At 40.4% G+C, this 243,793-nt stretch overlaps 1 protein-coding gene across 1 annotated transcript; it reads right to left on the bottom strand.

The window, feature by feature from the left end:
* Nucleotides 1-1,848: 1,848 nt before the first annotated feature.
* Nucleotides 1,849-193,096, bottom strand: LOC120524043 (adenylate cyclase type 2-like). The gene is made up of 26 exons (XM_039745868.1): nucleotides 192,848-193,096; nucleotides 127,174-127,892; nucleotides 116,308-116,505; nucleotides 110,978-111,139; nucleotides 103,677-103,826; nucleotides 103,354-103,508; nucleotides 99,944-100,055; nucleotides 98,278-98,405; nucleotides 97,913-98,071; nucleotides 65,297-65,423; nucleotides 63,951-64,127; nucleotides 63,814-63,854; nucleotides 63,674-63,736; nucleotides 63,313-63,382; nucleotides 60,455-60,552; nucleotides 55,436-55,520; nucleotides 55,175-55,312; nucleotides 49,610-49,687; nucleotides 45,036-45,214; nucleotides 42,489-42,573; nucleotides 36,605-36,763; nucleotides 33,691-33,837; nucleotides 14,055-14,156; nucleotides 11,704-11,818; nucleotides 8,925-9,049; nucleotides 1,849-6,733 (listed from the first exon to the last, which is right to left on the bottom strand). Exons 2-26 carry the CDS (start codon nucleotides 127,372-127,374, stop codon nucleotides 6,587-6,589), a joined length of 3,201 nt encoding a protein of 1,066 aa, XP_039601802.1. The 5' UTR covers nucleotides 127,375-127,892; nucleotides 192,848-193,096; the 3' UTR covers nucleotides 1,849-6,586.
* Between the last annotated feature and the right edge of the window lie 50,697 nt (nucleotides 193,097-243,793).

Here is a 243,793-nt window from a genome sequence, read left to right as displayed (position 1 = left end):
TAAGTCCATCGATTTCGACAAATGTGATTATCATTGTCTCTTGAAAATCTGCTACGGCGACTCAGAGAAAAAGAAATTGCTCAGGTCATGTGCACAATTCTAGAATATGCATTGATTAATTCGGCATGATGTCCCTTAGCAGACTCTAGGCATGTCATACCTAGTGGCTGTGGGTACCCAGAAGGAAGGACAAGCATCCTGCCTGGGATAATGGAAGGTTTCATACTTGGCCAGGAGGCCATAATGGAAGGACCAGGAGCAGGTCCCCCAACATGGCAGGTGGCAGTGTGTTCAGAGCTAATCCTGATTAGGACACCTGCAGGGCTGCATGGGAAACAGAGTCCAGAAACACAACCTTGTTGGGATCTTTGGGGACAGTCAAAGGGCACTGCCAGTTAAGGTGTAACGACCAACCCCTTACCCAGCCAGCAGCTACACCTCAAAGACCAGTGGCCTGGATAATTTACTGAGATGAATCTAACTATCAAGCCGTACCTCCAACAAAGTACACTTTTCTCCACAATCGACAGTGTAAATATAAACTCACAAAAGCAGATATGTAAAATTATAATGATTAAATGTATTAAATGAAACAACAAGACAAATGCAAAAATAGAAAGAAACTTAAATATAAATATCCCTCCACCACATCAACAATGAGACACCACCATATATAAATACAACAAAACCCTCCCTTGCCCCTGTAACATATAACAAACAACACAAATAAAAAAATGTATGAGATATGGAAATGATCATGAACTTGAGTCCGGTTATAAAAACTGTCCTGAATACGGTTGACTGAACTAATGGTAAATGAGTCATTTGGTTTTCCCGGAACAAAATAGAACAGCCTCACCGTGGATCCTCGGTGCGTGGTGGATGACGAAGTCCGACCCCGGGGTCTCTCGTGATGAGGATATTGAAGTCAGTCCGACGAATTGAAAAACAAACTGGATGAAATGCGCGAGGTGGAATACGGCAGGTATAGATGGCTTGTGGTCGTGACATGAAAAAGTCTCCTTCTCTTCTCTTTTCTCCTCTCCTCCTCTTCTCTTCTCTTCTCTCCTCCTCTTCTCTTCTCTCCTCTCCTCCTCTTCTCTTCTCTCTCCTCTCCTCCCCTTCCTAATGGCGTAAATAGTCCTGTGACGGCTGTAATCACTTATTAATAGTGAACAGGTGTTTTCCAGGTTTGAGGCTGTGGTCTTCTTCGCATTTACTGATACACACACATAAACAGCAAACGGGACAATGAAACGAGATGCACTCAGTACTGACATTTGACAACACTACCTATGTAGCCCCGCTACAAAGGACTGCCCTGGTTTCTGCACGACCCAAAAGTGCTCTGGATGACTGGAACAACAGACAGGAAGCAGTTACCAGGCTGACCTTAAAAGAAAGCCTGCTGCCTTATTTTAGTTGATACAGATTGGGGAGGAGGAAGGTGGAATCATGATTGGTTTATTTTGCTGGAGATTATGTGAAGAAGATGTCTTATCAAAAAATCATTTATTTGAACCTGGAATTGTGTCGGGTATTGCTGTGTCTGTAGTTTGGGGCTCAGGGACACCCCCCACTGGTTATGTGGCATATTTGATAACTGTACACTGATTCTGGGAATTTTCAGGTCCCCATTCATATTCTGATCCCATTGACAGTCAAAGTGATTCTGATGCTAGCAACATTACTGGTTACTAATGAAGCAATAAAATACATCTTGTCTGAACGATTTGTTTACTGTAAACCTTTATCCGAAAGAATCTTTTGGCCCAACAAATGTTTGAGATTGAACACAAGGTAAAATATTGAAAACAAATAAAAGAAAACATACCAAATACACCCTTAAACACTTTAAATATAATTCTTTATTGCTATAAAAATTGCAGAATTTATATCTGAGAACTTTAGCTGACAATTACAGGCAAACCCATGTAAATATCATGGTTGTCTAAACAACTAGTAAAACGTATGATTCTGGATCAAGATGCCATACCATACGATTTTCAGCCCTAATCCAATTCATGGCCTATCCTGGCAGTCCTGCACACAAGGCAGGAAACCTTCCTAGATAGAGTGCCAGTCCATTAAGGCCTCATGAAATTTAAATATTTTTCAGTCCTGGACATAAATAGACACGTGCAGACAAGAAGTAAGGAAGCAAAGAGCAGCGCATACTAAGCAATGGCTGTCTTGAAGGCCATCTATGACAACTATTCAACCTAAAGCAGGATAAGCATTTTTATTAAAATAGTTTTCCTGCATTTAGGTTTTTTTTATGATTTTCCTATAAAAAGCAAAAAAATAATTAAATTACACCTTCTATACAAAATAAATTATACAAACACATGTAAACATCTATTATCTTCACATTACAGTTTCTCAGTTTCTGATGTTCTGTTATCAGACAAGATGAACATCCATATCCAACATCTGCTAATGCAAGTCTGGCAGCCAGAGGGAGCTAAACCTGCCTGAGAGCGTCACTGGGTGATGAACTGCAGGAGCTTTCAAAGTCTCATTGGGTTCCCAGCTGAACTGGTGTGGGAAACTCAGGGTAACTGGCAGATGGGTCTTATCTCATATTACACTTCCTTATCTTATTGCTTTGAATTGTTTTCTTGTGTGCTTCAGAAGTGCCTTGTGATGATCTACTTTATAAATAGTGCTTTATCAGATAAAGGTGAACTGAAGTTGAATCTAATGTGTAACCTGAGAACTGGGGTCTGTTCATTGTGGTTTCACCATACGTTTACTGGCAACAGTATATCACTAAAGAGCCAACATAAGTGCTTTACTGCATGGTCATAATTTATTTAAAGACCACCTACATCACATATAGAATAATGGGGTAAAACCGAAACAGTGGTAGTTAAACCCCTTCATTATGACTGTGGACCTCTATGATTCCTTATTAGGCATTGCGTCTCTATTGCGCTATTTTTCATTTGACAATTGATAATGACAGCTTTTGTTTTTTATCCTGTATTACTACGATTCTAACACTAGTAGCAGGGCACTCTACTTCATTTTAAGCACTCCTATGTAGTGGGCTTCTCTCTGGCAATGAATCTATTTTGAGGATCATTTAAATGATATGTGACACTGGTCCCAAAATCTATTTTTGTGGGACCCCTTTCTTTCATATATGGCACTGGTCCCCAACACCTATTATGTGAGGCCCCATTATGTTATGTGTGACACTGGTCCTCATTTTTTCTTTTTTGTTGTGGAACCCTTGATATCATTTTTGATTCTGGTCTCCATAATTTGTTTTTGTGGGACCCCTTTATTTCATAAATGGCACTAGTCCCCATAATCTATTTTTATGGGCCCCTTTATATAATTTGTGGCATTGGTCCCCATAATTTGTGTTTCAGGGACCCTTTATTTCCTATATTTCTCTTGTCCCCAAAATCTATTTTTGTGGAACCCTTTAGGTCTCCATAATATTACATGATTTGAACTTTAAATCTCTCATTTTTCTTTATTGCTAAAAGTACACTTGGCCCACCAGCTATTTCTGTTTAGGTCCAGGGTCCTATATCTGTAATATTAGTATTAGTATTAGTAGCTCAGCAGCAGTAGACATACCCTGCCCCTCGACATTCTGTACTCTTTTGGACAATTTCATGTAATAAGCTCCTCAGCTTTAAATCTTGCATTAGATCTCTTTTACCACATTATAGTGGTGCCCTCAATTTAATTTCAGGCACTGGACCTCACATTGCTATGGTGTTTGGCGGTTGATTTATAAATTTCTGTAAACTGACTCTTCTACTTTGATTGCAAGTAGGCAGCTTCACATAACTATAGCAGCTACGGGACATCATGTTGCTCTCTTTTTGGCTTTTGACATTCTAGTTAATGTAACACAGACTTCTGCTTTGAGCTTCTTAGATGAGTTCATTCAAGCATCCAGGCAGCAGTGCCTCATGGTTTTACTTCTTCTATGGAACATCATACTGTTTTGTTGTGGTAAACTAATTCATGTAATGAGCTAATGTTCTTTAGGCCTCACGGTGGACCTCTGTCATTCCACCCTATCTGTGGTGCTCCCAATTTATTCTCATGGCACTGGACCCCTGTATTGTTGGCTAGTGACACACTGGTTCATGTAAAAACACTCTCTCTGTCTCTTCTTGGGCCTGGCTGACCATGACAATTGGGAACATTGTTTTATTTTTGATATAAGACCCCATACTGCTGTTATTTGGCTGTTGTTTCTATTGTAGACGTGGTGAACTCCTGCACTCTGTCCCTGGCAGTGTACCTCTGTCACTACACCCTAATGGTGGGACCTGCTATTTGGCTTTTGATTCCTTACTTCATGTAGTGAGACCCTCTTAATTTAGTTCCATCACTGGACCCAAAGCTGTTTTCATTATTGATTCATTACTTCTGTAATATTCACACATCTTTATGTGTGAACTTTGGTGTTATTTGGAGCTTTTATACATGCGGAATCAGAACTTGTGTTTTGAGTTTAAATATATAACCATCTTGACTTCATTTTAGTCGCGTGACCATGACCCTTTGACGTGACTATGTGTTATGTTAAATATGGTGTCGGTTGCACTTTTTCAAGTTATCCCTCTGTGGATGCCAATTCTCAACTTCTTTAGTGTTAGTTAACTTTAACTCTAAGTAGACCATAGCGTTGGGTTTTGAACTTTGACTTCTCATTTTGCCCTTTTGGTTTTGGTTGCTTATTATTACTCTGTCTCACAGCTTTCAACTCGTGCTTTTCCCTTTTGACCACATCTTCTTAGCATTTTGATTATCTCCTGGTCTTTTTGTCTCACAGTAATCATCGAGCACACTGTGTGTCCATAACACAAAGTCCCTTTACTTTAGGCTTGGCAGCTGACCTACTTTGATGTTCGGGTCCCTTGAATAATTTTTGTATTTAGGCCCCAATTGGTTGTTTTTTCTTTATTTATATAATACATTATTTCTGTAATCATTGTACTTGGGCCTGGCAGCACTATACTGATGATTTTATTTATTCATTTAAAAAAAAAAATTAATTTATAACATTGCATTGGACTTTTGATTTCTTAATTCATGTCATGAGCCCCTATAGTTAAGGCAGGCCTGGCAGGGAACCTATTTAGTTTATGCTACCTTATGCCATAGTTTTGGCATGTAATGACTACTTCATAAATTAAACACCTCTGTTGTATGCCTATCAGTGGTCCTCTTTCACTACACCCTGATGGGGTAAGGCTCTCATTAATTACATTAGTTCATATAACAAGTTCCCCTGCTGTAACCCTGACAGTGGACATCTATTGCAACACCATGATGGTGGAATCCCTGATCTATTTTTCAGCACTGGACTAATGGTGCTGTGTTTTTGGCTATTGGTACATTAGTCCACATAAAGAGACTGTCACTTGATCTGTCATTGCACCCTGACGGCAAGAGCCCCTGTTTAATTTCTGGTCCTGTACTCCATGCAACTCTGTTATTGGCTTTTGATTTGCTAGTTCAATTAGTAAACCCCCTTTTTGGTCTAAGTCTGGCTGTGGGCTTCATTCATCACACGTTGATAGTGGAGACCTTTCAATTGACTTTGGTCACAAGTGCCATGCTGCTCTCTTTTTGGCTTTGATTCCTTAGTGAATGTAATGAGCCCCCCGTTACCTGAAGTCTGACACTCTGATGGTGTTTCCCTCTATGGTTTTATTTCTGGCAGTGGACCCTCTGCTGTCCTGTTTCTCGCTATTAATTGGCTAGTTCGTGTAATGAGTCTATTTGCCTTAGGCCTGGCAGGGGACCTCTTTCGCCACACGGTAACAATGAGGTTTCTGATTGATTATTTAGATCTAACCCCCATTTTGGTCAGTTTTTGACTATTGGTACTGTAGTTCATGTAACAAATCTCTGTATTTGTACTGTGAGGCCTTATTTTTTAAAATTGGGGAACTGGCCCTGATAGTGCTTTGTTCTTGACTCACTAATTCATGTCATGAGCCCCTCTACTTTAAATCTGGCAGTGGACCTCTTTAACCACACCATGATGACCAAACTCCTATCTAATTTCTGACCCTGGATCCCAGGCTTTTAATTTGCAGTTCTCTTTCTATTTTACACCTGGCTGCAGACCTCACTCATCACACCCAGACGGGGTAGACCCTCTATGTCTTTTCAGTCACAAACACCATTTGATTGTCAAAGTCATTTGAGCGATTTTGACTCCCTCTGCTCTCTTTTTGGGACAGCATCTTGCCATCCTGACAGTGTAGCTCCTTCTTCTCTATATTTTAACACTTTCTTTTCACAAAATGTCTCTTTTCATCGATGATGAAAGGCATGTTTTCAGTTGTGTTGCCTTCTCATGGAAAAAAAAAAGCAAAGCAGCTACTGACTACTTGTAATAAGATGACGCAAGTGTGACTTGCAGGAAGTTCTGGAGAAGGAAGTATTTGTATTGACAGGCAGCGTAACAATAAACTGGACATGCACAGTTCTTCTGGTGAATTCAGAAGAAAACACTGCATGCTGTAGTCAGTGAGTCTTTAACACACAAGAGGCAACACAACACTTCTCTCCACGTGTGCAGGCGGCTTGAGCTGCTTTTTCAAATGAACCAGTCCCCGCCAGATTTGCCTGCATCAGTGTTCACAAAAAAGGTCCTCAGTTCCCCTTTTCCTTTCACCTTGATGACCCCTCGCAGGGTGCACGAGTAGCCCAATGACTGAAGAACTTCTGCAGTCTCCTCTGTCACCTGCACAAACAAGAAAGAAAAAAAAAGAAATGACTACATATCACTTTAAACCTGCATAATCCAACTCAGGGTCACGGGGGCCTAAAGGTTACTCCAGCCAAGCCATTGCGGGCTCACTCAGTCACACACACACATACACACCTATACAGGGACATTTTGGAATCAAAAATTAATCTAATGAGCACATCTGAATGTCATGTCGCATTAGACAACTTCTGCTGTGACTTTTCAGCTGTAGCCTTCATTTAGAAACATAATGTCAATTTATTTATATAGCACATTTAAAACAACATAGGAATGCTGTAGCCAAAGTGCTTTACAATAATAGAATAAAAGAAAACATACAATTAACATAAATAAAATACATAATAAATAGAAGTAATGTTACATAATCACAATGAGGAAACCATCAGTATTACTGAAGGTCACGGAATGCAAGTGACTAGAAATGAGTCTTTAATCTCGTTTTGAACAGTTCAATTGTAGATGACTCCTTTATATGATGAGGTAAAGTGTTCCACAGGCGAGGGGCAGCAGCTGTAAAGACCCTCTCCCCCTTAGTTTTACACTTGGTACGAGGGACAACAAGAGACAACTGGCCAGAAGATCTAAGAGCTCCGGATAGCTGGTGTAAAACACACAATTTGGATAAATAGGCATAAGCAAGCCCGTGTAAAGATTTAAAAACTAGCAACAAGATTTTAAAATCAATTTAAAAACTGACAGGCAGCCAGTGTAAAGAAGCTAAAATAGGAGAAACAGAGTCATACTTTCTTGCCCCAAACAGAAAGCAAGCGGCAGCATTCTGGACCAACTGTAATCTGTGTATCAGTGATTTGCTAATCCCAGAATACAGCGAGTTGCAGTAATCCAGGCTAGAAAAGATAAAAGCATGAGTAGCTTTCTCAAGATCCCTAGAGGATAAAAACGACTTGATCTTACCTAATAGACGAAGATGGAAAAACCAACTCTTGACTACAGAATTAATCTGTTTCTCAAAAGAGAGGTTACTATCAAAGATAACATCAACATTGTAGACTTGAGGTTTGCAAAAGACAGAGAAAGAGCCGAGAAGTCCAAGAGCAATTTGAGCTTGAAAGAGAAACATAAGACATTTAAGAAATGAGAGGAGACCATTCAGTCCATCAAGCCCGTTTGTTTAGCGTATGACTAAGCTGTTCCATTATCTCATCCTGATTCTTCTTAAAGGTTGTCAAGGTTTCTGCTTCAACTCTATGTCTCAGTAGTTTGTTCGCGTTAAGAATTGCTTCCTGGCTTCAGTCTTAAATGCACTTCCCCTTAGTTTCTACTGAAGTCCTCAAGTATGAGATTCGCCCTTAAGTTGAAAGAATATTGCTGGATATACTTCATTGATGCCTTTGAGCATTTTAAATACAGTATGTGGACTGACATAGTCTTAGAAAGTCGGAGGCTGTCGGTGGCGCACTCCTGTGAAGCTAATCACCTAATATGACAAACCCAATGGCTGAGATCCAGTAGTCCGTGACTTGCTCCGACAAACTCAAACAGGTTTATTCAAAGGGGTGGGAATCTTTGCATGAGAGCTCATCCAGAAGTACAATGCATACAATGCAACAATGAGGAATAAGGAATGAAGGTGGTTTGGAACCCACAAACACAAGAGAAGCTTGTCTGTCTGATATTTTGTGTTTTATGTACCACAAGAGAATTGAAAAAGAAGATTCACAAGCAATTCACAACATGAATATACTGATTTTACAGTAATAGTCAGGTGGTAGGTTTGGTGGCAAAATGATTTATGTAGTCCAACTACCTAAATACTTCAAGGACCTAAGGTGGACCTAACTTGAGTCTCTGGCCTGGTCACAATGAGAATATTCTCTCTGAGTTTGTGGGTTTTCTCCCGCTATCCAGTTCCTCCCTAATTTGCTGACTCAAAATGGACCCATTGCAAGTGTGGGTGTACACTTGAGTCAGCTCACTCCATTTACATCTCGTTCTTTGCTTGTGAACCTGCTGAGAATGTCTGGAGCTCCCTTTGACTATGCACTGCAACAAACAGGATCAAAAAATGAATCGAAAAATAGAACAAGAGACAGACGAAAAAAAGAACTCTAGGATATCTGGGAACTAAGCAGAGGCAAGAAAAATGCAATAAGAATGAAGTATTAGTGTCAACCAGTTATAGTAAATCTCCAGTGTCTCTCACCTGGATCTTGCCATCTACGCCAGTGCTGTCCATGCGACTTGCCACATTTACTGCATTTCCCCAGATGTCGTACTGAGGTTTCTGAGCACCTATCACTCCTGCAATAACTGGGCCATGGTTTATGCCTGTATGAAAGGAAAGATGTGAAACAGAATTGGTTGGTAAGGGTTGAAAACTCTTAGACAGTCCAGTTGCAGCATCTCTATCCTCCCATTTTGGATTTCATCATGGGTTTCTATGTTACGTTATACAATCTTAATCTGTTTAATTAAATTGAAATATATTTTTGTTTTTAATTCACATAGTAATCTGTAATATCACAATTGTGATTGTGGCAAAATGTTATTGATAATACTAAATAAAAGGAGAAAGAAGTGAATTAGTTCAATTCAATGTGATGTTATACAACATTCTTCCTCTCATATGACAAGCACCCTATTGAATATAACAAACATAAATCATGTAGTAAAAATTAAAATAGCCTACAATGCTTGGATAGATAAAAAATGGACAAATGAAGAAAACAGAAACATTATAAGAACCCAAAAAAGTCTGACTTGCGCTACAAAAAACCATAACTTTAGCAGTGAGCTATTGCAGGCCAATACTTTACTAGTTAGGAATGAAGAATAATATCTTGTTAAAAAAATTGACATCATCTTTTCTAAATGTGATGCACCCTGGGCAAAATAAAACAATAATTATTTGTAATGAATGTAAAACTCTTGAATATATTTAAATTGCTAATAATTGTGTCATGTTTAATTTGGATTGAGTTGATTTGTTTTGCATTATTGTGTCCAAAAATTAACATCCTGACATCTCTCTATTATAAAAAAAATCTTGGAAGGAGATGAGATGTGATTGTCTCAGAGACACTTTCATGTCCCGTGAGACGAGTCTTCGTGCCAAGTGATGTAACCATGCCGGGGCCAGAAGCCCCACGAGATAAGAGCTTATGCAAAGAGATTTGAAAAATCCTGCGTGGTTATGTCAAAGACATTTCTTTAAGAGAAAGAAACAGAATTTACTCACGGGCAGTTATACATTGTGTTGTCACAATATAATTCCAAACTGGGAATCAAAATTCAATGTGATATTGATGAAAAGGTAAAAGTGAAAAGAGATCGAATATATGGAAATAGGTGATATGACAGAAGTGCACAGTGTGAAAAGCAGACCACACGGCATGGCAGCAGCAGCAATTCAGCAGCTGATCGAGCAAAGAGGAGGTAAAAATAAAAGAAAAAAAGCTGTATGTGTTTCCCATGGTATCACCGTTTAAGAGGGGGTGTCGGAGGAGCGATTGTGTCTCCTTCGGGTGCGTTCAGCCCCCCTCTTCACAACGTGAGCGGCAGAGACGCAAAATGGTTGGTGCATAGCGCAGGCGGTGGGGGGAAGATGGGGTGTTCGAGCGAAACGAGCAGGGGGCAAAGCCCCCGAGTACAGATACAAAAAAACCAGACAGACATTACTTCAAAACTTTGACTTGCAGTAGCCACTTCACGTCAGCGATTGTCACAGAGAGCGGTTCCCTGAAGTTTCAGGAATCTTATCATCTAAGTGATTCTATAAAGATCAGTATGACAGAACTAAATTGTAAGAGTTTCACAGATTCCGATAAAAAACTTTGTGCATTTTTTATCATTATTGCCATTATTGATTTTTCGGCTCCTGGCTTATTGATTTTGTCTAATTATGGTTGTTGAGTACAATTTGGTTTTTAATTCACTGTCTCATAGGCAATTGACATACTTAATGCTGCGTAATGTGTGTGCTTCAGGATGCTGCTGCTATGCAAGCCTTGTACTGACTATACTTGTATATGCACTTTAAGTAAATCTGGAGGATTCCAACAGGTTTCAGTGTGAGAAATAATCACGGTGAGAAAACAATGTCTGGTTTCACTGTGTTGTGAGTTGAGGGAAGAAAGAGAAAGATGTTAAAGATAAAAATTCTTTGCCCTCTGATGCTGTTGTGAAGGTTTAATAAAAAAAGAGACGTCAACAGCGACACAGAAAATGGTATGTGAGACTTTTAAATATATTGTGTCATTATGATGGGGAATATGTGATGCTTGTATTTCCTATGTGAGAAATGGATGAAGAAAAGCACCACGAATGCATCTGCATGTCAGCATTTAAGTTTGATGATTTGCTTCACTGCATCGAATCATTCATCAAACACAGAAGCACTCAGATTTATCCTGTTGGAACTGCATTTTGGCTTATCGTCACATGTTGTTAGTAAACAAGATGCTGATGTCAAGTAGCAAAATTTGAGCAAACATGCCACCCATATTTGTTCAGGTACTGCAACTTGTGCATGCGTCACAGTAATTTCTGACAACATGCTCAGAAGATGCGTCAAAAGAATGCTGGGAGTACGTGACAGCCATGATGTGTGTGTGTAAGGATTCTGAGTGTGAATTATAATCCAGCACTAAGTCTTCTGATTTTGATCCCTTACTTGTTAAAACAACTCCTCTCCTGGCCAATCCGTTCAATTTTTGTTGCATCCCGGTGCTACCTTAACATCTGCAAGTGTGACTTAAATTAGTATTAACTAAACTCATAATGATATTTTACACATAATGCTACATTTTTTAAATCATGAAAAAATATAATAACAATGTAAAAAAACAAATCAGTACATGGTTACATGGTTAGGATAACAAAAATGACCACATTTCCTAAAAAATATGTGAGGAAACCAGAGTACAGAAAAAAACTTACGCACAGAGAAGAATTTGCAAAGCAAATGGACTTTGGTTACTCACCAACCCTCAGCTTGAAATTATTGAAGGAATGCCTATTAATTACATCCAGTTTTCCCATTAAAGCCACAGCAAATTCCACCATAATTCCAATGTGGCCATATTTCCGGTCTCTATCCTGTTGGAAGGAACAATATGTTGAGAAACAGTCATAGATATGGCAATATACATTAAAAAGCAATAATCACAGAAACCATTCATTTTTCTTAATAATGTCTAACAAAATCATATGTTAAATTGTTTAAACAGGCAGGAAAGTTAATGTCTAATAATAGGCTTTTTTAAAGGCACACGGTCAGCCATGTTCTTATCATTCAGGCACATTTTGACCCTACTAGATTAGATAAAGGAGTGTTGGATGGGGTGGATTGAAGGCTTTGCAGTGATCTCATTGTAACTAACTGGCCAGTTAGCCTGAGGGAATACAAACAGCTGTACATACAGATGAAAGGACATGAACAGGCCACATTTGGACTGGAATGGGGGATGAGTCTGCCTGACCAAGAGGTGTGCCAAAAAATGACATTGTGGACTTAAATTAAGATGCAGAGAGAAAGGCAATTTGTCTCTGCCATTTTCTTTCCTGGATGAGAACATTTCTGCTGCCCTATGCAGACAGCATGCTGGATCAAGGGCCATGCCAGTCTACATCAGACCAGAGGCTAATAGACATTAAGACAGAGATAGTGACCTGGTAGCCTGTTATCACAGTGTATTATTTGAACCAACACATGTGTCTTCTTCTTCTTCCTTGTCATCTCTTCCCACTTCTGTGTATAGTCAATGTGTTTGATCAACCTTCTCCAAATAAATCAGTCCTGCACCTCCTTACCAATTTCCTTCAGATCTTCTTTTGCTTTATCCATCCACCTCAGCTTTGGCCTCCCGTGCTTTCTCTTCCCTTGTACCTTCACTCCCATCACTCTTTTGCCCACATAGTCATTGCTTCTATCCATTGTGTCTATACCACTTCAACCTACTTTTCTGTGCTTTCTTAGCTGTCTCTCCTGCTTTTGTTGTACCTTTGATTGTCTCATTTCTTATTCTGTCTGTTTTTGCAAATCCACACATCCATCTCTACATTCTCATTTCTTCTACATCTAACTTACTTACTATCCATGTCTCAGCTTCTTAACATACAGTGCATCACTGCTGGTCTTACCACCTTCTTAAAAACCTTATCTTTAACCTTTGCTTTAATTCTCCGATCACACAATAGTCTTGATACCTTCTTCCAATTGTTCCATCCACACTTCACTCTATGCATTATCTTTGCAATCTAATTCTCCATCTTGGGCTACCACTGATCTTAGACATTTACATCTGTCCACTCTTGTCAATAACTTTCCTTGCAGGTTAACTTCTTAATCCTGATCATCATTAAACCTTATATATTCTGTCTTCTTCCTATTTATCTTCAATCCTCTATCTTCCAAAGTTCTTCTTTATTCTTGTAACCTCCTCTCCACTCGATCTTTTCTGGTGCTGCACAACACAACGCCATCATAAGTCTTTTCCAAATCAATAAACACTATATGCAAACCTTTAAACAACACATTTGTACCCTGCTTTACTACATTATCATGGATAAATGTGTAACTTTCTCTTCTGCCTGTTTTAGCACTCCATCTTTTTTCCTGAGGCCATGGACATTAAAGGTAGTGTAATATATTAGGGGTATAGCAGGGATTTAGAGGCATTTTGGTCAGGGCTTCATACTAAGGAATACAAAAGGAAGAACAGGGCCACTCTAGGACCCTATTACATCAAAACAGGATGCCAGGTCCAGCTGTGAGGATCAGTCAGTGAGGAGAATTTTGGAGCTGAAATGAAAAACAGCAGCAAAGAAAGGTGAGGTGTGGAAGAGGGTGACCTACATTTTGGGATGATCGGCATGTCTTTGTGAGATGATTTTGGTAGACAGGGCCACATCACTCTTCATTCACTTCACTACCATTCTCTCCATCCTTACATTTGACTCTGTGTTGCCGACATGACATTGCGTGTATTTCTTTTGTTTTTCAGCAAGGATTAAGGGATGTTGAATGGGAGGTTTGGATGACTGAAGCCTATTCCAACAGCATAAAGCAAAAGACAAAAAACCATCCAACCCAATGCAGGGCATTGTACTGTATATTCACATCCCACTGGACCAATCACCTAAACTGTAGGGAGAGAACAGGCACACCCACACAGACATGGGGAGAACATGCAAATACCACACAGAGAGCCAGGATCTAAACCCAGGGCTAACTATGGCATCACCACACTACTCCACAGTGTTACAGTAAAGACATCTCTCTCCGGAATTCTCTAACAAGGCCGGCACTTTGTATTGTTTATGTCTACATTACCTTTTTGATCTCTTGCTGTGTGTTGATGCCAGTGGCAGCCATATATGTACTGCAGATGGTTTTTATTTTCTCCACGCCACTGAACTTGGGCTTGGACAGGAGCTGTTAAATAAAGAAGATGCTTTTTAAGATATTTCACAGGACAGGTCTGATCATTCTGCATTGCTCAATTTCTACATGCAGTTAGGTCCATAAGTATGGGGGCAGTTACAGAATTTTCATAAGTTTGGCTCTATATACCACCACAACAGATTTGAAATCAAGAAATAATTACATGATTGAAGTGTAGGCTTTCAGCATTAATTCGAAAGGTTTCACAGAAATATCATATGAGCCATTTAGGAATGACAGACATTTTTATACATGGTGCTACCTTTTCAGGGGCACAAAACTTTTTGGACAAGTGACTGGCAAGCTGTTCCATAGTCATGCGGGAGCAGGTCCCTCATTATAACATTAACTATTAAGCAGGTAGAAAACTGGAATTGATTCCAAGTGTGGAATTTGCATTTGGAAGCTGTTGCTGTGAACTCTCAATATGAGAGGCCCAAAGAGCTGTGAATGCAGGTAAAAAACAGGCCATCATTAGGCAGAGAAAACAAAACAAACCCATCAGAGAGACAGCAGAAACACCAGGAGTGGTCAAATCAACCATTTGGTACAGTCTTAAAAAGATGGAGCACACTGGTGAGCTCAGCAACACCAGAAGGCCTGGACAACCATGGAGGATAACTAACTGTACTGGATGGTTGCAGAATTCTTTCCATGGTCAAGTAAAACTCCTTCACAAAATTTAGTCAAACCAAGAACACTCTCCGGGAGGTAGGCCTGTCATTGCCAAAGTCTACAATCTAGAGAAGACTTCATGAATGTAAAGACATTGGGCTTACCAAAAAGTGCAAACCAGTGGTAGTCCTCAAGCACAAGAAGAACAGATTAGACTTTGCCAGAACATATTTTTAAATAAACAGTCCAGTTTTGTAACAATTTTTTTTAGACAAATGAAATTAAGATCAATATATACCAGAATGATGGATGAAAAAGATTATGGAGAAGAGAAGAAATGGCTCATGATCTGATGAATATCACATCATCTGCGAAACATGGTGGATACAGTGTAATGGCATGGGCATACATGGCTGCCAATGGTAGCTGGTCACTGGTATTTATTGATAATATGACTGCTGTCAGAAGTTGCAGGATGATTGCTGAAGTGTACAGGGCTATACTATCTGCTCAGACTTAGACAAATGCTGCAGAACTGATAGGATGACACTTCATGGTACAGATGGTCAATTAGCTAAAGCCTATTGTGACATCAAACCAAGTGCCTTTCTATTTTTATTTTTTTATTAATTTTATTACAATCCATACAAAGCAATCAAGTTTTTACAAAAAGAAGAATTGAGTTAAGAACAGATCGATCCCCACCCTGAGAGAGAGAGCAAGCCAAACGGCGTAAAATTTAAGGCTTGGAAACATACCTAAATTAATAAATTCTCTGTGCTTTCTAAACTTATTTTAAAATATTACTGATTAGATCCTGCCATGTTTTGAAAAAAGTCTGTACGGATCCTCTAACTGAGTATTTGATTTTTCCAATTTCAAATAATATAACACATCGGTTTCCCACTGACTTAAAAGAGGAGAGTTTGGGTTCTTCCAGTTTATCAGAATAAGTCTGCGTGCCAACAGTGTAGTGAATGCAATCACAATTTGTTTGTCTTTCTCCACTTTAAGCCCCTCTGGAAGAACCCCAAGCACAGCTGTTAGTGGGTTAGGAGGGATTGTGAGTCCAAGGCTGTCTGAAGGTAATTAAAATTTTTGTCCAGAATAATGTTAATTTGGTGCAGGCCCAGAACATGTGACCCAGTGAGGCTGGGGCTTGGTTGCAACGTTCGCAGGTTGGATCATGCCCTGGAAACATTTTGGAGAGTTTTAGTCGAGACAGATGTGCTCGATATATAATTTTGAGTTGTATAATTGTATGCTTTGCATATGGAGCTCGAGTGAATTCTCTGCATTGCTACTTTCCACTCCTTTTCTGATATATTAATTGAGAGATCTTTTCCCAGTGTCCTCTTGGATCTTTGAAAGGAAGGGATTGTAAAATGATTTTATATATTGTAGAGATGGAGTCTAATCCTTGAAATTGAGCAATATTTTTCCAGCGTGGATGAGGGTGCAAGATGAGGAAAATCTGGAAGGTTCTGTTTAACAAAGTTCCTGATTTGAAGATAGTGAAAGAAATGTGTAGCTGGAATGTTAAATTTGGAATGTAATTGTTCATAGGATGCAAAGACGTTGTCTATATAAAGATCTCTAAGCAAGTTAATTCCAAATTTTTCCAGATATTAAAACTGCATATGTTTGTGAAGGTTGAAAGAGGTGGTTCTCTTGCAGGGTGCCACAGAAAGAAGCTTCTCCGTCTTAAAATGCTTTCTACATTGGTTCCAGATTCTAAGTGAGTGGAGCACAATTGGGTTATTAGTGTATTGCCGATAGCGTGTGTTTATTGGAGCACAAGCAAGGAATACAAAGAAGTACTGCAGGATTTTACTTCTATTGCGGTCCAAGCCTGTGTATGTTCTTCTATTTGTGTCCAGGTTCTTATCGCCTGTATATTTGCTGCCCAGTAATAAAACTGGAAGTTAGGTAGAGCCATGCCGCCTTCTGCCTTTTGTCTTTGTTGGGTCGCTCTTTTGATGCGTGGATGTTTTGAATTCCAAATAAATGAGGTTATTGTTGAATCTAATAGCTTAAAGAATGATTTATTAATGTATATTGGTATGTTTTGAAATAAAAAAAGGAGCTTAGGAAGAATATTCATCTTAACAGTGTTAATTCTTCCAGCTAGTGTGAGATGAAGGGTTGACCATCTATGCAAGTCTTGTTTAATTTTTTCCATGCAGACTGCGAAATTTTGTGATGTTTACCCCAAGGTATTTAAACTGTTCTGCAATGATAAAAGGTAGGGTGTCTAATCTAATATTATATGCTTGAGAATTCACTGGAGAGAGTACACTTTTATTCAGATTAATTCTGAGACCAGAGATCTTTTGAAATTCTGTGAGTGCTGCTAAGACTGCAGGCACAGAATTTTCTGGGTCCGATATATACAGTACCATGTCATCTGCATATAATGAGATTTTCTGTTCCAGTCCTTCTCTGCTAATCCCCTTTATCTGATCAGTATTTCGACAATGTATTGCCAGTGGTTCAATGGCAATCAAACAGCAGCGGTGACAAGGGCATCCTTGTCTTGTGCCACGTTCTAGTTTAAAGTAGTCTGAGCAAATGTTATTGATGCAAACTGAAGCTTCTGGGTTAGTATACAGTAATTTAATCCATGCACAAATGTTGGGCCAAACCCAAACTTCTCCAAAATAGTAAAAGGTATTTCCATTCAATCATGTCGAATGCTTTTCTGCATCCAATGATAATAATATTTCTGGGGTGTTTGATTTAGTTGGTGAGTATATTACATTAAACAGGCGTCGAAGATTTGAAGATAAGTGTCGGCCCCTAATAAATCCAGTTTGGTCTTGTGATATTACGAGGGAGCACTTTCTCCATCCTTCTAGCTATGATTTTAGAGAGTATTTTAACGTCGTTATTCAGAAGTGAAATTGGTCTGTATGATGCACATTGTAATAAGTCCTTATTTTGTTTTGGAAAGACAGTGATTAGTGCTTGGCGAAAGGTTTGTGGAAGAGATTGGTTATCTCTGGCTTCTGTAAATGTTGCTAATAGGAGGGAGCTAGCTGAGCGGAGAATTTCTTGTAAAACTCTGCAGGGTAGCCATCAGGGCCTGCTGCTTTTCCACCTTGGAGTGACTTTATAGCATCTAGTAATTCTGATAATGCAGAGGTTTATCAAGTTCCTCCACACTTAAAGCGTCTTTGTGGTATCTGTAATGTATCCAGAAATGCATTAGATTGTATATTGTCTTCTTTAAACTCAGTAGTATATAGGGATTTATAGTAGTCTCTGAAAGTGTGCATTATATTTTTGTGTTCGATGATTTTATCTCCGTTAGTGTTAGTGATTACGAGATTGCGTTGCATTCTTGCTTGTGAATTTGTTGAGCTAAAAGCTTATTAGCTTTCTCTCCATGTTCATAATAATGATGTCTGGATTTGTAAATTAGTTGTTCAGTTTCTTTAGTTGTCAAGAGGTTTAATTCTGAATGTAGAGCCTGCCTCCTCTATGTAGAGTCTGCTTGGTAGTCTGGCATGTTCTTCATCTATTTTAGTAATTTCGCTTTTATCTCTGCTACTTTCTTCGCTTCGGATTTATTTCTGTGGGAAAGATATGAGATAATCTGTCCTCTTAAGAAGGCCTTAAGAGTTTCCCAGAGTATTCCTGCAGAGATCTCAGGGGATGTATTTGTCTCTAGAAAGAATTTGATTTGTTTGGATATAAATTCAGTACAATTCTCGTCAGCTAATAGAAGCGGTTGAGGCCATCTGCGGGTGAGTGTATGGGGCTTAGTAATTTCAGCTCCAAGATCATAGGTGCATGGTCTGAAATAACAATAGCATCGTATTTACAAGATTTAATCTTAGGCAAGAAGTTATTATCTATAAAGAAGTAATCAATCCTTGAGTAGCAATGATGTACTGGTGAGTAGAAAGAATATGTTCTTGAATTTGGGTTTAAAAACCTCCAGGGATCTGATAAGTTGTGATCAGTTATAAACTTTGTAATTATCTTTGCGGTGTTAGTTGTTCCCCTGTGGAGGAAGTCTTATCTAAAAGTGGATTTAAAACACAATTAAAGTCCCCAGCCATTATAACTTTATGAGTGTTCAGATTGGGAATGGATGCAAATAAATTTTGTATAAATTCCTTATCATCAACATTAGGTGCATAAACATTTATCAAAATCATTTTACAGTTAGATAAGTCTCCCATGACCATTACATATCTCCCTTCAGGATCCAATACTACATCTGATGCTACAAATGGTACTGTTCTATGTATGAGAATTCCCACCCTCTAGTTTTCTTTGTAAAACTAGAATGGAACATTTGGCCAGTCCAGTCTTTTGCAGCGGAACTGATCCTTGCTTAGTAAGTGGGTTTCCTGTAAAAATACTATTTTAGCATTTAGACCTGTTAGGTGAGAAAGTACTTTCTTTCTCTTTAATTGTGATTCAGGCCTTTAACATTCCAGCTTACGAAGTTAACTGTCCCATCATGGAGACACTGATTCTGAGTTTTTGATGTCATTTTATAGTCTTAACTGGAAGTGAAATAGTTTAGGTCTTAATTTCCTATTTCCCCAAGAGTTGTTGCCATGCAGCTTATTATTACGTTGATAGTTATAATTATAAAGATTGAGATGATAGATTAGGTATAGATCAAGCCTGCTCTCTTTCTCTTCCCCTTAACCCCCACCCTCCCTTTTGCCTCCCCAAGTGAGGCTAAAACCCACTTCACACAGTCCCAGTCCTCTGACATACCCAGAGACAGAGCACGTCCAAAGCACAACAAGCCCCATGCAGTGGCGCTTTAGGGTTAAAAGATAGAGATATCTGTTACCAATATAGTCTTTAAAAGAGAAAAAAGAATTTTGCACTTAAAATATATATATAGTCTTCAGCAATTTTAGTGCATTAAGATGATACACCCAGATAATAAACCCAGGTGATGGTGTTAAAGATGTGTCCAAAATAAGCATAACAAGTCTTAATGCAGTAATAGCAATAACAGTAAACCAAGGGTATGATATTGAACAGTCTCGTTTAGGGTAGAGATGAAATAATTAGAAAGAAAAAGAAAAAAAAAAAAGGAAAAAGTAATTAAGCACAGTAAAACATAAACAGATAGCGCTCTAGTAATACTAAGTAATAATAAGAATATATGAGAATATATGCTGATAAAAAACCCGTATTTTAAAACGAATAGATCAGACAGTAGATTATTAATCCTAGCTTTATCATTTATCATTTACCGCCATGACTCACTATTATGTATCAGAATAGTCCCGGGATCAGCTTTCTTAATTCATTTTCTGCTTCTTCCTTGCTAGCGAAGACATAGAAATGTCGAAGCTCAAGTTGCATATCTTGACGCAGCCTTTCATTTGCCTGTTGGAGTTCCTGTCACAGCCATTCATTGGCCTGTTTCATCTCCTGTTTCAATTCCTGTTTCAGTCTCTCAAGTGCCTTTGCCGTTACTTTCTCATTACCCTTCTCGCTTTATATCTTGCGTGAGCTCAGCGAGCAACACCTTCAGTTCAGATAGTTCAATTGTGCCTTCTTGTACCGTAGATGAAGCAGCAGACTTTGCTGAAGCCAGTGTCCCTGCTGCTCCATGCTTGCGTAATTGCGTAATTGAAGCCGCGGACTTCAAGGCCCTTTCCAGTTTCAGGTAATCTTCTCCAGTCGGCGAGCTATCCACATCTGCACTCACGATCGCACCTTCGCTCCCCTTTTCGCTCTCAGCCGGCGATGATGTAGCGGACCGTGGTCCCGAGGAATATGTGCTTTCGCCCATCTGATCCAGGTCTGTGTCTGATAGGCCGTATCTTGAACTGGGGCTTGCTGATCATAGCTTGGATGTAGCTTTAGTTTTCGATTCTTTCGAACCCCCCTTCTTGTTGGCCATGTTTATATGTGCTTACATATACTGTAGCAGTCCCTCTCGGGTTGAATAAATACAGGATATCTCAGAATAATAAGCAAATAATATGAAAAATAACACCACTGCTAGCGGAGCTCCACTTCAGACGTCCATCTCTCGCATCGGACGAGACCAAAACCAAACCAAGTGCCTTTCAAAGCAAATAAGTGGCATATTCTTCAATAGCCAAGTAAATCAACTGACCTCAACCCAACTGGACTTGCATTTCATTTGCTGAAGATAAAACTGATGGCAGAAAGTCCAACAAACAAGCAGCAACAGAAGACTGCTGCAGTAAAGGCCTGGCAAAACATCACTAGGGTGGAAAACCAACACTTGGAGAAGGCCATGGGTTCAGACTTCAGGCAGTCATTGACTGTAAAGGATTTCCATCCATCCATTATCCAACCCACTATATCCTAACTACAGGGTCACGGGGGTCTGCTGGAGCCAATCTCAGCCAACACAGGGCGCAAGGCAGGAAAAAAAACCCAGGCAGGGCACCAGCCCACCGCAGACTATAAAGGATTTTCAACCAAATATTGAAAATTACCATTATATTTATTATTATGTTTGTTTGTCCAAATATATTTGAGCCCCTAAAAATGGGGGGGCCATGGATAAAAATGGCTGTCAATCCTAAATGGTTCTTACTAGAATTCTGTTAAAGCCTTTGAATTAATGCTGTAAGAGCTGTAAGATTTGTTAGTTATTTAGGTTATGTTAAATTGATAGAGGTATTTTCTTAGTTATTTTAAAATGTTTGCCTATATATTAATGCTTAGTGTATAGGAGATTCTATTATAACTCCCACCAGCTAAATTGAAATGGAATATTCTAATTATTTCTTGTCGCTCTGACTACAGAGTAGTCCCAGTTTATGATCTCCCTGGGAGCTGGTAAGGCACGGAGGGCAAACGGTTTCTAAACGTATCATACCATACCACACGTACTTAAGGAGCATACTGAATATATTAAGTGAAGCTTAGGTAAGTTTGCCATAGAGAAATAACACAACTTTTAAGTATTGAAAGTAAATGACGTTTAACAAGAGAAAGCTAAGATTGTAGAAGAAACCTTTTTTCTCTTTTTGCCTTTATTTTTTTAATGAGTGTAATAACCTTTTTCTGAATTTTTGTGATTTGTTCCTTTTTAAATTTTCACTAAACTTTTAAAATAAACTTCATTGGACTGAGAAAGTTTATTTTTCATGCATTTGACTCATGCTGGATCCTACCTTGCCAGCTCAGTAGCTGCTCGATTTTGGGAACCTGGAAAAGACGCAGCTACACATGCTGAAAGCCTACACTTCAATCATTTGTTCATTTCAAATCCATTGTGGTGACAAAATTATGAAAATTGTATCACTGTCCAAATACTTAATGGACCTAACTGTATAATGAAAGAAAATGACATGAATGATAAAGCATCTTTAGGGCATCCCTCTAAATCCAAAAAATGTCAACATTATTAATAAATAAGGAGAGTACAGAAATCACAAACTGATATTAAGAGACCTCAGTATTATAAAGGAGATTAGAAAGCACAAAATAAAATTTCCTTCCACTCTTGGCTTAGCTATGCTGTGTGATGGGTTGATCTCCCCACCTATCCACCTCCAAAGTACCCCCAAGTGCTCAGTTTATTCATCTTCCAACTTTCACTCAGTCTCTCAAGACTGCGGCCTCTCGTCCTCTCATCATTCTGCCAATGAAAGTTAACCCAGCCCTCATCATAAAACCAATGAGAAAGTGGCAACTGGTGACCTTTACCATAGACATAGAATTACTAGACACCACATGACTTGCAGCATTGTACGTCAACATCGCCACCATATTGCGAGTGGCACTTCTATGGAGTGAAGTAATGGATAAAGATGCCTCATGCATGTGCTGTTTGGGATTGTACAAACCGCTGTACGCTCCAAACCAGATCCCGGGGATTACATTACTGAACAACTGTTTTGGTTATATTTGGCCATTAGAAAATCCCGCTTTATAATCTTAACTTTAGCTATGCCAGGCAAAGCTAGCAAAATTATGCATTTATATGCTCAAGTGAGCCTCCAAACAATGTTTTGGCTAAACGTATTAAGTCACTAACTATGTAGATTGTTGTTAGCTGTTAACATTTCTCAGACGTTGAAGGTTTCCCAAAGAAATCCACCTCAGGAAGCAGTGGGAGGTAGCCCTTAGATGGGATTTTGAGAAAGCTGTCCTGTGATGTGCGCCGTGCTAGTTTGGTAACAGATGCTGTACCGGCATCATATGATCAAAGCTACCACTTGCTCACATTAAAAAACAAAGGAGGTTTGATGATTCCTTCTGAGGGTACAGTCAAGGTGGTCAAAGTAGCTGAGCGTGTTATCCGACAGTCGACATTAGGGCAAGCTGTCAGTGTATCTTTGATCAATCAGTTTATTCGGGCTGAGATTGGTTCAGATGATGTGTTTTTTTCTCAAGGAGCACATTGAGGAAACACAGTTTGAGATTGATAATCATCATTTTATGCTCATGTCTTTAGTTGTGTCTATTTTCCACAAACTATGGCTACACCATATTGCCAGACTGAATACTCTCAAATTACAGGATCTGAGTGAGCGAGAGGGAGTGTACTGTACGTCTGTAGGAGATCAGTGAGGTGGTGGGGAGCAAGACTGTGGAGAGCTTTGAATGGCAGCAGAATTCTGAAGAAGTTGTAAGCGATGGATACGTTTTTGTGGGATGCCAGAGAGAACAGCATTACAGTAATCTATATGTGAGGTGATTTGGGCATTAACCAATACTTCAGTACTGTGTTGTGTAAGAACAGGACGAAGTCTAGAAGTGTTTCGGAGATTGAAGAAGGCAGTCCGAGAAATGTTACTTATATGGGAGAAATGATTTAATAATAATAATAATAATAATAATAATAAATTATTCTTATTTAATAATTGCCATTATTAGTTTATAAATGGATATAAATAATTGCATTTAAACTATTTGCCAAAATCTGTTGTACGTAAACGAAACTGCTTTAAACGTTATTGTTTTTCATCAGAAATCCGGTTTCCACGTCTACCTGTATTAGTTTAAATGCCACTTTTGCCACTCGCAATTGGGCGGATGCGCTGACGTATCGTGTCAACTGGGCAACACAGTGAATGCGGCGTCTACCTATATATGCCTTGACCTTTACAGCCAAGTCTGGGATTCCAGACAGTCAGATCAGAGCGCCCTCTGGTGGATTCTGGTGTCCTTGACACCCTTGACTTGACCATTATAAGGGCCAGATGTCCACAGCTTCTCAGCTTCTTGCTTCTGTTTTAGAGCAGCAGCCCACCTCTTATACATAGAGGGGGTCTATCAAATGCCCTCAAGTTATGGCATTGACAGGTAGATATGGCATGTGCAGGGCTTAACATTCCCAGGGTGTCTCTGTCTACCCTCTTTCTCTTATTACAGTCGAAGTCAGCAATTCTCCACAAAAGATATGATTTTAATGTCTGTGGTCTGGTCATTCTATTATTAATTTATTTAGATGACACTGCAAAAGAAAGGAACCCTGTCCAGGGATTGTCCTGCCATATACCCTATGCTTGCTAGGATGAACTCCAGCCCCCCATGATCCTGCTCAGGAGTAAGCGGGCTTAGATAATGGTATGGTATGGTATTTAGATTATTTTTAGGCACCATGCCAATGAGGTCAGGCATGTTTTAGTTGTTGCACTGGTTGTCAGACCTATAGCCACTGTTGGCTGATACAGATGTGGATGTGTGAATATGTGACGTCAATACAGAGGGCTACATTCATTATTCACGTGAACTTTAAATAAACAGAGACTCATTGGAAAACTTTACGAACTCAGCTTCTGCTTGCCCTCTACTATGTTTCATGCCTTGCTTTTATACTCTAGACATCAGATTGATGGTCTATTAGGATTCATTTCATGTTTCCCCTTGGCCACATCTTTCCATAGTATTATGTTCTTTGTTCATTTGGACAGATGTATTCACTTCTCACAGGCTACAATAAAAGAAAGTTTCCATTTTTTTATTAGTTGTGAATACAGCAAAGAATGAAAAGAAAATAATAAGGTCTGCATTCTCTTTGAGCCCACCTGTATGTTCACTCATCTCCTGCCTAACAGGATGGGATGGCAGTTCCCCTTTGCCCCTTAAGTTCTCTCTGTCTGTCATTTCTGGCCTTCCTTACCATTGCCTTCCCACCCTGGTTTATGTTTTGACTATGTTATTGCCAGGCCCCTTTCGTGTTTTTTATTGTGATAGACAGCCAGGGGTTCAGTCCGGCCAGGATGTCCCTGAAAAAGAAGAATGGAGGAAGGCAGCCTTTTCAGGACACTGCCTCCCCCGGGACGCTAGATGGCAGCTCCCCTGGACGGCAGCAGTTCACCGGATTCCCTCAGGGCATCCTGGGACATGGAGTCCGTTTCCTCAGCCCTGTTAGTTGCCGCCATGGGGAGCTCACAAAGAACCTGGGGACTCCTATTGTTACTACAACCCATAAGTACTTCGGAGTCACGAGGACAGAAACCCGCAGTACTGAGTTGGGTGGTAGAGTGACGGAGTTGCTGGGAGGAGTAGAGGATTATTGATTATTGCTTATTGTATAATTATTGGAGGATTGTGGCGAGTGTGGTGCATTGTGCACTGTATCTGAAGAAAAATATTAAAATTCTTCTTGGTGCTTTTTACAAGTGTGTCTTGGATGTCTGTCTGGTGGGTTTCATGGGGCAACAGTGACCCCTAGCATCCACATTATGTATTGATAAACGTAGACCCCCCCTCTATTCTCTTCGTCTCTCTGAAGCTGTACTCCCCAAGACAGCAGAGGTGGGAATCAGAGACTGGGATAAGAAGGCACCATCTATAAAGTTACACTCAACATTTATTTATTTATATAGCACATTTTCATACAAACAGTAGCTCAAAGTGCTTTACATATTAAAGAATAGAAAAATGAAAGACATAATTATAAAAAATAAATCAACATTAACATCGAGTAAGAGTAAGGTTCAATGGCCAGGGGACAGAAAAACAAAAACTCCAGACGGCTGGAGAAAAATAAAATCTGTAGGGATTCCAGACCATGATACCCAGTCCCTCTGGGCACTCAAGGGTGATCTCCTCTTGGCAGCAGAAGATGTGGCTACTTACAGTACCCTGTGATGTGGCCTTGTTCTGTAAGGCAGCATCACTCAGCTGCCATACCATCACGTGGCCACTTCTCTCTTAGTATTCCTCTGTCAGGCGTTTATAACGTATAGAAATACAGGTAGAGGTTTATTCATTTATTATTCTGAGATTACTTTGTCACTGTTTTGAAAGGTTATTTTTTTACATATTTGTTTGTATGAGCACTGTCATTTTGTGTTTCTGGATGGCATGAGGCTATGTGGTTACTAAGCATGTAATGTATATATCACATGATTCATCGCATCATAGCAGCCATGTTATAACAGACAGCCATGCACATAAACAGAGTCCAAACTTAAAACATTTTTCACCCCACTTTTGGTTGAGAATATTTTCACTACCTCTCTGGTTTTGATAGTGACACTGAATTTAGTCATCTCCTTATAAACTTGATGAATGGTCTCCTTTAGTGTTTTGACTTTGGCTGACTTCCCCGAAAATCTCTGCCAATCGACTTAATGAATGGTCTGTCTGGACTATTAGGAAAGCTGCTAGTGGTCACCACAACATGCAGGCTCCGTTAACTGTTACGGTGTGAGCGTACGAGAAAGTGAGTGGCATTGTACCCAGACATGGACTGCCACCCCACTGAGGGTTTATTAATAATAATAATAATAATAATAATAATAATTGGATGGCACGGTGGTGCAGTAGGTTGTGCTGCTGCCTCGCAGTTAGGAGATCCGGGTTTGCTTCCCGGGTCCTCCCTGTGTGGACTTTGCATGTTCTCCCCGTGTCTGCATGGGTTTCCTCCGGGTACTCCGGTTTCCTCCCACGGTCCAAAGACGTGCAGGTTAGGTGCATTAGTGATTCTAAATTGTCCATAGTGTGTGCTTGGTGTGTGTGTGTGCCCTGCGGTGAGCTGGCGTCCTGCCTGGGGTTTGTTTCCTGCCTTGCACCCTGTGTTGGCTGGGATTGGCTCCAGCGGACCCCCGTAACCCTATAGTTAGGATATAGCAGGTTGGATAATGGATGGATGGATAGTAATAATGTATTTTCCATTTATATAGTGTTTTTCTCACTACTCACAGTGCTTCAGTGAGTGGGGAGCCACTTCAACCACCATTGATGTGTAGCATCCACCTGTTTCTTAGTTCCACCCAAAGTTCCTAGGATAGGTATTTGCACTCTGGACACATGTAGATGAGTAAAAAAAAATGTGTGGATAAAGGAATGCATGGAATTATTAACACAATGGCTCTTTTAACCTCCTTAGCATTATGTTTACTCCCGGAAAAATGAGCGAAAAGTATTTAATTCTTTCCAACAACAAACAAATTTTTTAAATGTGGAGACAGTCGAGGAGCAGTGGAACAGGTTTAAAAATGTTTTACATGTAATGCAGGACAGATACATACCTAAATTTGGAATTAATAGGAAACTAAAAAAACTCCACAATGGATTAATAAAGATTTAAAAAAGAAGTTGCAAAGGAAAAAACTGCTGTATAAGGCATATAAGACTAATGACTGCAAAGAGAATCGTGGCAGTATGAGAACATGAGGGCAACCATTAAGAAGGATATCAGAGAGGCTAAAAGACAGTTCTTTTAGTAGTTTAGTAGTAAAAGAACAGTTAAGGAGGATGTCAAGTGTATCAGGAATAGTAAAGGGGAATTAAAAGATACAGACAATGAAATAGAAGATGCCCTAAACTTACATTTTTTGAGGTGTTTACAAGTGAACAAGTGGATAACCTCCCAGAGGTAAACATGACTACTAAGGAGGTACTGAGGGATTTGGAAATTGTAGAGGGAGAAGTGCTGCTCAGATTAAATAAGATGAAATCAAACAAATCACCAGGCCCAGATAATATTTATCCTCGTGTTCTTAAGGAGGCTAGTGAGTACATATATAAACCCTTAACACATATTTTTAGGAAGTCACTGCGCACTGGAGAGATTCCAAAGGACTGGAAAATGGCAAATATCATCCCATTATATAAAAGGGTGACAGGGCAGATCCAAGCAACTATAGGCCAGTAAGCTTAACAAGCATCACAAGAAAATTAATGGAAGGAATTATTAAGGATAAGATTGAGCAACACATGGCAAGGACAGGAGTTATTCTGAACAGTCAGCATGGGTTCAGAAGAGGGAGGTCGTGTTTTACTAACATGTTGGAATTCTATGAGGAGGCAACAAAAGGATACGATCAAAGTGGAGCTTATGATATTATTTATCTGGACTTCTAGAAAACATTTGATAAGGTGCCATATGAGTAGGTTGGGCATCAAGTTAAAAGAAGTGGGAGTTCAGGGTGATGTTTTTAGATGGGTGCAGAATTGGCTCAGACACAGGAAACAGAGGGTGATGGTGTGAGGAACCTCATCAGAACTGGCCGCTGTTAAGAGTGGTGACCAGCAGGGGTCAGTGCTAGGGCTGCTGCTATTTTTAATATATATAAATGATTTAGATAGGAATATAAGTAACAAACTGGTTAAGTTTACAGATGATACCAAGATAGGTGGATTAGCAGATAATTTGGAATCCGTTATATCATTACAGAAGGACATGGACAGCATACAGGCTCAGGCAGATTTGTGGCAAATGAAATTTAATGTCAGTAAATGTAAAGAATTACACATAGGAAGTAAAAATATTAGGTTTGAATACACAATAGGCGGTCAGAAAATCGAGAGTACACCTTATGAGAAAGATTTAGGAGTCATAGTGGACTCCAAGCTATCAACTTACCGACAGTGTTCAGGAGCCATTAAGTAGGCTAACAGAATGTTAGGTTATATAGCATGATGTGTGGAGTACAAGTCACAGGAGGTTCTGCTCAAACTATATAACACACTGGAGTACTGTGTGCAGTTTGGGTCTCCAGGCTACAAAAAGGACATAGCAGCACTAGAAAAGGTCCAGAGAAGAGCGACTAGGCTGATTTCAGGGCTACAGGGGTTGAATTATGAGGAAAGATTAAAAGAGCTGAGCCTTTACAGTTTAAGCAAAAGAAGATTAAGAGGTGACATGACTGAAGTGTTTAAAATTATGAACAGAATTAGTACGGTGGATCGAGACTTGTATTTTAAAATGAGCTCATCAAGAACACGGGGACACAGTTGGAAACTTGTTAAGGGTAAATTTCGCACAAACATTAGGAAGTTTTTCTTTACACAAAGAACGATAGACACTTGGAATAAGTTACCAAGTAGTGTGGTAGACAGTAAGACGTTAGGGACTTTCAAAACTCGACTTGATGTTTTCTTGGAGGAAACAAGTGGATAGGACTGGCGAGCTTTGTTGACCTGAATGGCCTGTTCTCGTCTAGATTGTTCTAATGTTCTAGATTGTTCTAAATGTTATCATGTGTAATAGACACATGAAAATTGTTTTGGAATATTTTTCTGTTGCTTGCACATGACAGGGTAGAATGTCAGTGCATGACCTGCATGGTTGGCCGGCCCTTGTGTAATTGTGGGCTGACTTCCACCTTTGCCCAGACACGTACATTAACAGTTGCTTCATTGTGAACAGTACTTAGGGGGGTAATGTCTTCCACTTGATTGCAATCATTTTGCCTTTTTGCCATGTGTAGCAAACTGTATTCTGTCTTTTCTTACTTTTTGTAGCTTTCAGTTATGAACTTCCCCAAAATCAGTTGTTCCTGTACATAGTTAGTAGCATACCGATTGTATGTGGTAGTATGGGTGCTGATCAATGTTACACTCCACAGACCACATGCAAAAGGCTTCTTCTCTATTAAGCCACCAGACCAATGTTGCCAGGTCTGAGTTTTCTTGGCCAATTGGGCTATTTTTGATTGTTGTCAGCAGAGAAATAATAGGCTTTTGTGGGTTTTATGTTTTGTTTTTGGGCTACAATACAATATTTTGGAATATTTTTCAACTCCCCCCACCCCAACTGCATTTTTACCATATTTTTCATCCATCTGTCACCCCTTCGTCTGCTGTTTGCACTTTTATATGTTCTGTACCATTGTTAAATCTCTCAGTGTGGTGTGATGGTACTGTATATACCCATTCAGTCACAGGGAAATATCTCTCAATAGACAAATACCCCCCTAGGCTCTGAATGTATGGACCTAAGCCCCTCACTCTGACACCCCCCTCCCACTCCACATTCTGGTGTGTCATTTTGTTTACGTCAACTATTGGGCTATTTTATTTGGGCAAATTTACTATTATTAAGCTGTCCTTAGTTTTTTAAGGACCTGACAACCCTGCACCAGATGCATGGTGGATGCTGTAGGTGTAAATCACATTTTCAGTTCTCTTCAAGCCTTTCTAATTTTATTTCATTTGGCATGCATATTATGGAGAAGAATGTATAACAATTCATATATATATTTTTTTAGTTCTTACATGTAGTTTTCGTACGAGTTACGATCAAAGTTTTATTAGAAAAAGTTAGCATTTATTCTTTTAGCATGGAGTCACAACATTTTAATGAAATTTGGCATGGTGTAAAAGACGGCCACATGTATATTTCAGGTTTTCATTTTTATGTATTAATAATTTGTGTTTGTATTAATTCTTGATTTATTATTTAATAGGCATTGGTGAGAAGTTGTTTGCATATAAGATTACAAATTTGGAATATTTTTACTGTGCGAGGTTGTGCATATTATAAATATGCAATAATGAAATAATGTTATTGTCAGGCGGTTGTGGCAAGCACCCTCTTCTACGCGGTGGTGTGTTGGGGTGGCAGCATAAAGAAGAGGGACGCCTCACGCCTGGACAAACTGGTGAGGAAGGTAGGCTCTATTGTAGGCACGGAGGTGGACAGTTTGACATCCGTGGCAGAGCGACGGGCGCTGAGCAGGCTCCTGTCAATCATGGAGAATCTGCTGCATCCACTGAACAGGATCATCTCCAGACAGAGGAGCAGCTTCGGTAACAGACTGCTATCACCGTCCTGCTCCACTGACAGACTGAATAGTTGTTTTCTTGAGAAATGTGTCTTTATATACAGTATAATACGCTACCGTGGCTGTCTGTTTGTCTGTCCAGGATTTGAAATCACCTGTAGCTCGCAAACCATTTGACTTATTGACCTGAAATTTGGTACACATATACTACGTGAAGTCTACTATACGTTTTTGCGTGATGATTGACCTCCAAAGTTATTCCTCTTTTAATTTTTATTTTATTTTATTGTAGAATAATTCTTGTCAGCGGGCAGCAGGGCGGCCGTGTGGCACATACGTACAGGGGCCGTTCTCATCCCTATCACCTTCGCCGTCACTTTCCCTGCCTCTTCATATCTTAAGTCATTCTTGAAGCAGATTGAAGACTTAAGTGCCAGCTTAAGTGAAAAATTAAAGAAAACGTACTAAGTAATTGCAACACAACCACTGACTTAATCAGTTTTAACACGAAAAGATGCCAACGAAAGAAGAGAAGAAGTGGGCAGCTAGGGTGGAGAAAAGAAGAGCTGCTCAGAAAGCAGCAAGCGCATCAACCTCTGAGGAAACGAATGCTAAACGTACAGAGAAAGAGAATGAAAACTAGGAATGCTCAAGTCAAGTCGTGCAGTGTGCCGTTACTGGTATAATATATTATAAATAGTTCTATGTGTAACACGTATGTTATGTTATGACAAAAAAAGAGGCCAGATACATGTTGGATACTCTAAGAGCATTAGCAAAAAGACCTTTGTATGATGCCCCGTTCTTTTCTTTTTTCTTTCTGGAAAGGAAAACAAATTTCTGTTTCACCTCTTTGTGCCACTTGGTTGACTTCTTTTTGACATAACTTAGAGTAGGACAGATTCCAGTCGGTTACACAGGCAGCTACTGCACCATGCTTGCAGCCACATGTGTTCACGGTACTGGAGTCACCAGGCATATCACAACGGTTCGGTCTTACAGTGCCATATGCATCAGGATTCCTTTGAAGTAAGACCTCAAGTAGTTTATGTGAGGTATGGAAACTGTCCAACGTTATACAGTCACCTTGGTAAAGCAAAGGGTTCGACAGTGACAGCACAGATGATGTGGTGTCACTATATTGACTGTGTTTGCCATCCCACTTGGTTTTTCTACTGGTGTAAAGCATTGAGTTCCAGGTGTACACAGAGTTTGCTTTGCACAGCATGTAGAGCTTGGTACCAAATCATGCCAGTTTGGATGTGATGTGCTGTACCCACAACAACCTTTCCTTGTAACCCATGAGACTTTTTTCAATACTAATGTCACAATCGACAACATACACTTCAGAAGAGGTCATCCACCTGAAGCTAAGCATGTTTGGGCCTGGCCAGTGCTTGTATGGGAGACTACCTAGGAAAAACCTTGGGTTGCTGCTGGAAGAGGTGTTGGTAAGGCCAGCAGGGGGCGTTTACCCTGTGGTCTGAATGTGGAGCCCAATGCCTGAATGCAGTGACAGGGACAATGTGCTGTAAATATGGCACCGTCCATCAGAGGAGACATAAAACTGAGGTCCTGACTCTCCATGGTCATAAAAGATCCCTGGGCATCCTTCATAATGAGTAGGGTGTATCCCAATGTCCAGGCTAAATTGTCCACCAAGGACTAGTCATTTTGGACCCCTAATCATTTCCTGTCCATAATTGGCTAACTATCTCTCACCACTTCACCACCTAACAGCTAATGTGTGGTGAGCGTACTGGTGCATAAATGGCTACCGTCATATCATCGAGGTGGAAGATACACATTGATGGTGGGTGAAGTGGTTCCCATCTGTGTAAGTGCTTAGAGTAGAGAGAAAAGCACTATTTAAATGTAAAGAATTATTACACCTTCTGCATATTTTTGACACACTCCACAGTGTGTACATTTTCAGTGCTGAATGATTGGTTTCATCATAGTCATCGTTACTTGTATTATTGAAATCTCTTGACTGGTTTATCCACAATCAGGAAACTGAAAAACATCCACATGTTGTCTGTAGTATCCAGCTGCCAGCGACAACAACAGGCAAATGGTTTACTGTGACTTTTCCGACATTGCTCAGCATAGCAGTTCATGTCAACAACTATTTGCTTCATTAGTCTATCAAATCATAAATAGTCCAGATAATCCTGATCAGCAGGCATGGGGGAACACACCGGGGTTACCTGTAAAACATCAATAAGAAAATCCAGGATTGTCAGCTATAGTGTGAAGCCGACACCAAACATGAACATCAGCGACACTTGGTAGGTTGGAATCGACCGAACCGAGGCCAGTTTCATTGTCTGTTTCCACGTCTGATGACAAATGCGCTTCATCATAGCTCTCACTTGATTCAAGCATCAAACAATAGCTGAATTTCAGTTTGTCCTAAAACTGGCTTTGTGGCCTTTCATTTGCCACTGTGTTTTTGGTTGAAGGCTCACTCATATATATTGATGAGTTATTTTAGAGTTACCATAGAGGGGTAGAATGCATAGAAATATTAATAATGTTTGGCAGCATGATGTTATTTCATAACTATTGCCCTGAGAGTTATTCAGGCTTAACAATGTAAAGCGGATCAATACACATCACCCCAAGTCTCACTTGGTCTTAACAGTATGTACATAGAATTCCAGCTTACGCCAAGAAGGTTATATCTTTATAATCAGAATAAACTTCATGAATTAAATATTTCATTAGTATGGAAGTAAAGAACAGCTTGGACAGAAATAGCATCGATTGTTTCCAGAACACCATCAACGTGAATTCATACAAATGTTTCGCTGCATATAAATGCAATAAAACATCTGAGACTGAAAAAAAATCTATTAGCATGTTTTAATTCTATGACAGTCTCTAGAGTGAGTAATGTCCTGTACTGGGCTGAGCTACTCAATGATACTGGCATTGGACAAAATAAATGGAGTCAATGCCCCATCACTTACCTCATCAAAGTCAGAGATGATCTCATTTAACAGTCTTATACACTCCAGTCCTTCACGGTTCACGTCACTCTCACTGTAAAATTCACGAAAGTCCGGGATCGATGCAAACAAGATGCAGACACAGTCGTAGGACTCACTGTACAGGTCCTGAAAGACAGCAGAGTAGGGATTGACATCTTGGGTGTGAACAAAAACAACTGCGTCACAGAATAAAAAACAAAGAAATAAGATGACACTGTGACAAAATAATTAGTGATATTGCCCAACAGACCCAGGGGATGTGAGTTCAACAGTTTATCTGGTTGCTCTTTATGTGGAATTGGTGAATTCTTGCTGTTTCTGTGGAAACTTTCTCTAGGTGTTTTAAGTTTATGCCAAATTTAAACAAATTCCATGAAACGTTTTAATGGGTCACATTTTAGGTCAATAGGTGACTCTAAACTGACTGCATGTTATTTAAATTGGCAACACAAAAATGGTCGCATGTCAGATGAAGTGGTATGTCTAAAGTAGTCAGCTTTAAGTTAATAATTATTACTTAAACGTCCATTGTCTATACAAGCTTATCCAGAGAATGGTCACAGGGGAAGCAAACAACAGGCACAATCCTGGAACAGGTGCCAGTCCAATGCTGAATGAACACACACATACACGTTAGAGTTCAATTTAGCTTTGCCAGTCTACCTAACTCGCATGTTTTTGGACTGTGGAAGGAAACCAGAGTGCCTGGGGGAAACCTATGTGGACAACATGCAAATCCCAAGCAGGCAGCTCCCAGGACTTGAACACCAATCGTCTTGTTGTGGCACTACCTTAGTGCTGCAGTGCTGCCCTCAATTAAACACTGCCATCGATCTAAACACTGGCGTGGAGAGTCACTCGAGTACTGATGAGTCTATAGCTGCAGGTGGAAGCTGCCACTGCACTTTTAGTGGCATTACACATATACTTTGTCAGCATTCCCATGTCGATCAAATACAGGAAGCTCTGCAGTGTACTTGTGACTTTACGCTGCAGGAAGATAAATCAAGGTAAACAGGTAAATAACATTTGATGTGGTTTTTATATAAGTAACATATGCATTCTTTTTATATAAAGACCATCACAAACAGAATTTTGCACGATACCTTGGCAAGCTCACCATGCCTTGCTCATCATCATCTTTATTTGAAAACAGCAGTGTAAGATCAGGAGGAGCTTGAACGCGACTGAGAGAATAAAACTGAATAAAGTGCTGATCTGTACAAGTACCATAAATGTACACTGGCTGCTACAGAATCAAATCAAATGTATGTTTTTATTGCATAAAAATAACAATAAGAGCAGCTCACTAGTTCTGGGAAGTGGCTGGGATTGAACCCATGACCTCTAGATTATGAGTCAGCAGTTCTTACTACTGCACCACCCTAGTGGTCGTGTTAGCAACTTTTGCTAACCTGCTTTCTTTTTCTTTGGTTATAGTCTTGAATAAAACCGCACTTGTACTGTTGTATTTGTACCTTTTGTGAAAGTGCTTATTTGATATTTGGACTTCATTCTTCACACATTATACACTTCATGTCTCCATTTATTACTATAACATGAAAAAAAGTTTGTTTTAGGTATGTTTTCAACATTTCTTGCATTTCTCACATTTCCTGTCATCCTACACTTACATAGATCGTTGTAGATACGGAGCACACATGAAATGTATGTATTCCAAATAATGATATATATTATTTACCCAATACAACTCCAGGCACCTCACACCTAGATAAACAAGGCTTCAGCTGGGAGAGATTTTTGCCCGAGTTGAGCTCTGTCGGTTGGGGGGATGGGACGGCAGTCTGCTTGCTGCTTGTGCTAATCGACACATTTACAAAACAAAAGACGCTGATGGAGAGGTGCGAATGGATTTAAGGAAGTTTTTTCGTAGGCATTGCCAATTCTAGTGTTAAAACCCGGCCACTTTCCTCATCAGTCAGTCCGATCTTGGACACAGTTCCGAGATACTACTCAGTATTTGCTACATTGATTTTCCTTTGCAGGCATTTTAAATATACAGGGTGGAACCCCAAACCTTTTTCCTGTTTCTTTGTTTTCATTTCACACATTACAGTAAATGGAGGCTCAGCATTGGCTGCTTTTTTGATTAAATGTTCACTCTAAATTGGCTGCCACTTATTTATGTTTATTGCGTGTTCTTTTAAATTGGATTAGTGTGAGAAGCCATGTCTGTGTTTCTAAGTGTGTCAAGCCATGGACTGAAGTCAGTTTTGGGTTTGTACCCACTAGCCACTTTGACCACTTAGCCCCCCAAGTGTCCTCAGAAAGTATATGGACAAAAATATCAGCTGGATATACTGAGAATTGCTGAACATCAAATATGTCAAAGATCGTACTTTATGTTGCATACTGTACTGATTATTCCAACTCTTTGGATTTTCACACGCTGTACAAGTGCAGCCTCACTTTTAATTTATTTTCATTTACGTTCCTTCATTTGTTGCTGAGAGAGCAAACGTAAATATCTGTACGCGCCCATTGGTATGTAAAACCTTAATTTAAACTCACTAAATTAGTAAAAGTCATTATTTTAAAAAGTCAAAGCTCATAGATGACATAGAATATGGCTGTGAAGCCCGGAGAGCTTTTGCTGACTGTGTCACCCAGAAATTAATAAAATGAACGCTGTAACAATAAATCTATGATGCCTGTCTCCATGGCAACTGCACATTTTAGCACATTGCTATGCATTAATCTTTCAGTGCATAAAACAACTCTACATACTTGTTAGATGGGGTCATGTGGAGCACAGAAGACCAATTGCCCGTAACTTTGACTACTGGACTAATGTTTGTCAAGTTCATCCCTTTCGTGCTTTTAACAAGTACACACGGGTCATGAAACATCATCCAGATCTCCTGTTCCTCACCTCATTCCTCCTTTTCCTCCCGATGAAGTGAGCTGCTACGTGAGCTGGCAGCATATTCTCCAGAAGGATGCGGTTCAGATTTTCCATTGTCTCGATCCTGTCCCTCTCCTGTGTGAATTTCTTCTTCCACAGAAAATCCAGGCGACAGTAAAACTCATGCTGAAAAATAGGAGACACGACTTCAGCCATTATAGCCCACCTCTATTGCTAGGTGGAAACAGTTGCTGTAGCTCCTCTCTGCATTCATTGTTCTTAGGCTTTCCTGAAGCTATAAAATAAATCTATACATATTTTCTGGGCCTTTCTGACTTACTGAATCATTTTCTGGCATTCGTTTTTTTATTTATAAATCTTTATTTTGAAGTTCACAATTATTTCTGGTAATTTTTGACACAATTTTCTTCTTCTTTCAGGCATCCCTAGATTTATAGTTTGCACATCACCTATTGTCATGGGAATCCTACCCACAATGCAGTAGGGTTGCACAATGCTGACGTAACAGCACGTTTGTATAAAGGTCACCTTACATTCATTGAGATTAGACAACAACAACATTTATTTATATAGCACATTTTCATACAAAAACATGTAGCTCAAAGTGCTTTACATAATGAAGAATAGAAAAATAAAAGACACAGTAAGAAAATAAAATAAGTCAACATTAATTAACATAGAATAAGAGTAAGGTTCAATGGCCAGGGGGGACAGAAAAAACAAAAAAACTCCAGCATGCCGGAGAAAAAAAAAAAAAAAATAAAATAAAAAATTAGATTCATTATTTGTGAACTATGTGCTTTATTTTGAGAACGTTTTGGTTTTGACTTTGCTGGAAAAGGGTGTGTGGCACTCCTGAAAGTAAAAGGATGAAGGTCCTTGTCTTTAGAGTCCTGGGGCTTCCTGTCTTGCTATCCAGTGACCTGAGACGAAGACTGGACAACTACTGTGTCTCTTCAGAGAATCCTTGGGTACCGCTGGTTTGACTTTGTTTCAAATGAGCAGTTGCTCATGGAGTCCCGAATGAGGTACATTACCTGCATTGTGAGGGAGTGTCAGTTACGCACTACGGCCATGTGGCGCGATTTCTAGAGGGTGTTCTGTCACGCAGGATTCTCATTGTTGAGGACCTGAGTGGCTGGACCGGGCCAAGGGGATGCCGACATAACACCTGGCTGCGGTAGATAGAGGGTCATTTCCTAGAGGGTAGGAGAGTGTCTGCCTGGGGGGTGGCCAACTGGGATCACAATGTGTTTCGTGGTGTGGTGGATGTGGCAACATGCTGTATCAGTGCATACTCACCAGCCTGACATGACCTTTGATATTTTGGTTAATGTTACTGTCTTTGATCTCCATTTTTTACTATTCACTTTGCTGTCTGACTTCCGTTTCTGATCTCTCACTGAAGTCTGTACATCAGGAGGGATTTTTGTATGAGCAAAAAAGGAAAATATAAAAAATATACATATCAAATGGTAAATCTGAAACAGTAAATCAGTAATTGAAGTGGCACAGATTGTTTCTCTGTTTTAAAATGGAAGCTTTTGAAAGTTTGCCAATGCTTTTTGAATGGGTGTTTTTAAAATATAAAAATGTGAACAGTGTGTGCCCTACAGGGGGTATAACCTTAAACCTTTAGTACCTTAAAACAGGTTTCTTCCTGAGACTCAGGACAATACGTACAAATCCGGGATGTGTGGTCAGAGGAGGCAGGTCATCATGAGAAGTAAAAAAAAACTGATAATGATAACATTAAATAACTGTATCCACTGGTCTTTGCTATAAATTTGTTTTCTGTATGATTCCAATAACTTTGATAATTTTTATAGTCAGAATCAATGATGTTGCACATTTCCTATTCCAATACAGGGGATAAACGCGAGGTGTGGCAGCGACGAGCCTCACCTCACCTCAGACTGCGCTCTCCCTCACACACGGGGTTGATGCATGCAATTGGCGAGTGCCTGTTGCTGTCTCTCTGTATGTTGCCAATATAGTGTTTGTAGACACATTTATTCCACGTCCCAAGAGCCAGCTTCTGTAGCCGAGGATCGGACCACCAAGGTCCCCGCCTTCGGCCACCACCCAACTCACACTGCACCCGACCTCCTTGGCCCCTCCCATAGGTGGTGAGCCCATGAGAAGGGGGACCCACGTTGCCTCTTTGGGCTGTGCCCGGCCGAGCCCCATGGGTGCAGGCCCGGCCACCAGGAGCTCACCATCAAGCCCCACCTCCAGGCCTGGCTCCAGAGGGGGGCCCCAGTGACCCGCATTCGGGCGAGGGAAAACGCCGTCCAAATTTTTCTTCGTCATAAGAGGTCTATTGAACCACTCTTTGTCTCATCCCTCACCTAGGACCAGTTTGGCTTGGGTGACCCTACCAGGGGCATAAAGCCCCGGACAACAGAGCTCCTAGGATCATTGGGGCACGCAAACCCCTCCACCACGATAAGGTGGCGGTTCGAGTAAGGGGATCGGTGCGGCGTCTGCAGTGATGCGGGCTCTGCATCGGTCTGTCGTGGTGAAAAAGGAACTGAGCCGTAAGGCAAAACTCTCAATTTACCAGTTGATCTACATTCCTGCCCTCAGGAAACGAGATTTCAAATACAAGCGACTGAAATGAGTTTCCTCCACAGGGTGTCTGGGCTTTCCCTTAAAGATAAGGTGAGAAGCTCAGTAATCCGGGAGGGGCTCAGAGTAGAGGAGGAGGCCCCAGGGAAGACCCAGGAAACGCTGGAGGGACAATGTCTCTCGGCTGGCCTGGGAACGCCTTGGGATTCTCCTGGAAGAGCTAGAAGAAGTGGCCGGGGAGAGGGAATTCTGGGCCTCTCTGCTCAATCTGCTGCCCCTGCAACCCGACCTCGGATAAGAGGAAGAGGATGGATGGATGGATAGACACGTTAATTATACACCCTGACTTTCCACAGTCTGGCTAATATTTTTAATGAATCTGTGTGACTTAGTTAGTCTTGCTGATCGGTCATAAAACCAGAGTGAAAAGGCACAAGGTGAGAAAGACAGTACCGTGCCGCACTGAAGGGGGCGGATGTGAGCCCAACAGGTGCTCGTTACTGCTGTTCTTCTATGCAGAGGCTCTGGGCGCCAATAAGCTATCGATATCAGAAAGTGAAGTGCACTGCAGTGGTCCATTTATTTTTATTTTTTGTCTGACTGACTGCCAAAATGGAACATTATATATATAAGCTTAAACATTTCTCAAAACTGGACTTTCAGTTAAAACAGGAAATGATAAATAACAGAAGACCAATGCCAGACCTAAAGGTTTTGCTTAAACCTAAGGGACAAAAGACAACTCGCTCTTTTCAAACGGAGTGGTACACCCGAAAAGACTGGCTGTGTGGCTGTCCTACAAGAAACCACCTTTACTGCTTTTCATGCCTTTTGTTCTCAACTTGTGACAATGTCTGGACTAGCACATGATATTGTGACATGAAAATAAATTACCAAGAAGCCTGCAGTCAGTGAATACGCTGCTCTTTTGGGTTCATATATTTGTAAATCTGATTCTGAAGGAGTCAGTGCCTCAATAGTCATGAACCTCACTGCACATTACTGGTACAAATATTTATTTTCTTTCTATTTTCTTTCCCTCTACACCTCCACAGGTGAATGCCATCCTACACTGCTCCCGGCACCTTTTATGCTGGACTTGAGAGTACTTCTGGTACCACTGCATAGCACTTTTGGGTCAGGCTGAATTTCTATGAAGCAGGGGAGCTCTCTCTCTCTCTCAGCAGCATTCTCTAGTGGCACTAGACCCCAACAGAGCCACCTTCCTGAACTATAAATCCCATGCATCCCTGCGAGTTTCCAAGCTGAAGCAATGCCAGAGGGGCACTGCCACCTATCATACTGGAATGGACCCAGTCCATTCATTATTTCTTCTCCCCTACTGGGGAATAAAATATTCTTTCACACTGTCCTTCCATAATGGCCACTCGGCCAGGTAAGGATCAACTCTTGTGAGAGAATAATTTTAGGGTAACATACAGTGGTGTAGCTGGCGGTCTGCCCCGGGCGGCACATTTTTGGGGGCGCATTATTGGCCACAAGGCTCAGTACAATTCATGTGTACGCAGCAGGGTTCGAAAAAATATCACTCATGTATGAAAAAAGTCAAATTCTCTGATTTTTAACCACAAATGCTTGAAAAATAATGTTCAGACTGTACTTCTGCATCAGACACAGCAGTTGAAATGTATGAGGCAATGACAAAAATAAACATAAACGTTACACCGATAATAATTTCTAGGAAGATAAACAACTAATTTACAATTTATAATTTTGTTTCGTTATTAATCTGAATGCATTCTTGCTCTGCGCAGAAAACATCCCCACCTATTACTTTGGTTCTGGTTTTCGTAGCGCAATTATATTAAACTAATAATTAGAACACGGCTTATCAGTGCATCCATACTATATTCTTGTCTAGTTGATGCTTTTAAATGTATATAAAAAATTATTGCTGTTTCTTTATATATGAATAAATCTATGCAAAATGTATCTTAATTTTTCTCTATACGTCATTTTAATTTTCTAACTAAATAGTTTAACATATTCAGATATGTTAGAGGGCGGCATATTGGAGGCCCGTCCCACCCCGAGCGGCACGAACTCAAGCTACGCCACTGGTAACATAGCACTCATCTTAAAGAAACAGCATAAAGGGTTACTAAATGTCAGAAACCTGTTCAAGCGAATCAGGAAAAGAGACAAAGGTCAAGTGAACGAAAAAGACAAAGATGTAATATGCAAAATGTACTGAAAGTTGACAAAGAGATCAGATGTCCTGCAAACAATAGGACTGGACAGTTGTGATATACACAGATATTTCAAGGGTGATGGCTCAACCCAAAGGATATAAGTAGAATATAAATATAATAAAATAGACTTTTATTTTATATGTGATTTGATTTTAGATCAATGAACCAGCCATAGTAAATGTATACATTGATCGACACTGTTATGTAAAGATCTATACCCTTAATAATAATTATTCTCATCATGCTGTAATAGACTGCTGTGAAAGAGCGCTCCCTGCTCAGGATTTACTGAAGAGTAATAAATGACAAAATGAACGGCTTTTCTCCTGCCTGATGACTGACTCCTACTTGACTTCTAACACACTCTTCATCAAAGATGAAATTCTAGCCCATCCATTATGTCTATCACAAGTGAAATATTGTAATGAAAACAACTTTTATAGCACATCCTCTTAACAAAAAGTGTTATGCTTATGTCATTTTATCAGCTTCTTTATTACTGTGGCCACTGTGTGGTTGTGGCTTGTGTGGTCATTTTCAATCAAGTGATATGTGAGATCATTAGGACAAGCTTAGCGGTTTTGATGGGGATTGACTTCTGCTAAGGTTCTTGATATTTTACAATGCTTTCGGACCATTTTTTTGTTACCCTAATGCTTGCTTTTTCTTGTTTGTTTCTCAGAATTTTTGATTATGGCCCATTCTTTTGACTGTGATTTCTGTCTGCTCCCATAAAACTGTTATTTTGTGATCATCTCCACATTCAAGACACTTTCTTTATATTCAGTCATAACAATAAACTTGTAAAAATAAAAATAAATAACACTTGAAAGTACAAAGGATGAAGTTGCCACCAACCCCCCAGTTTTCTGTGCAAATTGGAGGACCTACTTGGAGGGTTGAATGCAGATTAACGTCATACCCAGGATGGAGCAATTGCAGGTTAAGGGCCTTGCTCAAGGGCCCAATGGAGTGGAATCACTTCTGACATTTAAAAGATTTGAACTGGCAACTTTCCGATTACCAGCGCAGATCCCTAGCATAAGAGCCAAAAGTACAAAACGAGTAATATATTTCTGATAATTACAATCTAGAGCCATTCCTACCTGTCTGGCAAGCACAAAGATGAGGAAGAAGAAAACCAAAAGCCATATACCAGCCATGAGCTTTGGTTCATTCAAGACATGAGGCCTACAAAAATAAGGACAAATGAGAAAATTATGGAGTAACAAAATGAGACAACACATTCTAAAATAACAGAAGATCCACACATTTCTTATGATTTATATATACTACTATACACCAAGGTTATTAGTTAACAAAAACTAAAATCAAAACTGAAACTATTATTAAAAAATCTGTGGAATAGAAAACAATTTACGTGCTGCCTTTCTTGTATATCAAGATGTAATTCAAATGCTTGAAATCGGAATGTGCGGGTCAACAAAACCTTTAGCATATGGACAGTAAAATCATGACTAAGTAATGTTTCACTTTATTTCTCAGGTGCCTGCATTTTGTTGACAATAATTCACCTGTCACTTCGCACAGGAGAAATTCTTTTTGAAAATAAAGCGGCACTGATCGAGAGACTGACATCATACAAGATCAGCATATTGTTACTGACCAATCACTTTTGCTTTAAAAAAGTCGTTTAACAACGAAGTGATACAAACCTTATAAAATTCCTGAGTTGGCAACTCTCTACTGAACTATAGGTAGGTTGGGTGAAGAGAGTCTGCCAACTGGTGAACAACTAAATGTACTAATGTGTTGTTGTATTTATTCTATATTTATTAATTTATCTTATTTAGTTTATATTCACAGCTCAAAATCCCTGGTATTATGAAAATAATCCAGTATTAGAATTATGTTTTAAAATATTTATCCCCCTTTTTTCAATTTTTTTTTCTTTTCCTTCTTTTCTTCTCTCACAAAATAGATTGTTGAAATATATTCTTTTTGTTCCTAACATCAGCCATATCAGATATATTGCATACCAGGGATTTTCTGCCTTGCCTTACAGTAGAATGTTTTCTTATTTTTTATATCTTTTCAGCCCTGCAGATGGCAAAATTATGTCCTTAAATTGTATGTGCCTGAGATGGAATCAGATCAATATGGCTGGTAGAAAAATAACAAAGAACACAATGGGAGATTTTTGAATGCAATATTGAAGGTATTCATTATAGGCACATTGTCTTGGAGCAGGATATGTTGTGTGCTATAGGCATTTAGAGTAAAAACCACTCAAACCATAAAATTCACCTACATTTCATTACAAATTGGCCCATTCTGGGCAATAAAAGGGAAAGATAAAACATGCCAACAGTCAGCATAGATTTGTTCAGCACAAATGATATTGAAAATATTTTAAAAATTATAAAATTGTGTACATTTTTTTATGTTCAGTACCTGGTCTTGATTGTGCTTATTTTTATCATACAAAAAACAGATAGTAAACCATATACTGTAGAAAGCTTCCACTAACATTAAACTCATATCCAAACCTGTTCAAGTGTCTGACTGTTCTAAAAAACTAAACTCCATATTAAATTCCATATTATATTAAACTCCATGTTATATTTACTAAAACTAATAGATATAAAAATCAGAAAAAATATAGAAATAAAAACTAATATAAAAAGGTAAAACTATAACCACCTTGCTGTACACACACAAATAGAAATCAATATTACAATGGGCTTGCTTTTGCTGTGTGCACCACAGATTGAATGGGCTCTGAAACCTAGACTTTTCATGTCATGCTCCCCAGCCATGTGATTCAAAAACAAGAAACTCAGCCAATTGTGCTAAAGAAGAGCTACAATCATTGTTCATGGCAGGGCCAGTCCTTAGCCCTTCTGAGCTAAAGGAATGTTTCTGTATTGCTATAACCAGGGTCTCATCTCTAACTCAAGTGTCTTTTTATTTGATATATTTTAAATATTATTTCGTAAACTTTTGCTAGTGAAAGTTTTTTTTTTTTTTTCTGTTTGTGATTATTACTTTGGTTCTTACTTCCCTTATATTATTGCATATTATTGTTTTTGTTAATCATGTTTAGAGCCCATGGGGGCTGGGCCCCCTGTTACCTCAGCTGTGGGGCTGCACCCTGAGTTATATAAGTTTGAGATAGCTTCAGGGTCAGGGCTGAGGCACTGGCTTTTGTTCATGTTTGTTGGGCTCTTCTTTGGATTTACTTTTAAGATTTTGCTTTTTGTAACAGCTTATTCTTATTGATCTTTGTGTACGGCTCACTTTCCTGATTACATGCTGGTTTTGGTTGCAGTTTTTTGGTACCTTTTTGCTTCTCTTATTTTTATTCTTGTTTTTTTAAACATTTGTTACTAAATCTTTAAATACAAAAAAACCTGCTTTGTTGTTGTGGGCCAGGAGTTTTTATATAGTTCCCTTTTCCCTCATCCTCAACCTACTCTGCTATGTTACCGTAATATACATACTCTTAGCCTTCTTAAACACTTCAGTACCTTAGATGTGGATGTTGACAAGGTCATTGTGACTCCTGTGTCCATCAGATGTTCTTTCAGCTTTCAGATCCTTATTATCTAATCATTTCTAATATTTGCACTTCTTGTAGGTAAGATCTTACATTAATTCACATTAAAGCCACAGCATGTCTTAGTTCTTACTCGCTTGCGTTTCCGTAGAGCTGAGTGATGTAGCAGTCCGACAGCCAGCTATCTATGTACAAGAAGATCACCTCATAGACCACCATGGCTGCAGTAAGCATGATCATCTTCACTTCAAAATTCATGCGCAGGAACACCAAGCAGCTCAGCATGCTCATCAGGCAGCAGTACAGGTAATACTGGGGGGATAAACAGTAGCTATCAATAATCACTGCCTGACATACAACACCTTTGTAGATCAGTAGTTAGAACTCATTTATTAGTGCAAAAAAACACAATTTCCATTTATTCATGCATCCAGTCATGTATCAGACCTGTTTGAGCAAATACATTGTTGGCAGATGGGGAGATACCCAGACCTGAATGGAGTGCCATTCCATCACAGGGAACACTCACACACACAGACATACATACACACTCATGCCAAGGACATTTAGGGATAACACATTTTTGGGATGTGGGTGAGAGAAAACAGAGAAAAACCTGTGCAAACTTGGAAAGATAATGTTGGGATTCAAGTCTAGTCTTCTCACAGCTTACGGCAACAGACATGTCTGTCAAGTTATTTGTCATCTGTAGAGAACTACATACCTATATGCAAATATTCTGAATCTAATTCAGTGCTTCTAGGGGTGGGAGGCAATCCCACTGAACCAGAAGGCTGTCAGTTCAAATCAATGTGTGACCCCAAGCAAATGACCTAACCTGTACATTCAGACAGCTTGAATACTCGATATGAACTTAGGAGGATATTTAGAATAGAAAAAGTGTTAATAAATGCAGGCTGTCTGTTTATTTCGATGGATGAGTACTAGTTGTCTCTGAATACAGAAAAAAAAAAATGAAATGTTATTTATTTTCTAGGGGGAATGATGAAGACCTCAACAGTATTCTGTCACTTTTTAAATTAGTTAGAATTAGAATGAGTTTTACTGAATTAGCACGCAATCTAAGTGTTATTGTTCAGACAAGCATGTCTTTTAAAACGCATATACACAAAACTATCCAAAATATGTTTTTCCCATCTCAAAAGAGCTGGAAAAATAGGCTGTTTTCTAAACATGCAAGGTACTGAGACATTAATTCGTGCATTTATTTCTAGTAGGATTGACTACTGAAATGTGTTGTTAACTGGCTGCTCAAATTGTTCTTTATACAGCTTTAAGTTAATTCAAAATTCTGAGGCAAGAAATATTACAAGATCGAGAATATACAGACGCATAACTCCAGTTCTCAAGTCCTAGTTAAGTTTAAGGATGACACACAAATTCTCCTTTTAACACATAAAGTCTTAAATGGCCAAAGCCCTGCTTACTTATTTGAACTTTACAAAGCAGAGCATGTATTAAGATCTCAGGATGCCAGCCTGCTTAAGATTCTAAGATTAGTAGGAGGTCAAGCTTTTAGTTACAGGGCCCTGAAACTGTGGAGTGGTCTGCCTGCTAATATAAGCGGTGCCCCTTCAGTCTCAGTTTTTATATCCAGTCTAAAGACTCACGACTTTGTTATAGCATACAGTACCCTGACTAGAGCTGCTGATTACCTGTATACTCTGCATCTCTGTTTGTTAGACATTTGTACTGAAATATAAGTTAAACAATATTTATAAACTGCTATTAGCCTTCTTCTATTGTTTTTCTCCTCTCTGTACCTTGATGTGACATTTGGTGGCACTGCTGTACTACTAAGGTGCTCTCCTGCACATTAAAACGTCATCTGAGATACTGAGAGTATTGAAATTATCAGATGTAAAGATTCTGTCATCAGATTGGACGGCCCAGCACAGACACCACTGCAGAATACACAACAGGGGGTGGGAGGCCAGCTGACCGACGTCTCCAGGACTGTGACTGTGTCTGACTTTCTCTTTTATAGCTGACTGTAGACCCCCAGAGGTTTATCTTCTCCAGGGATTCTGCTGACTGAAGTTTGTGTTTTCCTTTCTGGCCATAGTTCAACAATAATGTTAATAAGAAGATATTGCTGGGCTCCAAGTATACTAACCTTTTCAGAGCAGATGTCGACTTTTGTCCAGAGGAGGGGTTGGGGGTGGCAGTCAACTGTAAATGGTGACCAAACCCTGCCATTATGTTTTAATTTGACTCTCTTTGCTAAAAGGAAAGTTAGTTTTGTTGGTTTGACTGAGATTCTCAAACGCTCACATTGAAACAAATGCTCAAAGCAAAATATTCCATGGATGACGTTTTGCATATTATCAATGAATTGTCAGACTCCAATTTTGATGCAATTGAAAATGAACGTGAGGTATCAGCATCAGCTGATCAGTCCGCAGCTGATAGTGCTGTTAAATACGTTCATGTAGCTACTTACAATGACAAGAGAAACAAACCAGATTGTGTTGTTCTACGACTGTGGCCCACACTGCTGCCCTTGCCACACACGCATTCCTGCTAGCCATCATGAACGGCTCAAACAGCAACAAACGTTTTGTGTTGATTTCTGTGTGAAACTATTGCTTTGTCTGCTTTTCAGAAACCTGCGTTTTTGGGAAATAATATTGAGCCCTCAAAGAGTTAATCAGTTTCTACCTTGTTTTTGTATCTTTAAGCAAAACTGTGTCTCTATTTGTACTACTTCTGAATTTAGCAATTTGTAAAATTTACACTTGTATTTTACATGAGAATTTGTTACAGGCCTCTGCTCCTGCACCCAGTGAAGAGAACTATGCAAAAATAAACTTATTTGAATTGAATGGAATTATTTATTCCTGTCTTATGCACTAAGGCTCAGTGCAAATCTGTGGAAATCAATATACAGTTGGTTTACACGTACGATGAGACCCAATGACTATCAAGTTAAATACAGGTCTAAATTTAATATTCTCAGTGACATAGCCATGGGCTCAAAACATCCATGAAGACATTTCTGTAAAACAACTTAAACAGGGTTCTATATTCTTGTTAACTTCCCCATTGAATTTTATCTTAAACACGCTTCGGTTAACACTAAAGACACTCGGACCCACCCCAAATCCTTCTGCAATAATATGAAAATTCAAAGAAGACATGATCAGAGGTTCGCTTCCCGGGTCCTCCCTGCGTGGAGTTTGCATGTTCTCCCCGTGTCTGCGTGGGTTTCCTCCGGCGCTCCGGTTTCCTCCCACAATCCCAAGACATGCAGGTTAGGTGGATTGGCGATTCTAAATTGGCCCTAGTGTGTGCTTGGTGTTTGTGTGTGTCCTGCGGTGGGTTGGCACCCTGCCCTGGATTGGTTCCTGCCTTGTGCCCTGTGTTGGCTGGGATTGGCTCCAGCAGACCCCCGTGACCCTGTATTCGGATTCAGCGGGTTAGCAAATGGATGGATGGATGGACATGATCAGAATTACCAAAAACCCTTGTTTATTTCCTTGCTGAAAGTTACTTTATACCTCTTTATGTGTCAATGCAGACATTCTTCATGTTTGTTTTTTAGTTTGGGGTTGTTTTGGCATGTTTATATATTTATTTATGTTCTCCTATGATGCGTTATTGTTTCTCATTGGAGTCGCCATTTTGCAAGGTTTTCCTTACTGGTTGCTATGCAGTTATTATTAGCCTAATCCAGCGTTTCTCAACCTTTAAGTATTTGCGACCTGAGTTTTCATAACAGTTTTAATTGCGCCACCCCCTAACATTTTTTTGAAATGTAGATGCATATTTTATTATATCTATTTAACTTTTATCGACATTTATCTAACTCTATATTTATTGTTCTAGTATCAGAATGTAGTTTAAGTTAATTTGTTTTGGTTTCAACAAATGTTTTTTTCATATTTTTGATTCTTGTTTTCTTTTTTTCACATCTTCGCACCCCCAATTTTTGTTACTTCATGCCCCCCTAAGGGGGCCCACCCCACAGGTTGAGAACCACTGGCTTAATCAGAGGTCACAAACAAACTAATGTCAGGGGTCAGAGGTGATGAAGTTGTTTACCTGGGGTCACTTAATTATCAGAGTTTCTGGATCTAAGCTCTTTCATGTTTTTCTGGTTCTTTGATCTCTTCATTTCTCCAGGCTAGTTTCAGGTTTTGGTCACGTAGGTCTCTTGTCTTCAGGTTACAACTTTTGCTTTGTTTTCATGTTTACCTCCTGGTCTGTTCTTTTGTCCTCATGGCAAAACATAACAATTGTAGTCCGATCTTTCTGTTCTTAGCTGTCAGTAGTGGTCTTCTACTGTAGCACACCCTTCTCTTAATGAATTCAGATATGTCCTTCTGCACTGTTATTTGAGGCCTCTCTGTTAGTCTCACCTGTGACCTCTTTGATAAACAAGGAGAACTGCCATTCACAGGATGCTTTTCATTTATCTAATTCATTCTCTGTAAACTCTACCGACAGATCTTGCACCAACAATCATCTTGCAGTCCAGGTCACTTATATTAGAACTTAAAAACCTATGCCATTGCATTGTCTCAATGTTTTACAGATCACCGTTACTTTACTGCCCACTAGCCAATGTAAACAGCTTCCAAACAGCTTCCAACAATCCCAGATGCACAATTAATCCTAAAAGTGTTTGGATGTGTACTTTCCATCTCTTCGAGTAGTTTTAAATTGCAAGTAAAAATTACTCACTGGTAAGGCGTAGAGTTGGCCTGTGGTAGAAGTTTGGGATGCCATAGGACAATCTGGTGCAGGGTTGAAGATAAAAAACTGAAGAAACAAAAGCAGTATGATTTAACATTATAATTAATAGCAGAAAAACATCCAAAAAACCTTTGACAAATTAGGTTTCATTCACTTATTTTTTACATAGCTTCTTTAATGGTGAACACCAACAGCAACAATCATAGACTGCAAGCCTATTCTGTCCATTTTAAGAAGGTAACACTTTTTTTGCAGAGTCTACTGACTACAGGGTTGGTACTACTCAAGTCTGCTGATACTTGGTGCCTCCATTCATGGTAATGAAGCAAGCAGAACTAAAAGATCAAGGCAGCTCAAAAGATGGACACCACTGCAGAACACCCACCACTGTAAGGTTCAGAAGGGAGCCCTGCCATTAGATCCAGAAGAAGATACAGTTGCAATAAAAAGTAAGCAAACCCTTTGGAATTCCCTGGATATCTGCATTGATTACTAATAAAAATGTAGTGTCACAGACGGCTGGGGTTCTTACCTGGCCGGGACGCCTAGAAAGACCAGAAGCTGGCATTAAAAGCTTCCGGGTCAGGAGGACACAACCGCCCTGGAGCAGGAGAGGACCACGGGAAAGGAGGAGAGACTTCCTACTCGTTGGGACCCGTGGCCACCGCCAGGGGACGCTTTAAGCCTCCTGGGACCCGGGAGAACATTAATTCCGCCACACTTGGCAAGATGGCGGAGGAACCTGCCAGGGACGCCCGGAGTGCTTCCAGGGCAAAGGGCAGCACTTCCGCCACACCAGGAAGTGCTGCCGGAAGTTCGTTCCCAGCCACCTGGAATGCATCCGGGCGGGAATAAAAGGGCCCGCCTCCTAACAGTCAGGGAGCTAGAGTCGGGAGAGGGAGCAGGACAAAGCTCCCAGGAGGAGATTGGCGGCCAAGGACTGAGGAAGAGAAGTCTAATACTGGTGATTATTGCTGAGTGCATTGTGTGTGATGGTGGGACTGTGTTTATTAATGAAAAATAAACGTGTGATTTTTATAAAGATGTGGTCTCCGACTGGTGGTGTCCGGGCAAGTCTCACAGTAGCTAAGTCACAATTCCAGACAAACACAATCTGACTAGACTAATAACACACACACACAATTGGCAATAGGAGCACCTAAAAGGAGGGTAGGCTTGAGGGGTTGAGATATATGCCCAGAACAATGTGCCAGCCCCATTGTTAGTTTCCTGGGTGCGTCAGCTCGATCAACTACTAGGTTTGGTGTTTGTTCAGAGCGGAGCTGACCTCCTCTGGTGAGTGCGAGGAAGTCATACTTGGTGCCTCCTTTCACTAAGATGAAGCAAACAGAAATAAAAGATCAAGGCAGCTCAAAAGATGGACAGCATTGCAGAGCACCCACCACTGTAATGTTTGCAATTCCTTGGATTTCTGCAACTGCATTAATTACCAATAAGATATGGTCTGATCTTCATCTAAGTCACAATTCCAGACAAACACACACTTTTCATGTCTTTATTGAGCAGATTGATTAATCATTCACAATGCATGCTTGAAAAAGTAAGTGAACCCTTGTTTAATGACTTCTCCAAAAGCTAACCAGACAAAGGTGCTTCAATGCAGAAGATGAGATTAGATGTTTGGATTACACAGGTAACTCGACTTTTAAGTCAAGTCACACAAAGCCTGGTTACTGACAAATCTGTTCTTCTTAGGAAAGACTGGTTAGTGTGAACCAAACAACTATCACTGAAACTTAGGGGATGCATTATGGAGATGCATGAAGCTGGAAAAGGCTACTAAATCGTTGTTAAAAACCTGGATGTTTGTGAATTCTTGTTAAGACAAAGTGTCTACAAATGGAGAAACCTGAAGACTGTAGCTACTCCAGCTAATAGTGGGCATCCTGTAAAGATCACTCCAAGAGCGGAAAATTCAAATCTAAAAGAGGTGTTAAGAATCCAAGGGTAACAGCAAAAGACCTCCGGAAAACTCAAGAATCTGTGAAAGTCTTTGCCGATGTGTCCACTATCAGAAAAACACTGGACAAGAATGGTGTTCATGGAAGGACACCACAAAGGAAACCACTTCTGTCAAAAAAAAAGGAAACATTACAACATGTATCACCTAAGTGAGACGTTTTGTGGAAACAGTTTTGTGGAGAGATGAGCCAAAAGTTCAACTCTTTGGCACAAATACTCCACGCTATGTCTGGAGGAGGAAGAGCACCAAACACCAACACAAAAAATTCATTCCAGCTGTGAAGCATGGTGGAGGGAGTATCACGGTTTGGGCATGCTTTGATACTTCAGGGTTGGAGAACCAATGAATTCAAAGAAATTGTACAGGTGAATGTTAGGGTAACAGTCCATGACCTCAAGCTTAAGAGATGATGAGTGATGCAACAAGACAATGACCAAAGCACACAAGTAAATCAACTAAAGACTGGCTTGAAAACGAAACTTTGTTTGTTGGAATGGCTGAGTCAGAGTCCTAAACTTATCCTGTTTGAGATGCTGTGGCATGACCTGAAGAAGACTGTGCAATCAAGACAACCCAGAAATAATTGATGAACTGGAACAGATTTGTAGGGAAGAATTGTCAAAAATTAACCCTCAACAACGGGAAATGTTTGGTGGAGATCGTTGCTGTTAAAGGAGCAAAAAAAAACAACGTATTGAAATCAAAAGCTCAAGTAGTTTTTTCCAGTATGCACTGTGAAGGATTACCGTAGATCCCATTATATAAGCCGAGAATTTCATCCTAGGTTTTTGGCTTGGAGTTTGGGGGTCGGTTTATACAACGAGTATCATTTCAGATTCAAGATTTCCAGCGCAATGCTGGTTTTGCCGATGAATACGGAAGTAAATAATAACGAAACCACAGAGCCATCTTTAAGATGAAGAAGTAACTTTGCATGCCGGTACTTTAAATTAAATAAAGAATTTATTCAAAAAAGCGTTTTAGTTGTTGATTTTATTAATAAAATTTATAATAAATTATCAGGAAGTTTAAAATAAAATTTTTTGTTTTGATTTACGACCAACATCTTGCGTTACGAAACGGATGCGGTCACGTGTATCCGCTTGCGCGATTGTAAACAAACAACCGAGAGCGTTAGTAGCGTCAGTCGGAGCCCAGATACATGTGTTTGTGGATGTAATTTCGGTCATTGCAGTGATTTACCTATATATATAATTCATTAAGACCATTCAAGCGAGACACATAATTGCTAAGGAAGGAAGAGAAGGTAAAGCGATCGCAATCGAAACGAAGATGGACATTGTGTGGAAATATCTCCTCCTCCTCCCTTCCTGCGCCGCCATGCTCCTAGCTAAATTTAGCCTACTTCTGGTAGGCTAGGCACTTTTTATAACTTTTTGGTTAGTACATTAGAAAAATTATTGGTGTTTTGGTAAATTATGCACATTATACAACCCTTTTTTGTTATGAAAAGGTTAAGTAAGTGTTGCAGTGGGAGGTTCGGAACGCATTATGGGTTAGCCTTTGTGAACAAATTAAGTTCGTAAGTCAAGGGTCCACTGTATTGCGTATTTAAGTTAATCAAATTTATAACGAGTCTCCGGAAATCCACCCGCCCAAGTACCGTATTTGCCTATATAGTTTCAACACAAAGGTTTCATTTTACCAAACGTCTCCGTAATCACTTCCTGGTTTCCATCAAAAATGCCGGCAGTCTCAAATTCTCACCGATAAACATTATAAATATACCCAAAGAGACACTTTTAAGGAAATTTAGAAAATTTTGCTTGGAGAAGGGGGTCGGCTTAAATACCAGTCATCGACAAATACATGTAATGTAATAGGTAGAGATCTAAGGTACTTGATGTGCTCAATAAAGACATGAAACATCCAGCTATGTGTATGTTATTAGTTTAGTCAGATTGTGATTGTCTGGAATTGTGACTTAGACGAAGATCAGACCACATCTTATTAGTAATCAGTGCAGAAATCCAGGGAAGTGCAAAGGGTTGACTAACTTTATTCTTGCAACTGCATCTCCTACTGGATCAAAAGGCAGGACTCCCTTCTAAACCTTACAGTGGTGGGTGCTCTGCATTGCTGTCCATCTTTTGAGCTGCCTTGATCTTTTAGTTCTGTTTGCTTCATCTTAATGAAAGGAGGCACCAAGTATGACCAGCTCACTCACTGGACTTGAGGAAGTCAGCTCCGCTCTAAACAAACACAAACCCAGTAGTCGATCGAGCTGACTCACCCAAGAACCTACCAATGGGGATGGCACATTGACCTGGGCACATATCTCTCTATTATAATAAAAAAAATCCTGCAACGAGACAAGACTTTTAGGAAGATTTTTTCAAGTCCTTTTTCAAGTTGAGACTTTGGCCATGAGATGTTTTCAAGTCACAGCCTCCTCTCAACCATAGAAAACCATGCACACGGTACTCTCACCTCTCATTCGTGTGAATGCTTTTGACAGACACAGTTCCTGCTGTGATGAGATGAGACATTTCATCATGAAGGGTTATCAACAGTAAAAATTAGTACACAGGCAATCCTAGCACCGAGATACGATGAAGTCACATCAATTAATGCCAAAAATGACGATTGGTTACACGGCAAATTGGTTAAATGCGTATCAATAGACTATTATGAAACAGTTGGTAGTGATCGTGTGAAAACATCAACTTACAATATTCCGAAGAATATCTACAACTGTTAACACCGTCCGGTCTTCCTCCGCACGAATTACTGCAGAAAGAAGGATTTTTCCAAGAAAGGTAATGTAGTACATCTTCAGGGGATAACATTAGACAACAAAGGAGATCTTAGTATGCCATTCGTATTAAAACGTTAACAGTTTCCTGTTAGAACAGCTTTTGCAAAGACAATTTACAAATCTCAGAGCTAAACATTCAAAAAAGTCGTTTTATTTAATAGAAAGATAAAAACGAAATTAAATCACGTGCAGTTATACGTGGCATTGTCACGATGAAAGTCCAAGCACAGACTCACAATTCAATGCGATATTGACAAAAAATTATTTCAAAAAATTGTTTTTACTGTAGTTTTACTGTAAAAGTGTAAGTTTAAAAAGTATTTGTGTGTTAATTTCAAAGCCAAATAGAGCGAAATTGTATTACGCAACAAATAACTCGAACACAACATAAAATATAATTTACGTTCAAATGATAGATTTTAATATAGTTAATTACTCGCTGTAATGTAAAATAGTTAGTAAATTGTACATCCGCATCCCCATACGTGAGCTGCAGAACCTCAAAGAGGCTAGCGTATAGTGAAGGCACGGGGTTGGTTAGAAGGGGGCAAAGCCCTCTACTAAAAATAATAATAATTAATTCTTTACATTTATATAGCACTTTTCTCACTCTATCTCAACCCCTCTAGCCTACCCTCCTTTTAGGTGTAGTATTGTCCCACCCTCACCCCCTTCAAGTGGTTTCCCTTTTTTCAACAGGGTCTTATTCTCTGTTCTTGAGGCCACTTCTTTTCAGAGTTCCTCCTACTGCTTATTGCATTACTCGTTTGTTTTAATGTTGTGTACTTACAAAGTTAAGAATACCCATGACAAGAACCACAAGAATCACAATGATCTGAAGGATGACCCGAAGGATTGGTTTATGAACAATAGCGGCTGAGACGGACGGGATCCACTTCAAGAAGTTTGGGCCCTTCTGCGTCCACCTCTGCAGAAAAAAAAAGCATTTGATTTGATAACAAAGATTTCCCCAATGTTGAGGACCACCAGTGGGACCACTAATCATGCAACTGCTTAAGTCCAGCTGCAGTTCCATTACGGTTTTACTTACCGCCAGATGTCCGGAGAAGCTACTGAACAGCAGTAGCAGAAGAAGAAAAAAGGAGACACCATACGAGATTCCCAGTTGCATGTTTCTACAGGAGGAAATGCAAATGTCATTAATATTCTCACAGAGAGGACGTGTCAAATGTAGGGGCCATAGATGAAGAAGATGGGTCTGTCTATCTCATTCATAAGTAATTAATTCAGTTTCTGGACTGTGTACAGCATTGCACACAAAGCAGGATCCAGTACTGGAAAGATGAAAAGAGTCGCTGAGCAATCTAACTTGAAAGTCTTTTGGGGGGGGCACATGAAGAATATGCCAATACCATATAAAAACTGAACAGAGTTTGTGAATAGAGTTAAGACTCTTAAACTGTGATACAGTCACACTAATCAACATTCCATTGTACATTATCAATAATTTCAATTTCCATCCAACTACTTTTATAAAATGCTTTATTCAAAGCTGGTTACTGGGAGTCATAAAATATCCTTCTAGCATCAGAAGTAAAGCAGGACTCACCGTAGGAAGGGACATCGGTTAATCTCAGAGCTCATTCACTCACACATGCACCAAGTCAGATTAGAGTCACCAATTAACCTAATGTGAAAGTGAATAAAGGGAGAACATGCCAACAGTACATAGAGGGCGATTTGCGCCCTCACAAATATAAAACACAAAATAATTAATTGCATAGGTCAGTAGATGCAAGTCTGCCAGCCATGACATCCTTAGGTCTGTGAGAACAGGTCTGTCTCGCTTCATCAGCTTTGTTCATCTGGACTCTGCCATTTCTGCCGAGTCTTCAATGCAAACCTGCTCAGGCTCTGTAAGGTGGCATGATGATTGGGAGTGAACAGTCTTTTTCATGTCCAGTTACAAATTCTCGATTGGATTGAGATTTGAACTCTGACTTGACCACTTTAAGATAAGAACATTGTTGTTTTTAAGCCATTCCTCTGTAGCATTGGCTTTATGACTGGAGTCGTTGACTTGCTGGAAAACAAATCTTCTCCGAAGCTGCAAGTTTCTTGCAGACTTCATCAGGTTTTCCTCCATGATTTCTTATTTTGCTGCATTCATTTTACCCTCATGAGGGTCTGATGAAGAGGGATATCCTCACAGCATGATGCTACCATCCCCAATGCACCTCATGGTAGGGATGGTTTGTTTTTAACAATGTGCAGTGTTTATCTTACACAAAACATATTGTTTAGTTTGAGGGTCAAAAGGCTGGGTATGATGTTAAACTGCATCTGGCTCTGCAAGCGGTCCTCCAACTTGAAGGGAAATCATGGGGGTTGGTGGCAGGATTGGCACTCTAGCCACCATAAAAAAAAAACTTCACTCAACTCTGAGATGACTGACAGGACTCCTTTCTGTCCTTCGCGGGAGTATCTCTGGTGTAGCCGCCCATAGGAAACCTGCTTGCATTATGAAAGGGATGGGGGAAAGCCCTCTGGAGGCCCATCTCTGGAAGAGTCAAAACCGTCGGAGAGCCAATGAGATCAGGCCTGTCGGGGATCAGAGCTGGTATGGTGCTCAGGTGCAAAGCAGCACTCAGGTCCAATGAGGCGGCCCATCCAAATAGACGCATGAAATGTCTTGTCTATCCGGCATGATGATCATCTCTAGAGGGTCATTTCCGGAGGGTGGGACTGGACTGTGTGTCTGCTTGGGGGATTGCCAACCAGGATCCCGAGCTGTTCATTGTATGGTAGGTGCGGCAACACTCTGTACCAGTGCATGCTTCCCAATCTGACCTGACCTGGGCCGCAGAACTTTCTTCCAGCTGACTTCAGAGTCTCCCACATGCCTTCTGCTGAAATATCCTCTGCATTTTTTTCTCTTTGCTACTCTCCCTTAAACCTGTGAGTTGTGACGTTCCTGGAGCATCACTTGTCCTCACGGTCCCTCAAATCCTACCCCTTGTAGCTTGTAAATCCTTCAGAGTTCTCATAGGCCTCTTGGTGGCCTCCTTCACTCATCTTTTCCTTGCACAACCACTCCGTTTTTGTGGATGGCCTTCTGCAGCAGATTAACAGCGGTGCCATATTCCTTTCTGCAACAGATTAACAGCAGTGCCATATTCTTTCCATTTTGTGTGGCAAACAGGGGCACACCAGTTCCCAAACCCCGACACAGACAGACACTAGGCACAAGTGTAGCACGCCACACGTTTTATTTACAAGAAGTGAAGCGCTTTTCCCTCGCTCCCCACAGCAGCACAGTACAATAGCTGTACACAGTCCAGTCAAATAAGCACAACACTTTCTTCTTTCTTCCGTTTCCCAGTCCTTCTGCCTCCACCCATCTTCCAGTAAGCTTCATCCTTCCTCCTCCTGACTCTGGCTTCTGGAATGAAGGCAGGCAGCTCCTTTTAAGCAGAACCTGGGAGTGCTCCAAGTGGCTCATTAGGGAGGTCAGGAATCACTTCCAGTTGTGGTGAGAGCCCAGATTAGGGGTCTGCACCTCCCCCTGGCGGCCCCCATGGAACAGAACAGGGCTGTCCCGAACTCCAACTCCCATGAATCCCTGCAGGAATCCATGGAGCCACAGCAACCAAGGGGAGGCCCTGTCCTGTGCACATCTGCTCCCCCAGTCTTTCCAGTATATTGGCCTCTGGGCCGGGCAAGAACCGCAACCGTCCGTCACAATTAATCCAACTGGACTCCAAGGGATATTCAGTGACTTGGGTATTTTCTTGTCTCCATCCCTTGAGTTGTGCTTTTCAATCCCCTTTTTTCACAGAGTTGCTTGGCGTGTTCTTTTGTCTTTGTTGTGTAGGTCAGACCACCATACTGACTCACCACAAGCTGTGCAGGAGCATTTATAACGCAATGAACTGAAACGCCAGACAGGTGATCTCCATTGAACAAACTATGGGATGTCTAACACCAACTGGTTGCACCAGTGATGATTTGGTTGGGTCATATTAAAGGGGTGAATACGTATGCAGTCAATTCTTTTACGTTTTATATTTGTAATCAAATTAGATCACCCGGCAGACATCTGTTTTTGCTTTGACATTAAAAAGTGTTTTTCCGTTGACCAGTGTCAGAAAAGACAAATTAAATCCACCGCTGTAATTCAAGAAAATGTGAAAACTTTTAAGAGGATGAATACTTTTTCATAGGAAGTGTACTTACAATTAATACGATGCAATACAACTGTTCCCACGTATTTTCATTATAACCCTCACACTGTTCCACTCCATTAAAACTAGGGTGGTGCTGAGGTGGTCCGTCATGTGGTGGGTGCGACTTGCTCAAGGTCACACAGAAACTGAACCCAAAGCCTAAGCCTCTGAGCCCCCCTGCCCTAACGTGGAGTGACCAGCACACACATAACTTACTACAGCAGCCTAACACAACAGGATATTTCACATTCACAAGAGCATTTCACAATTATAGTTATCTCATACAATATACACTGCTCAAAAAAATTAAAGGAACACTTTGAAAACACATCAGATCTCAATGGGAAAAAATCCTGCTGGCTATCTCTACTGATATGGACTGGCATGGTAATGTGTTAGGAATGAAAGGAAGCCACATCATTTAATGGAAATGAAAATGATCAACCCACAGAGGGCTGAATTCAAAGACACCCTGCGAATCAAAGTGAAACAATTATGGGGCAGGCTGGTCAATTTTGCCAAAATTTCTTTGCAGTAATGGCCCCCACATGTTTGTATGCATGCTTGACAATGTTTTAGGGCATGAACCTAATGAGACGACGGATGGTGTCCTGGGGGATCACCTCTTAGATCTGGACCAGAGCATCACTGAGCTCCTGGACAGTCTGAGGTGCTACCTGGCAGCATCAGATAGACCAAAACATAATGTCCAGAGGTGTTCTATTGGATTGAGGTCAGGTGAGTGTGGGGACCAGTCAATGGTATCAATTCCTTCATCCTCCAGGAACTGCCTGCATACTCTCGCCACATGAGGCCGGGCATTGTTGTGCACTAGGAGGAACCCAGGACCCACTGCACCAGCATAGGGTCTGACAATGGGTCCTAGGATTTCATCCCAATACCTAATGGCAGTCAAGGTGCCGTTGTCTAGCCTGTAGGGGTCCGTGCGTCCCTCCATGGATATGCCTCCCCAGACCATCACTGACCCACCACCAGACCGGTCATGCTGAATGATGTTACAGGCAGCATAATGTTCTCCATGGCTTCTCCAGACCCTTTCATGTCTGTCAGATGTGCTCAGGGTGAATCTGCTCTCATTTGTGAAAAGCACAGGGCACCAGTGGTGGACCTGCCATTTCTGGTATTCTATGGCAAATGCCAATCGAGCTCCATGGTATCAGGCAGTGAGCACAGGGTCCACTAGAGGATGTTGGGCCCTCAGGCCATCCTCATGAAGTCTGTTTCTGATTGTTTGGTCAGAGACATTGACACCAGTGGCCTGCTGGAGGTCATTCTGTTGAGCTCTGGCAGTGCTCATCCTGTTTCTCCTTGCCCAAAGGAGCAGATACCTGTAATGCTGATGGGTTAAGGACCGTCTACGGCCCTGTCCAGCTCTCCTAGAGTAACTGCCTGTCTCCTGGAATCTCCTCCATGCCCTTGAGAGTGTGCTGAGAGACACAACAAACCTTCTGGCAATGACACGTATTGATGTGCCATCCTGGAGAAGTTGGACTACCTGTGCCACCTCTGTAGGGTCCAGGTATCACTTCCTGCTACAGTACTGACACTGACCGTAGCCAAATGCAAAACTAGTGAAGAAAATGTCAGTGGCCTCCACCTGTTAAACCATTCATTCCTGTTTTGGGGGTCGTCTCATTGTTGCCCCTCTAGTGCACCTGTTGTTCATTTCATTAACACCAAAGCAGCTGAAACTGATTAACAACTCCCTCTGCTACTTAACTGATCAGATCAATAGCCCAGAAGTTTCATTGACTTGATGCTATACTCTCATTAAAAAGTGTTCCTTTAATTTTTTTGAGCAGTATATTATGCATTTCTGAACATTTTTAATCAAGAAATTCTTTTTTTACATAGATACTTACAGTGTGGAGATGAACATCTGTACAGAAAAGTTGGATATGTAAATAATAGTAGCACAGCCAACATAAAGGTGAAAATCTGGTAGAGAACAACAGCGAAACTGCCAAAACAAAGACAAAAAAAACCCAACAATTCCATTCAGTGTTGTTTATCTAAGGACATCAGTGGAAATTAAGAGGAAATGCATTCAGGACTCAAGCCAGAATGCCTTTCTTTATGCAAAGAGTTGTGGGAATTAGAAAATTGTATTCTTAAAATTGGTAATCTCTATGTATTAGTAAAGTATTATAAGCACATGAGAAAAGTAGACACTTTTTATTAAGATGTAAGAGTTAAAAAGCTCATGCTAATGTATTTTATTACCCTGTGACAGCCAAAGACCACCATTATCTCACAAGTTAAAGTCTGAAGGTGCAGGAGAGTTTGGAAGAGATGGGCCCCTTGATAAGAAGGGGAATGTAAATAATTGGTGAGCGCTGGGAAAGAAGGGGGTGCAGGTAGGGGTTGTCAGGCAGATATGATGGACAGCAAAGAGTTTGACAGCCACCCAGCCGAAAGATAATGCTACATTAGTTAGGGTCAGAACTTGAGCAGTGAAATACTGAGGAGTCAGATGAGGATTTATAATGACTTGTGTGACAAGATCTGTAATAAATGTAAGACCTGCTTTTAGTTTTTTGGTCTCATTGTTCCATCTTAAGTGATTCTGTATACACGCCATACAATAAAGCTTAATTCTGCCGTCTGTTCTGACGTCTCTGAGTGCCTTCATTGGGGCTGAGGGCACCCCTGCCATGTCAGCCAGATTCAACAGAATCTGAAACAAACTATTGAGACATACAGTTGAAGCAGAAACCTCGACAACTTTTAGGAAGTATCTGGATTAGATGTTAGGACAGCATAGCTATTAGCTAAACTAACAGGCTTGATGGACTGAATTGTGTCCTCTTGTGTGTCAAATTTCTTATGTTCTTATGTCTGCTTGGATTTTCTGTGTGCATATAACATGCTATAGGTTGTGTCTGTATGTCACCAATTTGATCTTTGTCTTAATGCAAAGCTTATGACATAATGAAGCAAAAAATATGACACAGGTTCATGTCTTTCTTACAGCAAACTAAATAGTCAAACTGATTGAGATTGATTGAGTACAATGCCAGAAATATAAAATAGAGCAGTGACATCTGCTGAGCGTGAAGCAAATTTCAAAGCCAAATTACGTGATAGGAAGGAGAAGCATTAACAATCTGCTGAACATCAACCACATGCATCACTGCAACCTGACGGTTCAAACCATGGGGGCTTGGAACCCTGATCTTGGAAAGACCTGAGGTCCATGTTTTTCTCTGTTTTTAATGATCTGGGACAACTTGTCATTAAAACGTGTAGCACTGGCATCTCTAAACAACGCACACATGCACATTATCACAGGAATTTATTGTGAGTGTGTGTGTTTGAACAGAATAGCTTAAGAATTTCCAGGCTAGACATACTGTATGTGTTATGGCCTGTAATTTGGGGGTTGGTAGGGGGTGTGGTTTCCAGTTGCCCAAACACAACATCACAGACACCAGTCCCGGGTTCAAAAGACATTTTATTTTACCAAAATATCTTATGACAACCAGGTGTCTTCCACAAAAACAACACTTTTGTTTTCCTTGTCCTCCTCCGATCCTCCCCAGGCAAATATTGTCCTCCTTCTCTCTTGAGTCCAACTCTCCTGGGTGTGGCTGAGCGGCTTCTTTAATGCCAGACTTTTGGTGCCATAAAATTACACCCAGAAAGCAATTCTAGGTTAGGCAGAACCTCCATAAACAGGAGAAGTCCTCAGCTGGCAACTGCCCCTGGTGGCATCCATAGAACCTAGCAGGGCTGCCCACCAGGACTACAGGAATCCCAGCAGAGGAATGCTGCCAGCTGGAATATTGAAGGAGCAAAAAGCCTTGTAAGGCAGTCTCTCTTTGTGCTTCTATTACACCATCCATACTGGGAACGGGAGCACCAACCACTCCAGCAGGGAAGCCCATCCGTTAACATTCTTCAGCTATCCTGTTGGCCTCCTAGCTGGGTAAGTGATCATCCACCCCAGCTGGGATGCCAGCCCATCCTTGCCTTCCATCGCAGTGTGAACAAAGTCTGACATTTTGTAGAGTAATGGCTGATTCACACCTGATGCATATGCAGATCTGTATTTGTGTACACCGTCAAAACGCATGTGTGAACAATATGGCAACCACTTAGGTATGAAGGGTCAACCATCAGCTTTGCACCTATAGTTTGTGAAGGCATGCGTGTGTAAAGTAACACAATGCAAAGTGTTGCAATTCCCTCATTTATGATGCAGAGATGTTCATGGTAGTGAACTACCCAGAAGGCACTCTTCTGATAACAGGCCTTCCTCGCTTCTTTAAGAAAGCATCATTTTTAGGCTAGCTTTACGAAAAGTGTCTGGAAATTGGAAAGATTATGATATAAGAGAGACCTGCACCATTCAAGGCAAAGAAAAAAATGATTAGTCCCAGTTACCATCAGACGCATTTCTTTGTTTCTCTCATAGACACAATTTGCAAATGGACCGATGCAACAGTGATGTCAGGTGGGGGGAATGGGGGGAACATATCCTATGAAAAACTTAGTAGCAAGTATTTCCTGATCATCCGAGATTGAGGATTTCACACTCAAAACTGGGATTTGACTTCTTGTTTCATTTCTTGACTTTTATTTTTAGTTAGTGTTTTAGGTTTCAAGCTGTCTTCCTGGCATTGAACTTTGGCTTCTCTACATCTCTCTCCTGGTTGCAAATATTAAGCAACTCTTATGCCTCCTTACACATACAAACAGACCACATAGTTACACCTACCTCTTTTTCCATGGACACTTTGCGGAAAAGCATTGTTAACCAGTTGAAGTCTTCAGATGACAACCACTGTCTGTAATAAAGGAGCAGAAAATAATTTTTGAGAGAAATTAAAGGTTGTATTGAAATTCTAAAATTACAGGAACATTCAAATTAGTAATTGGAATCTGTTTAATTTAATAACAAAAAAGAAAGCCAGCAGCCACAGTGGGTCACCGGTGCTGAGTATGAATCCTGTGGCCTGTTATGAACTGTCGTTTGACTGAACAGATGGATTAGACAGCAGGATGCCAGAGAAGCTTAACTGTGAGCACCAGGATCATATTGTAAGTTCAAAGTTAACCTCATCCCCTGTCAAACTTACTTGTGTGAGTTCAGGCTTTCCATCGTATCATTTGCAACATCATCAGGATTCTGTGAACGAGTCCTATGAAGATATACAAGAAATCATTATTGATCAAAAACAATTGGTGTGCAATCGATCACAATCAGATCTTCTCTTACCGTTCTACGGCCTGGTGTGTCTCACTTTCAACTGCACCCTCCTTAAAGAAGGACATAGCAAGTTACACAAGGATTCTTGCCAATGAGAAAATGTTTGTTTTTTATTTATAATTAAACAAAAAAGATCATGCACTTACCACCTGAGTAGAGTCTAGAAAAGGCAGTAATCCCATACTGTCCCGCTTATTCAAGTGTGCAAATGGTTTCACTGCTCCCCACGACTCTAAGTATCGTGCCATACGAAGAGACGCTCGAACCTTTGAGCCTTCCTCTGAGTCAGGGCACAATAAACTCTTAAGGAGGTGAGTCCTAGCCTGTGTAGAGAAAAACAGATGTTACAGAAAAGGAAGGCACTTTTTTGTAACAGATCATATGGACTAGATAGATAGATAGATAGATAGAGTAATGTGAAAGGCAATAGATAGATAGACAGATAGATAGATTAATGTGAAAAGCAATATATAATAGATAGATAGATAGATGTATAGATAGATGTATAGATAGATAGATAGATAGATAGATAGATAGATAGATAGATAGATAGATAGATAGATAGATAGATAGAACTTTATCTGTCTCTGGGGGCAAGGAGGAAAGAAGTTTTAAGGTAAGGTCATTATACTCTCTGATTATGGCACTGGAGAGTGGCGATGTGCTGCCTGCGTATTGATTAACACACACAAGTAGGAATTTTACTGTATTCTGTTCAAGTCACTATATAACAGATAGATAGATAGATAGATAGATAGATAGATATGGAAAGCACTATATGATAGATAGATAGATAGATAGATAGATAGATAGATAGATAGATAGGAAAGGTACTATATGATAGATAGATAGATAGATAGATGTGTCACCATCTTGAAGAGTCTGATCTGAGACTCTCTTTTGCTGAAAAGCTGCATTTATTTTGCCTTTATAACATACAGGGTTGCAATGTCACCCCAACTCTTTATCTTTGTCTTGTCCTTGTTTACAATAGATAGATAGATAGATAGATAGATAGATAGATAGATAGATAGATAGATAGATAGATAGATAGATAGATAGCAATAAAGGGTATGGAAAAAATGTCTATTCTGTTTTTTCTAACCACTTTGTTTGTTTCCTACATTAAGGACACTTTTAATCTACAGTGCTAATGACTGATGGCTTTCTTTTTATAAACTTGGAGTATATTCCAGGAACAGATGACCAGACTCATCTCAAAAACCACACTGGAATGAATGTGTGGGAAATTAGCACAATTGTTTTTCCTTGGAAAAACAACTATGAACTGAGGACAAGTTTTTAAAGACATTTCCATGCAGTTAGAAAAATCATTTTATTTAGTGTTAGAAGTGCAAATTCTCACATTTAAAGATACTTGCAATGGATGACATTATGGGTGAAAACTGCCCACATCTCTACCGCTACCTCTTCCTCATCATGGTGCTATCTCACTAGTTTCAAGTTTCTTTAATTTTTGTTTTGTTCTCACCCTGGGATCAATCACAAAGAATGTCCGTATTCCCTTAAGATTTTCATTTCTTGTCTCGCCATATCCTTCTTCAACTTCATATGATCCATCCAGATGGCATAAGGTAGCTTCTGTGATATGGACCCGGCTGTGGACACAAACGTTCACATGATAAAGACAAGAAAAGATATTTGGATATGACAGAGAATTCAGCTAAGCACTTGGAGGGGCCAAAGACCACAGAACAGGAGCTCATGGAACACCTTTGGTGGAGAATGCTAAAGATTTCATGCCACCAGTATTAAGGAGTAGAAATCTTTCAAGACCAAGACAACAAATTTGTCACACAATGCTGAAGAAGAAGTCAGTCTGTGGCCACCAGGAGATTCCCTCAGCTCAGCACACTAAGTCACTTGTTAATTTAGGGTGGTCTTCATGAGGTTATATCCAGACTTGCTCAAATACATGTATTTTGGCTAAAATATTGTTAAAATAAACCACTTCTGGAATATGCTCTTGCACATGAGAGAGACGTGCATTCACATGGGACTGAGCTTTCTACTGTGATGCTCCACATGATTTCAACATTGTAGAGTGTTGTCTGAGAGGGGTGTATAAAAAAGTGAGAGAAAAGTGCGTGAAAACATTACGAGTTGGAAAATATGTCTCGTAGGTATGCATACACAAAGTGCTTTGCCAAGCGGAAGGCCAATTCCATGGTTCACAAATTTAGAAGAACTGCTGTTGTGGCGTGATGACCAGTGAATGTGGGGTCTGATGAATCTCCCACTCCATTTGAATGTGCTTCTCTGTCTTAGACAAGAGCATTTTATGGAAGTGATTTTTTCAACAATATTTTAGCCACTGCGGTGGGCTGGCGCCCTGCCTGGGGTTTGTTTCCTGCCTTGCGCCCTGTTTTGGCTGGGATTGGCTCCAGCAGACCCCCGTGACCCTTTAGTTAGGATATAGCAGGTTGGATAATGGATGGATGGATATTTTAGCCAAAATACACGTGCTGGTGACATTTTGAGCATATGACTTCGGATTATGCAATGACCTGAGATTTTTTCTTGGACACTGACATTGCTTGCTGTTGTTCAAGTATGCACTTCACTAGAGACCATTATATCAGGAATCAGTGATCCTCATTCTGTACTCCTTTTTTTAATGTTTTAAAACATTCCCCCCCATTCAAAATTTGTCACGCTAGGTGACAGTCTAGTTCATCTAAATCCCATGTCCATACCACTTCAGCCTTCTTTCCTGCATGTTTTTATCTATCTTTCCCACTTTTATTGTACCTCTGATCGTCTCCTTTCTTATTCTGTCATTTTTTGTAACTTCACACATCCATCTCAACATTCTCATTTCTGCCACATCATAAAATCAGAGAAACACTGTAAGAATTAAAAAATCCAAAATCTGAAAATAGTGCGATGATGAACAAAAGTGTTAACTGGCTCTGAATTTCCCCAGGCCACCTGTATGTGGTTCTGGGGTGGCCCCACAGCCCTGTCCCCTTAGCCTCAACAAATAGGGGACCTGGTATATAAAACACAGACTTGATAATAACTTAAAAAACACAATCATAGAAAGAATACACAAACAGAATTTACAAGTTTTAATGGGTGGACGGGTGTCCCAATAGACTCAGACCCCATTCCATTACCTGAATGGGAGGCCAATAAGACCTTGGCCAGCTGAACAGAAAGTGCCACTTGTTCCAGTAGGGATGGATGAGAGGTGCTTGTCCAGCCAGTGGCCAGTATAACAGATGGACACTGTGGAGGCATCCCAGCCAGGACAGCCACCATTCCCTTTCCCAGTTTGGAATCCATGGTAAGTGAGGAGGCTGTCTCCTGTGCTCTTGTCACTCCCCTGTTCACTGGATGGCAGCATCCCCTTCTGGCAGATCCCTGTTTGGATATCTGCAGGGCAGCATGGGAGCTGTGGTCCTGTAGGACTGCCCTGTTGGGTTGAGCAGGTGCCACCAGAGGGAGCTATTGGGAGGTGAACCCTCTGTCTTAGGGTGGTCCCCACTGACCCTGAAGTGCTACCTGAAGTGAGTGACTGGGCAAAAACTCTTATGGGGGATTAGGTTCAAAATGGAGTCCTCCTCAGAGCTCTTAGAGTCGGAGTCGGGAAAGGAGGTAGACAGAGCTTGCAGATTGTATTCTGGGTTGTGGAAGAAGAAGCCTTTTTGAAGGTATGTTGTTATAAAGAAACCATCACTTGAATCCAGGACTGGAGTAATTGTGTGTAAGGTTTGGCGCTCAGTGAGATCCCAAAGCAGTGACAAAGGTGATATTTAAAAGATAAAGTCTGCTGACCATTCATTCTTCCTCTTGCCAGACATGCCAAGGCTGGACAATGCTTCTCCACTGTCGTCAAGTCCACTTTATTTATATTGCACATTTAACACAATAACAAGTTGACCAAAGTACTTTACAATCAAAAAACAATAAATATCCAGTAAAAATACAGTCCACAGAAGCTAAAATTAATAAAATGATATAAATACAAATAAATAAGTAAATAATTAAAGAAAACTACGCACAGCATTAGTACATAAGTCTAAAAACATTACAAGAATAAGCCCTTACTATGAACCAAAAGCCAGTGAATAAAAATCGGGAGTGGTCTCTCCTAGACTTTCTTGTATACTCAGATATGGGGATGGATATTTGAAGAATAAACCACAAGACAAAGATTATATTTAAATATTTTATGTACATTAAAGAACCATGAACAACAAATCAAATCAAATCAGCTCTCGCCTGCAATACCTGTCCTTGATGAAGGCGTGGGCTGTCAGAGGCCTCTGATGATTAAAATGGCAGTCTGACACAGACCGCCGCAAATCGAAATGAGTCCCTTATTTAAGTGCGGAGGCCACTGGCAAATTCCACAGCGCTCAGCTCATCGCAGGTGACTCACTCGGGCCTGACCTCCGTCTTTCGAAAACACTTAAAAGAAAACGCTGGGGTTATCAGCACTCTAGTGATGTTTATCAGACTGGGTCTCTTCCTGCTATCACAATATAAACACTGCAGTGAGTTCTAAGCAGATCTGTACTCAGGGGGGCTTAACTGCGTACATTATAATTATATTTTTGTAGATTCGGCTCCATTAACTAACAGGTGATGCACTACATGAAGCACAACGGTGGATTATCTTTTTTTTTTTTGACTAACTCGCCTACAAGACACTTCATAAAATTCTGACTCACGAAAGATACTAATGTCAGCATGTCCAAGACTCTGAAGGTAAAAACTGTTCTCCCCTCAGGCATCCACAAATAATTGATAAATTCAAGATGGAAAACAAATAAGAACATATTGCAGCTAATAGGGTGTAAATAATGTTGTGGCTCACCCCTAATTATGGATGGGTGGAGGTACACAATGAGATGAGCATGTAGTCTGCCTTCATGAGTAGTGGAGCTCATTTGTTTTTGTTACACCTGTTAATGGAGATGAAGGAAATGATTCACGCGGAACCGAATTCTCAGTGTCACACACCTGCACATGAGAGACAACGTCAGACCTCGAATAACTGAGATTACCTGCCGAACCAGGGGTTGGCGCTGTCCTCTAATGTGTTCTCTCTCCCCCCTCTGCAGACCAGCTGACTGACCATTCCACCGCTGACATCACTTCCAGTTCCTGCTTCTCTGGACCCGCCTCTTCCTATCAACCGGCCACAGAAATCCACCATTTTGTCACCATCCTCAGTTCTGTTATGAGTTCTGTCTGTAAAGACGGTTTATTTTTCACTTACCAGATTCAAGTATATGCGGTTATCATGTTGGCAACCCCAACTGTGTCTGTGTTTTTGTGCTTTATTCACAGCAGCTAAACTTAGTATTTGGTTTTGTGAGAAACGTCACAAAATAAATTGTGTTTGACTTCCAGTAGAATTTGTGCTGCTCATACAAGAAGAAAGGTGTCTAGTTACTGTCTAGAAGCATTTACAGGCATTCATTTTGCATTTGCCTGTCATTTAGTATTTAAATAAAGATTTCCAGTGGAAAAAAAATTTAATTAGGATAAGGTAATGGAACCGCCAGGAAAGGGGGGACGGCATGTTTTGGTAGTGGTGACTTCCCGCATACTGCATTTTCCTGGGAAGAACACACAGTAATGGCATGATGATTTGTTTTGCCGTTTGTTTGTGTTGAAAATATGCAGCACGTCATACTTTTAAAAACCACGCTGCACTCTTTGTGGCAGATTGTGTGAATGAGAGGCATAAATACAAGTGACTTGACAGGTGGCTTACAGATTGCATGCTTGACGCAGCTGCAGTAAAGAACACTGGTCAACGTGGACATGCGAATGAAGCTTTAGGGAACAGCAGTCCAAAGAAAAAAAAAATCCTTCGCCTGCAAAACAAATATTAGTGTCAATATGGCAAAATGAAGCTGACATAGTTCCATCATCGCTGCCTACGACTTAAGTACAAGAATAGTGAGATGTATAAAAAGGTCTGCACTTGTGATACTTTAGTCAGGGGCTTAAAGGAATACTCCGAGATATCTTTTTAACGTTGCTAGCATTAGACCCGAGAATCACTCGGGTTGCGAAAACAGTGCTAAAAGCGTTAGTCTCAGGTGTTACTTGGGCAACTGTATAGATGCATATCTCGTAAGCGATAGACCTGAGGATTACTGGGGCTGTAAAAGTGCTAACAGTGTTTTGCCTGAGCATTACTCAGGTAACGGCATAGGTGTGTCTTACATATGTGTTAGGTCTGAGCGTTACCTTGGTGATGGTCTTCATAATAACATAATGGCATCTGGTAAGAATCATTTTTTCCATAGTCCAGGTGTTGCACGCTCTTGACAGTGAGACGAGCAGCGATGTTGAGCTGCCTCGCTTCAGCAGTGATGACGAAGTGAGTCTGATTTCAGGCAGTGAAACTGAAACGCACAGTGAAACCGAAAGCAATTCTGATGAATCTGAAAGTGACCCTGAATTGCGTTTGGGTTTCTGTTGAGCCAGCTTCAAATAAACCAGCACCACCTCGATTTGATTTTGTGCTGCAGCCACGAATAAAAGTGAACGTTGACAGCCAAGATCCACTTACTTATCTGAAGTTATTTCTTGATGATAACGTGATCGAAACATACACCTAAGCTTAAGTTTTCCCTTCCAAACATCATAATCATCATTATTATTGTTCATTTTATATTATTATTTGTATCATTATTATACTTTTTACACTTCTGTCTTTGTACTTTTAGTGTTTTGCACATTTTTCACAGTATATACGGTGTTATTATTATTCATCATTATTATTACTTGTATTATTATTATACTTTTTACATTTCTTTGTACTTTTAGCGTTGTGCAGCGTAGCAGTGGTAGTGCTGCTGCCTCGCAGTTAGGAGACCCGGGTTCGCTTCCCGGGTCCTCCCTGTGTGGAGTTTGCATGTTCTCCCCGCGTCTGCGTGGGTTTCCTCCGGCGCTCGGTTTCCTCCCACAATCCAAAGACATGCAGGTTAGGTGGATTGGCGATTCTAAATTGGCCCTAGTGTGTGCTTGGTGTGTTTGTGTGTGTCCTGCGGTGGGTTGGCACCCTGCCCAGGATTGGTTCCTGCCTTGTGCCCTGTGTTGGCTGGGATTGGCTCCAGCAGACCCCCGTGACCCTGTATTTGGATTCAGCGGGTTGGAAAATGGATGGATGGATGGATCATTTTTCAAAAACGCAACATTGTTTACGTGTTTTTTCGAGAAAAAATGTAACGCTAAGGAGGTTAAATATTACTTACATCATGTAATTTGTAGTAGTGGCTGAGAACATTTTTTAATCTCACGTCTTCTTGAAGAAGTAACATATTGAATATTCAAACTCAAAGGGGCCCTGCAGTGACCAAATCTGGATAACAGAAAATGATGTGAAAAATGTCCAAGGAATAAAAAGAAAACATATTCTCTCGTACATCATGTTTCATAATACACACATCTGACTTCCATTTGTATGGTCAGAACATGCAAAATGTGTGCACTTTATGCTAAAATATTACTAACAGTTACTTCTCTGTATTGAATGTTAACAGGAAAGATGCAATTCCCACAATGCTGTGCATTTGAATCGAAGATCCGCCTCTCCTTCTCATTCATTGGTGAAGAATCCTATCATTAGAGGTTTGATGCTTCATTTGATTAAAATGTGGAACTCACAATTTCTGAACTCCAAAAATGCAAAGAAAATGCACCCCAAACTCATTACTACTCGCAAACGCGGGTTGGGACTCTTAAGTCAAACTTTGTCTAACTTTAGATTATCATGTCAATCCAAAATGGTGATGTACGCTGTGAACAGTAAGTATAGTAACACTTTATAAGTTTCATTTGTTTAATAGAAGAATTTACTTTAAAAGACTCACCTCAATCCATAATACTAAATATTGTGAAAGTCAGCGTTAACGCTACCAGAATGAGTGGTAACGGACTAACCAATGTTAGCTTGATATGCGCTACTGTTTGTATAGGGTGGTCCACATCTAATTAGGCAATTTTCATTACGCTATAACTTATTAAGTTTATTACATAGAAAATCACCCGAAAAATCCCGGACCATCGAGATGTGTGCGAACTGATGACATGAAGAATCGTCTTTGCGCTGAACTGAAATCGTCCCTGCATAAATAAAAGTCATCCAGACGATCTGGATCTGCATAATTAGATCTGGACCACCCTGTACATTGTGCTCCGGACTATAGAACTATTAGTTAACGTTTGTTTCTGGAAGACCAACTTTAATAACAGAAGTGCGGAGGTCACAAATGAATGAATTGCAACTTCTGACTTCCCAGCTGCTTTGTATAACAAATGCAGTATTAGCCCAATGAGAATAATATCATTAAGCTAATGACTTTTTTATCTATCCTATTTGATTCAGTCCCTGATCATAGCATAAAAGGCCAAATTGGACAGATAGTTATGTAACTTCAAGAAAGACCCCGAGTAAGACAGCACACAAAAATCACAGAGGGCGCTAAGACCCTGATCTATGCAAATCCTAATGATGTTCGTACCTGTAATTAATGTAGACCACTTTGCACGTCTGTTTTCACTTTGGCATTAAAGAGTCATTTTCTATTCATGTTATTCACTGTTATATAACAATAAGAGGTGAATACTTTTTTTCCAGACGCTCTGTATTTTCTGTTCCTGCTCATCACATTACAGAACTCGTGGAGAATGAAGCCCATCCGGGCAACCCTGAGTCCAAGGCAGTAACCAGCCCTCACTGGGACAGAGGCCAACTCCAGGACACCATGACCATCACACTCATTCCTGCCTGGTGTCTTTAGTTATCCTGAGCCAGGAGGTGGAAGGAAACTGGGATACTTCAAGAGCTGGAACTGAAAGTAGTCTCTATTTAGACATTGACCCCTTTTTACATATTTTCCCACTTTATTGCAATAAAACTAAAAAATGAAAACTTGAAAACTACGTTTTAATTTTTTGCTATTGTTGTTAAATTCACCTGCATGTTTTCCAGATCTATTGAATATTCTTGAGTAACCTGTCAGAGTTTAGTATATACAGTACATGCAGCTAACACAAAGCTCTGTACCGCATTAAATAATGAAAACAACAAAGAATTAGTCACCCAGGTTATTTTAGGACACCTTTTGTCTTTCGGAAGCCACCATATTCACTAAAAATGTTGGAAGTTGCGTAATAGCTGCTGGCAGCTTAATGAGGGCACGTCATGGGTTCAATGCCCTGTGTTTAAGCCCCACACCCAGACATTGTCTGTGTCAGGTTTACATGCTTGGCCGGTGTTTGCTCAGTGACTACTCAATTTTCTTCCCACTTCTCTGCAAATGATACATTAGAATTATTGGAGACTGCATATTGGCCTGGTTTGTGTGTAACTAGGAGATGTGACGGACTGGTGGTCTGTCTATGGCTGTTTCCTGTGTTGCACCCAAATGCTGCCAGGGCAGGCTCTGAACTGCATTAGGAATGTTGAGAAGGTGGTGTTAATGTATCAGTATGCTGCTGCTGGAGTATGTGAATTTCCCCTTGGGGATTAATAAAGTATCTATCTATCTATCTAATTATTCTGTTTCATACAGTCGACAAAAAGGCATGCAGCTTTACCGACAAAAATGCCGTAGTCCATAATTTAGTACTTTTTCATTTACAAGATAATAAGCATGGACATCTAAAGGAGAGAACTGTGCTATAACAAGAAAAAAAATTCTTGCCATTTGTGACAAAACCTCTAAGGAATTTGCTGATAAGGGCTATGATGTTAACATACCTCCATTTTCAAAGGGCCTTTCATAAATTACCACACAAGAAACCAATTGTTCATTTCTAAGTAGCAGGACCTCCGGGGTTCATGAGGAGTGGAGCAGGTGGTTAGCTTAACCTTTAAAACAGAGGCCTCTGGTAAAAGCCATGCCAGCTATTTAATGAAAATACTAATTTTCTGCAGCATCTGTGTGGTGATCACAGTTAATCCGTCTGTCGTGATGGGGCATCCTAACCTGGAGCAAAGGAGCTGAAAAGCACAAAGGTATCAGAAATAAGTATGTATTAAGGCCATACATGTTATCCATAACTATGGTATATAAGACATACTCCTTATCTTGACTTTCAGAAAGCATTTGATGTGGTGCCACGTGAGAGGCTGGGCATCAAATTAAAGAAAGTGGGAGTTCAGGGTGATGTGTGTAGATGGGTGCAGAATTGCCTTTAAACTGTGCAAAACACAATTTAGATCCATACAGATAAGCAAGTCCACAAACACCATTGAAAGTAACTCTTCTCTGCCCGTTGTGTTGCAATATGGTTTCCTTCCATTAAGAGTAACGAATCAGAGGGTGAGATGTTGTAATAAACAGGATCCAATCAGGAAAGTGCTACGTAATAAGCACTAACAAATCAGTGAGCGATGTGTTTTGAAACGTTTATGCTTTCAGCATATGCCAAGCCATCATAGGGGTCTCTCTCTCCTTGATCCAGGACATTTTTCAGACACAGTCTGAGTAGAGTCTACGCCATTGTGAAAGATGTCTCTCACTTATCAAATGCATTGTTTGACAGGTAGAAAATATCACAGCATTAGAACTAGCACAGCCAGGTCCTATAATAGCTTCTTTAACCAAACTGTCAGACTTTTAAACTCCTACATGTCACCCAGTACCATATCCCTATAACACCCCTCCCAATTATGTACTGTCACTTTGCACTCTGCTCTTTAATATGGATATTAAGCTTCGATAGAGCTGCATAGTCCTGCGTCTTTTGTCTTGTTATATTGTACTAGCCAACCCACAGCGTAATATACGCAGCATAATCAGGCCGGTTTTTTAATAATTTTTAAGCACAGGGAGAAAATTAACATTTGAAAAATCGGTAATGTAATTAATCAGCAAGAAAAGCAACATTGTAACAATGCACGGGACGAACCAACACACAATCGTCCGTGCGGCGCTCAGGCGCGGAGGGTGGAACGAAAGGAGAGGAGAAGGACGTCCACTCGCTCTCTCCGTCATGCTAGTCTGCTGATTTCTCGTCCAGTATGCACTGCCTGCTCATGTGCCCACCTCCAACTCATCATTCGAGTCGTTGTCGTCTTTGCACAGTCCAGATGCAGCTATGACTCACGTAATAATAATAATTCATTACATTTATATACCGCTTTTCACAGTACTCAAAGCGCTATCCACACAGGGAGGACCTGGTAAGCGAACCAACAATCTTCCACAGTCTCCTTACTGCAAAGCAGCAGCACTACCACTGCGCCACCTATGAGGACGTAACACGTAGACTTTTCATTGCTCTGTGCGGTTTTGGCTGCCTTTCTATATATAATCCACCAAGACACCCGACCACGGTGGGAGGGTGTGTACAAAGTGCAGGAGCATCTAAGAAGACGCATGTTTGTCGCGGATGCGAATTGCTGTATGTAGCGTGTAAAACAGTTTGCTATGGTGCACACGGTCGTGTGTCGTAACCAAAAACTCGTTTTTTAAAGACTAGTACAGTAAAGTAAAGTAAAGGCTAGTACAGTAGAGCACTTTAAAACACTGCTGAAAACATATTACTTTAACATGGTCTTCTCATAACTTCACTTTAACTTAATCCTGATATTCTGTATGTTCAATTCATTATAATAACTATTCATGGTGGCTCTAAAATCCATACTGACCACTACTCTCTCTTCTGTTTCTGGCCTTCGCCACCTCCACCTACTCAAAGCATCATGATGCTCCAACAATGATGGATGGATTAAAAGGCAGAAGTCTAAGTGACCATCATTTTCAAGTCCTTCCGTGAGAACCCTAAATCCAAAGAGGACTGTTTCATTTATGTTAGGTAGAATGTCCAGAGGGGACTGGGGGGGTCTAATGGTCGAGAATCCCTACAGATTTTATTTTTTCTCCAGCCGTCTGGAGTTTTTTTTTTGTTTTTTCTGTCCACCCTGGCCATTGGACCTTACTCTTATTCTATGTTAATTAATGTTGATTTATTTTCTTTTCTTATTGTGTCTTTTATTTTTCTATTCTTTATTATGTAAAGCACTTTGAGCTACTGTTTGTATGAAAATGTGCTCTAGAAATAAATGTTGTTGTTGTTGTTGTTCACCTCAGTTGTAAAGGAATGTTTTAAGGATCTCATGGTATACCCCTCACAAACAGTTTTACACGCTGCATATGGCGATTTACCTCCGCGAGAAACATGCCTCTATTAACAGTCAACGTGGGTCGGAGCTGCATGTGACCTCTATGACAGACGAATATAAATGACGCCGGTTTTTCTGTGTCGTTGCGTCCGAGTTGGTGGGCGTGGCTCTGTGAGTTGTCATCGTATCCAATGGTCTTGGAGTTGGTGGCCGTGTCTCCTTCCTGCGTGCGCCATAGGTGTCTTACTTGTCGGCGGTAAGTGAATCTACGCCCCTTCTGGCGTGCTTTCCATGGGTGTCTTGCCTTAGTGAATTATATATATAGATGGTATATATTGTTGCACTGGTTTTTGTAATGTTGTGGTGTATATTAAATGTATGTTGTTTTTACCTATGTATCGGGGACTGCAAGGAACGAAATTTCATTCAACCACATACTATGTACAGTATGTGGATAAATGACAATAAGAGTTGAGTTGATTTTCAGAAGTATAAAACTGTGGAAAGTGTTTTAATACGTCTCTGTCTCTGTCACAGGTAGTGTGGATGAAAGGTGAAAACGGAGAGTAAAGTCTGCATTTTTAAATGAAAACGTTGTAGCGTGGACATAGCCTAAGCCCATTCTCAGTCCGAGTCTGACTACTTCTAGCGTGATGTGGAGTGTTTCAGGTTTCCTGACTTTGATTTTTTTCCGCATTTTTGGGTTTAGGTATTTCTTAGTCTTGCTTTTCTGGTTTTTGGCAATGCTCATTTTTGGACCTTTTCCCCAGAGGTCTGCTGTTTTTCTTCTTTTGGCAGAGTATCAATAGTCAGATGTTTTCTTTGTGTTGATGCCTTCTTAACAAAGTCAAAAACTGAATACTGAATTATAATGCAGTGCTATTTTGTTTTTTTATGAATGCCCCCATTTTGTGCCTTTGCTGCCAGGCAGGACACCTGTCATTACTGTGACAGTGCCGCACTCTTTAAACTTAGCATGTGTTTCAATAATATTAACTTTAGCATTTTTAGTTATGAATCCCTTCTGTGTTGTTCATTTTGGCTTTGGTTAGGTGCATTTTTTGGTCTGTGGTCCTCTCACTTTGTTCTTTTTAGCTCTAAATTCTGTCTCACATTCTTGGCTCGATTTAAAAAACGACCTCTGACGTTCTGATAATGACCTGACTAGTTTCTTGTGTGCTTTATGTCTCCAGATTCTTAACATCACAATTGAGTGATTATTTGATATTCTTGTGTTTTGTTGAATTTTTAAATTCTGTATTAGGTTGGCAGAAGAGTGTTCCACTGTCACTCTGGCTATCAGTTTTACATAGCAATTGAAATTCAATTTTTCACAGAAATAGTCTTATTTGTATCTATATACTTCATTTAGAACTTTTATGTCTATCTATAGTTAAAAGGCTCCCAGCAGGCAAGTGGCTGCCAGATCAAGGGCACCACCATGTTGACAACAGGGCTAAAATCCCCCAGAAGAAGTCTACAAGAAGTCCAGAATATGCTTTGTTACACACGCATGACTAGGAGGGAGCTGAAACGACCATGTGAAGGTAATTCCACGCCAGGACAGGGTGGAGGGGTACACTCAACCTAATTCTGTTATCTCTGCAGACCAAACAGGGGAAATCCAGTATGATTCCACATTGATAACAACAGTTCCAGCACCAAGGACAATGTCACTTCCAGTTCGGACCCTTTAAAAACGCCATCTTTCCTGCTTAATGGTAGTTCAGTTCAGGACTCAATTCGATGTGCATGAGTGCTATTTCAAAACTCTTTTGCAGCTAGGGACAATACATGTGTGGCTGCCCCAAACCTTTTTGTGTGTGTTGAGGCTGTTCATTACGCAGCTTGTAGCAGAAGATGTTCTACACATGCCAGTATGCCCAGAAGGGCATTAGCCATGGGCTCCAGAGAGAGAGTTAGCTGTGGCCTGCGTGGAAACATGCAAAACTCCAAAAGGATGCTAGAAGGCAGGCACCCAAGCTATAGATCTGAATGTGTGCGCAGTCAAGAGGGCTGACCACCTCCAACAAATAGAAGATGCATGGTCCCTTGGATGTTACGAAATAGATTACATTTTAATAATACCAGATGGATAAATCTGTGGGAACAGAATCCACAGATAGCTAGGATTTACTGCATATTAAAATAACACTCATTATATTAGCGAACAAAAAGCAAAACAATGCAATCCACAATCTAATATCTAAAAATCCAAAATAAAAACATAGCAAAGAATCAAAAACAAGAATTGCCCTGAATAATAAAATTTCCAATACAACTGTCAAGGCCACTCTGAAGACTCCAATCCTCTGCTTCGTCCTTGTAGTTAGAAGGTGGACCTCCAGCTGATCTATTAAGGTGGCCCCGCCCCCTAGGGCTCTCCATAAAGTGGACAGGGCACATGACAGAAAATCCATAAAAACACATAATACACAAAGAATAATTATTACACACAACAATTTTCAAAACATAAAATACAAGCTGACCAAAAACATGATCTATTATGTGACATACTTAAAAATAAGATTTAAATAATATTAAATTAGAAGAAAATGTATTTGGGCCGGGGATAAGATCCTGATTAAACTATGACACAGGACAGCCTCTGACCATTGAAGTGATTTTGGATCCTGAAGTTAACCCAGAAGAAGGTTTAAAGTCCCACTGAGTCAGAAATGTAATTCAATCAAGAGTAAGGAGGACACTAGGAGAAGATGGAGGCCCAGGCTGAGAATGTATATGTATCAGGTTTTAGACAGCATGTCTTCCCTGGCTGGAGTTCAAAGTGTAAGTTCTTGTTCCCTTTTCATTATTCTATGCAATATATTTGTATTAATGTTTATTTCATCTATGATGCACATCTTTCCAGCTGTATGTTGGAAAAGCAATAGGGCTTTAGTTATGTCCGTTGTGCTTTGTGGGTAGTCCCAGAAGGGGCGGGGCCACCTGCCGATCAGCACCAGGTAAGGCCCTCCACCCTATTTAAGGGTGGGCCTTCCCACAGTTCCTGGCGGTTCACTGAATGCGCTAAAAGTGGAGCGTTATTGTGATTTTGGTGTGCTGTGTTACTGCTTTTCGATTTTCTGGGATTTTGAACCCCTGCTCTGTTCTTGACTTCGTTTTTTTGATATCATATTGGGACTGTGTTGACTGATATTTTTTTAACCTTTGCTCTGCTTTTGACCTCGATTTTTGGATTCTGTATTGGGACTTTGGTTACTGGGTTAAGCCTTGCCTTTTCATGCTTCTCCTTGTGCTGTTCAGAGCTTTGGGGTTTGCATAGCCTTTGTGAAAAATAAACCTTTTTATTTTATCAAGATTTGTCTCTGCCCTTTTTGCTTCTTGTCGGGGTATTTTGATGGTATTTGCCCCTTTTAGATGGCAACCTTGGAAGTGTTTTGGCAGCTGTGCCTTCAGAACTCAAGCAATTTCACGACAGAATGAAGGAGAATAGAGAGGGATAACAGGTCATGAGAAAAGCTGGATGACATTATAAAGGCAAGAGGGTCATCTACACCAGAGTATCACAGAGTCCAAGACACTGTACTTATAGGCAGGCCTTAGAGAGACAGCAGGGCTTTGTATTCTTTCTGTTTATTTGAAATTCTGTGTTCTGTCATGTTGATCTCGTGTGTGTGTGTGTGTGTGTGTGTAGCAGTGTTTCTTAAACCTCTCATTACTAGATCTTTCTCTTCTTAGTGCCTTTAAGACTCAGTCTATATCGACCTTCAGGTGGGAAGGGGTGGGCCGTTTCTCTAGTGGAGGCATGTCGACTACTAAACTGCCACATGGCAGGCATGAAACACTTCAAAAACCTTACATGACCCTTTCCCAATCAGTACAGCAGATGAGTCTCAGCCCTGTGTGACCCGTTTTGGGTCATGACCCATAGGTTAAGAAAATATGCTTTATAGTAATCATCTCATTCCTTATTTTGTGACTACATTTCATCTTCTGGTCCTCTCTGGTTCTGTTGACTGCCATTTACGTCACCTTCTGGCAAAGCAGTGAGATGCAAGGAGTATATTTTATTTTCATTGGACACAATAACCTTTATCCCATTATTGTAAAGCCTTTTGTTTTATTAGTCAGGTGCCTGAGTACCTTTCAAAGAAAAATGATCAAAAACAGAGCTAGTAATCCATGACCTCAAGCACTGATCCTTCTGTCATGTCTCCTCCTTTCATGATTACTGTAGTCAGTTTTGCTACAAGCAGCATACTTCAGGAACACAATTGAAAATTTTACAGCTATGCTTTTCAGAGATCATTTAAGGTTTCATATTTGTTTTCAGTCATTGTACACCCGCTTTTCTTGTTTTGCTGAAATAATAATTTGAGACCTGGCATCTTTGTATGTCAAAGTGCATGATTATGGTGTAGACTGTTATTAAAGGTTTACCTATGTTGACAGCTATGTGAGGGGTCAGGGGTATGGCGGTTTTTCAAACATTTATATCTTTTTGTGCCTCCCGCCCCTTTTTTTCCCAAGCCTTGTACATCATGTTAGTCCAGCTAAGTGCCTTTCCTTGGTCTGCCACTGTGTTTTCTGTTCTTGGATGTCTTACTTTTAAGCTATTTGTCATTTGTTTTGTTTGTTTTCTCAAATTCTTGAATTAGCCATTGTTATATTTCAGGATCATTTAATATGAGGGGTACAGAAAACCACTGACTCCCATTTGGTCTGAGTACATACTGCCATGTTTGTTTTGTTCATAAGCAATGCTCTTAGACATCTGTGGTCCAACTACATGATCTGGTTCTCTTGTGCTCCTATCAAAAGTTTCCAAAGGGAGTTGGATTATCACCTGGGTAAGCATTACCCACCAGTGGCCCGTCTCAGTATGTTGCATAGCAGTTTTGGTCCGGATCTGTTTCTATTCATTTTCTGTCATTCTCTGCCTTTGTTCTTAGCAGGTTTGGGTACTCTTTGTAGGTTTAACATTTATGTTGTCCTTTATGATAGTAAAATGATTTTACATCTTACCTTTCTTATTTTTTTATATGTAATACCATTTTGGGATATCTTTTGTTGTCATATTAAGGGCAGAGGCATCTCTAGGGAGGGATGTGCACCACACTGGGTGCCACCTTAATGACTATAAAATTTTTGTGCAGAGTTCCAAAGAACAATCGAGGGTCTGTGTGTGCCATTAATAGTGAGAATTTCCATGCTGCCTTAATTGGTTGGCTGTCTTCAGGCTGCATTGTTTAAAGTAAGAGCAACTCTCTGTTGAGGAGCTCTATTCATCAATACACCCAGAGGTCTCTGGGGGTCTTGGTCCTGCCTTTTTTTTTACCATGCTGGGTGAGACCAACCCTAGGGACGGCATTGATTCACTGATTGTGGATAATTTCTAAAACACTTGGCATGTGTGTTTAACGTTACTTCTCATGTATCGAGCCTCAGTTTTCTAGTATTTCCATCTTTGATTAGCATTTTGGTTCTGGTGAGCATATTCAGCGCATATTTTCACGCTAGCTCAATCCTTTGCTTACGCAAGTTCTCCACTTGGTTTTGCAAACTGGCGGCACCCAGCGTCAAAGCAGTGCTTTTGTTCCAGTGTGGTTTCCCTTTCTTTTTAAGATCCACATCCCTGACGTGGCTTTAGAAATATACTGAAATTAACCACATATTGTTTGTTAGTTTAACACATCTGATTGTAATTAACCTGTAACAATATAATGATCCACGGAATGGCCAAACTATTTCAAATACCATAACGGCTTTAGCGTTGTTACAATCACTGCACCTTCTTCTTCTTCTTTCAGCTGCTCCCGTTAGGGGTTGCCACAGCAGAACATCTTTTTCCATATTACTCTCACTGCACCACTCGGAGTATTTGAGTGGGGAATCCCAGCTCTACAGCAGCTGATCGGAAAGAGAATTATCGGTATACAGCATCAAGCACACGCTGCCTCAGCCATGCTATCTATTGAACTGCTCTCATACGGCAAATAGTTCAGAGGCTTTCCTGTATGGACCCTGAGGTTCGGAAAGAGTTTCATCCCAAGACCTATAAACGCACTCAATCAGTCCATCAAGTGCTCTTTGTAGAACTGTTTATACTTATAAGTACAATTACCACACTGAAAACTTGTGATACAGTTATAATATTGCAAATTATTTCATCGAAGGTTGCGCAGCAACCATCTTGTGTGAGGCAGGAACAATCTCTCATGCTTTAATTACTATCACAATAAAAATGATATAAAGTATACATCTCAGTATTTAAATTATTCAGAGAACTGTAATATCATAAATGTAATGGATTCTGTGTCCTGTCGGAGGAAGAGAAAAGCCGGTTTAAGAAGCATGAAGAAGAATGATTCACACACATAGAGCACATAGAAGATCAAATACAAAACAAAGCATTTAACGCGCTACTTTACTTACGATGGGATCTGAGAAACTAGTAAATTAAGCAATTTTATGATGAAGTTTATTATGTTCTACTTTAATGATAAAATAAACTACGCGATTAAAGTGGAAATTTCGAGATGGCTAACACGGTACAACACCCTAGTACTACAGAGATTAAAGTTTATATTTCAAGCTTTTTTCCCACTCTGTCCCTATTTTTCTTCTTTTCTCTTTACCCTGATAAACTTTCATATGACACTCAGATGGTGGGCTATGACTCACCTTTTAATATCTAATAACTTCTTTTTTATTTTAGGCACTGTGCGACTTTGTGGACTTGAGCTTTCAAGTTTCTCCGACACTCTATGTCACTCGATCATCTTCCTTTTGTTGTTTATGCCACTGTTTAAACCAACAAATAGTAAGTTTTTCTTTGCTTTTACTTGGTGTTCGCTGAAATTCTTCTATTTCCCCCCGTGCTTTTGACATTACCTTTTCATAGAACGCTGAGCTTAAGGGCTATTTATATTGATTTACATATTCAAAGAGGTGTAATTCTGGGAGGAGTTGGGGAGTGGCAGCAGGCACATGAATGTACGTTACTTTTCACGCTGACCGGGATTTATGGAGCGGAAAAACGTGGAAGTTGGCGTTCGCACAGATTTATGCATCTGGATTTTTTTGTGCATACGCACATTTCTGATTTTGTCCGTACGCCGTGTTTTAGTGTGAATTCTATGCACAGCGTTATGCATGAGGCCTCTGGTCTTTTATAATCTGCCTTTTTTCACCACTGGTAGATCGATAGTGATATTTGATATACGGTGGTCATATGGTGGAGGGTCTAAGGATGTTAAGAGTGAAGTCTGGGACAAGAAGTTTGCTCAAGCATTCTTACCATCACAACGATCCATCCTGAGCTCCGTGTCTTTAGAGGTTTGCATATTTTCTAGTGTTTGCGCTCAGTTGATATTGTCTTTAGCTTTGAATTTTTGAGTATAGCCTAATTTTGTAGCATTTTTTTTAATTTCCTGGTTTTTAGTACCTTTTTTTGGATACTGACATTCTGTCTCATTCCTTTTTATTTGCTTGTAGATGTGCTTTCAGATTCCAGACCTGTTTAAATAAACTTTCTTTTACTTACTGAGTCTATTACATTTAATTTGCATCACCTCTGTTCATGTTTGTCTCGCTCTAATTAAATTAATAATCTCAGCAGTTACCTCAGGGCTGTTTGAAGACTCCAGCAGCCACAACCTCTTTGCTGTGGCATTAGTGCTTTCTAACTATGTTTTTAGTTACTTTTTGCTCTTCTTCCATTTGAAGATCTTTTGTCCATTTTTAATAGGAGTCTTTTGGCCTTGATGTTTTTTGCATTTCCGATTTTGGATTTGTGTATCTTTTGTTTAAGAATTATTTCTGCGGTGTATTGTGTTTATTAACAGTTATCTTCATTTGTTTCCCTTCTTTATTGCTGGTTTCTTGAAAAGACCTGCTATATTTTATTTGACCTAAATTTTACTGTTACAATTTTTTTTTAACATTTTATTGAATTTATTAAAATCAAACAACATTCTTGCACTGGGCTGGTGCCATGCCAGCGGTTTGTTCCTGCCTTCTGCCCTGTGTTGGCTGGAATTGGCTCCAGCAGACCCCCGTGACCCTGTAGTTAGGATATAGAGGGTTGGACGATGACTGACTGACTGACAAACAACATTCCATACAAGCAAATCAAATTTTACAAAACTAGGTTCAAGTCAAGTCGACCCCCACCTATGAGAAAAAGAGGTAGGACAATGTAGTGAATCTTTAATAGTAGAAAAAATAAGTAAGTAAATAAATAGAATAAAACCGGGGAGAGAATCTCCTTCCTCAACTTAAATGCCTATTCTAAAATGTTATTAATTAGATCCTGCCAGGTTTTAAAAAGGTTCTGCACAGAACCTGTAAGTGAGTATTTAATTTTTTCCAATTTCAAGTAGTATATGATATCGGTTATCCACTGACTGAAAAGAGGTGAGTTAGGATTCTTGCGGTTGAGCAACATAAGTCTCTGTGCTGATAATGAAGTAAAGGCAATTCCAGTTTGTTTGCCCTTGTTTGTCCTTGTATCTAGTTTCCCTTATCTGAATTTTTCAAACATAACCAGACATTACTTAAGTTATAGTGAAATGGCAGGCAATATTTCAAATATGATTGGGTTTTGAGACACAATCTCAAAAGGTTTTTAGTGTCCTGTGCCTGGTTGTTGTCATTTTTGGGTCTGACATATTCTCAATGTGTCAGTGTAGATTTTTCTTCAATTTCCCAAAAAGGTTAGACTAATGTGGTACCCGGATGGAGGTGGTACCCAGCCAGGACGCCCGAGAAGACCGGAGGAGGGCTTGTACCTCCTCCAGACCTCGAGGGGGCATCTGCCCTGGGGGCCGCGGGTAAAGAGCTGGGAAGCTCGAACCTGTAGGGACCCGTGGTTACCGCCAGGGGGACCCCGATACCTGGAAGACCCTGGACCTCAGCACTTTCGCCACACCAGGAAGTGCTGGGGGGAAGTGGAACAGGGACACCCGGAGTGCTTCTGGGGAGACAGCCGGCACTTCTGCCACACTGGGGGGTGTCGGTGGGAGATTGCCGGGAACACACCTGGAGCACATCAGGGTGCTTATTTAAAGGGGCCGCCTCCCTTCAGCAAGAGACAAGAGTCGGGTGGAAGTTGGATGACGTCAGGAGGAAGACAAGGAGGCAGCCTGAAAAGTGGAAAGGCATTGTGTTGTGTGGCCAGGACTGTGGGGTTGTGAGTACTGAACTGTAAATGGGAATGGAAAATAAACGTGTGTTGAGTGACATGAGTGTGTCTGCCTGTCTGGGTGCGGGTCGACGTCCACACTAATTATAACTTATACTGGGAATTACTTTTGGTGATTATATTTGTTTGAGTACATGTGGCCTGCAGTGGATTGGCGGACTGGTGCTCTTTGCAAAGCTGCTTCCCTTATTACTTTATGCCTAGCACTTCTGGAAAAGGATCTGGTCACTGTGCCCCTCAGATTAGAGGGAGTTTGCAAAGAAGTTTTTCTTATTCCATGGTTGCATCACACAGTTTAAGAATAACATCTTGATTTTTTTTTTAATTTGTTTTTCATTTTTCTTTAAATTGTGAAGAATATGAATATGTTATATCACAACGAACAGCTGTGCAAGTTGTGGTAAGCAGAGTCAGCATGTGGTTAAGTTGTTGGTCACAACGTTGCACATTCTTTCCCTGCTCCTACTCATTTTTAGGGAATCACTTATTCTGTTAGTGCTCCAGCAGTCGAAAAATTCACATTGTCTACTTGTGTAGTGGAATGGCATCTCATCACAGTGGCACACACTGCAGTTGGACTAGGCACTAGGAACATGGCAGAAGTTGTAGAAGTATGAGTGAGTGTGGACCATCTCTCTATCCAGGGCTGGTCCTGCCTGAGTTTAAAATGTCAGACTGTAGCCACTGAAAAAGCAGACCAGGACATTCACTGGCCAGCCCAGAAGAGGCTCATCCTAATTCAGTTACTTCCCAACTACTAGCTGAGGCTTCGGCCAAAGCTACTCCACAGTCTGTGTGAAGTGTCCCAGAATACTTGGGTGTCCCACTACATTGCACAGCTGACTCTTGATTGGTACCCCATCCACCACTACAACCTGCTTCATACCTGAGGAGCTGCCTGGACAAGCTCAAACTCCATAAACTCTGGAAAGGGACGTTCAGGATTTGAAATGAATAGACATTAATGCATTTTGGGGCCCTATGGCAGTACAGTGTTTAGAATTGTAAACCAACAGCTCTGGGCACCTGGCTACGAGTCCTGGCCTAGTCACTGTCTAGGTGGACTGTACAGTACATTGTGCCAACCCTTTTACATTCCTATTAGAAGGTGAATTGATGACGCTGAAGTGGCCCAGTGTGAGTGAGTGAGTGTGGACCACCACCCCGTCCAGGGCTGATTCCTGATTTTACAATGTCAGACTATTAGAAGCAAAGGTCTGTGATGTGGTTTGGATATTTGTAACTAGAAATCCACAAAGGGAGAAGATGAGTCACATATCTTAAAAAAGTTTCTTTATTCCTAAGCTTTCAAACCCTACCAGGATTCATCATCAGAGGAAAATGATTAGACAAACAGGAATCAAAAGCAGTATATATAGCAAATGAGGAAGGGTGTAAGGAGGGATGGATTAATAAGGTGGAGTTTGGAGGGTGTTGGTCATAGAGTCTTATTTAATATGCAGATGTTCTTCTTTTTAAGCCTGCATATGCTGGGCTCATGTCCAAGTGTCTGTTGATGGCGTTTTCATCTGATAGCCACAATTCAGCCAGCTCTCTGCTATCAACATTGAATCTTACTCGTACCGTGTCTCAGTTAAACGTGTATCCGGTTGAACTTGTATGTGCACTAAACAGGATCATAAAATGAAAACAAAAATGAACTTTCTTTCGCTTTGTTGTCTGCATGTGCCTGAGTGCGAGCCTCACATTGGAACTGTCAGAAATGCTTGTGCTCATCAGTGAGGCCATCAAAGTGTACTAATTGTGCTACAAGACAAAGAAGAAGCATAATACCAAACTTTCTCTTTCTTTCTTTCTTCTGTTTCTGCTCTGTATGAAAAGCTGTACATCCTGTTTTAAAACACAGGCACTGCACACAACTAAATATAAATTAACATTTTCCAGAACACACCTCAATCTATAAAAAGCCAATGCTGGACAAAAGAAAAAGGTGAGGCTCGTCCCAGGTGAGGTCACAAATCCTTCTGAAGCTACGTCAATCTAACTTAAAAGTTACATGCCATTTAACTGGCTGTGTGAAAACGGGAAGGGTGCAGCTCCTTGTCGGGTGACGTGGAGGCTCCTGTCTGTGTGAAGCGCCATCATTAGCTCAAGGCTATAATCAAAAGTAGCGTTACGATGTCAGTTTTTAGAGGAGCAGCAGTAGGCAAATCTGATTCAGCCCCTAAATGCAAACCAAGGAAGATTCTGCATGGATGACGTCAATGTATTGTATTCTGAACTGGCCGTTTCTGTTAGATGGATGGGCGACATGTTGACTCAGTTAGCTCAGTGATCGTTCATTATGAGTTAGAATTTCTTATCCTGTTGTTGTCTCTTCGGAGTTTGTATATTCTCCAGAGCCGTGTAGGTTTTCTACTGGGTACACTGTTCCTATTTTCCACATTTACAAAGATGTACAGGTTAGGTGAACTGGAGATTGTAAAGTGACTCTGTGTGAATGTGGATCATGAATGTGTATGAGTGGGCCCTGTAATGGAATGATGCCTCATCCAACACTGTTTCCTGCTTTGCAAACCATGGCCCCTACAATCTTAAAATGGTTTGAGTGGGTATGAGAATGTTATTTTACATAATGTTTGGTAACACTTTAGTTTAGGTACTGCACAAATGCATCTATTATTCATATACTCTTATGTAACAAGACCTTAACAAAGGCTTCTTGTGGTCTTCACACCCGTTATAAAAGGATCAGTTATTCATCTTTGTGCAGTGTGGCATAGCGACATGATGGTAAAATGACTTATTAATATGAAGAGGTCACAGGTCATACACTAAATACGTAACATCAAGAGAACTGTGTCTCAGCTAAGCCCCCTCAGGCCACCCCAAAGTGAAGTTTTGTTAGTAGGTCACATTGCAGAGATGAAGAAACAATTAAATGATTCTTTGTAAGAGTTATGAGGCCCCAAAGAAGCCTTTGTTAAGGTCTTGTTACTTAAAAATAAAAGAGTTGAAGATGCATTTCTGCAGTCCCTAAAGTAAAGATAGATTGACGTAGCTTCATCTAGGGCCTCTGTTGACTATGTGGGGAAACTGCAGTTCTCAAAAAGGCCCATGAACTGACAAGCAGCAGAGCTCACCAGTGTGCCACAAGGTTGTTATTGTTAATGACAAGTGCAAGTAAACAACTAAATAGGTATCTTGAGAAACAAAAATAAAAGCAAAACTAAAAGCTAAATGAAAAACCAAAAGTAAATTGATTAGAAACAGACACTTGAAAGCTTGCATGTTGTAATCTGTTCAGATAGCCAATAAAAGGTGTCATTTTGCTTGACTTCTCACTACATTCATAATGGCTAACATGGCATAACACCCAAGTACTACTGAACCAATTCTGGCAATCTTACACTCGTTTTGGGTTTTGAGTCACCAAATCTGATTCCGACATCCAACTGCAGGAATTCTCTTTGGTTTCATTTTGAAAGTGAATGTTTTTCATCATTCCATCCACCTTTATCTTGTTTACGTGTGCCATCTTTTTGGAGCTCCCATCATTAGAGCAAATGTTTTCATTGTTAGTGGCATTTCCATTGACTTCATGACATGATGCGATGGGTTAAAAGGTCCTCCAGAAAATTAGTTCCTCATCCAAGTTGGGGATTCAATACCCTTTTCAAATCACTCTTTCAAACTGTTTTTGCTAAATGATCTTTGGTACTAGTGACCACAATTTTTGTCTTTCGTTTTTGCCTTGACGTTTTGGCCTCTTTTTGATCTCCTGATATTGACACTGTTTTGGCTTTCATCTTTTCTCCTGGCTCCCTTTCAAACTCAGTCTGCTTGCAGACAGTGGGGGCTCAAGGCATAAACTGAGTAGGTGCCAGCCTAGGGGCCCAAAAGTCGTTTCATACATACAATTGCGAACATGCTCATCTCCACCGTTTCTGCTTGTCGATTTCATATGTGATTAGGAGATTGCCAGTGTCCAAGGGGAAAACAATGGATCTGGCTGGGTGGATCTAAAGAGGGACTCTATTTTAGATGCATCCTTTAGGGCAGCTGAGTCTGTATAGGGGCACAATGTATTATTAAGGCGGCCTTGCTTGCAGACATTACAAAAACTAACTAAAATACAAGAAAGATGACAATGAAAATCTATTGTTTCCATTTTTTAAAGCCTAATGCTGACCAGTGCTCCCTCTGAGTTGCTTATGTGTGAGGGTGCACACAATTTTAAGTTAGATTGTACAGCATTTCGCAAAAGATAATGGCACAACTCCCTGCCTAGTTGTTCTGCCACCTGGAGCTAAAGCAGATATACTTTTTGAATGAAAGATAGACAGATGAAATATAGTCAAAAAAGCCAGGTCAAGTTTGATACCAAAAGATCAATAAATTGTGGTGGCTAACCCCAACCACAAAACCAAAAGTGTTAGTCAACAAAACAGTTGAGAGAATTATGAAATAGAAAATTAAGGAAAGAAAAACTGCACTGACATGTCTTTGTAAGTGGTTATGTTGAATTTCAGATAATCAGGAAATGTTCTATGCTGGTTTCTATTCCTGTGATCCTGTGATGTCACGTACCACTTACTTTTGGTTGACCTTGCCTAAGAGAGGCATAGCAAAATTCAACAGTATTACAATTTTTACATTTCTTAAACCAGAGACTTTTTTATGGTTTATCCTCTCCTTTTATTTTTGAAATGTAAAAGCCATTACAGGGTTTTTAGGCCTGTGTAGGCCAAGCCAGCCCGTGGAGTTTGGTAATCAAACTGCATTTGGAAAGGCTTATTCTAGAGAGGCAGACTTGGCTTGCTTCTAGGAGGCTTCAAACTCTTTTTGCTATTTTGTGTGTACTCATATCCTAAAACATGGACGGCAAATAGTCATTTATGCCAGCTAAATTGTTAAATCACAAACAATCCCAGTATGCACATGCTTGGGAGGTGGAAAAAACTGTTGCAGTGCTAGAAAACTCATGCAAACACTGAATGTATAAACAGTACAGGAACTATGACAACTATCAAACTTAAGTCTCTGCGCTAACTTTTGCTCTACTCATTCATTTCTCCTTCCTTTCTCCATATTAGCATTTCTAAATTATAAGGTCACAGGGAACTCAGGCCTGCCTGTGAAGCATCAGGTGCAAGAATAAAGGGAACCTCTGCAGGAATCAGCAGTCCACTTCAACACAAACACATCCATACTCGCTCAGCCCAGTCAATCAGACTGACATGCCTGCCTTTGGATTGTGGGAGGTAACAGGAGAAAACCTGCATGAAAATACTGGAGTGAACTACACACTCATCGAGCGATCCCAGATCTCTGAAGCTGCTAGGTGTCAGCAGAAACCCTCGTGCGTATAAATGAATCATGACTTAAGAAATGGGCTTTAAAAATGAGGATTTTACCGAACACTTCTCATGTATATTTCACGTATTGGCCATCAAACCAATATTGCTGGTTTGAACATCACACTTTAATGAATGTGATGAAAATGACGAGCATCGCATCACAATCAGTGTCGTGTTCCTTATAAGGATATAATCAAAAAAAATACTTTGACCGGCATGTTGCTCCACCTGACGTGAAGGATCCCAGGGATCGTTGGGGTTGAATTTATGGAATGTGGCCCCTCAACGGATGGCACCATCAATGCTGGTGGTGAGTATCTGAAGAAAATCACTTAATACAAGTACCTAGGCTTGATAATCTGTAGCAAATCTGTGCAAATTAGTGACGTGTGGATTAAGTGGCACCAACTCACTGGTGCCATTTGTGACCTCCGATTGTCTGCAAGCCTGAAGGAGAAGATTTAGAATTCTGTCTTTTGCCCAGTTGTCCAATATGGATTGGAATGTAGACCAATGATAGTGAAGCACAAGTAAGCCCTGCATGTGATAGAAATGTGAATTCTCCAGTCGTCCTGAATGAAGATGTTTGAAAATGGATGAATGTTGTGTCAATATTTGAGAAGATGAAGTTGGCAAGGCTACAATGGTATGGCCACGTATTACAGAGAAACAAGGATTCAGTTGTGAGGATAGCATTACACTTTAACCGCCAAGGACCAGGACCACAGGGATGGCCAAAAAAACAGTGACTGAACCAGTTTAAGGAAGATATGAGATGCAACAATGCCAACCCCGGGGAGACTTTGGATCGAGCCAAGAGGAGTGGATGTGCAGAACAGCAGGGCAAATGCTAGGAACAAGAGATGAGCCTCACAACCATCCAGAGAAATTAAAAAAAAGAAAACCATCTCAAAAGAATGCATACACACTTAGAGAGATGGGTAGTTACATTTACTCTGTTACATTTACTTTTTAAAAAAACACTCCGCTACATTGGGCAACACTTGACTGGTTAATTTTTTCCATTTACACATTTATATATGCTATATTCTAGTCGGAGAGAAGTTGCCAGTGGATAAACTGAATGACTGTTTCACCAATAAGACGTAGCAACAATAATCACATGACTCAGTTTCACCAATAAGACATAGCAACAATAATCACACGATTCCGTTTCACCGAACAGACATAGCAACAATAATCACGTCTCCATTTAACCAGACGTAATAATAATAATAATTCAATACATTTATATAGCACTTTTCTCAGTACTCAAAGCGCTATCTACACAGGGAGGAAACAGGAAGCGAACCCACAATCTTCCACAGTCTCCTTAATGCAAAGCAGCAGCACTACCACTGCGCCACCTGTGAGGTAGCCATGCAGTCACATGACCACACAGACACTTCCTGCGTCTGCAGCCTGTGAGAGACTTTTTAGTCATGCGGGGCTCCTGATCACCGCTTAACGTTCACAGCTTCACTGTAGGAACCTTGAGAACCAACTCCTGCTGAAGCTTAACCATCACTTCACTGAGTGAAGAACAAGCACGTTATAACCAAACGTGCACAGACACAGACAGTCAAGGTAAAGTGAGACTTCTTGTACATGCAGAAGCTGCCTTGTTCTAATGTGATTTTCTATCAGCTGTGCTATTTGGAGGGCAAGTGCATATGCAGTATTATACTGTCAGTGTACAGGATATCTTGTCACTGTAAGTAGTTTGCACCGTTCAGACATACATGTTACCTACTGGAGGTATTGCTTCAAAAGCTTTGTTGTGAAAAACTGAGATTTGGAACTTTGTGTTATTTGTGCATCTTTATTTTGTAAAGATGTTATTTATTTTTACTCATTTTTTATTTTTTTATTTGGAAATAGCTGAATTTGCACATTATTTTATATTTTTGTCTGTCTTATTACATTTCTAAAAAATAAATCATTTATTATGTTCAAACAGTTACTCAGTACTTGACTAGTCTTTTCACCAAATACTTTTTTACTCTTACTTGAGTAATTTTTTGGATGACTACTTTTTACTTCTACTTGAGTAATATTATTTTGAAGTAATGTTACTCTTACTTGAGTACAGTTTTTGGCTACTCTACCCACCTCTGCACACTTATGTAAGGACATTATAATTGCACATTTGGGAGATGTCGTCAGCGAAGGTGACTTACACGATATGGAAACAGTACAATTATGGCCATAAATACTGTATTCATCATAAGGTGCACAGGCAAGTTAATTGACTTGACTGTTCAAGGACACAAAGTGAGTCAGACTCTGGGGATGAATCAGCAGCTTTCTGGTTTCCTAACCACTCTGTCTGTAACGTTTACAGCGGAGGATAATAAAGTTGTCTTTATTAATCACAGAATGACTAAAAGTGTCCACTGTGAGGTGTTTGTTGCTCTGCCAGTTGTTGGAAATTTAACAGGCCACTAGTTTAAGCAGAGAAGTACAAAAAGACTAGCAGGGTCAGTCATTACTGGAAGACTGACAGATCAAGCGACTAAAGTGTATACGCAACAAAAAAAATCAGACACTCAAAACCTAGCTAGAGAGTCAGACCGCAAAAATCAATAATAATAATAATAATTCTAAGAGCCAACCTTAGAAAGTTGATGCTTTAAGAAATTAGGGTTAGGGTTAGGGTTATACTAACTGTGTTTAAGCATACTAGTGTTTGCTTAAATAGAATAAAATACAATCTTCATACGGCTGTTAGAATATGGTATAGTCTTTTACTCCCTGTAAGTTAATATAAAATAGAGCTTTCCTGCTATAATCAGTAATACAGTGTGTTCATTTGTATGAAAAGTCACATTTTACAGATTGCCAATGGGATAAGCATACAGTTTTCTGACCGTTTAGAAATAGTTCAACTGTATAAATAACTTAAAAGAATGAAACAAGATCAATAAGCTTTAAACAGAACTGTTTTTTTTAAATAAGACCTTCTCTTTTCTTTGCTATATCAATTGTTTCTCTTTTTTGTGTGAACAGTTTCACTCTGAATTTTTACTAAAGCTTTTAAAAATGAAGAGATTTTGTCTGTGGAATCATTTCAATGCATCAAGATATCGCCAAATTATATTTTGCAGTCTAGAGCTCCTGAACTTTAGTGATTTTGGGTAAAAGCAGCTACAATAATAATAATAAGCACACATAAATTTTGAATTCTGCCAACTTGGACATTTTACCATGTTGCCAGCTTAACTACCATCATGTCAATTCCTGGAAAGTATTCACTAGCAATGGACACAAATATTCCAGCGGCTGAACCAGAAACTTGCAGTGTCCGTGAAAAATAAAATTGCTATGCGATCAAGTCAAAAACAGTAACAACAAATACAAATTCAAGCTTGAAATAAAATTAAAAAGTTAACCTAAAGTGTAACCAGAATTCAAAGGATTGAAGGAATTAGAAAACAAATATCAGAACTCTGAGTAAACATTAATAAGAATACCAAGGAACCAGGACAGCTGAACATTGTGCAGTTTGTTGGTTAAAGGAACAGACTTTAAAACTGAGGATGTGACCCTGAGATTGTCAGGTAGCCGGCCTTGACTTAAAAACTACAAGTCAGTACCCTCAGAGATGGCAAGTTGTTATATTATGGGCATGATGAATGACTGATTGTAATATGAAGTAATGTGACGAGGTAAAATGTGGATGTAACCCACTAAAGGTCCTGTCACAAATGATGACTTCTCCAGTGATTTTCAGTTGCACACTTCATTGACATAATCTTGTCTTCTAACATCCTCAGCGACTCAGTCCAACCTGTCTGAAACTCAACCTGACAAAATCAAACTGGTCATGGAAGACAGAGAAGTCTTAAAACAAAACAATATCCTGACACAAAGCCCACATGAAAAGAAGCTTACTAAGATAATAAAGAATTTCATGTTTTTGAAAAGAAATATCTGCCAAGGGATACCAGCACACTTCTTGTCATTGGAATTTGGATGTGAATATAAAATCGTATACAATAAACCCATTAAAGAAAAAAATTACAAATAATACCTACGGAATCTACAGAAACTGTCTCAGCAAGTCAGAAATCTGCACAAAATGTATGACTACAGCCAACATGGGCTTTAAAGTGGGAGATGTTTTGGGTACACCTGGAAAAATTTAAGGTGCTTTTGATGGATAAGCAGAACCAGAAGAGGGAAAACCTATAACGGGAAAATTGTAGTCAAAAACAGGATGGGTTCAGAGAAATAAAAAACTAACTGAATCACTCATCAAACTCAGAACAGAAAAAAAAATCTAAATTGACAAATGAATCTGACAGTTTGAGAACATGTGGCTGCATGCCAGCATCTTTTACATAGTAGGTGGAACATGACGACAAGACATGGCATTTGATCTCTGCGTCACATTCACAAAATGGCTTTAAGATGAACTCTCTATCAGTGGGACAAAAATATTAAACAATGTTAAATAATAATCAGAACATTCTGTGTATCCATAATTAGGATTCATCACAAGCTGTGGCTCAGATTTGTAGGAGTGTTAAAATTATCCCCAAGTCGAACTCGTTAAAACACCTTGCAAAATACCTAACTTTTATTTATTTATATCTTATTTTATTAAAATTAAAAAAACATTCCATACATGCAAGTCAAGTTTAACAGAACTTTTATTAATAGTAAAAAGAAAAACTAATAGTATCAACATAATCCTAATTTCAAAAGATAACCATCAATCAAAAATATAAAACTCCAAAAAATTCAAATTGCAAAAAAAATAAACCCTAAATATTCAAAGGATAACAACTATGAAAAAATAAACTGGAAAAAAAAAAAATAGAAAAGCAAAACAATCTAAAGCTCAAAATAAAAAAAAAATCAGAATCCTAATAACGTGAGCCTAGTTAAAAGCCAGAAAATGACATGACAAAAGAAAGTGAACCTTTGCAGGAAAGAAAGAAAAGAGAGCTGAAGGACTTCACTCCTAGAGCTAATGCACAGCACTGCGGCTAAGGCAACTGGTGTTCTGTCTTAAGGACTTGCGCCCAGTTGCCCCAAACCTGAGACCTCGATATGCCAAAATCTCAAACACAAGATGTTATACTGTAGTTCAGTCAGAGTCCTTTTCCTGGATCACGTGTTCTTTGTTTATTTATTCTTTTTGTTTTTCTTTAAATAGAATTTTGTTTATTGTGTTATTGATTATAATCTTGCTTTCACCTTTTCTGCATTTTATTTTTATACTGTTATGTTATTAATCATTGTCTATTATGTTAATATATATACTAGTTTTCTTTGTTCTTCGCCCTTTCCCTTTATGTACAGCCTCTAATAATGCAGTTGCCCCCAGTAGGATTTAAGGAGTGGCTGCAGGTACACTACATTTTCAGCCCTGAAGTTGTTCCTGGTTTTTGCTCTTTATGAATTTGCATTCCTGCTGTCTTTCAAGGTACTATTCCTGATTTTTAAATTTTTTATTTCCTCTTTTTCCTGCCTTTTTATATTTCTTTAAATACGTTTGAGTCCTCATAATAAATAATGCATTATTAAAGGAGCCTATCTTTTCTTTGGTGGTCATTTTTAATATCCATCCATCCATCCATTGTCCAACCCACTATATCCTAACTACAGGGTCACGGGGGTCTGCTGGAGCCAATCCCAGCCAACACAGGGCGCAAAGCAGGAAACAAACCCCGGGCAGGGCGCCAGCCCATTGCAGGACACACACATACACACCAAGCACACACTAGGGACAATTCAGAATTGCCAATGCACCTAACCTGCATGTCTTTGGACTGTGGGAGGAAACCCATGCAGACACGGGGAGACAATGCAAACTCCACGCAGGGAAGACCCGGGAAGCAAACTCTAACTGCGAGGCAACAGCGTTACCCACTGTGCCACCGTACCGCCCTCATTTTTAATATTTAGACCTTAAAAACTTTTAGCTCATTTTTGCAACTGTTCAGGCCATAAACCTGACTTTTGAGTTTGGGACCTGGCCACCAGTGGTGAGGCCTACTCTTGTGATCAGCCTTGAGGTTCAGGCCTGGCTTTTTGTTTTTTGAGATTGAAGCCTGCACTGCCTTTTTGTTTTTTTTTTTTTTGTGTGACATGATTACAATGCAAGAAAAATTAAACCAGAACATCAGCACGGGAGTGTGGATAAATAACAAAACCGACAAAATATATGAATAACAATAAGACAGAAATGGAAACCTAACAAGAAGTACCTGGGGGCTGTTAGGTGGATGCCTAGGATGATGGCCTCAGAGCTCCAAAACACAATCATAACTTCAGGATTGTTTAGGACATTTGCACCTGAAAGTGACTGAGAGAAGGGCCTAAAGTCATCTGAAACCCATAGTCTAGCTGAGCACGAGCTCATTATGAGAGTTAAAGCAAGGGATCATATGGCTGGAGAAAGACAGGTCAGAACTATAGTCAAGAGAAGAAAGGAGTGTTTCTGAGACATTTTTAGGCAAGTGGACCAACAGCACCATCTTAATAGGGTTCTAACTAGGTCCAATGAGGTCATAGTGCTGGTCTAGTTTTTTCAATTTCAACTGAATGACTGTAGTAAAGCAGATGAAACAACAGACCCGTTGAATCTAATCTCTCTATTATATAAAAAAATCTTGGGTCAATTGTGATTTTCTTGGAGACACTTTAATGTTTGAAGCACAGCATGACATGCAGATCATGCAGCACCACACAAGCATCAGCAGCAAGCTAGCTGATCGAGCATAGAGGAGGTAAAAAAATGTATGTTTCCCATTGTATCACCGTTTAAGAGGGGGTTTCGGAGGAGCAACCGCATCTCTTTAGCGTGCATTCAGCCCCCCTCTTCACAATGCGAGAGGCAATGATGCGAAGTGGCTGGCCCATAGCTCACCTCTCGGGGTTGGCCAAGCGAAGCAAGCAGGGGGCAAAGCCTCCTAGTTTTTTATACAAAAGACAGGATTTACAAAGTATATCAGATAAAGATAAAAGATAAAAAAAATCAAAGGGTTAGTACAATGGAATCTGTTTATTAGTTCAAATTAGGAACACAAGGACAAAGAGGGAAAGTTCTTAAGGACAGATTCTGCACAAATGTTAGAAAGTTTTTCTCTGCACAAAGACCCACAGAGAAATAAATGACCACATAATGTTGTAGACAGTAGGACGTTAGAGAACTTCCTGACATGAAGTTAGGTGGATATGATGCACAAGCTTTGAGGGCTGTAAGATCTGTTCTCATCAAAACTGTTCTAATGACATGCATACCTCCCTCCAAAACGTTTATGTTGCATACAGTATAAGTGAACATCACCCACCATCCTTGTTAACCTAGCAATACATCCTGAAATAAAGCTCTAACTACATTGATGGAATGCATACTTGAGTCCAGAGCTGTGACAGATCACTGCTAACTATCATGCCAACCTGACATGCAAACATCTCATCATGGAGACTTTGGCACATAAAATCACTTTGAAACTCAGACAGAAATAAAGAAAGTCTTACCCTGGAAGGCCACCGGACTCCATGTAATTTGCCAGGACCACGTCATGTGACCACACATCATACTGCCACTTCTGCAGGCCGATAACTCCACAGAGAACGTTACCAGAATGAATTCCAACCCGCATGTTGATGTTTACTCCTGTGGCCTCCCTCAGCTTACTGAGAAGAAAGAAGAGTTCAGATTAAATGCTGTATTTTTACAATCAGTTACAGACTTTTCAGATTTCTGAAAAATCTAATTTGACTCAGTGGATATTATAAACAAGTTTACTCATTGACGTAAGCCAATTCAGGGCCTGAGCGTCAGTTATGTTTATCATTGGCTAAACTGATGGCCATCGCTGTCCTTGTCTCAGACTACGTACTTGATGGAGTGACACATGTCCAGACCCATCTTCACACAGTTCTTGGCGTGGTTCGGCAGGGACACAGGCAGTCCAGACACACAGTAGTAGCAGTCTCCAAGGATTTTGATTCTCATGCATTCATTCTCCTGGAAAAATGAAGAAAGTGCAGAAGTGACCAACTGCACTGTGATCCCATTGTGACAAATGTCAGGTGTTTCTTGTATCTATTATCAACTAGAGCAAATTTTCTTTTTGGGTCTCAAATTAAGTGTCTTTTACCTACAATTATGAAAATCCCCATCAAAGTGATTTTATTGAGCTGTACATTTGAAATCATGAGAAGCAAGTAAGTAGTCAATCCTTCAAGCGATGAAAGACGAAGGCAATTCAAGTATCAAAACAGCTGGGATTTATTGGATGAAGTACTAAAACATAAAAATGAAGTATGTGAACTTGGAGCCCATCAAATCAAATGTATATGTGATTGCTCAAAAGTTTGTAAGGGCAGGGGACACTGGTGAGTTGCCACTACATAATGTGATGGTTCACCTTTCCTTCCCTGACTATTTTATCATCCTTCCATGCCCTGTAAATGTACGTGTTAGGTTGCCTGGCAAGATGAAACTGGCCTGCTATGAGTACTTTGCACCCCAAGGTCCCTGTGTAGGTTTTGGTGCCCGGTGACTTTTTGAATAAGAGGGTTCAGAAAATAGAGGAATGAACACTCTGATTTTTATAGACTGATTGGAAGATGACCTCCTGCCCTACAAGACAGGAATTAGATAATGCTTGTCAGTTTTATTACGATTATTATTATTGTTGAATATTTGGCTTCCACCTTCCCCAAAGGCAACATACAAGTTCAGACTCCGTTAATATTGTCTCCATACACTTCTTGCAATGAGAGCAATGGCAGGTTAAGGGTGTACTTACACTGGCAATTCTTTCCATGCCTGAGCACATTTGTCCGCATGTAACCTCACAAAGTCCAGTTTGTCTGACTAGTGTGATTGCTCTGTGCCGGGTCAACCATTCAAACCCTGGCCCGCTTGGAAGAGGTGGGCCCAAGCGCAGTTTAATAGCATTCAGGAACAATGTGATCACTAAACATGCCCGAGCACGGATAACAGACATGATGTCAATGATGCGACAAGTTCAATTCTCATTTCATTCAGTATCTAGTTTTTATTCTCACCTTACACATGAATGTGAATTGTAGTTATCAAGCAAAGCTGCAAATTCCTCTCTTAACATCATTTGTCACCGTAAAACAGAATGATTAATAGCAAAACGCTGTGCTGCACACTCAATAAATATGTAAGAGGGTAGAGGGTTATCCTGCCCCACACAACTCCAAAACAACAACAGAATAAGTAAAATCAGTTTGAAATGCATGCTGTCAATGCATGTTCAGATCTTGTTTTAGCTTTACAAAGTCGCATGGCCAAGACGTCAGAGTGCCCGGGCCCAGAACATTAAGTGCAGGCAATCGCACTTGGGCACAGCTCAGACAAACATGCCTAGTGTGAGTACACTCTTAGTGACACGTTTAGGGTCACAGAGGGACTGGGAGATTGAGGTAGACTGGCAGCCTTGTGTTTCCGTGTCCACTATCTATGCTTCGAATTCTTTCAAACCCAAACCTTGGCCAATTTTATAACACTAATCTATAAAATCTACTTACCTTGGCAATTTGGTCAAATTTTCCAAAGAGCTCATTCAGCATATGGACCAGCTCCTCAGGTGAGCACATACTCGCCAACTGTGTGAAACCAACAATGTCTGCATACAGTATGCTGTGAAGAGTGCAGAAATAGTTAATAATTATTAAACAATGTGTTAATTAATGATGATAAGAAACATAACAGTTAGGGTTAACAAAAATTAGGAAACCCATCAATTCAAATAGAAATCCTCATGAGCCTAAGCCACTGGGCTACATTATAATGATTGAACTAAGTACATTATGCTACTTTAAAATAAAATCTCTAAACGGAGTATCAAAAAAACAAACATGATGAGAGGCGATAAACATGGAATAAGGGGAAGGTTAAAATGTGGAATCCTTAGTGAGAAAAGGAAGTTGTGTCAAAGGTCAACCCAGAATGATGCCATAAAGGCTAAAGTGCCTCTGATATGATTTTAATCAATACAGTGGAACGTCGGGTCACAAACGTCTCTGAATACGTACAAATCGGGTTACGACCAAAAAAGTTCGGCAAACTTTTGCATCTGTTCATGACCACACACTCGGCTGACGAACAAGCCAGTTTCCCTTCCGGTTCTTACGCGCCGATGATTTCCGCACGTGTTCAGTCTCTCCCTGTGCATTCGCTGTGAACTCTTTGTGCTCTATTTTGTTTCCCTTCCGGTTCGTACGCGCCGGTGATTTACGCACGTGTTCAGTCTCTCCCTGTGCAGCACATTGTTCTCAGTCAAACGTGCATCGTGCAGAGGGACTTTACCTCAAAACTGTAATCTCCTCTCCATCCAGCTTCCTCCTCACTTCCTTCATGCCAGAACTCGACTCATGCAAGGTTAGTTTTCTTGGTTGTTTATGGTTAGTTTTTATATAAATTACGGATTTTTCAAATGTCCATTTTTTACCCTGTGCTTAAAACTCATTTACAAAAAGTGTTTACAGCGATCGGTTCGTAAGGCTGTAGCGTGAACTCTTGCAATGTTAGTTTTCTCTGTTCTAGGTTTTCTCAGTGTTAGTCAATGTTTTTACATTTAGTTTACTATTACACTTTGCATTCTATGGTATCCTTCTATATAAAAGTGGTCGGGATTGTCCTTCCGTCCCGTGAGTGTTACGCAGGTGTGGAGTTTCACACACGCCCCGTCCATTATGCAATGCACGATGGGATTTGTAATTTCGTTTTTCCAGGTAAAAGATGATTTTCTACTCCAGACTGTGCGATATCTTCTTCTTCTTTCTTACTATATAAAAGCAGTCGGGATTGTCATTCCGTCCCGCGAGTGGAAAACGTAGCGGTATTCCGCTTATCACAGACTTACTACTTGCAGCTTGCGGTACGAAGCGACATGATGTGAGCAGAGTTCTGGTGCTCCCATCGTTCCCTTGCTTTTGTGTGCGATGCGCTGGAAATAATTAATGTTGATGGAGTACAAATGCCTCACCGCGTAGTAAATATCAGGGGGGTTCAAAAGGGCGACCTCAATATAGAAAAAAAGTTTACATTTCATCACAAAAATAACAGAAACTATGAGTATTAAAGTAATACCGCTCAAATGCAATATAACCAAATTAATGAGTTTGTATAAAATATCAAATTGATCTACATATTGAATTGCATTAAGAAGTGGTCAACTTAAAAGTCGGTCGCCTTAAAAGGCGGGTCAGCCTAATAATTAACTATTTTTGTGGTTAAAAATCTTTAAAAAAATATATTTACATACAGTTCGTACAGTCTGGAACGGATTAATTGTATTTACATACAATCCAATGGGGGAAATTACTTCGGGTCATGACCAAATTGGGTTGCGACCAGAGTTTTGGAATGAATTACGGTCGTGACCCGAGGTTCCACTGTACGTGATAATGAGACTGGGACTATGGGTTAAATCGAGGAAGGGGGTACGATTGATTGAGTGAACCAAACGGTAGTGACAAGAACCCTGAAGACAGGCCGCCAGTCCTTCACAGGGTGAACACACACACACACAGACCAAACACACATTTCGGCCACCAGCATGTCTTTGGACTCTGGAAGGAAGTTGGAGGAATCACACCCTGACACGAGGAAATCATGCAAACTCCACACTGGGAGTTACTTGAGACGCAAGCCCTGGCCTCCTAACTGTGAGGAAGCAATTCACCACCATGCTGCCCTTCACTTTATTATTATTAGTGAATCTCTGAGCTGTCACTTTATTGCTTAACTCTTAGCTGTTCCAGTGACTATGGCTCTTTACGTAACACTTTATTCGACTGCCCTATTCTACTCCGTTACTAGTTCAGGCGGTATCTTATTAGGTGTTGCACAGCACTTTTTTACTCTGTTGTTTGGTATTTATTGTTCCATATTGTTGCATTACTGCACCGTTAATTGTACCAATAATTGTTATTCAATACTCAATGCTTTGGTGCTCCACAAGCTTACTTTTATTTTAAAACTTTTTTGTTAAAAATAAATCTTTTATTTTATAAAGATTTTTCAAGACCCTTTTTGTGTCTTGCAGGGTTTTTTTATGGTGTTTCCCCACACCCAGGTGGCATTTTTGGAACCGTCAGGAGTTACGTGCTTTAGAATTCTGAGTATTCATCACACTCTTATTATGACTTATGTCTTGGCTCTGTCTTGTCTTACGTCTGACATCTGATATCTTGGCTCCAGTTACATGAACTTTAGGATTCTGATCCTCTCACTCCCTTTCTTGTCAATGGCTATTGTTTCACATGCCAGGCCCTGTCTATTAGATTCTTTGACACACAGTCACAACTTCAGCTTGTTTATCTCAGTCCTCTTTGTGTCTCCTGATTACCATTTGTAAATCAACTGTCATCCCATGCAGTTCTTTTCAGGGATTACTGAGCTCACAGCCATTGTGCAGTAGCACTAAAACTAAATTGGCTTTCTTGAACAACAGAGCAAGGAATGAAAGATTCACATGGAACAGATGTTATTAAATTAGGCATTGTCCAGCCATACATCCATTTATTAAGGAGTCAGAGCTTATCTTGGCTTGTCGTTAGGTACAAGACCATCATCAAGCCTGGAAAGGGCACCCATCCATCTCAAAGCACAGTCACGCTGCACACCTACATTCAATAGATGCCAATTTACAGCAGTCAACCAGCCCACCTTGTCCATCTCCAGGATGTGTGAGGAACACCAAGTTACCCAGAAAATACACAAATATGGAGATGACATCTAATATTAAGACACACATACACAGTTAGCTTAAAAATGACAGAACAAACCCCCACCCCCCCATGTGGTGGGCTGGCACACTGTTCCAGGTACTTTCTACCTTGTGTGTAATGCTGTTGGTACAGACTCTGGGCCACCATGACCCTGTCAAGCCAAAGCATACACTTGACAGTTGACTGCAGGAGGGGAAGCTCACCTGACGTTCTTGTGCTGCTTGACATAAAGGTTGTGGAAGTTATTTGCATTCTCAGGGTGTGGCTGCCTTTCCTGCTTGTCCTTGAGTCGCTCGATGATTTCAGCTTTCATCTCAAAGGCAATGTGAACAGGTAGGACTGACAACAGCAGGTGCTCCTGGGATCCATGAAAGGAAAATGAAATGGAAGTGGTGACACAGTGAGGATGGTGACTTAAACCACTCAATTGAAAAAAGAAAGGAAAGGCAGAGTTTCATTGTCACAATGACTCTTCAGCTTTTTGAGAAAAATATGAATAGCCAGCATGGAGGATGAGGAGCCTCACCTGATGCCTTTTCTCATTGACAAGCTTGGCTCTCGACTTGTTAAAGCTGAATGTGTCGCTGTAGATCTGCTTCAAGGCCTGGTCTGTTAGCACTTTGTGATATACCCCCACCAGATTGATGCAGATGAAAAGAAAGCCATTTGGCACCAGCTGTGGGACAAAGAAGAAGAAATGTCAAAGTGGGAACAGGTTCTGTATGAATTGAATGAAAATCTGAACAAACAACGGCAATAATTACAACAATCATCATTGTCTCAATAAATTGCCCTACTTTTTTGCATGTTCATGTCTGACCTTTCAGAGGATAAGAGGAGAGATGAGTGTTTGAAGTGACGCGCCAGAGCTCTGAGACCACAACTGCATGAAGCAGCATAAGCCATATTAAAAAAAACAGCTGGAAGTGTGAAGTACTGGAGGGTGGGCTCCAACTTTAGGGGACTGCACTACTCAGCCTCCCTGGGTCCGTCTGTCGATCGTCAGAATCTGAGAGAGTAATGGGGATTTTGTCCCAGTTATGAAAGCACCGGACAAGGGGCCTCATGTATAAATGGTGCGTACGCACAGAAATGTTGCATAAGAACTTTTCCACGTTCAAAACGCGATGTATAAAACCTACACTTGGTGTAAAGCCACGCACTTTTACACGGTACCTCATACCTTGTCGTACACAAGTTCTCCACTCGGTTTTGCAGACTGGCGACTCCCAGCGTCAAAGCAATGCTACTGTTCCTGAGTGGTTATACCTTATTTTCCTAACGCGGCTTTATAAATACACTGAAACTAACCGCATATTGTTTATTAGTGTAATGCATCTGATTGTAATTAACTTGTAACAATATAATGATCCGGGGAATAGCCATAGTATACCAAATACCATAACTGCTTTAGCGTTGTTACTCTCATTGCACCTTCTTCTTTCAGCTGCTCCCGTTAGGAGTTGCCACAGCGGATCATCTTTTTCCATATTACTCTCACTGCACCACTCAGAGTATTTATATCACGTATCTGAATGTGAATCACAGCAGCAGCTGATTGGAAAGAGAATTATCGGTATACAGCTTCAAGGACACGCTGTCTCAGCCACTGCAAAACGTCTCAAAGCCTTTCCTGTACGGACCTCGCGGTTCAGAAACAGTTTCATCCCAAGAACTATAAATGCACTTAATTAATTTCTCCTTGTAGAACGGTTTGTACTTATAAGTACAATCACCCCACTGTAAACTTGCACTACAGTTATAATATCTCACAACCTGAGCCACTTTATAAAGCGCATATTTACATATGATGACGATATCATTTTTAAGGTGAAATGCAGCAAAATATGTTTATTAAATTATACAGATAAAACTTTAACTTCATTTAAATAATCTATATTCTTCACTAGGAGTGTTGTGAAGGATAGAATAATTAAACATGTACTACGAAGATATTTTAATGTTCCTTAAAAGTTTTGAAGAATCGGCGTTAAGCTTACAGATGGTTTAACTTCTATTACAGAGCTGATTGTGTGGCGATCGGTTACTTGGAGAAAGAAAAGCAAGGACTGCAGGGGCGGCCATGCGAATATATATTGAATATAAAACAGAAAGAGAAAATAACAACACAGCTAAAAACGCAGCGACAAATTTCGATAAAAGTTAAATGCTTGTGTCATGAGCACGAGGCGGCTATGCAGTGTCTGCAACGGATGTGGCCATCCACCATGCATAAGCTACCTTACTGACATTGGCGGGTGAAGGAGCCACCGATTCTTCCTCTGCCCAGTGCCACCACAAGCCTAGAGCCGCCCCTGAGTACTGCTGCAATAAATTATTTCATCGAAGGTCGCACACAATCACTGCGCTGTGAAACACATGTTTAATAACGTGCTTTAACTCCTATCATCATAAAAATGATATCACGTATACATCTCAGTATTTTAGTTATTCAGAGAGCTGTAATATCACAAATGTAATGGACGCTGTGTCCAGTTGGAGGAAGAGAGCCGGTTTAAGAAGCAAGTAGTGATTCACACACACAGAGCACATAGAAGATCAAATATAAAACAAAGCATTTAACGTGCTACTTTAATTACGATGTCATTTGAGAAACTGGTTAATTAAACGATTTTAAGATGAAGTTTATGATGTTCTACTTTAATGACAAAATAAACTACGTGATTAAAGTGGAGATGTCGAGACTGAAGTTGACATTTCGTGCTTTTTCCCCACTGTGTGCCTTTTTTTCTCTGTACCCTAATAAGCTTTCATATGACACTCAGGCAGTGGGCTTACAACTCGCCTTTTCACGGCGACTTTGATATGTGACTTCTTTTTTATTTCCGGCACTGTGCGATTTTGTGAACGTGAGCTTTCAAGTTTCTCCAGCACGCTATGTCACTCGATCAACTTCCTTTTGTTGATTATACCACGTTTATTTGAACAAATAGTATGTGTTTCTGAAAATTCTTATATTTTCCCCTGTGCTTTTCCCATTGTCTTTTCACAGAAGGCTGAGCTTAAGGGCGATTTATATTGATTTGCATATTCAAAGAGGCATAATTCTGGGAGGAGTTGGGGCGTTACATAAATCGCGTGCACATGCGTTACTTTTCACGCTGATCGGGATTTATGCAGCGGAAGAACGTGGAAGTTGGAGTACGCACAGATTCCTGCATCTGGATTTTTCTGTGCGTAAGCACATTTTGGCTTTTGTGCTTACGCCATGTTATAGTGCGAGTTCTACGCACGGCGTTATACATGAGGCCCCAGCTCTTTACCTTCACGTGAATTCTGGAGGGTTTATGGTAGTAAGCCCAAACGGTCTACATGTGCTTTATAGACTCAGATAAGGTATACAACCTTCAGGAATACGGGGTATCAGGCCTGCTATTATGGGGTATTCTGTCCCTGTACAACCTGAGCAACAGTCCGACTTTTTGCTGTGAGATGTGGAATTCTGCCAGCACTGCTCTTTGTCACTAATTCTGTTCATAATTGTTATTGATGGAATTTCCAGGTGCAACTAACAGGTGGATGGGGTCCAGTTCGGTGACCTCAGGACTGCAAAGTTTTGGAAAATTTTTCTAATGAAGAGGGTGATGTCATTCCAACAAAATTCTGAGAATCCTTTTTGCTATTTGAATCAACGTTTTCATGTTTTTTTCATCTGTCAGTGGCCATGTTGTAGTACTGCTTGCTAAACTTGTTATCGCTGTGATTGATATCGTCACCAATCAACTATATAAGAAACTGACTAGGCCAAAGTGTTGTACTGATGTTATTGTTCCTCATTATCTAAGGACACCCCTTCTTTGCCAAGGAGTGACTGAAAAACAAAGACATAGTCAAACAACATTAGCTAGGGTCAGAACCAGGAGAACTCCTATCAGAAACTTAAGCCAAGAATAGCGGGATGGAATCAAAGTCAGAAGAATGCAGAGAGCTTAAAAACCAGAGAAACAGAATAAAGCAAAACATGTTTGAATGGTTTTAGAATCTCTGTAGATCTATCTATCTAATATATAGTGCCTTCCATATCTATCTATCTATCTATCTATCACAAACTAATAGATGTATTATAATTCCTATGTTTCTTGTTCTGAATCCAATATTGGAATTGTGTGACACTGATCTTTATAACTTTGCTATGGTGACATCATGGACATCATTTGGCATGACTCATGGTGATTCTCACATGGTAGCAATGGGGATAGAAGCTGACATAAATCTCACCAGAAACTGCAGTGCCCACAGAAAACAAAAATGACATCATAAAAATACATAAAGTAATTTTAGGTTTCTTTAAAGCAACCTTAAATCCTCAGATACAAAGTCCCTGAATCTTAACTCTTTAAGGGCAGATGTTGACTTTTCTCGACACAAGGGGCAGAGGATGGATATCAGTGGCAGAGGGCAAAAGAAAGCTGTACATTACAATACAATACAATTTATTTTTGTATAGTCCAAAATCACACAAGGAGTGCCACAATGGGCTTAAACAGCCTTTGCCTTTTGACAGCCCCCCAGCCTTGACTCTCTAAGAAGACAAGAAAAAACTCCCAAAAAAACCCTTGTAGGGAAAAAATGGAAGAAACTTTGGGAAAGGCAGTTCAAAGACAGACCCCTTTCCAGGTAGGTTGGGCGTGCAGTGGGTGTCAAAAGTAGGGGGTCAATACAATACAATACACAGAACAGAACGAATCCTCAATACAGTGTAAAAATAAAAATTTTAGAAGTACAGAGTACATACTGATAAAACTCACCGTTACGTTATAAGTAGACCCTCTTTGCTTGGAGGACTGTTAGACTCATTGACTTGATGTTGAAACCCTGCCTCTGCATGAGTAGCATAGAGTAAGCAACGTCTAGAAAGGCATCAACATCGGGCAAGAGAGTGAAGCAAATAATACTCTGTGCATATTATTTATTTCTTGTATGTATTTATCAAACTGACTTATCAAACTCTGACTTTGATGCAAGTGAGATCAAAAACAAAAGTCAGGTGCCTGCATCAGCTGACATAGTGACCAGGTGATCGTAATGCTGGACACGCTTATGCAGCTGATGTACCAACAAAAACATTCACCCTGGGAGGACTACACAGACATCGTTCTGTGGGAGACAAACTGTCAACTGGACTTCACCAAACAACGCAACCTGCTGGTAGACACTACAGATTAGCAGCCACTCGACTACTTCAAGCCGCTTGTTTTTTTACCAGAAAGTACCATTCAGCTTTTGAGTGATGGGACAAACACGTATGTAATAAATAAATAAAAAAATAAATGTGAAGCCATTGCCTTGTGTGCTTTTTAGAAAACTGAGTTTTTTTGGAAAAATATTTAGCCCTGGTACAAAAGAAAAAAAAAATTTGCCCTAAAAGAGTTAGAACCCCCCAAAGGGAAAAAATGTAAGAAAACAAGCAGTTCTGACCCAGAAAAAAGACAAACAAATGTGCCGAATAACAAACGCCATCTATGTGTGTGGTGCACGTCATCTGGGCTCCAGTATTGTGACGGGCCCTTCAATTTGGAGGTAAAGCTAAAATGTGTATTGATTTAACCGTGCAGTGACTATTTCAGCTGTTTCTACCTCCAATGATCATTTGCCAATAATTAGGGGCAACATCAGGACGCGAGTGGATTGTATTTGGTGTTGTTTATAGTTTTGTGTATAAATGGTAAATGGCATTATTTTTTCGCTTATTGTTAAAAACATTTTCTTTCTCCTTGCTTGAAAGAAAATTTCCGTCTGCATCCTTTATCACCCGGACCTGCTGTACATCCTTCCGAGCTTGGTCCCTCTGTCTGGCCAAATCAGTACAAGTACTTTTCTCCTTCCTTTGTATCCAGCTTCTCGTGTAACTCGACACAAGCCTTTTCCTTAGCTTTGCCTTTGCCAGCTCTCTCTTCACGTTTTGCCACATCTCTTTTCACGCCTGTCTGGTTTTGTCATCTCTCTGGATATCCCAATTCTTTTTCACTGACCTCTTCCTCTTTATGGTTTCCTGTACTTCCTTATTCCACCACCAAGTCTCTTTGTCTTCCTTCCTCTATCCAAATGTCTCACCGAGCACCTTCCTCACTCTCTACCTTACCACTTCAGCTGTGGTACTCCAATCATTTATCATGTCGTCATCGACACAGAGCGCTTGTCTTACTCCCTCTCTGAATTTTACACAATAGTCTTCTTCTTTCATCTTCTACCACCTGATCCTTGGTTCCATTCTCACTCTCTTCCTATTTTTCACCTGAACATTTACCCTGCATGCCTCCAATCGATGGCATCTAGCTGAATTATCCCCTGCCACCATCTTATAATCTTTAATCTCTTTCCCATTCCATATACTACATACAAAATAATTCACCCGTTTGTACTTTCCTCCACTCTTAGACGTCACCCTGTGTCCATCCTCCTTCTTAAAATATGCATTCTCCACTGCCATTTCCATCCTCTAGCAAAGTTCACCACTTTCTGCCCTTCAGCATTTCTCTCCTTAATACCATACTTGCCCATCACTTCCTCAGCACCACTGTTCCCTTCAGAAAACAGGCCCATTAAGGTCTGCTCCGGTCACCACTCTTTCTTCTTTGGGTATACTCTCCATCATTTCGTCAAATTCACTCCAGAAATCTTCTTTCTCCTCCATCTCAAACCCCACTTGATGACATTTAACATTACCCCTTCGATTTCCAACCTTATGCTCATCACTCCGTCAGTCATTGTCTTCAGCTCCAAAACACTCTTAACATACTCTTCCCTCACAATTACGCCTACCCCATTTCTCTTCCCATCTACACCATGGTTTGGACTCACCTCCAGTGCTTCTGGACTTACTCTAAATCCCCTTGGTCTCCTGTACACACAGTACATCTACCTTTCTCTGCTCTATCATATTGGCCAGCTCTCTCCCTTTACCAGTCATAGTGCCAACATGTAAAGTTCTGACTCTGAACTCAACACTATTTCCCTTCCTCCTCTCCCATTGTCTTTGAACCTGCTTTTCCCTCTTGTTCTCCTTCGCCTTCTTCGTCTAGCATAGTTTCTGCTGACACCCTACTGGATAGCAGCATCTGTGGCGGTCGCTGGTAACCCGGGCCTCGACCGATCTGGTATGGACATTCTGTTTCTCATCCGCATGTTTGATTTGGCACAGGTTTTATGCTGGATGCCCTTCTTGACACAGGCCTTCCCAGTTTATCTGGGCTTGGGACTGGCACTAAGAACGGCTTGTGAGATCCCAGTGGCTGGGTTTTTAGTCAAGCCAAGATGCAATGCAAAAATAGATAGTCGAAACCTACCATTACCTAATATTGCTTTTTTTTAAAAATATAAAACAAGCAAGCCTTTTTGGGAAGTCCTATCTGGGTGCACTGCCATCTTGGCTAGCAACAGTAATATTGGTGTAAATGATATGGTGGCACACAAAATGTGGTGGTCACATGAAACAGCAAGTAAAATGGAGCTGTGGAGCTGATGTAAGGAAAATGACAATAAAATGTATAAGCAATTAAAAAAGATTTTGCAAAACAAATATTAATGCATTAAATGTGAACCTTGTCTCTCACATGATTATATACAGGCAAGGCCAAGCTGACATGCTAAATTTCCTGAGAAGGCCAGAAACTCCAGAAATCCCTAATGAACCGGGCCAGTCAACTCACAGTCATCCTGTGACAAGACCAAAGCATAAAAGACTCAGAAATAAAAAATGGTTACAAACGCCAAAAGAAACCTGCAGGAGATACACAGCAGAGACAGAAGAAATCACTCTCATGCACTTTATGAAAATACTTCACTTGGACATCCAGAAAGACTCACCTGTAGTTGTGGGAATGGCAGTGTCTTGCTTTGTATTGGCACATAGATACTCATCACAATAACGTGTGCCAATGAGGTGCCAATTCCAAGGACGAGAGTTGCCTTCAAACTGAGAGGCAGCAGTGTGTAAACTATGAGGACGATAAAGATGATGAATGCCACCTGATAACAAAGTGAAAAGAGGAGACATGTTAAAAAAAAACCTCAGGATGAAAGTCTCTAAAAATGTTTACATTTCTGACTTGCTCTTTATGGAGTGACCATTATTTTTCTGATTTTGGTATGGACATATTTACATTTCATAGATATGAAGCCACTTCCATAAGCTGCTCCTCACCTTCATGCTTTATTGCTCATACATGTCATGGCCATCAGCTGTACAGCACTAAGTGCAGTTTCCAAGTAACGTGTTGCCCGATTAGAAAGCAAGCGTGAGTATCAGGTCTTCTGAAGTAAACAGAGCCTTGGAGAAGTCGATGCTTTGATGATTTGCTTTATGAGCAATCACTTAAGATGCCACTTGTGTTATGACTAGGAGATTCAGAGCACCTAAGTCCCCAAAAAAACTTCCAAAAATCCTCACTGTGGGGATTAATCATTAAACACTGGCTAGCAGTTGAGCAAACAGAGGATCTTAATGAAATTAAAAGTTTATTTTCGCAAAAAAATGTTCTGTTATATTATGAAGCTCTGAAGAGCACAAAAGGCAAACGGGAGTTGGCAGCAATACTAACCAAGGCAAACAAGGTCCCAACATATAATCCAAAGAAAGGTCAAAAAACAGAGCAGAAGGTTGAGAATGCAGAAAATCATAATAAGCATAAGCAGAGCCAGAAACAGAAGTAAACTCATCACTCCCTAGTGCATCCAAAATGAACCACCAGGAACTGTGGAAGACCCTCCAGACTTACAGGGCAGTTCCTGGTGGTGATTGGCAGTTGAGCCCTCCTCTTGGGGAACCTCCCACAAAATACTCGAAACGTAGCACAGGCACAGAGCCAAAGCAGACTATAATCTCAAGTAACATTTACATTTCTCAACAACTCAAAATTATAAAAAAAAAGACATAAAAAGGGCTTTGAACCCCAGCCAGAGGTGGCTTACAGTATATATAACAACCTTTCTCCAGAGCAAAACAGGTGTGAGGATTCCAAAATAAGCTAGGAAACACGGCAGAAAACTATCTGGTGTACCATCTCAGGTAACCTTGACTTCAGCCAGGCCCCAAGGCAACTTGCTGGCTTCAGCTGGTGCAGGCCCAAAAATTAGGAGTTGGTAAAACAGCTCTAATAATCCATAAGAAAAATCCTACAAGGAGAAGGGTAACCATCATCCTTTGGCTTGGGCAAGCAAAGAATCTTTATAAAAATAACATTTGCTAACAAAAATTTAAAAGATACAAAGAACAGCTCATGAGAGTCCAATAATCAGAATCCTTTACACGAAAACCAGACATCGACAATAACCAGAAAATCAAACCGTAAATAGCAATACTTCTAAAACAACAGCAGTAAATGACAATGGTTATCATTCCTAGGCTGTTGCACCCAGTTTAAATACCCTGAGGGAGGGCGCAGGAGTAGTGATGTTAGGGTGGTCCCGACTCTTGGGGCTCCACCTACAGCGCACATGGAAGAGAACTACATGTAAAGTGACAGTACACAATTATAAATGTAACAAATAATACATCAAAAAAACACATAACCGCTCAAAAACAACAATAAAACATCTAAACATATACAACAACACTACTGTTTTATTATCCAACTAGCAAAATACCCGCGCTTCGCAGCGGCAAAGTACTGCCTTAAAATTTTTATTAAGAAGAAAAGTAAACCTTTTTAAACTGAGGGAAAATATACCAATAATTATTTGTTAAGGATCTCTTTGTATACCACGTTGTCAGTTTGGCCCTAAATGAAGTTTAAAATATCTTTACAATAACTATAATCGTAATAAATGAACAATAAAACAGCAGAGAAGCCGTGGATTAAATAAAAAGGCTGTAGTTATTAGCAGGGAGACATGAATCCCGTGGCGAAGCAAGGAAAGGAATGAAGAGATCGGAGCGACGGACGGTCTTATATAGGCAGGCAGCCAACTACGTGGGAGACGTGGGGATGGGGGACCCAACACTGCCTTAAATGGCGACCGAGCTGCAGGCTATGGATGTATATATGTACGTAAGTAGGATTCAGTTAGCGTTGGGAACCCGCATACCAAATTTCTTGAAGATGACCCCATAAGTAACAAAGACCATTGGAAAGTTCAATATGGCGGCCGACAGTGGCGTCATACCATCGAAATAAGTACGTACATCGGTTTCGGTTAGCGCAGGGAAGCCGCCTACCAAATTTCGTGAGGATGGGGCCGTAAATAAGAAAGTTCAACATGGCGGATGTTGTCAACCGTTATCGACCGTTATAACCGTTACGTGTAGAATTTCGAAATGAAACCTGCTTAACGTTTGTAAGTAAGCTGTAAGGAATGAGCCTGTCAAATTTCAGCCTTCTACCTACACGGGAAGTTGGAGAATTAGTGATGAGTAAGTCAGTGAGGGCTTTGCCTTTTATTAGTGTAGATGGCACACTTTTATGTAACACTTTGTTAAACAGCTGGCTTCCCCATAGAACTGTCACACATCTTTTAGCGCTACACGGCCCAGACTACACTAAGTGGAATGGTCTCCTGTGTTCTTATGCTCAAAGTGGTATCTGAATCCTCTGTTCTCACTAATGGCTTGTGAGCTCATCATCCTGATAGTGCATTCGTAAGGCCTTACCCTCAAAAACTACAGAGAGCCTAATATAGCTTTTTGAAAATGAAATTAAAAACAAATAATTTATTGGCTCACAGCATGTATTGTTTGCATACTGTATATTTCACTATAAATGTAACTTTTTTTAGTTTAGAAAAAAGAAACTTTCCAGGGTTATGCAACTGCTGAGTAAAAAAATGCTTCAGTATTTATTAGTATTAATTCATCAGCTTTAATCAGCTGGACACATAAACTAGTAAGTCAGTAGAAACTATGTTATCTTTGTAGAAGGAACCTGAAAATGTAGAGCCATACTAACACATTTCTGTGGATATGTAAGTAGAGAAAAGCCAAGCAAAATGACACCTTTTATTGGCTAACTAAAAATAAAAGGTGTCATTTTGCTTGGCATTTCTCCACATTCATAATGGCTAACATGGTACAATACCCTAGTACTGCGGATATGTAACAATTTGTTAACGACAAGTGGCATGTAGGCTTATTAAAAAACAGTCCACATCAGCAGTCATCACAGATTCTTGCCATCTTTATGGTGACATTTTGCATAGTTTTCTTGTGTTTCATTGCGTGTGCATTCCACCTTGCACTGCTTTGTTCTACCACAAGAGAGGAAGACCCACAGTGATGCTGTGACACAAGCGCCATTCCAAATACAGTTTAGTATTAAATTTTAAAAAGCAATACGATACTTTCCAATCACCTGAAAAAACAACACACATTTAATGTAGTTAGTTATCTTATAACATAAACGGAAGGTCCCCATTTTCTGTGCTACTTTTGTGTTTTATTCTATGTGTCAACTGGACGACGTGAAGTAACAAAAAATAAAAGGTGAAAGCATTTGCTGTTGGGCACTGGGAAAGACAGACTCTTTTCTGAGTCTATTGGGTATTCTATCTATTTAAATAGTGTATAAAAATTATAGCTATATCTACATAATTTACAGAATATATAGGTAAACGGTCGGCGGTATGATGGACTGAAAATAAAACTATTCACAACAGCCGTCGCCACTCATTTACTTTTGTTCATTTGCATGTTCATCCTCTCACCTGGCACTGCTTCTGCACTTTATTAGGTGACTGATTCCTTGGCCATCTCTTGTGTTGTGTTTCACGGTGGGACGGCAGGTCCTGCTTTATTTTGTGAACAGCTTGGTATGGAACAAACTTGTCTTTTAGGCAAGTAGCTTATTTACGAGTGATATGAAAATATTGCCATCAGTGACATTTTCTCATTGTAGACTGCCTTTCCCTTGATAATCATGTGTGATCTTTCTCCAAATAGGGAATAACGTTTAGTACATGTCAGTTATTTTTATCAGCAAATACTGTATCTATAAATAATGGCAAAATTATCGGGTTTGCTTGACTTGGGAATAACTTTTCATAAAAAGTTATGTTCTGCCCTTACGTATGACGCAGTTCTGCACAATGTGTGACAAGTAACTTGTATAGCAGCAGAAATGTTAGTGTACGAATTACACAGCCAGATTCAATTATATAGGGTGACAGGAGAACACGTAACTTGACACGTTGTGGCTGGAGTAAGCTGTGAGTGAAGAGCACGGTGCCTCACAGACACTGCATACCCTACAATGTATTCAAATACTAGAGTTAACAGTCGTCTTTCTTTGTATGTGTATGCATCTGCCATAAAACCATTGTGTGTGTGTGTGATTTCATATATGTGCCAGCATTTCAAAACGATTGCAGTCACGTCATATATTTTTGTTTCCTAAAAGGTGCTCTATTTATGACTGAGTACCATTTTCCATCAGTTCTTCCATGTTCACAAAAACATATACCTTGGTGTCTAAGAAAATTTGTGAGTGAATCACCTTTAAAATATAATCATAAAATCCAAAATAACTAATGATATATTCACCTCCTTAAATATGATACCCCTAAAACATCTGCGGTGCAGCCAGTTGGTTTTAGAAGTCACAGAATTAGTTCAATGTACCTGTCTGGAGTTTCCATTATTGTAGTGTAAAGGGGCACCTTATCTGGAAGGTCCAGCTGGTGGTGAATCAGTATGGTGGCCTAAGCTACACAAAGTAGACAAAAAACAATCCAGGCAACTCCATGAAAAGTTGATTGAAAAGCAATCATCAGGGGATAAAGACAAGGAAATATTCTCGTCACTGAATGTCCACCTAAATCAACCATAAAAAAATGGAGCAAGTATGGCACAACTTTAAATCTGTCTAGAGCAGGTCATCCACAAAAACTAAGCAGTCACACAAGCAGGAGACAAGTGAAGGAGACCACAAAGAGACACTCTGAGAATTCTGAAGGATTCATAAACTACGGTGACTGAGGCTGGAGAGGCTGTGCAGACAACAACTGCTGTGGGGGATGCTTCACCAATCGAAGCTTTATGTGAACGTGACATGACACCTCAGCCAGAAGACAGCTGGAAGAAGGTTCTACAGTCCGATGAGATCAAAATTGAGCACTTTGGCCATCAGACTAAACACCGCAATTAACGTAAGAATTTTCTTCTAAATCCTTATTTTACCTTTTATTTTCCCTTTGCCCCACCTTACCTGATCCCATGCGGTGACAGGTGCTTCTCCAAAGATGAAGACGAAGGCCACAGCAGTGAGGATGAACCAATTCAAAAAAGAGACGAGCGATGCACATTTCAGGTAAAGGTTTTCCGAAAACAGAAGGATGAAAAGGGCAATGAAAACGCCGAGCCCTATGAAGACGGTGATCAGGAAAGCCAGGTGATCCGAGGCTGACTGCAAAAAAACCCAGAGGTAGAATAAGAGGTGGTTTGAGGGGGTCATCGGACCACAATGACAATCGGGTCAAAAAAAAAAACAAAACATCAAGCACAGAGCTATAAGTTAGAGGAGTAAGACTTGGGGAAAAGGTGAATAAAGCAATGCTGGATGAGAATGAAATGGTTCAGTTATTATTAGGCTAAGGTAAGGACAGTCAAAACTTCGAGATGCTAATTTTCATTTTATACAGTACCTTTCCTATAAAGTGATTTACAAAGTGATCTTAAACTTTCAAAACTGAGGACCCAAAAATATGACTGTTACCATACTGGTACCCAAAAAGAGGATTATAATCAAAATGGAACCACAGACAAATAAAAATGTCCATATGATAATAAAAAACAATAGATTTATTAAAAAACGATACGTGACTGTGTGTCTGTGTATCTCTGTGCCTGATTGGTTGCTTTGTCTCTGTCATTCCAATATATGGCTCTTTACAAACATTTATAGTAGTGAAATGCATTGCACTTGTCATTCCAACAAACGGCACACCACAAACATTTTTTTTTACGAATCCCGTTCCAAATGGCATATAACAGAGACATATGCATTGCATTTGTTAATCTACTGATGGCAGCCCTGCGGACCCTTCACATCACAACTTGTCCGTGTCATTCCCTCCTCTTGCCTCCTTTCTTATTTGTGCCTTTGCCTGTATGTCATCTCAGTAATATTTTTTAACAGTTTCATACCATAGAAATGAAGGCTCTCCTCTCTGTGATGCATCAATGGTGTTATTTCACATTCTTCTGCAATAAGTGTTGTGCTAAAGGCAGGGTCGTATATCACTTGGCACAAAAATTGTTCTTGGCTGAAATAGGCAACTTTACTACACAACCATGTGGTGACCCATCACAAATATATCTGCAACCTGATTTGGATTGTGACCCACAGTTTAAGAAACGAGCACCGGGACTATTGTTTTGCTATTCTAAACAAAATAGCAGTGAGATGCATTTAAGATCACACAGACATGAGGATCACAGTGGCAACATTGTTGATCCATAACTCCATGTCTTAAACACTAGACCCTGCTAAGGCAATTCAGATATACAGAAAACTGTTGTAAAATAAAAAAAATAATAATTAGGCTGTCACAAACAATTCTTTAAAACTCATCTCTGTAGTAAACACCATCCTAAGGGCTGCTATAGTATTACTGATTCTGTGTTTCTACATGACTAAGTGATTAGCTCAGGGTCACACTTTAAGTCAGGGTGTGGATTTGAACTGATATCTCTTACAAGCTACAGGTCATTGTCTTTATTACTGGGCTCCAACGTCTGGTAGTTTAATCACTACATGTAGATCGCTGTTATGACAGTAATGTGAAAAATGAGATTGAACTTTTATAAATAAGAAGGCTGGTTAGGTTATTAAAGTAACTTTATCCAATGATTTCCTAAAGTGAGCGCAATGCCCTAAGTGTTTTACTAGAAAGCTGCAGTAGAGCAGTGCTGATTCTGTACGTCTGATCATTGAAGCACTCAAAGGCCAAGTGACTTACTTATGGCTGTTGTAAGGAATGTTGCATGAAAAGTGTGTGACATACAAACAAGCTTTACTTTGTAGCTCCAGTAGTATCTCATCTCAGCCTCAAACCTGCTTAATCCCATCCAGATTCACGAGAGGCCTGCACTGAGAATGGCAGCACTGCGTGGAAATTATGAAAAAAGCTCTGGACAGGATGCCAACCCAGTGAAAAGTCCAGTCAAACACACACTGGGCTTCTCTGTATGATTTTGGAACACCAGTAGCACCCAGAAGGAAAACCCATCCAACAGAGCCAGTCGAAGCCTATATGAAGCCTATTGGGCGTGCGTGCCCCTTAAGTTATCAAAACCATGCTCCTTGGTGCCCATAGCGTAAGTGCGTGCCGCTTGACTTACATAAATGCTGCCCTTTAGATGGCTGTGCCCTAGGCGGCTGCATATGCCTCCTAATGGATTCACTGGCTCTGTTCACAAAGGCAACGGGTTTGAATCAAGGGGTCTGAATTAGTGATATGGGAGTAATGAGCCTTAATTCAATGCCTCTATTACGCGACCAAAGTGGCTCCTTGGGTACTCAGTCATTATAAACAGCTGTTGAAAAGACAGCAAGGATTTCAAAGCCCAAGGAGTGCCATTGTACTAGGAGAAATGTATGTCTGTCCGCTTTTCACGAGAGAACTACTTAACGGGTTTAGATCGGGTTTTTTTCTATAATTTGCTTGAACATTCTGGTTGATTTTACGACTACTCTCATTGCGCTATGTATCATAGTTCAGTTGCGGCACAGATATATTGGCACAAATCTGAGAGACAAGCTTGGGGCCGAGGGGAGGGGGAGGCAGGACCTCAGGAGTAGGGAGCCAGGTGGGGCCCTCCTCACTCACGCGCCAGCCTCCGTTCGAGTCGCTCTACCTCGTGCTACATGTTGGAGTGTACCTTGCCTCCACTTGGCCAGAGATACTTTGCCAACTTTTTATGTTTTTGGCAAAGAGATCACAGCTACATTCTCACCCCTGATAGCAAAACCAAAAATAATATATATTAAGAGGCCCTTGGAGACGAAAGCTATCAATATAAATGCTTCTCAATACAAATTATTGCATTATTTTTTATTGATTTTTAAAGTTTGTCCTGTTTTACTACTAAAAGGACGGCTATTCTTCTATTTAATAAAACACTAAGCTCTGTGTGTCCAGTCCCTCAGAGCAATCTGATTGGTCAGTTTGGCTTTGGAGAGGTGACAAAGGAGGAAATGCGAGAGTGAGATATTCCTTTTCCCCTGACAGATTAAATGTTAACGGGGACACAGATGTTGTTAAAAAGAATGTCAGTGTTTGAGTATTTAGAACAAAAGAATATAAATGTTGCCTTTTTTGCAAGAAACACATTCTGACAATAACAGTCAGTCAAAATGGCACAGAGAATGGGGAAGGATGGTTTGTTTAAGTCACGGCTCCAATGTCAGTGCTTGGGGTTGCCATACTATTTACAAAGAACTTTATTCCAGATTCATTTAATATTACAGAAATCATTAGTGGACGACTAATAAAAGCTAAGGCAGTTATAGCAGAGAGTCTATATTCCTAATACAGGCAGGGAGAGACTCCATTTCTTTTCAGTACTGAGTGAGGTGCTTGAGAAATGTAAAGATGAGGGGCTGGTGTTTGCGGGGGCAGATTTCAGCTGTACAGAAAATGCCCAGTTGGACAGAAATAGATTGGAGACGCACATGGGGTCTGTGAAAGGACTTATGTCTATTGTTACAAAGAATAACCTCACTGATTTTTTGGAGGGCTCTGCAGTACACATAGGTGAAGGGCTCTACAGGGGCTGCTGTCCATGACCAGGCTCGACAGGTTTTACATTCAGACACATCAATGAAATGGCATTGGTTCTTGCTTTGTCTTTCCCACCGATTTCACTGATCACAGTCTTGTTTCTCTACAAATTTCTTGTTCATAAGGGTGTACTCACACTGGCAATTTGTACTGTGCTCAAGCACGTTTATCTACATATACCCCCAAGGTCTAATTCATTTCACAATTGTGATCGCTCCATGCCAGGCTAACCATACTGTGCCCTGGCCCGCTTGAGAGAGGTGGGACCAAGCACAGTTCAGTAGCATTCAGGAACACTGTGATCACTAAACGTGCCCGAGCACCTAAAATAGACATGATGTCAATGATGCGATAAGTCAGATAGTCCAATTCTCATTTCATTTAGTATCTTTTGAATTAAAATATTTTTCTTGGATGTGCCGCATGATTAAAACGCAGCACTGCACACTCAATAAATCTTTAAGAGGGTAGAGGGTCATCCTGCCCTACACGACTCTAAAACAAACACAAAATAAGTAAAATCATTTTGACACGCATGCTGTCACACCGTGTTCAAATTTTGTTTTTGCTTTACATGAAGTCTCATGGTCATGACGATAGTGTGCCCGGGCCTACTTAAGTGCAAGTGTGACTGCAGACCTGTGGGGGAGTAGGGAGGGGGGACAATCGTGCTTGTGCATGGTACGGAACGAACATGCCTAGTGTGAGTACACCCTTAAATCTTATTAGCACTTCAGTATCAGGCTGCTGTAAGATTCCCAATTTCTCAAAGCCTTTGAGTATTTCTGGAGATGATGGAGGTGGGCAAAATAAATTTTTTTTTATGGTTTGGCAATGACGGGACATTTCCAAAACTTATTTAAAGGTTCTTTGCCAACAATACACTGAGAAATCTACAACAAATGTGAACACAGCAGTGCAAGAGTTGAAGAGAGACATTCAAGAACTCCACTCAGTACTCAGCACAAGGTTCGAGAGCAACATGTTTGAAGTGTTTAAACCCAAAAAGCAATTTCTGATGGACCTGATTGTTCATGGGGCACTCATCCATTCCAGAGTACAATCATTTCCACAGATGGATGCACCCACTCAAGGTTTTTTTGGACTGGAAAGGTAAATATGCCTAAGTAAAGTAATTTATTGTCTACAAGACAGTAAAAGACAACAATTTGAGGAGCCTGAGGCCATTTGGGCCTTGATTGTACAATTTTTCCACAGAAAACAATAAGGATTATTCTGAGCCATCATGTTTTCTTGAGAACTAAAACAAATCTCCTGCCATTGAGAAGGACTCTCTAGAAAACACTTACTCTGAATGAACTGACCGTAGCCCTAAGCGGACTCAATGCAGGAAAGGTGCCTGGAACTGATGGCCTACCGGCAGAATTTTTCAAAGCCTTTCGGACTCACGTTAGAGCCAATTTAATGGAAGTATTTTGTGAAAGCCTGAAAGTTAAGAAGCTCCCACTCTCATGTTGCAGGACGAGAAAGGGGGACGCAACAAAAATTAAAAACTGGCATCCAGTGAGTTTTCTGTGCACTGATTACAAGATACTGTCTAAAGTCCTGGCTAATCGGTTGAAAAATATCATAGGGTTCATTGTAAATTAACAGCAGACGTACTGTGTGCCCAACGGATCTAATTTTCATAAGGTGTTCTTGGTTAACGATGTGATCAATGCTTCTAAAATTTTTGCATTCAAGGCAGGGCTACTCTCATTTGACCAGGAAAAGGCCTTCAACAGGGTGGATCACAGCAGGGTTGGGCCATTCGTGAGACTGCATGGTAAATTCCAGTTCACTTCCTGGAATTGAAATTAGAATTGCACGCAGCTGAAGGGAATTGAATTGGAATGTCAGGAAACACAATAAATTTCACTTTCTAAGATAATTTGGCTTGATTTTCTAAATAGTCTAGAGTACATTAAATATTATGAATCACATAAATTACAAACATATGAAAGAAATACAAGAGTAAAATATGTTTTATACATTATGAATGTTAATTTCATGAATCATTGCTATAAATAAAAAGTAAAATATGAAATTTGATTGTGTAATGGATGGCCGGTTTCATATTCCGGCCCTCACCCCCAGGCCGCCAGGAGAGCATGTACGGGCCCCGAATTCCAGCAGGGCCTCATGGACTATGTAGTTTTTATGCACAGCCCTGCTGGATACCTTGGGGGCCACTGGGAGTCGCTGTCAGGAGGCCTGTGGACTCACTTGCGAACTATGACCCGGAAGTTCGTCACAGGAAGAGCGATAGGCTTCCAGGGTGAGGAAAAGCATTGTTTACCCTGACCCGGAAGAAATAAGGACTTGTGGACTGTTGGATTGGGAACACTTCCGGGTCGGGGAATACAAAAGGACTAAGGGAGCTCCCAGACGGCGAGCTGAGCTGGGTGGTAGGAGGGCAACGCGTCTGGGAGCTGGAGGATTGGTTTATTGAGTATTTGTAATTGTTTAATGAGTAGTGTGGAGTGGAGGATGCCTTGTGCACATTATTATAATAAAAAGATTTATTGTAGCACTTTTACCTGGTGTTTGGCGTGGTACCTGAGGGTTTGAGGGAGCGATAGCGCCCCCTACTGTCACACTTGTCTCATTTGCTTGAGTCACTCTGGACATTAATGTCATTAACAATATTTTCTTAAATTACTTAAAATGTTTCCCAGAATTCCATGCAAGGTGAAGGCTGACAAGTATAAATGAAAGCCAATTAGGGCCCATGTTGAAGTCATGAGATTGGAGTTTTTCTGTGAGTTTGACGGTAAATGCGTTGCTTGACTTTGGATTGCGTTTTATGTATGATCTTGGACTGTTTTGAGGATCTGATTTGTAAATGAACTCTAGATTGCTTGAATGGAGAAAGGCAAAATTTCAAAGACAGCCTAGCAAAAAAGGACCTTTCACTCTCTTTATCAAAAGTAGCAATTACAAATAATTGCTCTTCCCCACCGAAAAACATATCAAAACGTTTTGCATTTATGAACACCCTAGTCATATCCACATTTACACAGTTACCAGCGTCAGAGGAGATGCCAAGTTACCTAAGCCTACCGTGCCATATTGAGGAGTCTGATCCTCTTCTGTGCTGGAAGGACAACGAGAACCAGATCCCCTATTTGGCTTAAATTGCATGTCAGTATCTGGGTACTCCTGCCTCATCTGCTCCAATGGAAAGTGTTATCAGTATTGCTGGCAAGATATTTAGGCCTGACAGATGCAATCTTAGTGATACCAAATTTCAGGAAATGATGATTATTCAATGCAGTAAAAAGTGAATATAAGTGAATGAAATACATGAATGAACATGACTTATTAGTTTGTGGTTTGAGACACATATCACATTGAACTGGTAGCCATATACTCGTACTAAGTTTAATCAGATACGTATGGCTCAGGTCACTCATTATTTATCTATTTTTAATGTGCAGTTCTGTTTTATTTACTTACATTTCATCAACTGTTTTCATACATTATTTGGTATTTGTAAGGCACCATAAATAAAGTTCACATGTATGTTCCTACACACAATGTCACTGTGTCATTCAGAATTGACTTTAAAATACTGCTTATGGTTTAAAACGCCTTAAATAATCTCGCTCCATCTTATATTTTGGAATGTCTGACATGTCTTTATATTCCAAATCGTAACCTCAGATCTTCAAATGAGTGTCTACTTAGAATTCTAAGAGCTAAACTTAAAAGAAGTGGTGAGGCGGCCTTCTGCTGCTATGCACCTAAAATCTGGAATAGCCTGCCAATAGGAATTTGCCAGGCTGATACAGTGGAGCACTTTAAAACACTGCTAAAAACTCATTACTTTAACATGGCTTTCTCATAACTTCATTTTAGTTTAATCCTGATGCTCTGTATATTCAATTAATTATCATTACTATTCATGGTGTTTGCTCCAAAATCTGTACTAACCCCTCCTCTCTTTTCTGTTTTTTTTTTCCGGTTTTCTGTGATGGCGACCTGAGCCACCACCACCTGATCAAAGCACCGTGATGTCCCTACATTGATGGATTAAAGGCCAGAAGTCCATGTGACCATCATCATCAAGTCCTTCCATGAGAACCCTGAATACAATGAAGACTGATTGAGGTCATTTATGTTAGGTAGGATGCCCAGAGGGGGCTGGACGGTCTCATGACCTGGACCCCCTGCAGATTTTATTTTTTCTCCAGCCGTCTGGAGTTTTTTTTGTTTTTTCTGTCCTCCCTGGCCATCGGACCTTACTTTTACTCTATGTTAATTAGTGTTATCTTATTTTAATTCTTACTTTGTCTTTTTTTCTCTTTCTTCATCATGTAAAGCACTTTGAACTACATTATTTGTATGAAAATGTGCCATAGAAATAAATGTTGTTGTTGTTATGCCTAACTATTGATTTGAAAACAGTGTGCTGTTTACTTTCCCTCTAAATATTGAAAAATATGAATATTAAATATTATAACATTGTATTGCTAATATTGCACCTCCTAATGTGCACTTCAACAAAGCTTTGGCAGCTCCCTCTAATATGAATATCACAAGTAGGCTACACTTGCAGCATCTTCCCATCACCCATGAAACTCTGCAGAATTCTGACAGGGCATCTTCACTAACCCTCCAGAGGATTCCTGTTATTCCTTCTTCAATGGCCTTCTTATACAAAGTACAACAGGCTCAGAACCCATGACCAAACACAATTAACATGTCAGCCATTAACTGGCTCTTCTACTCCAGTTCCCCATCTAACTCTAAATCTGTAAATTCTCACATCTCACTTCCCATTGTTGTTCACCTGTATTTTTAATTATTGTTATTGTAAACCTGGCCACTTCTTTACCCATGGCAACTTAAAAGATCAGACTGCATTATGACTGTTAACAGATTTTTTCTTGTTGTAGTGCACAGGGCAGGCTGAGTGATTTCAGGGTCACACAGTGAGGCAGAGGCAGGAATCGCACCATCCTTGTGGTTCAAATGTCCTGTCGCACTCCTCTAAGCCACCGTCTGAGGCTGGCCGCCAAACTATTTCAACTTTCATTGATTTAATAACTGTGAGTTGCATTGAGTAAGCTTAGAAAACTAGCCTTCTTATTATCCCAGTGCCTTGCTGCGGTGTAGAAGTGGTCCCCTTTCTATTTTAAAGCCATGTGGTTTCTTTAAGTCTGTGGCGCCCAAGACAGATAAACCGTTGTCTTCCTTTTTCCTAGGCCTCAATATTTAACCTTTTTAGCTATAAAACTGGTCTTTTTGCTATTCCAGAACCCTCTTGAAGTTTCATTTAGTATTTTGGTTCCCTGAGAAGCCACAGAGGCTAAAAAGGCATATATTATGTTTGATTTCTGTTGAGCCACCGCACTCTGATTTTTGTTCTTCGTTTTGGACACTGGTATTAAACAGGGTGGTCTGCTTGGCACCCCAGCTTTTCTGTGGTTCTCCTTTCCCCCATTTTCACCTCACCTACACTAATTTGGTATACTGAACTTTATTTTATATATTTATCCCTAAAGCTCATGTCACATTACATAATGTTTAGTTGAAGAAGATGTCAGACTTGATGACTTGCTGATCTTGCACCCATACGATGTCAGATTACATGAGTTGACACCACAGTGTATGTCAAGTTTTAAATCTGTATGAAGACTTTCCAGCACAGTTTCACATTTACAAAGTAACATTCCCCCCCCCCCCCTTTTTTTTAGAGCCAATAACGTGCTGCCTGACAGAGCTGATGGCCATGTGAAGATTTACAGGTACGGTGAGTTTGGCTCTTTTGTTCTATTTTTCCATTCCACTGGTTTGGCTGAGTTGCTGGGTATGTCAAATTACCTGAGAGGTGGTTACAGGAATGCAATGTGATTGCCTTCCACTCGCTAAGATTACGTAAATGAAGTCTGCAGCTGAAAATTACTAGAAAAGTTATGTGATATAACATGACCTTTAGATGTGGTGGAGCATCACACACACACTGTTATTTAAGATTATAGTGTGAGTCAAGCTTTGCCCAACAGTGGAAATAATTCAAAACTTGTACTGCATTATGTAAGTGTTTTTAAAAGAGAATAAAATAATGACCTTTTGAGAAAGACTTTTGGCTAGTTTTTACTTTAGACATCTTGGTTTCCTTTTTAACTCCAAGTTTGTTTCGTTTTCTGGTCCTAATTAGTCAAGTCTTTGTCTTGCCTTTCTTCCAGCAGCCATGCTACATGCACTGGTAACAGGTAATCCACCTGAAGCTAAGCATGTTGGGCCCGGCCAGTACTTGGATGGGAGACCAATCAGGGACAGCTTGGGTTGCTGCTGGAAGAGGTGTTGGTGAAGTCAGCTGGTCTGAATGTGGACCCCAATGCCCCAGTGCAGTGACAGTGACACTGGGTTGTAAAAATGGCGGCATCCTTTCGGATGAGATGTAAAACCAAGGTCTTGACTCTCTGTGGTCATAAAAGATCCCTGGGCATCTTTCGTAAAGTGTAGGGTGTATCCCGATGTCCAGGCTAAATTGCCCAGCACGGCCTGGTCATTCTGGCACCCTAATCATCCTCTGTCTCTAATTGGCTATCTCTCTCTCTCGCTACTTCACCATTTCACCAACTGACAGCTAATGTGTGGTCAGTGTACTGGTGCAAAAATGGCTGCCGTCGCATCATCCTGGTGGATGCTACGCATTAGTGGTGGTTGAAGTGGCTCCCCACTCACTTTTTAAAGTGCTAAATAAATAAAGAATTATTATTATTCCAATAAATGCAGCATATATTTCCAATAGTGATGGACGGGCTGATTGTGAGAATGACCAATAAATGGGTAGTGACAGTAGTTTTGTGGACATTGTACTGAATCATGGTGGTACAGAGGGAATCTGTGTACATTCCCATTGTCGCCTGCTTTATGATCGTGAGCTCTGGGTACTGACTGAAAGAATGGGACTGCAAGTACAAGCAGTCAAAATGATATTCCTGTGCTGGGTTCTTGGGCTTAGCAATATGGGAAGACCTTGGAGAAGAACTGTCATTTCTCTGAATAGAAAGGAGTCAGTTTAGGTGGTCTAGGTATGTAACTTGTGTCTCATATCGGGAGGTGTATGAGGAAATGGAGACGTTGCTGAGAATATGGCGTCCTGTTCAGCCCAAGTCGGCCTGTTGTTACTGTGACCCACATTGGAAAGATGATGATGATGATGTTTCTAAAAGAAGGGAATTAAGCAAGTGAAGCAAGAAGTAAAAAAAGTTGAGAATTAATGTTACTAAGAAATGTAAGGGAAAAAGGCAGAGGATTAGCTGAAGGCTGTTTACTCTGTTGACGCTGAAGAAGATAATGACGAGGGTGAGGAAGAAACCAACGATGACGAATTCTGCTAGCACTGTGGCAGGGTGCTGCTGGGTTAGGTAGTAGTTTTCTTGGTAGACAACAGGTTCAGGTTCCCTTCTCCTCCACTGTGGGGCGGCTCCCTCATTGCTTATCACTGTGGTGGTCCTTACTGTGGACAGTTCCATTCGTGCACAGAGTGTGGCGTGCTAGAGCCCTTAATAATGGCAGTGGAAATCCCAACAAATCTGCGGAGAACAAGCAGATTTTTTAAACTGACATCTCCACAAGTATTAGCAGTAGTCTTGTAGGCTGTTGTGGGCAGTGAGCCAGACGTGCCTTCTTAGTATTTCAGGAACTAAAGCCAAAAATTTAGATATAAACGTGGCAGTCCATTAAAGCCACAGCTGATAATGTTTTCTGGGCTGTAACCAGCTCCCACGCTCCAATTAGATAATTTCATTTTTTAGCATTAAAAAAAAACTGAAGTAATGTTAAGTGATATTCCAGGAAGTTTTTCTTAAGTTAGATAAATTCAAATCTTCTTTATATTAAATTATTATTTAGAAGTGCCAGGTTTCCATGGTGAGTTTGCTCCACAATACATGCAGTTATATGTAGCAAGTCGGTCCCTCACAAAGAGTGAAAATCCTTTCTTCGTCTTGGCAAACGATGAGGGAAAAACTTCAGCATCTTCAACACGTCTCTGCAAAGCAAAAGATTTATTACATTAGCAACACAAAGCATATTGAAACTTTGGACCTATTGTGACCACAAGGGGGTGCCACAGAAGCCCAAGCACCAGACACAGCTCCACCAAACACAGTTTAGGGATAAATAAAGAGTTTCTTTTTTTGTTATTACCAGTAAATATAATTATCTTTAACAATCCCACCCAGTATTTGCCGTTAGTAAAGACCCCTTCTCCTCTCCCATCTCCTTTCACTCCTCCACATGAGCTTTTGCTGTCTACCTCCTGATTCTCAGCCCTGGATGAGACAGAGCAGCTCTTTTTATGTCGATCCCGGGTGTCACAGCATTGCATGCCAGAAGCACTTCTGGGTCAAATGGAAGCTCTCCAAATTAGTGATATCCATTCTTCACAGTGCACACATCCCCTCTCCCCAGCAGCCATCTCCAAGCCCCACACCACCCAGCAGCTCCCAAAGACCAGGACAGGATTGCCCTTCCAGAGTAGAATACTCAGGCAATCAAACCCAGGGTAAGTTCCAGCCAGGGCAGCACTGCCACCTTTTGTCCTGGGGTACAAAACGACCACTTATTTGATCATCCCAATTGTCTCCAATCTATGGATCCATCTATTATGGCCTCCTAGTCAGACAGGTAGTCATTGCCATCCCCAGTCGGGATGCTAGTCCATCCAATCTGGCAAATGTTTAGGCCAATATGTCGGTAGATCAAATGGATTTAGCCACGCATAATCAAGAGTAGATAAGAGCTATTTTCTCAGAAACATTAAATGGATGGATGATCAATCAATTGTAAATTTGAACAGAAAAGAGGCAGAGGCTGGCCTTCTATCAACAGTCACCGTGTTCTCCTTTTGATGAATTTGGCTTATGGCTTTAATCCAATAACGTGAGGTCAAGCAGATTGTCAAAATTAAATTGGCCCAGTATGAGTGAGCACATGTGTAGGTCATTGTGTGTCTGAGGCCATGTTCACTTGTGGGGACCTGCCAGGATAGTTTCTTGCCTCTTGTGACCGTGTACTGGATAAAGCAAGTTAGATGGATGTGTAACCCTAATGTCTGATAGCTGGTGTCACTTTGACATTACCGATTAGAATAAAGACACACTCATTTAAATCTTCAAATAGAACCTGGCTGAGCAATTTGGTCCCTGGTATTTTTTAAAGAGAATGATGATTACAAAGAGTGAACATTATCTTAATATTTAATAATAAAGCAGAACAATGCAACAATCTTATTCACAATCATACAGACTAACCATTAAACAAGCAGTCCATTTAGTTCAATGTACTTCTTTTATAAGCAGTTCCACGTCCTTTGTTTTAATTTCCAAGAAGTTGAGGTGAACAGGAGACGTCCATCTCATTATGGTGTATATTCAGAGGTATTGTGGTATTACAAAACACGAGGCGTCAAACAGGCAAGCTTCTCTTCTGTTTGTGTGGTCCAAAACACCTGTTCCTCACTCTTTGTTGCCTCGTTGCATGCATTGAACTCTCAGAGGAAAATTCATTGGTTGTCAGCTCTCAAATCTGCCCCCTGAATAAAAAGAACTTCAGACCTATTTGATTTAATCAGAAGGAGACGCAGACTAGTTGGAGTGAGTCGTGGGGCATGTCACATTAGTCAATGGACTTGACGATAGCATGTCACTGACTGCCTCTGTTTGACGAAGGCTACGACTCCAAATCACAGGAAAAGTCACCTAATGTGACATGGCCCTTAGAGACACTGAGATCACAACACTATCTGTTACCACTCTGGTTATAAGAGACACAAACCCAGGTATCTGTAACACTCCTGTTATTAAGAGTAACCCAATTACAGTACCTGAGGGCAATGGCACTTAAACAAAATGCTAAATGAAAACAATTCACCATCTAAATCTAAAATGAAAATTTACAAAGCAGGCAACAGCGACGGCAATTTAATGGTTACTAGATGGATTCACCTTTACTGGGACTTGGAGAGTCTGTTAAATTAAGCACTAGCTGTTGTAATTCTCCCTGTTAAAAAAGCTCAAACATACAAGTCTCAAAGTTCAAGTGAAACTTAACCAAAATTTTGACCTCTTCCTAAACTAAAAGAGCAGACGTTTGGCCTGCACAGGCCTAACAATGAGGCTAAAGCTTTTAAAGTTCAAAAACCTCAGAACGGAGAAAGAAGAACCATTAAACCTCTGGCTAATAATAACAAAATTAGTGTTACTTTATACTTATACATTTATTATGATGAAACCAAAAGGTGAACCAAAAATTACACAAATCCAGTCCTTAATTACACAAGTCCAAGGCCATCAACTACATCGACTAATAGCTCTTAAACAGCAAAGAGTCGGCCCTCCAGCTGTAGCATCTGAAAGTCCAATGCCCCCTAATTTCAACAGACAGACAATAAGGAATATAATTTACACAACTGATATGACATCTTGAAACCAATTTTACATTATAAAATAACAAGGCAAAAATATTAATACTGAAAAACAGCCACAACTAATTAAAAAAGAAAAACAAAAGACGTAACACAAAAACATAAATCAGTCTCCAGGAGCAGAATCCTGGCACAGCCATACCACTAGCTGAGGCTTTAACATTAGACTTTTGCTTTGGTTCTTAATCTCTGCCTGATCCTGAACTTGGCTCTGTCACTATATAGAAATCTTTGTTTCTATTTTGTGGTTTGACACATTTTATAATTGTGAGAGCAATTTTGTCTCAGACAGACTACTTGGTGATAGCAGGCATGAAACTCAAAAGACAGCTTGAAACCTTACAATTAGGTCTAGGCCCTTAAATTCACTCAGGCCTTGGGCTTACACCTTAATGGTGAGGGAAATCACAAAAAACCATTACCTAAAGTAAATAAAACTATCCATCCAACCAGTTACATTCTACCTACAGGGTTACTGGGGTCTGCTGGAGCCAATCCCAGCCAGCACAGAGCGCAAGGCAGGAAACAAACCCCGGGCAGGGTGCCAGCCCACTGCAGGGTGCACACACACACACACACACACACACACACACACACACACACACACCAGGGACAATTTAGGATCACCAATTCACCTAACCTGCATATCTTTGGACTGTAGGAGGAAACCCACACAGACACGGGGAGAACATGCAAACTCCATGCAGGGAGGACCCAGGAAGCAACCCCGAGTCTCCTAACTGCGAGGCAGCAGCGCTACCCACCGTGCCACCTACTTAAAACTATTGATTATTTAATTAAAAAAATTCAAAAACAAACTAAGGTCTCAAAAAGTAACAAGTATTTCAAAAACTGCAAAAATTCTAATACATGAATGAATTAGAAAAACTTCCTAATGTTTGTGTGAAATTTACCCTTAACAAGTTTCCAACTGTGTCCCTGTGTTCTTGATGAACTCATTTTAAAATACAAGTCTCGATCCACTGTAGTAATTCCCTTCATAATTTTAAACACTTCAAGCATGTCACCTCTTAATCTTCTTTTGCTTAAACTGTAAAGGCTCAGCTCTTTCAATCTTTCCTCATAATTGATCCCCTGTAGCCCTGGAATCAGCCTAGTCGCTCTTCTCTGGACCTTTTCTAGTGCTGCTATGTCCTTTTTGTAGCCTGGAGACCAAAACTGCACAAAGGACTCCAGATGAGGCCTCACCAGTGTGTTATAAAGCTTGAGCAGAACCTCCTGTGACTTGTACTCCACACATCAAGGCGCTGTATAACAAAACATTCTGTTAGCCTTCTTAATGGCTTCTGGACACTGCCAGGAAGTTGATAGTGTAGAACCCACTACGATTCCTAAATCCTTCTCATAAGGTGTACTTTCAATTTTTAGACCTCCGATGTACATTTAAGCCTACTTAATGGCATATAATACTTTACTTTTACTGACATTAAATTTCATTTGCCACAAATCTGCCCATGCCTGTATGCTGTCCAAGTCCCTTTGTAATGAATGACTCAATAGATTCCAGATTATCTGCCAATCTACCTGTCTTGGTATCATCTGCAAATTTAACACTAGAATCCCTGATGCCAATGAAAAAACTTGTAATCCCAGCCCACCTTAAATCCCTTCACACCTCTCCATCAGCATCTTTTGTTTTGTAAATGCGTCAATCAGTGCAAGCAGCAAGCAGCCTGCTCTCCCATCCCCCACCTTGATGGACTCAGCTCTCCCAGCTCAAGCCAAGGCTCCTTATCTGCGTGTGAGATCTGGAGCTGCACGGGGCAAATAATTCAGTTTGATTAATTCATTTGGAATACATGCATTTCATGTGTGTTCCGTGTCTATAAAGGTCTGTGTAAGTGTAGGATGAAAGGAAATGCGAAGCAAGAAATGCTGAACACATACCTAAAGGAGAAACCTTTTTCATGATGTGAAGTGTATAATGTGTGAAGACTTTAGTCCAAATATCAAATAAACACGTGTGCTTTTATTCAAGAATATAACCAAAAAAAAAAAAAGCATTCAATTTACATGCTGCTGTCAATGAGTTAAAAACACAAGCTCAAATGTCAATTGACAGAAAGATCATAAGTATTCTTGAATGGTGCAGAGGTAAGAACCTCTGCTTTATAACCCAAAGGTGCCGGGTTCGAGACCAGGTGTTCCACGTTTTGAGTAGTGTCTGGGAGCCACAGACAGAAAAGAGCTTAAGACAGGAGTGTCTAATGAGAGAGCACACTGCAGACGAGCTGAAGAGGAGTCGCCACACATCTTCATGTGGATGACAGAATGTGCCGCGATAATCAAGTTAAACTGTTGATTTTGAAGCTTTCCCTATGGCCCTAAGTTAAGAAGCTGGTTTAGGTGTGTGCCTCCGTTGAATCAAACAGAAATGCATTCATGCATTTAAGGGGTGAACAGCTAATCCTGTCTGGCGTCTCTGTATCTCTTATCTTGTTGCTCTTTGCAATATTTTAATAATTTAGTTGTCTAACTTCTTAACGTTTCCCACCCTTGATTGCTTATTTTAGTCTTAAGCAGCTGCATTTGCTGTTTTTAATCATTTACGTATTAGCAATAAAATAAAAATGACAAAAGACCCAGCAATTCACCATCTAACTTGTTTCCATTTACACCTTTTTGTATTCACCATACACTACTTAAGAAAACACTTGAAATTGGTGGAAAATTACTCATCAATTTGGATGACATCCTTAGAAAGGAAAAAAATCCTGACATCGCAGTGTTAAATAAGATTTGTTATTGGCACGGATTGTTTTCTAATTAAGCAACTGAATTGGAACAAAAATCTGAAGCCACTGCAGCCTTCCAGGACTGACATTGCACTCCCCTAATTTAAGAGACTCCTGCAGACCCGCACTATTTCTAGCATCCAAGATTCTGGCTAAAATCAATGAAAAACCTTGCAGTTTTTATTAGTTATTTCGTGAACAGATATGTCACGAGTCTTGTTTTTTTTTGCATCTTGTGCTTTGCTCTTTGCCCTCCTAGTTTTCATCTCAGCCCATTTTTCTGACTTTCTTCCTGCCCTCCCAGTGCTTCCTTTCCTGGTGCTTTTTCTTCCTCTCGAGTCCATTGAGAAGAGCATATCCCACACTCAAAACATAATCTTGGACCTTATAAAACAGAATTGATTACAGAATTGATTTAACTCTTTCAGGGCTGATGTCGACTTTTGTCAAAATTCAGGAGTAGAGGACGGTAATCAGCTGTAAACTGCAACGAAACTCACCCTTACGTTTTAGTTTGACTCTCTTTGCTAGAAGGAAAGTTACATAGCTTTGTTGATTGAACCTCGATCCCCTATATGTGCCTGAGTAGCGAAGAGCAAACATCCTCTAAAATGGGGCCAACATCTGGTGAAAGACCAAAGCAAATGCGCAAAGCAAAATACTCTGTGGATGTTTTACTAATTTCGGTGAACAGGACTCTGACTTGTCGGACTCCGAGCTTGATGCAAGTCATCTGGAGATGGATATCAATAACGATAGTGAGGTACCTGCATCATCTGATTGGTCCCCAGCTGATCGTGATGCTGAACACTTTTGTGCAGCTGATGCACCTACAGCAGCGTTTGCCTAATTGCATATTGCGTCACACTGAGACCACTAGCGCCACTCACCTGCTGTGCGAAGACAGCCAGGCAGCTGGCGCACTGTGCACTCCTGCTGACCATCGAGGTGCCCCCACGCAGCCACTTCCGCCAAAGATGCCAAACATGCACCAACAGCAGCCACAGCACATAGCAACTGACGTTTTATGTTGACTTATGTGTGAAACCATTGCTTTGTGTGCTTGTCAGAAAGTGTGAGTTTTTTGGAAAAAATATTCAGCCCTCAAAGAGTTAATTCAGGGTCGGATGAAGAAACAACAAGCAATAATTCATAGGCTCAACTAAATTTTTTTCATATATCTCATGAGATATTATCTCTGGCATTATAAATAAAGAAATTAAATGCAAATTATATTTCACAACATTTTAAAGCCCCAGTAAAAGGGCAATTAAGTGTTGTGGAACAAGGTGAAGATTTCACCTCCTTAGCGTTATGTTTAACACTGAACATTTAACAGCAAGAAAAAAATGTTTAATTGCAACAGAAACATGTAAATACTAAAATGTCAGCATTGATACTGTAGGAATGGTATGTCGGGTGTCCACTGTTGTACAGATTTAGCACACATCTGTCATGTGATATTTTGAAACAGCTGTCATCACACAGCCTGATGCTTTTCATACTTTTCATACATTTTTTCTGTATGTGATCCACATAATCAATGCGCCCCTTGTGTTATTGTAGGCTACCAAAGCGCCAGACTTAGTGACTTCCACATTTCCCCTGAATCGAACATTGTCAGTTGCTGATTTATGAAAAGTGCTTAGGAGGCTAACATCTTTCTTGTACTTCTGATTGAAGTCATTTGCCTTGTTTGCCATGAAGATATGTGAACCGCTGTAAACCTTCACTGAACCAGATTTACCATGCATATCATGGCAGTTTGGTCATACAGTGCCATATTCATCAGTTTCAATATCTGTATCAACGTCTGGTTACCAATTCACAATGTCATCACTATTGCTTGACTCAACTGGCAAATTAGTTTGAGTTTGTTCTAAAACTGGATTTACAGTTTTTCACTTATATGGCATTGTATTCTTTCGGGGGAAGGCTCTGCCTCACTCATGAATATTGATGAGTTACCATAACATACCATAACACATATTCAAATTAATGATTTTTTTGAAGTATGATATTTTAGCTACAAGTATCAGAATACTGTCCTGAGCGTTGTTCAAGCTTAATGCTCCATAACTCATCAAAATCAGTTAATCCAAGCAGTACTCGGAATTAACAATATTTTTATAGAATTTCAGACCTGAGAGATGCTTGGCGTTAACAGCCAGGAGGTTTTTATTAATTCCAAGCCTGAGAGATACTTGGTGTTAACAGTCAGGCTTATGTTTTTATTATGGTGATTTGGGACATCTCTGTGCAGACTGCTGTAAATTACAGAAAATATGGCCAGTTGTTATGAACCTATCACTATAATGCATTCTGCCTCCCTCTGCAAATTAAATTTTTTGAAATCTTGGGGCTTGCCTCTGGTACTACAGAACATTTTATGTCTGGATTTTAAAGACATCTATAAATAAAGCCAATTCATAATAAAAATAAAATAAGATTTAATTCCACAGATGGCAGTCCTATAGGTAGTGGACTCATAGAATTCATTTCACCATCACTTTTGCTTTTTAGTGATTTTTTAATCCTTTATTTAGCATATACAATTTCTTGTGTTAGGAGTTTAGCATTTTTCGCATTCCCCATCTTACTCTCTAGAAAATGTTGAGGGTCAGAACACAGGTTCAGCTATTTGTAGAGGATCCCTGGAGCAATTGCAGGTTAAGGGTCTTGCTGAAGGGCCCAGTGGAGTAGCATTCCTTATGTCACTGCCAGGATTTAAACTGGTAACCTTCGAGTTATCAATCCAGATCCTTTAGCAACAGAGCCAGCACTCCACCCTGCCAGAGAGCCACCATTCAGACCTTAGAGTAACATTTTAAAAGCTTGCATGTAGAAAATAAATATTTTTAAAAATTTTATAGTCCAGTCTGAAAAATTATTCTGGGCTGTCCTGGGCCTACAAAACACAAAACCAAAGGGGACTGGAGAAATAAGAAACAGGCCCTTAGAATAATTATTATCTAAGTTACTTTAACATAAACACACTTTAAGATCACTACAAAGATTTGGAGGATGTTTTCATTGATAAAAAAGGATGAATCTTTATGCATGTGTATCGAATTCTGGGAACTGAATAAAATAACAATTAAGAATAATTATCTTCTCTCATTAATCTCTTTTTTATTGAACCAAAACCACGGATTCAAATGTGCTTACAAAATTAGGCCATAGGAGTGCATACAACCCAATTAAAATAAGGGAATGGGATGAATGGAAAACAGCATTTAATACCACCTTACAGCATTAGGAATATCTTGTAATGTACTATGGGCTTGCAAATGCATTGGCTGTTTCTAAAATATTTGTTAATGATATTTTTAGAGATATTGTGGACTGTTTTCTATTAGTGTATACTGGTGATATTTTGATCTTTTCTAAAGATATGGCTTGTCACATTCTGTATGTGAAGAAGGTCCTTACTAGGCTGTGGGGAAATCATTTATGTGATATTAGAAACATTTGAATTTCAAAGGTCTGTTGTGTTATTTTTAGGGTACCAAATTTCGTACAAAGGTCTTAGTGTGGACCCTTCCAAATTCACATGTTGCAGAACCCCAAATTCTTTGAATCATTTCATCAAGAATTTAATTTCAGTTGTGTCAATTATACATTTAGGTAAAAAAAATAATCGGAGATTTTAAAGGACATCAAAATCACAACAGCTTTTTGTCATCTTAATGACAAATCTTGATGACATTTCACTCCCTTTTGAACTGGTGGTTGATGCTTCAAATGTAGGAGTTTGGGCAAGTTTACTCCAATGTTTCACCTCTGTGCGTTTTATTCTAGAATAGTGTTTCCCAACCTCAGTCCCGGGGGCTCACCGCGGCTGCAGGTTTTTGTTCCAACCAGATTCCTAATCAGTGACAACACCTGATAGCGCTGATCTCATTTAATTAGCTGGTATTATTTTTCTTTTATTCTACATTCAGAAAAATACAGCAGCATTATGTTTACATTTATAAATATTTCTGCTTTTGCTCTAGATTTAAATGCTTAACTCTCTTTTGTTGATTTCATTATATTTTGCCCTGTGCAGTGTTTCCCCTTCATTGTATCTTATTAATGACAATTAAAGCTGAGCAGAGCAGACACCCAGGCAAACAACACTGAATAATCAAAGGCTGTAACTACTTTAGTGTCAGACCCACTAATTAGTAAATAATGGATTAATTAAACAATTAGAACACCTAGAAAAGTAGAATGAAAATCAAGATGAAAATATTGTTAAAAAGATTAATTATTAAGATACATTATTTCCATATAACTACTTGGTACATTTTAATACATATACTGTATTTATATATTTTTACTAAACTTAGTTTTCTAATTTCTATATTGTTCAAAAAACACATCACTTAATTAGCCCAGGAGTCCAATTAAAAACAGAAACTGGTTGGAACAAAATCCTGCAGCCGCAGTGAGCCCCCAGGATCGAGGTTGGGAAACACTGTACTAGAAACTGTTTCTGGCAGAGCAGAATTATGATGTGGGAAACAGAGAACCTCTACCTATAAAACTAACCTTACAGGAATGGCATGAAGGAGTTATTTATCCCTTTGTGATATTTAAAGTACAAAACCACCAAAAAATAAGTATGTCCAAGATTCACTGAAACAATACAACATAAAATGACTTCATCCAGATACATGACATCTTGGTTGATGCCAAACAGAAATACGAAGTACAGAAAATTTTGGATCGCACTTAACATAGCTTTACTGTGTTTTATTTGGTCCAATTATTTGGACCCTGATGGTCGCTCATGGACTTAATGAAATTCATCCCCCTTGTCTTCTCTGGGAATCCTGTGGGGGGTGCTCCGGGAGTATGGGGTACCGGACCCCCTGATAAGAGCTGTTCGGTCTCTGTACAACCGGTGTCAGAGCTTGGTCCGCATTGCCGGCAGTAAGTCAAGCCCATTTCCAGTGAGAGTTGGACTCCGCCAGGGCTGCCCTTTGTCACCGATTCTGTTCATAACTTTTATGGACAGAATTTCTAGGCGCAGCCAGGGTGTTGAAGGGGTCCGGTTTGGTGGACTCAGGATTGGGTCACTGCTTTTTGCAGATGATGTTGTCCTGTTTGCTTCATCAGGCCGTGATCTTCAGCTCTCTCTGGATCGGTTCGCAGCTGAGTGTGAAGCGGCTGGGATGAGAATCAGCACCTCCAAATCCGAGAGCATGGTCCTCAGCCGGAAAAGGGTGGAGTGCCCTCTCAGGGTTGGGGGAGAGATCCTGCCCCAAGTGGAGGAGTGCAAGTATCTCGGGGTCTTGTTCACGAGTGAGGGAAGAATGGATCGTGAGATCGACAGGCGGATCGGTGCGGTGTCCGCAGTGATGCGGGCTCTGCATCGGTCTGTCGTGGTGAAAAAGGAGCTGAGCCGTAAGGCAAAGCTCTCAATTTACCAGTCGATCTACGCTCCTACCCTCACCTATGGTCATGAGCTATGGGTAGTGACAGAAAGAACGAGATTGCGAATACAAGCGGCTGAAATGAGTTTCCTCCGCAGGGTGTCTGAGCTTTCCCTTAAAGATAGGGTGAGAAGCTCAGTCATCCAGGAGGGGCTCAGAGTAGAGCCGCTGCTCCTCCGCATCAAGAGGAGTCAGATGAGGTGGCTCGGGCATCTGATCAGGATGCCTCCTGGACGCCTCCCTGGTGAGGTGTTCCGGGCACGTCCAACTGGGAGGAGGCCCCGGGGAAGACCCAGGACACACTGGAGGGACTATGTCTCCCGGCTGGCCTGGGAACGCCTTGGGATTCTCCCGGAAGAGCTGGAAGAAGTGGCCGGGGAGAGGGAAGTCTGGGCCTCTCTGCTTAAGCTGCTGCCCCCGCGACCCGACCTCGGATAAACGGAAGAGGATGGATGGATGGATGGATGGATGTCTTCTGAGATAATTTCAGTTTCACCTTAGGAGGGCAGCTGTGCTAAGAATTTTAATTGCTGGACTGAAGAACGAATTTGTGTGCATTGGTTAATCAGTTTCTATTATTACTGTTATCTTTTGTTTTCTTTTGTTGACCTCACTGTTTGTTTTGTTGTAGTCAATGACTTTGTTGCAGGTCTTGTGGTTTATGCCAGTCCCACGATATCACTAGCATTCAAGATTCTGGATAAAATCAATAATAAGACACTGTGATTCTTGTTAGTATTTTAGAATAAGGCTATTTAGATAATAAGGAATCGTTGGCAATGTTTCTGTGACTTCAAATTTTGTTTTGCCTTTTGTGTTTTGGTGATTCTCTGTCCTTTTGGTTTTGATCTCAGAATGTTTTTCTGTCTTTTCTTTCATCTTGCTCTCTAAATAATTAATTTCCAATTTCTTTTCCTCTTTATCAAGTACTTCAGGACAAACACCTTCTATGCTTACAACACAAACAATGTGACCTGAAAAACAAAATGGCTACAAAGTTCCTCAGTAAGAAATTACCCAGAAAATGATGCTGTTAAAATAACAAATCAAAATTATAAATAATAACAAGTTGTATTAGACAACATGGGTTGGTTGGCATCCCGGCCAGGATGGATGGTTCCTTTTTAATGGAAGGATGTGGTTGGACAGGCATCCTGACTGGGTTGGTTAGGTGTAACTTTCCTGGTTGGGAAGCCATTATAATAGATAGATAGAGGGAGACTGCTTCCCCAGTACATTTGGTGGCAACATCCCTCAGACGTGCATCCTGTATAGACACCTGCAAGGTATAGTTTTGGTGGGCAGCCCTGTTAGTGTCCTTGAGTACTGCTGCTGGTGGTAGGCTGTCCTGTCACAGGGACCCCAAACTGCTTCCTGGGTGCAGTGTGATAACACCAGAAGTGCTCCAAGGTCTGTTATAAAGAAGGCTACTATGCTGTACCTGGGGAGTTAAAGTCGGGTGGAAGAGAACAATGCTCGCCAGGGAGCAGTGGAGGTGAAGAAAGAGAGAGTGATAGAAAGACAATTGTGTTTTGTCAGTATTTTTGTAAGTATTTTGTATAATAAAACGTATTTGCACCCGAGAGTTGTATCTCTGAGGTTGTATCTGAAGTTTGATGTGCTGCAATACCCCCTAGTGGTCACAACTTCTTTAACAGGTTTGACCACCCTAACCCACTCTAACCTCGGAGTACTGCACCCTCCACTCATCCTTCTGCTGATGCCAGCATAGGAGAGACATCCGCACCCACAATTACAGCAGCCCAGGTGAGCAGAGAGCTGAGGAGACTTTGTGTCAGCAAAGCAGCGGGTCCAGATGGAGTATCGTCACGACTGCTGAAGGCCTGTGCGCTGACGTCACATCTGATAAAGACCATGAAGTGGCTTCTGCTTCACCACCTGAGGCCACAGGTCGGCCACGCTCTTGACCCTCTGCAGTTCGCATACCAGGAGAAGGTGGGAGCGGAGGATGCCATCATCTATATGCTACACCAATTCCTCTCCCACTTGGACAGAGGCAGCGGTGCACTAAGAATTATGTTTCTGGACTTCTCTAGCGCCTTCAACACCATCCAACCTCTGCTCCTTATGCTCCTTAGAGACAAGCTGACAGACATGGGAGTAGATTCATACCTGGTGGCATGGATCATGAACTATCTTACAGACAGACCTCAGTATGTGCATCTCAGGAACTGCAGGTCTGACATTGTGGTCAGCAACACAGGAGCGCTGCAGGGGACTGTACTTTTTCCGGTCCTGTTCAGCCTATATACATCGGACTTCCAACACAACTCGGAGTCCTGCCACGTGCAAAAGTTCGCTGATGACACCGCTATCGTGGGCTGCATCAGGAGTGGGCAGGAGGAGGAGTATAGGAACCTAATCAAGTATTTTGTTAAATGGTGCGACTCAAACCACTTACACCTGAACACCAGCAAAACCAAGGAGCTAGTGTTGGATTTTAGGAGACCCAGGCCCCTCCTGGACCCTGTGATCATCAGAGGTGACTGTCTGCAGTGGGTGCAGACCTATAAATACCTGGGAGTGCAGCTGGATGATAAATTGGACTGAACTGCTAATACTGATGCTCTGTGTAAGAAAGGTCAGAGCCGACTATACTTTCTTAGAAGACTGGCATCCTTCAACATCTGCAATAAGATGCTGCAGATGTTCTATCATACGGTTGTGATAAGTGCCCTCTTCTACGTGGTGGTGTACTGGGGAGGCAGCATAAAGAAGAGGGATGCCTCACACCTGGACAAACTGGTGAGGAAGGCAGGCTCTAATGTAGGGACGGAGCTGGACAGTTTGACATCCGTGGCAGAGTGACGGGCGCTGAGTTCTCCTGTCAATCATGGAGAATCCACTGCATCCACTGAACAGGATCATCTCCAGACAGAGGAGCAGCTTCAGCGACAGACTGCTGTCACCGTCCTGCTCCACTGACAGACTTAATGAGATCGTTCCTCCCCCACACTATGCGACACTTCAATTGCACCTGGGGGGTAAACGTTAACATTATACAAAGTTATTGTCTGTTATACCTACATTTTTATCACTCTTTAATTTAATATTTTGTTTTTTATCAGTATGCTGCTGCTGGAGTATATGAATTTCCCCTTGGGATTAATAAAGTATCTATCTATCTATCTATCTATCTATCTATCTATCTATCTATCTATCTATCTATCTATTATGTAATGGCATAAATTTTAGAGTTGTGTACTCTAACATCTGCAGAGCTCCATTCCAAGCAATTAGTGACTTGCCTTGACAAGAGCAAATAGGTTTGACTTTGTCTTAAGTTGCAGTGGCAGACTCTTTGTGAACCAGTGATCACTCACCAAGAAGTACAGTGTGCACGATGCAGCTACAAGAAATAAGGAACGTGGGTGCTCTGGACCTCACAAATAGAAGAGAGGCTCATCTGTCCAGTGCTGCATGTTTTACATTACAAAGTACATGACAGAAAAATAAATCAGGGGCAGAAATTTGGGCTGAACTTAACATACTTGTAAACCCTTCATACAACACCGGCTCTGTCAGGTAGCACGTGATTGTCCGTCACAAAAAGAAGAGACCTTATGATACTTTGGAAATGTGAAACTGTGAAAATGTGCTGGAAAGTCTTCAAGAAGTCAGGTAATTTGTCATGCCTTGCAATTGCTAATCATGCAATCTGACGAAATCAGCAGCCGCCGTCGTCAAGTTTGACATGCCCTCTGACTGAAATCGTGTAATGTGCCATCATTTTAATTGCCTCAGCCTGCCAAAGTAGAAGCCTTTTAGTCCTCAGATGCACTTGTTGCTCATCTCTGCAGACCTTTTAGCGCTGCTATGTCTGTTTTAATTTCACCACCAAATTATAGCGATGCCTACTAATACTGCAAAGGACAATTTAAGGTCCATACTTTCTTTTTACTCCATTGATACTTTGTGAAAGATGGCTATTTAGCATATTTTCACTTAATGTCAGCCATTGTTTTTGTTATGTGGTAGTGGATACCTTAGGTGGTTAAGGATTTTGCAACGTCAGGTGATGAGTGCCATACTGGATATTGTGGAGTTTGGACAAGACCAGCACTATAACATAAGTAACATGATAATTATATTTGAATACTAACCCTCACCTATTCTGTTTCTGTTCTCGGTACCCAAATGTGGCAATTGGTGCCACGGCCCACCTGCCAAGTTGTTTGCCTGCCTATGGTAAAGTCATCCCTGATGGAGGATCACAGGAATCATGGGAAAGAGGGGTCCTTTCATCGGAGCAACGTTTCAGCCGTGGCATGGCCAAATGGGGAGGCAGCTAGATGGATGAGGTCTCCAGGACTCTAAAAATATCCAAACCTAATTATGTCATATCATCTACTGTTAAACCGTAATTCTAAAATTTTTATTATGCTGTCTTAAGGAATTGTTCTGTTGTGTATATTGTATTGTATTGACCCCCTACTTTTGACACCCACTGCACGCCCAACCTACCTGGAAAGGGGTCTCTCTTTGAACTGCCTTTCCCGAGGTTTCTTCCATTTTCCCTACAAGGTTTTTTGGGAGTTTTTCCTTGTCTTCTCAGAGAGTCAAGGCTGGGGGGCTGTCAAAAGGCAGGGCCTGTTAAAGCCCATTGCAGCACTTCCTGTGTGATTTTGGGCTATACAAAAATAAACTGTATTGTATTGTATTGTATAATGAAGTCCAAGTCAGTGGCAGGGTTCAGCAAATTTCATCTTAAAATCTAAACTGATTCCTGTCTAATCCTGAACAGACTTTAAAATATGACAACAGGGTGGTGCAGTAGCTCAATGGCTCTAAAGAAATGGGAACTATTGCCAGGCCTAACACAGATTTGTTTCTTTAGCAGAAAAATGTCAATAGTTAATGAAGAGGTGGCTCTGAAAGGTCTCAGTGCTGATGGGTGAGCATGCATTAGGTAAATTAGAACCACAGTTTCATTAAAACTGACATGCAGACACTACATACATTCATCTTTCATTTATTCATTTCTGAATTCCAGCACAGGAATGAGCATGGAAGTGGTGTTCAACCAGTTTAGGAGGGCAAGTTCTACTAAAAATGAATTATTAAGGGAGATTACATGGCCAGTGTCAACTGAAATCTCAATCATCTGATGAAATGTCAAGAAGAAAGGAGCCAAGCCATAACAGCCTGAGCAATTACAATACAGCAATGTGAACGGCCCCTGTTTAACAGAGCAATGAGTGACCGGAAAAATAACACAAGCAGAAGCAGGTGGCATCCCCATAAACACACTCACTTGTCTACAGACCTGGCAGACTATCACATGCTGATGCATAAACACAAGCTCTTTTAGTCCGACTGCATGACTTAGACTTAGCATGAATCCAGTGCTTCAGGGAAATAAAACTGCATGAATACTAAGATTTAAAAGTTGTTTCAATGTAAAAGAGAAGCTCAGTTGAGTCAAGTTTATTTACATGTCTATGTAGTACAAGGAATTTGTTATCTGTTTAAGCAGCTTCTGTAAAAGTTCTATCTGTCCATAGAAATAGTATAGTATGCAACAGATAGACAGATAGATATGGAAGGCACTATATAATAGATAGATAGATAGATAGATAGATAGATATGGAAGGCACTATATGATAGATAGATAGATAGATAGATAGATAGATAGATAGATAGATAGACAGATATAGAAGGCACTATATGATAGATCAAGGTAAGGTCGTTACTGATTATGACACTTGAGAGTACCGATGTGTTGTTTACTGATCAGCACGTGTAAGTAGGAATTTCACTGTCTTCTGTACATGTGGCAATATGGACCCTGTGAACCTTTGAGTCTATAAATAAGATTTGTTTGATATACTATATACATTTAATTCAAAAAGTATTCTGACCCCCTCATTTTCTTAACACTTTATTGTGTTGAAGATTTCATTTTAAACAGATAAATTTGCCATTTTTTCCATCAATCTACACTCAATAACCCATAATGACAATGTCAAAATATATTTTCAGAAAAATTTGCAAATTTATGAAAAATGAAAACCTACTGTATAATCTCTCATTTGCAGAGGTATTCAGTACCTTAATTCAGTACTTCATAGTAACCCCTTTGGCAATAATTTCAACTTCTGCTGTTCTTGGGAAGTCCCTACAAGCTTGCCACACCTGGATTTGGACAGTTTATTCTGTTCTTCCTGGGAAGTTCTGTTGGGCTGATGGGAAATGCCGACTTCTGGACCCTCCTGAAGTCTGGGCTGTGGTTGAGCCACTAAAGGACAGTCACAAATGTGTCCTAAAGCCACTCAAGCATTGTCTTGGCTGTGTGCTTCAGGTCATTATGAGGCTAAAAGTTGAACTGTTGCTCCAGTCTGTGGTAGCAGGTTTTCTTCAAGGATTTCTCTGTATTTGTCTGGATTCATCCTTTCCTCAATTCTGATCAATCGTCCTGTCCCTTCCACTGAGACGTACCCCCATAGCATGATGCTACCACCACCATGTTTCAAAGTGGGGAGGGCATTAGGCAGGTGATGAGCACTGCCTGGTCTTTGCCAGACATAATGCTTGGATTTCTGTCCAATTTTTTCCCTTCTGCTCTGAGTCCTTTAACTTGTCATATGCCTTTTACACAAGAGTGGCGTCCATCTAGCCACTGTACTATAATCATCTAATTGATGAAGTGCTGCTGAGATGGTCTTTCTTCTTCCAGGTTCTCCCATTTCAGCAGTGGACTTCTGAGTCTCTGTTAATGTGGCCGCTGGGTTCTTGGTCACCTCCCTGACCAAGGTTCTTCTCATTCAGTTACTCAGTTTGGCAGCAAACTCTACGAAGAGTCCTGGTGGTTTCAAACTTCTTTCATTTCACAATTAGTGAGGCCACTGTGTTCCTGGGAACACTCAAAGCTTTAGAAATCATTTTATAGCCTTGTCCTTATCTGTGCCCCACCACAATTTGATCACAGTGGTCTACAGAGAGTTCCTTGGGTTGCTGTTTGTCCTGACATGCAGTGTGAATGGTGGGACCTCATAAATGCAGCTGTGTGCCTTTCTAAATGATGTACACTCAATAGAGTTTACCACAGGTGGCTCTGGACACATCTCAAGGAGAATTAAAACAAACAGGATGAGCCTGACCACAATTTGGAGTGCCATAGCAAAGGGTCTGAATACTTACATGAATGACAGATTTACACTTTTGAATTTTAATAAATATACAATTTTCTCTGAAAACATGTTTGCACTTTATCATTATCGGTTATTGAATGAAGATTGATGGGCAAAAATGGCAAATCTATCTATTCAAAATGAAATCTTTAACAAAATAAAGTGTGCAAAAGAGTGAAGGGGTTGGAATACTTTCTGAATCCACTGTACACATCTGAGCGTCTACCAAAATGAAACAGCAACACCACATGACACATGTACATTTAGCAATAAAAGCATGAATGCTGTTTGACAGGAAGTGCCAACTGTTGACACACCCTTGAGTTACCAATAATGTCATTAGTACAAATCATGTGACCACAAAAACGTTAGACAAAATCACAAACAGTTCTGCATCATTCATTCAGCATACTCTGAATGTTTTGTTAAACAGTAAATTCCAGTGGCTGACATTCACTGTAGATGTTAAGCAGAGATGTGTGAATGGCTGCTTGCGCTGTGAGAACTTGGGTGAAGCATTTCAAAGATGGTTACATTGACATGCCGAATCAGCCTTATAGTAGCAGAACAACAAAGAAAGAGTTAATGCGCTCAGATAACAGAGGCGTGACACTGACAGAAATAATGGCAGAGCTATTAAGGAGATGTTTGAAAGCTATGGAAATCAGAACATTTGTGCCTTCTGTGTTCAATGTTTACTGACTGAAGACTGCAAACATCAGTGCAAAAATATCTCATCACAACCTATAAGAAACTGAGAAATTAGGATGGCAATTTCTCCCATACCCTCCTTAAAGTCCTGAACTGGCACCCTCCAATCACTAACTTTTTCTGGAGGGCCAAATGCTAGGATGATGCTGCGAGAGCATGGTGACAATCCAGCAGGCTGTATCTCAGGGTCTCCTGGTCCCTGGAATGGAGTTCTCTCCTAAGGGAATGCACAGACTACCAGGATTCTAGGAAAAATGCATCCAACAAAAATAAATGAAGACGTGTACATTAAACTCTTAATTTTAAAAAACAATGGTTACAGTATATACTTGCGTATAAGTCAGGTCTTGAAACCAAAAAAATCGATCATAAAATCAGACCCTGATTTATATGCATGTTAAAAAATGCGACACTTAAATTTTTTTTTTACATCTTCTTGCCTCTTCCAATCTCACATCAGTTTCTCAGACGCATCAAATTTTGTTGCAGTAGCGCAGTTATCAATTTCTTTCACTACTTCAATGATGTTTAATTTAAAACCAGCTTCATATTTTCTTCTGAACGAACACTCCATTGTAGATAAGGGATGCTCTTATGATAAAGGTGCATGAGGGTGTAAGATACAAATAACACAAATCAGTGCAAACGTCTCTTCTGAATAGTTTGGGTATTACCATGTGGTCACGTAGGCACAATACATAGAAAAAAAGGTAGCGTGCTCCATGGTTACTCTCTCAGGTGGATGTTAGTATATCATAATCTATTGGATCAATAGTGTGAGTTTTCCACATTCTACTTATACGATCAACATTCTAAAATGGCAGAAATTATACGGTAAAATCAAGTCCCAACTTATCCGCGGAAGAACTTATTCGTGAGTATATATGGTACTCATTAATTTTGGAGCGACCCTAATTTCACAATATTTCTGTTGTGGTGATTGATTGCCAATGACCCTGAACCATCTGCAGGGAAAGGAGGAGTGAGAAAAGCCATTGGGGAGGATTGCTGAGGTCTGTAATAAAATTGTCCACCGATCTACGGCAGCGTGTGTTGATTATGTCCTGAACAGAAGGCAAATGGGTGCCAGTAATATTCTGTGCCACCTTCACAGGTGCTTTTTACTTTCTCGAACTGTATATGAAGTATAGGGAGAGTATTGTAATCATCCAAAAATTCGATTTCGAGATTTTGATGATTTGTGACGTTTTAGACTTCCCTGAGTCCAAAAATACCATTTCTGGAATTATGTCTGTGTGTCCGCCTGTGTGTGTGTGTGTGTGTATGTAAACACGATAACCTGAGTATGTTTTCACTTAGGTCACCAAAATTTTGCATACAAGCATTAGGTACAAAACGTAGATTTCTATCAACTTTTGGGCCATTTCTGCTAAACGGAAGTGCTACATTACTTTTTATTTATGCAGCTGCATAGTCTGATTTATTCAACTTTACTTTTGTAATAATTATTCAAAATATTATTTTTTAATAACAATAATTCATTATTATTTGATTTGATTTGTTGTTGATGGTTCTTTAATGTACATAATATAAAAATATAATCATTGTCCTGCGGTTTACTCCTCAAATATCCATCCCCATATCTGAGTATACGAGAAAGTCTAAGGGAGACCCCTCCCGATTTTTAAGTTATCTATATATAGTTATCCCTCGCTATATCATGCTTCAAATTTCGCGGCTTCACTCTATCGCGATTTTTTTCTCATACACGCTTACATCACTATGCATTCGCTTTCTGAGAACTTTTATCTAAGCCCTACGATGGCTCCTAAACGTGCTGCTCTTTCTATGCCTTCGGACAATAAAATTAAGCGCCGGAGGAAGATGCTTACTATCCATGAGAAGGTGAAACTCTTGGATATGATTAAAGATGGCAATACCCTACAAAAGCCTCCTCACGCATATGAAAAGACAGCGCCAGCAACTGCCTATCAAGATGTTCTTCAGCCGCGCACCCAGACACCCACTGCCTACTCCTAGTACTCCTTCAGCGGAAGAAGACAACAACGCACCTGCTGAAGATACTGCACCACCTGAAGACTCTCCCTACTGAGGTCGTGCCTTCATAGGTTAGTGGTTGTGTGTAAGAACTGTGTTTGTGTGCAATTAAATGTACAGTACAATAATCTGCTATATAAAATCGTTCAGGATTGTCCTTCCGTCCCGTGCAAAGCGTAGTGGTATTCCGCTTATTACAGACTTACTACTTGTGGCTTGAGGTACAAAGTGACGCGATGTGAGCAGAGTTCTGGTGCTCTCACCGTTCCCTTGCTTTTTCTTGAAAAATAGACAAAATTATGTCTCTGGAAATAATGTTGATGGAGTACAAATGCCTCACCGCGTAGTAATGAGAGATGGGAGATGGTGCTTGCTTATTCTCATCTATAGCTTATTTAGTGCATGAAACTCCATCTTTAGCGGTACAGATTCTGGCTGACATTATACGACTTTGGACAGGCACTTGAGGGGATAAAAAAAAACTTAGGTTTTCGGGAGATGTTATGAATGGGCACTTTGATGTTCTCATTCCCTACACTTACATGCCTGATGTACACATGGAGCGCACAAAAATTGAGGATAAAAGTCGGTCGCCTTAAAAGGCGAGTGCGCTTAGTAATATGATATTTGTAACGTCTAATATGTCTTATTTTCTCTTATTTTGTCTAATATATTGGGTAATACGAGTGTAATGGTGACTAAAGGGTGTTATTTCATGTCTAGAGGGCTCTAATAATGTTAAAAAACGTATTTAGAAGGTCGTAAACAGGTTTTCTATACTCTAACTGCGAAAATATTCAATTTATAAATAAAGAATCCTACTTCGCGAAAATTCATTTATCACGGTAGAGTCTGGAACGGATTAACCGTGATAAACAAGGGTTCACTGTATACAAAATTCTTTTCACGTTTGAAATGGAAATTACGTATGATCAAGCAAAACGGAAATTACGTATGACCACAGAACATATTATAATACAGGAACTAATCACTTCGTCTGTGGACGCCATTTTTATATCGTCTTTACGAATTGTTATTATTTGTGTGAGAGTTATTTTACTGATATTGAAAAGAAGTAAACACAAACATGCCGATCTATCTCATAGAAGTGCGCCCCGGGTCACCCTCTCCCAGCCCTCCTCTCTGGACTCCAGCACTGAGCTGCCCACCGCCAGGCATGTTCTGACAGAAAAGTTTGATTTATTCATCCACATGACTGTTGCAGAAACTGCCACATTATAATTTTTTTTTAATTGGCAGTACTTAATAGTATAAGAGATGAGGAAAACAACTTTGCGTCTTTCTACTTTTTAACTACGCCGAGCTGTAAACAATGTGTAGACGACACTGCCTTCAGCAGCGAGGGGTCGTGAGAACAAAGTGGACGCTGGGAGGCTCGGAATGTCGGGCTGCTCCGCTGGGTCAAAAGCTTCGCAGTTTCAGGCGGTGTCCTCTCTTCTCGCACTGTTTGTGACACTTTGAATCCCCCTCAGCTCCTGGGAGAGTGGAAATCTTTGCGAATAAGTGTAATCGGCGCTATCGAAGCAAAACTCTCTTTGTAAATTGTGCTGCACGACTGCTTACTCTCCCTTAAGGTGAGTTCAGGTCACTAAAACCCTGCAACATTCAAGGTTGCTTTTGTGATGAATTATTTTAAGAAGATGGAGGGTTTACATCTAAGAAGATGTACCGACCTCTTCATGTTAAGTTTTGGACTTGGGAATTGTTTGGACCTTCCGCCTGTTAAGCACAGAAGGGCAGCGTCCACATTTCTCAGAATAATTTTTCTCTTAAATCACAGGTTCTCAGGCAGAAATTTGCAGGATCGCATAGAAAATGTCATTTCTAGACCACAGTGGTCGTGTAGCGCCTTTCACAAGGGATCTGCTACAGAGAGATGATCCAAATACATTTAAAGTGCTGTGAGTGCTACTTACCTGTTGTGTTATAGTGCCTTTAAAATGTACTTTACCTGAAAGCACTCCAGTACTCAGTACTGCTCAATGTATCTTTACATGTTAATGTTTTCCCTTCCACTCAGTGAGTGAAGCTACTGGGTAATCAGGTAGTTATTAATAGAATATTGTGATGTTAAACTCGACAGTTATACAATTTATATTAGCCTTTAGAAGGACTAATGAATGCAAATAAAAATTTCATTTCATGTTGTTTTTCAGGCCTATATACTTCGGGTAGCCCTTCCACTACATTCTATCAATCTGTTTTTCCAATACAAGGTGGGAATCCAGAGATTAGCAATGTATGAGACCCTAGATGGGACATGGCACACCTACTGGGGTCTTGGGGAATGTTGCCTATTAAAACACTGAGGGAAAGGCAGACACCAATCTGAAAGAGGGTGTCAGTCCATTACCTAGCATTCTCACCCACACAGAACTAATTTCTGTGTTGGCATTTCATGTAAACGATATGTCTATGAAATGTGGAGAGAAAGCAGCGTACATAGAAAAAAGCCCACACAAGCATAGCACGAACATGAAAACCCAAAACTGATACTGAACTGACTGGGAACCAAACACAGTTACCTGTGGGTATGAGGAAAACAGTAAAAACGGGCCCAGTGTGCCACCCACAGTCAATTCAGAGTCACCAGGGGCCTTATGTATAAACGGTGTGTACACACAAAAATGTTGCGTGTCCTGTTTCCATGCTCAAATCGCAATGTATAAAACATAAACTTGCTGTAAAGCCACGCACATTTTCATGCTAGCTCAATCCTTGACGTACACAAGTTCTCCGCTTGGTTTTGCAAACTGGCAGCACCCAGCGTCAAAGCAGTGCTTTTGTTCCACTGTGGTTTCACCTTCTTTTTTAGATCCACATCCCTCACGTGGCTTTATCATATACACTGAAATTAACCGCATATTGTTTATTAGTTTAAGGCATCTGATTGTAATTAACCTGTAACATTAGAATGCTGAGTGGGGAATCACAGATCTACAGCAGCTGATCGGAGAGAGTATTATCGGTATACAGCATCAAGCACACGCTGCCTCAGCCATGCCGTCAATTTGAACTGCACCCATACGACAAACGCTTCAGTCTTTCCTGTATGGACCTTGCTGTTCAGAAACAGTTTCATCCCAAGAACTATAAACGGAATCAATCAGTCCATCAAGTGCTCCTTTTAGAACAGTTTGTACTTATAAATAAAATTACCTCATTGTAAATTTGCGATGCAATTATAATATTGCCCAACCTGCGCCACTTTATAAAGCATGTACTGTATTTATATATGATGACAATATCATTTTTAAAATGAAATGCAGCAAAATATGTTTATTTCATTATACATATAAAAAGTTAATATCATTTAAATAATCTATCCTTCTATATAAAAGCGGTCGGGATTGTCCTTCCGTCCCGTGAGTGCTACACAGGCGCGGAGTTTCACACACGCCCCATCCATTTTGCAATGCATGATGGGATTTGTAGTTTCGTTTTTCCAGGTAAAAGATGATATTCTACTCCAGACTGTGCGATATCTTCTTCTTCTTTCTTACTATATAAAAACGGTCAGGATTGTCCGTCCGTCCTGTGAATGGAATGCGTGGCGGTATTCCACTTATCACAGACTTACTACTTGCAGCTTGCGGTACAAAGCGACATGATGTGAGCAGAGTTCTGGTGCTCCCATCGTTCCCTTGCTTTTGTGCGCGATGCACTGGAAAATAGGCAAAATTATGTCTCTGGAAATAATTAATGTTGATGGAGTACAAATGCCTCACCGCGTAGTAAATATCAGGGGGGTTCAAAAGGGCGACCTCAATATAGAAAAAAAGTTAAAATTTCATCACAAAAATAACAGAAACGAGTATTAAAGTAATACCGCTCAAATGCAATATAACCAAATTAATGAGTTTGTATAAAGTATCAAATTGATCTACATATTGAATTGCCTTAAGAAGTGGTCAACTTAAAAGTCGGTCGCCTTAAAAGGCGGGTCAGCCTAGTATTTTTATAATTAAAGATGTGAGGACACAGTGTCACTGGCACTGGCGCCCCCGTTGTTCCTGCCTCGCGCTGCATTCTTGCTGAGACTGGCGCGACACTGGAAGGATAGATGGATAGAATAATTAAACATGTACTACGAAGATATTGCAATGTTCCTTGAAAGTTTTGAAGAATCTGCATTCTAAGCTTACAGATGACTTAACGTCTATTACTGAGCTGACTGTGTGCTGATTGGGTACTTGGAGAAAGAAAAGGTAGGACAGGAATTGGGGGTTAGTACGTTTGAAAGATACAGTACTGCTGCAATAAATTATTTCATCGAAGGTCACGCACGGCACAGCAAGCATCTTGTGAGAGGCAGGAACAATCTCTGGATGGGGCGGCAGCTCATCACTATTACTGCACCACCGTGTTCCCGTGTTCCCATGTTTAATAGCATGCATTAATTCTTATCATCATGAAAATTATATCAATTATACATCTCAGTATTTTAATTATTCAGAGAACTGTAATATCACAAATGTAATGGATTCTGTGTCCTGTCGGAGGAAGAGAAAGGCCGTTTAAGAAGCATGTAGTGATTCACACACATAGAGCACATAGAAGATCAAATACAAAACAAAGGATTTAACGTGCTAGTTTAGTTACAATGGTATTTGAGAAACTAGTAAATTAAACAATTTTAAGATGAAGTTTATAATGTTCTACTTTAATGACAAAATAAACTACGTGATTAAAGTGGAAATTTCGAGATTAAAGTTGACATTTTGTGCTTTTTTCCACTGTGTCCCTATCTTTTTTCTTTTCTCTGTATCCTAATAGGCTTTCATATGACTCTCAGACGGTGGGCTATGACTCTCCTTTTCACGGCGACTTTGATATGCGACATCTTTTTTATTTCAGGCACTGTGCAACTTTGTGAACTTGAGCTTTCGAGTTTCTCCAACACTCTATGTTCATCGATCAACTTCCTTTTGTTGATTATATCACTGTTTAAACCAACAAATAGTATGTTTTTCTTTGCCTCCTCTTTGTATTCACTGAAATTCTTCTATTTCCTCCCGTACTTTTGCCATTGCCTTTTCACAGAATGCTGAGCTTAAGGGCTATTTATATTGATTTGCATATTCAAAGAGACATAATTCTGGGAGGAGTTTGGGTGGGGCATCAGGCGTGTGCACGTGTGTTACTTTCCACGCTGACCGGGATTTATGGACCGGAAGAACGTGGAAGTTGGCATTCGGACAGATTTATGCATCTGGATTTTTTTGTACGAATGCTAATTTACGCTTTTGTCCGTACACCATGTTTTAGTGTGAATTCTACGCACGCCATTATGCATGAGGCCCCAGGTAACCAAAACTGTAAGATGTGAGAGGAAAAGTGGAGTACTTAGAGAAAAACACATACAGACATGGCAAGAACATGAAAACTGAACCAACCTGGGACTGAGCTGGAGAAAATCTTTTAATATTCTTTCAGCATCTTGGACTCTTAGGCTTATAAAGTTTTTTAAAAATAAATGTTAAATAAGCAAGTGATGTTCTATGAGATGCAGCTGAGTTTAACTTATCCTTGACAGAATGCCAGAAGTTTATCGGTAGAAAGGAGACTGAAGGAGATACTGAACTTTAAAGTATGCAGATATTTCCCTAGGAAGATACACCTGAGCTTCATTGTCAGCACCATGAATATATTCCATTTTTCATGTTCAGATCATCCTTCATTACCTTTCTAAGCAAATGTATTTGCCTGTAATTTGCATGTTATCATCTATATGCTAAAGATGCTCTCGTTATTTCCCGTCTATAAAAGTTTTGTGTAAACAAAGAATTTTAGTTTATCTGTGATCACAGTGTGAGACCATTATCTTGCTTGGTATACTCCTGAAACATTTTTGTTAAATACATGTCTTATATGCTTGCTGGAGGTCTTAGAGCCTTTGTATATAACTTTGTATGGTGGTGTTCAAACATTTCTTTTCTGTCTATTTTTTTCATTCTTCATGCTAACATAGTTTATTACTTAGTTTCTTAATGTCTAAGCATCTTATGTGCCATGTGTTTTGTAGGAGTTTCCCAAGAGGTTGTGCCTTCAGCCTTATAAACAATGGTTGTTTTATAAGCTAAATAAAGGTTAGAGGTTAACAAATTACACTAAAAGTGTTTAACATGATCAAAGACCATATTTGCCCTTCCTGTAGGTAAGCATTGCAATCGACGAGCTTCCCCATTGAAGTGTTGAACATTACTGAATATTGCTTTTATCCCCCTTGGAGTGATCATAGTTGAAGACTGGGGGTGTTTGTAAAATTTGATGCGATTGCAAAGTTGGGGAATTGGTTACCTACTCTTGAGTCTTGACTACATTTCTCAACTTTCATGTTCCCATCTTTCCCACCGAATGTGGTAGGCTGAGCAGATTGGAGTGTCCCCTGGTGGCTGCGTATGCCTTGGGTTGGCTTTGCTCACAAAGACTGAGGAAAACCCACAGTCCCATGCAGTTCATTTGAATGTGCATGGTTCTTAGTGAGTTTCTCTTGTGTTTATTGTGTACTTTTGTAATTTCTGGATTTTTACCTAATATTTCACCTTCTGGATTTGAGATTGGGACTTGTTTGTCTTGGATTACCTTTACCTCTTCAGATAACCCCTTTGCCTTTGTTCTGCTTGGAGCTTATTTTGTGCCACAAAGCATTTTTGGAATAATGAGCCTTTTATTTATAAAGATTCAACATTTGTGCGACTTTGTGTGACTAGCCGGGATTTGACAAGTATTATCTCCTCTAATGGGACATTTTGAGTATTTTTTGGGACTTACTGTGCTCTAGTTCATAACACTGACAAAGTGAACTGAGGATCAAGACGAATCTGGGATCAGGAATGTTTCCCTAACAGATTGATGTCCGGTTTTCTGTAGATGTGTGTGAGGCAGCAGCATCAGATGGTCCTCAGCAGTGCAACCAAAGGCCAGTTTAAAAATCCCAATTCATCTAAACTGCAGATCTATGGATTGTGAGGGGGGAAAACTGGAGTAACCAAAGAAAAACCATTGGCGACATCAGGAGAACATGCACGTCTCATGCTGGGATTCCCACTGCCCCACTGTACTGCATCTTATCATTGTTGTCCATTTCATGTGGGCCCACTTGGTCACTGGGGTGACAATGGACAATGGGTCTTTTTACTTCCTGTACATGCTTCCTCAGTTGGTTTGCCCAGTTGATTTCATACAAGGGACGCTATTGGTGGATGGCTGAGAAGCTAACCAATCAGAGCACGCTATTAAGTTCCTGTGCGCTGATTGGCTCAGCGACGGAGCGCCGAATTCAATTCCGCGGCGTTAACCAAGAAGTCTTGTCTCGCTCATTCAGCATCAACGTGTTTCGCTGTGTAAAGAGTTAACTTTTGTGCTCTTTTGTGTTTATCTTTGTGCATACTCAAGCTCTTCATTAAGGCTCCAAAATGATCTGCTCCTGCTACTGCTTCAGGGTCTGTGCCCAAGCGCCAATGGAAGATGTTAATGATTGCCGAAAAGGTAAAAGTTCTGGATATGCTAAAGGAAGGGAAAGCTACACCGCTGTAGGACGCCATTACGGCATCAATGAGGCTACAATTCTTTTTATTTAAAAAGTAGGAAAGGAATATAAGATCTACTGCCGCAGTGTCCTTTTAACCAGGGTGCAAAACAAGTTGTAAGTGGATGTAATAAGACAGTAGTCTGGATGGAATCTGCTTTATTTGATTTGGATTATTTGATTTATATATATATATATATATATATATATATATATATATATATATATATATATATATATATATATATATATATATATATATATATATATACAGTCATATGAAAAAGTTTGGGAACCCCTCTTAATTCTTTGGATTTTTGTTTATCATTGGCTATGCTTTCAAAGTAGCAACTTCCTTTTAATATACGACATGCCTTATGGAAACAGTAGGATTTCAGCAGTGACATTAAGTTTATTGGATTAACAGAAAATATGCAATATCCATCATAACAAAATTAGACAGGTGCATAAATGTGGGCACCCCAACAGAGATATTACATCAATACTTAGTTGAGCCTCCTTTTGCAAATATAACAGCCTCTATATGCCTATAATAGCCTTTGATGAGTGTCTGGATTCTGGATGGAGGTATTTTTGACCATTCTTAAATACAAAATCTCTCCAGTTCAGTTAAATGTGATGGCTGCTAAGCATGGACAGCCTGCTTCATATCATCCCATAGATTTTCAATGATATTCAAGTCAGGGGAACATGACGGCCATTCCAGAACATTGTACTTCTCCCTCTGCATGGATTTTTGTAGATTTCGAACTGTGTTTTGGGTCATTGTCTTGTTGGAATATCCAACCCCTGCGTAACTTCAACTGTGACTGATGCTTGAACATTATCCTGAAGAATTTGTTGATATTGGGTTGAATTCCTCCAACCCTTGACTTTAACAAGGGCCCCAGTCCCTGAACTAGCCACACAGCAGGATGGAACCTCCATCAAATTTGACAGTAGGTAGCAGGAGTTTTTCTTGGAATGCGGTGTTCTTCTTCTTCCGCCATGCAAAGCGCTTTTTGTTCTGACCAAATAACTCAATTTTTGTCTCATCAGTCCAAAGCACTTTGATTCCAAAATGAATCTGGCTTATCTAAATGAGCATTTGCATACAACAAGCGACTCTGTTTATGGTGTGAGTGCCGAAAGGGCATCTTTCTCATCACCTTGCCATACACATGTTCTTTGTGCAAATTGTGCTGAATTGTAGAACGATGTACAGGTACACCATCTGCAGCGAGATGTTCTTGCAGGTCTTTGGAGGTGATCTGTGGGTTGTCTGTAACCATTCTCACAATCCTGCGCATATGCCACTCCTGTATTTTTCTTGGCCTGCCAGACCTGCTGGGTTTAACAGCAACTGTGCCTGTGGCCTTCCATTTCCTTGTTACATTCCTTACAGTTGAAACTGACAGTTTAAATCTTTGACATAGCTTTTTGTAGCCTTCCCCTAAACCATGACACTGAACAATCTTTGTTGACAGATCTTTTGAGAGTTGCTTTGAGGATCCCATGTTGTCACTGTCTATGAAGTTGAAGACTTAACGAGCTAATCCAACCAATTTGGTTTTGTAAGTAATCAGTATTGAGCAGTGACATGCATTCAAATCAGCAAAATTACAAGGGGACACAAATTTTTGCACAGCCAGTTTTTCACATTTGATTTAATTTCATACAATTAAATATTTTTTCACAAAAATCTTTGTTCGGAAAACACCCCAGTATTCAGATGTTCCTAGGAAATGAAAGACATACCACTATTATCTTTTTTGTTTGAAGGAGAGTAAATCATTATGCAGACTGAGAGGGGTTCCCAAACTTTTTCATGACGTCCGAGGTTCGATCCCTGCGAGGGGTGCAGTGGAGTGTGTACGCCCAAATAAGGGCAAAACACGCATTTTTGCATTATTTGATAGTAAACTATGTAGCATTCTATGATCTGCTTCTTGCAACTGAGAGGGCCCTTGGTGGATATTTGCAGACTGGCAGACCAACCATTTGTGTTACCTGGTAGGTAACCACCCATACAATCAGATCGAGACTCAGTCTACGGATGCTATGAATACTTTCACTTTACAATGATTTTCGGAATATATAAAGTCAGCATCGGAATATATAAAATCATTCCTGAATATACTGTATAAAGTCCTTCCTGAATTTATAAAATCTTTCCTGAATACATAAAGTCAAAACTAGAATATATAAAGTCAGCGTCAGAATATATAAAATCATTCCTGAATATTTAAAGTCAGAGTTAGAATATATAGTCATTCCCAAATATATAAAGTCATTCCTGATTATATAAAGTCAGGGTCGGAATATAAACTTAAAGTCTGATTAAATTGATATTGATTGAAATAACTCAGGCACATTTTTAGTAAACTCAATGAGTTCCTAAAACAATGTAATGAAATAGGTTAACAAAAACGTCTTCAGAAAAATATTTAAAAAAAAAAACAAAACACTGTTCAGTTAATGTATTCAAAATGATGTATGTGCTTGGCATTTTGAAAACAATATTTATTTATTCTTTTTGTATGGGCGCATTTTTGGACGAACCTCACAAGCCCGATCGACTCTGAATGGCTTCCGTTGAAGTTTACCTTTCACTAGTACGAGCTCAGACATATATAGGTAGACGCTGCATTCACTGTGTTGCCCAGTCGACATGATACGTCAGCACAGCCGTCATATTGCGAGTGGCAAAAGTGCCATTTAAACTAATACAGATAGATGTGGAAACCGGGTTTTCTGATGAAAAAAGAATAACGTTTAAAACAGTATCGTTTACATACAACAGATTTTGGCGAATCGTTTAAATGCAATTATTTGTATCCATTTATACATTAATAATGGTACTTATTAAATAATAATTATTATTAAATAATTCCTCCCATATAAGTAACATTTCTCGGACTGTCTTCTTCCATCTCCGAAACATTTCTAGACTTCGTCCTGTTCTTACGCAACACAGTACTGAAGTACTGGTTAATGCCCGAGTCACCTCACGTATAGCTTACTGTAATGCTATTCTATCTGGCATCCCATAAAAACTTTTCCATCGCTTACAACTTCTTCAAAATTCTGCTGCCAGTATAATAACCTGCTGTTCTAAATCCACTGAACATATCACACCGATTCTCTCTCAACTTCACTGGCTCCCTGTTAACTACAGAATACAATACAAAATACCACTCTGAACATTTAAAGCTCTCCACAACCTCGCTGATCTCCTACAGACTTACACTCCACACATCAAACTCTGTGCTATGGAAGCTCGAGCGTCCTCTCCTTGTGCTCCTCAATTCTGGAATTCTCTTCCGTCTCATATACGTCGGTTCGATTCAATAACACATTTTAAAACTGCCCTCAAATCTTATCTTTTCAAACTGGCATACCAACTGTGAATTTTGCACTGTTTCTGCCAGTTATCTTTGTTTGTTTGCTGATTATTGCTTTTTGATTTATCATTCTCTTGTTTTAATTTTACTAAAGTTTTTCAGTTTTATTGTAAAGTGACATTGAGTGCTAAGAAAGGTGCCTGTTAAATAAAATGTATTATTATCATTATTAATTATTGAGATGAAAACTTGACCAATGTCAGAAAGTCAAAATAGTAAGACTGCAACTGGCAGTCTAGTCTTTCTTTTAACAGTGAAATGATGCACTCAATGACAAAAATAAACAATTTTATTGTATACAAATTGGCTTAATAATTTCTGAAAACATTTCGCTCATTCCTCTCTCAGTCTCTCTCTCTCACACACGCACACACACGCAATGTAGTTACTTAAATATATACAGGATGGGATCTAAAATCCTTGAAACAGAACTGTTTCTGTGTGTTGCCACTCTGTAATTTGAGAGTATTCAGTCTGGTAATATGGTGCAGCCTTAGTTTGTGGAAGACAGACAGAACTAAAGACATGAGCATAAAATGATGGTTGTCAATTTCAAACTGTGTTTCCTCAATGTGCTTCTTGAGAAAAAACACATCATCTGAACCAATCTCAGCCCGAATAAACTGATTGATCAAAGATACACTGACAGCTTGCCCTAATGTCGACTGTCAGGTAACACGCTCAGCTACTTTGACCACCTTGACTGTACCCTCAGAAGGAATCATCAAACCTCCTTAGTTTTTTATTGTGATCAAGTGGTAGCTTTGATCATATGATGCCAGTACAGCATCTGTTAACAAACTAGCACGGCACACATCACAGGACAGCTTTCTCAAAATCCCGTCTAAGGGCTACCTCCCACAGCTTCCTGAGGTGGATTTCTTTGGGAAACCTTCAAAGTTTGACAAATGTTAACAGCTAATAACATTCTACATAGTTAGTGACTAAATACGTTTAGCCAAAATGTTGTTTGGAAGCTAACTTGAGCACATAAGTGCATAGCTTTGCTAGCTTAGCCTGGCATAGCTAAAGTTAAGATTATAAAACGGAATTTTCTAACGGCCAAGTATAACCAAAACAGTTGTTCAGTAATGTAATCCCCCGGGATCTGGTTTGGAGCATACAGTTGTTTGTAAAATCCCAAACACCACATGCATGAGGCATCTTTATCCATTACTTCACTCCACAGCAGTGCCACTCGCAATATGGCGGCGATGTTGACGTACGATGCTGCTGGTCATACGCTGACTAGTAATTCTATGTCTATGAGTATGAGTGAAATGACAAGCACAGAAATACAAGAATATTTGATGGAACTAGACCAGGGTTCCTCAATCCCAGTCCTGGAGAGCCGCAGTGGCTGTAGGTTTTTGTTCTGACCTGGTTGCTTAATTAGAAAGCAATTCTTGCCAAAAAGCACTAACAAGTTATGAAATTAAATTAACTCTGCTATGTCAGGTCATTCTCATATCCTAGATTTTCTTTCCCTTTCTATCATGCAAATGATTTGAAGGCTAAAATGGACGAGTAATTCTCAGTCCTTCACTTTTATTTCTTCATTTTTCTTCCAAGTATTTAATTAAACCCAATAGTGCAGATAAATACACACAGGTGTAAATGTAAATAAGCTAAATGGAGAAATGCTGCTCTCTCTTGTCATTTGCATGTTATTGATAATAAGGAGCAATTAAAATAGCTGTTTAAGACAAAATTAAGCAATATGGGCTCAAAATCACTAAAGTGAAGCACAAGTGTTACTTTAGCAATAAGTGCTTTTTATTAAGCAACTGGGTTGGAGCAAAAACCGGCAGCCACTGCATCTCTCCAGGACCGTGATTGAGGACCCCTGAACTAGACCATTTTATTTGTGAATTGTCCTAATTTTATATATTCAGGAATGACTTTATATATTCCGACGCTGACTTTATATAAATCAGGCTTTGGTGTTGTATATTCAGAACACTGACTTTGTATATTCTGAAAATCATTATACACTGAAAAAAAGGGAAAATATAGGTTGTTACATTTACAAAAATGCATTTAGTTTATGTTACATGTATTGTATATGTTCCACTTTTGAACGTAACTCGATCATGTTTAATTTATTTAATCTTCTGGAATGTACAATATACTAATGTCAATCATTTAGAAAGAAATTAAAATAGTTACATTTAGTCCTCACTGGAAATTAATACGCACCAAGCGGAATCGTCATCAGCGGAAGAGATAATTTGGCAGATTTTCAAAGAAGCAATGTGTTGTGGGTCTGAGTTATTGTCGCCGGTTAAAAGCAAAAGGTTAATGAAATGAAAGTAAGGAAAAACATGTAATCAGACAGACTAATGTTACTTCGTTTTTCTGTCTTCATTGTATTCGCATTTAATTTTATCACACTATGTTCACTAACTACCGTCACAATTCAGTAAATATACTATTAAGTTGTGTAGTTTTACTCTTTTAGTATAGGTACGTTTATGTACTTAATATTGCATTTGCGACTGCCATGTTGTTTGGATTAATATATACTTTAAACCTCAGTTATCCTCCTGAACTTAAATATACATTGGAAGTACTCCAGAAGATTGTCATGGAGCTGGAAGTTACCAGACTATCTAAAAAAGCTCAAGCTCTAAAAAACAAACTCTATGGGTGGGCTACTCTGAACTATCAGTGGACTGCTCCCTGATCATGCACTCTGTTGCTTTTGCACCTTAATCTTTGTAGCATATTGTATTAGGTTACTTCACTGTTGCATTGAAAGGACATATACTGTACAAAATGTACCTCTTTCGTTGATGTGCAGAAAGGTTTGTTAAAAAGTGCTGCTTTGAAGTTCTTAATGTATTTTTTTTTTTTTTTGCTGGGATCTGTGGATTGCTCAAGGGTTTTCCCTTATCATATCAGTTTTCATATGATGTAATTATGGGAGGTTGTTGTGGAATGTTTTGAATATAGAAAAAAAAATCTTTTGTGAAAGAAGGTGCTAAGCAGCAATTGTTTTACTAATATTTAACATTTTATAATCTATATAGTTACATAAATGTAAATTTATTTTATAATGTAACACTCTATTCAAGATGCATTTTGTATTCATTTGCATTTATATTTGTTCATATTTAATTATATATAGTTATACTGTATATTTAATTATAAATTGGTCATGGCATTCTGGCACAGCCACAGATGAAGTGTTCTTGTACAACTTTTGAGCATTTGGGCTTTTGAATATTAATCTTTTGTATTTTTGTTGGTTTGTATTGTTTTAACCAAACAAAACTAGTTTTGGTATAAGCAAACCTGTTTATTTCTTATTGATCACTTTGAACATGAACTATAAAATGATACTCAAACAAGTATAATTGACAACCTAAACAGGTTATAGCTAAGTAACACGGTGAGGTGCATTTTTTAAAAACGTTTATAAAACAATTGTTAAAATATTATGCTTTATTGACATAAGTAATGTTCATTTAACATAACTGAATTATATTAACATAGAATGAAAAAGTTTCATTCATTTTATATAAAAATACTATGGTTTTTCAGCATAGATTAATTAAGTGCATATAGCATAATTAAATTATTTTTATAAAAACAATTTTATTATGTGCAACCGATGTACATAATTTTTTTATTTTAATCTACCATGCCATTTTTTTCAGTGCATTTGCCTGTTTGGCACCCCATAATATGTATATCTACTCTCTATATATAAAATCCTAAGCCTAAAAGTGCAACGATTTTAGGTCACTTTTTTGTCACGCTTTAAACTGGGCTTATTTTTAAACCTACATATATATGTTTGGTATCATTCTTTTCAGAATTTATCGAACTTTAATGTGACGTTGATAATTTTCGGATTCTTATTCCGTTTTTAGATTATAAACTAAAATATCAAGAAAGTCGTGGTTTTTAAAACCAAGAAAGTCATGGTTTTCATTTTTGATCGAGTAAACTTTCTTTCACAGGAACAAACTATTAAAAAAAAATAATCTATTCATAACACCAATCTTTATATTTAGGTGATTTAGTTAGCTGAAGGTTGGGTTATGTTGACCCACTGAATACCACTTTAGTTTTCACATCATTTTTTACAAAAACGTTATTTTATCTATAAGAATGTCAGTTAAAACGAATGGATTGTTTATTTCGTCTCTTATAAATACTCATCGAGAATAGTGGACCTCAGTTTAACGGGAATACTCCAATCGGTAAGAGAGTAAATATTTTATTCTCATTTCATGATTTTTACTCCGTTAAATAATAATTCATTTTTCTTTTACATATTTATAGAATTTTGTGATTTTGACTCCAATAAATAATAATTTTTTTTTTTTGTACATTTACAGATTTTACAAATATTCTGGCCACAACTGAGGGTTGGGCACCGATATACTGTATATATTTTGTGAAAGAATGTGCCAAGCAACAATTTTTATTCTATAATATATACAGTTTCAGAAATATAAATAAATGTATTTTATAATGTAACACTCTATCCAAGGTGGATTTTATGTTCATATTTAGTTATCCATTGGTCATGGCATTCTGGCACAGCCAAAGAAGCAGTGTTCTTGTACAAATGTTCTACATTTCAGCTTTTGTTGGTTTGTATTGCTTTTACCAAATAAAACTAGTTTTGATATAAGCAAACCTGTTTATTTCTTATTAATAACTTTGAACATCTGCGGTGGGCTGGCGCCCTGCCCGGGGTTTGTTCCTGCCTTGTGCCCTGTGCTGGCTGGGATTGGCTTCAGCAGACCCCCGTGACCCTGTGTTAGGATATAGCGGGTTGGCCAATGGATGGATGGATGGATGGATAACTTTAAACAAGAACTATAAAATGAAACTCAAACAAGTATAATTGACAACCTAAAAAGGATATAGCTAAGTAACATAGTGAGGTACATTTTAAAAACAAAAATTATAAAACAGTTGATGCTTTGATATGTTCATTTAACATAATATAATTAATTTAACAGAGAAAGAAAAAGTTTAATTCATTTTATATGAAAATATCATGTTGTTTCTGGATATATTAATTTAGTGCATTAAGCATAATTAAAGTATTTTTGATAAAAACAGTTTTATTATGTGCAATCTGACATGCCATTTTTTTTTCAGTGTTCCACTTAACCTCGAATTGTTCAGAGTCCAGACTATCATTGGGAAGCATCTGTCCTGCCATAGACAAGCACGCCACCCAGCGCTGACTCCTGACTTACTCACTTTCCCTAAGAAAAGGTGGATAGATGGAGATCTGTTGGAAAGAAAGAGTGGAAATCAGCCGACTTTACTCTGAAGACTACAATACCATGGCAGCTGAATCGATGTTCATCGTGATGAGGAGAGGTGCTATTTACAGCCACTGACTTCATTGAAACGGCAGGAGTTTAAACCCGCCATGTGGCATAACACAAGAGTAACAGTACAACTTGGCTCAGACAGTGCCTGCGAAAAGTAGTCACCCTCTTGGAGCTTTTCACATTGTATCGTTATACAACATTGGATCACAGTGGGTTTAATTTGGCTTTTCTGGCACTGCTATTTAATGGCAAAGAGGAAGACGATCACTGCAAAGTGGTCTAAATCAATTACAAAACGAAAACCCCAACAAATTAATTGCATAAACATTCACCCTCTTCAGGTCAGTACTTAGTAGATGGCAGCCATGGCAGCCTTGAGTCTGTGTGTGGCACATTTGGAGACGTTGGTCATTTTTCTCCATTCTTCTTTGCAATACTTCTGAAGCTCTGTCAGGTGTCATGGAGATTGTGAGTGAAATGCCTTTGTCAAGTCAGTCATTTTCTAGCCTGCTTTGTCCTGAACAGGGTTGTTTGGGGTACTGGAGCCAATCTTAGCCAGCATAGGGAACAAGACAGGAACAAACAGGGTGCCAGTCCATCACAGGGTGATCAGACACACACACACAAACACACCAATTCAGGATCGCCAATCCACCTAATCTGCATGTCTTTGGACTGTAGGAGGAAACCCACACAGACACAAAGAGAAAATGCAAACTCCATGCAGGGGGAACCTGAGACGTGATCCCTTCTCTTCTTACTATGAGGCAGCAGCGCCACCACTGCACCACTGTGCCACCCCCCTTGTCAAACGCAGCCACAAATCCTCAGTTAGACTGAGATCTGGACTCTGACTTGGTCCTTCCATGACATTAACATTGTTCTAATTAGGCTTTTCCTCTTTAGCTTTGGCTTTGTGATTGGAGTCGTTGACAAATCTTCTCCCAAGGTGCAGGTCCCATGCAGACTGCAACAGGTTTTTCTTCAGTATGTCCCGATATTTTATTCTATTCATTATACCCTCTATACCAGGGGTGGCCAACTCCGAACCTGGAGAACCAATCCTTACCGATAATTTAATTTCATAGCTTGTTAGTGTTTTAACTCTACCATGTCAGTTCATTCTTAAATCATGAATTGTTTTTTCCTTTCTAATGATAGAGGTATCATCCAAGTGATGTGAAGCCTAAAATAAATAAGTAATTTTCAGTTCTTCTTAAGTTTCCTTCTGAGTACTCAATTAAACCAAATAGAGAATGACGAGTACACACGGGTGGAACTGGAGACAAGCTAGATGGAGAACTGCTGGTTCCTTTGTCATTTGCATCTTATTACCAATAACGAGAGTTAAAACAATGACTACAGCTGTTTAAGGTTAAAATAATCAATTAAGGGTTCAAAATCTTAACAAGCCAGGCAACTAAAATGAAGAAGAAAATGTTACTTGAGCAATAAGTGCTTCATCAGCAATGAATGATCTCTCATGAAGCAACTGAGCTGGAACGAAAACCTGAAGCCACTGCAGCCCTCCAGGACGTCGGTCAGCTCTAATTTAAAGAGTCTGAGTCTTAACTAGCAAATAATTTAAATGAAGCAAAAACAAGTCACTAATTAAGAATACGGTTGGAATAAAAACCTGTAGCCACTGTGGCTCTCCAGGATCGGAGTTGATCATCCCTATTCTGTACTCACAATCTTTCTAGGGTTGGCTAAAGAGACGCATCACCATGGCCAGAGACGACTACCATCACACTCCAGGGTGTTAGGGATGGTATGCTTTTGATACTGTGCAGAGTTCAAATATGGTGTTTAATCTGATAGCCAAAAAGCTCCATGTTGGTTTCCGACTATAAAACCTCTCAGCTGAATTCCAAAGTGTCCCATTGTGCTTTCTGCCGAGACGTCCTGTGTGTTTTTCCTATTTGCTCCTCGTCCATAAAGCTGCGACTGGCGTGAGAGAATAATTCAGCGGTAACAGTAGTTAAGAATTTTTTTTTTGCAGTGCACACTGAAACATATAAGCATTTGTTTTAGAAATGTCATGAAGATGTTCAAGTAAACAAGCAGACTGTTCCATTGAGATGGTTCGAGAGACTGGCTGATGTAATGTTCTTTCATGCGCCTAGTAGGACTTGCTAGTTGGTACGTAGGACTAGGGTGTTGTACTGTGTTAGCCATTATGGATGTAGTGAGTGGTTAAGCAGAGTGACACCTTTTATTGGCTAACTAGAAAGATTACAATATGCAAGCTTTCGAGGCAACTCAGGCCCCTTCTTCAGGCAAGATGTAAGACGAATACAGCTTTCATTAGAGAATAAGAGCTGAATTAAAGAGATATTGAAGAAGAAGAAGGATACCATGGAGAAAGACTTATTTTAGGCTGGTAGTGCTCTCTGCTAAAACACCTCATGTATTTTAATCAATCAGAGTATCATATGTAATCGTTAATTCAGTTCTGCTATGCAAAGTAATTTGTTATACAATAGACCTCTGCCCTTATTTCTCTGGCCATGCTGTAACAGACTGCTGTGATGGATGCTCCCTCTTCAGCATGGAGCTGCAGGGTTAAATAAATGATGAGGAGATGGACAAGCTTTCTCCTGCCTGATTACTGACTCAAAAAGCTCTTATCAAACTTGTCCTGATAGAGGATTACGTTCTGTCTTTATTTAATATTTCTCCCACATTGGTGAAGCACCTGGGCAGCAGTTGTTGTCTCATTCAGTGTAGCTTGTCACTCCTTCATAGTCCTCATGGGTTTTTTGTTGGTCTCCCTCAGTTGTCTTTTTCTTGCGCAATTGTTGACGGCCTGATCTATCAGCTTTACAGCTCTGCCATACCCTTTTCATCCTTTAATGGCTTGTCAGAGGTGGCTGGGGTGGCGACCATCTGGGGGACGACCGCCCTGGTTCCTTTGGGGGCCACAGGTACAGAGCTTTAAAGCTCCACCCTGTAGGGGCCCATGGTCTCCGCCAGGGGACCCCCCCATGCCTTTGGAGCCCTGGACCTCAGCACTTCTGCCACACCAGGAAGTGCTGGGGGGAAGAGGAGCAGGGACAGCCAGGGTGTGTCGGCAGGAGATTGCTGAGAAGCACCCGGAGCACGTCTGGGTGTGGATAAAAGGGGCTGCCACCCTTCATTCGGGGTAAGAGTCGGGAGTGGAGTGGACTGAGCTTGCTGGAGGAGGCAAGGAGGCGGCCGGAAGAGGAGAGTGAAGGCATTGTGTGACCAGGACTTTGGGGACTTGTGGGGTTTGTGTGGCACTTATGAACTTTGTAAATAATAGTGTAAATAAACGTGTGTTGGGTGAAATGAACGTGTTTGCCTGTCTGTGTATGGGCCAGCCTCCACAGGCTGATTTAACTGGACTCAAATGGATATTCTATCTATCTATCTATTTAGTGACTTGGATATTTTCTTGTCTCCATCCCCTGACTTGTATTTTTCAATCTCCTTTTCATGGAGTTACCTACCTGGAGTGTTCTTTTGCCTTCATTGGGTAGGATAGGCCACCATACTGGCTCTCCACGAGGAGGACCTACCAGATCAGGTGCATTTACATTACATTAATCAGAAATTATTATGTGACTTCTAAAACCAACTTGCTAAGCAAGCGATGATTTAGGGGTGGCGTGTGAAAAGAGGGTGAATACTTCTGTGATCAATTATATTGTGTTTTTTATTTGTAGTTAATTTAGCCCACTTTGAAGAGATCTGTGTTTACTTTGACATTAAAGTCTTTTCCATTTCAGTGTCAAAAAGGCCAATTAAATCCATTATGATTCAATGTTGTAAAACAATAAAATGGGAAAACTTTCAAGTGGAGTGAATACTTTTTTATGGATGCTGTATGGCATCTGAAACCAGGGTAAAAGAATTTAGGTACAAATAATTCTTACTTAATAAAAAATTGTGGTTTTCAAGCAGATTTGCATGGCAGGAGTGTTCCAGAAAACTCAAAGACTTCAGGGTTCTGAGAGCAGCCTGGAGTTAAGTCTTTGTCACGGGCCACAACAGACATCAATCCATTCACCATTAAACACTTTAATTCAGCTCAGACTCATGGGCCATTAAAACCAGGATAAAAAGTAGGGCAGAACCAACCCGGTCCATCAGAATCAGACATACTTACTCACCCACCCTTGCCCATTCAAGCCAGGCCAGCTTAGAGTCTCTCCAAGTGACACTTTGAGAAGTGGGAATAAAACTACACTATTCACAGGACAAACAAAAAGTGTACACCGACTGTAGCCAAACTCAAATTTCAACCAAGTGCCGATGCACTGAGGCCGCAGCAGAGACCACTGTGCCACACTCCTGCCATTCATCAAGTTTCTCAACAGAATCCATTTGGCAGTGTGTGATTATGAAAAAAACATCAGTGGCTGCAGTTTGAAAGGCTTCTTTGACTTCATCAATGGGTTTCTGTTTGAGTTTACGCTCAGAGGGACCCTCAGTATGTGCCAGAAAAGAAAACAGGGCATCGAGGCGTACATTTTGTAATGAGGATGGACTTTAAGAGGCAGGATATTTAGATTCTGCAGCTCCGAATGAACTTTTTAAAGGCCACTGTCGCTAGCCTGCCAATACCAAATGAAGTGTTAGACCACCAAGGCAGTGACGTTTTATCTAAGTGGTGTTCTCTAAACTCCAGGTGTGAGATAAAGACAGGTTTAATTAAAGAAGAAGTAAGAGCTCTTACTGATGTTGTTGGGTTCGGGTGATGCACAATGCAAGTTAAGATGAGCTGTGGTGTCATCCCTGTCATTTTATAAGTGACTTCAGTTCTGTCAATGGCTCAGCTGCATAACCCACATTGAAAAATCACAACAGCACTGTCTAATGGGTTAGGTGGCATAGTGGCTACAGACTGGGACACTGGACCACAAGGCTGCGGGTTCAATTCCTGCCCACAATCCACTGTGTGACCCTCAGCAAATCTTTCAACCTGCTTGTTCCCGAACTATAAAATATGCCAGCATTGTGCATAGTGAGTATTCTATTGGGATGGATTAAAGTTTGCACATTAGGGGTGTTTGGAGCGAGGGGCTGTAAGTTTACACAATCTTCTGCTCCCGATCTTAAAGTGGAGGAGGACATCCCAGAGTAAAGCCAGCCACGTTACTTCTGCGCCAGCGTGTTCAATAATGCCACCTGAGTCAAGGCACATTCTTGCCACCCACTAAACCCCCTTAATTATCCTTACTAGGCATGAGTACATCCACTTAATTGGCATGCAGTTTGTATTGCGTTGCAAGTTTTAAAAAATACAATACTCCTACGATACAGGAGTACATCCTTGGAACAATGGTCAGATAAATACATTTTAGTTTTGGAAATAGTGTGAACAAATATTAAAAGATTAGGCTCAAATCAATCAACCACACAAAACAGATCTTAACAACAATACAAATGTATAAAGTCTTCATTGCCTGCGTTTCACAAAATATAAATCTTTATTTTGCAATCACGAAACTGAATGTGAAATAATGTTTCGCTCTTCCTGCACGCTTCTCTAAATACCATGGCAGTGTCAAGACTCTGTCCTGCAAGGTAAAATGTACACCACAAATGTAAGAGACATTTAACAGACATTGTACTTATGACTAGGGCTGTCAAAAGTATTGAAATATATTGATAAATATCAATTTTAACATTTTTAATTTGCTTCAATACTCGTTATTTTCATGGTATCGACTCCACAGCATATGTTGCGAATGCATTTCCAGTTCACTCTGGCTTTTGACAGCTGAGCCTTGTCGGCTATCAGTTGGCGTAACTACAGTTGCAATCCCCATTCCACCCACTCACAGGTGTTATTAAGATGGCGGCTTCAGCTCTGTCAGAGCCTTCACCAGTCCATTTAATGGAGGGCAGCTGGAGTGGTGACTGGAAATACTTCATCTTTATGGCAAAAATGGGACCAAAAACCACAAGATACATGCAAGGCTATATGTGAGATTTGCTACCGCACAACTGATTTAGCCAAACACTTCAAGGTCTGACAGGAGAGTCAATACAAAGAATTTTGTGAGGTATCTTGTTTCCAAATTTCAGAAGCATTTCTAATTATAAACCTGTAAGCTGTTGCGTTTGATGTAGGGATGTGAGTTTTATATTTTTCTATAGGTGTAAACATTTTATGTAGTCAGTTAAATGTTCAACGCATCGAGACAGGGGTCTGCAATTATTTTTACCTCTGGGTCAATTTTATTCTGTGCTGTTTATTCAGCACTATTTAGCACGGAGTTCTCACTAGATTTTCTTTCCCACGCCTCTAAAGTGCTACGTGACACGTGCGTTTCAAGACGCTGCTGCTATGCAAGAACTTTATAGGATTCCACCAGGTGGCATTGTGAGACATCGTCATGATGCGCTTAGGGACAAAGATGTTAAAAATAAAAATTTCTTGCATTCTGATGCTGTTTCGAAGGTGCAATAGCAATACAGATGGTACGTGAGACATTTAAAAGTATTGCGTCATTACGATGGGGAATATGCGGCTCTTATATTGCCTATGTGATAAAGTAGATTTGCATGTCAGCATTTAAACTTGATGATTTGCTTCACCGCATCAAACCATTCATCAAATATCAAAGCATTCAGATTGATTCTGTTGGAGCTGCAGCGCGGCTTGCCATCACATGTTGACAGTAAACAACGATGCTGACGTCACGTACCAAAATTTGAACACACGCACCACCCATATTTTTGCTGGTACTGCCACTCGTGAATGCATAATGTTCATTTCTGACAATGTGCACAGAGGATATGTCCAAACATTGCTGGGAACTCCTGGCAGCCATGATGCAAGCGCGTAAGTGTTCTGAGCGTGATGTATAAACTGGCCGTAAGTGTGCTGCCAGTAGTACATTCTTTTATTTTATAACAAGTGATTTAAAAATGATATTTCATCACATTTTACTATATAATGTAAGGAACTAAAACTTTTCAGTGCTCAATTGCATAAACAGTGCTGCTACTCCTTTTTGTGCTCGTATATTGCCAACTGTGCTTCAGAGTGTGAATTTAGTACGTCAGCAGTTATTTGCAGCACACCTCATGGAAGAGCACGTTGATGTGCTATTGTTCCTTGCACACAAATTTGGAAGATACAAAGACATCGCAATTTATATACACAAAAATGCAATGTGGCCTGTATGCATTTATGCAAAGCCTTCAAGTGTGTTAGTGGTTTCTTTGTGTATTGCTTCTCTGAAGAACTGCTTACAAAAGGCCACATTAATGTTCTTTACTACACCAGTAACAGAATTTGTTTTCATCAATGTAAAAAAATCTTTTACTAGACTTAAACATCTTTACTTTTTGCTGTTTAACAAACTTTACTGTTATCTTTTACAGATTGCACTACTATTTAATGACTAAATCATCTATTATTTATTTCCATCAATATAAAGATTTTAATACATATAGAATTGCAATTTACTTAAATAAATCTTTTATTGAGATACACACTGTATTGGGTATTGAAAATGATATTGAATTTCAATACATTTCTTAGTTTTGTATCAGAGTTTAAAATCATGGTATCGTGACACCCCTGCCTATGACTGACACCTTAATCAGCTTGGGGTCACACAGTTCTCGAGGTTCTAAGGACAGACTAACTCTTTAATCTGCCCCTTCATCTTCTCTAATGGCAGCTTTTTCTCACCTACTCTCCCCTTTCCTCCTTCTTTTTGTCTGCTCTGGCTTTGTTCCCTCCTTCCTCTCCTATATATTGTACCTGCTTTATCCCTTTAAGTTGCTGTAGCACAGCACAATAGGTTTGTGGTGTAGGGATATTATAAATAAAAATGGTGCAGTTCTGTCCGTGGGTGTACGTGATGTACTGCTCATTACATTGTAGAATGCAGAGATGGGGTGAACAGCCAGGCAGCCAGATACTTATCACAAGTGTGACTTTGCCTGACTTTGTCTTTGACTGTCTGTTGCAGCTCACTATCACCTTATAGGAATGCCTTAAACCGGAGTTTTTGTGATCTTTACTTTAAACAAGAATTCTTTTTAGCCTTGTCGTTCCAAGCCAGAATATTTTTATGGCTCCTTTCCATAGAAGGGCACATTTGTGCATTTTTTGTATATTTTGGAAGATTAAATAGGTGCTTGTATGCCCTTGTAAGCCGAAGCCTACCAGTTGAGAGGAAAGTAAAGGTTATTCTGAGGCTGAGAACAATTCAGATAATCAGTGAGATGAAGGCTACACTGCCAAGATCTTGATACACTTTCTTTGTTTTTCAAGCCCATTAATAACCTTTAGGCCTACTTGTTTCTTTTCACATTATCAGAATTTTATTTATGTCAGTCCTTTAAATTGCTTGGTTTTATGTTACATTTAATATAATATGTGTATTGTTGTACACGAATGTTGTAAAGTATGCAATTGTCATATGTGCCTTACATGGGGACTGATTTAAAGGGTGCACAGGGGAAGGATCTTTTCCATCCTCAGACAGGAAACCACACCTCCAGACCCCACCCCTAGCCCCGCCTCTCTCAGCTGAGCCATCTTTAACATCAGCATGCCACGATTTGAAGACCAGCCTTAGAGGAAGGCACATCAGTGTGGCACAACTTTAGTGTTTTCTTTTTCTTTTGTTTTTTGCCCAACTTAAGGCAAAATCAATGCTTAATATTTACACTTTAGAATTTTTTGGCCTAAAACAGAGCGAAGTAGCTTCCATGATGTTTGTACAGATGCTGCTAAATAATAGTGTGGTATTCTACCTACTAAGATGATTTTAAATTAATTTTATTATTTTGAGCAGATAACACAACTAAATTAAATCATTTACATTTTTGGTAGAATGTGGAGTTGTGGTAAGTAAAACAAATAAAAGTAACAAAAGATGGAGTGAATACTTGGAGAAACTGTCAAATGAGGAATATCCAATGGTCATATTTGAATATGGAGTGCCAAATGAGGGTATAACAACAGGAATAAGTAGGGAAGAAGCCAAAAAGGCATTGGAAAGAATGAAAAATTGGAAGACAACTGGAGTACATGGGATACCAACTGAACTATGGAGGATCCCGTTGGAGAAAGGAATAGCTTATTATGGCAGGTGATGGCAAAGATCTTTTGAAAAGAGTAAGTGCCAGAGCAGTGGCGAAGAAGTGGAGTGATTGTACCTACATGCAGTATATGTAGAATTGTGACATCCAGGATTGTGAATCTTATTGAGGCATAAAGCTAATGTCACATGCGATGAAAATATAGGAAAGGATAAATGATCTAAAGCAGAGGAGAGAGATGATGTTAGGGAAAGAATTGATTGGATTTATGTCAGGAAAAGGCACAACAGATGCACTTTTTTGGAAATTTTTATGGAAAAATACAGAGAGGAACAGAAAGGACTTCACTTGGTATTGATAGATTTACAGAAGGTCAGTGACAAGAGTTCCCCTGGCAGAATATGGAGATGTAGAAGAGAGAAGGGGCTACCAGAGAAGTATGAAGGGATAGTTAAGAATATGTATGAGTGAGAAGAAGTGTAGGAATAACAGATGGATTTGAGTTAAGGTGGGTTACATCAGGGATCTTCATTAAGCCCATATCTGTTTACTCTAGTTATGGATGTTATTGCTAGGGGAATAGTACATCAGGCACCACAATGCATTGTGGATAATATTGTGAAATGTTGCACCTCTAAAGATATTATGGAAAGGAGACTACAGCACTGGGGAAGAGCTATAGAGGATAGAGAAAAAGGCAGAATATCTAAGATTTAAGAGACAAGAACAAGATGGGGAAGTTACTCTATAGGAAGCAAGGCCTAAAAGGGTGGAAACGTTCAAACATCTCGGATCAAGAATAGCAGTGAATGGAGTGCTAGATCTAGAAACAAACCAGGTTGGAAAAACAAGAAAAAAGTATCAGGAGTAAAAGGTAAAGTAACAGTAGCCAGACCAGCATTGTTGCATGGAAGAGAAACATGGGCCCTTAGAAGGTACATGAAAGGAAACTGGATACTTCAGAAATGAGGATGTTGTGATGGATGTGTGGAGAAACAAAGATGGATAAGGTTAGGAACAAGAGAAGCAGAGGCGCAGTGAAAGTTGGGGAAATCTGAAGGAAAATACAGGAATGAAGGTTAAAGTAGTAAGGACATGTCATAAGAAGAGAGGTAAACAATGTGAGGAGAAAAATCATGGATACAGAGGTGTCGGGATGGAAGAGAAAATGACCAAAGAGAAAGAGGATGGACTCTGTGAAGGGGGATCTAAGGAGAAATGGGGGTGCAAGGTGAAGAAGTACACAAGAAACAAGAGTGGAGGAGGCTGGTCCGATATACTGTAGAGACCCCACATGAAAGTGAGAAAAGCTATAGAAGAAGAAGAATGGCTACATCTACAGTATATGATAAAGAGAATAAAAACAATTACTTGTAGCCATATACCTGATGTGTCTACGAAGAATAATTACAGCAGTGGACGCACTTCTATCAAACAGTCATCTTCTCAACTCTTACAGCTTGGAAGTTTTTTTGAGTTCACAACAAAATGAAGCCATCAAATGTAGATTAATTATTGCTTCATCTCAGTCATGTTCTATCTAGGTTATGACAAATGTCTTCCGAGATTACTGTACATAGGTAAGAAGACACAAGTATCAAAGTTAGGTAGCTATTTAAGGTAAGGAAGGCAGAAGTTTCAATGTAGGAGTGTAACTCTAATTGTGGTGCTGGAGAGTGATGACGAGTTCCATGTTGATGAGAATGTGCAAGTAGGACGTTTACAGTACTCTGTTATTTGTGACAATAAGGACCCTTTAGACATATGGAAGAAAAATCTGTTTTAATACTGTGTGTTACTGGATTACAGTGCACAGATGGTCTATGCATTGCTTATCTTATCTTTTCCAAAATCAGTACATGTAAATATTTATTTCTGTTATATTCAAAAAAGAAAGTCACTGAAATAAAATTTATGGACTTTGTTTTATTAGCTTCTGTTTAAAAGAACTGGCATTCTGCCCAGTGTCGTTTCCTGGCTTGTGCACCCTTTTCTGCCAACTTGGCCGCTGGCCTTCTGTGACACTCTCATGGAAAACTCAGACACAAAAATAGACAACTTAAATACTCTTTAAAAGACTGCAGGTATTGTTATAAAACACTTTGAGTCATTTGATTATTATCCCATGATTATCTGAAGGAGCCAAAATAATTTCAACCATGCCTACTAGGCAGCCATGAGCCTAAATATGAGTACAATGTTCTTAAGGCAATAGCCAAATTAGACTTTCAATTTTTTCCCCAAAATGGATTCCACTGCAGTTTTCCTCACAAGTAACAGAGTGTCTTTGTTTCCTTCATTCGCAAAGTGAAATTCAACCCCCATGATAAAAATCAGCCCTGCTGCAGTTTCAAATATTCTACAGGAGTTGACAGAGCTAGTTTGTTGATCACGAGAGTTGACACAACTTAATTATGGGACCTCAATGAAATGCCATTAGAAAAAAAATATTAGAGTGACATGACTACTACATTTATGTACGAGCTGCTTGAGGCAAACACAGAAAAAAATCACTCATACAAATCTCAGTGTAAACAGAAGATACGCTCTGACTTGTACAATAACTGTCTTCATTAAGGGTGGTTAAGGAGCTAAAGGGCTGATCTGTGCAGCATGTGGTCCCAAATCAGGTGCCTGCCAATGAATAACTACATTCACTTTACGACTAAGAATGAACTGCTGGATACAAAAACGAGGCCATCTTATTAAAAATTCTGTCTCATTAAAAATTAACTAAAGCAGGTTATGAAAATGAATGGACAGATCTATTTATTATATAGTGCCTTTCACATCTATCTATCTATCTATCTATCTATCTATCTATCTATCTATCTATCTATTATATAGTGCATTTGCTATCTATCCACTTCCAACTTTTATATCTATTCTATCTTTTATCATACATGAGTGTCTACAGACTACCTTCCTTGCCACTCCAGGGTGAGAGGACATGCTGGTGCTAAATGTTTCTTTTCTTTCCAACACAGCTCTGATGAGAAGACCGCAGAGAACACCTATTATGTATATGTGAGAATTTAAGACTAAATATTACGACTATTTTATATTACCAAACAATATGTGATGTGCCTGCACTTTGGTATTAACGTGCATGTTTTTGCCGGAACTTGATATATGTATCTTTATTAGTGCATTGGTTTACTGTTTGTTTAATTGTAAAAACCCAACAACATCTAACTCCACCCACATTGCCCAGAGTTGGCCCCGCCCTTTCCCCCTCAGGAACCATAAAAACAAACAGTATTCATTTGAACCTGAACCTTCAATGAAGACAAAGCTCCTGCTGATGGACCCTTCCTTGTGTTTTGGCAAGGCTGACCCAAGCTCCTTTTTTTGTTCTCTAGGCACTGTTTGCTTATTTTGTTTTATTTATCAATTAAAATGGGTAGCCCAGATAGTGCCCTAAGCTTTCTTTTGGTGTCCTCAATCTTTTCTTCAGTTACCGTATCTATCTATCTATCTATCTATCTATCTATCTATCTATCTATCTATCTATCTATCTATCTATCTATCTATCTATCTATCTATCTATCTATCTATCTCTTTTTTCATTTATCCAAATACATGCAATATCTATATTCATTTTTCAAAAAATGGATGCTTTGTTGGTACAATGTTTGGCACTACCAACTCATAGCTTCAATTATGCAATCATTATCTGTTAGTAGTTTATACGTGTGATGTAGTGGTTAAGACTTTGGACTTCAAACCCAAATCCCACTACTGACACTGTGTGACCATAAGCAAGTCACTTCACCTGCCTGTGCTCCAACTGGAAAAACAAAAAAAAAAGGAACTGACTCTATGTGAAATGATGTAAGTCACCTTGGATGAAGGAGTCAGTCAAATAAATAAATGTATCTTTTATCTGTAATGCATGAAACATTTCACATCAGTCCATCTTGTTATCTCTTTAATATCTCCTGTATTATATAGTGTATCTTCTATCTGTTTATCTATCTACAGTGGTTTATATACTTTAAGCAATACTTTGTCAATATAGCTATCTGTTATGTAGTCCTTATATGCTTATTATAATGTTTTTACATTTCTTTTTCTATCTCATATATTGACAGCCTGGCCATTTTTACATCTGTTGTATAGTTTTTTATATTATTCTATCCCTTATATTTAGTGTGTTTCAAAAACACGTCTAATATATAGTGCATTGACTTACTGGTTACATTTCTTATGGTTTTCTAATTGGAGCACAGGCAGGTCAAGTGACTTACTCATGGTCACACAGTGTCAGAAGCAGGATTTGAGCCCACAATCTCAGGGTTTGAAGTCCAAAGCCTTAACCTCTACACCACATTGCCTGTTGTCCATTTTTCAATCTCATGTTGTGTATATACCTTATATATATTCTGGTTTGCAGTTAAAAGGCATGCAGGTTAGATGAATTCCATCTTATCCTGAGCAGGGTCATGGAGGAGCTGGAGCCAGTCCCAGCAAGCATAGGGCTTAAGGCAGGAACAATCCCTGGAGGAGGGCATATTGCCAAATACCATATTAAGAACTGGCCACCTGTGTCTTTACTCTGCATGGATTATAAAATCCCGTCTAAAGCCTTGGCCAATAGAAAGTGCTCAGTGTTGGAGAAAGTGGTATATCCGGACCAGAACTACTGCATACCTAATAAATCAATGATTAATAATATTTTTTTAATCTGATATATTATTGCCAAAGCAAACCTTTAGAATTTTAGAACAGTATTTATTTGAATAGTTCAAGAGAAAGCTTTCAATACAGTCAGCCACTCTGCAATGAAAGCATTTGGATTTAGGGAACAATTTATAAAGTTCATCCTGCTGTTATATAGTGACATGTCTGGTATAGTCGAGCTCAGTGGTGGTTTGTGTGCTTTTTTCAGCCTCTGAAGAGACATCAAACAGGGCTGCTGATTATCAGGGATGCTGTACACCGTTCGCCTTGGAGCCATGGTTTGGTGAATTTCCAGAAAGTGCTGACTGGTCTCTCCATACCTCACTGTGGTGGGAATTTGGGAGAAGTCAATGTCTACTCAGGTGATATTGTTGCTTTTATTTCAAATCAAGAGGACATTGATAAACTTACTGATTTTCAACATCAATAGGAAGAGACATCAAATGCAAAAATCAACTGAACTAAAAGCAGTGCATTATTAGTTGAAAACTGGGCCGGATACAAGCCACTGCATCTATAATGGGGTCTGCAATGGAGCACAGGAGGGCAGCTTCACATAGATCAGTACATCCAGAAGAACTGAGATGGACTATTGAAGAAAGTGACAACTCGGCTGGCCAGATGGAAGTTGATACTACCTGAGATATCATACGCATGTTAGTGATTAATAATCTAGTGATGTCCAATCTGTGGTACCAGTGTAAGAGTCTGAAGACTCTGCCATAATTTATCCAGAAGATTCAAGAGGCTGTCATCTTTTTTTTTGGGGCGGTCTTCACTGGCTGAAGAGGAGTGTGCTCCTCATGGTGGGCAGGAGATTATAGACATCGAACACAGAATTCAGTCAGACTGTGTTCCTTCAATTATTGCAAAAACTGTTATATTCCCTGGAGCAGGAGGCCTGGATGAATTTAGCACTGCTCTTTTTTAACCAAATAGGACAGATGAGGCTGACATGGTGTCATCTAGAGGGGATTGGGCCTTTACAAGTGCCTGACTCTTATAAGTGGCTAATGTTATCGATTCGAGGAGATTGTGATGACATTTCTTTGTTTTGGATTCTGAATGAGCCTATTTTATTTAATCTGAATATCAGGACAGTATTCAATCTTAGTAGGAATAAGAATACGATCCAAATAAGACATTTAATCGATTGGGACAGAGAAAAATGAAGAGATGGCATCAGCAGACATGGGTGTGCATTCAGTACAAGGCCATCTTCAAAGACCATATAAAGCCACCTGAAGACCCAGGCCTTCAGTACACTTGTGGTGTCTCCAGCAGGAGATGGGTGAGTTTCAATAAAAGATCTGACAGACTTGCACAATCACAAGAGATCAGCTTAACAAGATCAGTGTGATTGCGAAACATCAAAGTCAGCTGAAAACACTGAGGGATGTCACGCCTTGGACGAAGAAGACCGGTGTTACTGAAGGAAAACTGTCCAGTCTGGAGGGCGCTTTATAGACCATCATAGACCAGCAGGATATTGTAGGAGTGCAGGATATTGTATGGTATAGTACTGGTGACCTCCTTCTTATCTATACTAATAAAAGGCAAAGGCCTCACTGACTGACTGACTGACTCACTCACTCACTCACTCATCACTAATTCTCCAACTTCCCGTGTAGGTAGAAGGCTGAAATTTGGCAGTCTCATTCATTACAGCTTACTTACAAAAGTTGGGCAGGTTTCATTTCGAAATTATACGCGTAATGGACATAACTGGAACCTATTTTTCTCCACATACTGTAATGGACTTTAGCTCGATGGCCGTGGGGGCGTAGCTGCGTCTCACATCATCACGCCTCCCATATAATGACGTCAATTGACTGTGAACGCAGTACGTAGAAAAGTAGGAAGAGCTCCCAAAGAGCGCTGAACAAAAACGCATACAAGCTTATTCATAAGTGCAGCTACTGCGGAAACAAAGCACGGTGTAAACCGTAAGTTTAAATGAAGTTTATGGGCACGCTCCCGCTGCCGTTTGTCATGCCTTCGTCGAATACTTTTTTAGCGAGATACAAGTTTAATGAGAAGACACGAGGTATACACGAGACTTTGGATCACTTTGTAAAGGAGTTAAAATTGTTGTAGCGAGAAACTTTTAAGTGCCGGGTCTTAGCTAACATTAAATGAAGCCGTGGACATTGCAACATCACACAAGAGAGCAGCTCACGTGAACTAACTAAACGCAGTACGAGTGATCACTTCCATGCATCAAACCTGTTCAAAAAACTCATTACAGTGAACCCTCGTTTATCACGGTTAATCCGTTTCAGACTCTACCGTGATAAATGAATTTTCGCGAAGTAGGATTCTTTATTTATTAATCGAATATTTTCGCAGTTAAGAGTATAGAAAACCGGTTTACGACCTTCTAAATACGTTTTTAACATTATTAGAGCCCTCTAGACATGAAATAACACCCTTTAGTCACCATTACACTCGTATTACCCAATATATTAGACAAAATAAGAGAAAATAAGACATATTAGACGTTACAAATATCATATTACTAGGCGCACTCGCCTTTTAAGGCGACCGACTTTTATCCTCAATTTTTGTGCACTCCATGTTTACATTAGGCATGTAAGTGTAGGGAATTAGAACTTCAAAGTGCCCATTCATAACATCTCCCGAAAACCTAAGTATTTTTTTATCCCCTCAAGTGCCTGTCCAAAGTCGTATAATGTCAGCCCGAATCTGTACCGCTAAAGACGGAGTTTCATGCACTAAATAAGCTATAGATGAGAATAAGCAAGCACCATCTCCCCTGATATTTACTACGCGGTAAGGCATTTGTACTCCATCAACATGAATTATTTCCAGAGACATAATTTTGTCTATTTTTCCAGCGCATCACACACAAAAGCAAGGGAACGATGGGAGCACCAGAACTCTGCACACATCGTGTCGCTTTGTACTTCAAGCCGCAAGAAGTAAATCTGTAATAAGAGGAATACCGCTACGCTTTGCACTCACGGGACGGACGGACAATCCCGAACACTTTTATATAGTAGATTATTGTACTGTACATTTAATTGCACACAAACACACACAGTTCTTACACACAACACAGCAGGTGCGTTGTTGTCTTCTTCCGCTGAAGGAGTACTAGGAGTAGGCAGTGGGTATCTGGGTGTGAGGCTGAAGAACATCTTGATAGGCAGTTGCTGGCGCTATCTTTTCATATGCGTGAGGAGGCTTTTGTAGGGTATTGCCATCTTTAATCATACCCAAAAGTTTCACCTTCTCCTGGATAGTAAGCATCTTCCTCCGGCGCTTAGTTTTATTGTCAGAAGGCTTAGAAAAAGCAGCACGTTTAGGAGCCATCGTAGGGCTTATATAAAAGTTCTCAGAAAGCGCATGCGTAGTGACGTAAGCGTTTATAAGAAAAAAAATTGTGATAGAGTGAAGCCGCGAAAGTTCAAGCATGATATAGCGAGGGATCACTGTACACAATTGACAAGGTAGGAAAAGAATATGCTCCGAGCTGAGCTCTACGGCTAACGCGGTCTTGCGTAGGCAACTTTGTCACGCTGCCACCAAATACTCACAGAAAAATCCACAAGTTAATACACACGCTGTCTCTAGAGTTTCTCCACACTCAATGTATTCCTCGCATCACTGTTATACCCTCTGATCTCACATTTCAATTAAGATGCCTCCAATTTCCAGTAAGGCTCTGCTGCACGATAACAAGTAATACATCTCAGGGACAGACGCTACAAAAAGTCTGCCATTGATTTCAGGCAAGATTGTTTTTCTCCTGGACAACTATATGTTGGATTCTCAAGAGTGAGCTCTCACAGCTTCGTCATATTACAACCGGACTGCTGAACTGACAACGTGCTATATAAAGAGAACTATAACAATCGTAATAAACGAACAATAAACCAGCGGAGAACCCATGGATTAAATAAAAAGGCAGCTTTCTTGGCGAAGCAAGGGAAAACGATGGCTTTATATGTCATTTGTTTAGAAAGCTGTGTAAAGGCTGCTTCACAAAAAACCAGCGGAGCGCCTTATATGAGCAGGCAGTCAGCTAAAGAGGGGAATCAATAAATAACTATAATTGTAATAAATGAACAGAAAATAGCGTGCAAGCCGCGGATTAAATAAAGGAGATGGGTACCTAAACAGTACAGTTAGTCTCAAATAGCTACACAATAACTATAGCAATCGTATTAAACGAACAATAAAACAGTACAGAACCGCGAAGCAAGGAGAAACGATGGCCTCGTATGGCGTTCGTTTATAAAGCAGCGGAGAAGCTGTGTGAAGGCTGCTACACAAAAAAATAGCAGAGCGCCACACTCTGAATGTATTCCTCAAATCACCGTTATACCCTTTGATCTCCCATTTCAATTCAAATGCCTCCAATTTCCAGTAAGGCTCTGCTTTGCGATGACAATTATTAAATCTCAGGGACAGACCCTACAAAAGGTTGCCATTGATTTGAGGCAACATTGCTTTTCTCCTGGACAAAACTATACATTGCATTCTCAAGAGTAATCTCAGTGCACAGCTTGGTCATATTACAACTGGAGTGCTGAACTGACAAAGTGGTATACAAAGGTCGCTGCAAAGCGCGGGGATTTTGCTATATACAATACACATATACAATGTATGTGTGTTTATATATATATGTAGATATGTATATATATTGATTCCATCTCAGGCGAATCGCCAAACTCAAGCATATTCAGTCTAACCACCTCCTGGAATCAGTAATCCATGCATTCATTACGTCCCGGCTCGACTACTCAAATTCCTGCCTTTATGGTATCAGTAAAGCCACTCTTTCTAGACTCCAACTGGCTCAAAATGCGGCTGCAAGGCTTCTAACTGGAAGTAGCAGAAGCCAACACATTACACCAATTTTAAAAACCCTACACTGGCTGCCGATTTGATTCAGAATCAATTTTAAGATACTCCTCTTAACCTATAAGGCACTAAACGGTCTAGCCCTGCCTATTTGAGTGTCTTGCTCCATCGTCACAATCCTCTTCGTGTTCTTAGATCTGCAGATCAGCTGCTCCTAACCGTTCCCAAGGCACATTTTAAAGCTCGTGGTGAAAGGGCTTTTTCTGTCTGTGCACCCAGGCTCTGGAACTCCCTGCCCTTAGTGGTTAGGCAAGCCGCCTCAGTCGCCACATTTAAATCTCGCCTAAATACGCACTTCTTCACATTGGCTTTTAATTCTTAACCTGTCTCATTTCCACTTGCTTCTTCCTATTTCTCAATTTTATTGGGTCCTCTGACCTGTTTTTAGTATCTTTGTTTTTTTAATTCTTTCTTAATGTTTGTTTTTAATATTTTGTTTTTAGTCCTGCTTCTTTTTTAACTGTACAGCGCTTTGGTCAGTTGTAATGCTGTGCTTTTAAGCGCTCAACAAATAAAATGGTATGGTATGTGTGTATATATGTGGATATGTATATATATGTAGATCTGTATATATATGTTTATATATGTGTCTGTGTATATATATATATATATGTGTGTGTCTTTATGTATGTATGTTTGCGTATATATATATATGTATGTGTGTGTGTATATATATATAGATATGTGTATATGTAGATATGTATATTTGTATATGTACTGTATATATGTTTATATATTTGTGTGTCTCTGTGTGTGTGTCTGTGTGTGTATATATATATATACAGTATATGACAGCAACACGCATAGCAGTGACAAAACAATTACATTGACAATCATGTTACGTTATTATTACAATGTTTCCTTTTCTTTTTCATAACTTCTTTAACACACTATTTCTCCGCTGCGAAGCGCGGGTATTTTGCTAGTCAATTATATGTCCCGGGGTTTGAGATACCTGTCCTTTCTGTGGATTAAGAGAAACTGTGCTTCACTGTGAAAGCTTCAGATCTGACGTTAGAATGAAAAAAGGGCTGTCTGAGGGCCTGAGGGTTGCTTATAATGGGATGGTGTTTGTGTTTGGGATGAAGAGCACAAAAAAGAACAAGTGGTCAGCTTATTTTACAACTGTCAAAACTGGGAATTTGTAAAACTTAGAAAAATAAAGCTATGGGAGCTGGCTCTACAGATTACATTATACTACAACCCCAGACAAGAAAAGATGGGGACAGTATGAGAAATGTAAATAAAAAAAAACTGCAGTGATTCTTACATTTTACTTTGATTTTTATTTCATTGCAGACCGTGTGAACCCAAGATATTTCATGTTTTGTCTGGTTGACTTCATTTCACTTGTTAATGCACATCCATTCCTGCATTTCAAGCCTGCAATGCATTCAAAAAGAAGTTTGGAGGGGCAAATTAGGGCCGGTAAAGAGGTAAAATAATTCAATAAGGATATGACTTCAAATAGGTGATTGTAATCAGGATTTGGTACAAATGTGGAATTCATGAAAGGCTTTAAGATGGGCAGAGAATCTCCAGTTTGTCAACAGAAACATGAGAAAATGATTGAAAAGTTTAAAGACAATGTTCGTCAAAGGAAAATTGGAAGGGTTTGCCTATTTCTCCCTCTACAGTGCATAGTATCATTAAATGATTCAAAGAATTTGGAGATGCACGCCTAAATTGAACAGCCGTAATCTACGATCCCTTAGACGGCAGGCACTGCATCAAGAACCAGCACTCAATCAGCTGATAGAAGCACATGGGCAAGGTCTGACTACTGTGACAAAGCTTTGAAAAGCACTACAATATGGAGTTACATTCACAAATGGCACTTCAAACTTTACTGTGCAAAAAAGAAGCCTTATGTTAACCATGTCCAGTATCTGAGTCAAATTCTCTGAGCTTGGAGGCGTCTGGGATAGAACACCGCACACTGGAAAACGTTTATTGTTGTCAGACGAATCAGTATTCCTGATCTTTTTTGGACAAAATGGGTGTCATGTACTCTGGACCAAAGACGAAAGGACCATCCAGACTGGTTATCAGCAACACATCCAAAAGCCTTCACAGTCTGCCATGGTATGGTGTTGTCAGTGCCCTTGGCAAAAGTGATTTATACTTCTGTGATGGCAGCGTTAATGCAGAAAAGTACACTGAGATTTTAGAGCAACAAATGCTGCCTTCAAGACGACATCCAAGGATATCCATGTGTTTTTCAACAAGACGATGCAAAACCACATTCTGCAGACGTTACAAAGGCATGACCACAGAAGACGAGGGCACGGGTACTGGACTGGCCTGCCTGCAGTCTTCACTTGTCCTCAATAGAGAACGTGTGGAGAATTTTGAAATGAAAAATGCAACAATGACAACCCTGTACTGCTGCACATCTTAAGAAGTGTTTGCCGGAAGAATAGGATAAAATAACACCTGAAACGCTTCATCAATTGGTGTCCTTAATGCGAAAAGTCTCTTAGGTGTTGTGAGAAGGAATGGCGACATTACAAAGCGGTGATTACTTTACCGTCCCAACTTGTTTTGGAATGCGTTGCAGGCGTGAAATGCATGAATGGATGTGTATTAAGAAATGAAATGAAGTTGACTGACAAAACATGAAATAAGTGTATCCTGGGTTCATACTTACTCAAAGTAAATTTAAGAATGCTGTTTTTTTTTTTATTTGTATTTTCCATATTGTCACAGCTTTTTCCGATTTGGGATTGTATTTAAAATGACATGTGAGAGCAGGACTGGAGTGGATTTGAATTTGCATCTCTCTACACAGAATCTTGTACAGTTTTAGGATAAGTGGTGTGTGAATAGTGTACTCTGTAAATATGAAAAGGATGAACTGAAATTGGCGGCACGGTGGCGCAGTGGATAGCGCTGCTGCCTCGCAGTAAGGAGACCTCCCTGCGTGGAGTTTGCATGTTCTCCCCGTGTCTGCGTGGGTTTCCTCTGGGTGCTCAGGTTTCCTCCCACAGTCCAAGGACATGCAGGTTAGGTGAATTGGCGATCCTAAATTGTCCATAGTGTGTGCTTGGTGTGTGTGTGTGTCCTGCGGTGGGCTGGCCAGTATTTGTTCCCTGCCTTGTACCCTATGTTGACCCCTGTGACCCTGTAGTTAGGATATAGCGGGTTGGATAATGGATGGACGGGCGGATGAACTGCAATTTGTATTCTAATCTGATCGTATTTATGACAGAAATCAATAGGGAATTCTAAGGGGTGAGTGGGATTGGGGACCGGAGAGCTCAAACGGGAGAGGTTTTAGGGTTTGAGTGGGTATTTATATAATGAATAAAGGACAGAATGAGATCGTTTGGAACTCCTCATTGTTTACGTATTAATAATTTTAAAACTTTGTGGTTTTAATGAATTTCATTACAAGTTTAATAAAGTTTGGCTTTAAATGTGATGGATATTTCTGTTTATCTCTCTGTGTGGGAGGAAACTAGAAGATACTGAGACCTCCCACGCATGAATTGGCTGAGGTCTAAACCAAGGTCACTTGGCCACACGGAGAAACATTTCCAACCGCAGTGCCATTGGGATGCATACTTTTAACGAAAGATAACATTACCAGGATATAATTGGCTCATTTCTCCTTAAAACCTGAGTGCAACGGAGAAAAGCAGGAAATGAAGAAACGACTTCTCTTTAAAAGGTTACACTTTTTGACAATGCGACAGGAAATCCAGAGATCTGTCCCATTGTTCGTAAAATTAGTGCTGCTATAACAGATCATAATCTGGTTGACACGCTGGCCAGTTTAGAGCTGCCAGTCAAGCTAACAACGAGGCGCTGGGCTCTGGGAGGAAACTGGAGTTGCCTGGTGGGGGGCCGAGACAAATGCAAGAGGAACGTGCAGCGCCTGGCAGGCTGTGTGGCTTGGTAGTTAAGGCAATGGACCTTAGAGTCGAAGGCACTGATTAAGAGAGTGACAGTAATTAGAAAAACTTGATTAATCCCGAAGGAAATGACTTATGTTACAACAATACAAATAGACAAAGGCACAAGCAACATGAAGAGCAAATATCAAAATAAACTTCTGTAAATCCTCATTCAGTATGCTCTACAAGTATGCTGTGAATTAAATATACGGCACACTGTACATCTAAGCCTTTTACAAAATCCCTAGTTTACTAAACAGTAATAGCACACTGAGCAGGAAGTATTTCACGTAACAACATTGCATATATAAGTGAAATATCGCACATTCTGTTATTCACATGAGAAGCAACAGACAAGTTATTGCACATCTAAGCAGCTGAAAAATGCTCTGAGAAATCCATTAAGGAAAGAGGGAGCAGCTTATTGTGTGGATGAGTGACTGGAAGAGGAGTTTGGTTCTTTTTTTCTTTTTGTGTTCGCCTTACACAGTTTATTGTATTAGGAATATGTTAGTTAGTTTTCGCATACCACTTGGGGTCACAGCACAGGGTCTGGAGCAAGTTTAGGTTATGGGCCTTGCTCAAGGGCCCAGCAGAGTAGGATCTCTTTTGGCAGTAAAGGGAATTTGAACCAACAAACTTCAGGATACCAGCACAGATCCTTAGCCTCAGAGTCTAATGGCGAGGAAGGATTTTCTGTGACGTTCAGTGGAGCACTTTATGCTGGTCAGTCTACTGCTGAAAACGCTCCTCTGTCCAACCACAGCACTATGAAGTGTGTGATGAGCACTTTCAATAATAGATTGAAGTCTACGCAACATTCTCCGATCTGCCACAGTTTCTAAGCTGTCCAGCTTCTCTCCTACCACCGAGCCAGCCTTCTGAATCAGTTTGTTTAGCCTCATAATGTCTGTTACTTTCATGTTGCCCCGCCAGCACGCCTCAGCGAGAAAGACAGCACTGGCAACCACACACTCATAAAACATAACCAGCATAGTGTTACAGACCCAAAAAGATCTGAGTCTTTGTAGGAAATACAGCCTGCTTTGACCCTTCTTATAAATGGCCAGTGAGTTCTTAGACCAGCCTAACTTACTGTTCATATGCACCCCCAGATACTTGCAGTCCTGAATGGTCTCCACATCCACACCCTTAATAGAAAGGGGAGTAACTGGAGATTGCGATCTTCTCAAATCCACTACAGGTTGTATAGTTTTACTTATGTTGACCTGCAGCTGATTCAGCTCACACCACTCAACTAAACTGCCCACTACCCTCCTACAGTATATTCCATCTTGTCCCCATGCCTGAAACTTCCCACTATTGCCGAGTCATCAGAATATTTCTGCACATAGCAGCCCTCTGTGTTATTATAACGTAACAGTGACAGAACCGTCCCTGGTGGAGTACCAGTGCTTACACAGCACACCGTCAGACACACAGCCCTTTAGCCGCACATACTGTGGTCTCCCCGTCAGACAGTCCATGGTCCACGAAACGAGAGGAGCTTCCACCTGCATTGCTGAGAGCTTACTTCCCAGTCTGGCTGGCTGGGCACATGAGAAATCAAAGAACATAATCCTAAGAACTAAGGAAGTCGCTTGAGCTGTATGCATATCAGGTGTAAAATAAAGAATAGAGCTTATACAGAAGAGTCGCATTACAGAAAGGTAACAAAACCTCTTTGTTCTGTTTTGCACAATGCTGGATGTTCTACATTGCTACTGTGGCAAGGAAACCTCCCATTTGGGGCTCAGCCGAGTTCCACCTAACTATCTATTATATAGTGCCTTTACCATCTGTCTATCCATCTATTATATAGTGCTTTTATCATCTATCTATATATCTATTATATACTGCCTTTACCATCTATCTATTTTCTACAGGGGTGCCCAATGCATCGATCGCGATCAAGGTAGTGCAGGTAGATCACGTTGTATTCAAAAACAATTTTTTTAAATGTTAGTCTATCATATATCCTCCCTATGGCATTTGCCACTTGACTGACATTCAGTGCGGCCAGTCTGAGATCTCTTCTCTTCTAACACACTGGTCATCCCACATGCATGATCAAACACGCGAGCTACTGCAAAACTCCGGCTGTGATCTAGTTAGCCTTCCAATTTATATCGAGTAAATTCGGGTATGGGCTGGATGTGGAATTGGAAGAGGATTTTTTTTCTCACAATGTCACAAGCGAAGTGCGTTTGTCTGACATCCGAGGTTCAATCGCCAATGAAGGGTGCAGTGGAGTGTGTACGCCTGATGAGCCCAAAATAGGGCGAAACACGTGTCGCGTACTCTTTGCATTATTTGACAGTCAACTATGTAACATTCTATGATCTGCTTATCGCAACTGAGAGGGCACCCGTGGCGGATGTTCGCTGACTTGCAGACCAACCACACGCGTTACCTGGTATGCTATGTATGCATGTATATATAATACCATTTTTAATGTAGGTAGATCATTTTGACCTGGTCATTTTAAATTTTATATGGTGCCTTTACCATCTATCTATCTATCTATCTATCTATCTATCTATCTATCTATCTATCTATCTATCTATCTATCTTATAGTGCCTTTTCTATCTATCTATCTATCTATCTATCTATCTATCTATCTATCTATCTATCTATCTATCTATCTATCTATCTATCTATCTGTCATATAGTGCCTTTCCTATCTATCTATCTATCTATCTATCTATCTATCTATCTATCTATCTATCTATCTATCTATCTATCTATCTATAGTGCCTTATCTATCTATCTATCTATGCTATCTATCTATCTATCTATCTATCTATCTATCTATATAGTGCCTTTTCTATCTATCTATCTATCTATCTATCTATCTATCTATCTATCTATCTATCTATCTATCTATCTATCTGTCATATAGTGCCTTTTCTATCTATCTATCTATCTATCTATCTATCTATCTATCTATCTATCTATCTATCTATCTATCTATCTATCTATCTTATACCAACATTCCCAGCCCACTTAATTAAATTTAAGATTCCAGGGGGCAAGAGCCTCTCATACCATAAAGAGATAACCCAAGGCAGGTTGGCAGATCACCACTGGGCACTGCCATACTTACACACTTAACATTGAGGGACATTTAAATTAACAGACATGCCATTGTGGAGGTGGAAGGAAAAGTTACAAGAACGAAGAAAGAACATGCAAACTCCAGAACGACAAACAGCAGGCACCAGGTCTGAGCCCAGTCTTTGTAAAGCAGGGGTTGCTATCTGCTCCACCACTTTGCTACTCAAAGGCTTTTTGTCTGTGTGCTGCTCTACCACAACACCTGCAGTTAAGGTCATTTATTTCAATTCAAAGAATCTTTATCTCTTCTTCTACCAAGCAATCAGTCAATCAATAATGCATCATGTTATGTAAATATTGCTAATTATTTGGCTGACACTATTATCCAAGGCAACTTACAACATTTTAGACACAACTGGTAGCTTTTTTTTTTTTGTTTTTTTCCAATCGGAGCACAGCCAAGTGAAGAGACTTGCTCCTGTCACACCGTGTCAATATCAGGATTTGAATCCACAACCTCAGGGTTTAAACTCCAAAGGCTTAAGCACAGTCAGTCACTCCTTTCATAATCAGTGTCAACAAAATCAAGCCTAACAATACATCCAGAGCACTGTCCTGTGTGAAGAGTAAAGTGACAAGGAGCAGGCATGAGAACGTGTAAGGACTTTGTCACACGTGATGGACGTCCTTCTCAGTCATTGTGAGAGCTGATGAAAAGCGGCTCTTCATCTGGGATTGAAAAGCTGACATTCAAACCAGTCCTATAAACAGGAACTGAGATGGCGGTCCTCAAAGCAGAGAAAGGTTTATATGTGCAAAGCAGCCAGCTCAAGTCTCAAGTGGAATCATCTTGGAAACTTTGGAACATTGACATAAGACCACTGTAGCCAAGTAAATCAAGGCACTATACACACAAGGTGTCGAGGCTCAGCCAGAGCTCTCTTCTGTTAAGGCTTCATATTGCAAAGTCCATTAAAGAAAATGCAATGATACAAACAAAAAACCTGTTTTTTATATAGTGCCTTTTAACAATGAGATGCCATCGGTAAGACTTTACACTTACAGAGGTACACTGCAAATGGCCACTCATGTATCTCACAATTAGAACACAGGCACATTAACACACCGTGGGCTGGGGGGAGAGATGGCTAAATCAGCACTGAAGACTTATAGAAGATCAATCAAGAAAAGAAGTCACAGAAAAGAACAACTTCGTCTTTGAGAAGGAAATCGAGAGGTGTCCTCAAAACTCTGGAGCCATCTTAACACAAGTGAGAGTGCGACAGATGAGACACCTGTCACCACAATCAGAAGAAGAGCGTGAAAGAGCGAACAAGTCTGTGCAGTGTGAACGTGCTTCAGGTGAGGATTAAGACACAAAGAATGACTGTGACCTTTAACAGTGACAGGTAGACTGAGGGGAAAGAAAGAAAGACACCTGCATCTATCTATCTATCTATCTATCTATCTATCTATCTATCTATCTATCTATCTATCTATCTATCTATCTATCTATCTATCTATTTTATGCATAACGATTTGCAGGTTTGATTCATAAGGTGTGTGCCATGATGGCCTGGCATCCCATCCTGGATGTGCACCGGCCAGCAGACACTCTTGCTCTGTGCAGCTCCGTAATGACTCATAAAACAAATGCTGCTTGATGTTCTGTATTATTGGCAGAAGCATACAAATTCAAACAAGCAGACCATCTCTATTCAATGAAGCACTAAAACGCACTTTCACTTTTATCGTATTTTCCATTTTTGTCTATATAGAAAAACAAGAGGTGAAACACTTGGCATATTTTTCTCTTAAAAAAGGAAGCAGATTCTCTGCTAGAAGACAAGTTCTGACACACACCTCAGAACAGAATGAAAGAAACATCCATCAAAACACAAGCAGCTTCTCAGCAAAACCCCCGTGATTACGGAAACAAGTTAAACATTGGAAAAATGATGGTATGGGTGGAAAGAGGATCATAGGGCCCCTGGAAAAGTGGGGACTGTGTTTTGTTAGCAAAACAGAAACATACATTAGCATCAGAAACATTGTGGGCCCCTATGCTCCTGGGGCCCTCAGCCGGTGCCCGTTGTGCACATTCTCTAGGACGGAAATAGAAAAAGTGTTTATATTTTCACTTTTCCCAATATAGCATTAACGCAGGCTCTACTAGAAAAAAAATACATTTTCTTTTGGTGGAGCCTAAAAAGTCGCCGCACCCACCACACGATAAACCACCTCAGGAGCCCAAATTAGGACCCGAGCGCAGGCGTGCAACGGGTGACACCTCAGCGCCACGCTCGTTAGTAATGTCCAGGAATCAGTGAGGGTCTCATGAGGAGCGCGAATCAGCGCTCAAGAGCAAATTACCGAAGTGCACAAAGATCTTCGGTCTAAAGAATGTTATGAAAAACATCATAAGGTGGCATGTCTTCGACAGACTGGCAGCCACAGACAGACAGCTTTATGAAGCACACCAGCAAAGAGCGGCTCGGTTCCAATCTGTTGGCTCGGTTCGGCGGCGCAGAGCGCACTCGTCGTGTCTCGTAACAAGCGACCAAATGATCAAAAGTTAAAAATCACAATAATAATCACAACCGGCAGGAAAAGGAAACGAATAGCACTTACTGCACATCTTATCTCACGCCGGGTCTTTCCTGTTCTTTTCCGCGCGCTCCTTTTCTGTAAGGTGAACACAATTTTGCGATCCTCCGTGGCGACGCTTTAGTCATAAACTAGCAGAACTGGTCGGGCTGACGGCTGAGGCACATCTGTACATCCAATTAAGCGAGGTGTCATTTTTCAGGATGAACTACGTTTTCGGATCTGAAATGAGTTCCTCATCAGCCCACACCCACCCACCCATCTAGGTAGCTGTGCTGTCATCTGTAATTTTAGCTCTGGCGGGCGCGCAAGCTGCTGCGGCGGCGCACTCGGAGGGTGTGGGAGGCACAAAAATGTCCAAAAACTCCGCAGCGGAGCCGTGCTGTTGCATAAGAAGAGAAGTGGCACACCCTGTTGATAGAGTGCAAGAGTTCGCTCATCTAGGGCTTCTTTTTTCTTTCTTTTTTTTTTTTTTTGTTACGGCTGCTTGTTTTCCGCGTTTAAAGCTTGGAAAGAGCGGGCGGTAGAATGGAAGGTAAAATGAAAGCAATGAGGAAAACCGGAATTGGAATGGTCAATAATAATAGCCGTAACAATAATTAGCAACCGCGTGGTCTGGCAGTTCGATATCATTTAGAATAACAGTACACCATCATCATCATCTTCATCTTTAACAGTGCGTGGGGCCATTCGGGTGCAGAGCCAAAGGGCCGCCTGTAAATGACAGGACACCTGCATGTATGTGCTGTATTCCACCTACCAACACTTTGGGGGACTAGCAAGAAAATTCAGGGGTGTGATTTGGGTCTTTTGTTCATATTTAATATATGTTTTATATTTCGCCTGCCCTAAGGGTCTCTTGTGAAAACGTTCAAATAAACAACACGGACTTACTGACTTACTGTGCCATTTATTACACAGTGCATAACTTTGATCTCTAATTCTAATTCTTAAAACAGTATTAAAATGGTGTTGATGTCAAAGCACAATGCTAACAATATTTTTTTTGCAACTGAACTAAATATTGTAGATTAGTAAACCTCGTAAAATAACTGCAAAAAAGAACACAATACTAAATGGTAATACTACTGCAGTCCTAAAAATAAAGGTGCCAATGTGGTTCTTAGGAGTGATGCCATAGGGGGACCAGCTTTGGTTCCAGAAAGACCCCTTATCTATTTAGAACACTGACAAGCTCCATATGGGATTACCAAGTCTCCAGTACCACCACCAGACAGCATCTCCATGTCAACAGATTATTTGGAAGGTATGCCAGAAAGAAGCCTTTTCTGTCAGTTATCCACAAACGTAAGCGCCCACAGTTTGTCAGACGTTACTACAGCTTTGACTGGAACCATATTCTATGGTCTGATGACACACAAATTGAACTTTTTGGAAATAAGCACACAAAGTGGGTGTGATGTAAAAAGAAGGATGGCTATAATGAAAAGAACCTTGTCTCCACTGTGAAATATGGTGGAGTTTCTGTGATGTTGTGGGGCTGTTTTTCCTCCAAATGCCCTGGAAACATTGATAGGGTACGTGGCATCATGGATTCCATGAAATATCAGGAGATTTTAAATCAAAACCTGGCTGCCTCTGCCAGGTAACTAAAACTGGGTTGTCATTGGATCTTCCAGCAGGATAATGATCTGAAACACATGTCTAAATCAACCCTGCAAAGGTTAACTGACCACATAATCAAAGTTCTGCCATGGCCATCTCAGTCCCCTGAACTGAACCCTACAGAAAATGTGTGGAGTGAGAGGAGCGTACACAGGAGAAGGCCTAAAACCCTGAATGATTTGGAGAGATTATGTAAAGAAGAATAGTCTCAACTACTGTATTCTCCAACCTTATAAAAGGTTACAAGAGAAGACCGTGCTGTTATATTGGCAAAGCAAGGTTGTAAAAGTATTAAATGCAGGGGTGCCATCAATTGTGGCACATGTGTTTTTCTTAAAAGTATTTATTTCTTGATGAGGGCTTTGTTTTTCTTTGAATGAACTTATTTCAATTAAAAGTCAAATGTTTCTCATTTTTTCAGTGGAAGGTGACAGTTCTTCAGCAAACTTTTTTCTAACCCTTCTTACTAATTTTTACAATGGGTGCCAATAATAATGGAGGGCACTGTACTTAAACTAGATGGTAACAGATTTGCGAAGGGTCCTGATTTTAAATGAACTCTCACTGTATGCAGTAACTCATTCCAAGTCCAAGTGATCTTAATCTGTTTGTGTCCTGCAGCCCACCATATATTACAGGGTTTTTTTTTCTACATACTTGGAAGTTTTTCAAAGCACAAAGAACCAATTTCATGTGCAACAAAGTCTTCCAGAATGGAACGGTGCTGTCAAGCAATGATTCTATAAGTTGTATCTATTTAGATTTATTTATTTATATAGAGAAAAGCCAAGCAAAATGACACCTTTTATTGGCTAACTAAAGAGATTACAATATGCAAGCTTTCGAGGCAACTCAGGCCCCTTCTTCAGGCAAGATGTAATTTATTTATATAGCAAATTTTAAAACAACTAGAAGTTGACCAAAGTGCTTTACATAGAATAAAAGGTAAAGGTAAGAAATAAAAGACAGACTAGGAATTATTAAAAACATCATACATACATGAACACACATCTACCAACACACAAACATAAACTACAATATTAAGCAAAATAAAATGCATACATAAGATGAACACAGAATGAACAACATAAATAGAAAGATTTAAACACTCAAACTCATAAGCTAAAAAGCACATGAATAAAAATGCTTTTTTAGCAGAAACTTAAAACTATGAAGTGCGGGAGGCGATCTTATTACTAGGGGTAGACCGTTTCACAATTTAGGACCATCCACCGCCAAGCTCTGATCGCCCCTCAGCTTCGACTGTGAGCGCAGGACAGTAAGCACTGTTAAGAAACATAAAGTGCCAGTAAAGAATCAGCATATTTAATTAAGAGTGTAAAATGGTACTTTAATGGGCTGAGTGGTTCCTCTTTGAAAACACTGACATTCTGACTCTGGGCTTTGTAAAGGTTCCTAATACAGTATGTGGACAGAACAGACAGCTTTAATATACAATCGGCTACCTATGGCAGACTGCAACAAATGGAGAAAACCTGACCTCAGCCCGTGTGATTGGGTGTTGTCACAGTCCTTTTGCAGTCATGAACCTTCTCGTCCCTCCATTCATCCATCCATCCATTTCTCTGGTCCTCTTATCGAGGGCAGGGCATCTGAAGCCCCTCTCAGCGATGACCAGGCACAAGGCATCTGGACGGGACACCAGTCCATCAGAGGGTGAACACGCGCACACACCCACATACATGCACAAACGCGCGCACACACACGCACACATATACACCCGCGCGTGCGCACACACACGCGTGCGCCCACTCACACTCTCGCACATACAAGCGCATGCACACACGCAGAAACGCACGAACACACACACACAAATACACACGCACACACGCACGTGCGCACACACACGCATACACATCAGGGACCACCTTAGCAATGCCAGCTCACCTAACCTGCATGTGTTTGGGCTATAGAAGGAAACTGAGCCACCTGCCAAGGCACACTGGCATGGGGAAAACATGCAAACTCCACACAGGGAGCACCCAGGACACAAGCCCTGATTTCCTTATTTTGCAAATGTGCCATCATCTATTTATAGTTATTTATGGAGTCTGCTAGAGATCTAAATAAATAAAGATTCTTCCTGAAAGGAGACACTTATTTGGGGACTGCTCTGAAGAACTGCTCTGGCACCTTTATTTTTAACAACGTGCCCTCTTAAAAATAAAGGTGTTTGGTTTTTCAGGGCGATGTAACAGGTAACATTTTTGGATTCCAAAAGACCCTTCCACATGAAGGTTCCAGAATGAACCTTTTATTTATTTAGATATGTAAAAGGATGCATAATATAAAGTAAATAACCAGGAACAGATTGTAAGCGATTTGTGAAATATCAATCACTCCTGATTTTAATTTGACTTTTGCTGCGTATGTCCGGTAACGGTTAGGATATAGCGTAATGGATGGATGGGTGGATGGATACATACATACATATATATATATATATATATATATATATATATATATATATATATATAATATATATATATATATATATATATATATGTAGCTGGAGATCCACAAAGGGAGAAAATGAATCACGTATCATAAAGTACTTTTCATTCCTGAGCCGTCATCATACAATAATGCTTAGACATACAACAATCAAAGGCAATATACAGCAAAATAAGGCGGGGGTTGATGGGAAGGACGTTGATTGTCGGAGCGTGGGGGCAGGTAATGAGGTGGGGTTGGGAGGGGTATTGCTTGTAAAGTTTTATTTATTATGAGGATGTTCTTCTTAAGTTTGCATATGCTGTGTTTATGTCCAAATGTCTGTTAATGGCGTTTTCGTTTGATAGATTCAGCCAGCTCTCTGGCACTTTAAGTACTGGCCTTAAATCTTACTTGTACATTGTCCCAGTTGAATGTATGTCCTGTTGATTTTGTATGCGTATAAATCAGTGATCGTGAGTCCTTCCTTCTGACGGCGTTGCGATGCTCCTGTATATGTGTTGCGATTCTTTTTGATGTTTGTCCTATGTATACCTCTGGGCAAGAACTGCATGGAATGCTTTAGACTGCGTTTTGTGTTTCTGCTGCTTTTGGCATTACAAAGGACCGTGTGCAGATTGTTCGAAGGCTTGTGTGCTATTCTGATGCCTAAATTGGACAGGACACGTGCTGCACCCTCTGACACTCCGTGATGATAAGGATGTGTGTGCCAGGTGGGATGGGAGTCTGATTGGAGTTGATTGTTTGTTGGGTTCTCTGGCGTCTCCTGTGTAGGCATTGTTTTATGATACATCATTCATTTTCTCCCTTTGTGGATCTCCAGCTAAAAATATGCAAACCGTATGACAGACCTTCGCTTTATCATCCATCCATCCATGCATCCGTTATTCAACCTGCTCTTTCCTAACTACAGGGTCACGGTGGTCTGCCGGAGCCAATCCCAGCCAACACAGGGCGCAAGGCAGGAAACAAATCCCGGGCACCACAGGGTGCGCACACACACACACACTAAGCACACACTAGGGATAAGTTAGAATCGCCAATGCACCTAACCTGCATGTCTTTGGACCGTGGGTGGAAACCGGAGCGCCCAGAGGAAACCCACGCAGACACAGGGAGAACATGCAAACTCCACACAGGGTGGACACAGGAAGTAAACCCAGGTCTCCTAACTGCGAGGCAGCAGCGCTACCCACTGCGCCACCGTGCCACCCTTGCTTTATTATTATATGTATATAATAAAAGTAGACTGTAGGTGGTATATTGTACATTCAACAGCATATCATATTAAAAGCAAAATTACATGTAAGGCTGAGCAGTTAGTGGGGGTGTCAAGTTCAGTTCATTAATGGCTATAGAATAAAAACTATTTTCAAGTTGACTTGCAGGTTTTTATGGCCCTGAAGCATCTCCCAGAAGGCAAACGGCTAAAAAGATGATGGCAAGGGGGAGTTGTGTCTTTCACAATGCTGTTGTTGGATTTGCAAAATGTCTTCTACTGAAGGCAAATGGTGTGCAGTTCTTTTCTGCTCAGACTTTACTACTCTCTAAAGGACTTTCCTCAGTGTAGCTGAACAGTTTGTGTCCCACCGGTGGATGCAGTATGTCAGGACCCTTTCTGCAGGGCAGTGTCAAAAGAACACAAGCAGTAGGGGGCACAACATTAATTTTTAAGTGTCCTTAAAAAGAAGAGGCACTGCAATGCCTTTTTGACCAGAGTGATCATTTTTATTGACCATGTGAGGTTCTCAGTGATGTGGGTTTCCCCCTCCATGTTGTCTCCATTGAGCATCTGGAATACTGCAACTTTCTTCTGACAGGAGTACCAGCTTGTGTCACCAAACCGGTGAATCAAATGCAGATGATTCAAAATGCGGCAGCCAAGGCGAACATACATCACTCCTCTTTCCAGATCACTACCTTGGCATCCTGTAAGTGGCACATGTTAATTCCGCTATATATGTGGAGACACCTGAGAGGTCCTATGCTCCTTCTCAACTACAGTATGTCTGTCCGCTTTTCACAAGAGAACTACTTAATGGATTTAGGTTGGGTTTTTTGTATAATTTGCTTGAATATTCCGGTTTGTTCATTTGCAGGAGTGATTTATTTGCACTATTCCAAGAGAGAGGCTGTGGGCTGAGGTGAGGGGGAAGCGTGATGTCAGGAGTAGAGAGCCGGGCAGGGTCTCTTGCCTCACGTGCCAGCCTCCGTTTGAGTTGGCGTACCTCTGCCATTTGGAGTGTACCTCGCCTCCACTTAGCTAACGATACCAGTTTGTTTATTGATGTTTAAAGTTTGTTCAGTTTCACAACTACGTGGGCAGAGGCATGGGGGGCGGCTAGTACTGAACAAATCTATACAAGCTTACATAACATAGACAAATAATTAATAGAAAAGTAGCGTCCTTATATGTAATATCATATTGTAAGTCTCTACAGATGAGTATGATGATAATTTCATAGGGCCAGTAGGACAACAAAATAATCTCCAGTTAAGCTACAGAAATAAACAAAATCTGCAGGGGTCTGTAGATGGTTGGAAGGAATGCCCGAATAAAGTGTTGGGGTGCTAGCTGGTTCGCCCGTTTATATTTTGGAAAGTAAACAACAAAACAGAACATAAATCTCCATTCTACCTCTTAGAATGGACAGCTCTTGTGAATGTGCAGGGATCTTGGAGTTTCTTCCCAAAGGTTGTTAGGGTCCAAATGATGACACCGACATTTGGGGGTGTCTGGCTTTTATAGCTGTCCTGGTGGAAGGGGTGAGGTTCATTGCCCTCAAGAGGTATCTTCTTGTTGTTGAAGAAGAGAAAAAAAAGACGAGACTGCTAGAGGTGTCGCCCCTCTCATCCCGGCGGGGTACTGCATCCCTTGGATGAGCCCTGAAGGTGTCCCTTAGACACTCATGTGTGACAGGTCCCAAAGACAAAAGACCACCCAGCCCCCATTGGGTATTCTACCTAAAACTAACTCTTTGATGGCTGAATATGTTTCCAGTTTTCTGCAAAGCACACAAAGCAATGGTTCCAGATAGAAATCAATTTAAAATGTCCTTTGCTGCATGCCGTGGCTGCTGTCGGTGCCCGTTCGACAACTCTGGAAGCAGTGGGGGCAGCTCAATGACCAGCAGGAATACGTGATGGGCCGACTGCCTGGCTGTCTTTGCGCAGCAGTAGTAGTCGCAGTGTGATGCAATCTTCTTATTTTCTCTCTTCTTGTATTTTTAACTGTTATGCCTCACACTGAGTTGACCACACCATCAATTTCATTGTTCCTCTGTAAAAGTGACAATGACAATAAAGATCTATCTATCTATCTATCTATCTATCTATCTATCTATCTATCTATCTATCTATCTATCTATCTATCTATCTATCTATCTATCTATCTATCTATCTATCTAATCTGGTTTGTACCTCCTGTCATTGTAAGAGGCAGTCCTCCTGGGTGAACGTAGGCACCTTAGCTACACGGAGATGTTCAGCACCACGATCAGCTGACGCTGGTCCTTTCACGTCCGTTTTCGGTCTTCAAATCACAGACCATCAAAATCCGACAACTCAGAGTCCGACTCAGCGATATGATATGCAAACGTCATCCACAGAGTATTTTGTTTTGCGCATTCGCTTTGATCTTTCGCCAGATGGCAATGCCATTTCAGGGGGTGTTTGTTCTTCGCTACGCATGCACGCGCAGGAAATCTCGGTCAAATCAACAAAGCTAACTTTAAAGAGAGTTGAACTCTCGGTGAGTTTTGTCACAGTTTACAGCTGATTACCGCCCTGAATTTCGACAAAAGTCGGCATCCTACCCGAAAGAGTTAATGTGCTTAAATCATTTCTCATTGTTTCCATGCTTCATCCCAGAGGATCTTGTGGACAGCTGGGGCAGTCACCTTCATTCGAAGTATGCCATGGTGGTGAACCTACCAAGTTATCCATGGCCATATTGTGCTAAGGTAGAAATCGCACAAAATGAGAGAAGGATCAGAAGAAGGGATATTGTCAGAAGGCAAGCAAAACATTTTAACTGGGAGTTCAATATATCAGGCACCAAAACCATATGATGTGAAGTGAAAATCAAAGTCAAAAATCCGCTACCAAAATACAATCCAAAATCTCGGAAAAAGACGTGGCGCAACTGGTGACAGTTTTGCTTACCAACCATAACCTATTATTTATGGAGGAGGAGCGAAAGCTTTAGGTTCATCAAAAATTTTGATCTCCAGTTTTCGATGGACCTCGACATTTTAGGGTCCCCTAATAACGAAAACATCGATAATCTCAAAGATGGGTCTGTGTCTGTGCGTCACAGTTTCTTGAGGATGGCTGGAAGGAAAAATACCAAACTCAAAATTTAAGCCTGTTATGAGTGGACAATGTGCTTATTAGTTTTTGATTTAAATTGTACAAGAGAAAGAGGAAACCCTCAAATACTGTAATTCTGAATTGAATTATGAATTTTTCTAATCAATTTCTATCATAATGACCTATTTTATGATCAGAAAGATCAGCATCAGAGTGGTAAATAGTTACTGAAATGTTACAGAATAGTTTGGGTATCTTGCTTCCCAGGGCACAAAGCCTACTGACACTTGCATCCAAATTTTTGACCATTGTCTTTATGAAATCATAGGGCTGCACACATCCAAGTCATTACCAGGGTAACCAATAAATAAAATGCTGGTTCCTATAAGGAAAGCAAAATGGCAATGAAACAATAAATATAAAGATACTAGTAATGGTGCACTGCAAGATAACATGCAGTGAATACACTTGACTTGAGCATTCTTAGTTTTCATCCTTTTTCTCTGTGCGTTTGTTCAGAGGTTGATGCTCTTGCTGCTTCCTGAGCAGCTCTTCTTTTCTCCACCCTAGCGGCCCGCTTTTTCTCTTCTTTTGTCAGCATCTTTTCACATTTAAACTGATTAAATCGGTTTTTGTGTTGCAATTACTTAGTACATTTTCCTTAATTTTTCACTTAAGCTGGCACTTAAGTCTTCAATCTGTCTTAAGGATGATTTAAGATATGACGAGGTAGAGGAAGTGACGGTGAAGGTGTTAGGGATGAGAACAGCGCCTGTACACATGCACCTCACGGCCACTCTGCTGGCCGCTGCAGAAAGTTGATTCTACAATAAAATAAAATCTAAATAAAAAGAAGAATAACCTTGGAGGTCAATCATCATCCTGAAGGTGGATAGTAGACGTCACGTAGTAAATGTATGCCGAATTTCAGGTCAATAGGTCAAATGGTTTGCAAGCTACAGGTGATTTAAAATCCTGGACAGACAAACGAACAGCCATGGTAGCGGATTATATATAAAGATGAAAACATTGCTGAAAGTCAAAAAACAATGTAATGGGCAGATTCCATCCATCCATTATCCAACCCGCTATATCCTAACTACAGGGTCACGGGGGTCTGCTGGAGCCAATCCAAGCCAACACGGGGTGCAAGGCAGGAAACAAACCCCGGGCAGGGCACCAGCCCACCGCAGATGGGTAGATTCTTCATAATCAAAAACATCATAAGTGTGTGAAAAACCCCTGGATAACTGCAAGAACAGGCTGAATCAAATTAAATATAAATCCCCACAATAACGTACCCCCAAAATAGCATTTAGTGTACAACACTGCCATTGCACTATATTTACCCCCAAACCTTTGACTTACCCCATAAGAAAACCCAAAAAATTGTCATACCCTTATGCTGCTCCATTATTTTCAAGCACCCCTTACTGAGGAGCGTTGGATGGGGTGGGGTCTGGTGTGGGCGTGGTCAAATGTCAGACCTCTTCCGGGTCTGGTGTGGGTGTGGTCACATGTCAGACCTCTTCCGGGTCTGGTGTGGGCGTGGTCAAATGTCAGACCTCTTCCGGGTCTGGTGTGGGTGTGGTCACATGTCAGACCTCTTCCGGGTCTGGTGTGGGCGTGGTCAAATGTCAGACCTCTTCCATATTCAGTAATCCTCCCCTCAAAGTGGAATGTCCGAGTGTTAGCATACAAGGAAGATATGATGTTAGATGTGTAATTATTTACTCAATGTGATAGTAATGGCATTCTTTATTTAATTCCCTAGTAATGACATTTTTTATTTATTCATTACTATGTAAGGTAAATGCCGCCCCCTACTGCACCACAATGCAAAAATATCACATATTAGTAGAGTTGCAGCCCTGTGAAGTCAGAGCAGTTTTAGGACAGAAGTTAAGATTTGGGCTTGTGTAGTTCGGGTTTAACTTGAACACTAAACTTAATCTAGCACTGCCATTTCTTCACTTCACAAACCTGTGGATGGATGTCGTAGTATAACACTGAACTTGAACTAAACGTTGGACTTGGACTCTGAAATTTCACTTGAACTAGCAGCACTTCTACTGCACAGTCGTTTTTTTATGCATCTCCTGTATGCACAAGAATTACAATCAGCGTGCTATGAAATGAAGAGATCATTATGATACACGTAATAATCTATATATACAGTATAATTCACTAAGCAGCCGACTATGGCACGCAAGACAGAGACAGAGCCACGCCCGCCAACTCACAAAGACCCGACCACCAACTCTAAGACCATGGGATATACACGACAGAGCCCTGCCCGCCAAACCTAACCCTCCTCCCGCGTCATGGGATACGCACGACAGAGCCCCGCCCGCCAAGTCTAACCCTTGCCTGCTAACATGCCTGCTCATGTGCCCGCACACAACACCTCACCAAACACAGCCTCAGTCACTTTCGTCTCTGCTACAGTCCACATGCACCTCTAAGCCACGTTGACTTTTCATTGTTCTTTTCGGTTCCGGCTGGTTTTCTATATTCTAAGTTGACCATGGCACGCAAGACAGAGACCATGGGATAGGGATATGCATGACAGAGCCTCACCGGCCATCTCTAACCCTCCTCCCGCATCATAGGATACGCACGACAGAGCCCTGCTCGCCAAATCTAACCCTCCTCCCACATCCAGCCTCGCAAACTGTTTTACACGCTGCATACAGTGATTCCCATCCGCGACAAACATGCTTCTTCTTAGATGGTCCTGCAGGAACAGGGAAAACCTGATTCATACCATACTAAGAGCATAGTGTTTTTGTTGGCTTGCCTGCCCGCCCGCCTGACTGTTGCCAGCATTCACCGCAATGTACTGGAGTGTAAAACTATCGCAGCTATTGCCTCACAAACTGTCCTTATTCCCCGGATTTCCCTGACCCCATCAGATTCAAATTTGCCTTTTACTTTTACACGCAGACAATTTCCTGTTAGACTGGCCTTTGCAATGACAATTAATAAGGCACAGGGCCAAACTTTCAAAAAGATATGCCTGTATCTGCCAAAACCAGTTTTCAGTCACGGACAATTGTATGTTGCTCTCTCCAGAGTTCCATCTTTTCATTCACTCACAGTCGTATCCTCAAACCCACCCCATTTGGACAACTGTGTCTTTCAGGAAGTGTTCATCAATCAATGAATAATTATGTGGTGTATCCTATGCTGTGGGTTGGCTATTGTACCTATAAATACCTGGGAGTGCAGCTGGATGATAAATTGGACTGGACTGCCAATACAGGGAGTGCAGAATTATTAGGCAAGTTGTATTTTTGAGGATTAATTTTAATATGGAACGAACACAGTGCTATCAGTCAATCCAAAATGTTAATAAACCTGAAACCTGAATGTTTCACAACGGAAATGTGAGTGTGAACATCATCAGGGGAATACATATGTGCGCACAATTATTAGGCAACTATTAGTGTGCAGATTTATTATGCAACTAAAGGAAAAATGAAAATTTTCCCATCTCACTTGTTTATTTTCATCTGTTATAGTGAGAATAATAAACAAACACCTCAAAATTTACAAATAAACATCTTTGACATTTAAAAAAAAATCAATCAATCAATCAATGACCAATATAGCCACCCTTCTTTCCAATAACAGTCATAAGCCTTTCCATTCATGGAGTCTGTCAGTTTCTTGATCTGTTGACGATCAGCTTTTTGTGGAGCAGTGACTACAGCCTCCCAGACACTCTTCAGAGAGGTGTATTGTTTTCCTCCCCCGTAAATCTAGCGTTTAAGAAGTGCCCACAAGTTCTCGATAGGGTTTAGGTCAGATGAGGAAGGGGGGCCATGTCATTATTCCTTCATCTTTAAGGCCTTTACTGGCTGGCCACGCAGTGGAGAACTTCGATGCAAGTGATGGAGCATTGGCCTGCATAAAAATCATGGTCTTTTCCTGTATCACTGTTTGAAGAAAGTGTCTTCAAAAACTGGCAGTAGGTTTGGGAGTTGATTTTGAGTTCATCTTCAATGCAAAAGGTCCAACTAGCTCATCTTTAAAAATACCAGCTCATACCAGTACCCCACCTCCACGTTGGAGTGGAGCTCTGTGCCCATTACTGATCCACAGGTCCATCCATCTGGTCCATCAAGAGTCACTCTCATCTCATCGGTCCATAAAACCTTTGAAAAAGATCTGTCTTCAGATATTTCTTGGCCCAGTTTTGACGTTTCAACTTATGTTTCTTGTTCAGTGGTGGTTGGGTTTCAGCCCTCCTTACCTTGGCCATGTCTTTGAGCACTGAACACCTTGTACTTCTGGGCACTCCAGGTAGGTTGCAGCTCTGGAATATGAAAGTACTGGAGGATAATGGGTTCCTGGTAGCTTCACGTTTGATTCTTCTCAAATCTTTGGCAGCTAATTTGCGTCTTTTGTTCTCAACACGTTTCTTGCGACCCTGTTGACTATTTGCAACAAAATGTTTGATGGTTCTGTGATCACACACCAATATCTTAGCAATTCCAAAAGTGCTGCATCCCTCTGAAAGACTTTTTACAATTTTTGACTTTTCAGAGTCAGTTAAATCTCTTTTTTGGCCCATTTTGCCTGAGGAAAACTAGCTGCCTAATAATTCTGCACACCTTGATATAGGGTGTTGATCTCCTTAGGCCACACCCTCCCTCATTACACAAATACACATCACCTGACGTGCTTAAATCCAATAAGCATTCAAGTTAATACAGCTTGGAGTTGGAATATACGCATTAAAAATGATGATATGGTCAAAATACTCACTTGCCTAATAATTGTGCACACAGTGTACTGATGCCCTGTGTAAGAGAGGACACAGCCAACTATACTTCCTTAAAAGGCTGGCGTCGTTCAACATTTGCAATAAGGCCTCACGCCTGGACAAACTGGTAAGGAAGGCAGGCTTTATTGTAGGCATGGAGCTGGACAGTCTGACATCCGTGGCAGAGCGACGGGCGCTGAGCAGGCTCCCGTCAATCATGGAGAAGCCACTGCATCCACTGAACAGGATCATCTCCAGACAGAGGAGCAGCTTCAGCGACAGACTGCTGTCACCGTCCTGCTCCACTGATAGACTGAGGAGATCGTTCCTCCACCACACTATGCGACACTTCAATTCCACCGGGGGAGTAAACATTAGCATTATTCAAAGTTATTGTCTGTTTTACCTGTATTTTTATTACTCTTTAATTTAATATTGTTTTTTGTATCAGTATGCTGCTGCTGAAGTATGTGAAATTTCCCTTGGGATTAATAAAGTTCTATCTATCTATCTATCTATCTATCTATCTATCTATCTATCTATCTATCTATCTATCTATCTATCTATCTATCTATCTATCTATCTATCTATCTATCTATCTATCTAATGAGTAACACAAGTAAAGGCTACTAATAATAGCTGTAAGAATTAACGGGTGAAGAGGGTAGAAGACTGGTAATAATAGTGATCATTTTTCTTTTATTTTTATTTCTTGAAACAAAACACAACTCAGTCAAGTGAAAACAACATAGCGAGTACAATAGTGTGTGCGTGTGTCCCAAAGACACTCCATTAGGATGGACATGCTTGTAGGTCTGAGTGGCCCATTCATAATTGTTCTAATAAAATTCGGCCATCAGTCCCGCCACCCAATGCAGAGATTCATATCTTTACAGAGGGGGGTTTTGGGAGCATGCGCTAATAGCACGTTACCGCACCCACTACACAAGAAACCACCTGGATTGGGATCCGAATGCAGCTGGTGAGAGACCCCTCTAAAATGATCCTTTACATGGAATACAACAGCAAATTAGATAAAAAGGCTGAGCACAGGCCTGGCATGTTTGCTTTAGTTTTGGCCAAGTTTCAGAAAAAATTCTGATCTGATCCTTTTGCAAAGGGAATTTCATTTTTTCCACTGTTGAAATAAAATTAATCATCACTTTCCCACTGGAGTTATAAAAGGTGGATTGAGATTCTTTTAGTGGTGTGGTGTTGGATATGACTGATTTTTTCATAACAATGCCATGTACTGTATGTGTGCTTGGGGACCGACCACCTTCCAAGTTCCGAGAAGGTAAGTGATACCACTTTGTGATGAGAGGGGGCACTGCCACAAACCGTTTCTTCTCTCTCCACTGCAGTTCTGAGAATATGTCCCAGGATGATGTTTAACTCTGCCCACCCCATCTGGAGATGCCATTAAAAAGGTCTTCTGTTGTAGAGGTTTCCACAAAAGTGTTGCACTTGTAGGTTGCTTTACTTTTAGCCTTCTGTCCAATTCATCCCAAACAAACTCAATGGGGTTTAAGACTGGAGACTGTGCTGGTCAGTCCGTAGCTTCTTTGTTCTCTTCTTTTAACGTCTAGTTCTGATATAGCCTGGAGGTGTATTTTGGGTCATGGTCTGGCTGTAGGATGAACCCTTGACCTACTAGAACACACTAGAAGGTACTGTGGGGGGTTGTAAAATGCTATGGTGACTCTTTTGATTCAGAATGCCAGTCACTCTGTGCAAGTCACCCACTCTGCTTCCAGCAAAAGAAGCCCTGACCATCACACTTCCTCCTCCATGTTTGACAGTTGGTGTCACACACTGAGGAACCAGCCTTTCACCAACATGACAGCATACAAACAACCTGTGTGATGAGCAGAACATTTCAAACTTTGATTCATTGGTCCATAAGACTTTCTTCAAGTCTGCAGTAGTCCATAGCTGGTATTTCTTAGCCTAGGTAAGCCTTGCTTTCTTATTTCATCCTTAAAGGAATGGCTTTCTTACTGCCACTCGTCCTGTCAAACCTGCAGCACAAAGTCTCCTCTTCAAAGTACAAACTGAGATTTGCTTTAGTCGACCTGCTCTGTTAAGCTGTGCTTGAAGCTCTTGTGCTGTGAGGCGCCTCTGATCACGCCAGCCGGTGACCCTCACAAACCTGACTTCTGATGGGGCTGTGACTTTGGATCTGCCAGATCTTTTTCTATCAGAGTTTCTTCCAGTTGCATTTGCATTGTGTAGGACACCACCGTACCCACTGACACTTTGATTTTTTTTTTATTTCTCTAAACAAAAGGCCTACACTTCTAAGAGTAATAATGCTCAGTCTCACTTCATTTGTTAATTGCTGTTTTCTTGCCATTATCACTGTAATATCGTCCAGGTAGTGCTTCATAGGGTGTAGCAACACAGTCTGTTCCCACTCTGCTTTAAGGCAGACAGAGAGATTTTGAGTAATCAACAGAAGATGGGACACCTGTGCAAATTGTTGCAAGGCTTCATTTACTTGAATTGCTGCTGAACATCTGTAGGTTGTAATCTATGAGTTGTTCCCTGAAGAAGGCCCATTTGTAATATTCTGATATTTCCTTTTTCTTCAGTTTTTGTTAACCGAAATGTTTTCATTTAAACCTCTGGCAAATTACTGCTTACATTTTTACCATTTTAGATAAGTCATTTCATTTCAGATGATTAAATTTGAAGAAAAGCTGGAAAACGTTCTAAACGTTTTGACCTGTTGTGTAAATAGATAGAGAAGTAAATTCATAAATTAATATATACACACACACAATATGGCCTGACCACACACCAGAATGACTAAAAAGGAAGAAAATTACAAAAAATTAAGAAAAGAAAACTTCTGACTTGGCAGTCTCAGTCCCAGAGATGCATTTTGCAGGTGCATTGCTGTTGGTTTCAAGGAGCCCCCATAGTCTTACTTGACACACTTCTGTGAATAATTGGTTGTCTGAAAGTCCTCAGTGTCAGTGTGTCAGAGAGAGGACGTGCAGCGTTGTTCATAATGGCACTCAGTTTTTTTTTTAATTCTCTCCTTCGCTATGACCTCTGGGGTTCCAGAGTGCATCCCATAACTGTTCTTGCCCTTTTAATTAGCTTGTTGATTTGGTGGGCCACTCTTAAAGTGATGTTACCAGTCTAGCACAACACAACGTGGAAAATTACACATTGGCTGTCACAGTGTTGTAGAAAAATGCCACAGTATTCTGAATGCCAAGGGCACTACCCTTTTTATTTTTTTCCATCATTACAGTTGCCATCCTTGGTGTGCTTCACTCTTTTCTCTTCTGACATTATTTTAAAATATTGCAGTGAAAGCCTTACCAGTGGTTTTCAATTCAAGGTCCAAGATTGTTTAAGACATTCCACAGGCATGACACAGTGATGTGGGCACTTGATGCCATTGCTCACAGGTTGAATCTTGTCCTGGATGCATTTAAGCCAGTTTCAAATGAGATTTATGTGAATGATGAACAAAATTATTTCTTCATGATGTAACCAGTTTATGGTCTTCTGGGACATTAGGGTGTTGCTCATATTCTTGGTAGTATAATTTGTAACATGTGTGAAGTATCTACTTATTCATTAACTAAACAAACCCACAGACGAGGGGAAGAAAGAACACACTGACCTCACATGGACAATAAGTGAGTATTGGTTTGACACCACAGATGATCGATCAGATAAGCAGCAGCATCATCTACTACATCAACCCAAAGAACAAAAGCAAATAATCTCTCTATTTTAATAAAAATAATCCTGGAACGAGACAAAACTTTTTATCCTGGGACAAGACGTGACTCTTTCAGAGAGATACTTTCATGTCCCGTGAGGCGAGACTTTGTACCAAGCGATTTAACCACACATGGGGCTGGAAATTAAAGACAAAGAGTAGATGACAAAGTAGAACGTCGTAAAGAATTCAAAAAACGTTGTCATGATACACATGCAGAGCAGGTTAGAGGTAATCCATCCATCCATTATCCAACCCGCTATATCCTAACTACACGGTCATGGTGGTCTGCTGGAGCCAATCCCAGCCAACACAGGGCGTAAGGCAGAAAACAAACCCTGGGCAGGGTGCCAGCCCACTGCAGGGCACACACACACCAAGCACACACTAGGGACAATTTAGGATCGCCAATGCACCTAACCTGTATGTCTTTGGACTGTGGGAGGAAACTGGAGCACCCGGAGGAAACCCACACAGACACGAGGAGAACATGCAAACTCCATGCAGAAGGGAACCGAAGTCTCCTTACTGTGAGGCAGCAGCGCTACCACTGTGCTGCCTATGCTAATATTCTCCCGATCAAAAATGAAATTAAATAGCTGCAAGTACACCCACCCACCCACCGCAGGGTTAGAGGTAATGAAGGTACTAAAATGTGAAAGTCTCAAAAAAATGATAGTAAAGGTCGCATTAGCACAAACAAATGGAAATTATTACTCAGTGAAATAACGGAACAGCGAAAAGAGATCCAATATATTGTTCGGATTTACACTTTAAGTCGGAGACTTGTAGATCGTTTAATTCATGTTGCCATCAGGGAAAAGTAGTGTCGCTTCCCAATGAAGAGGTGTATCTGTGAGAATTAAAAGATTTGTTGTTTTGTGAAATCCACATACGCGAGAGACAGAGATGCGAAGTGGCTGACATGTAGCGCAGGCCGGGGGGTTGCCGAGCAAAGTGAGCAGGGGGCAAAGCCCCCTAATAATAATAGTAATTCAGACAAAACACATGCAACAAGGACTCCCCTACAGAACCCCCTTGAAGATGCCTGCAGTGTGCTGGTCTTCACCCAGGGCTGCTTTCAGGGCCCCCAGTACAGTTAGGCAGTTCTTTTATTATCATTTCTTTTATTAGCAGGTTCAGATTCCCCGGCTGCCCCCTTCCGCCTTACACTGGCACAGGCCTTTTTTTTCCCTGTCAGTTCCCTCTTTTTCTTTTGCCAAATTTAAAATCAGTGATTACCCAAACCCACAAACCCACATGCTATTTGAGTAAGGTAAGACCCTAAACTACAAGCAAGTATAAAGGCCCTTGGTGGCAGGTGCTAACAGAGTACAGAGTTGAGTGAGGGCTGCACTTGGCAAAATGTCGTCATGATGCTTAACACACCTGTACAGAGCTGGGGGAACGGGTGTCCCTTTAGAATTTAAAAAATACTCCAGTAAAACTGTAATTAATGAGAAAGAAATTATGAGGACATGAGTAGAATGTGCAGACTCGACACAGGCAGCGGCTAAGTGTGAACTCAGGATGTCAGAATCATGAACTGCTGTCAGACCACCTCATGTTTAAACAGACATGCTTGAGTGTTTAATTGCAGGACTGTCCTTTCTGTGAACCCCATTGAAGCAGGTTGTTGGGGGGCTCATTCTTTATTTGTCCATCTGTTTTCTTAACTGGTCTTTTCTGGTTCTGTTTAAAAGGTAAAATTTATCTGATCTGCACTTCTTGGGGGCAGCATCATGTTTGCCGTTTAATTCAATTCATGATCACAAAGTGGGGAGTGGGATCCATCTCAGTAGCATTAGGCTCAAAAAAGAAATTAGTCCTAGATGCTGTCATTGTCCAAATCTTCTTATGTGCTAAAAGACCTGACTACAATGACTGTTTGGCAAAAAAATACAAATATGACAGTTTTCCTGAACAGCAATTTTTTCACACGACTGCTGCAGAGATTCAGCTCTAAGAAGCATCACTTTATAGTCCTCTCAGGATGTGTTCAGGTATCCAGTGGCTTAACATCTGCCTTTCTATTTGTGTGGTTTCATGCATCAGCTTTAGGCTACTTCCGCACTATCAAGCCTTCATTTACAAATGGAGTTTTTAAAAGAAATGATCTCCATCCAAACTGGAGTTTTCACATCATTCACAAAATGATCCCTGTCCGTACTAAAACACCCAAAAACGCAAGTGATGTGGGCCTTCGCCTACACTGGGCTTGTGCAGATCAGAAGCAGACTCCGTGAAAGGACCAAAGGTTCAGAGCTCCATGAAAATCAGATTCCCTTGTGCTTTCAAACCTGTCAGTGTGAGCAGGACTCTGATATCATGATCACAGCAGCCAACACCAAGCAAGAAATTCTTTAAGGAACAGGAACAAATTGCCCCCCATGTCACATTAGCCTGCTGATTACAGTTGAACATGACAGTCTTCTGAACTGGCGATGGCCGTCTTGACCTTAAATATAAGCCCTGCAAGTGTTAAAGTGTCACTTAAAAAAAGTGTTTAGCTTCATGTCCTTTTGCAAGGTAATTGATTAGAAGCAGTCCGCAGCAATTGGAGCACATCTTGTAACATTTGTAACACTAACTCAATAGAGGAAATAAATACATGTGTGTGTGAATGTTTGTGTGTGCAGGCATGTGTCTATATGTTCACTGTCTGTTTGTGTTGTAATACTGTGATCAGTGCCAGTGCTTGGTTATTTTGCCCTCTAGGCCATGCTTATCAGTGTGCCAACCGACTGTTCGGTAGCTAACCCATGCGGCTGGGTTTTTCCTCCCTTATGATCTGTGCCCTAGGAGATTGCCTAATTCGCCTTAATGCTGCATTTTACACCCATCTACTTTATTAAGTGCCTTCTTATTCATTTTGCTGTGGAATGCAATCCTCCTTGCTGAAAAGATTACGTGTAAGTGATAAACGTTAATTAGAAGCTGTCAACTGAGTTATTCAAAATGTGATTTTCACTGGGCTTTGAATTTTTCCCGACAACAGTAAACAGCCCCAGCCACAGGATTTATTGCAAAACTTTAGCGACCAGTAAATAATTGGCTTTGTTTGCATGTTTGCAGTATGCAAACTTTTTAATTTAGATGCATACAGGTAAGGAGCACAACAAACGCTGTGGAAAGCAGCTCTTTTATGCCTGCTATGTTGGAAAATGCTTTTCTTCCATGAAAATTGACCAATCAGGGAACGAGCCGCTGTAATGATCAGGATGCAATCAGGGAAGGGTCATGAAAGCGCAAACCAGTTAGAGCGTGATTAGAGTATTGTGTTTGTAAAGCTCCATTTTTGCTCACCCACTTCACAATACTGATGCTGCATTTTCAGAAGTATACAGCCCTGGCCATTGTATTTGAAAGTCTTCATCTTCATGGGGGCGAAAATAGTGCTATAATGTGGATGAAAGGCAAAAACATAGAGAAATATATGTCTTGGAATAAAAACACATTAGTGTGGATGGGGCCATCAGTGTTGTGCATGAACTAGTTCAAAAGAGCGCGTTCATTGAAAAAGCTAATTTTTCTAAGAACGCCGAACTTAATGTAATGTATTTGCACGTGAAGAACTTGAACGTGAGCGAGTTCAGTTTTAGGTGACATTTTGGATCTGATTAAACCTTTTGCCGAATGGGGTGGAGCTGAATCCGAATATGGTATTCAAATAAGCACAGTCAATTTTTACAGATATTTATTTTATACGAATTTTTTGCCATTTATTTGTATTCGGAAAAAATAACGTAAAATCAAATAGTCACTGTCTGTGTCTGCCTGCTTGTGTTTAAGCTGCACCCCCGCTGACATAAGCATGAGGTGAAGCTCCACTTTTGCTTTTAGGAAAACGTTGTACTTCATGAGGCCACTTTATATTTTTCCCCGTTGGACATGCAATATGTTACGTGAATTTTGACCGGCAGCGTAATAGGTTAGTTCATCTACATGCTGGCTCCGCAGTCATCATTTGTGTCACACGGTTGGAAATAGAGCAGTAATTTATATATGTACTTTCATCTATTTAATTAAGGATATTAGCATAGGCGGCACAGTGGTCCAGTGGTAGCGCTGTTGCCTCGCAGTAAGGAGACCTGGGTTCACTTCCCTTCTGCGTGGAGTCTGCATGTTCTCCCCGTGTCTGCCTGGGTTTCCTCCTGGTGCTCCAGTTTCCCCCCACAGTCCAAAGACATGAAGTTTAGGTGCATTGGTGATTCTAAATTGTCCCTAGTGAGTGTGCTTGGTGTGTGAGTGTGTGTGTGTTTGTGCCCTGCGGTGGGCTGGCACCCTGCCCGGGATTTGTTTCTACCTTGTGCCCTGTGTTGGCTAGGATTGGCTCCAGCAGACCCCCATGACCCTGTGTTAGGATATAGTGGGTTGGATAACGAATGGATGGATGGATATCAGCATATATGGTTATACGTGTTTGTTGCTGGTGTCACACACACGTGTGATTAGGGGACAACCAAAGGACCTGAATAAATGTAGTTCCACACCGAACCAGGGGGTGACGAAGTGCGCTAATTCTCTCTCTCAATTCCTTGTAGACCATACTCGGGAAATCCTGCCATGTTCTGGGGCAGCCAACAACGCCACTTCTGGTTCTGGTCCTGATGACATCACTTCCCCTGTGAGGATTTAAAAGTCGCCATCTTAAGATAATACTCAGTTCTGTTTTGGACTCCATTGTGTGAACATGTCTTTCTTTTTGGACAGATTTTGTAACCGGGGAATATTTTTCGGGTGGCTACCCTAAACCTTCCCAATGTCTCTGGGGTTTTTTTGTTACACTGAGTATAACCCAATAAAGTGTATTTAAATAAAAAAAGTCTTCATAATTATTGTTTTCATTCAAGAACACTGTAATAGTCTAATACAAGGCATGCAAAATTGAAAAAAGTAAGCCTATGGGTCATTTAATCTCAATCCTTAAAAACACAAAATGAACTGAACATGAACTAGTTCAAAATTGAAATGGTGAATTATGATTTTTTTCATTTTAATCTGTGTGAACTGAACTTTGAGCGAGTGCTTGTGAGGTGTGAACCTGCACAACACTGGGGGCCACAGTACGGATTTACGTTATCTACAGTGCAACCTGACTGTGCACTTTAAACAAACGAGCTTCATGGACTGAATGGTTTCCATTCGTATGTCATATTTCTTCTAATGGTGTCATATCAGCAGCCTGGTTAGCTTCATGATGTACTAGGCTAAGCTATTGAAGATTCATTTTTTAAATTTTATCTTTTAACTTTGCTTTACTTTATGTTGCATTGAACTAGATAGATAGATAGATAGATAGATAGATAGATAGATAGATAGATAGATAGATAGATAGATAGATAGATAGATAGATAGATACTTTATTAATCCCAAGGGGAAATTCACATAATCCAGCAGCAGTATACTGATACAAAGAAACAATATTAAATTAAAGAGTGATAACAATGCATGTAAAAGCAGACAATAACTTTGAGTAATGTTAGCATTTACTCCCCCAGGTGGTATTGAAGAGTACATTCAGTGGTGTGTGGTGTGTTTTCTTTATAAATGAGCCTGTGCACTTGGGGTTGCCTCCTTATGTGTGTTAGATAGATACAACCTCAGCTGGGCTCTGGGCTACTGCAGAAAAAGTGCTAACCTGTGGAGGTACGTTGCCTAGGATGAAGTTCTGTTTGCTCTGGTGTTTAGTGTGTGCACTTGCTGGTAAATTCAAATATCATGTTTTATTTGGATTGAAATCATGCATTGGCCCCCAGTGAAACAGCAATGTCTTCTTCTTCTTTCAGCTGCTCCCATCAGGCGTCGCCACAGCAGATCATCTTCTTCCATATCCTTCTGTCCTCTGCATTTTGTTCTGTTACACCCATCACCTGCATGTTCTCTCTCACCACATCCATAAACCTCCTCTGAGGCCTTCTTCTTTTCCTCTTCCCTGGCAGCTCTATCCTTAGCATCCTTCTCCCAATATACCCAGCATCTCTCCTCTGCACATTTCCAAACCAACACAATCTTGCCTCTCTGACTTTGTCTCCCAACAGTCCAACTTGAGCTGACCCTCTAATGTCCTCATTTCAAATCCTGTCCATCCTCGTCACACCCAATGCAAATCTTAGCATCTTCTCCACTCCTCAGGCATCCTCTTACTTTCCAAGATTCCATTAAACAATCTGGTTAAAAACTCCATAGGTATGTCATCTGGACCAACGGCCTTTCCATTTTTCATCTTGTTTATAGCTGTCCTTATTTCCTCCTTGCTAATCCGTTGTACTTCCTGATTCACTATCTCCACACCATCCAACCTCTTCTCTCTCTCGTTCTCTTCATTCATCAGCCTCTTAAAGTACTCTTTCCATCTGCTCAACACACTCTCCTTGCTTGTGAGTATGTTTCCATCTTTATCCTTTATCACCCTAACCTGCTGCACATCTTTCCCAGCTTGGTCCCTGTGTCTAGCCAATCGGTACTGGTCCTTTTCTCCCTCCTTAGTGTCCAACCACTCATACAACTCATCATACACCTTTTCTTTAGCCTTCGCCACCTCTCTCTTCACCCTTTGCCTTATCTTCTTGTACTATTGTCTCTTTCAGCATCTCTCTGATTATCCCACTTCGTCTTTACCATCCTCTTCCTCTGCATACTCTCCTGTATTTCCTCATTCCACCACCAGGTTTCCTTTTCCTCCTTCCTCTTTCCAGATATCACGCCAAGCACCCTTCTTGCTGTCACCCTTACTAATTGTGCTGTAGTTGCCCAGCTGTCTGGCAACTCTTCACTGCCACCCATTGCCTGTCTCACCTCCTCCCTAAACTCAACCTTGCAGTCTTCCTTTTTTAACTTCCACCATTTGATCCTTGGCTCTGCCCTCACTCTCTTCCTCTTCTTGATCTCCAACATCATCCTACAGACCACCATCCTATGCCGCTTAACTACACTTTCCCCTGCCACCACTTTGCAGTCTTTTATCTCCTTTAGATCAACTCTTCTGCATAGGATGTAATCTACTTGTGTGCATCTTTCTCCACTCTTGTACGTAACCCTATGTTCCTCCCTCTTCTTAAAATACGTACTCACCACAGCCATATCCATCCTTTGGCAAAATCCACTATCCTCTGACCTTCTTCGTTCCTCTCCTTGACACCATACCTATCCATCACCTCCTCGTCTCCACTGTTCCCTTCACCAAGATGCCCATTGAAATCCGCTCCAATCACCACTTTCTGTTCCTTGTGTACACTGTTCATCCAATTCACAACAAATTCTTCTTTCTCACCCATTGCACACCCAACATAGGGCATATGTACTAACAACATTCATCATCACACCTCCAATTTCCAGCTTCATAATCATTACTCTGTCTGACACTCTTTTCACCAAAACACTCTTGACATACTGTTCCTTCAGAGTATTTCCTACCCCATTTCTCCTCCAATCCACACCATGATAGAACAATTTGAATCCACTTCCAATCCACCTGGCCTTACTCCCCTTCCATTTAGTCTCTTGCATGCGCAATATATCAACCTTCCTTCTCTCCATCATATCTGCTAACTTTCTCCCCTTACCAGTCATACTGCCAACATTCAAAGTTCCTACCCTTAGTTCCACTCTCTTTACTTTCCTCCTCTCCTCCTGCCTCCGGACACATCTACCCCCTCTTCTTCTCCTTCTTCTTCTTCAGCCAACAGCAGCCAAATTTCCGCCAGCACTCTGTTGGCTAACAGTACTGGTGGCAGTGTTTGTTAACCCGGGGCTCGACCGATCCGGTGTGGAAATTTGTATTGTTGTCTGCATATTGATTTGGCAAAATTTTACACCGGATGCCCTTCCTGACGTAACCCTCCCCATTTATCCGGGCTTGGGACCGGCATGAAGAAACATGCTGGTTTGTGCATCCTTTGTGGCTGGGTTCAGTGAAACAGCAATGTATACCTCCTAAATATTTTTGGGACTGACACCACTTCTTACCAGGGTGTCAAATGAGGACTGCATCTCCTAATCCTCCCCTATTCAAAATGGAACCTTGTCCACATTTTTGATCATTCTGATCAGAATGGCTTCATCAGAAAATATCCACAGTTTTCCAGATGGGTTACTGGAGGTACAGTCATTGGTGCAGAGGAGAGAAGACCAAATACCACCCTAAATGAACCCCATGCTCTCCATCAGGCACCCTGACTGATATTTTCCCAGGTTTCCTGTCTGATGCCAGTTTCTCAGAAAGTCAAAGATCCAGAGGCATGTGGCATAGTCCAGGTTCATACTAAGGAGGTTGCTATGGAGAAGTTCTGTTTCAATTGTCTTATTAAACGCTGACCTACAATCTACAGAGATTCTGCAGCATCTGCAAAACGTAACGTCAACTGCGTCCTTAACTGATCTGTTGGCACAATAAGCAAGCTGGAGGGGGTCAGAAGGAGAATCTGTAACAGACTGGAGAAGCTGAAGAATTAGATGTTCATATGTCTTCATTTTTCCTGAGGTCATTGTAATTATAATTATTAAGACATCAAATTATTTGCGTTTTGGGTGCCAGGGTCCTTTAAACTGTCAGGAAATCTGCATCCAGCTTGTAAGAATGTCTGTAAACATGTGTGGTAACTCATGAGCCCAGGCCGTGGTCAGATAGACAGTCTGGACCAGCTGCTTTGCAACAGTTCTGTCCCCAGAAGAGCAAAAAAACACAATGATATGAATGGGGGAGGAAGAATTAGAATGAAAGAGAGATAAGTCAGATGGAGCAGGGCCATGAGGGGGTCCTGTGTGGCAGACCTACAATAAAAGCAAATGAGCTGATTGGTTAGAGAGGGAACAGTCACAGACAGGGGAGATTTGCATGTGTAATCAGTAATCAGGTGTTGTCCTTTCCAAACACAGGAACAATCATTGTTGAAAAAATGCTGTTGAAACTTGTTCTCGTATTTGCATTTGGTATCCTTAACTACCCTGTCTGACTGATATTCTGCCATTTTGAATACACCCTTATCTCCAAGATAAGGGAATCAGGATTCAGATTCTTTCTTCTTTGAGAGCTTGTTCTGAGCTACGTGTACATTTCACGAAGTCTACTGACCAGACATATCCACCTGTCCTGTGCACCTCTGTGGTCCTACCAGTTAACACTATCTTGCAAAATAATTCACCGTGTCATCCCATCATCATCTGATAAGTGGGGGCTCTACAGGTCTGTTTTCACATCCTAACCACATCATTGTCTGTTCACAGTTTTTTTTTGTTCTCCCCATTTCTGTGTACTCCCAAAGACACGTGGGTTGGCTAATTGGCCCTGTATGTGTATGGGAGGGAGCGACTCTGTCATGGACTGGCACTCCATCAAGGTTGGTTCCTGTCTTTTGCTTGATGCTGTCAGGATAGGCTCTATTCCCTGAATTAGATTATACAGCTTCTGTACATAATAATAATTAATAAATACATTAATAAATAATAATGATTCTTTATAGTTATAAAGCACACTTTTTATAGTGAGTGGGGAGCCACTTAAATCACCACTATGAACCAGTATGAACCTGGATGTTGCGGAGGCAGCCATTTTTGCACCAGTATGCTCACCAAACATTAGCTATTATTAGGTGGTGAAGTGGTGAGAGATAGAGACAGTTACACACAGGGGATGATTAGGGGAGGGGGGCAGAATAGCTCCAAGGTGAGCAATTTAGTTAGGACATTGGGAAAAATCCAAACACTTTTCATAGGATGCCCAGGGATCTTCTAAGACCAAAGTGAGCCAGGTCCTTGGTTTTACGTCTCATCCAACACCATTTTTACAGCACAGTGTCCCTGTCACTGCACTGGGGCATTGGGATCAACGTTCAGACCACAGGGTAAGCACCCCCTGCTGGTCCCACCAACACCTTTTCCAAAAGCATACCTAAGTTTTTCCTACTGTACATGGTCTCCCATCCAAGTACTGGCTGGGACTCCACATGCTTAGCTTCAGGTGGTTGACCCGTTCTGAGGTGCAGGTGTGTTACCCTAAAGATATGCAGGTTAGCCTATGTTTTTACTTCAAAACAGCATTTTTAAATTAAAGCCATCTCTGCCCACAATACTGTTTTCACATCATTTACAAAAGTATCTCCATCCACACTAGAAAGACCCAAAACCCTTAAGACGTAGTATGATGTCTGCCTACAGTGAGCGTGTGTGCATCAGCAGAAAAATCCTGCAGGGATGGTAACACTGCCGGCCATGGGGTTTACTGTAATGTGAAAATTGTAGCAACTGGTAAATTAATTACTTTTTAGGTTAGGTAGACCGATATATTGGAAAGATAGATAGATAGATAGATAGATAGATAGATAGATAGATAGATAGATAGATAGATAGATAGATAGGAAACACACTATATAATAGATAGATAGATAGATAGATAGATAGATAGATAGATAGATAGATAGATAGATAGATAGATAGATAGATAAAGTACTATATGATAGATAGATAGATAGATAGATAGATAGATAGATAGATAGATAGATAAGGTACTGTATGATAGATAGATACAGTGGTGTGAAAAACTATTTGCCCCCTTCCTGATTTCTTATTCTTTTGCATGTTTGTCACACAAAATGTTTTGATCATCAAACACATTTAACCATTAGTCAAATATAACACAAGTAAACACAAAATGCAGATTTTAAATGATGGTTTTTATTATTTAAGGAGAAAAAAAATCCAAACCTACATGGCTTTGTGTGAAAAAGTAATTGCCCCCTGAACCTAATAACTGGTTGGGCCACCCTTAGCAGCAATAACTGCAATCAAGCGTTTGCGATAACTTGCAATGAGTCTTTTACAGCACTCTGGAGGAATTTTGGCCCACTCATCTTTGCAGAATTGTTGTAATTCAGCTTTTTATTTGAGGGTTTTCTAGCATGAACCGCCTTTTTAAGGTCATGCCATAGCATCTCAATTGGATTCAGGTCAGGACTTTGACTAGGCCACTCCAAAGTCTTCATTTTGTTTTTCTTCAGCCATTCAGAGGTGGATTTGCTGGTGTGTTTTGGGTCATTGTCCTGTTGCAGCACCCAAGATCGCTTCAGCTTCAGTTGACGAACAGATGGCCGGACATTCTCCTTCAGGATTTTTTGGTAGACAGTAGAATTCATGGTTCCATCTATCACAGCAAGCCATCCGGGTCCTGAAGCAGCAAAACAACCCCAGACCATCACACTACCACCACCATATTTTACTGTTGGTATGATGTTCTTTTTCTGAAATGCTGTGTTCCTTTTACGCCAGATGTAACGGGACATTTGCCTTCCAAAAGTTCAACTTTTGTCTCATCAGTCCACAAGGTATTTTCCCAAAAGTCTTGGCAATCATTTAGATGTTTCTTAGCAAAATTGAGATGAGCCCTAATGTTCTTTTTGCTTAACAGTGGTTTGCGTCTTGGAAATCTGCCATGCAGGCCGTTTTTGCCCAGTCTCTTTCTTATGGTGGAGTCGTGAACACTGACCTTAATTGAGGCAAGTGAGGCCTGCAGTTCTTTAGACGTTGTCCTGGGGTCTTTTGTGACCTCTCGGATGAGTCGTCTCTGTGCTCTTGGGGTCATTTTGGTCCATGTTTTTGCCATTTGTGGATAATGGCTCTCACTGTGGTTCGCTGGAGTCCCAAAGCTTTAGAAATGGCTTTATAACCTTTACCAGACTGATAGATCTCAATTACTTCTGTTCTCATTTGTTCCTGAATTTCTTTGGATCTTGGCATGATGTCTAGATTTTGAGGTGCTTTTGGTCTACTTCTCTGTGTCAGGCAGCTCCTATTGAAGTGATTTCTTGATTGAAACAGGTGTGGCAGTAATCAGGCCTGGGGGTGTCTATGGAAATTGAACTCAGGTGTGATACACCACAGTTAGGTTATTTTTTAACAAGGGGGCAATTACTTTTTCACACAGGGCCATGTAGGTCTGGATTTTTTCTCCTAAATAATAAAACCATCATTTAAAAACTGCATTTTGTGTTTACTTGTGTTATATTTGACTAATGGTTAAATGTGTTTGATGATCAGAAACATTTTGTGTGACAAACATGCAAAAGAATAAGAAATCAGGAAGGGGGCAAATAGTTTTTCACACCACTGTATATAAGAAAGGTACTACCTAATGTAAGGTAGATAAGAATGTGCTATACAAGATAAATATGAAAGGTGTTAGACAGTAAGAGAGATAGATAGACAAAACCTGTAAAATCAATGTGGATTTCTTTCTTTCTTTCTTTCTTTCTTTCTTTCTTTCTTTCTTTCTTTCTTTCTTTCTAATTACACAAATGGTCTCCTGGTGGGAGTGGAGTTTCCTCTTTTTCATCACTGTAATGACAAATCCCCCCTATTAAACAACCCATTACAAACTGGCACACTGCCCGGTATGAGGGTCTGTGGCTAGTGTTCTTTGTTCAGGTGAAGGGATGTCTTTTAACTACTTTACTTTATTTTTTTCTTTTCTTTTGCCCATAGATAATTTAATGAGCTAATCTCTAAGAATACATTGTGAGTAAGCCAGGCATCCTGCTTCACATTTTGCTGAGCTTTTTTGAAAACCATAATTTTGAAACATTGTCTCCCAACCCCTATGCTGTTCAGATTATGCCAGAGATCAGATTAAACAAGTTGAAATCTGGAAAATTAGATCTTTGTGATTAATTTACTGGTAAGCGTGTCTTTTTTCCGCAGACTTGTCGACGAGTAACTCTATCTATAAATGCCATCGGTGGCTCATTGTGGCTCATTGTCTGCCACAGCCTAAATCACTTATCAGGCTGGAGTGTCAGCACTACACCCTGTGAATCACTTTTCCATATTTCTGTCCTAAAGACAACATTTCGAGGAAGTGAAAGGCAGGCAAATTCAATTTTGCGAACATAAATTATTTTTGGAATACACTAACAAATTGTTCCTCTTTTGTGAGGATATAATTAACTTCCAGGAAGGCAGCAGATCTGAATACATTTGTTAAAGAAATACATGCCTTCATGTAATAGGTATCTGAACCTTGGAGGATTTTACTAAAACAAACACCTTCAGTTCTTATGATTCAGCTGGGTAAAACACAGCTCAAATTGTGTAAGCAGTCTAAATTCTAAAGTAAAGAAATGAAGGAAATTTGGGAGTTTGTATGGAACGGAGTCCATACAATTCCTTAAAGGGCAATGCAAACCACCTGGTGTGTTGAATCTGTGATTCAGTCTCTTTGAAAGAGGTCTGTTTTATTTCTGGCCCTTCTGGCCTGTTTTTATTTTTATTAATCCTTTCTATTGTTTGTCTGTAAATTTTGTGTTAATCTCTGCATGGTCAACTTCTTTAATGCTACTATGCGTATTTTTGTTACATGATTTTGTCCCATGTATTTGTGAAAACAATGAGAAACGTTCAGTACCAAGCATTGGATGCCCTTTCTTTATTCTTTCACAGCCTTTTTTGTTGTTAGTGTAGAGCATGGGTATCGAACTCCAGTGGCTGCATGTTTTCTTTCTAACTCTTTTCCTAATCATTGACCAGTTTTCACTGCTAATTAACTCCTTTACTCTTCATTTTAATAGCCCTGTTTTTAAGGATTAAGTCTTCTAAATTGATTCTTTTCTTCATTAAATGACAGACAAACAGAAATGAGATGTGAAATGAGCCGACAGATGAGCAGCTAAACTGGGGCTTCAAACTCCAACCAGTTTCTCTCCGACCGGTTCTTTAATGAGAAGTCAATTCTTGTTATTTAATTCCATGGCTTGTTGCTGCTCTCATTCTATTAACAGCAGATATTTCCAAAACTGTCGATATTCTGTTTTTTTCTAAGAACACCGTCAAAATGTTTTGGTAACCTGAGTGATCAGCCTTACTGAGATCTTCAGATTTTCAGATTTCATTTGATGGGTACAGTTGAGCTGGTAACGTGGAGGCTTGTTTTATGTCTCATTACTGTCTGGCTGCTAATTAAAGAAAAAACAACTAAAGGGCCCGAGTCAAGCTAATTAAAACTAAGGCTAAAGAAGTTAATTAAAACTTGTCACTAATTAAGAAGATGATTAGAATGAAAACCTTCATCCACTGCGGCCCTCCAGGACTGGAGTTTGACACCTCTGGTGTAGAGGAAGCTAAAAGATGATTCTACAGAGACTGTAATGTTAGGATTTGCTTTGTTTGTCGATCTCATGTTCCCTTTTTCTGTCACTGTGAACAAGACTAAAAGATACTTGAATTCCTACACTAAGGACAGTTGTTCCCCCCTCACCTGGAGAGATCAATCCAGTCTTTTCTGAGAGAAAACCAATACCTCAGACTTGGAGGTGCACATGTTCATCCCAGCCACTTAACACTTGGCACTTTAACTCGCTTGAGCAAATACCGGAGATCACAGTCAGATGGGGCAAAGAGCACTGATGCTATCCCTAGCCACCCCAACTGGACACCCTCAATTCTTTGGCTGGGCCTTGATGTTCTGTCCAAAAAAAACACAAACAGGAGTGGAGACGATGCACATCCTTGGCGGAGTCAGACACCCACAGTGAATGAATCCGACTTAACTCCAAGTATTTGGACATGGCTCTCACTGCATTCATATATGGAACGAATGGCGCACAAGAGCAGACCTGTTACCCCGTATTCCTGCAGCACCTCCCATAACACATGACGAGGGACTCGGTCATATGCTTTATCAAAATCTACATGAACTCTCATGCACACTCCAGTAACGGCATCAGGGAGAAGAGCTGGACTACCGTCCCATGGCCGAGAATGATTCCACATTACTTCTTCTGTATCTAAGTGATTGGGTGGAGTCTTGTGAAGCTCAGTGATCTAAGAGAGCCTCAGAGTTAAGTCAATGTTCCTCCAGATCAAGAGAAGTCAGATGTTGTGGTTTGGGCATGTCATTAAGGATGCATCGCCCTAGTGCTGTCCATCTGGGTGGAGACCCTGTGGCCAACCCAGGACACACTAGAGGGATTATATCTCTTGGTTCACTTGGGAACACCTGAAAATTTCCTTGGAATATTTGAAATCTGTAGCTGAGGACAGGAAAGTCTGGGATGGCCTGCTGCCATTAGGACCCCCAAAAGGTGATAAAATGAGATGAGATGAGGCTTTTGACTGTGGAATAGCAGGTCTGCGGCTTTGCAAGCATGACCTGTTTTTAAATAAATAATTGAATGGCTGGCTTGATCTCCATGGGCATGCATGCTCATGCATTTGCAGAAGGTTGGTGATGCAATTGAGAGAAGATGCGCCTGCGTGATGGTGCGGTCTGTCTCAATTGCTTCATCAACTTTCTGCGGTGCCCGATTAAGGCACTGCACCCATGGTGGCATATAAGGGAAAGCCAGCACAAGAAAGGAAAAATAAAAGACCAAGAGCAAAAGAATGAACGCTCATGAGAGACGGAGCATTATAAAGACATCAGTTGCTAAATCACAAAAACATTTCAGAGCAGATTTTAAAATCCTCATTTTGATTCCAATGGCTTTCCCCCCTTTACCTTCAGGAAGTCTTTAACATGCTGAATACTAAATAGCAACTACGAGTTATCTTGTAGACTGGCTGCATATTCATGGATAATGTATTGTGACTCGTGAGTCTCTGTCTTGCACCCCAAAACACAAAGCTGAATCTCAGTACTTTAGCAAAACTAGCTTTATTCAGCTTGAAACAGGATCAGCACGGTTATTTATTGTAGCGTGATCTACCGCTCTCATATACACAGACACAGCAGTCAAGCAGAGTTCTGGCCAGATTAGTTCCCTGCATTTATAACATTTCTTGCATTACCCATCGATGGCAAGCGCTTATAGCACGAACGCGATCAACTCGGATCTGCTTTACCTGCGAGCTGCTACAGCGTTAGGAGCCTGTGGTTGCCCTGGCAACTGATTAGCTGTCTTCCCTGACACGGCGATCTCGCTTCAGGACGCTGTTTGGTGTGTCGTCCCATTGGGGGGAGTCCCAAAAGAGTTCAGACAAACCTTATAGTGTATACAGAGGATAGTGGGCATCTGAAATAAGAACGAGAAAACAGCATGGCATCACAATACAGATTATATCACATTCAGGTAGATTTTTTGTATTAGCTATTTATTTTACACAAAAATAATGAATATATTTAGTATCACAATCATATAAATATCTCTGAACAAAAGCGTCTCAAAGTTCAAATGGAGAGAATTTGACAGAAAGGAATTTGCGATTTTTAATTTCTTAGACCCAACTGAGATATCATGTAGCTGGCATGCACAGAAAAGTTTGTCTTCTATGTGCCAACTATGCGGTAGCTCAAATAGATTTTTATTTGAGGAAATATTTTCAATCAATAACAAAATGGATTCAATTAGTATATTAAAATAACTCTCTGGTTTCACATTGGCATCAGGAACAAATAACCTGTTTTCACTGTGGCAGTCCCCATGTCTGCGGTGGGTTGGCACCCTGCCCAGGATTGGTTCCTGCCTTGTGCCCTGTGTTGGCTGGGATTGGCTCCGGCAGACCCCCGTGACCCTGTGTTCGGATTCAGCGGGTTAGAAAATGGATGGATGGATGGAGTCCCCATGTTCAGGTATAAGTTTGATATTTTAGACGGTAAAGTTTTTTGTTTCACAATCATTCCTTTACCACAAGTGGTAAAAAAAAGTAAAAGTGAAACTTTTTATTTTTAATTTAAACAGCATATCATGCTGGTTCTTTTAGTTTACAATGGGACATACAAGGCTTTAGTGCTTTTACTCAAATACTTACACTGTGATCACAAGATGCAGGTCTGCTCAAAATTTCCAACTTAAATAAAATTATTGTAAAATGGAGAATCTTTATTCTCCAGACACAGACAGGTAGACATGTTTTTATCACCCACACACGTTTATTTACACTAATATTTACAAGTATGAAGCGCACACGAACCCAGTGCCGCAGCACCAATCACCCTCAGTCCAGGCCCACAATGCAATGTCTTTACCTCTTCAGGTCTGCCTCCACTCCTCTCCTCCGAGCTCTGTCCTCTTCCACCCGACTCCAGCCACCGAATGGAGGGAGGCGGCCCCCTATATAAACACCCGGATGTGCCCCAGGTGTCTCCCAGCAATCTTCCACTGGCACTCCCCAGGGTGGCGGAATTACCAGCTCTGCATCCGGAAGCACTTCGGGTGTCCCTGATCCTCTTCCCCCCAGCACTTCCAGGTGTGGCGGAGGTGCTGAGGTCCAGGGCTCCATAGGCATCGGGGCACCCCCTGGCGGTGACCACGGGCCCCTACAGGGCTGAGCTTCAAAGCTATGTACCTGTGATCCCCAAAGCCACCAGGGCGGTCGCCCCCTCGCGGTCTCGAGGAGGCGCAAGCCCTCCTCCGGTCCTCCTGGGCGTCCCGGCTGGGTAACCCCCCCCAGCCACGTGCCACAACAGATATGACTTATTCATTTGTCATTTTGTTCCATGTCACTGTTTCTCTTTATTTACATCTCCAGTTGCAGGTGTGATGTGTTTTTCAGTGAGTCAGATGACTGGCACTGCATGGAGCCAACAAGAGAGGCAGGTGTCTGGTGGAGTGGAGCCACTTAGGTTCACTCTTCTGGAGTCGTTTAAACGTTAGTCGTGTTCTGAACTTTGATTTCATGACATTCATGTCAGACTCACAGAGGTATGGAGACCCAAACAAAGCAGACATTTTCAGAGCTGCTTGGTGACGATTTTTATACAGGTAGTTACCTTGCTCTACTAAGCTCCAGAAATGCTGAGAATGCTGTTGACACTTTAACTGCCCATTGTTTTGAAGGTTAACTAATATATAATATATAAAATCTAATGTCTGTCTGTCTGCTTTAAACAAGAGAACTACTTAACGGATTTAGATCAAGTTTTTTTTCAATAATTTGCTTGAATATTCTGGTTGATTTTGCGACTTCTCTCATTTCGCTATGTATCAGAGTTCGCTTGCGGTTCTGATTTATTTGCGAGAATCCGAGATCCGAGGACAGAGGTAGGGGGCCTTCCTCACTCAGTCGCCAGCTTTGGGCTGTGTGTTCCTTAACTCCACTTAGCTAGAGAACGAGAAAACAATTGAATTCAACTTTGTTTGATATTTAAAATAAAGTGTTACTTAGGTCTTGATGAGTTTGATATTCTCTTAAGTGCATGCCACATTGAAAAGAAAGATTGCAATTCAGATTGTGGATCGTGATTTTGTGTTAAAAGGATTGTGATATGATTATTTGGAAAGATCCCCCACCCCTAATTTGACTAATCATGTTTTCAAATTTATGTAGGATTCATTAACCCTTTGGAGAGCTACTTGGAAAGGGGTTGTGAGCTACCGGTAGCTCGTGGGCGATGTGTTGGAGACCACTGGTGTAGATTAATTACAAACCTGTGGTCAAAAGGTCAGGGAACCTAAGAAAATAAAAACTCCATGTAGCTGAATGTGGGAGGAAATAAACCTGTGGAGGTCCCAAAGCCAAAAGACCACCCAGACCCTCTGGGCATTCTACAGTCCATGAACGTGTCACCATTAACAGGTTACTCCTGCAGATCTCTGTTCATCTGGGATCTCAGGTGGCTTCAGTATACTTAGGCCAAGGGGGAAGTGAGGCGCAGCTCCATACAATTAGACTACTGGAAAAACAGAAAACAGAAAAGCAGGGATTAGTCAAAGGAAAGTCCTGACTTCTTAAACAGATGTGTAATTGCTAAATGGAGCGACATGTTTATTTTTTAGAATCTAGAAGGAAAGCAGTTCACCTGTTCTTTTATAAGAGAGGAGCAATGACATACTGTAAGATGTCAACTGACCGGAAACAGACATACAGTAGAACCATAAAACAACATAGCTGTGGCCATACAGTAAAACACAAAAAACACACACAAAATGGCAGCACACAAATATAAATGTGTAGAATAAGTAAAATCTCAATAAAGGATTCTGCGTGGCTCAAAACCTACTAGTTGTGGAGCCCAGGGTGGCAGTGTTATAATATGCTATATTCTGAGTACATGTTGTACAAGAAATATGGGAATTTGGACTTCCATGGATTTAATATTTTCACATTCATTTCTTTTATTATGTAATATTTAAAACATTTTCATAACATTTTATTTCTACACTGTATTGTTCATAGTAGCACGTTAAGCATTGTTATGCTGCTGTTTCCCAAAATCACCTGGGAGTATGCGATATGTGATGTCATTCAGAGCTCCTGGAACAAAGACTGGCACTTTGTATTCTGGAATGCCCAATATTAAGGTTATGTGTTGGTGTGCATTGTGTTATTTTGATTTGTCTAATCCTAATATTTTTCTGTTTAAAAGACTTTGATTTTTTGCTTAGCGTTCTAAACTTGACTGGTTAGCTCAAGACTCTCGTCTGTTTTCTTGACTACAGTGCCTTTCATAATGTTTAGGACAAAGACACATTTTTCATTGATTTACCCCTCTGCTTCAAAGTTTAAAATTACAAATCAAACAATTTAGACGAGATTAAAGTGCACATTGCAGACTTTAATTTAAGGGGATTTGGTCACACCAGTTAGAAATTCTAGCTTGCCAGTCCTATCCACTTAATTCTTCTAAATCAACATCAAGTCCCTAAAGTCTTACTGTCTGCCACACTACTTGGTAGCTTATTCCAAGTGTCTATCGTTCTTTGTGTAAAGAAAAACTTCCTAATGTTTGTGTGAAATTTACCCTTAACAAGTTTCCAACTGTGTCCCCGTGTTCTTGATGAGCTCATTTTAAAATACAAGTCTCGATCCACTGTACTAATTCTGTTCATAATTTTAAACACTTCAATCATGTCATCTTTTAATCTACTTTTGCTTAAACTGTAAAGGCTCAACTCTTTTAATCTTTCCTCATAATTCAACCCCTGTAGACCTGGAATCAGCCTAGTCGCTCTTCTCTGGACCTTTTCTAGTGCTGCTATGTCCTTTTTGTAGCCTGGAGACCAAAACTGCACCAAAACTCCAGATGAGGCCTCACTAGTGTGTTATAAAGTTTGATCATAACCTCCTGTGACTTGTACTCCACACATTAAGGCACTATATAAGCTAACATTCTATTTGCCTTCTTAATGAGTTCTGAACACTGACGGGAAGCTGAGAGTGTTGAGTTCACTAAGACTCCTAAATCCTTCTCATAAGGTGTACTCTCCATTTTCCGACCGCCCATTGTGTATTCAAACCTAATATTTTTACTTCCTATGTGTAATACTTTACATTTACTGACATTAAATTTCATCTGTCACAAATCTGCCCAAGCCCGTATGCTATCCAAGTCCTTCTATAATGATATAACGGATTCCAAATTATCTGCTAATCCACCTATCTTGGTATCATCTGCAAACTTAACCAGCTTGTTACTTAAATTCCTATCCAAATCATTTATATATATTAAAAAAAGCAGCAGCCCTAACACTGACCCCTGTGGAACACCACTCTTAACAGTGGCCAGTTCTGATGAGGTTCCTCGCACCATCACCCTCTGCTTCCTGTGTCTGAGCCAATTCTGCACCCATCTAAAAACATCACCCTGAACTCCCACTTCTTTTAGTTTGATGCACAACCTACTCATGTGGCACCTTATCAAATGCTTTCTGAAAGTCCAGATAAATAATATCATAAGCTCCACTTTGATCGTATCCTTTTGTTGCCTCCTCATAGAATTCCAACATGTTAGTAAAACATGACCTCCCTCTTCTGAACCCATGCTGACTGTTCAGAATAACTCCTGTCCTTGCCAGGTGTTGCTCAATCTTATCCTTAATAATTCCTTCCATTAATTTTCCTGTGATGCATGTTAAGCTTACTGGCCTATTGTTGCTTGGATCTGCCTTGTCACCCTTTTTATAAAATGGGATGATATTTGCCATTTTCCAGTCCTTCAGAATCTCTCCAGTGTGCAGTGACTTCCTAAAAATATGTGTCAGTAGTTTATATGTGTACTCTTTAGCCTCCTTAAGAACTCAAGGGTAAATTTCCAGTCCTGGGACCTCATGAATAACGGCGTGCGAAGAACTCACACTATAACATGGTGTATGGACAAAAGTGGAAATGTGCATACGCACAAAAAAATCCAGATGCGTAAATCTGTGCGAACGCCAACTTCCATGTTCTTCCACTACATAAATCCCTGTCAGCGTGAAAAGTAACGCTTGTGCACGCGCCTGTTGTCCCACCCCGTCTCCTCCCAGAATTACACCTCTTTGAATATGCAAATCAATATTAATAGCCCTTAAGCTCAGCGTTCTGTGAAAAGACAATGGCAAAAGCACGGGGGGAAATAGAAGAATTTCAGTGAATACCAAGAGGAGGCAAAGAAAAACTTACTATTTTTTGGTTTAAACAGTGGAATAAACAACAAAAGGAAGCTCATTGAGCGACATAGAGTTGAAAGCTCAAGTTCACAAAGTCGCACAGTGCCCGAAATAAAAAAGAAGTTGTCAGATATCAAAATGTGAAAATGTGAGGCGTAGCCCACCATCTGTGTGTCATATGAAAGCTTATTAGGGTACAGAGAAAAAAAAAAGGCACACAGTGGAAAAAAAGCACAAAATGTCTACTTTAATCTCTAAATTTCCACTTTAATCACGTAGTTTATTTTGTCATTAAAGTAGAACATCATAAACTTAATCTTAAAATTGTTTAATTTACTAGTTTCTCAAATCCCATCATAACTAAAGTAACACATTAAATGCTTTGTTTTGTATTTGATCTTCTATGTGCTCAATGTGTGTGAACCACTACGTGATTCTTAAACGGGCTTTCTCTTCCTCCGACAGGACACAGAATCCATTACATTTGTGATTTTTACAGTTCTCTGAATAATTAAAATACTGAGATATATACTTGATATAATTTTCATGATGATAGGAGTTAAAGCATGTTATTAAACATGTGAACACGGTGGCGTACTGATTGTTTATGCCTCACGCAAGATGCTTGCTGCGCGACCTTCAATGAAATAATTTATTGCAGCAGTACTGTCTCTTTCAAACGTACTAACCTCCAATTCCTGTCCTTCCTTTTCTTTCTCCAAGTAACCAATCGCCACAAAATCAGCTCTGTAATAGACGTTAAGCCATCTGTAAGCTTAGAATGCCAATTCTTCAAAACTTTTAAGGAACTTTGAAATACCTTCATAGTACATGTTTAATTATTGTATCCATCTATCCTTCCCTTGTCGCGCCAGCCCCAGCAAGAATACAGCACGAGACAGGAACAATCCGTGAATGGAGCGCCATCTCCTTGCTAGCGCTGTGGCACCGTGTCCTCACATGTTTAATTATTAACAATATAGATTATTTAAATGAAGTTAAAGTTTTATCTGTATAATATAATAAATATATTTTGCTGCATTTCATCTTAAAAAGTATATTGTCATCATTTGTAAATACGCACTTTATAAAGTGGCTCAGGTTGTACAATATTATAACTGTATTGCTAGTTTACTGTGAGGTGATTGTACTTATAAGTATAAACAGTTCTACAAGGAGCATTTGATGGACTGATTAAGTGTGTTTATAGTTCTTGGGATGAAACTGTTTCTGAACCGCGAGGAAAGGCTCTGAAACGTTTGTCATATGAGAGCAGTTCAAATAGGCAGCATGGCTGAGGCAGCATGTGCTTGATGCTGTATACCGATAATTCTCTTTCTCAGTTTCTGTAGATCTTTGATTCCCCACTCAGATACAGTGATATAAATACTCCGAGTGGTGCAGTGAGAGTAATATGGAGAAAGATGATCCGCTGTGGCAACTCCTAACAGGAGCAGCTGAAAGAAGAAGAAGAAAAAGGTGCAGTGAGAGTAACAATGCTAAAGCAGCTATTGTATTTAGAATAGTTTGACCATTCTGTGGACCATTATATTGTTACAGGTTAATTACAATCAGATGCATTAAACTAATAAACAATATGTGGTTAATTTCAATGCATTTATAAAGCCGCGTCAGGGATGTGGATCTAAAAAGAAAGGAAAACCACACTGGAACAGTAACACTGCTTTGGCTCTGGGTGCCGCCAGTTTGCAAAACCGAGCAGAGAACTTGCGTACACCAGGGTTGGAGCTACCGTGAAAATGTGCGTGGCTTTACTGCAAGTTTAGGTTTTATACATCACAATTTGAGCATGGAAACGTTTGTACACAACATTTTTGTGCATACGCACCTTTATACATGAGGCCCTAGGGGATTTGTTTGATTTCAGACTATTTAATCTGAGCAGCACTTCTCCCTCTACAATTTCCAAGTCCCTCATTACAGTGGAACTTTGGTTTGCGAGCATAATTCGTTCCGGAAATGTGCTCGCATTCCAAAGAACTCGTATATCAAAGTGAATTTCCCCATAAGAAACAATGGAAACTCAGATGATTCGTTCCACAACCCAAAACTATTCATATAAAAATGATTAATACAAAATATAAAGTAAAAATACATAAAACAAATTAACCTGCACTTTACTTTAGAAAAGAATCATGGCTGGTGTGAGTGAGTTTCTAAACTCTTGTGGGATTCCACCCAACGGGACGACACGTGGAAGAGCGTCCCAAAGCAATCGCATTCTCCCAGCGCTGTAGCAGTTCACCATAAAAGCGAATCCGAAAAGATCGCTGACATGCTGTAAGCGCCTGCTGTCGATGGGTGATACAAGGAACAAGGATCATTATAAATGCACAGGGCACAATACTGCTTGGCCACGACCCTGCCTGACTGCTGTGTCTATGTATAGGAGAGTGGCAGATCCCGCTACAATAAATAACTGCGCTGTTGCTGTTTCAAGCTGAATAAAGCTGGTGTTGTTAAAGTACTGAGACTCAGCTTTGTGTTTTGGGGTGCAAGACGGGGACTCACACGTCACAGCACACGCGTGCGCACACCTACACAGAGTCACAATGCTGTAGTAAACAGTATACGCTCATACAGATGTTGACTATATGAGTGAGGCACACTGACTCAGATGGAGAATAGGAGATGATTGCCCGAGAGAGACACAGAGACCCAGAGACACACACACACACGCACACGAGGGAGAGACACACACGCACGCATGAGAGATGCGAGAGAGACACACACATATGAGAGAGACACACACATATGAGAGACACACACACACACATGCGTGCGCATTTGTGATCACATGACGTTCAGCAGACAAAGCGTATCCATACTGCTTGTATTGCAAGACCTCGCTCGTTTATCAAGTCAAAATTTATTAAAAATTTTTGCTCATCTATTAAAACACTCGTAAACCAAGTTACTCGCAACCGAGGTTCCACTGTACTTCCTTAGTAGTTGTGTTTACCTCTGGGAGGTTATCCACTTTCTCACTTGCTCACACCTCAGAAAAATGTAAGTTTAGGGCATCTGCTATTTCATTGTCTGTATCTTTTAATTCTCTTTTACTATTTCTTAAGTACCTAACCTCCTCGTTGGATCTGCCTGGTCACCCTTTTTAAATAATGGGATGATATTTGACATTTTCCAGTCCTTCACAATCTCCCAAGTGCCCAGTGACTTCCTAAAGCTATGCGTCAAAGGTTTATGTACTATACTTAGTGTAATGCCCAACCTTTCATGTAGCACCTTATGAAACGTTTTCTGAGAGTCAAGATAAATAATATTCCATGCTCCATTCTGCTCATATCCCTTTGATGCAGTTGTAGTTGTCATCTTTATAGTAAATCACACTGATTACTTTTGTACAATATAATTTGCCTATTAAACAAAAAATTCTAAATGTATTCATATTCATGTGTGTTTCTGTTTTTGGTGTTGAGTATTTAATGTTGAACTATCTCTGGATACTGTCATTTGGTGGTTGTACTTTATGGCAGTAAGTTGATAGATGTTCATTTTGTTCTTGTCATCATTCGGCTGGCACATTATAATAAATGAATACATTGTAAGACGCAGTGCACTGTTTGTCCCTCTCTGGTCTATTGATGCCATCTCATTCTCTGGCTGCTCACCTTTGCTGCTGCTCTGATCTTCCACAGATCCTTCCATGCACCTTCAATGATTTTTCTTCTGTTTGCACAAGCTCCACCTCACACTGCTCACTTGGGGACAGCAGCAACACCACCTGCATGTACTTTTGCCTACTCTGTCAGTGGACCCAGCCAGGACACTTCCTGGGAATCGCCAGTGGCCACCTACCTGAGTAGAGGAGCAGGTGCTGTACTGTAAGTTCTGCTCTTCAAGTGCTTGGTCATCTCTCCCACTCACACACTCACACACACACACACACCCTCCTGTCAGTGTCTCTCTCTCTCTCTCTTTCCCTTTCTCTCTGTACTAGGTCTGTGTAAATCTACAAGAATTGTCAAGCCAAAAACATCAGGGTTTGTGGGAATAACAGCTCAAAAAAATCCTTGAGCTTTGGAAAGAATATGAGCAGCTGAATGCTGAGGTCAGCATCCCAGAGGAGCCACTGGTCTATAGCACAGATGGGTAGGGTGACCTTTCATTGTTCAGAGGTTTCTAAACTTGGATGAACTTGAGTCCCTGTCAAACAGGCTGCATTTCATTTCTTGGCTGAGGTTAGAAGCATTGTGATGTGTCAGGTAACGAACGTCTTTACTCTTCAGAGACTTAGTGACCTAAATAATAATCCAGGTACATTTACATGATAATTACAGTATATCCTTCTGGCACATTCTTGCATTGTTACATAACAGGTTGTCTAGCTTTATGTGGAGTTGACAGGGACAAAGCTTGTACTAATTATTCAGTGGAACAAAAACCGAGGGCAAGGACAGCATAAAAACGACTATTTCCTGTGCATATACAATGTCAATCCTGTTTTAGCAGAGGGGGTCCCACAAGTGAATGTTTTGGGGCTACGAATGAAAGAAAGAGACCACGGCAGACCAGGAGGGAGCTCACACTGTTCTCTGAGCATGCCGGATGGCAGCGGGATAAATGAAACGAGGCTGTCTTGAAGATAAAGGCCCATCATGTGACTCGACCTTTCCAGTGAATGTCAGTTGCTGCTTTCATTTACATCATCTTAGCGAGTCGGCAGCAGTCACAATGCACTCCCATGACCACCGGTTTAGTTTGATGTCTCCAGCGACCCAGTCAGACCAGTTTGCGTCTCACCCCATTTGATTCTGTTACACATTGTAGTGATGGGTTTATGCGTGTACAAAAATCTGACAGCCAATGGGCTCACCCAGAAGTACAACATGTACAACTTGGTCCCGAGGGAAGAAGGGTGCTTTAGACCGAGCAAACAGACGGGAGGCTCATCTGTCTGATGTCTCAGATAACCAAATTGAACGAGTTACAAAATGTATGCATGACATAATATTAGTTAACTGGTATGAACGTTGGAGCATTTTGCAGTTTTTATTTACTTCATCTAAGAGTTGGTTGTTACGTTTTTGTTTATTGAACAACTTTGTATCAATGACTCCTATTCAAAAGTAATAACGATAATAGAATGCACTTACATATTGTGATATGTGGGTCACAGACTTGCACAAGACAGAAGGAAGTGAGTCCAGGTTTCCGAGAAAATCAGCTTAGTGTTTTGTGAAGACAGGAACTTTCTCAAAGCATTTATTCAAGCAGGAGCTGTCACTTAAGAACACGCAGCATACAAGCCGTGACGATGGTGCTGTCCTGCATTGGCTCCATTCTCAGAATAAAAGAGAGAGGAGACTGAAAGTGTGCACATGGCCAGTGCTCCCTGAATCAACCAAAGGGAGACAGACGTGTTACATGGTGGGCCGGTGAACTTGTATTTGAAGCTGCAGCGGACAACCAGTTCCTCAGGGCCTGTGTTTCAGTGCACAGTGCCTTTGAGCGGTTGTCAAGCACAGTTGGGGGGTCTCAGATATCTTCCAATATGTCAGGAGACTACATTAATACGTACTTTTAACAGCACTTTACAGTGGAGTTAAAACAGAGCACAAACAGGCTTGTGGTGGCTTTCATTCAAGTGATGTAAAAATGGCACCGATTGAGGTGTGTTAGTGGAGGAGGGTCTGTGACTAATTGCTGTTCAGTTTTCTTAAACATAATATTTTTGATCGTATACCCAATAGAGTAGTAGTACTCAATAAACTTGGATAGCATACAGGCTTGGGCAGATTTGTGGCAGATGAAATTTAATGTCAGTAAATGTAAAGTATTACACATAGGAAGTAAAAATATTAGGTTTGAATACACAATGGGCGGTCGGAAAATCGAGAGTACACCTTATGAGAAAGATTTAGGAGTCATAGTGGACTCCAAGCTATCAACTTCCCAACAGTGTTCAGAAGCCATTAAGAAGGCTAACAGAATGTCAGTTTATAAAGCACGATGTGTGGAGTACAAGTCCAAGGAGGTTATGCTCAACCTTTATAATGCACTGGTGAGGCCTCATCTTGAGTACTGTGTACAGTTTTGGTCTCCAGGCTACAAAAAGGACATAGCAGCTCTAGAAAAGGTCCAGAGAACAGCGACTAGGCTGATTCAGGGCTACAGGGGTTGAATTATGAGGAAAGATTAAAAGAGCTGAGCCTTTACAGTTTAAGCAAAAGAAGATTAAGAGGTGACATGCTTGAAGTGTTTAAAATTATGAAGGGAATTAGTACAGTGGATCGAGACTTGTATTTTAAAATGAGCTCATCAAGAACACGGGGACACAGTTGGAAACTTGTTAAGGGTAAATTTCGCACAAACATTAGGAAGTTTTCTTTACACAAAGAACGATAGACACTTGGAATAAGCTACCAAGTAGTGTGGTAGACAGTAAGACGTTAGGGACTTTCAAAACTCGACTTGATGTTTTCTTGGAGGATACAAGTGGATAGGACTGGCGAGCTTTGTTGGGCTGAATGGCCTGTTCTCGTCTAGATTGTTCTAATGTTCTAATTACCAATGGAAAAATTACTATTAAAACAAAATGAGCAATACTAGTATATAATCACTGTCGAATATTACCATTTGAAAAGAGAAAAGCAACTGAAATAAGTTCCCCCTGCCAGCTCTTAATATTAGTTAACTTGGAAAGGGACTGATTTAACGGGAATACAGTAATCTTAATGAGGTGGAAGAATAAGATGTGAATAAGTAGCCAACCTCTGCCTTGTATAATCTTGAAGAATTTAATTCCATTCTGAACATACACAGAAATAAAAGCTGCTCTTCATGTATGGAGAAACCATAACTTGCCTTGTCTTCTGTGTTGTATACCACTAAGTAACCCGCACCGAGCAAGCTGTAATGGTGCTAAGTCCTCCCTGGTAATGGCCAGCATGGTCTGATCTTCTGCATGCAGATCAACTGCAGCTCCACAGGAGGGATTAGGGTCTCACACACCTCTGTGATTATTGCTTGGAGTTACAAGTGGACAAAAACAGAACACACTGAACCAGAACATGAGAGAAAAATAAGAGGCCAAAAAACAAAGCAAAGGTCCTAACACTAAACGTTTCTAATAGAACCTTTTAGCTACATTCAACACTAGCAAGAAGTGAGAGAGAATTACAAGTGTGTCACGGATGCGCGTCAGTGGATCACCCCCTGGGCTCATCTGAAGTATGAAATACTACTCTGGCGCTAAGCATGTCATCTTCTGTTCCCTCCACAGTGCTGAGAAGACACCCAGCGAGCTCAGCTGACTCTGCCCCTTCTGGTCTACTAATCACAGAAGGGGTCACTCTCTGGTCAGGGCACACTGCAGGACGAAGCTCCTATCTCATGGCCTTCAATGCAATGAAGGAACATATTTGCTAAGCCCAAACTGGCTCTCTGTTTTTGGTTTTTTTGCATACTTTGATTTCATTTTCCATGCCATACACTGCTTGTTTTATTTTCTGTTTACACTTTTTAAATGGGGACAACCGAGATGGTGCCCCAGAATTTATCACTTTGGACTTGTTGTTTCTCACTCTACCACAAAGCAGATGTGTCTAACTTTACTGCCTTCTCAAAAAGGACCCATGAGGAAAACATTCCCTGACATTGGGATCACATGCTTGTCAACTGCATGTCATTGTCAACAATAATATGGCGGCATTTCGAAATTACAATTCCATTATAGTAAAACAATTTTCAAAATGGTGCCAGAACGATATTGTTGTTGAAATGAAAAGTTAAGTTGGAATGTTTCAAAATATAACAATGATACTCCAAAAAATACAGAAATACATTTTAGGCCAGAAAAGCTTGTTGTCACATTCTTGTGGTTTTTTATTCAGTCATACATACTTTAGAAGTAAAAGCCAGCATCCCACAAGAGTTGGTTGCTCTTTTGGCAGAGTATGGTTGATACGCATACAATAAAAGTCATGAGAAAAAGTAAGTACACTCCAAAAAATGTTTTTATCTTTTCAAACTGACATTTCTTAAGATTTGGTTCTTCATTTACACAAAATCTTTAAATAAACATGATATAACTGAAAAAAAAAGAAAGTTTGCAATAACTTATTCAATGAAAAATGAGCAGATTTCTAAATACAATACAAAACAATTTATTTTTTTTGTATAGCCCAAAATCACACAAGAAGTCCGCAATGGGCTTTAACAGGCCCTGCCTTTGACAGCCCCCAGCCTTGACTCTCTAAGAAGACAAGAAAAAACTCCCCAAAAAAAACCCTTGTAGGGAAAAAATGGAAGAAACCTTGGTAAAGGCTGTTCAAAGAGAGACCCCTTTCCAGGCAGGTTGGGCATGCAGTGGGTGTCAAAAAGAAGGGGGTCAATACAATACAATACAATACACAGAACAGAACAAATCCTCAATACAGTATAAAAATAAAAATTTTAGAAGTACGGAGCAGAATTTAACAGTAGATGATATCACATAATATTGGATTTGTTTAGAGTTCTGGAGACCTCATTCATCAAGCTGCCTCCACTTATTGGCCATTCCACAGCTGAAATAGCGCTAATCTGATGAAAGGACCCCTCTTTCCCACGATTCCTGTGATCCTCCATCAGGGATGGATGACTTTACCATAGGCAGGCAAAACAACTTGGTAGGTGGGCAGTGGCACCAAGTGCCCCATTTGAATACTGAGAAGAGAAACAGAATAGGTGAAGATTAGTATCAAATTGTAACTATCATGTTACTTATGTTTTAGTGCTAATGACTGACAACAGAGATGCAGCCTGTACAGTTAATCAGCAGCTCTAGTCAGGATATGCTAAACTGAAGTAGTGAGTCTTTTTGATTTTGAAATCTGCCCTAAACTTAACCGGGAGCCATTGTAAGGATTTAAGAACTGGAGTTATGTGTTCATATTTTATTGTTCTTGTAATAATTCTTGCAGCAGCATTTTGGATTAACTGGAGGCTGAATAAAGAACAGTTTGAACAGCCAGTGAACACCACATTGCAGTAGTCAATCCTACTAGAAATAAATGCATGAATTAATTTCTCACAATCCTGTTTATTTAGAAAACGCCTTAATTTCCCAACATTTTTAAGATGGAAGAAACATGTTTTGGACAACTTTGTAATATGCGCTTTAAATGACATGCTAGAGTCAAAGATAACTCCTAGATTGCGGGCTGATTCAGTAAAATTAATTGGGATTCCAACTGAGTTAAATGATGACAAAATATTGTTGTGTTCAGTGTCATTCCCTCCAACAATTAACTCTCTGTTTTATTTGTATTAAAGACACAGTAGTTCTCATCCATCCACTCCTTTAATTCACTAACACAACTAATTAAAGACAACATCGGAGAAACTTCATTTGATCTAAATCAAAGGTATAACTGGATGTCATCTGCATAAGAGTGAAAATTAACATTATGTTTCCTAATGAGAGATCCCAGTGGAAGCATGTAAAGTAAAAACAGTAAAGGTCCCAGTACTGAGCCCTGCGGGACACCATATTGAACTTCTGTGTATAATGATGGAGTACTGTCAGCACATTTCTGTACATATTGGAATCGATTTGATAAATAAGAACTAAACCAAGCGAGCACGGGGCCTGTAAGCCCAACATGAGTTTCTAGCCTGTGCAGTGAAATAGAATGGTCAATGGTGTCAAATGCTGCACTTCAGTCCAACAACATAATTACAGTGGAGTTTCCTTCATCAGAGGATATCAGAATGTCATTTACAACCCGTGTTAGTTTCGTTTCTGTACTATGACCAGTGCGAAAACCAGACTGGAATTTCACAAATAAATTGTAATGCGTAAGGTGTGACTGAAGCTGACTGGCGACTACTTTTTCTAGTATTTTAGAGAGAAATGGTAAATTTGAAATAGGCCTATAATTATTTAGTATGTGTGGGTCTAGGTCTGACTTTTTAAGTAAAGGTTTAATGACTGACACTTTTAGTGTATCAGGTACTGTGTGATGAAATAATGAACTACTGATAATGTTTAGAATAGCCGCTGCAAGAACATCCATTGAACTTTTTACTAGTTTTGTTGGCACTGGATCTAGGGAACAAGTAGTGGGCTTAATTTTAGAAATTAAAGTTAAGACTTCCTGCTCAGTTACAGGATTAAAATTACTAAAGTGCTGAATGCAATGTGCGGCAGGGTCTGCTAAGCTAGTACAGTATTTGGTTTGTACTGTGATGCTGAGATCTGGGATCTTATATTTTTAATTTTCTCATTGAAGAAGTTCATAAAGTCTGTACTGCTAATATCTGTTGGTATTTTGCACTGTTGATCTGAATTGCCATTTGTTAATTTAGCCACTGTTCTAAACAGTACCCGAGGATTTTTATTATTGCTATCTATTAATGTAGAATAGTATTCTGAGCGAACTTTAAAGAGGGCTTTTTTATATTTTTTAACACTCTCTGTCCGTGCAATTTGAAAGACATGTAGCTTTGTTGTTCTCCATCTGCGCTCCAGTTTTCAGCACTCTAAAGTAGCTGAAATTGCTCATTCAAGTAGATGTTTCATATAACTGTCTGGCTGCTTCTCTGACATTGACTTGAAGAAAGTTTTTTCCACTCCTCCAAGAAGAATTTTTTCAGATAAGTGATATCTGAGTTTGTCTTGCAGGCACAGTCCGTTTCAGCTCTCCAAATGGCATCTCAATGGGATTCAGATCTAAGCTTTGAAATGGCCATTCCAAGACCCACCATTTCTTTCTTTCTTTTGAGCCATTTTTTATATATATTGTGGAACATGGCCCAGACAGACAGGCGGACACCGATGTACAACTCACACACGTTTATTTTCCATATTCTATATACAAGTGCACATACAACTCCCCAAAACTCACCCAAAGTCCAGGCCCTCACACAATGCCTCTTTGTACTTCAGGCTGCCTCCACTCCCCTCCACCAAGACTTTGTCCTCTACACTCCCGACTCCAACTGCCGAATGGAGGGAGGCGGTGCCCCTTTTATACACACCCGGATGTGCCCCAGGTGCCTCCTGATAATCTTCCGCCGGCACTCCCCAGTGTGGCAGAAGTACAGGCTGCACACCTGGAAGCACTCCGGTTGTCCCTGGTCTTCCTTCCCCCAGCACTTCCGGGTGTGGCAGAAGTGCTGAGGGCCAGGGCTCCTCAGGCATTGTCGATGACCACAGGCCCCTATATGGTTGAGCTTCCATGCTCAGTTCCTGTGGTCCCCACAGCCACCAGGGCAGTTGCCCCCTCGTGGTCTGGAGGAGGCATAAGCCCTCCTCAGGTCCTCCTGGGTGTCCCGGCTGGGTAGCACCCCCAACCACATGCCACAATGTATATAAATACATAAATATGTATATATACTAGCTGTCCTCCGCGGCTCTTCCTGCATAGTAGTAAAACAGGAAAAACTTTAAAAATCAATAAACAAACAGGTATCACTAGCTAAGCAGAGGCAAAGTCTGCTCCAAAACACAGAGGTTGACCGACTTGAATGGAGAATGGCTCTGCCTGACTCCCAACTCCTGATGCCACGCTTCCCCCTCCCATCAGCCTGCAGCCTCTGTCTCGGATTAATGCAAATATATCACTCCTGCAAGCAAACTATGATTCTTAGTGAGATGAGAGAAGTCTCAAAATCAACTGGACTGTTCAAGCAAACTCTAGAAAAAAACCCAATCTAAATCTGTTAAATAGTTCACTCACTAAGCATAGGTAAGATACGCCGTAAGGCTGGCACATGAGTAAGAAGAGCATTGCCCCCCTCCCCTCGGCCCACAGCCTGTCTCTCGGATTCACACAAATAAATTGGTACCACTATGATGAACTATGAACTATGATACATAGCAAAATGAGAGAAGTTGCAAAATCAACCGGAATGTTCAAGCAAATTATAGAAAAAACCTGATCTAAATCCGTTAAGTAGTTTTCTCATGAAAAGTGGATTATACAGTATATACAGTATATATATATATATATGTATATATACAGTGGAACTTCTAGATACGATCACCTCTGTATATCAGAAATTCAAGATAAGAGGAAAGTATGAGCGAAAAATTCAGATCTAAATACGAGCATTGGCTCGCGTAACGAGCTATGAGCCAGGCTGTGGTTATGCGTGACGTGTTTCCCGATCCGCCTCGACTCGAGAATTCACCCAAGCTGATGCTGCCAGCCCGTCAGCTCACTCAGTGTTCCTTGTTCTCCTGTAGCTTGAGGATCTACGTGTTTATGCGCTTGTGATTTCATTGTTTCACTGTAGCAGTTTGCTGTATAAGTGTATCCAAAAATATCGCAGACATGCAGACGGAGAATAGGAGACGATTGCCCTCAAGAGGAGAGAGAGAGAGAGATAAGGAGAGAGAGATGCGCACGAGAGAGAAGAACCATCAGCTCAGTTATGCTCACATGACGCTCAGCAGACAAAGTGTATCCATACTACTTGTATTGCAAGACCTCGCTCGTTTTATCAAGTCAAAATTAATTAAAAAATTTAGCTCGTCTTGCAAAACACTCGTAAACCAAGTTACTTGCAAACCGAGGTTCCACTTGTATATATTATTTATCAGTGTTACTTGTTAGGAAAATTGATTTTTATGTTGATATTTTTGGGGGTGCGAAATGGATTAACTGGATTTCCATTATTTTCAATGGGGAAGTTTGTTCTAGATACGAGAAATTCGCTATACAAGCTCAGTGCTGGAACTTGTATCTCGAGGTTTCACTGTATATATATATATATATAAA

Source organism: Polypterus senegalus, chromosome 1 (assembly GCF_016835505.1).
Source record: "Polypterus senegalus isolate Bchr_013 chromosome 1, ASM1683550v1, whole genome shotgun sequence".
NCBI classification, from domain to species: domain Eukaryota; kingdom Metazoa; phylum Chordata; class Cladistia; order Polypteriformes; family Polypteridae; genus Polypterus; species Polypterus senegalus.
This window is presented reverse-complemented; position numbering and strand designations above follow the sequence as displayed.

Bases quoted from the DNA above. Each gene is read 5' to 3' on its own strand.
- LOC120524043 (XM_039745868.1), bottom strand. From the start codon at position 127,374: ATGGAACTGTCCACAGTAAGGACCACCACAGTGATAAGCAATGAGGGA. The intron at 103,509-103,676 runs GTGAGGCTCCTC...CATGGATCCCAG, and splicing joins TCAATGAGAAAAGGCATCAG to GAGCACCTGCTGTTGTCAGT. The intron at 42,574-45,035 runs GTAAGAACTAAG...TTATTTTTGTAG, and splicing joins CTCTACGGAAACGCAAGCGA to GCCTCATGTCTTGAATGAAC.